Genomic DNA, 208,411 nt, shown 5'->3' with positions numbered 1-208,411 from the left:
GTCCGTCCTAATCTACGGAGCCAAACGGATTACAGGGGAGCAATGTCCCAGCATTTTTAACCTGACATATTCACTGACTGCTACACTCTGAGACAGTCTCTCTCACTCTCTGTCTGACTGTAGGCGAGGCCTCATTCAACAGTGTGCGGGGGGGTTGATGGACGGACAGACAGATGGACAGACAGACTAAGCCAGTAGCTACAGTTTGTCTGGGAACACTGAGTTCAGCGATGGCAACACATTCTTATCATAGCCACACAATGTTCTTCAAGTCGTACATCACATAGCGTCCCTGAAAGGGACCATGGACAAAAATATTGAAACTCTTGCCTTCTTCCTTCCAAAATATATTGTAGAGCTGCAGAGTCTTACTCTTCATAACTATAAATCCCCGCAGATGTACAAATATTGAAAAAGGAACTGCTCTGGGCATTTGGGTTCAAAACAGAAATGTCTGAGTGGCTGCTTGGTAGAAACACTAAAACACAGCTTTCGTCACAGTAACTCATGGCAGGTTCTTTTCCAATATCTGTAGCAGGGTGGTATAAGAGGAAGAGGACATGTGGATCTTATGTACAGTTGTGTAGTTGCTAAGCTTTATGTACTCAAAGTAATTCTGCATCTCATTCCAGGTCTTCATATCTAAATTCATGTTGATTATTCATCAGTAATGGACAACTGCTTAGAGGTTATTTGCATGTTTTGCATGCAATCATTGAAATTAGATGGTTTTCTTAAAAGGGAAATATAAATGTGGTTTATGGCAAATTTGGGTGGATTTATTAAGGTTCATGCAATTTGCGAGGGTCAGTGTTTGTCTGGGAAATGACCTGGCTAATGGAAGGTTGTGATGAGAAAATAAAAATAATTAATTTATCTTTGCTGCACTGAAATTTGAATGTGTCGAAAAGATGGCTTCATTGAATTCATTTAGAAAACAAATTATATAATTTTTTTTTAACGTACCGTAGGAGAGGGAGCAGGAATAATAAATGAAAACACTGTCTGAGTAGAGGTCGACTGAGAGCTGTGGCTCCATTAAACCCAAAAATGCCCCATGGTGATTTCATTCTGTTGATTAAACACTGAAGCATTGATGACTTGTCTTTTGTTTTGTCTGTTGGCTACAGCTACCAACCTGTCCAGAGCAGAACAAAACAACTTTAAAAAGCCCAATTTGACCTAGAAACCACAATCTCTGTGTTGTGAAAAGGCAGCATAAAACACAAACGGTTGTGTTAATAGGCGGGCAGGTTTTTTTTTTGTTCCCAATCTAATTGAAAGAATGCCGGTTTTGAACCCACTCAGGTCCCACTGGTGAGTGGAAACACATATCAACAGGGTAATACACAACACAACACAACACCAGCGCTCTCCCTCGAGTGAGCGCTCGTCCGTTCACTGTCGTTTTATCTGTTTCTATGACTCTCCTGCTGCCTCCTCCATCAGCGGGGTCCTTTTAATGTTATTCCAGTTGTTTAACTGTTACCTGCAGACAGTGTCCGGGGAAGACGATGCCTCTTCCTGTTTTCGGTTGCGAAAGAGCAGACACGATTTCCTTGGGGTCTTAATGTGACCTCCACTTTTGCAGGAACGTTTCAGCCTGGTAGCTGTTGTTTTAGTGAAGTGAGGTTTGGAGGGACCAGATCTCTTTGTGGATTGTGTCATTATTCATCAGACATTACACTGTACAAGTGGTAAATACTTCAGAATGATAAGTTGACGTTTGTTTTTTTTAGACTTACACTATTCTTAATTATTTCATTTTCGACTTTTTTTGTTTCAAATACGCCAATTTTAAAGGTAGCTTCTTTCCAATACACCTCACCAGCACTCAATATATCGACGCAGGAGAGATCGCTACCAGTTTGTCACGTGGCACACCTTGCAGCACTGCTGAGCAGCGCTCCAGAAAATGAGCATCGTCTTTGATTTAACATGGATTGTATTGACTCTAATCATCCCCTCACCATCTGCCCCAACAGTGATCATTTGCTCTTGACGTCACGAGCGAGCTTTGCTTTCCCCTCCAGTGATTCTTCTACTCTCAGCGTTGGCGAGTGAGTGAAATGTTAAGGTTCCCCTCTGATAGACCGCTGACAACTCTGACACGTAGCACAATGGCTCTGGATAATCACTAGGGTGCGGTGAGGGAACACTTTTTGATCGGCACATCGTCAGAGTCACTAAGCATTAGCCAGCCAGAGTGAGAGACAGGCTGAGCTGAACTCAAAGCAAGTCAATTAAAATTAATTTGCCGACTACCTCCACCTCATCAACACATCAAAAACAAAGCTGTGCCTGAAAACTGATATCAATCACTTCGGTAGCGTCTCAGAAGAAGCTAGCTAAAATGATCTGAACATAACGACAGAGATAGGCAGAAGGGACGGCCGGCAGCAGTCATCCATCCAAAATCACAAGGCAAAACAATGAGAGCGTGTTTATATTCAGAAACCTCCACAGGCCAGACACACACAAACACACACACACACACACACACACACACACACACACACACACACACACACACACTCAGAGAGCTTAATCAAGAGGCAGATTCTGATTGCAGGACGACTGGGAGACGGGCGTCTGCTGCGCGAAGGGTATCGGGCTCAGATCGACCGTGACGATGATTGTGTGTGATTGTGTCAGTGCGTTGAAGTGATGTGATGAGACTTTTGTTCTGTAGTTACACAAGTGGACACAAATGTTTGGAGAGACTGATGAGGCGTCAGTCGCTTTCTCTTCTGAGGTCAGTGCGATGCCTCCCAGTTAATCTGCCGTCACTGAGGTCGGAGGAAAAAAAAAAAACGCAAATAAATTAAACGCAGGCAAATACGAGTGTAATTAGCCACCTGATACGCAACACATTGATTAGATAGGAACAGATGTACAGATATATAGAAGCACGAGAAAACCATGTAGCTCATCCTAAACTCCGGATGCCGGGATTAAAGGCTATAAATGGCAGCCACTAATCAAGCGTGCTTTAACATCTCAAGGCGACCGGCCTGAACTCTGACCCCCGAGGAAATCGTTGGAGATTAGCGTCAGTCAGTGAGCGAGTCGAGTCCGTCTGCGCCGTGTGATCATATCTCCACGATAACCTCCGGTCGGGCATTTCTGTCGGTCTCTCCGTGACCTTGACAGAGGAGCAGGGGAATTGTGTTCCTCTTGTCGTCTTCTGTGACGGCGTGCAAGATTGTTGCCTTTCTGATTTACAGCAATCAACCGTGGCAGAGTTGACACAGCCAGCCGCCACAGTGGAAGAAACACACAGCGAGAAACTATGCAGGCATTTCAATTCAGTGGATTTTTTTAAGATGTACTCTGAATTACACAAAGTTTGCCTTCGCTTTGAGTCATTTTGGGCTGTTTTGAAGACACAAACGTTGTCAAAGTGACACGATTCTACGCTTGACAGTGTTTAATTGGCCCACTCAGTGTGTGAAGTCAGTTGTAACGCTAAGCTTAATTATGACTCCCTGCACATGTGGGCTCCCCTTGGCAATATCTGGGTCATTTTAGGAGACAAGAAACAGGCCTATTTGCCAGCAGTCAGGCCATTCACACATCACATTTTGCCCTCATTCAACTGTGTTGCCATCGCAGCCAGCCAAAGCCATCTGCCACCCTGCACCGAGCCTGCGCAGGTAGTGCAGAATCAGTGCAGGGCTTATCATTTATTCCCAGACCGCGAGGCGGCTTCTGTTTTAAAATGTTCATTTATTCAACCTGCTTTGCTGTAATGCGCCAAATATATTTTTCTTTTCCTTTATTTCAAATGGCAGTCTGGCAAAAAATCATATTCTTTTTCTATTCGTGAAGGAGCGTTTGTGACATTTTTATGCAAAACTGAACCTCAGGACATAATGAACAGGATGACTTCTGCATCCATGTGTGTTATCGGACCAGAGCTCCCATCTTGCATTTTAAAAACACTTTTAACACCACATTGGCCACCGTTTCTCTCCCTCCCCCTCACTATCCTCTTATTTCCACTTGAAAAAGCTCTGATGAACTCGGATTATCCAGGTTAAGAAATGTCCTACTATCAAACCTGATGGACTGAACCTTGATCCTCGGAGATCTGAATCACTTTGCCATATCTTTGATTGCTATCAATCAAAGAGGTTTTCTGTGTGAAAGGGGAGGATTTTCTGAAGCTTTGCTTTATTGGCCAGATCATCACTGTATGTGCAATGAGAATATGGTCCAGGAGGCAGGAAATTTGGGCTACAATTGGAGTTTCATGCTTTGATACCACGAGTGGCCTCCGGGCAAAATTGGAGGCATGACTGAGCGGCAACCTACTATCAATTAGGGAAGTCCTGATGGCTCAATTAAAGGCATTTTCTGAATACGGGCTGTGTGCACTGCTGTATTGATTGGATGTTTAGATACTTTCACAGTATTTATAAAGCCTATAATAACAAAAATACATTAAAAAAAATTGCCCTTTTTTACAATGTTGGCCCTTTAAAGGACAAACAATTTATCCTGTAATCTTGAAAATAATCAAGGCTGATTGAGAATGAAAAGGCATGGTTAGTTGCAGTATCTGTATCTGACCGCAGTGATGTTTACTGTTTCTAAAAATACACATATATATAAAAACATAACACTGCCCCACTTATTAGTTGAGACACTATATTTTCCACTAGAATCTCAGAATACTTGGTTTTGTTTTCAAAACAGTGTTGTGTTACCTTTGTAAAAAGCCAACGCCACAGTATGAGATGAGCTTTGGTAGGAAGTTGGGCCTGGGTGACTTTGTTCTCAAAAAGTAAATTAAAACCAGCAGAGAAGAACAAATGGATATACAGTAGAGACTGAACAAAAGATGATCAAAGAGGAAAACTGTGACACGCGCACACAGAGAGCGACTGTGCATGCTGCGAGACAAAAAGTGTGAATCTAATCTCATGCATTCCTTGGCAGATATTATATAAAAATCACTTAGATTTATTTTTCAGCCGCCCAATGTGTCTTCGTAATGAGTCTCGCATGCATCTTTAAACCTGAGGCACAGGGTATTCAGCATTTTATATATAGATTGGTGAACTGGAAGGGTGGAAAAGAAACTTTTTTTTTTACAGACTTCTGTTTTTCATACTTCTTGTGAAAAAAGTAGAGTGCATACCTCCACCAAGGCCCCACAGTATCCTTTTATCCAAACAGTTCCCTTCAATTGTGGGTTTATATTCGCTTCCGTTACGTATAACGGCAGGGGAAAAAAAAAGACTACCCTGTATGAAATCTTAACTTCAAATCCCAAATTCATGCAACAACACTGTCAGCTGTAATGTCATGTGGGCTTACTAGCTAACAGCAGCTACAGTAGCAGCCGTTAGCGGTTATTTTAGCAACACGTAAAGCTATCTGTCCGTCAGACTCTCCACAGAACGTTGAGGCAGAGCTGCCAGAGAATATCAGAGGGAAAACAGCAAATATCTTCTTATTCAAATATGATCCAGTTTCACGGAGATAGTTGCTATTGTGTGACATACTGCAGCTGAAGCTCCGTCCCTCTATCTGGATCCACACCAAAAGTTAATGGGGTTCATTCCGGGCAGAGACCCATCTTCCGTCCAAGTTCAGTGGAAATCTGTTCAGGGGCTCATTAGTTAACGGATACGAGTGAAAACAAACTCCTTGGCGGAGGTCATGACAGTTATTAATTGGTAATTGAGCAACTTATCTGAATCTGTTCAGTAGCATGCGTTTCTGCAGTAATAACATATTCCAAGATTTCCTGCACTTCATTTGAGCTGAAAGTCTAAAGTTTAAAATGAAGTAAAGTAAAATTTCACATTACTGATCTAGTAGATACCTTCATCAACACACACGTGCAAACACGCACACACACACACACAAGCTAAAGATAACAGCTGAGAAGGCAGATGTCCAGACAGCTGCTGATACAAAAACAGTTTTTTTGCGGCTCTGTCTTTCAAACCAAGCCAGGCGATTAGAGTCTTTAGAAGTTGAACACAATGATGATTAAGAATAATATCGATCTTCATCTCTCTTGGCTTCAGGTTAGTCTCCCGATTTCCGTGCGACGATAAAAAACAAATTGATGGATAACTCCTAATAATTCCTGCCAATAAACAAGTGCTCCTCCAACTGGATCCTTTGAAACTCAACTTAATTCCGCTTGGAGAAAAAAATGGGTCATTTCCCCCCCCAACTGCTGCAGCTTACCTTCGAGTGAGCCAATTTACCAGTTTGAATTATTAAAGCCGGCACCTGTCTCCTTTCAAATTTTAGTGGCTCAGATCGCTGTGCGAGCGGCGCCGGCAGAGACTGACATCCATGTCTGTAGATTTTTAAAGTAACAGCAATCGAAATGAGAAGGAGATGTTGGGTGTGATGACACGGGATTCAAAGCGGAGCGATGCAAACAAACCTCATCTGCTGGGATTTCTACTCACTCTCCAGCCTTTCCTCGATCCCTTTCTCCTCATTGAGTAATTGGCTTTCTCTTGGCATGGAGTTGTCCAATCTAAATGGTAATTTGGAAGGCCCCCCTCCTCCCCCCGTCACTGGTGGTAATGCTTGTTTACTGGAAGACAGTTACTCTATACGAAAATTAGAGTTGTAATGAGAAGGCAGGGGTCTGTCTGACCGTCAGCCGACAATACATGTCAAAACTGAGAATCTGCTCTACAGCACTTTGTGTGATGAACTACATATTACCTGATGCACGGCTGTTGTGAGCCTAGGAAAAGGAAAGAGAGCCCGAATTAAAATATCATCGTCTTGTATTCCTTCTTTAACACATGTATGGGCCTTTTCTAAGAGTTGGTGCTCGCTTCATGTTTATCTCTGTTTTCCCAAGATGCTGTGTTTTCATCCTAACTTCAAAAACACATGCGAGGCAGGTGTGTCGGAGTCTCTTAAGTGTCTCCGCAGCTATAAATTTCTATTTGCTGTATTAGCTCTGATGGATGTGACCTGTCCGAGATGCTTCCCTGCCTTCTCCCAAACAGACACTAGAATAAGAGCCAACCACTTTAAAATTAAACGGCGCTAATGGAGTGAAGAAAGACGATAAATCAATGTGTTGGGTGAACCCGAAACAGAGAACAAGACGATTTCTCTGCAGATTTTTGGGATTCAGTAATCAGTGCGAGCACCTGCCTTCCTCGCCGACGGATGTATGTCAGACGTCCTCTCTGGTGAGGAAATAAACAGGCGTGTCTACATTTCATTTGTCATGTTGATATTAAAGTACTGTTGTCAAAAGGCACAGGCACCTGGAAATGTAGTCTTTTGTCACGTCCTCTGCTTTATTATTTCTCGTTTTCTGACATTACGAGGTCCGAGCATTTCACACCATCTTTCAATCTTTACTTTGGGGTGGCATGACAGGATATGTGTTATTCTTTTCAACACCTCCTGGGCCTTTGGTTTGGTTCTCTGGTCAATTCAACAATCAGTAAATACCAGTTTAATGATTCCCCAAAGCCTGGAAAAGAATTAAGAGGGTTGCATTAGAGGAAATATATTTATCACATGCAAAATGGTTGTCGCAGGTACTTAATCTACTGGATTCACAACAGAATTTCATTACCGCCGTTCCTGTAAAAAGACTGCTAGCTTATTGCTTTAAGTTGCTCTTACTTAAAGGATTAATGAGGGTGCATTCAACTACAGTAAATTGGACAATAATGCCACTGGTGCCAAAACTGTGTGTGAATAAATAAAGATGCGAACCACGGTTGCTTAAACTGGCAAATCCCAGATAACTATCCAGATGGATAGATTCAATTTAAAGGAGACACATTGCACTTTCAAGGTTCAAAAGTTTGTTTTGGGTTAATACTTGAATAAGTTTACACGCTTTTGCGCACATCAGTATTCTCATACCGCTCTCTGCAGTAGCACTGTATTCCCCCTCTGTCTGAGACGCTCTCTTAGCCCCTGACTCTTTAAGCTCCCTCCTCCCGTCTGCTCTGATTGGTCAGCTCACAAACGCCTGAGCCAGCACCGCTCAACATAACTCCGATCACCTCTGACGTCTTTTGAAATCACAGTATGCAAATGTGTGACGGAGTGTGATGTCAAGAAGTCACGGAAGTAAAGGTGGGATTACTGACGAGGCGTTCAGGAGCAGTGTTTTCTTTGGGAGAGAGGAGCTTCTGTTGCTTTGGACTTTAGGCTTTTTAATTGTCAAGGCTGTTAAATGCACAAGAACCCATAGAACACACTGAAGAGAAAAAATAACAATTTAACTGAAACATCCAATGGGCTTGTTTTATGTGGTTAGCAGCTGGCTGTCGGTTGCCCATTATTTAATCAGTGCAACCATAGTGAATCAACATGCATCATGGCGTTTTAGTGCGGCACTTTTCAATTTTCGAGGCCGTCCTGATGACTTCAAATGGCTGCACGGATCTAATCAACTGAAGGGGAAGCTTTTCTAAGAGACTCAAGATGTTGTGAATGATAGATACTAGAAGCAATCGCACAGTGATGTCCGTGCAGGCTATTGTCTGGCATGAGGGGAAAAAATGTAAAGAGGAAAAGCTAAAACAAAAGTTATTTGCTTAGATTATTTTGCGATCCGTCTCCCTGAATTTAAATCTTACAACTTGCTTATTCTCGATTCTAGACCAAGACTCAGACTGTGTCTCCGCCTCATACCCTCATACGCTACACAGCAGCGGGCAGGCATCAAGTGAATCCCTGACAGGTCAGTGAAAACTGAGAAAGAAAGAGACTGAACAAAAGAAAATGACTTTGGAAAGACTGTCTGGCTATGACAGCATGGATGAAAAATAATAGAATACATTTCTGAAGTTCAATCTCAAACGGACGATTGCCCATGAGCACACACACACACAGGAGCGATAATTTGCTCAAATCACACAAATATGTCCCTTTTACTCTCAGTCACAAGTAGCACATTTGGTCCCGGCACCAAAACAAAATTAATACAATTTGTATGAGATTGCAAAAAAGCAAGCAAGCGAGAAAGTGCTGCCCGAACACAGCTCGGAGCTCCAGAACTGAACCAGTCACCGACAGTAAGAAGTCATGTTTAATTCAGGCCGTTTTGCCTCAGGTGTAAGTAAATTCACAACTCCACTCTCTCCCCACCCCCCAACTTTTCTTGCCTCCTGAGATATTTTATTGATTTACAGCTCAGATTACATTGCCAGGACGTGTTTGGGTGCAGAGGCATTAGCTCCCACACAACCGCAAGTGTCTGAGGCGATGTTCAGAATGATGTACCCATATGTCCCCCTTATTCATAATAACCGTGGCCTCTATGCAAACCCATGCAGCTGCTGTTTGCCAATCTAAACCCATCTGCCCATGCATAATTCTCAACTCCTTATTGTTGGTTACTAAAGCTGTACATTACCCGAATGCCTCTAAATAATGTAAAAACAGAAGGCAAAGCAAAACGGATCTATATCTCATTGATTTCCCATTGAGGGGTATGAGAAATACGGCCGTGTCCATTAGTCACGGCACACATTTTGCATATGTGTCACCAGGTCAAAGCAGACTATATTAGTTCTGTCACTGAAAGCCTTTTTGTAGTGGGTTGTATCACACCGGTGATCTTGGGGAATGAGACAAAAGAGCTTCAGTGATTGATATTCACACGTTTTGTACGGATAAAAGGCTAAAAGCTGCCGCAGAGATGGACACCAATGGTGACTAGAGTAGCAGCAGTGACCTTGGGAAGTAATGTTTTCAGATAAAGGTGGTGCACATTAAGCCCTGTGGCCAGTGCAAAATGTTGGCATTGTACGAATCAAGAGGCAGGGGGGTTGGCGGTGGAGTTACAGGCGAGAAGAATGCAAAGCCGGCGCCCGCAGTTTGTGACTGTGTTTCAAGATACATAAGTGTGAAACCAGTGGATATATATTTGGTGACGACAGCATTTTAACATTTGTGAGCTTGATGACAGCTGGTATTTGGGAGGAGACCTCGGGACAATTTCTAGCCGTGTGTTTTGCGGCAAAACTTGTTGACTGACTTGTTTTTGACAGTAAGTCAGGAGATCTCCGCCCATGTTTCTTGCAACAACACAGGGCTGTCACAATGTAAAAACATTGACGATAACCATGATATTTGAAATTAAATATAAACATATCAGAAGTTTCCAGAAATATACATTGCCACATTTATTCATGTGAATGGGTTCATACTTGTTCATATTCAGCTGAAAGCGTACAAAAGCTACAACTACTTGCTGAGGCTGGATATTCCTTTTTCTTGATTTGCACTTTCAGGTCAGCAACCACCGTTGTGGAAAGGAAATTAATTTCCCTTGCTCATTAAATAAATCTCAAGATCAATATTTTGCTTGAAGTTGGTGTCATAAGGTTGTGACTGAGGGGAAGCGACAGTGAATAGCCAGTGTGATGATGAGGTCGCTGCATTGTCCTGCTCACGCAGCGGACAGCGCTGCAGAACATGATTTTTCATGCCAGTTTCATTCAGCGCTTTACAAAGGAAAGCCAAAGCTCATGCGCAATATTTCCTTTTTCGACATCACGGATCTGATCTGTCACGTACTGCTACCCGGTCTGTATGGCTACTGATCATTCTTGGAGCAGTGTAAAAAACCTAAACTACATCCAGACCTTCTGGCCTCTGAATCGCTCAACCACAGGATGGAAAGATCACGAAGACTAGAGGGGGGAAGCCTGGCGGCTGCAGAAGAACATCCATCTTATCCACAATACCTTTTGATGGAGCGGTTGTGGGAATTATCCACAGAGTCAGTGTGTTTAATTTGGGTTGAATTAGGTGCCCTGCTTCAAATACACGGTGTTCTGGTTAATCTACCGGTGGAAGGTCATACTTCTGAAATCCTGCCCTGTTTCTCTTGCAGATCTGTGGTGTGAAAGACCTGCAGAGAGGGTTGGATGTCTGTGGGTTTGATGTTATTACGGTATGATTGATTTCGATACACACTGGAATGGGATAAAATTCCACATTAAATGGGCTTTTGATGAGAGGTTTTTACCCATTCCTTGACCATTGGACTGAGGTATTTATGGCAATTCATCAACTAGTTTTCAGTCTCTTGTAGCTCCGGAGTTGGCAGCTAAGATCCTGAATCTTCTGCAGGGACATGGTCTTCAAAACAACCATCTTTATTTGAATTTTGTATCATTGATACCTTGTTTCCCCTCCATTTAGCAGGCACAATAGTCAACCCATAAAGATTTGAGGATATGGTCAGAATAGAATCTTGAAAATGAAAGTTTACAGGGATGTAAACCTCAATCATGTGTAACTGATTTTGTTGATGTATACTTTATAGTTGTTCCATTCAAAGAACTTAACATCAATCTCTCTTTCCGTAAATCATGACATGGTTATTCAAGATAATCCACAGACCTCGTTGAGACTAATTTCATGCTGGAACTTTTGTCATTCTATCAAACTACACCGGCTAAACTACCTGCAACACCAGGAAATGTGCATATACTCACTTTGTCAGCTTAGTTAGCCACCCCATGTCCATGAGTATAGGCAAACTAGATTATGGATACTTGACCCAAACCATTCCACTACCCATGGGTTTTGAAATAATGTCTGGGTTCTGGTTGGGTCATGTGTTCTTTCAAGTTTTATACCCAAAAGTCATGCTGATCATAGATGTAGAATTTATGTTTATTTCTTTATTCAATATCTATGTGCGTAGAACATTCATTCATTAACATGTGTTCTGTACAAATCTCTAATCAGTGTAAACAGACAAACTGTAACCAGGGTCAGCGTACATTCACTGCATAGGACTCGAGTCAGGTTGGACTGTCGAGTTCCGGTCACTACTCTCTCTGTTTGAGCCGCAGTCTAATGAACACTTTCTTCTGCGTTGAGCTCTACAAACCATGTGCCATCTAGTTCCATTATACTGGAGAGAAGGCAGACGTGTACAGCTGATATCACAGAGGGCAAGAGGAAAAATGTATATTTCTGATTTTGCAGGAAACTGGCCATTTAAATTTCCAAAATACGCTGCATGTGCCAAAGGAATGTTATACCTGTTTCGATTTGCATCTTGAAAGGATGAAATATCTCAGAAAACGTGCCGAAAATATTTGGAGCAAACACGAACACAGTCCAGTCACACTCATCTCAGATTCCATTAGAGGACAGCGAAAACAGGCCTGTGACTGTGACAATAATCAAACGCCATGCTGAAATAGCCTAAACTGATGATTTTCTCTCCAAACCCGAGGATTGGTTTTGAAATTCAGTCCACAGCCTGATAAAATTTAGTTTATAAATCACCCAAAACCCCAAAACTCAACTGTGGCAGACAATTATGTATTCATACACAATCGCACTGGTCATAAAAAGAAGCTGATGAGTTTTCAGGCCCTTTAAATCATTTCTTACATCAGCCCATCAGTGACAGACGCAATCTGACACATCTATGAAGCTTGATTTTAACTGGCCAAATTTCTGACCAAGATTTCTGTTTATGCAAAGAACATAATCCAAAGCTTTCCCTTTCTCCTTTACTTGGACTTTTTCCCCTCTGCTCTTCAATGAGTTATCACCATATGCTTACAAGTCATAACTCAAAAGCAATATGAGTACATATCAGCAGCAGACTTGTATAAGCCCAATGTTTGACCTTTGCATAATGAGGACAATATCCGTAGGTGGCCCTCCCACGCCTGTCACCCCGCTGTTAAGCTCTGTGCACACATGCACACTCAGGCCCAGTTTAACAAAACTCGACACGCACGTTTAGTCGCAGAGTTACACCCGAGGATTCCCCAAACGGTTTCACGACCGTCGGTGACAGCGGTCAATCGCATCGTTAAGCTCACCAATCCACTTCCGCTGCAATATTTTTGACCTGAGCACTGAGTCACCTGCTGGCATATTGCCTAGAGGCTGGTAATGAGAAGTGAAAAAGAGCAGAAGATGAGGGACAAGACAGCCGAGGCAAGGGGGAAAAAAAGAGAACAAGAAGCAAGGGCAGGAGGAGGAGAAGGATCCTGAAGAGTTGAGCACAGCAGACAAGAAGTGAGAGCTGAAAGAAACAGGGAAGAGGAGGGTAAAAAGAACAAATGCCAGAGGGAGAGTGTTTATCTGAATGTCACACAGGGGGAAAGGGATGGGAGGCTGTGATTAGAAAGACAAATCACTTCATTCACAAAACATGAGCTCTGCAGAGACACATCCAGCTGAGGAACTGTATCTGTAATGCCAGCTTTGACTGCTTGAGATAATGATGTATAACAGTAAAGTGTCACAGTACTTTTGTTGAAGACTCAAGAAACCACTGAGACGAGCAACTTCCTGCCCACAGGACTCACAAAACAAACCGTTCATTAAATTTGGATCTGAACATAAACAAGTGGTGCTCAGTCTTTACTTTCCAAATAATTTAATTGTCACAATTTATAAATACTCATCAATATATGTGTATTCAGATGGAACATCACTCCAAAATCAACAATATCTATGTAATATATGTATGTATAGCAATATCTGTCCTCGTTAATCATATCATCTGATTTTATTTATTTCTATTTTGGCTTAAGAAGTATTACATTAAATCCCCTCAAAATTGTCTTGCAAATGGTACAAACAGCAGCCTGAAGGGACAAAAAAGGAGGTAACAACTTGATTGGCCAATGAGTATGAACACTACATAACAAAAATTGTCCTGGCATAATTTGCACACACTTAGCCCTCTTGGTTAGCAGAGAATAATATCAAAGCCCAAAGTTTCTTTTTCCATATGTGTCTGTTGATACTGCTGTGAACACGTAGGTACAGTGAACAACCACCAGTGCAGGGAATTGTTCTCAACAGACAAGCAAAGGTCAAATTAGAAAGTGACAATGAACTATGGCTTGAATAGCGTTGCATAATATCTAAATATCCAACATGCCGTCACATGGACAGATCAGATTTTTTGAGGACTTTTAAAGGGGAATCCTGGTATTCTAAAACCTGGACCCTACATGTATATGCTTCAGTGTGTAAATAATTCATATTTACCAAAGGTTTTGGAGGTATTTTTAAGTAGAGCGCCTCAAGTGGCCGCCATGACACACATGAAAAGGCCGCAATGTTATCCTTTGGGTCAACTCTGACCCTTAAACTTATGTCAACCAAAACTGCTTGCTTTTGTAATTTGTCATTCTGTGTCTGACAACATACCAGAAACAATTCCTTCCGGAGATGGACCTTTTTGTTAGTTGTTACCAAAAATGCAAGTCTCGTTCAAGGTGAAGTCCTGTTCGGAAAACTTGCGAGATATGAGTTGTCGCTTGAAAATGAAAGATGAACAAAAATCCAAAGTAATGAAGTGAGTCCAAGGGCATCAATCAAGATGGCTTTTGTGTGATGACATAATCTTGGGAGGCTTTAGATCTCTCAGATTTCCTTTTCAACCCAGTTGATCCTCATATTGCTTACGGAAACAGTCTCCGACAGGAAAGAATTCCCAGGAGCGCTCCTGGTACATTTTCCACACATAGGATTCCTGGCAAAGACAACAGAGTGGTAATATATCTTTAGCACGCATCGCTAAAACAACAATCTAAACAGTGTCCTCAGAAAGTACAATCTAAATCTGGAGCTCTTCCAATATTTGTTTGGCTTGATGGAGAAGACTTTTTGAAATAATATAAACAGTCCCAGGGCCCAGCTCATTTTGGAAAGAGCACCAAATTGTGCACAAATAATTCAGCCTTACAAGAAATTTAATATTTTCCTTTATCAATTCTGCAGCATCACATTTTAAAGTCCTTCTGGGCTACAATAATAGGAAATATATCCAAATCATACAAAATAAGATTTGGATTTGTTATTTACACTGTGCAGCTTTTACAGTTAAACATGTCGTCATCTATTAGGGACAGATCATAATTTTCGAATACAAGAAATCGAATTACTGCAGATATGCAACTGTCTTCTTGCCTTAAAATATGTATTTTCCCTTGTTTTAAAATTGTGTGAGTTATGACTACCTGCATGTTATGGTAGCCGTCTTTGAATCTGAACCAGCTATAAGGCAGGCTAGATTAGCCCTGAGCTGCTATTCTCTGACTGTGGGACTTGTATCACTAGTGGTACGCAAGCTGCCTTTAGCGGTTTAAGGGAAATCTGAACTGAATGCACTGAATGACCTAAATTAATTATTCTTTCTTGAATAAATACTAATGTCTGCTGATTAAATTAGTTTTCTGTCTAGGAGAGGAAGATGACCCCGTATAAACTGTCTTAACAAACATTAAAAACTTGTGCTATCAGACCAGGAGGTACAAGGTCCGACTCCGGGCAAACAAGAGACAAGGTAACTGCGCGGCCACTGATCATCAACTTATGTGAACTTGTCAGACTTCTCTAACCCACTCGGGGGAAAAAACTCTGTCCCTATTGAGCTGAATGTTTGATGTGACTTTAGTTTTGCTGTGTGACTTTGCTGATTTTGTTTACTGACCTTTGTCTATTGCTGTTTGTATAATTTGTAATGTCATTTATTATGATTTCCTTATATCAATTCAATATCAATTATATCAATATCAATTCAAAGCTTGGTCAAGTTGAGCACGTTTATTCTCTCACCAGGAAATTTTAAGAATTTCCACCACAAGCGGTGAGCGGAGGAATCTCAGAAGTATATTTTGAAAATGAAATAAGTTCATTTAAAAACTTGTGGGTGCTATCAAAATACTACAACACACTGAATAAAAATACTTAGTTACTTAAGTTTTGTCTTCCCGTTACATCTTTGTTTCAGCCTGTTAGCCTACGCAGTCACATTCATGCATGGTGCACTATCAGGAGGATAGAGGGAGGAGAATATTATTTAAAGTGAAGCTGAGGGCAGTGAACTTCGCACTCATGCCGGCGACTGAAGCATTCACACCTCCTGCTAACATTAGCAGCAAATGGTGTAAGACAGTGTGACTCGATGTTTGTCATAATGGTACTTGGAAATCCTAATATTTTTGGAAGGTGGTACATGGTGTGAAAAGAAAAAACAGTGCCAGCAGCCCAACCCACAGTAAGACAGGTAAAGCTAGCATATCACTCTCACTCTCTCCCCAAGTGGGAAGGGGTCGAAGAACATTTGAATAGTTCAAAGTAAACATCGCATAGTGCCACTCCCTATTATTTATCGAGATGTGTATACCAAGTGTGAGAGACAAGAGGGACAAAGAGAAAGAAAGACGCAGCTCTTTTGAAATTGACGATGTATCTGCTCATTACAAAGTTCTGCTCTACACGACGGATCATTTAAAATACGTTAAAGTGAAAAGACAAGAGGACAAGTGAATTAAAACACTTGCCAGCTTTAATTTTGAAACCTCCTACTTGCAATGGCTCATGAGTGAACAGAGAAACTGTAATCAAGGGGTATGTCTGGCATGTGTATTATCATAAACTGTGCGTGTTGGGACTGATAGAGCTTTTGAAAGACAGTGTGAATACAGAATCTGTCTTAGCTGAAAAGGTTATTCTACAGCTTGGAAATACTGGAATAAAAAGGTCACAGGGAAATAGAGGAACCATTGCAAAGGGATATATTACAGAAGTGTGAGTGTGAGATTCGGCAGTGACAGCTGAATTGTTCAGGGGAGCTTTAGAAGTGCACAACTTATTGTAACTTTGATTGGATCAGAAAAGATAATCGTTATACCTGCCCTGTGTGTTCTGTTTCATCCTTGTTAATCAGGTACATCAGAAAGAATCTGTAAGGACGGAGAAGAGGGATTCATGTCACAAACCTCCACACATATTTCGATTTGATACAGAGGGGTAAACAGTCAGGGAGAAAGTTGGATCATTAAATTCTGTGCACAAGTCCTAGGATTGTGGTGATTATGGAAACAGTTGTCAGGCGTTTCAAGTAGAAATACAGCTAAAAATAGCAGCTGTATTCTGACAATTAATGCTGGCTGATATATGATGATTGACAAGAAGCAAGGAATAATAAAAAGTAGTGATCCCTCACTTTATTAAATTATTAATTATGAGGTTCCGGTTTGAAGACCTTTACTAGGTAATCTTAAAATGCCAAATGAGTAACCACTGAGGACACGAGCAGGGAAGAGTCCATCAGTCAGAGGAAGCAAACACATCTCGCAGAATCCATTCTAATTAGGCTCAATAAGCTCTTGCCAATGGCAATTATTGATGTGGCAACGGTCCACAATGCATCAACACCTTCCAAATAGCCGGTTTTAACCATCCGCAGAGTGGAAAAGTTTTCATTAACTCAGTAATTAACTGTGCACCCACACAGGTGATGAACACTGTTCGTGTTATATGTGCACTACCATTGAAAAGTAAAAAAAAAAAAAAGTGCTTTAATCAATTTCAAGATGATTAATTTGGATAGTTATTTTATACCATGAATGCCTTAAACTCTTAAATTTAAACTAACAAGCTTTTCATCCTTATCTGATGATTTTATGCGTTGCAAGTATCTTGTGATTGGTAGATTGTTACTGGAGCTTGGATGATATATCAAGTGGCCGTTATTATAGCTAGGTATTTGCTAATCATCAATATGTAGGTATTGGTCTATATGTTTTCCAATATGTGCTCATTTTTTTGCTGAAACAGATGCTTGGCTTGATCTATAATTACTAAATTACATTTCCCGTTTCAGTCAAAGAACCTAAAAAAGAAGGAAGGGTCACTATGTCACAGAATCTTCCTTTGGTGCCAAACTGTGGTGACAGCTGAATTGAAGTCTATGGGAGATATTGCATGTAGAAACATACTAAAACCCAACATATAAATGTCTTTATGACTTCTAGAGAAGAAAATGCCTCCAGAAACACACTTCAGAGAGGAGGTTAACAACATATTTTTTTCTCTCCAAATGACTGAAAGGGCTGATAATATTGTGACAACACAGGACAGGTCTAACCAAATACAACTGATGAAACGGGATCTGGCGTGTTGCACCTTATTTTTACTCCCTAATATCAGCATTGGCCCCACAAATCCAGTATTGGCTTGGCTTTAACTCTCTCCTGCTCATGTCTTTATATCGATGTGGTGCAGGAGTTTCTTGACATTTTAAGCATGCTGTTCGTAAAATCTTGATAAATATGAAACAATACAAAGGTTTGAATATGAATTATAAATGCTGAGTTGGCTGTTGGGAAAATAAGTATAACACCTTTAATATTTCAAACCAAGAGCAGGCCTAAAGGAAAACAACAAAACACACACTATCGAAGTTTGTCAGGAACAGTTTTTATGGCTCTACTGATATAAGGATTAACCTGTAAGTTCACAACTGGAGATGTAATTGTGGTTTTTAATATGTTGTTCCCGATAAAGGTTTAGTAAAAGTGAAGCATGCCGAACATTCATGCTTAGCTACATCTGTTTAAGGTAACATGACAAGTTCTAAATTTTAGTATTGGGTTAGGACATGGGCAAGCCGAGGCACGAGTCCACTCACAGATAGTTGGCCAAGTTGTGCTCCTGCAGAGTGTGAGTCTCAAACCCATGAGCGACTTTATCGAAATACTCACTTCCTATTCCACATATGAAACATTTGGTCTGCAGAAGAAGAGATGTAAGACATTTAATGATTCATCAAACAGTCTTGACACATGATGATCTCTAGTGTATATTAGAAAAATAGTAAGATCTTCAGTTTTAGTTGTCTGTGACTCAAACTCAGTGTGCTACAACAACAATATGGCCTCTTTTAAGTTGTTTTTGCAAAGACACTCAAAGGAGGCCCGCGAAAGTGCGAAAGGCTGTAAATAACAGCAACTTAATACTTAAAGTATTACTTACTGCCAGGCTTTCATAAGACGCAGGGGGACATACTTGCTGAAGATCATTTATGTGGGCACTAGGCAGTCAAATTACCATATTTGTCCAGAAATACTGTAGCTGTACAAAGGTTTTGTCTTGGTAAAATGAACATTCAAATTTGTGCTTAAGGTTAATGCAATATGTATTTTAAGGCATTCCTATTTTGGGCTTCACGTTATGGGAGGATGGAAGTGGCAGCTGAGGCAGATTTATCACCGCTGACAGCAGCCCAGCAAATTGCATCTCAACTTCACTGTGTGGGAAAAAAATGGCTGTAAACTTCCTGGCACTCTTTTATTTGTTTGAGGCACACACACAGTGGGACAGATACCATATAAAGACTACGTGAAAGCACAAATGAAAAACTGACGTCAGAAAAAAATGACAATACTAAACTATATACCGGAGGTTATGTTTTGACAGACAAGGTGGTTAAAAATTCTGTCAAAATGGATTATTACCCATCATTTTTAACAAAGCAGATGGATGATTTTTTTGACAATCATTGACAGCGGAGGGCTCGAAAACGATGCGTCCAATGTGCCTTAGCATGTAAATGTGAATGATACAATTAACCAGAATGACTTACAATTAAAATATGAACACAAGAATTACAAGAAATTAAACTGAACCCAATTAATGGGCTGTCGCCAGAACTCAAACTTAAGGCCTTAAACTGTGAGCTTGCTTGATTGTAATCAAATACATCAAAGAAGGTTGCTGTAGAGGCCATTCTTTGCCCCAGACAGAAAACTTTTCATGGCTGTTTTAATTCAGTTATGAATCCCGGGCTCCGCAGCCATACAGCACCACTTCAGTAAAAGTTTGACAGAGCTCAAATACTGGTAGCAGCAGGTCAGTTGCTGCCACCATTTGAGTCTCCCCCTTGCTGCAGAGTTTTGAAGACGATCCTACAAGCACTTGCCTTAGTGGTAGAAAATCTTGCTGCATGCACTCCAGGCATCTTTCTGTGACCTACTGGGTTCATAGATCAGCACCCTGATAGCAGGGCAGGTTTACTCAATGTGGTCTTCATGTGGTGATTGAGAGTGTACTGTGTAAGCTACTAACGCTACACTAGATCGCCCTCAGTTTCCTAATCTGTTAAAATGACAGACAGCCTTCAGATTTTACATCATTGTTAAAAAATATAATAGAAAATATTCGGTAAACCACCATTTCTGCTATAAACTAATATAGAATACTTCTTATGATCATTTCAGTCTGCTTCTGTTCTCTTGAATCTTTGGTTATCAGTAAATAATTCATCTTGGATTCTGTTTTTTAGTCAACTGCAAAATCCTATTTTTAATGTGGTTTTTTCCACGTGAATTAGAGTGAGAGATGGTGACTGCTGAATATCGTATCCAGGGACACAGCATGTGCACCTTTTATATTTAGAAGGTAGCTCACTACTGTTTGTCAGATCCTGTGCTGTCTTGTTGCCTCAGCAGTCAAGCTTTTGATTACCTGCCTGCCTCTCCTGCACCTTTGGACTTGTTTGCCTGTTCTGATTAAATACTGTACCTGTTGCTCATTGACAGTCTGTGTGACCACATAATGTAGCCTTTTTCAACCCTTCTTGTTCTGCCTGCAGGCTCTGCTCTGGCAGGGTTCTGTTCACACCTGCTGCAAACTGAGGGGTGCGTTCACTGTTGCTACCTTTTAATTAAAGCAACTCCACAGGCCTCCAGCAAAACAAGTATCACACGTGGAATCATGATGAAGATATGCATGTTCATTTGTATTCTACTGCATCTAGCCCTCACTTATTACACTCTGAATACAGTTACATTCTCTGACAGTGTCAGTATGCAAACGCGAATCTGGGACATAAAAGTGAAATAATGATTGAAACATTTTACAGAAGAGACAAGAAGTGATATTTGTCTTATCCAAAATCTGTGTCAGGTACACTTTTGATTTCAATTTTAATTTGATGTAAAAATGTAATTCAACTTAATGTAATTCAATTTTAAATGACCAGATTGAATTACCTCAGATTGTTTTTTGTAATTATCAGCCACTGATTATTAATTAGAAGTGCTATTCCCCCTCATTAAGGCCAATGATAAGATTGTTACGGCTCCCACATCACTGAATCACAGTCATCGCTTCACACACATTTGAGTTACAAGTGACTCAAGTATTTATCTTTAATAGTCTTTGTCTAAATCTGACACAGCACTACAGACTGCACAATCTTAATACCACACAAAATGTATTCAAATTGTCTGAACAGTATTTTTTCAGGAGTGCAAGAAAGAGTTTGTGTGTGCGAGTGTCAAATCTCACCTCCATATCCTCTTTCACCTGCTCCTGCTGGTCACGCAGCTCCCCAAAGGCATCAATTATCAAGCCTGCAAAAAAAAAAGATCACTATTGTGTGCGTCTGTCTATCTGTTTGTTCACCTCATGTGATAGACAGATAACAGTGAAACTTGAGGATTCAGCAGAATAAACAGATACTTTGTTCTTCCTTCAATTCCACATGAAAAATTCATGAAATGTATTCTTGTCAAACAAGGTGAAAAAAATGTGTTTGAGTGTCTCTTGGTAAAACCATGTGGTATAGAACAGATTCAGCCTTTGAGACTCACCCTGGATGATGGCGAGGAGGATGACGATGACAAAGAAGAAAAACGTGATATCAAAGAAAATGCGTTCCACCTCGAACTCATCTCCAGCAGGGTCCTCAATCTCGTCACCGATACCCCCGCCTGCACGCACTCCTACATACATGTGGAACATGTAGCACTGAAAGAAGAGACATTTTCATTTATTGCATACAGTAAGGTGTATCTAAGAGAGACTAAAGTTTTGTTCCTTTAAAGATAACACAGTATGTTAAAAAATTTCAACAGTAAAACAACTTGAGAATATATTTACTGCACTTTCATGCCTGTCTCCACAGTTTCAAACAAGCAGCATTTTTTAACAATTTCACACAATAGTTGGATTTTTTAAATCAATATTCTTCAGACAGCATTTCCCCACAAGGACTTTCAGTATGAGGCAAGAAGAACACACATTTAAGTTACAGTACTGTGCTTCGATGATATTTTCCACAACACACAACATAGAAAATAGTTTGTGAAACTTTCAAGGAGCATTCAAAATTACAAACTGGTGCTTGTTTTCAGATAAATTAACGAGACCAAACAGTAAAGAGTGAGATGTCTGCTGCTAATCTTCAGATTTTTCCCATTTTGCATTCCATTTTTGCAAACCACTGTCAGTCCTTTACACAAGTGCTGCTGAAAGTCAACCATAAACAATTTCACAGCGAGTCTGACTGAGGAGTTAATGTAATATCCCCTGCCTGCTATAATATCAGGGTTTTATTCAAATGCTATCGCTGGCCATCCGCCTGCTTGTTTGACTGACAGTGGAATCCACATTACAATAAAGCAGGCAGTGGGGTGTTAATGTTGTGAATGGCAAAACAAAAAGCTGTGCTGAGGCTCGAGGAGTTGTTTTGAATCCGTGCGTCCTTCATTTTAATGAAAGGTAGTGCAGGAGCTAAGACGAGAGGTTGTTCTTATTCCAACAATGGGGATCAACGCCAGAATCCTCCTCTACCCCTCTCTATCTGAAGGGGGAGAAAATTAGTGTGTGGCTGTGTTTGTACTAGAAAGATCAACATCGACAGATAGAGAGGATAGAGGGAAATAGATAAACGTGGAGAGGCAGTGTGTCGGTATGCTAATTCAACTCACAGTAAGCATGTCATTGCACTTCATGTCTTGGGTGTCGTTGTCGTCACTCTTGTTGTAGAACTTCCTGAAGAAGTTGAAGGCCACGACAGTGTAGAGATACACGACAACCGCCAACAGGCCTACAGTCAGGGCCAACTGACAGACGCACACATAATTACAAAAGGACAGACAGAGGCAGATGGGCTTTGATACGCTTCTCCATCTTAGAAAAGCCCCAATATAACCCTACAGCATGAAAGCAAACATCACATGCATGCAAACTGTAGCTATGAATACACAGCAAGACAGACGGATGGAGAGGAATGACACACACATTCACACACCTGTTTCCCGTTGTGTGTGACAGAGGAAAGGATGGTGCGAAGTGTCTTAAAGCCCATGGCGATGTCCAAAAGGTGGGCAGCGAAGAAAAAGTTGTTATAATGACCCAGGACCGACATGGCCATGTACCACGCCAAGTACAAGAAGGACTGTGAGTGCACACAAACACATAAAACAGCCAATATAGATTACAAGGACAGATAGAGAGACAAATGTGTGTTTTAGATAAGGCAGAATCACAGGATATTACCACCGTCACTTCTGCAGCAATCGAATCAACCAAAATGGTAGCACAGTAGGACAAGATTACACAAATTAAGAGTAAGTCGTAAAAAATCTGATATGTTCGACACACACTGCTCGGTCACATTACGTTATCTGTTACCATAAATTGCAGGAAGTGACACCTTTATCTTTGCCTTTGTAGGAACAAGAGGGCACACACAAACAAATCAAGCAAAAGTCATTGAATATTAAACACAAGCCAACTTACATTATCAGTGAATACAACGCCTAGTTTCCAGACCTGGTACTTCATGTCAATGGAGTTGAATCTGAAATAAATATCATTATCACATTATATGTCCATGGCTAAAATCAGACCATTGTTGCTCCAGTGTCAGTTCTAAAGAGCCGGTCTGATAGCTGGCTCAGAATGTCCTGTTCTTCTTCAAGTACAGCATCATGTTCTAGGACCTTCTTTTGTCTGGCCAACCCCTAGTTAGGTAACCCACACAAACACACAACCTCCCAAACACATACACACAACGAAATGGCTATAAGTAGTAGCATTTTGGCTACTAACGATCAACCAAATGAATGCCAATCAAATGTTGGTATCAAGGAGATGGTTTCTGTACTTAAGTACATTCTTCAGGTATTACTCTCTGCATTTTAACTATGTTCCAGTTGCATTTTGGAACAGATTGGACAATTCCCACTGATTCTACCTTTAAGTCTGATAGTCTTTGAAGTATATCAATTATCTTCAGAGGGAAGCTTTTTACTTACTATACTCTGAGTACATTTCAGGGCCTGTACTTAGTTACTTTTACCAGAGTTATTATCTGTACTTCTACTTGAGTAAAAAATGTGTGTACTTTTTCCACCTCTGGCTCATACAAGAGCTGGACAGAACAGTAAATAAATTTTTGACATTAATGTTCATCAATAGGGCTCATTTAGGATTAATATTCACCTCTAAAATAGAAGTGCATTATACAAAGAGTTTAACTGATTTGATAGTGTTTCTGCTTGTGCGCAAACATACCATACATAAAGCTATCCTAGAGATGGCCACATTGCTATCATCAATGCAAACCTCTTTATGTACAGCCACCTGCTCAGCTGCACACTCTATTACCTATCAAAGGCCAGATTTATTTATCAATTAACTGATTGTTGGAAGCTATGTTTCTTTGATGCCTCACTGTATGACACACATAAACAAGAATAAAAATATATTTTAACTGCAATGCTTTTCAATAATCCACCATATTTTGGTCATAAAATGCATACAAGGCGAAATATATGACAGACTAGATAGATGCAGTTTCCCATTTAAGACTCACAAAGCACTCCAGGCAGCATCTCTCTTGAGCCTCTTCCTTTCTTTTCTCTCAGAGCTGAAGTCTAAAGCAGTTTGGTCCAGACCCAGGAGTTCACTGATCTTCTCACAGCCGTAAAAGTCACCGTACTTATCCATCACCTGACAGGGGAAGAAGACGGATTTACATAGTGATTTAAACAATAGTCTCTTCAGTGTCTTTTCACATGAATAAAGACTGACAAGAGATGGCAAGAGGTACCTGGCTGAATCCCTCTGCACAGTCTGTGCCTTAATGAGATGGCAGCTTAGTTTTGCTGACAACACGATGGGACTGCTTATGATAGCTACTGAACAAAACAAAAGGATTTTCTGATACCTGTGCTGACAATACAGTATTTTTTAGGAGGCACAGTGGTTGCACCTCCCAATAGTAGCATGGTGGTTGTATAAAGGACTGAAGTTTAACAGCACACAAATCATTTGTATCGATCTGGGTTTATATTCTGAATAAATTATGTATGTGCAGTGAACATTGGCTAGTAAATTCTAAATTCAATCACATGACAGATGCAGAGTTTCTGATTATTGTGCTCCCGTGGCTAAAAGTAACTTAAACCTACATGATTTATTAACTTGAAACAAGTGCCAACTAAAGTCCAGTTTTATTACAGAGCCATTTTGTTATTACAAACATAAGCTCCTCAACATTTGGTGAGCAATATCTGCAACCCTCCAAACTGGAGGAGTGGATTACCAGAAGCACTTGAAGGTATTATACCATCTATTTTTACTGATGCAATACAGACCATTAGATGCAATGTGGCAGTGCTTTATGTAATTCATAAAGAGCAAGTGGCCACCCGAGTGACAAAAAGCTGAGGCCCAAACTGAAGTGCTTTAAAAGTCAGAGTCACTAATGGAGGGTAGATGCTGGCTTCCAAAAAAACTATAGCTCTGTGGGGATCCTTTAAAAAAAAAGCCGCTTTTTCTCAATTTCAATGAAATTCAATATCACAAAGGGCTAAACAGCTAATTGTATTTCTTCTAATTCGAGGCACCATAAAACAATTTTAATTAAAATACTTTTTTTAGAGCGTGTTTGCTTGATTGAAAGGAGACAAATTAAATTCAGCTTTGCGTGGTCACTTCCTTGTTCCTCTCAAGGAACATTTAAAAGAAGGAAGGGTCAGGAAAGGATGATGATATTGGGTTTTATTGTTTTTCTCCATAAATATTAGATTCAACAAAGCCGCCACAACAGTCTGGCACCAAAGCAAGATTCAGTGACATAATGACCCATCCTTCGTTTTAGGGTCCATTGTCCTGCTTTAAAGCCCACTCAGGCCACTTTCCTGTTCTTATTGTGCTCTTTGTTTAAAGTTGTAATTTCAGGAAAATACTTCGACAATCCTAAAAGTAAAATCAACATGGCTAGTGTTCATTCCAGCCCTAGCACTCTAACGGGGGTATCACCGATATGAAGTGGCCCTGATGCCATTTTTGGATTCGACAAGGAATGTGCTTCTTTGAAGACCTTTGGGATTTTGATGACTGGTTCTCCTGAATCAAATAATCTGTGAATAAGTAAATGCAAGCAAAGGACTCTAGGGTTAGATTTTTCATTACTAACAGTGTAACGACTGACTAAAATGTTCAGAAAAACAGAAAAAAGGCGAAAAGACAAATCAGGATTGTCTTGAATCAAAGAATAATTTCATCTCCCTGCATAACATAAGAGGGAATCAGAATGAGGAGGCTAAACGTGTCACTTGGTCTCTGGAGACAATAAAATCCAGTGCGGAAACCTGACATTAAACGGCTCATTACATTTCATTTGGTTTCTTAATGCAATGTCACTGAGTGAAATATGCACACAATTGCATGCATGGATAGGCACATTTACTGTAGACTGAATGTATATTTGTTCTGTGCATAATAGTCAACGCCACAGTCCTCTGAAGATCTTACCTTCCTCTTCACAAATTTATCCCAGTAATTACTTGGAAAAGATCTGGAGAAATATAAAAAAATATATATATTTTTAGAAAGAAAATGTTGTTCAACTGTAAGTGAAATATTTGATCACGGTACAACCTGCACCATGACCATAAACAGGTGCAGACAGCGGGCTCCTCAAACTTAATGTGCAAAACATGTTTTTACTTGATGTTAATGTGACATCAGCCCAGCTGATTTTGTGGCTGTGAACATACGGTGTGTTAATGACCAGTCGGTCCCATTGCCCTTTGATGTCCTCCTCAGGGGGCTGCTCTGTCACATAAAGCCCATCAAACTCAAGCCGTCGTGCCACTTCCTTCTCACGTTTGAAGATCACCAGTGGTACCTGCCAGTCACATTCCTGCAGTGATCACTTGACTCGTTAAATAATACTTGTTAAGCACATCTTTGTTAGCAATGTGCCCAATTAATTAATAACTTTAATATACTCCAGATCTACATGATAATAAGAAACTGTAAAAGTAAAACGTGTTCATGATAAACCTGCAAAACCACGTGCCCAAGCCAGTTTACCTTGAGGCAGTAGTAACCAATAATACAACAGAAGGAGATGATTGTGTGAGCTACAGCCAGGAAACAAAGTGCAGGCTCCATGTATCCACTGCTCTCCTCCAGCACAAAATAAACTATGCCCTTGTCGTCATCCTCGGCAGCAGAGTCCAGTTCTTCCCTGTGAGCAGACGAGATCACTCCTTCCTCTGCTTGTGATCCGGGCGAAGAAGATACCTGTGAAGATAGGAAGAGACCAAATGAAAGACTGACCTTACCAAAGACAAAGTATACTTATTTAACTAAACATTACAATCAAACAGTGTCTTGCAACGTGATTGAACAGTAATAAATTACAGGAGTTCACTGACACAGTCTTTTGATGATATCTAGGAGTTCTCTTTAGTTAAATCATTACTTTTAATTATACAGGAGCTGGTGTATCTAAGCAGCATGTTTACAAGTCTGCAAATGAATTTATCAAGGCTTTTAAATAAAGAAGATTTCCCTTGGTCCTTTCATGTTTTTTTGATTGACATCAGCAGGTTATATTGATGGGCACAATGTAAATAATTGAAGTACGATCAATTTGCAGTCCTGTCATAATCCCATTTTTGTGAGTGAGTCAGAAGAATCATACAGATAACTACAGTATGAAGTATTTGAATAAGTAAACATTTCTCCCTCGAAGTGTAGTGTAGTAGAGAGTAACTGTACTTACAAATTAATTGCAAATTTGATGTAATCAACTTCTTCTCATGAGAACCCTCACCTTGTAGAAGAGCAGGATGAAATTGATTGCGAAGGCGACAAACAGAGCCAGCAAACGCATATTATAAAAATTCCTTGCAAAGAAATTCTGATGAAAAAAGGTAAAAAATGCCTCAGTATTCAAATAGAAGTGCCTGTAAGTGTGTATCTTTTGTACTTGTTTCCATAAGTGCACACGCATGTGTTGGTGTATTTGTTTATTACCAGGAGACTCTTGTTATAAGTGCTTATCATCTCCCAGAGGGCTGACTGTTGGCTCTCTTGTTCCTCTGACTTATTAGAGCGTCTCTTGGCTTTCCATTCTGGCTCTGAACGCTCTTTCTCAGTTTTCCACTCAGATTCCGTCCCTCTGTGAACGGTCCAAGCACAATCAGAGAGAAGGTCAAAGAGATTTATTTTGACATGGGAATAATATTGAAAATTATGAAAACAAACTTTTTACTTTTTTTCTTTGATGAAGTGTGACATCAGTGTGCTTAGACTTTTTTAGATGCACCATGACTATCATCACTACCATATCCACCATTGTCTTTATGTGTATCCATTACTTAGGATGTTATAATATGAGGAAGTTAAATCAACCTCTTCGCGGATTTAATGGGGTAACAAGATACTCACTTCACATCAGACGTTTTCTCTGTTTTTTCCTCTGTTGCTGTGTGGGCCTTAAGTTGCTGTCAGTAACATTCATGAGGAAATCAAAAATTAAAATGAATCATTACAGTATCAAAGCAGAACAAAATCAAGAAAATAATGCTTCACAAAACTTAAGAGAAATGAAATAAACTTCGGTAAAGATGAAAGAGTCTGTACAAAATTAATCTGTACCGTCTCAGAAAAACTAGCTGTAGAAATTCTTCTCGAGGTTGTGTGGAACAGGTCAGTCAGGCTGGCAGTGAGGTCCTGTGTCATAAGTCTGTAATGACTTCCATCCTTCCTCACTTTGAGGCCAAAGATGTCCGACAATACATCCACCTCCCTGGGGGAGGTCGCAGCTGCCACCTGCCCAATCTCCCTCAATTCTCTCTGAGAAGACAAACTGGCAGAGTACTTCCTCAGTCGGTCCACACCACTTGGCACCCCCATGACCTCATCAAGAGTTGGCTCGAGGATCCCACCCAGCAAGTCTGATATCCTCGTCCGCTTGGCTCCCTCGATAAGCCCACCGTTAACAAAGGCTATGTATAGAACATATAAGATGCTGCGAATTACAGCAGAAATACATTGGACCTGAGCCATAAAAATCAATCTGAGAAGGAAAACAGCTGACATGAGGATATCCTTCAGGGTCATCTTCATCAAAGTCTTCAAGTTTTTGAGAGAAAGTACAGATGTCAGCATTATCAGCCAATTATACATAAAAAACATCTCTTTTTTGTCCAGCTCCTCTTCACTCTTTTCCCCTTCTCCCTTTTCAGCATGCCTCTCTCCGGTGTCAGAGCCAGATATCTGGGCTGCAAGCTGCATCTCAAAGATGGTGTCCTCGCAGAAATTGACAAACATCTCCATTTTCTCTTTCTCTCCACCCTCGTTGACCACATCAAAAACAAACTGCCTCTTGGATTCTTTGACCTGAGGCTTTTCCCATTGTGTGCGGCTGGATTCACTGATCTCAAAGTAGACACGTTCAATGCGCTTCCCGCTGCCAAGGATCTCAATACGTCCTAAATGGGGCTTGAAGTAAGTCAAGACACACTCTGCCAGCTTCAAGAATGTCTTCAGTCTTGAATCGTTGGGCATGTGTTCTGACAAATTGGTCAGGAGAACAGCAATGCTGAAGCCGATATCTTTGGCTGGCTCATGGAAGCGATCCACAAATGCATCATAATCCACTATTTCACTATCGTCTGTCTCTGCACAGGAGAGGAGGAAGTGAGTCTCAGCTTGGGAGAAGCACTTGCAATTCTCCATAGCTTTTTGGAAGTCCTTCCTTGAGATGCAGCCCTTCTGATCAGGGTCGTACTCTCTAAAGGTATCCGAGGAGGTGAGGTCTTTGAGTTTGAGGAACATGTCAAAAAACTTGAGCATCATCTCCACATTGCCTGTTGATTCCACCAACATATCCACCATCTGCTTTCCAATTGTTCCATTAACAACATTACCTGCAGGGCAGAGAGATGAGCAGAAGGAATACAATTCTGGTTTAATGATAACTTGTTACCTATTTAAGATTATAAATTGTGAAAACCACAGAAGTGAAAATCTTGCCTTCTAACATGGAAAGCAAGAAAACAACCATGTCCTTTTGTAAGTCCATGAGCTCTTTCAGAAGCTCAATTTGCCTTGAATCCTGTACATAAGAAACATATTTGCAGTTATTTTTTGAAAATTCTACTTAATTTTTTATCTTTCATTTTACACATTTACAAGACACATTACCAGAAGCAGTAAGAGTGTTTGCAACAACAGATTCACAGTAAATGTTTTATTATAACATTGCCAGCAGACTAAAACAGGTCCTGATGGGGTAGAGACCCTAAGGTACACTGTCATTGCATGTTTTATGAGGGATATAAGCTCATTAAACATCAGTGGATCATTGTGCTATACCTGAGAGAGCTTCATCTGCATGTGGGCAAAGACATGGAGGAATCCCACAACCGCGTCCCACAGACGACTGTGAGCCAGACTCTGTTGGTTTCCAGTACACGGTCCCTGGATGATAACAGTGACAATGTGAGCTGCATCATTTTAAACATCTTAACTCCTACAAAGTCAAGTTTCAGGCAAATACGAGGGTAAAGAGACAGAAGGCTCATATCAGTATGCCTAGGAGCTCACGCACTATGACACTATGACATTTACTAGAAACCGACTGACCTGTATGTACTCAGTGAGTGTGTTGAAGACCTGTTTGGCCACTTCAATGGCCTTGGAGAAGTTTTGTTGGCCGTGTGCATCAATCACATTCTTCCCTGAGTAGTACCAGTAGAAGTCACTGATGGACTCCTACAGCATGGCACAGACAAATATTTGCGGTTCATGAGTAAGAATAAAGGATCTCAAGGAACCTGCATTCATACAGTAGCCGAATAAAAATTGTACATCCTCCAATCATTTCAGTTCTAAAATAAAAATGTATTCCAGAATCACAAAGATAAATCTGCTTACCTGTACTCTCAGTAAATAATCCACAGTGGATATTATGATGTTGACAGTGGTGTTGTTGCCTGTCTGTGTTCTCAAGTAATTCTGGAACTCTTAACACACAAAGAATGAACAGAATGTGAAAAGGTGAATCACAATGAATTACCTCATGTATAGATAATGTAATCGGACAATGGACCTCAACTCGAGCAGTGCCAATGTGTTTGCCGTATGTAAACTCAATTAAAAGTAACACTGAGGACAATGTTTCTTTTCTTTTCTTTTTTTCACTTAAGTGTGTATTATAATGGTGTAGAGCTCAACAATATAGTGCTAAAGCATCGTCCTCACACTTTGAAAATGCACAATAGTCACATTGAAGGACATTCAATGTCAAGTAAGGCAAATTAACTCAAGGTCTTTCACATTTTAGTTGTTTGTTTTTTGTGTTTTTGCATTCAAGTTGAACACTGAAATCGCAGCACTTGATGAAATTCAACAATGTTGCCACTCAAAAGCCTCTATTGTGTCAATATCTGTTGATAATGAATACATAGCAGAAGACCAAAATACCCCAATGTTAGTGTTTTTCCAATATTGTTCAGGCCTTATGTGGTCCTTTATTGTAATCAATATAATCTCTAGGAACTTTGTGACGGTGTGTAAGTGGTGAGGGCAAGCAACCTGAGTTGTGTCCTTCACAGAGCAGCTGTAGAAATCGGAACAGGTCACAGGTGATATCTTTGTCAGGCATCACTTTCTCTCCTGAGAGAAAGATAGGCAGGAAAGGGCAAGAAATAAAAGGATGAAGGGCAAAGAATAGAACATACTGGAGCAACGGTATGACAGAATGACTGAGAGAATGTATGAAGAATTTAGAGAAGTAAGACAACGGAAACATCAGGCCACAACGGAGTGACAGGAGACAGCTGTAGATACTATTCAAGACTGAGAAACGCAGAGGAAAAAAATGGGAATTTAGAGTGTGTTAAAGGCCAGGGATCTCACAGCTGGCTGCATGCTATGACATGGTTTCAGAGAAATTGATTTTTCTTCTATATTTCCATATGAATACAGTACCTGAGCTCTCATCCATGGCCATGCCTAATCCTTCTGCTTTGTTCTGCCTCTCAAATGCATTCAGATCTAGAACACTGGATAGCAGAAAGAAACACACACACGCACGCACACACACACACAAGCACACACACACACACACATACACAAACAGAAAGACAATAGGATAAAAGAAGATTTAGCATTCTAACCATTTTTGTCAATCTCTGCATGAAACCTTTGTGATATTTGACAGGTTCCGTCATACAATTTTCTCATCGTCACTCACCTACATGACAGCATGATTCCCGCCATGCTCTGGAAAAAGCCAACATCCCGCTTCTCTCTCAAATAATCCAGCATTTTCTATCAAACAAAAGCATCAAAGATGAGTCGGACAAATGCAGCAGGATCTCACCTGAAGCAGATATGATTACCTTGAAAACATTTTTTTTTACGGAAAGCTTGACTACAGTGTCCCTGGGTCAAAAGAAGAGAATTTCACAAAGGTAAAAACTCAACTTAATGAAGAAAGAGATTTCAATTTGAATCAAAATATGACTGGGTGAATAATGTACGGCTGTAAGTGTGGACAAGTATTTGTGCTCTATTTTATTTATTTATTATTTATTTATTTATTTATTCATTCATTCATTCATTCATTCATACATACATACATACATACATACATACATACATATACACACACACACACACAATTATGAATGCAATTAATATAGCAATCTTATCTAGCTGCTGCAATAACCTTATTTCTTAGTGTCACCTAATCTAATTTACCTCTTCTTTCTCTTATCTGTGTCAATCATAATAATCTTTGGTTTCATAATATTAAATATCTCTAGTCCCTGCCTTAAAGGGAGAAATGGCCAATGTACGAGACTTGTGAATTGCAAACCGCTTATTGGGATACCAAGAAAAACAAGTAATATAACTTGTATTTTATTATGCGCATTATATTGTAAGTATTGTACCTGTTGAACAGCTGCATTCCCTCCGCTGAGAACAGCAATACCCAGCTTCAATGTAGGAGCAATCATGGAGCCCATGGCCCCTGATGGGATGTGAATTTACCACAATCAGAATATACAGTGCTGACTAAAAAGAATAATACTGCATGACTGCCACAGATCATAATGCAAAGGGGCGAAACACAAAGACAAGCCTCAATTTATTCTCAGCTACAAATAATAGAGTAACCTTAATAAGCTTTTCCTACCTTTGCTGGCACTGATGGTTTGCAGCACCATCTCAGAAGCTCCGCGACAATGCAGCCTGGCCTGCTGATACAGCAGCTTCTGCTTCTCCATTTCCTTCTCCTGAGCCACAGCAGCAAAACAAAATCATTTTACAAAATGTTAAAATGATTTGTCAATACATTCTGCTTGATGAATGTAACTAAGGTCAAAATATCAATTCATTATCAATTATAATGTAATCTCATAACTATCTAACTATAACTATAATAATAATAATAATAATAACAACATTTTAAAACACTTCAAATGTATCTTAAAAGTAAAAGCACATTCACTCACTTCAAAACTTTCCACCTCCTGTTGTTTATCATCGTCATCCTCTCTGTGGCAGCTCTGAGAGAGCAAACATACAACACATTTTGGTAGCAAAACATTTGTGGAACATAATTCAACGTAGAAAAGATACAAAACTTACAACCTCCCATTATATCAGTGCTGTTTATGGTTTAATGTTTCCTGCTCCCAACCCAAATTAAAGTAACTTTGTAGCGTCTGCAAAATCTTTATACTACGGACAAATACTACGGCCTCCTAAACCAGGAATGATCAAATACAATATTGTTATTACCTTTTGCAATAATGCATGACATAGTATATTATCGTATCACATTAACAAACATTAGATATAACAAATCTGAATAATTCTTCATGTTCTTTACCTTGGCCATAATAGCAGCGTAGGACTGATAGAGACCGTCATTTACAAGCTTACTGTGAACAGAGAAGAGACAATATAGTTTCAGTAAAAGTCAGAGCATGAACAGGTATGGAGTTCTCAAAATGGCTGGTAAATGACAGAGTGCAGGTAAATATGTAACTTAACCTCACAGGATCCATTCACATAATTTAAATGTGATCCCCTTATTTATATAGTTGATGCAGCAGCACCTAAAGTGTGTGCCTGCCCAGTGGCACTTATCATTTTTATTGACAAACCCCCAGCAGTACAGAAATACACCTGGAATCTGGCTGACTGGATCACATCCCAGCAGTGGCTGCACAATTGAGAGTATTCTCCATCCTCTAATGTCTACACTGATGTGGAGACAAACAGCTTTTTAATGTGGTGCTCTCAGTCTCTGCAGGAATATTATAATACCTGAATGCGATCAATACCTCAATCATGCATGAATAAAAAGAGAACTACAGGAATTCTATAGGAACATATAGTTGTTCGACAAACAAGTTCAGCTTTAGAACAAATAAAGTGAAGACTAATCAGGGGTGTCCATGCATAACCTGGTAACAGTACTGGAACACGACACGACAGTCGTACTATCGACCAAAACTTCTATTTAAAAGGCATCTAAGAGAAAAACATTACATGTTACTTGTAAGAGTAAACGTTTCTGCCAGGTGAACCAACCAAGATTCAGAATATAAATCTAACTCTCAGATAACAGTGGCCACAGGTGTTAGAACCAAAAAATTACACTTCTGACCAATTAAATATTGACTTTCCCAGTGATGGGTTTGACCTGTAATAAAAGCAGACTGGGGCTTTAACTGTATGTGATCATTTAATGAACACATAGACACACACACACATACACACACACACACACACACACACACGCGCGCGCGCACACACACACACACACACACACACACACACACACACACACACACACCACCTTTCTGTCAGGGCGCTTCGACTGAAGAGTGTAATGAGTTGTAGGAGGGGATCGATTGGCTTGGCACTGTCTTCCACCTCCTTTTCTTCCTGTCTGTCGCCTTCACAAAGCTTCATCACTCCTCCCTTCTGCAGTCCAGACAGGGAGAGAATAAAAGACACTAATGTGTCCTCTTAAATAATGTCACATTCTGACCATTCACAGTCACTGGTGGGTGGCCAGGGTTTACACACTGCAGGTTTTCTCCCATGCAAACACTCATTATGCAGTATGCACAATGAAGACAAAACATTTTCTGCTACATTAACATGTACTCAAAAGACCATTTTAAATACATTTGAAATGATTTAACTGCTTATAAAATAATAAGGAAATAATGCAGGACATCATCACTCCTGTCTTGACCGGAGTTAAAGGTAGTCTAATGTCCAGTTATCTGAGTGTGGTACTATGTTACTAAGTACTAAGTTAAAGCTGTACCAGACAATTAATCATGAAAAATCAAAGGTTAATTTTTTTCTCACCTGATCATAATTCAATATATAGGCCTGTTTAACTCTCTTGTCACAGAATTCTTTTAAATTATTTAAGTCAATATGACTTGCTTTTCCACTCACAGCTAAATCCTCCACAAGCGTTTCCTCAAAGCTGTGGTCTTCAGCTGATATCCAGGATTTATTGTAGCCTTGGAGGAACAGGTTGACAGCCCTGTGTCTGGGGAGGAAGAGTAAAGGGTGAAGAGACAAGAAGAGATTTGGATGACTTATTTGCTATAGACAAATGCAAATAATGGACTGAATAAGGACAGCATGGAAGGAAACTATTAAAATCTAATAGGGCTCTGATTAGACCCATTATTACTCGTTAGTCAAGGCCTCTTCTACCAGTCAAAGGGAATCACTGTTATATCCACAAGCGAGTAAAGAATGCTGAAGCACAGCTACAGTATAATTCACAAGCCACAAACACAAAAATACAATTCCTACATCACCTACTGTTCTCAGCCACTTAGTTTTGTATTCTAGTCACAGCTGTGTAGTGGTCCTGTGCTACTATACAAGTTACTTTAGCATATTCACCTTTTCTCAGTGTGAACAAAAGTATTTTTCTGATGCAAAGAAAGAAATTCAACAAAATGTGATTTGTTTGTGAATTGTTGAATCACCTTCAATCATTTTGTGCCATCAGCTGATTATTTTGTGCCATAGTGTGTGATCAAAATAAAGCACTTAGCGTCTTTCATTTTATAACAGTGTCAATGTAAAAACTTTTTGGATTACCCATAATTATCATGAATTTTCATTACTTTTCTCTCTCTATTTTGAATCTTAAACATTTGACACGTATCTCAGAGGGTCCACAAAACAACATTAAATATACATGGCATACCATTACATGTCTATGTCCTTCTGATAAGACTCGTTCTGCATTTAATAAGAATTCACCAGAGCACCAACAGCACGTTTGTGGGTGCAAAGCGTCCATATAAACAGCATCGGTTACCTGGGTAAGTTGTAGAGGGGAGCCATCCTTAGGCAGGCAACCACCGCTCGTTTTCTCTGTTTGGATAAGACCTTGTGCCACGCAGGTTTTTTACTTCTCTGCGGGTGTTCCACCTAAATCAGATGCCAAACATTGATAATTTAACAAGGTAGAGCACATAATACCCCTAATGACCTGAGGGGTTCCAATGGTAGATGATGTAGAGGTTCACCTTCACGTATTGGCCTGCATTTATCATGTGTTAGTACTGCAGGCATTACTTTCTTTGAGGTAATGTATTCAAAATAAATTCATGTTTGGGATATGAACACACTGATTTTTCTAATCCCTGGCCTTTTGGATATCACACAGCAGAGAGGGAAGCAAATCCTAACTTGTGTGAACAGCAGCTCTTAGAAATTAATCAAAAGTGCAGCACTGTAGTTCAGCCAGCATGCAATGAACATGGGGCTTCAACGACTGTCTGTCAAAGATATGCAGGGGCCGACTAATGATGACTTTAAATCAGATGAAAAACGTAATTCAGCAGCTCTACAGTACAGTTACTGCTGCAATTCTCATATTCAGAGTCACTTGACTATATTGACAAACAAGAAGCACAGCCTATACAAACACCACAAACTGGGGGAAACTTACTTAATAGCCCAGTGAAGACAAGACATACAGATGGCTCTAAAATATTCTAAATATATTATATATAATATTCTGATCAAGACATTTCCAAATAAAACTCACATAAGTATGTCTAACAGTAAATGCAATCACATGATGACATAGTGATAAAAACAAATGTTCTTGACTGTTGAAGTAGCACCAGTACATTATGATAAAATTACTATTGAAATGTATTACTGATATTGTTTATATATTGTTTAAAAAGCTCACCTGGTCCAGGTAATACTGGACTCGCGCTATTTCCAAAATCCTGTCTACAGTCCTTTGGGCATCTGTGATGGCCCCTTGCTGGCTCAGATGTTCTGAATAAAAAGTCTCCTGCCTTGAGCAGTTTGACGCCTGGAAAGAGGAAAACAAATGGCACAGTTATTCCTTTTGTTTGGTATTTCCACCATTCAATTAAATATATTTTTAGAATGGTTGCTGGACAGATTGTGAATCTGAGGAATTAGCAGGTCAGAAAAAGCATCTTATATGAGGCAAAACTTGTCATGACTGTCATGAATCTTGCTTTCCCTATTCTCTATAACTTATTTGCTTGAATTAGCATATGATAAACAGATAAACTAGACTGACTGCTATTTCACTGCACACAATAACGATTTTTCATATAACCAACAAGGGATGGATCAGGAGCTGTGACAAATATGGTCATAGTTCTGTTTATAAGTTTGATATGCTAATGACAAGGCAGAATTTATGATTTTTTTCATCACTGACTTATGAATAAACATATTCATCCATGACTCATACACAAATATTGCATGCACACTCTGTGTCTCTGGTGAACAATGAGTCACTGACTTGAGGTTATTAAAAAAAACAGCTTTGTATTTTACAGGCTACAAGAGCTTCTTCCGTTTAATTTATCACACACTTCTTCAGCATGTCAACAAATATGCAAAATGTCTGCTGAATGTAGAAAAGATACAAGCTTTGTTTGCGCTCTGAGTAAGTGCAGACTGATATTTGAAGTCGATGTCAGTTGAACACTGTCTTTAATATGTTTCTTTAAATTTGGATTGTAGGAATCTTGTCTACATTTTAAAATGAAATGCCAAAAATTACAACTGATCCTCTCATTTAACTAAAAGTACAAGTAGAACACAAGAATGAAAATGCAGTGACGGCCTTTACCTGACTCTGAAGATGGAAAAGGCAATTGAAAACATGCTCTCGAATTTCATCTTCAGTTTTCTTCTGTGAAATGCAGACAATGCCCACCATCAATTATATATACGGTACACTACAGAGATATATTAACACCCACTTTCACTATTATCACACCACACTGCAGATTATCAAAGAATTATCCTCATTAAATTAAGATCAACACTGATGTTGTCCACATTTCCAACCAACCTGAGTGAAGCCGTTCTTTGCCATTGTGATAAGGCCCTGGTCACTTGGAAAACAAACCCCGAGTCCCACAGGGAGCAGTCTCTTCATGGAGGCCACAATGAGAGAGGTATGTGTGGAATAACGATCCCCCTTCCTCTTCATCCTCCTCTTCTCATGGTGGAACTGAGTATAGCACAGCCATGAACATAAAATAACTTCTCTGAGACTTAACCTGACAGTTGCTAACTTTTTTGTGATTACCATCTAACTTCTAATAGTTTTTGTGATGTAATGAGAGGCATTTCTCACACATCAGTGTGCATAGTATTAATAATATAGATATACAGCTGACCTTGGACATTTTGTCGTCATTGACCATGAATGCCAAGGTGTTGATTTCATTTTGGACGACGTAGTTCTGTTCCTCCCATTTGAAATTCTATTGTAGCAGGCACAGGTGAAGTGAAATGACAGGCATTATTGTGTACAATATTCACTTTGATAGCATTGACATGAGACAAAAGAAACAGTCATTCTCACATGAGATTTGGCCCAGAAAATAAAGACCTCTGCCACCATGCTGAACAGCTGCTCGGCATCATGGTTTGATTCTTTCAGCCAGCTGGCTCTGAGACGAAACACACCAAAACACATCACATTGTCAATTTAAAAATGTTCTTGTAAAACTAAAACTATGCCTGAATTAGTAAAATCACCACTCAATGTCATGCATCTTCCTCTTTGTGTATCTCCTGTTTTAAAATAACTAGTTACTAATCCCCAATACTTGTTTAACTCAATGATTTTAACCCAGTTTTTCTATTTCTGCCATGTCTCGTCCTGCTGCTTAAGTCAGGTTTTCTTGTTTTTTCATGTTTGCCTGCTCTGACTGATAGCTGTTTACCAAACCCTTCTGTGAATTAAAGGACATTCCGATTTTTACTGCGTAGTGTTGAGTGGTGCATTTGAATCCATAATGTTGTGAACGGTTCTTGTCAATTTGAACAAACAATCATGGTAAATTTGGTGTCCATAAGGTTTTTCAGAATAACTTTAGATGTCCAGATGATAATTATTGGGTGGGTAATGTCAATATGAAATACAGTAAAAATGAGTTTCACTTTCTATTGAGGCAATGAATACTTCAAATTGCTCCTAGATTTTGGCCTCTTAAAATAAGCTTGCTTTTCAACATTTAAGCTTGTAGGCTGCACAACCTACCGATTAGAATCCACAAATGGGATGAGGAGGGGATAGAAGGCGTAGAGGTCTCGCACAAGCACAGTGAACTTCTCCTGTATCTGCAACTCTGCTTCGGAGGTATCACATGCTTCTGCTTTCATCTGCTCCTCCTCAAGCAGCATACATTCCGCCCTCTTTCTCAACTTCTCCATCAGTGGCAGGTAGTGGCTATTTAACAGCTCAGAGCGAGCTTTGCATATGATTGGCTGAGAAAAAACTGACAGACATGGCAACTATTAATAATGTGAAAATGGGGGATGAAAGGCACACCTGGTGTGGAATAAAGAAATCCACACCTGTGCTTGACATGATCACAATACCTGCCATCTGTTTCATCCAGTCACCCTGGCTTGTGCCCACATGGTTGTGGATGATCCGGAGGATGTGGCCAAGTAGGTCACTTGCATGCTGAGGAATGACAGAAGTACAGATTGGGCTGTCTGGATGGCCCTCAGGGCCCCAGCACCACCAAAGGGACATGTAGCTGCACAGCATGGGCAAGGTGACCTCTGTCACATGGACGTAGTGGGTCTGGTGAGCTCCAGCACCAGCACCTGCCAACTCCTTCACTTCCCCTAGAGCCTGTTCCAGAGAAGGCAGGAGGGGACACATGTCCTCCACCTGGTCTGGCAGCCCCAGGTCTAAATGAAACAGATACAGAAAATGAGGCAGAGAAAACAGATGGTTCAAGATGTGGGTGGTAAGAGCTACTCCAGTGGCCCAAGATTAAATGGAAAAAACTGATAAATATCAGTGTGTTTGTTTATTACCTTCCCTCTCAGAGGCAGTCATTGTGTTGTAGATGGAGTATGGGTTGTTTTGGTTTAAGGCCGGCTCCAGGAAACACACAGGAAATGTCCCAGTCAAGGCTGCCAGACAAGCGCCTGCTGCTGGCCTCTGTCTGTATGAATATGCTATATTAGGACAAAAGTATGCAGCTGACTAATATCAAAATCTTATCTTTCGGTTAGGATTGCTGTCTTAAGTTAAGTTGCCAGCTGTTTTCGTTTGGCCTTCATACATATATTAATAGCTTTAATATGTACTCCGTAACCCAAATCCATGCTTATCTCCATGACCAAGTACCATACCGAACCAAACTTTGATGCAAAAAAATAATAATTCCAGACTGAAATGGTAAAGAGACATCATTACTGTCATTAGCACAAACAATGAAGTCAGTACCCATCCATGTAGATGCTGCTGCTGGTGCCAAGAGAGTAGAGGCTGTTGAGGATCCTGTAACAGGAGACCTGGATACTCCCCACTGGAAAAACAGGTTGATGGTTAAAGCTGAGATCCCTGTAGGGTTTCATTCAGAAACAGCCATGGACAATGAGTAGGAAAGCTGATAGCATACAATCACAGAGATAGACTAGCAGGAGGGCTGCTGATTCAGGTAATAAACGATTCCTGGAAGGTCAGGATATTAGTGAGGGAGACAATATGCTCCTGCTGCTCTGTGGTCATGACTGAGACACTTAATGAGAGCTGGCTTCAAAGATGAGGAAGGTGAAGTGGAGGGGAGGGTGTCCCTGAGTGATTTCACGGGTGTGGAAACCAGCTGTTCATCCAGCTCTACAGCATACGGAGGGAAATGAATGAGACTAATGATAACGTGGCGGTGGCAATTATTTTACTATAGTGACATGATATGTCGAACAGTTTATCAGTCTTTAATTGTATCTCTGTATTTTTGTTTAGGTAGCCCTTACCCAGGAGGTCCACTCCATAGTTTTGCATGCCAACATGCTGGAAGAGGAAAGTGAGAGTGGGAAGAAGGATGGAGGTTGTGTAGCTGAGAACTTTGGCCACTCCTCTGGCCTGTTGACTTCTACTCTGAGGTAGACAAACCAAGGTCACAGACAGGTTCTCCACAGTCATCTCCAGATCAGCTGCAGCTGCCTCAAAGAACGAATGCAGGGATGCTTGGATAGACTCTGGGGCTGACTTCATCAAGGTCCTAAGGCCAAGGGGTGAAAAAGCGGGTTGTGAAAAGCAAAGATTCCTGTATGTACAGTATGTTAGAGCTGAAAAGATTGCTGCTCGAACGTTTAAGTCATTTTCACGCAAAAACGTCAAACATTTGCTGGTTTCAGCTTCTTAAATGTGACTATTTGCTGCTCGTCTTTGTCATTTAGGATAGTAAATGGAGAATCTTTCGATATGGATTGTTGGTTGGACAAAAGAAGACATCACTCTGGGCTCTGAAAAATCGTAATGAGCATTTTTCACTTTATTTTTCAAAACTTTATAGACTCAATGTTTAAATGTGACAATATTTGTTGATGAAAATAATCATGAGTTGCGTGATTAAAGTTATAATCGATTTGATTTTTGCAAAACAACGTTATTTGAAAAGTTCCCAAAATCAATTTGTTGGTGCAGTACTCTTTTGGTTAGCTATAATAAAAGCAGTTAAGTTTTTGAAATCAGTTGCTAATCTATCCACCAGACAAGCCCAAATGACATCAATCACTGCAGAGCCAAGATTCTACTTCTAGCTTCATGCATCAGAGACATCGTCCTCTGGGAGTAAAAGTGATATCAACCACAATTAGATAGCATCAGTGTATCAGTGGCTCAATTACACCAATCATCTCATCCTCAGACATGGTGGAGTGACACCAATATGACCGCAGGCAGAGTGAGGAGATTGATTCAGGCAGAATGAAACAGTAGTGCCATCTAGCTACCTTGCATCCAGAGCCTGAGCCAAAACATGGAGGCAGCTCGCAACTAAGGAGGCTTCGTTTCCTTGGGAAAAAACACAAACCCACACATTAAATCCAAAATGTCCGCACATATGTACAATGACAAAACGATATGCAGCAACAAAACATGCAGAAACACACAAGGAAGAAGACACATTTTTGGCAATTACATCTTAGTGTTTGCAGATACAAAATAAACACTGGACTTTACATACACAATTGTGGCCAAGCAAAGAGCAAACCAAGGAAGTGACAAACAAGAGAACAAGTGGTGCAAATTAAAGTCTGAATAAGTTTTATTTTCTCCATCCTTACCGAAGAGTGAGGTCCTGTGTCTTACAAGAGCTGCAAGCTTACAAAAGAGGCTGGATGCGAGGAGAAAAGACAAGTGAAGTAATGAGAGGGGAGTGGAAAAAGTAATTATGGGACACGAAATCAGAAGAATGGCAGCAAAGAAGAATGAGGATATTTCTGTTAAAAAAAAAAAACTTAAAAGCAAGAAAACTGTTATTATGCAAAACATGTCTGAAGATATTGTCACATAACAATACAATGTGCAAGAGCAGAAGAACATTTAAAGTTTGGTTGGGGGTGGCACACACCTTGCAATCATCTCCTTTTCCTTTTTTGAGGCATGGCTTTTATTACCACCTGAGCTGAGTGAAGTGGACAGGAAATATAGCTGGTGGCTCTTCAGATATTGTTCCAAAAGAGGAAGGATAACCTGTTGAACAGAACAGAGGTTTTTCATGTGTTATTGTCAGTTTTCAGTTTTCTATTTATGAGTCTTGACTTGTAGAACTTGCTTTCATCTTTATATATATTTATATTTTTCACTATTTATTGTTCTGCACCAGTATACCAAGGTAATGAATACATTCCCTTTGAATTTCTTCTGACCAGCTTCAAAGTGTCAGACACTAAAAAAAAATATATATGTTTTTATCCTGTTTGATGTTGATGATGGTTCTCAGTCATCTTAGACTTAGAATTACCCTGTTTGACAACATCCAATAACTTCTGTGCTCGCTTCTCCCAAAGCTTCACTGAAGCGAGCCTCACTGAGAAAAATATTTAATTCAAAGACACATTTTGTTTGTCGCTGCATCATTACATCCAATAGCTAACTCTAGAAGTCTTGTTTATCACTTTTTAGTAAAACATATTTTCTCATAAATCAGCCGATTCAAATGTCGTGAGACCATGACCAGAACTTCTCGGGGTTCTCGGGGTCTGAGCAGTGCCTTCCTGTTTAATGTGAGTTTGTAATGATGGAGCCAGCAGTGACCCATGGGGGAAAGAGGTTAAACATTTTGCACTTGATTGGCTCTTCCTAAGAAGAACTGCAATTAACAAACAGACAAATGGACGGCCGCACAGAGACATGCATGGTTGTGTGAGTATGTGGTAGAGTGGGATGTGTGGGCTTCAGAGATCTGAGGCTGGACTGTTCATGGTCTTGGCTGACTGGTTCTGACTCAGGGCTTCCCATCAATGAAAAATAAACCCTTTTCATTCGCTGTCTCCTCAGAGGCAGAACTGTGTGGGAAGCTTTAATCAGTCCTGATGGCAATCGACACACCCACATGGATATTCAAAATGGTTAAATAAATTACAAAGCCACAAAGGGTTTTACTTAGAGGGGTTGCCCTTGGCAACCATCTAACAAAACTAATTAGATGACGTAAATGAAATAAGAAAAAAATAAAACAGAAGAGGAAGGAAAATGGCATCGGAAAAAATGTAATTGGAAGGAGGCGAAATCAATGATATGATCCATATCAGACAGTAGATTTCAACTGTAATTAGATTTTTGCATTGATCAGAGGCCAACCTTGGGGAAAAAATGTAACAGTTGCTGGTGCGGAGCTCTCTCTCCTTTAGACATCTGTCCTCTGGCTTGCATCACCTCTGGAAGGAAAACTGCAATGAAATACTGAATCCTTTGCAATCAAAGTCTAGATTACGGTGACACTTGAAACAGACAAAAACAATCAAATTATAAAGAATTAAACAGTTTCTTTTGTAACTTTCAAGGAAGAAAGACAGAAAGGTTTCTATCCCTCAGACCTTGTGTGAACTGTTTTGTGAGGATTCAAACTAACCTGACATAGCCTTGCTGGTAGAGTCAAAAGAGTGTCTACATTCATTTTATTAATGAGTTCATTTTATTAAAATGAACACTCAAGGCCCAGCGATGTTCAAAACCTTACAATATCAGTTACACAGTATACTCATATCTTTGAGACGTACAGAATAATGTCAAATTATTTTTTTTGTGTTTTATTTCGTCTCCAGAATGTATTCTTTGTCTTCACATTCTTGAACACTATAATGTTACCCAGCTCCAGCATGTGCTCTTGGGCATCCTCAGTGTGAGACAGCAGCCGCTGAAGCAAAGTGTATCCAAAGCAGTTTGCCACGGCTGGAAAGTCCATCTCAACTGTCTTCCGATCCCTGTGGAGGGAGTGAAATCAAACAGGGCAAATAAAACATTGCTGCTCGAAAAGACAGATTTCTGACCTTAAATACTATATAATCTAGACTACGTGTTTTTACTTTCATAATTTGACTGCAAGAATAAGTAGGAGGTGGGAAGATACAGAGGCGATGCAATTGTCTTATTCACCGGCTGTTCTGTAAAGGCAGGGGTCTGATTGCTGTCATGCCGACTAAACAGACTTAAGAGAGCAATACCGCTGTGACATGGAAATGGAACAGCTCATTTGGTTCCCACCTAGTACAAACTGTATTGCATTGGCCTTTTGCAATCACAAGCTCATTCTGCACTCACCTCCACACAGTGTATCCATTGAGCTGAAGAAACTTAAGTATATCTTGGGCCCTCTCTCTGAATTTGGTCTTCTCCTTAGCAGTCAGAGTATCATAGGGTACAAGAATTGAATGGCCACCCCCTCCTGTGAAGAGAAACAGGTTGGACACATTGCAATTTTGTTAGCTGTTCTGTGCTCCCTGAGGGGAGAGGAGAGGAGAGGAGAGGAGAGGAGAGGAGAGGAGAGGAGAGGAGAGGAGAGGAGAGGAGAGGAGAGGAGAGGAAAAATAACAGAAAAGTTGCTGACAACATGGTATGGTACCTTTACTTTGGAGTTCTAATTTCTTCCTCTTAGCCCAGGCGTTATGGTAGTTTTCAGCCAACTGTTCAGCCATGCCCTAAAAGAAATTTTAAAAGCCAGCTATAAGACTGAATAATCTGACAACACCTTAAATAATAATCCTGTTTACATGGCAGAAAATATCATTTGGACGATTAAGATGAACATAAAGTGAAAAACACTTTTTCTTATACACAAAATAATAGACAAGCGTTCCCACAACTGCAGATAGTGGGATAGTTCTAAAGTACTTTAACAGCATAAGAAGAAGAAAAAGGTATTTATCACTCACACATTGGTCCCACGATAAGGTGATGCTGCTCATATCCATAGGTTTGGGGCTGAACATTGATGCACCTTCAAAAGACAGCTAAAAGAGACAATAAACAGCAGATTACTAATCTTTTTTAAAATGTGGAAAATCGAGTAATGTGAATGAGATGACATTTGCAGTAAGAGACACATTCGGTGAACTGAATGTGCCCTATACATACCTGTCCAGACTGAGAGACTCTGCGTGTACAGGTATGTGTGCCAGATGCGTCTCCTTCTTTAGTCCTCTCTATGGTCCATCCAAAGGCCAGCATACTCTTAATTGTCTCTTTAATGGCCCAGCGGCATGCCTCCTTCTCCTATAAACTCGGATATAAAAGATTACCCCTCATGTAACATTCAAATTAGCAAGTCATCAGAGGACAGCAGAAGAGAAAAATACTCAAACTATTTCAAAAACTTCAAGAGAAGCGTATTGTCCACTCAATACACCAAAGACCATGAACTGAGGTATTTTAATCTTTAATATTACACACACCACATTTGGTATGCAAGTCACCCTGGGATTTATCAGTTCACTGCTTTCCTTACTGAAGTATACTCGCAGACACACGCCACAAAAAAGACTACTCAGTCTACCTTCTCAGCCAGGGCCCTGTAAGGCTTGAGGCGAGGGTGAACCTTGGTGTTCTCACAGAGTTGTTCCCCATGAACCCAGCCATTGGCAAACTATCAAAAAGAACACACAGATCCAGGAAAAATCATACTGAAGTAAAAATATGCAGAAAACATAGTAGCTAAACCACACAACTGAAGGATATTCTGACACTGTCAATCAGAGAAATTATGTTAGGAGTGTATTCTTAAGTGGTTCAGTCCTGACCAGGATATCATATATCAGCCTTACTTTGTCAGACTTAACATACCGATTCAGATTTGAGGAATAATTACAGTGAGATTACCTTATCCAGTGACCACTTCTCATGAGTATGCTCTGCATACTTGTTTACTACAAACTCCAGTCTCTCTGGCACTGACACACTAGTGCAGGGGAAGAAATAATACACAATTTAGCTCCAGTAAACAACAGCACATTTGTATTAATGGAAAGAGCACAAAAAGAAATGTTCATATCGACTGTTTGAATATAATTATTTGCCCCAAACTCAATTCTGCCAACCAAATTAAAGCTTACACCTCTCATGAGGAGAAAAGGTCATCTTATCCCTGCTCAGTATCTTACTTCAAGGTATCGACAGGCTGCGGGTCAAAGTGTCCTTCTGTGTCCATGGAGGCTTTTTTGTCCACATGTGACATGCAGCTTGAGTCTATGTGGTCAGGAGGTAGTGCCTTGGCCACTGCAGCCAGGCACTGGACTGGGAGCTTAAATAACTGAGGCTCATAAGACTGTAGAGTTTGAAACATAGTGTGGGAGGTAGAAAAGCATGGGAAATGATAAGACAGGGTCAGGGGAAGCTGGGCAATAAAACAAACAAATAATACCAGATTCAAGATTCAAGTCTTTACGGTCATTGCCCAAAACAACAAAACAGCATTTCCCTGAGCTGTGTAGTCAGAAAAAAGATACAAGTAATAATTATAAATTGGAATATAATAGATATCAAAGACAACCGTGTTACCACAACAAAAAAGTCATTCAAAGGATAGTCACCACAAAAATAAATAGCAATAAAAAGTAGTCATCACATATTTAGATGTACAGAAATTTCTTACAGATCTAGCATATTGTCCAGGTGCAAGGTACCAGTAATGCACTAGTCGATGTGATTTTAACAGTAGTAGCTCAGTGCGTAAGGACTCCCAGCTGGAGAGTTGTCAGTTCACATCCTCAGTACTGTCAAGGTGCCCTTGAGCAATGTTTGTACATGTTTGTGTATTATGGACCTGTGTGTATTATGGGCCAAACAAAAACAGGGGGATTTATAAAGTGCTTTTTCTCCTTACAAATATTATTATTACCATGTTTACAGTATGCATGTGTCTGAACTTTACAAACATAACACTACACAGGAGGAAACTATTCAAATTTTTTTTAGATACAAAGACATATCCCTGTTGTAGAAATATTTTCAATGAATAAATTCTCTCTCGTTTACACATGCGGCCATGTAAAAACCCTGTTATAAAACCTACTTAAGTAGTCAAGAAATCCAATTTCTCAAACTAAAAATCCAGCTGAGGATCCCTTCCCACAACAAAAGAGATTGTTTTTGTTTATGTAATGAATCTGGTTAGCCAACAAACACAGCCAACACAAACCCATGTACTCACTGGATACAGAGTATATAATTAAAATGGTAACAAAATGATGTACTGTACTGGGCCCTGCAATGCAAGAACTGGTGTAAAATAAAGTGTATATAACCAGTTTTCCTTACTATATAATTTTATTCTCCACCTTCAGTTATTTTTCAGTTGAAAACGATCTCAAATAAGCACAGCATAATAAATGTGACAACTGAAACACTGTGTGCCTAAACTACAGCACATTCATAGGGTGTTATTGTGCACTACATTTACACAATGTAAAATGTGCAATGACTTCAGCTCAGTTTTGAGGCTGTTTGGTGTGAGCCACAAGTGGGACTGGAAAAACCTCATGGACTTGGTTCTTTGATGATTTCATGTTCTGAATCAGTCAGGCAAGTGTCTGTTTGAAATATGCTGGTGACTACTTATGGTGCACTGAGAAAAGATTCACTTATTGCTTTATGTCCCACATTTCCAACAACTCTGTGAAGGAATGGGAGGTTTCATACTAGCATATGAAAAATGTAAGTCTTAATCTCAAGTGTGTTATACCTCCCTGCACTGTTATTTCTTTTTTTCTACAAGTTCACTAAAGGAGAAAATCAAGTAAGTGTTACTTATGAAAGACGATGGATAAAAAAGAGGCAATAAATACATAGAATTACACTACCAAAATATAAGCAACTTCTTTAGCTGTTCAAGGAAAATATCATTTTATTTCTACATAATTTCAATATGATTTTAAGATTGACACGGGTATTCAAAATGGTTTACCTTTGTTGCCAAGGCGTTAAACACACCCCAGAACAACTTTCTAGACAGGTGGAGCTCCTCTTCAGAGGCCAAACCCTGGTCACCCTGCCCTCCAGTTAATGAGTAGTACTTCCACCTCTCCTCATAGTGACTGGTCAAGAGCTGGTAGATGAAAAATTGACCAGAAGTCAATAATATTCATTTAATTTGGTGTATTAATATATTTTTCACATATACAGTAAACACTTCAAGTTGTTTTTCCACCTTTAGTGGCATCTTGCTGTTCTCTGTGAGATGGGGAACATCGAAGACAAGACGTCGAAGAAGAGGCTGCATCATAGACGGTTGGAGTTTACTGAGGACACCGATGAGTGCAGAATTAGTCACATTAGAAGACACACACCATAAACACACACTCACACAGTAAGTGATGCGCTAACTGATTATCATGTCTCCCTGAAGAATGACACATGAAATTGAGAAGATGCCAAGGGGAAGATGTTGATGAATTTAACATTTAATTGAATTTGGCAAATTATATCTCAATTGGGCAAAAACAGGCTTTAAAGTGAATCATCAAATATAATGAGTGGAATTAGGATTGTGCTGGTCTGTCTGCCTTTGTCAGCTATTGTTTCTCATTTCTCCTCTTTACATTTGATTTGGTCAAACAGCAAAGAGACAGTGAGGTTAGTGTATATTGACAGTAAATGGTGCAACAATTCATAAATTAAAAATAGAAAAGGTGAGAGGCAGGTACCAACATAACACTGAACGAAGACATTTATTATCCATCAGCAACTTCCTGAAAATCAATATCCTATCCACATAAGTCAGCAACAACTCTTGCCAATAACAACCGAGTGGAGACAGAACAATAACTCTGGTGGATGTTTCGTCATACCAGCCAAAACCGTACCTGCACACAGCCAACAAACAATCCTCAATAGTGTCTCTCTGAGCTTTTGTCAAGCTTAGAGCTCTGGAGAGGCTGTAGATTGCCTGGATGAGAGAATCCACCAGCGACGCATGATCCTCCAAAGCACAAAAGAGAGCTGAACATTTGGTGAGCAGGGGTAGCACAGTCGTACACAAGTATCTGTTGAGGGCCAGAGCCATATCAGTGGATCCTAAGTCGGCCTGTAATGAAAAAGAGAAGGGCAGTGCACTTACACTGAGTCCAAATAACTTAGTGGAACCAAACAGACAATAAGGGACCAGCAAGAAGAAATGTTTCCTCAGATAGAAGAGAGATCAAAACAAATGACAATTTAATACATTTTTACATTCAGCTGCAGATCACAGCAAGCCTATTACAAGTGAATACTAAAAACTGATAAATCTCTCTACAATAACGTCACAGTAATGTTAGGATATAGTACAGTCAATTCTAGAGTTGGGGGAGAAAAAGAGGGGTATTTTTCATTGGTGACAAGGTGCAGCTTGAACTAATACGAAGTCACAGGTCACTCCTACAGTGTTACACTGGATTTGTCAAGCAGGTTAACAGGGCAACTAAATTCAATTATCTCTGCTCACAGTGTCGAGAGAGACAGCTGCCTGAAGGTCAGGTAGAAAGCCCACTTCTAGCAGGTGGAGAAGAAAGCTCTGGCTCTCGATGCCATAAACCCTGTCCAAGAAAAGAACCATAGCTGCCTTGTGGTCAGGGCAGAACACTGTAGATAGGTCGGGTTCAACCAGCAGACCATCTGGACAAACAAATGAAAAATACATTTGGTAAAATGATCACCCCTCTGTGTCCATCCCTCTCATCAAACCAGTGTCACATAATCATTTTTCAATAGAAAAAAATGGCTTATTGTAACTTGGATTTATTGTAGTAGTGTAAGATCATTTTACCTTTAGACACTGAAGGGATTTGAAAAGAGATGCTGATGACTCCTTCAAGATCCTGAATGGGGATGAGTGACCTCAGAATGGCTCTAATGCGGATAGCTTCTCCTTTGCCTCCTAGAATCAACTGGATAAAAATTTAAACAAAACACTGTTACTGGTCAGTCATTTACAACTTAGACTGCTTATACAGTAACAAATACAGCTGACGAAGACATAAAGTTGAAAACATAATGTATTATATATTGTTTTTTACAAGTACACTGATTAAAATGATGATGATAAAATATCATATTGAGTCGCAGAAATTGAGCATTGACTGTTTTGATGATTTATTTTCTGTTTCTTTTTGTTCCCCGCAAATGTTGTGGTTCTGTTAACACTTTCTTTGAATTTAGCGTTCTTTTTAACATTTCATTTACTTTGTCATCATCTTTTAATGGTTTCAGTGCATTTTAAAGATTCCTGTCAACCAAATTTTAAATTATTTTTTGTTTGAAAGATGCAACACAAAACAATATCTTGCCTCGTTTGACTTTGCACTTCAAAGCCACTGTCAAAGGACAAGACATGGCATAATTTTAACAGCCAATTTTGATCAGGTGCTTATGCTGACAGTTGCTCAGCATAAGTACCTAATTCTAAGCATCTAATTCACCTCATTTGATGATAAAATATTGACAAAGGCATGAGAGTAAGGGCGAATGTTAGATGTTAAAATATTCTAGCTCTACACGCTATTTTCTCCCTTCTGCTTCTCCAACACAATCCAATCAGAGTTGGTGATTGTGCCAACAGTTGAGTGAGTTTTATTTAGTTTTCATCGAAATGGAAAAAAAATGTAAATGGAGTATGGTTGAATTGGCAAGAGCGACATAGCGGATGTTTTTGATTTAACAAAAAGGTCTATCTCAGTCGGAATTCTTTCCTTAATGTTGTCAGACACTTAGAACAACAATCTCAGCATGTCATGTGGCAAAAACAGGCACTTTTAGTCGACATGACATTCTGTCAGACATTGAGAGATGAAGTTGCCCACAAGGATTACATTGCAGCCATTGTAGCCTGTGTTGTGGGAGCCTGCTGGGGCAATGTACTGGGCCAGTCCCAAAATGTTTTTTGTAATTGTAATTTTTTGTAATTAGTCATTTGCAAACTAAACATAAAGACTTAGGCCCCATGTTTGAGACTACAGTGTTTTCCCTTTAATGAAAATGGTGTAGCCAATATTCAACAAATATGTGCTGTATATATAAATACAGCTCGGTGCAACCAGAAGTCATTTAATCTGATGAAGACTGTGATCACTGGTACTAAAACATTTCATGAACAAATGGTCACATTTAATGTTTCAGTTTTATGTTGAAACACACAGTATGTGGACAAGGACGTTCTTTGGAAAGCTAAAAGCAACAAACTGACTTCTTTACTTTAGTGTTTAATTCTTTAGAAAGCAGTTTGCAGACTTTCACCAATAGGCCATATTGTTTGAGGCATCAGTGGATATTGATGCAAAATGGTCGCTAAAGGTTGGGGAAACACTTACATGCATCTCTGGAGCACAGCGGCCCAGCAGGTCGATAAGGGCTGAGTAGAAGGTCATGATGGCGTGCCCCATGTGAATTAGGTCATCATCATTGTCCTGGACAACATCTCTGTTACGGGAAACAATCATAATAGTACAAACTTTGTCATGAGTTTAATTAATAACTAAGGACGCTGCTAAGAAATTATTTCTTAAAAAAGCCTGAGGGAAAATTACTTCATTTCATAAAGAGACAAAAATAAAACATCTAATACTGACAGTGTTCTGTTGGACTGGTACTTGATGCAAGGTCCATCCATTGAAGGGTCATCTGAAATCCTGATTGCTTCCTCCATTGCAGCGAGGAGGCCATTTCCTCCATCACCACGCAGGGCAGGGCCAAAGCACTCGGGCCGGCGAATCAGCAACCTCAACACCACATAAGCATTCTCCTCTACACTCTCACCTGCAGTCCAGGAATGTACAGAACATTAAGACTAACCACCAGTGGGCTGGATGAAATGATAGATTGTGTGCATGGGAGGGCATCCTCTTTGTTTCACTCAGAGACTTTCATTGAATTTACAGGACAGGAAATTGATAATCTGAATAACACACCAAGGTGATCAATAGTATTAATGATACCCAGGTTAATACAGCTCATGGACTGCATAGAAAACAGGGAACGTCATTTGTCTAAACTGTCAACACGCTCAAGGGCAATTTGATCTGATGCCTTCTGGGTACTGCTACAGAGTGAGAAAAAAATCAATAGTGGAAAAAACTGAGCCGTAATTACCTCTATTGCAAATAGCTTACTTAATTGGGAGAATAAAATAATGCAACCTCTTGTGTCTATTCAACTTTGTTTGCTTACTGTTCTAACACTGTCGCAAATATCTAGAGAAGTGATAAATGCCATAAATTGGTTTAAGTGTATAAAAAGAAATGCATGACGGGGTTGATCAAATAATTTCGATTTAAAAATTAAGGCCGCCAAAAAACAAAGACTTACTCTAAGACAAAAAATTGTCAGTTAATTAAATAAAATTTCTGTTTGAGGACAATGAAGCTTAAATTATATAAACTAACTGAGACATCAGAATAGCACATAGCACTTTGGCAGACTTGTGTTTTGATATTTTGCCATTTAAGCTACCACATGATTACCTCTGAGGGTGAATCCCTTTATTAATAGAACTAAAAGGTTACCATTACAGAAGACAGCAAAGCGTAGAAAATCCAGGTAACGCTCGCCCTCCACGGGGTTCCAACCAATGTCAGGGTATCCTTTAGCCACTAGCATTGCACAGCTCTGGAGACCACAGCCAGCAAGATACTGCACCACCTGAATTGTGAATATATTAGTTTTACACATATTGGACTACTGTAGCTACTGTACAGTAGCTACAGTAGTCGCTACTGTACAGTAGGTTGAATCCTAAACACAGTGTTCAATCTCTGCCACTAGGAGTACCTTGATCAAAACAATGAAAAAAGAAGATGTGTGGGATTTGTTGTCTTCTTTGTTAAACAATGAATCTGGCTGAAATTTTGGGTCGTGTGTTTTACTTCACTTATTTCCTGTTTTATTTTGTAGGTTTGTATGTTCTTGATGTGTCATGTTTTGCTTTACACTTTCTGTCTTCGTCTTTTTCACGTTTTCCTATTCACCTGTGATTCATTTATTAATTAACCCCTGTTATCTAAGCCTGTGTTTTTTGACACCCGTGTAAATTATTAAAGTGTGCTTTTTGCTTCCCCTGTCTGTCTTGGTGTTTTGCAGTTGCATCTTCTTTTGCAATACTGAACAACTCTTTTGATTCTAGGTAACAAGTTGTAGTCAGGAAAGCAGCTATACTAATTGTGTAGTGTGTTGCTCGCATAACTGTAAGCATCATGGACACTACAGCTGCTGCTGCATGTCATCTACATCCTGACTAATATTTGTCTAATATACAGCGTTACTGACACAAATAAAGCTATTCAAATGTGAACAGACTGCTTTCTCCAAGATGTATGGTCGATTACTTAAATGTATAGCATTAGTGCATTTGCACATTTCATGGGAGGAGGGTGGTGGAGAGTAAACAGAGAGAAAATTATACACATACAGAGAAAACTAAGTGCCACCAAACACCTGAGCACAAATAACAGAGGAGTGCCAATGCAAAATAATTAGTGATGGCAAAGTATGTTGATTACAGAGTAGAGCACGTATCTAAGTATACATGGCATAATGGATACTATTAACAGCAGGACTGCAGAGAAAAAAATGACCTCACCTTTTCTAGGTCAGGTTCCCTCAGCGCTAAGGCCAGCTCGTTATTATCCATAACTGAGGCTGCTGCCACATCCAGAGGAGTGGCCCCACGCATGGACGGTGAAGCTAAGGGACAAAGCCATAAAACAATTTGAACACATCTACGTTGATGCCGATAATAACAGGATATTTTTTTCTTATCATGGGGACAAGATTCTATCACCTTCACGGGTTTTGAATTCACACCAAGAGCAAGTCAAAAGAGAACTTTTTCCTCCATTTTCTTTGTGCAGTACAATAAAAGTAAACGGGTCAGACAAAGTGAACATATATCAGTGTCATTCAATAAAACAGCCCTGGAGTAGACTGTACTATACTTTGGAAACTAGTTTCAGTGTTAAATGTTTCAAATTGAATGCCATCCTTGAGACAGCGCTATAACCTATGGCCTCAAAAAGGCTTGACAAATCAGGTTTTGTAATGTGATGCATTATAGTGCATTCTACAGGAGTTTGTTACTTTGGACTACACTGCGTACACATAAAAGTGAGAGATTATGATTTACCCAGCCCAACACTGCTGTTTTCCAGCAGGTAGCTGAGGTGGTCAAACAGGGCTCCCTGATTGTGACGGCTGATGCGGCAAAAATAACACAGGAATCGACAGCAGCTGGCCACCATCTTGGGAAAGGAAATCTCCTAACAAAAGAAAATTAAATCATGGATACAAGAATATATGAGGAGGTATATAGTGCAAAATAAACTGACTGTGTATGGAGTATGGTCTTATTAATGATGCGCATCAGCTAGAACACATTATTTTACCATAGGCATTTCATAACCGTAGGGAATACCTCAGGTAACAAACTAATGAAAAGAACTGCATCATTGAGTACACACATTTTGTCCATATTATCACTTTGAATTTTTAAATGTATCCATCACCTTTGATTCCCCTTCTCCCAGAACATTGACCATCACCTCCATCACGGTCTCATGCATCCCCAATGCCCTCATTAGGTTGGGGTGTTGGTAGAAAACCTTGTTATTCATGATGTCTCTGTACATTAAACAGTGCAAAGTAGAAAAGTGTAACTTAGATGACTTGCCATACCACAGATGATATATTGATGCATATGTGTTAGAAATGAGCCAATACAAATAATTAAACAATAATCACAATAATTAGCTGTCAGAAGGAGCAAATCTCATCCTACCCTAGTTTTCTGATCATCAGCCTCTCCTCTTCTTTCCCCATGCGTACACTAAGGAGGGAGCGGATTTGGCTCAGGGAGGACAGGAGAGCCATGGTGTCCTCTACTGAAGCCTGGCTGATTGTATAGGCTCTGCAGAGGGCTCCAGCCATTTGGCCCCCAAGGCCCTGATACTGGCGGTGCAGCAATGAGAAGATGGCTCGGACCAGTTCAGGGTCCTTTATTTCAGCCTCTTGAGCCCAGTGTACCATCGTCTCAGAGATCAGCTGTTTGAGGGACTCTGGCGAAATATGAATTAGAAGTTACCTGCTGTTCTGATGTTGCTTCTTCTTCTAACTCCTCTCTTATCACAAGGTGATGTTTCATATGGTGTTAATCCTGAACCAAAAAATGATTCATGATACTATACACATGTTAGTTAATAGGGCATGAAAAAGTGATAAAAAGGCAATCGTTTTGGAGAGTATAGTATCATAAATGTTGAGAGAAGAGCTTTGACAGTAAAGATGCACTTACTGGCACTCTGAGGTCGGCCCTCATCCACTTCTGTTGGTTTCTTCTTCAGTCCGATGACTCTCACCACAAGACTGAGAAGTCGACCTTTTATAGACATCTCAGCATCCTCTTCATCCTCTGTGTCACTGTCCAGTTCAATTCCTGCACAACACCCAAAAAGTTTTTCCAAAGTGGCAATTATGGTTAGTGCCCTCTTAAAGCTTTTTTAAAGGTTTCCTGGCTCAGTGAAGATAAATTATCAATCATTCAAAGATAAACAAACCACCGACCACAGTGTTTGCTGATGAGATTATGGAAGTCTTGAAGAAGCTGTTGGATTTCTATTGGACATGGACAGTTCAGGTCATCCTCTTTGAAGTTCAGCAGCATGTTGATCTGCAGATAGGTCATAGCTCACATTACAGTACAGACACATTTCTAAAAAAAGCTGCAGTCATATTATGAACCACGATGACCCAGCATGTATTTATGTATTTTAAAGTGCACAACAAGAATATAGCAGAAAACAGCATCACTTAATCTTCCTAGCTTCCAGTGTTTCCCACAGAAAGGCTGTGTACCTTTGGCTGTGTGGGACAAAGCAACGGTATTTGGTGACCTGGGAATGATCCACAAAAATCGACAATCTTTTTTAGGACTGCTTTAAAAGTTTGCCCACAAAGTTTTGCTTTAATTGTCAACCTTACCACACACACAGTGGCTTGCTTCACCTTTCTGTTTCTCTCTCCCAATTTGTGTCTGCTCCACTGACTTTCTTTGTCAGCAGTATCTTTTATAAAGTCGCCCAAAAAACACAACTGACATTTGGGATACTTTTAACCCCTGATTTCCTTTTCACAACAGCAGCTGAGCCACATCGAAGCTCGTTGCTTATTATGTAGCATTATGTGACAGACGTAGATTGTCAACCAGTTACGAGATAGCAGATGGGGAAGGTCTTTCAGATGGATAAAAAAAAAAAGTAACGTAGAAAAATCTATAAAAATTCTGCAGTTCATGCACCTGGGCAGCCCACCCAAGTAAAGTTTATGTGTGGGAAACACTGTAATACTAGCAACTGCTTACAATAATATAACATTATAATTTAACCCCAGCCCATTCAACCTGCTCCTGTGGAGGTGAGCGGAACTCCTTCGTTTTGCGGGCAGTAAGAGCGGCTGACATGTTTAGTGCCTGCATGACTTGGTTGTAGCGAAAGCGTTGGTTCTCCTGCAGCTGATGCACAAAGCTGTCAGAGAAGGCTGCCACAGCTTCGACCCTGTGGCGCATCTGACAATCACACAGGTAGGACAGCAGATGGCAGAGCTGGAGAGAGAAATGTCTTAAAGTCTTATTTAATGATTCATTTTAAAGAATTGTACAAACATCAAAGAAATCTGATGGTTTGTTTACCTCAAGTTTGACTGCTTCTGGAAGCTTAAATTTAAGAAGTCCCTGTTTCGGGGTGTCATCTCCTTTTTTGTTGCCCCCTTTCCTGTCTTTTTCATCATCACTAGCTTCCTCTTCTGGGGTTTCGGGATCTGTAGAGAAGACTCCCGGCTCTATCAGGCTCAGAACTTTCCCGAGGTGTTCATCCCTAAATACCCCCATAACCAGCAGGGTGTAGAACAGCCTAATTAGGGGAACCAGCAGCAGCTCAATGCTGCCTCCTACAGGATCTCTCACACCCCGACTCACAGCCCATACTCCAGTTGTCAGCATCTCCACAGTCAGGTTCTTCAATATGTCCAGAGGGATTTCTGGGCTGTCAGTGCTGGCTGTTTCAACTGCACAGTCTCCTTCTATCCCATCACTCCTGACAAAACAAGGAGATGAGAAATGCATCCGTGGTTTAAGGGATGTGCTAAGACTAGTGCTGGGAATACCATTGCCCCCATTTACATCATTAGAAGGGCTGGGAAAAAGGGTGATTTCTCTGGTCTGATCAGTCATAGGCACGATATATTCATGGTTCATCATGAGAAATGCAGTGGCATGGCTGCTGAGGTGAACCTAAAAAAAAAAGAATTTAAATTTTCTTAGTCCTCAAAGACCAATGTTTCCACATCCTGGTGTTGATTAATGTAACCCAAAAAAAACATGAACTCAAACTGGCAATCACCTGAATAAGCAGCTGGTAAAATGCAGAGCGGAGTGGGCCAGGGAGGTGGGGATTCTGAATGGCATGAAGGAGCTGGGACTGGTCTACGTGACTGCAAAGGGCATGGCAAACTCTGGTGTTTCCAACGGCGCATAAAGAGCAGTAGAGGAGGAGAGTGCGGTGATGAAAAGTCAAGAGGTCATCAAGTTCCGACAGCTCCAGAATGTCAACACACCTAGTTGTGTGTAATCAAAAAGAAAAGGCAATCTCAGCGCTGTTTCTTGGTCAAGATCAAATTAAAGAAGGTCAGAATGCTGTTATACACAAAACAATGTGCAATGCCTTGTACTTGCAGATCACAGAGGAGCAAGAAAAATGTGATAGAAAGCAGCGTTATAAACAACCCATGCATCAATTCCTGTGCACTTAAATCTGCAAGCCCATGTTGAAAAACACATGTACATTCAAGCTCATTTACCTGTTTTCATCAGGGATCTGAAGGGTCATGACTAGCAAGGGCTCAGAGCACTGGACTCTCCATCCATGGCGCTCATCTGGCCGATCCGCTGTCACCTTTAATGCACAGTCTGGTACTCTAGTCCACGAAAACTCACTGAGATACTGGACTTGAAACCTTGGAGGACACTGAGGAGTGGCGTTCCTTCTTTGGCTGCGAAGCAAGCCTGCTGACAGTGGCATCACATTCTGGACGGAGAGGAAAACAAATTTAGCAAAAAACATTACAGATTTATAAAGACTAATATTTTCTCATCCAGCAGAAACTTCTCAACACTGAATGGTTCCTGAACTTTTCAAGCTGCAACCTAATTAATTACTGATCCTAAACATTTTTTCCAAACTTCTTAATTATATTATGCTGACAAGCAGACAAGTATGAAAAACCATAGTTTCTTTTAATGTCTTTGACAGGATTAATTATAAGTTACTCTACCTTAATGCTTCCCACTTCAAACTGAAACATGTTGCTGGTTGTAGGCTTCACAAAAACAGCAGGAAACAGCTTTGTACTGGCTTCCACCTGATAAGTGGAAAAAAAAAGTATTCCTCCAAAGCATAGAATATGCAACTCAATATGAGGCTTAATGTATACTATATTGACTTAAAATTCATATAAATGCATTACTTTGAACAAAAACAGATTAGCATGAACAAATCATCAATACATTCCTGTGTGACTTACTTGGTAGAAGTTGGCCATCTCCACTCCACTGGACGTGAAGGTAAGCAGCCCAGTGGCTATGTCGATTAAGCAGCCAATTTCCAGCCCTGAACTTCTTCGGCTCTGGGACAGACCTGTTGCCTCTCCAGCACACACCATGTAACAGTTGCACCGCTTCACGCTGTGAAAAAAGATAGGGATATATTTAATTGCTGCATAATTTGTACTGAGAACTGAAAGATGTGCGAGTAATTTTAAGAGACAATAGAATCATTTTCACAAGAGCTAATATAGTTTATGAGTGCAGTAAACAGAAAATATCAACAAAATATCAACAAAATATCTAACTGCATTTATTATTTAAATCCTTGAACTTTTTAAAGTCACGCATACAAACATTGCAACTGTCTTGGTGTATACTGACCTTTCCTGAACTTTGCCACTTTCATCTCCGAGGGTGACAGTCACAGTGTGAACACTCTCTGTGTCAAAAGTCATGTCATGTTGATGAAAGTCAGAGGTCACCCAGCCTACCCACACATTGAATGGCTCCTGGCCTGGAAGAACCCTCACTGAGTAATGATACTGAAACACAGAGGTCAGATGGTGTCACCGTCTGGTATTTGCATTTCCACATTTTTTTATTATGGCTGTTAATTGCATCTATCAGCAAAGAGCTGAGGCATTAGGCATGTGCACAACGCCCCTCAGTACAATTTGTTTTAATTTAGTTCACACTGAGTCAGCACAGTGTCCAAATACATTACCAGTATGTCTTTTCTGTTATTTAAAAAAAAAGTAGCCATAACAGTAAAAAATAATACTTTTTAGTGATGTTTTTTATGTTCTGTGGTTATCTCATAGTGAAATGATGAGAAAATGAGAGCCTTACCCTGGAGCCCTGGATAAGTTGGTTATCTTTGTCAACTACGACATCTTCTAGAAGTCTTGCAGATGAGTTGCTGCTAACAAGACCTGGTTTTGTCCGCTTCATCATGAACCTTTAAGAATAGAAATACAACTTATCAGATTGATTGTGACTGTAGTAAGACAGTCAGTCATGTCATTTTGAGTATCTTCATGCTTTATCTTGTCATTTTAGACCAATATTGGCAGACAAATATTGAAAAAGTACAGTTTCTAAATAACTGGTGCATTATCCCAACTTAAGTAGTCATTGATGTCCCAAACTTTCAGATTCCAAATGATATGCATTTCATGACGTTTATCCTTTTTTTTTTCTAATACCTACCGTTGTTTCAGTCTTGATGTTTTGTCTGAACTATGATCCTTATGGTTGAGCTCATCTCTTGAGCCAGCAAAGTTGTGGGCTGACTTCCTCAGCACTTCAAAGTCAGAGTCGATCTCCTCCTGCTCCTTCCTTCCTAAAAGGACGATGGGAATTAATTACAGTAGGGCCCTGGGGAGCTTAAGCAGAACAACTAAACAAGGTCGCAATGGTAGAATATAAGTAATCTGGATAGTGGGTAACTGCAAAGAACAGCTATCGAGAGCTCACATACTTTATTTCACTCAGTATTCTTGTAACAGCTCAGTCATTTTTCAGTCCTCGTGGTGGCACTTTATTTGTCATCTTGAGCTCTGTGTTGCCAACATACGTACTGTGTATGAAATGATATGATGTAGCATCATCCAAACCTGGAGAAAGAGAGTTGGAGGCCACGGGCAGCACACCCCCCACAGGGCTACTGAGGATGGCAGCACATTGTATGGACATGCTGAGCCGGAAAAAGCACATGTCGCTGCCTCCACCGTGGTGTGCAAACAACCGCTGAGATACCCTCAGGCTGGATATTGAATCCGTTGAGCCACAGACTCTCGTGACCTTGAATAAGGTTTGAACAAGGTTTTCGGGATTATTGTTGTCAATTAACCTACTGCTACAAGCAACCCTTGGTCCCCCAGAGGCCTGTAACGAAATCAGTACAAACTACTGCTCCATACTACATGCTTAAAAATACATATATCATGTCAAAGTTACCAGGTAAATTAAAACCTATAGATGGCTAAACTAACCTGTAAATTGTGATCATCTGGCATTATGGAGGTAAACTGAGGCTGTCTCCAACTCATCCACAGGGCTGGGTCTCTGGCCATATTTACAGCAAATGGTTGATATCCCTCCTGCAGGCCACAAACAGCGAAGTACTGAAGAGAGTCCACTTGGCAGCCCAAGTTTAGCCTCCCCACCTGGTTCATCCCAACACTGACCACAGGCAACAGGCCTGAGAAATATAGGGAAAAGTTGGATAGTATATAGGTTGGATTTCTTAAATTAAGGGATTGTTATGCCAAAATAAAATCCAATGTATTGATATATTATTCAGAGTAATGTTGTTCAGTTTAGTACTCAGTATCAATACTATGTATTTAAGTGCATTCAGACCGTCTTTGATATCAAAGTCCTTGGCAGCCAGCTCTGATCCTCTGTCATTAAACAGCACCTCTCCATTGAGCGTGACCATCATGGTGCGTTCAGCCATGTCCACCAAGCAACCCACCACATCGCCTCTCTGCCATGGACGTCCCAGGGGCTCGATGCCCTGATGGTACCACTGAGCCTGAACGCAACAGGAAGAAGAAGAGGAGTTAGACAGAAAAAGAAAAAGTGTGAAGCCTCACATAAGAACAGGGAATGAAGAAAGGAACCAACACAGCTAACACGATCATCAGACTCATTGCTCATTGTCTATGTTCTTTACTTAGTTGCAAGTATAACAATGCTTTTCTGTGTTTGATTGCACCCATTGTTTATCTGCGTGACACATCTTAATTACAGCTTTGCTATGATTGTGAACAGCTGTGTTGTTGGTTAAGCACCAAGTTGAATTCAGATGGTATTGCCTTGATACGTGACTTACATATTCTGTTGAGTTTTTAAATGCTTAAATTTGATTCCTCTCATAAGATTGATTATTTTACAGAGGTATAATTATTTATATATCTGTGTGATCTAAAAAACATCCTCCAGCATCAGTAATGAATGATGATTAACGCCTCATTAAGACTTCTCAAAGTTGTATATCTCACCTCAAATCCATCGAAGACATATGCCTGGTCATCTGAGCCAAGGTCTTTATCAGGGGTACAGCCTGGACGGGCCCAGCCCACTCTCATACTCCCTGCTGTTACTACTTCAAATTCAAAGTACCACTTCCCCCGGGTTACAGCATATGACCGATCTGGTCTGAACACTCTGCACTTCGCAGCAGAGAAGAGACATGGATTTGATAATGTGGCTGTAAACAGAGGAAACATGAAACATGTTTTAGTGTGCTAAAATATGATTTGCATTAAAATGTGTATGGGTGCATTTTTGCAATACAACACTGACAAATTTTGAAGTATTGTAAATATTCCGAAACATGATCCAACTAATATAGTTCAGAGCCATACTTTAATTGAATTTACATCAGGTGTAAATAAAAGTGTGAAAAAAAACTGAGCTATACGATTTGAGACATACTCCGATCCTGGCAGAGGGGCTCCAGGCTATAACCGTAAGCCAGCAGGGTGCAGACAGCCTCCCTGACACTTTCCCTGCCCACTCTCCTAGTCCTTTCATCAAGAAGGCCGTAGGGCACGAGATACGGGCTCCGCTTTGCTTTCACATCCTAAAAATACAGATGCAAAGAGCAAAAATGGAGAATTTTATTTGTAAGACAGCAATATCAATGCTAGTGGTGCCAGAGTATGTTGTTACAAAGTGCATTTCATGTTGTGACTGAAACACGATGTACAGAAAAAACCTTTTCATATACTCTATCAATATAGATTATTTGATTAAATAAGAGCTGCAATGAACAGTTGATTTATAGATTAGCTGGTAAATGAACACCCAACTATTTTGATAATTGATTAATTGTTTTCAGTCTATCCTTTTTATTGTTGTTGTCCAAATTCGGAAATGTGAATACTTTCTGTTCTTGTTCAGTCCTCTATAACAGTAAAGTGAATATCTTTGGGTTGTGGGCAAAACGAGACATTTCAGACTGTCATCTTGGCCTTTGGGAAACACTGATCAACAGTTTTCCCCAATTTCTGACATTTTATGCCAAACTTGCATCCCTAGCTCACTAGCACTTCCTCCTCAGTAATGCCTGATCAATGCACTTATCCAGAACAGAGCATAAACCTGTTGGCATCCATAGGTCCATCCCTGCTTGATCCGCTCTCTCGCCCAAACATTGTGATCACTTTCTGCCAGCAAGTTCACCACTTCCTGGTGAGCAGGGGTTAGAAAAACGTGGCTCAGGTCTACTGGGGCAGGTCTGTAACCACTGGGCTGCTCATACCTGAGAAAGAAAATATAAAGGGCATAAGGAATATCGAGTGCAGGGGCTCCAAACATGCAAATAAATGGATTAAACGTATTAATCAAAAAGTACATACTTAGTGGCAAGTCTCATGTATTTGACTCTCTCCTCAGCGTGGTCATCAGTCAAACCAATGTGGAAACCAAGGGCAAGGAGCATTCTCGAGTGGAAAAACATTTGCTAATATTAATAACATGATGACAGACACTAATTATTTGTCATTTATTTGTATCGTGTTCAACAAATTAATAACAAATAATCAAGTATATTATTCTGTCTGTCTACTGTACAACTGCTCACCGGAGGGTGTCTTGAGCCATCTGAAGGTTCTGGTTCCTCTCCTGCTCTGACAGCTTGGAGAACTCAACCAGACAGGGATCATGCTTCTTCACTTCATCTCTTGCCTGTTTGACATAAGCTGATATTTTTTATGCTGCAAGTAAAACTGAGGCAAGCTGGAACAAGTTTCAAGTCGAGCTTTGGATGATACTTTCCTCCTACATATTTTGTGACAAGGGGATATAACAACTATTATTTAATTTATTATATGCGATTAAATTATAAATGCCGTTTCTCTTTTTCTTACAGGTCCATACGTCCATCCAAGATCAATCCTGTCCATTGCCCAGACTTCATGGATATTCTCAGCCATTTTTTCTCGGATATCCTCAAGTTGTGGGGGCAATACTACCTATGATGGATATACAAGTAGGATAAACTTACTTTAACTACATTGGTATGATATATTTCAGGATAAAAGATCGATTTTTAAAAATGTATTCTATTGTATTCTATATATATATATATATACACACAATGTACACACACACACACACACACACACACACATACATACATAGGTATATATACATTCAATTGGCTACATCAAATTAAATATAATGCCTTTTCTAAATCCAAAAATAATCGCAAACTGTTTAATATCTTAGCAATTAAAACCATTTTAAAAAGAAAAAATTCTAAATAAAATCGGTTTGAAAATGTAGATTTTTACCTTGCTTATGTCCACTGGTGTGGGAGTAAAGGTCACTGGAGTGGTAGGTACTAAGGGACCAATGAGTGATTGCCTCCCTTCTCCATGATCCAAAATGTATTTCTGACATGGCTCTACCTTCAGCTTGACTCTTGGGAGCAGAGCGTCAGAGCATGGAGCAAAACCAGGAGGAGGCAAGAAGCGAAACTCTCCATGCCGTCCTCCAAACAGAAAACGAACCCTGATTTACAGAAATAGGAAAAGGAATGCTTTATTGGCATTTAAGCTTGAACTGAGACAAAAATACATATTACAAATACAATATGTTAATTAAAAATACAAATACACAAATTAAAAGTATTAGTAAGCACAGTATAGCCAGTTATAGAAAAAACACATCTTAACTACTGACTTGACTCCAGCAGAAAAGCTGACCACAGGATAAAGAAAGCCATCAGCTCTGAAGTTCTCCAACATGCCCTGCACAGGAAGACCATTGACCCTGAAGGAGATGCAGAGAGCACTGAGGTCGAGGCAGCAGCTGACCACATCATCATCTTTCAGCAGGTGAGGGAAGGGAGAGCTCACTCTACGGCCCACACCGCCTGAGATTCAGGAGAGACAGTCATCAGAGTCATGTACAGATTTATTTTATTTTGTTGTTTGTTAGTAGTTTCTCCTCAACTAGCGACATTTAGTTTTGTAACATGCTTCTGGGCCCACCACATGGCTATCATTTTTTATGATATAAAGCAATAGAAAATCATTATTTATTATCAGATCAATTCGTAATTCCTAGAAAGGAATTTTCGTTGCACTCCGTTGTTGTTGTTGCAATAGCTGAGACTGGACAGTTTCTGGATTTATCATGATGACAAACAAGCATCACTGTGGTTGCTGCTGGTTTAATAGCAATCTCTCCCCTTATCTCTCTTCGCAGGCTTTAAGTAACAAGCAGTAATAGATGACTGGCTGAACAGTGGCAGTTATTGCTTTTATTCCAGTAGCTGCTGAGATTTCAGGCTTTCCAAAAAGGCAAATGAAATCTAGTTAATTGAATTTCTTTATTGTTTCTTTTAATTAGACATGGTACATAAACCACACTCCTTTTATGGTACTAAATTAAATGCACTAAGATTGTTTAATCTAAATTTCTACGATCTCTCTGTGCCAATGTTTGTATGTGGTGCAATATACTCTATTGTGCAATGATCTTAAAACGTCCCTAAAGTCTACCATGCAGTCTCTTCGCCTGAGTTTGTGAAGGAATTCAAGATTACAGAGAACAAATAAACACAGTATGCCGGGTCATAAATCTTTCTTGTAGACGTGACATCACATCCTATATTCAATCCTGCAAAATACATGTATACTCTGTGTGCGTGCGTGCGTGTGTCCGTGCGTGTGTGTTAATGTACATTATGTTCAGATTGTTTTGATGATACTTTCTGCTGGTCTACTGTATATTTGTACCCTTAATAGATATCTTGAACTAATTTATCTAGAAAAATTAACCTCTCAGAGTCAATACAAAGTCTGAGAAAAATTAAACAAGAACCAAAAAGCTGTTATACATGCAAACATATGTCAGTGAGCTAACTCCCCCCCGTCAAACTTATACTGTAAACTCTGGTTTTGATCTCATCCTCACCTGACCAGAGGTGAAGCCCATCAAAGCTGTAGGAGCAGAGGTCGTCTCCCACTCCGTTGCCCCCCCAGCCTTCACCTCCTGTGGGCCTCGGCTGGTAGCCCTCAGTGGAAGCCCAGCCAACACGCAGGTGTGTGGGCTCAGATGTGAGGAAGGAGTCGATGTGATCCACAACCAGCTCGTAGTACCACCTGCGATGCTGGGCTGAGTCTTCCCCCATAGCCAAGAAGATGTTTGGCCTCATGCTGAGGTGGAAGAATGTGAAGAGCAAATAAAAATAGCAAATAAAAGACAGTGATGGATAGTGGTGCCTTTCTTTCATCTCATCTGTGAAAGATAGATTGTGGGTTATGTTATATTGGAGTGTGTAAATAACTGACTTTTTCTTGGATTACAGAGAATCACTGAATTGAATATCTAAGTAGACAGTCTTAGGTACGCTTCTTCGATTTTTACCATAACTACACCATGTAGGATCACACACTGCATTTCCCTTATTCAGGGCAATTGGTACTCTGTGCAGCCCACAAAGAACATAACTCTCATGGGATCAGAACATGCAGTGTTATAAATGTAAATATATACGAAAGAACAAATACAGACCCAGGCTCTTGTAGAGGCTTTCATTTTGACCTCCAAATATCAATGCTGACACTAAATTAGCAGAAATAATACCAGAAGTAGCGTACGAGAAACAATACGGTGGAGAGCTATGTGGCAGAGAGAATCACCAATATGTTGATGGAATTAAGTCTGGCCAACACAGTGTCTAGAGAATAAATGCTAGTTCATATAATGACACTAACCTTGCCCTAGACAGAGCTCTCATGACAGTGCACAAAAGGAAACAGAGAAAATATGATTTGGTTTAGATGATAGAAGAGATTGGATAAAAATGGGAAAGAAGAATGGATTAAGAAAAAAAGAATAGGAAAAGGAGCATCTGGAAGAACTGACAAAATGTGGCAGGCAAGAGAAGATGGAAAAGAGAAAAGGCAATTGATGAAATACAGGAAATGAAAATGAAGGCAGATGTACTAATAAAGCATTTAGTGGAACAAGAAGTAAAAGTGATAGAATGAGAAATGACTTGAGGAGAAAGAGAGGGCTGGGAAACGGACTGAGCAGGTGTGAAAAATATGAAACAAAATAAGCTGTAAGGCATGAGGAGCAAAATGGGCTGCTGATAGAGAAAAGCATGATAAAAGAAGGCAGCTGCTGAGCAGGTGAGGTAAAAAGAGAAAAAAACAAGCTCAAAGAAAAATGAAATGGAAACTGCCCACAAGATCAGACTGGCACAGTAGGCCAAAAGAACATGAAATATGATGAAACTTTCTACAAAGTGTCCAAACATGAAGTCCGTTGAGCTATACCATTTCAGACAGTGGGCAACTTTTCAGAGAAAAGAAATGCTAACTGCAAGGAAACAGAACAGATCCTGGTCTGATTATCAGAGAAAAAGAATTAGTGCAGCAAATGAAGAGGGGACACTGAAGGAGACAAGTAATTTTTTCTGTGAACTCAACTCTAAACCAGAAAAAATGAGTGCCGCACTGTGGAGAAACTGAAGTGTCTCTTGTACCAAGATGATAAACTAATAAAAGGATACTGCAGGCAGCAGCAGCATCATCTCTACAATTGACAAACAGCACTCAGCTTAACAAATGCACGAGCGAGCATGAGAAGAAGCCTTCATTCAGTGGTGGCCCCAAGAAAAAATTAATGGATACGATATGGTTAGATGCACTTCATGTAACACAGGCACAATTTAAATCTGCTTTTGCAAATCCCATCTATAATTTTGATATTCTTTTTGTAACTTGTTGAAATCTTATTTGTGTGTATAGTGAACAGACAAAATTTAAAGGACACAGATATGACAGAATGGAGGATAAAAGAATGACTGACAAAACCAAGTCATCCTATTTGGAGAAGACACTGGAAAATTGTACCTGGTGACCCGATTAGCCAGACGTGTTTGGAGCAGCAAGTCTCTGTCTGGCAGCAGGTTGTCACAGATGAGGTTCTGATTGGACCGCACCGCCACACCATGGCACACACACAGAGAGCACAGCACCTCCAGCACCTGGAACACAACCTGTCAGCACTTCATCCAACAACAGCTTCATTAAACACATGGAAATTATCCTACATTAGGGAACATATCAAAAACTGCTATTATTGACACCACACTTGTTTTTGCATGAGTGCAACACTGAAAGCTTATTTTCCGAACCATGCTGCAGGCATAACAGGCAGATTTTGAGATGACATTTACGAGATAATAATGGATGAGTTGTTCCCCCTAAAAATTTAAAATTTAGTTAAGCTCCTGCATTCCAGCCAGTAAACACAGACATAACATGACAGCATAGGCAACAAATGGTTATTTTGCATCCATTATTGACACAGAAAGCACATGAATTCTCATGCTCTTTATTTCAAACAAACAAATGCCTTGTAAACACTACCTTGTGGTTGCATCCATGCTTGTCAAGAAAAGAGAGGATTGAATGAATGTGTCCTTCTTTGATGGCATTCAATGCTTCAGGACTTTCCACAAGGACACACTGCAGAACCTCCAAGACTCCTGTTCATGACAATAGGAGATAGTTTATAGTTGATATTTTACAATGGGGTTGCAAAAAGAAATTTAATTTAGTCCATCTATGCTACATAACAGAAAAAAATAAATCAGTCAGGCTCTAAAAGATATAACTATTAATGAAGTGTGCAGAAGTCCAACTAACCAGATGAAGCCTCCAGCCGGTCTAGCCTGCTAATCAGCCAGTCTACAGAACCTGAGAAATGCGCACAGTTTACACGGTTTTCCCGGAGCAGAGCAGCTGAAAGGGTAAAAAGAAGGAAACATATGAGGAAGAAGTCTTCATGGATAATTTTTAGGATAGCTGCATTCAAATGGCTTATTAACAGCTTAGTAGATATCAAAGAAGGAAAATATGTATCTATTTGCTATCTGTGGCAGTGGATAATCAATGCTGTGATGTCATTATTGAAAACGAAAAAGTAGTATTGAACGATCCATATTGAAAATACATGTGTTAATTCTCACCTAGTAGCTTGTAGAAACGGTTAAGGATGGTCTCCCACTCTTCTCCTGTGTCACTTTGAACAGCCTCAGCAAAATGAGACGCACTACTAAATTGGTGCAGACGGTCGATACAATCTAAGACCAAATCTATCACACCCTGAAAAGAGATGGTGTAATTTATGGAAGAGTGATGAACACATCACATGTAAGACAGATTTATTCATTCACACATATAGATTTATCTACCTCTTCTTGAAACATGTGCTGCCGATTCTTTAGAGCTGTCTTGTTGTTCTGTTTTGCTTCATGGTCTAGCCCCTCTGGTGGAGGCTGGAAATAGTTTATTAGGTCCTGCAGACTACATGTTACCATCTCCATTGGCAGGCTGACAGACGTGAGGTTTCCTTGCTGACTAAAACCATCCAGTTTCCTAAAGAAAAGGCGGGTTAGGTATGATTAAAAAATATATATCACAGAGGTAGTCATTTATCACCCAGACTAAACTACAAGAGTGCCAAATCTTTTTGATTTGATTGGTTTGAAAGAGGCAGAGTTTTGAATGTGACTAATATGACTGGGTTTAGCAATTTTCTATAATACATATTCTATGTTATCCTTATCTGAATCAAGGGCCTAAGGATATTAATTATGATTGTATTGATTGATTAACTGTTAGAAAGCATGACACACTATGTGGGTATCTGGTTGAAATTAATCAATTAATTTATTTTTTCAATTAATTATCAACTATTTTTATAATCATTAAATCCATTTAAGTATTTTTTTGAAGAGAAAAAGTCATTCTTGTATGATTTCAGCTTCTTAAATGTGACTATTTGATGTGATTTCCTGTTTTTCTTTACTCCTTTTTGACAGTAAACTGTAAATCTTTGGGTTGTGGACAGAACAAGACATTTGTCATTACCTCACAGATTAATCATCAATGAAGATCATTTTTGTTGTAGCCCAAAGCTGAGCCCCCAAGTTATTCCATCGTTTAAATTTTTCTCTCAGTGCAGAAGAGACCTATTTTTGCATTTCTCAATTTTTTTTTAGATACATGGTAGAATTCCCATGGGATCTTGAAAATGTTCTGGCATTTTTAAAAAGTTTGTGGTGCTGTTTCTGGGTATTAAGTTTGTGAATCTTTCTGTACGTGTGCACGATACACAATAAAGTACAATACCATGGCACATCTCATTCAGGCCATAGGTACTACATGAAGTACGACTGGTATACAACAAGGACATAAACCTGACAGGTAACTGATTTTGAGGGGTTTAAAGCCTACTCAAGATTTGAAAGCTTAGCCTCACTCTCTACTGAGGTAGAGAACACTGCAGCTGGAAACAACCTTCTCTATATCAGTGTAGTCATGTCTGTATCACAATGAGAGTTATTATTAGCATCCAGTACCTGATAAAGCGAGTGAAGAGGAGTGTAGCACTCCGAATGAGTCTTGCAGTGTGAGATTCTTCTTTCTGACAGCGAGACAGCGTCAGCCCATCGTCCATGTGACCCTCTCTGTGCAAAATTGCCTGGAAACATTTAATTTGCAAATTGTTCCCTATTCATTCTTGGATTCAGTACATTTTCAAATTCAATTTTCTTTCAAGAAAGTTGACACATAAAATGAGTGTTTGGCTCATACGTTACGATTCTCTTCCAACAGTAATTTGAATGCAAGGCTTTACCTTTCGCTGGGCTACTCCCATGCGTGTAGATTTGGCATCAACAGTTTGATAGGTGAGCCAGAGACCAGAGTCTACATGCTGGACAAAACATATGGAGTCTCCATACTTGATCTCTGGAGTTCCCATGCCATCAAAATTAGTCTTTGTGCCAGTGTCGAGCTTTTCCTACAAACGAAAAGCTTTTGTTACATGTATCAGAAACTTTTGGTTTATGAACTGATGACAGCAGCCCTAGAAAAAAGTTAGGTGTATCTTGGATCAATCTCTTTTGGCTCCTGACCTTTGATGATCTAAAGCAGAAGGAAGTTGTGTTGATGTCAGCCTTGTCTCGATCAACCAGATGCAGGCCTTTCTCCTCTGTAAGACCCAGGTACCTCCCAGTGGTCATATGGCACATTCGGAAAGGCTGACCCCAACATGTATGCCTACCACTCCAACTAAGGAATATCAAGAGCATTGTGTTTTATTGCTTTTGCTTTCCTCTGAAGGAAATTTAACAGTTCACAAGATTCAGTTTTTCCACTTTATGGTTGAAACGGCAGGAGAGCAAACAGAGGACAAACAACCCTAATCCATTTCAGGTTAGTGATATTAAATGTGATCCAGCAACACTGTAGAGCCCTTGTGGGAGTAAAAAAAAACATCAGAAACAGAAATTGTGGGCCCTGCTCTGGCAGTGACCAGAGGCATTGTGTGTAAAATGATACTGACTCCCTGTATGGTCTGAACGACAACCAACTGCTATGTGTTTGTCTGCATCATTTTCTTTTTTTCTGCAAATGTTCTTGCAAATGAGACTATAACATTTTATGGACTTTTTCAATAATAGGTGTAATACTGTAGACCATCACATCACATGTATACTTACACAACACGCAGAATCTCGAGCCTCCACAGTGAGCGGGCATGGCTGGAGACGGATCCCATCTCATAATGCATTATCCTAGATTAATTTTAAAAAACAAAACACATTACCAAAGAAGTAAAGGAAGGTTTGTCTTGTTGGCATGACAGGAGACAGTTTTTGTTAACTGACCTTTGCAGCTCCTCTCCATGCTCTGTGGATGGAATAGTCAAACATGCGTCACTATGGCTGTGGAGTAGCCGCAATGTGTCGCCCCCCTTCAGGTATCCTAGAATTAGCACAACAGACACCAGACATAGTCTCTAGTGACATTTACTGCATCAGTGAAACAGGCCATTTGTTGGCTATAACTGGTGTCAGAACATGGGTAACCATAATAGCACAGATGATATGCTTCATAGTAATGATAGGCACAGCTCTTGAGACTTTTACACAGTGGATGGAAAAGCGCATTGTTCGGTTGCTACAAAAGATTGCTGTGTTGTACAAGGCAACAGTGGACCTGCTTCTTGTTTATGTTTGTCATCGATCTGAGAAAGGACACAAATTTATAAAAACAATGTGACAAATGTGACTTGAAATGAGTATCCTTGACTGCGCCCTACACAGACAGATATATAAATGTGATTTACCTACAAGGGACTGGGAAGGGAAGCTTCTATATCCATCTGTCCTCTCTACAAATCGACTACGTTGATTAAAAACAGTAAATTTACCTCGCAGAACATGTCAGTTGCTGGTCTGTGCTGCCTCGGTGGGTTAGTTTATTTGTAACTTTGGTGTTAACGCATTAATACATCTTGATAGACCAGACCGGACTAGAGCCCCTGGGCAGACAGTTGAGAAGAATCCGATATATTCAACCTATCTCTACCTGTCAGCAAGCCTGTCAGTGCTGCCCATAGGGCCCTCTCGGATCTTTGTTTTTCTGCCGGTGCTGCTTAGGCTGCTGTACATATCATTTTAATGTGATCATATACCCAGTGTGTAAATTCTGGGTAGAGGTGGGGGTACTCCATTCCCCTGTTTAGCAAAATGCTTCCCAGTTATTAACCTGTCATCTCTCCTCATCCCCCCTGAGATTTTTTTGTCAAAAAAATAGAAACTGAAAGAATGGACTAAATTCTTCCCACGTGCAATTCAAAATCTGTATGTCTCATATCTGAGACTGTAGCGATTATTCAAAGTGACAGTAGAGAGCATGTTTTGAGCACACATACTCAGACCAAACTTCAGTCACAGGAAATTAAATAGTACATGTTAAAAACGAACAAATCGCCTATTGAATACACTGCAAACATGCATATTGAAGCGTCACTGCAGTCAAGAACAGTTTCGATGCGACATTTTTGCAGGCGGGTAATTTTCATGTTCGTGCTGTTTATCCGCCAGGTCCCCAGTGTGTCAATGCCTTAACACAAGTGCTAATTAGCATAATCAAAGCCTGCATTTTAAGATTTGCAATCTGATTTTCTCTCTAACATCAGTAGCCAAAAAAGGGGCATCACATATTGCTGGAATACCTCTTTGACCATTCTCAGTTTTTTGACAGAACAATCAGTTGTCAAACTTGCCTTGAGCAACTCCACCTCCAGAGCAGATGGGAGCAACACTCCAGAGAGTCTGCTGGAAGGCTGCATTAACAATCAGGCTGTCACTCAAGCTTTTGTTGTCAAATACAGAGCCAAAGGACAGGTGCTGGGAAGAAACAAAATGGTGATAGCAAAAATGGGCTCATCAACAATGAATACAGCTTCTGATTTTACTTCTACAGGAGTTGTTATCCCAAACAATTATGCTAAACAACTCATCAGAGGCAAAGAGAATATAGATTGCAGACAACAGAAGAAAGTCAAAGGAAATTAAATCAATGACATAGAAAGGGTAGTTTCTCATTCAAAGCTCAGACGTAAGATGGAGGAGAAATGCAGTGGAAAAGAACACACATTCACTTCAGCAACTTCAGATGTTTAGTTATTAGTCTGTCGTCTGTTCTTCAAATGAATAACAGGGTGAGGGTGCCATTTAAAATAGTCTGAAAAACGTAAAGCAGATTCTTTGTCATCAAGGCACTAAAAAGTCTTTACTGACTTACCAGATATCTTTCTGAGGACACATTAACCAATATCAGGTCATCTCCAACACGCACTTTCTCACCCTCTGACCTCTGTCTGGATGCTGGGTGGACGGTCCACCAACATGCCTCACCTGAACCACAAAACAAACAGATGCATTTTCTCTTTCATAGATGAAATTAAAAATAAACCAAATTATATTACAGTTATAGAAAATCAATCAATCAGCTCAACAAAATCATTAACTGGAGGGTAATAGTAAAATACCAGCTTTATCCTCTTGCAGACCGACATCAAAAGCCAGTTTGTCAGTGGAAGACTGAGATGAAGACAAGCAGCTGAGATACTAGGAGTTAAATGAACAATGGAAATATGAGTTAACGGTTCCTTTTAAAGTTATATTTTCCATATGTTAGTGGAAAAAATAAGACTGCTACCATTGGATTTATCTCTGCATTATATCAAGATGACTCACCATGCCACTGTACGAGTGTAGAAACAACACTGCCTGGCCATAAAGAAGGGTGCGATGGCTTCCTCCACCTTCCACCTGTGAATCAGATTGTATTATAGAACTCGTAGTGTGAGGAATCCCAATAGCACTAGTGTGACAAGTAAATCAATTCAAAAAGAAATAAATTGGAACAACATCAGTTCAAACAATGGCAAAAATTAAGCAGAATATCAGAAACAAACAATCCTAAAACATTTGCTTAATTTTGTTTGCTTGAGACTTAATGTCAACACCAGCTGTTCCAATTTTATGATGACTGATTTGTCAGCGTTATAAGATAATGTTAACCTTGTTGCTCCAGATGAATCAATACAGTCCAAATCCCCCTCCAATACAGTGTCAGATTAAATCACTATCTTTAGTATAGTCAACGTATATTTGACTTTCTTGAAGTCTTGAAATTTTGATCAAATTTAAATTAAAATATGAATGTCACAATGACACTGATTTATAGCGAATAACATCTGTTCATAAAGTGTTGAGATGCACTGGGAAACAAAAAGAGAAGACTCGCACCTCTGCAGCCAGGTGCTTGCTGTGGGTCAGCATCTCCTGCAGGGCTCTAACAGAGAGGCACTGGGCCAAGACAAAGCCACATACAGACAGGTCTGGTGGAACATTCTGTCAGAAAATAAAGAGACAACAGAACAGGTGTCACTGAGGTAGCTGCATATCTGTCTACTGCCTCTATAAGGTAATGAAGCAACTAGCACAGACGAGGACCACAGCATTTTGGGGGAAAAAAGGGAAAATCTGCCATACAAAATAAGAAAACTAATTAACTATAACAGAAAAAGCTGCTGGGAAAAAAATAAATAAGACATAATTTAATCTTGATGTAAACATACGGAAGTCTTTCCTTACAGGTTAAACATTCACACACTTTCAGGAATTATTTGCTCATTTTACAGATCCATCTTCATTACTTTGTTTTTGACAAAGTGTGAGGATAACTGACAAATGGACTGCTCTGGCAGTGATAAAATACTGTGAAATCTTTAAAATGGAGCTCTTTACTTTGCAGTTCGAGGTGGACTCAAGCCTGCAGAGTCTGCTGCCAAATCCCTCAGCAGCAAGGCACAGCTTCACATGTTCATCCTGGGAGGTGAAGATACTCTGCAAAACCACGTCATCTCCCTGAAACAACAACACATTCATAGTCTGAGTGCAATATAGATTCAACTTATTTGTTTGTGAAGGACAAATCAATAATAAATCTTTATCATAGTGAAAAAGATCCAGCACTCTGTGCACCCTCTGAAATGTGTTTTGGCCGAGAGACAAAAAACCCTCTATTTAATATCCAATTAATAAAATCCTTTTAGGGAAGATAAATGGATGGGTCTTTGGGTTTTTGGTGACCCATTCATTGCTAGCATGAATTCGGCCTTCAGCAAATTATGAAAACAACAAAAATTTTACAAATAAGTGACAGAAACACTGCGCAAATTACATAAAAATATACAGAGTATATGGGAAGAAAATGTATAACTGAAGGTTTTACTGCACAGAGTTACATGCCCTCTCGTGTTAAACAGTCTGATACAGGCTGATAATGTGATGTTAATTTCAGGAGACACATTCGACCAAACATCCTTGACAGTTTCTTCAAAAGTTGAACGCCAATCCCAAATGGATTCACTCAGGTATTTGAATGGATACAGATTAAATAAACATAATTGCAATGCTCCATTAGAAATAGCACCCTCTGTACTAATGTCTCTCAAATAAATTTTTGCTCCCCTACATTATTTACTTCAGGGCACAATAAATGTAAGTATAAACCCCTGATTAAATATCAGCAAAACATGGTCTAGTCCTACTGTAGATGCATTTACAGTAGATCTGTGTCACCTAAAATGTATCTTATCTTAAGTCAAATGCCAAATGGACCACGTCAAAGGAATTAGGCTTTTCACATCTATTTAAGGAACTGCAGAGAAGGACAACAGACAACAGATCTCCAAAGTACAGCCAGGACTACCAACACCTCTTCGTACCCGGGCTGCATACCTCCATATTGGGAAGATACTGCACAGTGTGACCCCCGATTCACCCTGCTGTCCACTTCTCATATCAGCAGTACTCTGCAATCAGTCAAACACACTGTCCAAGTCTGAGGCACCATGTGGCATTCAGATGGCTAGAGGATTTGGCTCCTCTTTGGGGTAAATATGGCATGTGAATATGCAATAAGCCACAAAACGTCATCCAAATGTCCTAAAAGCCCTGACAATTGGAAATGCATGTTCATTCATTTGGATTTAATAGTTATGGTGATCTGTAGCCTATATTCTAATCTTTACACCTCAGGGTTTCCTACGGTGTTTTATTGTGCGGAGGTGGACCACCTCAAACAGTGACGGCCAAAGCTAACACTATGGCAAGTGAATACACTTTTATGACAAAAAGCAACGACCCGTTAAGTCATTTACTAACTAAACTGAGCATGAAACAAGATTCATTAGGATCTGGGTGGCTTCCAACCTCAGCTGAACAATTTCCTGGGGGAAACCCTGCATTTAACGTAATAATGTGTGACACAGATATCGACAGTGTACTTTCATACTGTGGATCAATTTACGAATCTGAGCACCGGGTTCAGTAACCTTCTCCATTACTGCCTGTGTGTGACCATGTGTATTGTCTCATATCCACACCAGACACTTTCGCTGTGACATGCCCTTATCAGGGGTCAAAGATAACAAGCTGTAAGATAACTTACAACCCGGGAGCAATGATAGCGTCTTGCAGTGAGGATGAAAAAATGCCATTTGTGGTCTTCCTTTACCATCAATGACTAAAACTAAACAAAGTGACCATGATAACAAGATTGCCTGGGAGCTGTGCAGTAAACAAGCACATTTAGTATTAATTAAATCAATTGTAAGTGTTATTATTTCGTGCATTTCATGTTAGTTATACTTATAATAAAGAATTTTTGGTTAAGAATCTGTTATCTTAATAAAAAGAAGAATAGCATAATAAAATTAGCTAATTTCAATTAACAACCTTGGGCGATGCATGGCCCTCACTTGATTTATGACAGATCAGCTTAATATTAAACTAGCTGTGTGAATGTTAATTTACTACAGTATGTCACTACAAAGTCGCCAATATTAAAACTGAGGTTACAGAATAATAAAGGAAGATAACCTAATGCTAACTTACACTTATGCAACACCTTTAACAAAGGAACTAACTGTTTATTCAGATTTAGTTAGACTACCAAACAGAATTGTTAGCTACAAGACAAAAGCTGAATAAAAACACATTTTAAACATGAGTTGATTAAGAAATATATGTTATGAGATGCTGACTGGCTGCCCTCAGAAGAGCAATGTTAGGTTTTAACTAAGCTAGGTAATTGTTAATGCCCCTGGAGCTCTACGTTAGCTTAGCACTGACCAAATATTGGGCATTAGTTTGGAAAGTTTATGACTCACCGTTCGTAGAAACTGAAATTCGTCATCGCTCTCTCCAGCATCAGTCATTATTTGAACCAAATAAGCTGCATTAGCACAGACATGGGCACTATTAGTGGCACAGAGGGAGACAGTGTTAGACTGCAGGAGCAGGAGAAGAAGGTGTACGCAAGTTAACGTGTGGGCGGAGTTAAGATAAGGGCGTCCATTTTATTTTTTTTAATCACAGCAGCTATTTTGGCGGGAGTGTTCTTGTAAAGTGCAGAAAGATTTTTGGTGCTAGCATCCATGGCAACTCACAGCTAGTCACTTATATATAGGCTACCACATAATGCTATAAGAGTACTTTCTCTTTATCTGAGATGGATAAAGTTCTGGGCCTGCACTCGAAGGTATTTTTACAATGTTGTCGCTGTGTATTAGCTAACATTAGCATCTGACCATGCAAGATGATAGGGATGCTAACTGACACCTTATTTCTTAATTGTATGGGTTTGTAATTTCCTCAGAATGTATTTGGAAGTTTCGTACAGAGCACTGCTTATAATTACAGGGGAAATATGAATGTAATTTAAAGAACTGCATCATTCAAGCCCACTTAAATAATCATAGACTACCTGAAACCTGATTCTTCCTATGTGTTGAGTACATTTCAGTAGACACCAGATAGAGCGCTCTCTAGCAGAAATACAAATGCAATAGTCCACAATTGAATTAACTGGAAGTTTACCAACTCAACACTATCTCAGTTTTCCCCATAATTTATATGAAATTAAACAATTTTTAGCAGGAAACATCTTGGTGTTAATGGTAAAATAATTATCAGTAAAATAAAAAGTAGTCCAAATTTGCTATGAAAAGTGGGGGTATTTCTGCTTGATTTTAATAACCCCTGCTAACCTTTTCATCAGTTTATCTTGTCAAAATGTATTACTTGTCCCTGGTGTATCTGGAAAACTAACAGATGGATTGTTTTGGATACTCCTGGCGCATGTGGATGGATGCCAACCTAATGCTTCTGGCGACCCTCTGACTTTTCTCTGACTTTTCTCAAGGCACACCACCACAACATACTGTAAGTTCCACTTGTACACAAGCATATAAAAAATCAAATGGACTACATACAATAACATACACTAAAGGCTTTGTTATCTCCACAGGATCCCTGTACATTTTTGTTATATGACCTTTACCACACATTTGCTGACCACATTCTCTACAGAGAGAGAAGTGGTTTGAATTTTGAGATTCACTGACCTGTTCTGTAATCCAATACAGTGGAGATTTCCTATATTTTTAGCCCTTAGTGGCAGTGCTCTATAAAAGCTAAATCATTAACACATTGTTCCTTCCACCCAGTTCCACAATTTAATTTAATATGGCGAAGGAATAATTGCAGCCCCTGAAGATGACACTGCAGACGTCACTTTTTTCTACAAAGTCTGAACTACTTTACCAAGTTATACATTTTTCATTAGGTTAACTTTTCTCTCTGGCCAAGCATATTGAAGTACTTCTTATCTTGTAAAACTAAAAGTGTAACTCTCCTTTTACTGCCAATAGAACCCACACAACCCATCTCATCAGTATCATGTTCCAGTCTGTACTGTATTATTGAATTGTTACCTGATCAACCCCTCAATAATTTTTTGAATTTTGCACATAGAAACCCGGTAAATGAAAATATAGGTTTGCTGTCCTGATATTTTTACAATGTGGATTAAGGCTTACAGTTGTTTTAAATGGACTGACAAACTGCAAAGACACACATAGTACAAGCAAGGATTTATCAGGTTGAAATACATGTTTGAATTTGTCACAAACAGTTTATTTAATTACTCCATATACCCTCAAGTACAAAGTTTAACTAATTGACTTGATTACTTAGCCAGCAAATTTCTTCAAGGTGTCAGTACTGCCTGAGTATCTTTATTTCCCTACCAAAATCAACAAATCCGAGCTTTCACCAAAAATGAGAACATCCCTGGCACCTATAGCGGCGATGTCTGAGGTGGATTGCTTGCATTTAAATAGAGTATTAAATTAATAGCACGCTCCAGTGCCTTGCCTTCAGTTTGTGTGAAGTGGCCGAAGATCTTCCAAACAGAAAATTCCATTACTTTTACAACTTCCACAGTATTTTCTGGCATGTTTCAAAAACTGCCAGTGGCTGCAAAATGTTTGATTTGAGTTTGGTTAAATCATTACCACTAATGTACATCTAAAATACTCAATTTGTGACAGTATGGAAATTATCTGTATCTGTTTTTCATTTTATGTTCCAATAGTATAGAAAAGAGCATATAAAAAGGCCAAAATAAACAGTACCAACAAAGGAGAACGGGGAAATAACTTGACTAATAAGTTAATATTTTGAGTCAGTCAAGACATTAAAGTGGTACAACAAATGCCTAAATATGGAGTTACATAAGTGATGTTCTTTGAGCTCGGCACAAACAAGCAAAATAATGATTACTCATCTCTAGAAACAGCTGGGAAAGGACAAATGGAGAAGACTGCCTGCAAAATGACTTTGGCAGCCAAAAGATTAAATCGAAAAATATCTATATAAAGATGCTAGCCATACATCAAATACATTTTGATTAATAAACATATTTTCATGTTTAATAAAGCAGTAATGCCAACATGCATCTCTTGCAGATTACCTCATAAGGCTTTAGATACTACCATCAGACAATTTTATTTTTAATCTAGTCCCGTTTTTACCAGGTCCTATCGATGAGGATTTAACCTTTTGTGCTTCCTTAGTTTCTTACAAGTGTATTTTAGGAGTTTATTGTACTGAACTGAGAAAATGTTTTTATTATTTCTCATGAATACTGCACACTCAGTCTTCCGTGTTCTCTGCCTTGAAACAACTACAATTGTAAACATTTACTTTTGCATTCATGTGGCTTCCCCACTTTCCCTCTGTTGGTACTGTATATTTTTGTCCATTTTGGAACCCATTTTCTACACTGTTTATTGTTGAATGGCAGTGAGTCTAAAATTGCTTTTGCAAACTGAAATTTACTTTAAAAATCTCAAAATGCCTTATCAGAAGACTATTCCCAATACAAAAGGCCCTATGGGGAAGTATGAAAACAATACATGGCATTGCAAGAAGAAAGACTTCTTTCATGTCTGATTTCTTCAATAGATAAGCACCAAAACAGAAAGATCCTATTATCTTGTTAGGTAATCTGTATTTTCAAAAGGTAGATTTTTCTTCTAGCTTTGCCTTCATCACAGAACCCTAACTTTGTGCACCAAAACCTTAACACATACGATGAAATGTACAATGCTTTGTTTCAATATAATCTGAACATGGTACTTTGTATTTGTTTAGGGGGCACCTTTAATCCAAGAGAACAAAGAAGTAGATACATGTGCAGCATGATTGTAGACAGTCTAATGCTTCAGAAAACTACTTAACAAAAAAACCTGGTATGGTCACAAACACATTTCATTCATCATATTTGATCCAACTTGCTTATAGATTCCATAAATTCATCAAAACATGTCAGGTTGGAGGTTGCGGGGAGTTAGGTAAACGGTCAGTAGATGAAAGGGTTTCTAGTGGGTTAAAGGTCGCTCTCTCCATAGAGGGCAGTGGAGAAGGCAGTGTAGTCCAGAGCCCCTGGTGGTGCTCCAGGACCGGCGTATGGCGGCATCCTCATGATGCAATACTCTGCTTGTTCAGGGGGGAGCTCTCTCCTCAGCTCATCCACAAGTATGTAGGGCTGCAGTGGTGGAAAGAAAATACAGTTCAGAGAGTAATTTTTTTTTTAAAGCTCATGAACAAATTGTAGATCATAAATCAAGATGTCATGGCAAATACTTGGAAATAATGACTGGAACACAGAAGATTAGTGCTGGCTAAGAATATCTGCCCATATGCCAGTAAGTCACACCAACCCACACAAATACCTTGTCAGTTGCCAGGATCCGGAAGGATGCCACAACTTGCTCGGCAGTGTCTGTGTCAGCGGTCTCTCTGGTCATGAAGTCAATGAAAGATTGGAAAGAGACGATTCCGGTCGCGTTGGGGTCTACCAGCATCATGATACGGGCAAACTCCACCTCTCCCTGAGAAGGGCACAGATGGAGAATGAGAGCTTCTACAGTGTGCTGCTCAGGCCACATTTTTCTCTCCCTACCTGATCAAGCATAAGAGAGTTGTTACTGAGCCCAACCTGAACTCGACAGGCATTCTGTTTTTTACATCCTAACCAAACTCCAGCCTGGCTTAGTTCGAGCCCAGTTCAGACCAAAGACTTTTGAAAACACGAGACGAATTGAAAACAAGCAACTACTTGCAATGTGCCGGTCTAAAAAACGGCCAGTTTACATCAGACAAGTTGAACAGAAGGTGTAACATCTCAATTCCAACTACTCTCTGTAGCTCTCTGCTGACTCATAGGGCTTTTTCATAGCTGAATATAATTCATATCTTTAAATTATGAATGAGCATATAAAAAAGTGAGTTACTTGCTACAGTTACATTTCCAGTAATGATTAAAAGGCGAAAATAAAAAGTGTGTGCCTAGCAAGTGTGTGGCTAAGTGTCAGTGAGAAAGAGCCACAGCAGCGAGTGGCTGTGAATGTGAGTAGAGCAGAGGAAAAGCAGTGAAGTTTTCAGGTAAGCACTATAGATATGTACAGTACACAGTAGATTACCGTGAACATGCATTGTTCTACATTAACATAAAAAATATTTAAATATATTTTATATCTCTAACGTGACTGGGTTCAGGTCGGATATGCATGCTGTAATTTGAATAACCATACCAAGTCATAACCCATAGAGATGAGACAGGCTCTGAAGTCATCTGTCTCCATTGCTCCATTCTTCTTCTACAGTAGGTATCCAAATTTCATGTTCACCATACAAGAAATAAGGAGAAAAGTAGAGAGAGAGATTACAGAAACTTAAGCATAACAGAGGCACATAAATGTGTCGTATAAATAACATGCTTGTCAACAGAGTTAAACATGGCATTAATACTATAAGACCTAATTCTGAAAAGACGCATGTGATGTACAGTTTTTTCAAACTTTCTTTATCTGAAACTGATAAATAGATTTTTTTCAAAATTATAAAATAAACGGAGTAGGAGTGCTTTCAACTTTAAGCACTGACTCTTTTGGCTTTTCCGATAAGACATTAAAGGTGCTGAAGATTTCATGATAAAAGAGGTATGAGAGTTTAAAAACTCAAGAAAAAAGCAATTATAATGCTGCAGATGTACTTGCATGCACAGACTGTGCACATGGAATTTTATACAAAAAACAGTCTTATCTGGTATTTAAGTACACAGCAGTATTTTGCCACTTTGAAGTCTGTATTTGACAGGTGTATTATCCATGCTGTTACTCAGCATTGTTAAGCACAGTCCGTCTGTGAAATTTCTACAGATATAAGTTGAATAAAATGAAACAGCATACTTGATCAAGTCATCCATTTTTGTACTTTCATTAAAGATTCTCATGAGTCATAAAATTAAGCTAAATACAGATTAAAATTCCCCAGTTCAATAATAGCTTCTGTTTAAATTGCATTATTTGTGGGAATCTGTGATAGCATGAGTAGAATTTTCATCCACCGTTGCCGCCAGGAATCGCTTTGGGTCAGATGTAGGGTCAGTGACTGAATGCTGCCCCTGGCTCTGGTAAGAATTCAGCATCTTCCACATTAGGAACTCTTTGTGCAGGACTTTTTGGTCAAAGTGCAATTCAGTTATAGAACTTTCTCTAAATGCAAGGCTACCTCCTCCACCCGCTCTGCTTTCGCTCAGACTGCTTTAGATCAGTCACTCAAATGGACAAAAGTAAAAAAAAGTAAAGTGAAATTGGTAGAGAGCTGTACCCTGTCAAAGTGGTTGAAAGAGGATCTGAACTCATTCATCTGCTGCTGGCTGATTCCTTTGGCATCTCGAGTCAAGATCTGGGTTTCAATCTCGTTGATGGTTCGAGCAATGGTTGTGAGGAGCAGCTCCCACCCCACACGGATATGCTGTCGATGTGGGGATAAAGCAGACGCATTGACACAGGGAAACTTGAAACTCAAGCAGTTTTGAATATTGAATGTTGTGTACATTAAAGTATGTTACTGTAATTTTGGCAACTATGGGACATGAATGTCCTTATATATCCTTCCTTTATGCGAATTTGAGTATCCACTCAGAATTCAATGAGTAGCTTATGTAAGAGTGTTTGCAAATAGTGTACATGCATGCACTGGGTATTCTGCATATTCTTATGACACTGTTTGCCATTGCTCTGTACCTCCATAGTGTAGTTGGTGTGTTTGTTATCGAACACCAGCGACTCTTGGATCAGCTGGTGGTCTCCCTCCAACTTGTCGATGTTTGGCTTGTATGCAACGATGACGTGCTCAAATTGCTTCAGCTGGGTCATCTGGTCCTCCAGGGTGCCTCCTATCTCCAGGGAGCAGCGCCCAATTTCCTGTAAGGATAGCACGTAAGGTCAACTTAATTCTGGAGTAATTTAGGTGATGCTGGTCTTAAGATAAGATGTTTTTCAGGGAGTCATTTACCTGTGGCTAAGAGTAAATTCTGTCTGGATGTATAGCATTAGATGATGTGCATGATAATAATAATGATGTGCATTATCCAATCATCATAATTATCAGGAAAGCCACAATCATTGCCCCCCCCCCCATATGTTTAATGCATTGGAATATTATCATCTTCCATTTTAGGTCATGATTTAATTAGATGGAGATAACTGTCGAATTGCTTATGAAGCCTGTATGTCTAACCTCCATCCTGGCCTGTATCCAGGGTCCAATGAGATTAGCCTGGGCAGCAAACTGTCGTCTCAGCCTTTCGTGGGCGTGCTGGCGTGCCATCTCCTCCTGGAGGGCACCGTCTCTCTGAGGAACCAGCTTCTTCACCTAGAAAACCCACACAGACACATGCACACACAAAAGGGCTTATTTGTAAGTGTGATAAGATGGCCGCTCATGAAAAGAGCCATTACATTAAACAGAATGATGCCACTATTATAAGCTTGTGATGCTAACTGGGTGCTTCAACTCAGTTATAAAACAATAGAGTAGCACTCCTTGTTCCCGTTTCATAATTAATGCTTTCCTATGGCAGCCATTGTCGGAATAATGATTTTAAACTGTAGTGTTTAAGCTGAAGCTACCTTATCCCACTTGTGGAGAAGCTCCTCGATTGTGATGATGCTGTAGGGATTGATGATGTTGGCCTTGATCCCATAGCTCTGGGAAATTTTCTGCACCTCATTGTGGATTCCCATGATGGCCTGTCTCTCTACATCTGCCTCAGGAAGGGTAGCTTTGAACTGCTCATGAGCTGAGATTAGACTCTGGAACAGGAAATGGGAAGTCCTTAAATTTTATTACACTTTCAGTTTTGCCAAGAGTGATAGCATTATGTGGTTTTCTTTATTGGTGGGACAGATCTACCAAAATTACTCCCCATGTAACATAAAATTTACAGACAGGATTCATAATCCTAGAAAATTATGTGCAGGTTAATCTGAAGGGGATGATTCAACAGCAGCAACACTGTGAAACAGTATTAGCAGTAATTGAGTGAGTCTGCAGTGCTGTTAGTAACTGACCTGGACCTCCTCAGTAGTATGCACTATGAACATGTCCTGCAGATCCTCCATGGCTCCTTCCATCCAGTTGTTGAAAGGAGCTGATCTTTTGGCAAACTCCAAGAACAGCTGATCAATAGTCTCCAGCAGTTTATCTGTCCGCTGAGAGGATTACAAGATATCACATATCTGTTGTATTAAAATCCTGAAAAAAAAAACATAGCATCCAACATGTAGCTCATGATTAGGCTCCATCCTGGGCTTAAGACTCATCATTTTCATATCTCACAAATAATCCCAAAACAAACATCCCCTCTCTCTTTTCATGACTAACATCAGGCATGGATGGATCACTCAAGAGGCCTAATAGGCACAGGTCATGGGACCCAAGGAGTCAGAGAGCTCCTTGGCCTAAGCTTTCTATTTTGGGAGTTTCTCTGCAAAAGTCAAATCATATGATAACAAAAGATACACAAAACGACCACAAAGACACACTTAAGTACAACCATGAGACACAGAAGGACCAAGTTGAGACGCAACAAGACTACAAAGATTCAAAGGCACCATGAAGAGACAATGACATACCACAAAGAGACACAAAGCTAACACAATGAGATACAAAGCCACAGAGACACAGGAATACCAGAGACAGAAAAGACTATAGAGACATAAAAGTAGCCCCAAAAGACACTGAAATACCACACAGAGACACAAAATGACAACAAAGAGACAGCAAAGAAACAAAGATACCACGATGAGACACAAAAATACCACAGACACACAGATACCACAAAGAGACATTAAACAACTACAAAAAGATAGAAACAACTACAAAGACACAAAAGAAGGGTAAAACAAAGAGACACAAAACAACCAAAAAGAGACGCTGCTTCCTTCAATTGGTGTGCTCCTATAAAAAGGAGGGGTGAGGGGCCATTTCCATGTCTGTGCCAAGGGGCCATTGTCTCATAATCTAGCTATGATCCCAGGGTGGGTGGTATGGCCTTATTAACCGCCAGCTCTGGCTCAGTTGTTCCTGATAGTGTCCCTCCTCGTAGCAAGGGATGGCAGCGAGTGGAAGATGGACAGAAAACAGACCCCTGTCACTGTCATTCAGACTTAATCCTTGGCCCTTTTCCCGGGCCCTCACACATTTGCTGGTCTGGAATGGTGAGCATGGATCAGAGGAAGTGGCTAGTGGGCTTTCAGCCAGTCCCTTCATGGGCGGGACTCTTACATCTATTTCTCCTTTATCCCCTCTACCCTTCCATTTAAATAATTCTATCTGGGTCAGGAATTTTAGAGGGGATCCAATTATCTCTCCTCGTCAATCAGTTTTGTCTTCACTGTTTCAAATGTCTTTGACAGGCAGCTAAATATGCTTACATTGACATTTTCATTCAAGTTGGTCTTGGATGCAACTTCATTCTATTGGAGCTCATGTGGAACATTAGCACACTCTTGTGGGGACTTACCACCACATCCTGTCATGTACAAACAAAAGTATCCCTCAAGTGTTAGCACACACTTACAACCCTTACCCTATGATGAAGAAACATTTAAAGCATGTGAGTAAAACCACAGATTTTAATTCTCTAATTCACATAGTCAATTTAATCTAGCTCTGAATGTTGCCCTCACCTCCAGTGACTCTCTTCTCTTCTGAGTCAGGGTTCCCAGCTTGTCCCACAGGTCACAGATGCTTTGGCAGCGCTGGTTCACAGCAGCTACGTCATGGTAATCCAGCTCACTGAAAACAAAAAAAAAAAGCATGTCCTGCAGTTTGTGTCAGTTGTGGAAAAGAGCTTTGAAGTGTTCCCCAAGCATCAAGATGTTATTAAAAAAAATATAAAGCTACTGATATCAATTGAGCAAGTCTGACACTGGCATAGCGATGAATGGTTTAACTACATAAAAAAGGTCCAAGACTAGAAAGAAATTGCTAAAATGTAAATTGTAAAATTAACTGCCACCCAAAACTTGACTAATGATTAATATGACTTGTCAAATTCCTCCATCCCCCCCCAAACTGGGTGTTTGTATTCCTTTAAACCAATCAAATGTCAAAGTTCAGCAACAGGGTGCCTGCATCCCCACCAGATTAGGGTAATTTGCCAACTTTTACAGAGCAATTAACTGGCTCAGAGGTCATTTGCCACAGCGATGGTGAAAACATTTACACACAGGAGGGACCGTGTTCATTTTATTAAAATTTCAGATCAAGCAACTTGAACACAGACATAAGTACATTTTAGTAAACTGCAGGGAGTAGAGCTGCCTTCATCATCTGCTTCAAGTTGAAGACTTAGTGTCCTGTTAAGCTTTGGTATAGTACTGAGGCGGTTGATAGACTTCATCACTGGGAAGCTCCTGGGTCTGAGTAGGGATGATCGACTGTTGAGCTACAGGATAGTAGTATCTCTCATATTGGACTTCACCATAGTCGTCTCTGCCTTTCTCGTAGTCTGACTGGAAGTGCGACAGTGTGCCAGTAGGAAGCTGACCAGTCAAGAAGAGATGGTAGAAGTAGTTTTGTCCCACTGGTTCCGGTTCCTGGGAAACTGGCTGCGCGGGGCCTTCAGATGTGGACAAAGCAGACAGCTCCTTAGTTCCCAGTGGAGAAGCGGCATAGGGAGGCAGGGGCAGAAAACCTTGTTCTTCCGTTTCCCTCTCTTCATTTCCATTCTCAGAGATGGATACATAGTTACGCAATTCACCAGCCTGGTAGGCAGGTCCTGGATATGGACCAGGTGGTGGCAGTGGGGGCACAAAATGTGGCTCTTCCGTTTCCATTTCTGAACTACCTTGCCCCAAGATGCTTGTATACTTTTCAAGCTCACCTGCCTGAAAACCCGGAGGGTGAGGAAGGCCAATGTCAGACATGGGTTGAGAAGTTTTGGACATGGCGTAGGCAGTCGTAGATGCTGCCACAGGAGAGTAAACAGGAGCAGTGTTCCATGAAGCCATGCTGGACACACCTGGAGTAGGGTTTGCTGGAGGGGATTCAGGTCTAGAATACACTTGTGCCTTCTCTGGCTCATACAGGAAGGAGACAGCAGGATCATTCATATCGGAAGGCTGAGCAGGAAAACTTTGGGATGAACCATAATCAAAGCCAGGAGACGTCTCCATGCTAGTGTAACTGCCTTCATTAGGATCACGCTGGCTCCAGCCTAGGAGAGACAACTTGTGGTGAGTCGAATAAGCTAAGAAAGCATGTGATAAAGTATATTTATAGTTGCAGTGAAGTGTTAGTTTTACCATTTTTAATAGGATAGCAATGGATATTCCAGCTTAACAGTGCAAAGAGGAGCAATTGACTGTAAGAGAAAACAGCATGGTCAAATACTTGGATAAAAATTAAACCAATAATGGAAAATGAACAAGCCAAAATAATAATTTAACAAGCACATACCTTGCAGGAAACCACATGGCCATTTTGCCTGTCAGTTGAAATGATATCTTCCTCACTCAGAGGACTAGTTAAATATGAAACAGGAAATACTTAATCTGTGGCCAATCCCAGAATGAGAAGATAACGACGGACAGGTGTTCCTCACTGATTCCTGATTGAAAATGTCAGCATGCCTGTAAGCCACACCCTCCATCCTGCTAATCTGTAACTGAGAAGAGGGTGGTTGTATCCAAATATCCAGGCTTCACCGGTCTTGTTGACTTGCAAACTTGCAGGGGCGTTTGCATGGAGTCTGCGAGTGCTGAAGGCTGTCCAAAACCCACTATTAATTCAGTCCACAAGGGCCCTCAGGAGGACTTTCTGCAGACATCGCTTGGAGTGCAGAGTTCAACAAACTGCACTGATGTAATTACCCCCAAGTCTAGAAATAATATTTAACCACATTATGATACAGAATTATTTAGAAGTTGATGGACTGTAGAGGTAAAAAATGACAATAAATGTATCTTGTAATTGACCTTATTTACCTTAAAACCATATGCAATTTATTAATGTAGGCCTGTCTATCAGTGGCAGATATCAGCCTTGCAGTCTCACGCCCTCGCAGACTTGAAGTGTTGGCGGTAAACAAGTCATAGTAAGTACAACTGGTGGAGATTTGGATGCAGACGGTTTCCTTTTTCTTCTTCCACATTTAAATTGTGAACTAAGATCAGAGGTTTTGAGACTATTAACTAATGCAGAATCTAGTTGTGTTGTGCAGATGTCGTTCTATAATTGCAGCTGCCACTTATACAGTGGGCAAAGCCAAAAAGCTATTAAAATAATACATAACAAAAACAGGAAACACGATTCAATCGGTTGCTTTTCCTATTAGTCCACCACCACCACCCCCTCGTGATGTTGTGTTTGGCAGGAGAAGACAAAATACTCCAGGGCCTCCATGACACATGACTGCAAACGTCTGCTAAAGGGAGTGCGTACTTAAGTTCCTGAGCAATGGCGGCAATCTGCTCCACTCTGTCCTGGTGAGCTGCCAAGTCGCTCTCGAAGGCCTCGTGTTTTCGGAGCAACGCTCGGATTTCTGTCAGGGTGGCTGTTTCATAGTCCTTCTGGGAGAGGATCAGTTCTTTACCTGAATAACACATACAAACCGAGAGAGAGGAATGAGGTACAAAAATATGATTAGCAGGTTGGATCGAAACACTGGCCTTATTTGGTCATTGCTGATGTAGAAAACAACCCCTTACAGTTCACTACAGGCTAATTGCATTGGACAGACTCTTAAACTTTCAATCAGATCCCTGTAGTTAAAGGAAACACTTGAATATTGAACAGCTGGCAGAGAAGTTGGAATACAGATGCCTATAGATAGGCTCACATGTCAAGACAGACAGATAAACATTTATATCAATGAACATATTGTAGCAGTGTTAGTTGCATGCAAACAACTAAAAAGCCAAACCAAAACTGACCGCTGGCCCAGCTCTCATGATTGGTTGCTTTCTGGCGAAACTTTTCAGCCAGGTGGTCCAGCCTCTCCAGCCTACGGATCTCTGTAAGGAGCCACTCCTCGTAGCCTTTCTCTGCCTGCTCCAGGCCCTGCCATGCACTTGCTATGTCCTGAATGAAAAATCACAGTTTAACTTTATTTACTGAAGGTGTTTTGTATTGATTCCCCCTGGGCAAATCTGCCCATTTTTTTTTATCAATACTTGTTATTTGAAGGTGCAAAAAAGTGTCAACAAATCACCCGTATTGGTAGAATCCTAACCTCTAAATCATATGCCATGAGAATTGATACAATTAGAGGTCACACAATCATGAACACTGACTTACAGACACCATCTTCCCCTCAGAGGGCATGAAGGCAGGGCGATTGCTGATGCGCAACTTGGTCTGCAGAGTGTTGAAGTTAATTTCCAGCTGGCACTTCTCCTGCACCTTCGGGGGCTTGTGCTGGCGTCTGTAGTCCCTGAAGTCCTCCAGTTTCCGCCGCATCTCCACCATGGTCTTCTCGGGGGTCCGGTTCTCAAGCCAGGGAGTGGTGCGTTGGATCCACTCCAGCAGCTGGGATTCAGAAAAGACAACATAGGAGGAAGAGGAAAGGTAGGAGAGCTCCTTGTGGAGACAGCAGTGGGCTGATGATTTTTCTTCATCAGATATTTTTTGTCTGTACTTTTACTTTGAACTTATTTCATGTAACAAGCAGAGGAAAAAGATTAATTTAATATGAACTATATATATATATCCATTATCCATTAATATTTTAAGGACATTTTGAAAAATGACTTTACCTCACTTGCCAGTCTCTCATACTCTTCCATCATTTTCTCATTCTCTTGGTTTACACCAAGCACCTTACAGATCCTGTTGGCAGCCGTCTCTGCCTGAGAGCACAGGGCACGAGAATATTGTAATTGCAAGAGCAAAGTAACACAGTGGGCCATGCTCCCATCGATCCTTCCAATAGCTCTGATAACGTCATCCTCATAATAGATTTGTTGCTCAGAAAATCAGACTTGTCTTTAAATGTTTAATTTGTAAGGGATGAAGTTCAACCAGTTTACCTGCTCGGCTCCAGCAAAAGCATGGTAAAAGCAGGAAACATAGGTCATGATAGCTCTTTCATCCGGCTTGGGGGTGTTGATGATATCTGTGGCGTCGAGATGGAGGAAAAGGCAAGGTGGCAAAAAGGAAGAAAAAAGTAGAAAATAACTTTGGAGAATGAAGGAAGCACAGTGAATGTCGTATCGCAAACATTTATTTCAAAGAACAGTTTCAATTAACTTAAATGGGGCACATCTACTTCATCAAACATTACCTTCTGCGTCCAGCATTTTGGGAATGTCCAGGTGTTTCTCTGCTATGTCAAACGCCAGGTTCAGGTTCCCCATTGGATCATCCTAAATAAAGAAATACAATTCTACATCACTGAACAGCAATGCTGGACTTAAAATGCCACTGTGCTGACCTCTCCGCTATGGTGTACACATCATACTCCCTGTTTGCCTACTCTACTGGCACTCCTTTTAAGTTTATATTCTTAATTATTATTAATTAGCAGCTTCCCATGTTGAGGATTGCAGATTGATCAGTCCCATGAAACTCTCAAATCCATTAACATTACTTACTTTCTGTACAGCTTTTAACTACAGATTACATTAAATGATTTTGCCTATTGATTTTTTTTTAATCAAGCAATTGATCTATTAGTCAAAAGTGATGTCTTTTAAAAGATAGCTGATGAGAAAGGGAAGCAATTCTTCACATTAATGAACCCACAAAAATAACTGACATGTACTATACTATTATGATAAACGATCATAAATTAATCAGATAGTAAATGAATCGACTAATTGATTACACAAGAAAAGCAATTTACCCCTACAATACACATCATGTATCTCTTGTAAATGACAGATATAATCAATGAAATTAGCTTTTATCACACATATGACTCTGAGGGGAGAAACCAAGTGTGGGAGTGGTGCATTAGGCTAACAGCTGACAGTGAACCCTTCCCTGCTAATGGGGCAGTCAGTGAGGTGAGTGAGTACAGTGGGGTAAATGGATCATGCTATCATGCTGCTGCTATTGTCCCTATCTCTGTACCACTGTTCTATAACGGTAGGGGGGCTGGGGGCCGCCACACTACATGACAGGGCCAGCTGCTCACAGATCCAGTGCAGGACAGACAGATGGATGGATAGGGTGGTAAATAGATGACGGGATGGAGCAATAGAGGGATGGATAGCAGGATACCCCCAAGGCCTCTGTGTGCACGCCCCTGACCAGAGCTGTCTCAGCCGGCTGTAAAACTGCAGGCTTAACCAACACGCTCACCTGGAGCCAGACTCAACAGCTGCCTGGCGTACGACGCAACTGTCTCCTGGCAGCATGAGCAGAACTGAAGAGTGGCTAAATGTGTCAACATCTATGACAAACAGACTGAGGAATAGATTTGGTAGCCTCCTAATTGTGAAAGACAACACCAGCCTTGCAATAATCTTGAAGTGTTGACAACTTAATATCGCAGTAATCAGTTCATCAGACATCTTCCCAGCTTTCATGATGACCAGCAGCCTCTAACTGAGGAACGCTACGTCACAGCATGGACAATAGCAGAGGTAAAGCTAAGCCTGAGCTCAGCAGGGCCTAGGCTCATGTTTCTCTGGCTATTCAGAGTCATCGCCAAGTCAGGCCACTGAGTTGTGTGCTGAGAAGTAAGCGCTTCTGTTTCCAAAACAAATGGAAATGTCACTCTTCGTAACCAGCCATGGTGTTCCCCTACTATACATGCCTAGTGTTAGGCCAAATGTGGCCTGAGTAGTGTTAAATTTTCTATTCGAGCTCTGCAATCTGGTGTCCTCTCGGATACAAGGGCTGAATTTTTTAGGAAATAGACCATTTATTTCCAATATTTGCTTCATGAATTCATTGGATGAATAACTGATAAATATGACTATAAAACCTTATGGATAAAATCTCTGTTGGTTTTCACTCAGAAACTCAGCAAAGCAGCCACAGCCTGCCCATTTGGATAAGAGAGCACCTTCTTTCAATAGAGAAAAAGGTGCCTTGCTTGTGCGTTATTGTCTTAATAGACACAGGAGGGCTGTCAGCTGTGCTCCTGAGCTCTCAAAATACACAGCGCAGCTCACTGAGGCCCTCACCTGGTTATACACTAACACTGACAGTCAATACCCAGTACAGTTAAATAAGCTTTGGGTCTGTTTGACCTGAAAAAACATCTAATCTTGAGAAGCATGAACACAAAGAAAAAGCTGGATGAGAATGTCAGTATTCATTTGTCATATTTATCACCTCAGGTTTGTGTCATACAAGAGAGGCCACATATCCCCATTATTAAATCCATTGTTGTAATGGGCACAGTGGGGGCGCACAAACAAACTTGATCACTGAAGCGACCCTCTCTTTTATGCTAATTATGCTGAAGTTGTGCACCAAGTAAGCTGCTTTTGTTAAGAATAATGAAGCATGAGGTGAAACTAATAACATGCACTTATAAGAAAAAAAAATTCAAGAAATGGAAAAGAAACACATCCACCGATTAAAGCAGCATTACATCCATTAGCCAATTAACACACTGTGTACCTTCAGCAAACATTCACCTTAATTCAACTCAAATCGTTAAGCTGTTATGGTCCTATGAAATGCCACATATTTCTGGTGTAGCCATACAAAGCACCAGCAGTCCCAACAAAAAAGACTTCTATCTCAAACTTCTATACATTTTGTAATCGTTTCGGGATCAAACTGCCCTGAAGGAAACCAGATGAGCTGTCAGTAACTCTTAAAACTCTCAAAAACACTAAAAGTGTTACTAAAAGTAGCTCAAAGTACCTTTATTCTATGCTAAACATGTATCTGTCTTAATCAGTCATGGCGTGACAGGAGTGTTAATTTGGTGGAATTCAGTCTGTTAGTGTTGGGGAGGGGCTGAAACACAGCATCCTGGTTACAGGTGAAACCACACGACACCTTGTTGAGCTTAGAGTAGTCGAGGAGGTCGGGTCTGTGTCTATGAATCAGGGCGCAGAAGGCCAGGCCATCCTTCCAGCTTCACCAGCCAATGAGCAGAGAGAACCAACATGTCAGTTCAAACATGCTAACCTGACTCAGAGATGACATTGTTGGAGACCAATGGAGGTTTTGTCTTGTTTAAACTGACATAATGCTATCAGATGAAGTAATTCACTATACATACCCTACATTACTGTGATATGTGTGTTATAATACATTGTCTTGTATGTCCAAATGCTAAACACTTGCCTGACATGGAAGTTTTGGACGTTGACATTCCTGTAGGGGGCAGTCTTTCTCTGACACCAGAGGAGGAGACCCTCCTTGGCAGACGTTTCTGAGGAAAAGTGAGATCAGACTGTAATCCTTTAATGCTGCACAAGTTACAGATTACTTTGCCTTCTAAAACCAAAATGACATTTTATGTCATTACATGTTGTCCTTCACCTGTAGTAGTTCTATGTCTACATTCAGTGGACACAAGGTCACAATATAAAATGAAATAGATTTGGTTTCTTTGGATTCTGCGATCTCACCTTCCACAGAAATGTCCTGAATGGCAAAGCGGAGGATAATAGTCCAGATCATTCCAAGAGTCATCTTTACATTTCCGTCCACGATCTCTGAAAGACAAATGAGGTGTTATAATCAGTTCGCCTAAGAGTGAATACTAAATTCACCCATGTATGTGAGTTCCAATTGGACTACTGACGGTTTTTAGTCTTATAAAATATGGAGGGAGGCTTCCTTACCTTCAGCTCCAATGGAAACCAATTTCACTCCTTTGCTCGTGATGAAGTCCAAAGCTTTGTTGACGTTGGCAATCTTGTGAAACCGCATCTTCCCTCTGTCTGGCTTGGGTAACCTCTCTCCTGGAAACATTATGTGACAAAGTATGTTCGTTTACGTGTGTACTATTAATGATACAACTACCTCACATGAAAAGCTAAATGAACCACAAAATGAATCCTACTATGATGAAAACGCTGCTTTCAGTGAATACAAAGTGAATTTCATTGATGAAAGGAACTAAGAAATCATGAGGCTGTAAAAGAGACGTCATCCTTTATTGATCTAACCTGAGATGACCTCCAGAAGCAGCATGAGTTTTAGTCCATTCCTGAAGTCCTCTTCAATATTTTCAATTTGAGTTCCGGCTTTCCTCAGGTGGGAGTTACACCAGGCTGTGAAGGTCTAACAGGAGAGGACATATGGCTCAATAAAAAAAAGGATTTGATATCACAGTAACAATAATACATTTCATTTATAAGGCCCTTTTCAAAACAAAGTTAGAGTGCTTTTGAAGGCAAAATGAAAATTGTTGACGGAGAATGATAAAAAAACATTATACAACATGAAGCAAAAGGTTTTAAGAGGTAAAAGTGAATTCAGACCATAAACCCTGTACAAGCACATGAACAAAAGATATATTTTAGGAAGGATTTAAAGTTATCAAAGAGCCTGGCAGTCTGATACCCTCACTGAAAGAAATGCCACTTTAAAAATATGTTTAAAAATTGAAAATAAGGTACTTTTTGTTTACAGTGAGTTAAAAATCTACCAATGAAACAAGTGACAATAAGATTAAGATTTCTTGAAATAAGGTTTAAATTTAGTATTGACTAAAAGTTTGTGTCTTGGCTAGAAATTAGACAGATAAACTTGTTAAGATGTTGAGTTCTTGCAGAGGCTGACCCTTGGCCTTCAGCTTAGATTGTGGAAGGGCTAGCGAAGCCTTGGCTTAGGACCTCGGGTTGTGACCGGCCACGTATGGTGTCAGAAGATCAGAGATGTCGTAGTACAAATAAATAGTGTTCGGTCCATGAATTTGTTATTTTTGCACTTCCTTGTGAAGCTCCGCTGATTCCCTGTGGATCATTGAAAACAGAAAGGCAAAAGAAAAGATTCTAATCTATACGAATGCTTATAGCACATTCACATTTCACAACGTGAAGTTGAAGCAAACTGGACTTTAACTTAACTTTAAATCTCCTTTACATTATATGCGTTACAGTCTGAATATGATATTCCCCTGCAGAGAAGAACTAAACAAACACAGGCATCTAACAGCTTAACAAGTTCAGACTATATAATCGATGTTAACCTCTTTGACCGCTGCTACATTTTCACATTAACCCTTCGTGGCCCATTAGTGTCCAATGTCTTCTCCTACAGCTCCACAGATAACTACCACCAGAACAAACAGTCTCCGTGTAGGGCACTGAAATACTGTAAATCAAGCTAAGATAGGATCATTGTCTTTCTCCTCCTATTTTTATAAAGTCTCTCAATAGCCAACAGCAGAGTTCACAGGGGCTCATCGCCGCTCAGATGAAAGCTGGGAGCCAACCACAGAGCACATTCCGACCGATATAAGGTGTTAAATTTAGACCGCCCTGCTGTGGCTCACGATAAGCGACCGGGAGGAAAAACCGTCGAAACGTCTCACCGTGTCAAACATGAGCGAAAATGTCACGTGGATACAGGGCAAGTTTTCCCCTCACGTCACTTTCTGTCACCATTTCGCCACTTATAATGTGGTTAGTTACAGCTGCGAGCTGATGGCTTTATCGCAGTGCATGTAAGCTGCTCCTCCAGGTTGAGCTCATTGCTATGTCAGACAGGCATGGATAAAGGATGGGAGCACAGTCACAAAATTATTGTTTAAAACATTTATAAGGATATGCCAAGAGGAAGATAAATGGATCCTTCAGAATTTAAAAGGAAAGAAAAAAAAAAACGTGCCAATAATGTTGTTTTTTTTTGGTCTTATGGACAGTGGTTAGATAACAGTGCTTATGGTGCATTTCAAAAACTTTATTACAGTCATTAGCAGTTCAAAGTAACCAGGAAACAGTGGAAGTAGAGCTGTCATGATTATCATGGCCAAGAAAAGTCACCTTAACGATATGGAATCCAAAAATATCCTGCACTGGCAAGCCAACTTTCTGCATATAGAGCTCCTCTCTTCCCTCATGGGTTACGTTTTATAATCCACAAAACATTTCTGGAGTTTCGTGCACCCTTAGGTCCCAAAGGGATTCGAAAAGATTACATTTACACCCAAGATGAAATCATCACTGTCACTGCTAAGCTAAAAGTGTTAGCGTGCTCCCCACCTGAAGTGGGTGATTGTGAATAACATATTTTCAAATGTTTTTGGGATCTCGTGGTTTCTGGAGATCTTTTTTTTGTCTGTTTACATTTTAAAACAAGTCCCCAAATACTTGTTTTTTTTAGGAGAGTGCTGCCATGTTGTTTTGCTGTGAAACTCCACAAATGTTTTGTTGACAACAAAATGTCATCTGTACGAGGATGAGTTTTCATTTTTGGGAAGCAAATGATGGTTTTACTTGTTCGCTTAACTTGATTTTGCTTTTTTTCACTTCTTCATTTGGAGTTTTTTTTTTTTTTTTTATATATATTGTAATGAATTTAAGTTCTTGTCCTCTTAGAATATAAGAGGAAATTTTTTTATTTTTCGAAAAGGCTCGGAGTTTTAATTTCTAAATAAGCTTGTGTAAGACATTTTAGCATGTTTCCCGGTGTTGATTCTTACACATCCTCGTACTCAGAGGGACTTTACATGGGTGCCAGTGTCAAAGCAGAATATTACAGGGTTTAGAACAAGGGCCATGACATTCCACGCTGAGTGACTCCTCAGGGTGTATGTGACATTGAACTGCTGCCCTCCTTGTTAAAAAACATGGCCCGCTGGTCCTCCAAATTTGAGCCAGCCACAGCCGAAGAACCCTGCTGCCCACTTTCCAAGCCCCCCCACACCCCACCCCGCCCGGCCCGGCCCACCTTCCTCTCCAGCACCGCTGACCAGTGACGACTGAAGCTAAAAATATTCCCTGAACTGAGTCATTGAGCTGGTCGATGCCTTTGGGGCCTCACTAGGTCAGAGACCGGCAGGCTGTGATGCAAAATAAATGAGAAACGAATATTTAAAGAGAGACTTTTGACATTCTGTCTCCTATTTAACTTACATCAACTCATATTCATTGCTCATCCGTAACACTTCTGCACAAGTAACAGACAGATTTGGCTCGAGTCTGTAACATGACTGGGCACCGAGGGCTTTTTTCAATCCCCTTGATAAACCTGTCTGAGTCAGGTAATAGATTCAAATAAGGCCAACATAAGTGCCATCCCGTTAACATTATCTGCTGAAGGAAGGCTACCACAGCTGCGGGTAGGATTTGAAATAAGCCCTCTGCACTGTGGCTCGAGCTGGATGAGAGGTTTAGAAAATAATTCGGAAAAAAACAAGGCCTAATGGAGCAAACAAAAGCTTTGTGGCAACACAAGTGTTCACTGTGAATGCAAACAGGGGTGGAAGGTATACAACAAGCTGGAGCAACGAAAGGAAACACTCTACATGTGTTAGTGCATTCAACCTTCATTTATCAATCCGGATCACTTTGAACAGCTGCTACCAGACCCAGACCACTCTCCAGTGAGCGCTTGTCAACTCCAAATTATAATAAGTGAAAAGATAAACACTGGAAACATAGGCGACTGTCTGTGTTGCTGCCTTGTGTTACCAAAAATACACAGTTTTGTCATCCCTGTGTGTGTGAGGTGGAAGAAGGGGGGTGTTAGACAATTGGGCCTGATGCACAGATCTGCAGTTTAAAGCCCTAAAACCAACTGACAGTGTGGGAGGCCGAGGCTATATAAAGTTGAGCTGTTTTGCCGGTACACTATTTCTGCATGGTTTCTATAAACAAAAGAATTCCGCACCAAGGACACTGGATTAACCCTACTATAATGCCTTTTGGTCCCGGGGTTAAAATTAGACGCAGCGTCCATTCTAATCCCAAGAGCGTCATCATGTGTTAGGAGCATCTGTTGACAGCTCGCATTCCGCGCGTATCAGTGAAGAGGCAGCAGTCTGGAGAGCCGCTGCCTGGCAGGCCGAGCTATTGTTAGCTGGTACCCACCGCATCCGTCCGTCAAGCCTCCCACACCCGGAGCCCGACTGCGTCAGAAGAGCGGCAGCGGAACCGAACCACGCCGGGGAAAGACGTATGCTGTCCTTCAAATTAAAACTACAGGCGAAACCACCAAATAGTCATAAAAAAATAAAGAAAGAATGATCATTAATTCATCCAGGTGTACGTTAAATCCTGATATCTCTGACTGTTGTGATTATAAATTCAATTTTAGAGAGCCATAAAGGTACATTTGCACTGCGCCTAGCTGCTAAAAGCTAACATTAGCTCGTTCACGTTGAATACTAGCTAATGTTATCGATAGCCAGCTAGTAATGTGAGAAAACATTTTTTTTTTACAATTACAATTCTTTTTATTTTGTGTTTTTGATTTTTAGTTAATAGAGAAAAGATTTAGGGGACCGCAATCAATCACAGAAGGTGCATAAGTATGACCCGCCCTACTCTGCCTCTGATTGGCTTACTTTAATATTTTTACTCTGACTCTAACCAATCCACTGTTTATACATAAACCCGACCAATCCCAGCCAATAAAGAACACGAGTACTAGCCAATCAAAAGGCAGTGTAGGGCCGGTCGTGACTTCCCGACTCCGAAAAAAAAATAATTCCTGGTTATTAAAGATGTGCCTGAATAGAGTTTGCGCTTCCCCTACGCATACACGCACCATTAAAATTATTAATAGCAAATGCTTAAAAGAAAGAAAGATTGTATTAGCCCTTGCCACGTTAAAGCACCTAACGTTCCTGAAAACAGACGTCATTGGTTTTATTGTGACACTCTTAACCGGATGTTCCGCTCTTTATCACAGTCAACTTCAAGTTGACAGAGTTGTCTTAAACCTGTCAATTCACTGAGAGTACAAAGGATTTTCAATTTCATTTAAATTTTTGCAACTTTTGATAAGACAAGTGTTTACACAGTTACGTCTAGGATTCCGTTATTTTGAAAGGTGTTATTTGGACTTACTTTCCTCTGCTGTTGTTCCCAGGCAGGGTCCAGCAGCATGTCCCTGTCCCACTCATCCTCCTGTAACATGTACTCTTCCTCATAGCCGTTATCATAGTGCACCGTGGTCTCCACCTGAGTCATCATCATTGTGTCGATAATTTACTCAACTGTGTGTTGACAGACAGCTGGATCGACTGTAAAGCTAAGGATAGTTCTATGACTTTCTCTTTTCCAAACTGCTGCTGCTGCTTCTCTCTCACGCTTGCCCTTGTCCTCCCGACCTGACAGACGTCTGGCCCCGGTTGCCACAGATGAACAAGCGACGGTATCATTAGTACTGGAGAGTCACGTGACGCCTTCATACCTTCCCCCAAATTCCCCATCTCACACACACACACACACACACACATACACCCGCCCACACAAACTGCAGCAGGACAGTTTATTAACTTGAGATCAAGAAAATAGTCTTTATTGTAGAAAAAAAAAAACAAGTTCAGACTTTCATTTGAGACAAAGTAAAACAACACAAAACTGGCTTGGGACATATAAATAAAATATTTCTTCCTTGGAAAACCTATTTATTCTTGCTCTGAAATGCACAGGTTACCACTGACAATGTTACAAACCCACCACATTCATTCACTCTAAAACAAAAACCAAAAACCAAAAAAAACAAAAAAAAAACACTGGGCATTTAAACCTGTCATGGCACAATGTAGTGTAATCACTCTTCCATTTCCCAGTGTTCATATTCTATTGCTCTTCTGTTGTTCTGACAGCTCGTGGTCATTTCAGTCCTTCACAACACTGTGATGAACGAGTTAAACGCGAGAAACAGTTAATTTTCTGTAGAGTCAGGTTGCATATAACTGTGTCCTGGACACACATCTAATGTATCAAGTACAACAAATAACATAGTGTGACCTTTCAAATCGGTTTTAAAAAATACACTTTGAGGCACTGTGATATGTGGAAAACGTGTAGCATCGATCTAGACCTTAGCCAAGCATCAGTTCTGGTGCGTTGCCCAACTTACAGGGAATAAAGTGTGTTATTTTTCACGCAAATCACTACCCTGGACTGTGGTCTGATTTTCCTTTTTTTGGGAGAAAGTTCTGGCAATTTTTATGTGCTGAGTCATTCTTACCATCTGTAAATTAAGCAAATAGAGAAATCTTATGTGCCTCATATGGAAAAGTCACAATGAATAATAAGCCATTTTGCAACCCTGTTGTTTAAAATGTTAGAAAGAAAAACATTTATTTTCTCAAAGACCACAGTCCGAAGTGCTCTGTCAAAGAAGTGAAAGGAATACGATGAATTAAAAAGGTGATCTGCGACTTGAAGGTCCAAAGGGACCGAGAGGAAGCTGGTTCCTCCTGAAAGATAACCTCACCACAGACAGAGTTCACACAGAGTTCAATGAAGGACACATGGGAGTGTTTCTCCAAACCATCCAACAACCTGAAGAACATGTTATCTGTCCCAGCGACACTAATACTGTCCAAAGGGGCTTGACATTAACCCAAACAATTTCTGTGCTCAGAGCAGAACAGCTGGGAGGGAAAAAAGGGGGTGTTTGTAGTGAGGGAGTGAGCTATCTGGACCCCATGTATCATCTGCAGCAGTGTTCTTTGGTCCTGGTGGTTCACAAGGAAGGAGGGGTGGGTGCAGAGAGATTTTCTTTTTCCATCATTCAGTTTCATTTAGGCCACATGGTCGCCGCCACTCCTGGCCTCGTTCATGGATCCATTTGTTTGATACTAAAGAGAAAGAAATAATAACCTTAAACTTATAAACTCAAAAAACAGGTCTCACTCTGACACTAGATGAAAATGCATTTAAATTGTCTCCAGCAGAAGATGTAGTTAAGGATGGTTTTACAGTGAACAAGACAAAGCTCACCCCACTTGTTGCCAACCAACACTGGACAAGCTGCGTGCCGGGTGCTGTAGTCTCCCTCCCCGCTGGCAAACAGATTGTACCAGAACACCGCAGAACCCTGGTATAAACACAAACAACAGGCAGCAGAGGTTAGCAGTGGTGCGAACCCTCCCGGAACAGCTGGTAAATGTCAGCGTTGGTCTTTTAAATGAATTCCAAAAAAAAGATTCAGAAAAGTGTACAAAAAAAAAAAAAGAGAAGAGAAAAGAAAAACATTCTTTCTATGACAGGAATAAACAAATGGGCAGTTACTTGCTACATATTGATTCACATGACATTCATTTGGCTATATAAGTGTTGGAACAAGAGGGTTTACCTTTTTGGGCCAAACTGCTGCACCAACATCTGGGAATACTGTGGCTCCACCAGCTGCGACATCACTCATCTGGAACATAGACAAAAAGGCAAAGAGAAGTCAGACTTTATCCATCATGTCAAATAATTCTGTCTTCCCCTTAACCTATTATGAAAGCTCGATGGCGATTCGACTGCAATAGTAGGTGTAAGACTGATTACAGGTTGTAAAACACACGTTGAATTCTCTTTGCAAAGTAATGAACCATTTAATAATTTGACTGTATTTTGTGGCACTATTTACAGAATGCATCGCTGGTTCTATTTTTGTCTCATCTTTCCTCAAACACGTAAATATAACATCCTCCTTATTGCATCAGCGTAGCAAAAATGACAGACAGTTCCTCTTGTAATACCAGGGTGTCTCCCTGACCAAAACCAAAGGTGAAAGTTTATAGTGAGCTTCATTCACCCATTGCATTGGCTCAGTTTATACACAGCTTTTTAAACCACAGGGACTACATTTTACTCTGCACCATGTGGTGTGAGGGAGTCCATTGCCTGGTTAACATCACATTTTTGAATAAACCCTCTTCAGGATCTTCAAATAGCTATCCGCTCTTTAGCTGTTACTGGTTGCTTTCAAAGTAATAATAGCAACATATTCTTTTAATATATGCTACAGTATATATGGCATACACTACTTCAAACTGTTTACAATGTACATTCATAATGTACATAATGACTTACTGACTGATAAGTGTTCAAAATGAAGACAGTACAAGGACAGGCTGTAGTAAAAGTCAAAAAAGCCTTTTCATTAATCAAAATAAGGACAAACAAGTTTGATTGAAATGATCCAGCTCTTCTGACCAATGGACCCCAACTTTTTAGGTAAAAATGTTTTTGAGTGAATTTTTAGTCGTTTACTCACATAGAAGAGCCATGTTGCTATGCGGTTTCCAGTTCCCAGCTCTTTAAAGGCATCTGGCTCATCTTTCTGTGGAGAGAGTCAACATCAGGTTGTTTTTGCCACTATTGACACTACTGTACATTTATATACATGTAAATTATCTTATGTTCTGTTAAGTCTTACCCTTCCAAAGTCAAAGTGAGGTTCGTATTGACCTCCAACGCCATAATTTGCAACCTACAGAAATCAATAGAATATGATTTAAGACTCACAGTTGTACCAATTAGGTATACAGCAGAATGTCACAGGGAAACAGGAATTGTAAGGATACATTTTTGCATTTATAAAAGAAATCTAGAATCAAAATCAAAAGAAAAAAAACTGTGTTGAACCCCACACCTTCTACTGATTAGTAACTCTTTACCTGCAGCTCTTCTGCAGTGTCCATTTCCAGCCCTGTGAGATCTTCAATTCTCTGGTTGATTGTGTCAATCATTGGATCTTCATAGCCAGTGAGCCAAGCGCTGTGACGCAGGAGGGAAAGCAAAACAATTGAGACAGAAGAGAAAAATCCTACAAAGTATATCAGTGAAGCACATATTTGTCCACTAGAGGGTAGCAGAGATTTCTTCTTAAACAGGCAAATGTCATGCTGAACACATGCTGAGAAAAGCTCTGGATGAAAGTGGAGCTGGCATTACAAGATGACAGAAAAAGAGGAAGTGGAGGTATGAAGAAAATGAAAAATAGGAAACCGGCCGAAGATTCAGAATCTCCAATCAGCTCAGGGTACAGGGTTGTACTGATTTCAAACTTTGCGTGCAGTTAAAAATGTGGACATTCCTAACAAGAGTCTGGTTGAGGGCTACGGCAAAATATTTTCATGGATTTAACTGCTGACACTACCCTCCTTTCATTCTCACTGTTACACCCCAGTCAGAAGGCTTCTGATGAAATGAGCTCTGGACTGAGCATGGCACTGAAGTCTTTCTCGTGAATTATTAAAGCATGACAAAACTTTAGTTCTGCAGACCGCATTGTAAAATTCAAATTGGCATTCCGTCTGGCTCACCCATTAAAAGGCCACAGTATGCACTATAAAATCGCGTATAATTTTAAAATAGAAGTGAAAATGCAATACCAACACAAGCAAAGACAGAATGGATTGCTCCCTTTTTTGAGCCCTCACAGAGCCTACAAGATGAATCCGACCCCCCAGTGTCTCATGGAACTCTTCCGGAGAATGTATGACGTGTGATGAGTCATTCCTTTTTCTGTTGATATAAGTAATAGTTTGAAGGAAAGCTGGACCAAATGTGAGCTGAGATTTATTAGCTTGTGTTCTCCTAATGTGTCTCGCAGCCAGTTCAGAAAGCGGTCAAACTCTTCTGAGTGCATGTGTCTGTCTGTCTCTGTCTGTTCTCTCTATCACTTGATGTTCGCTGAAATGGAAATACATGCTGGCTAACACGTACGCATACAAACACATCAAAGGGGCACCACACCCACACAGCCTAACATTAATTACCGAGAACAGTAAAACCAAAGAAACGTGGGGGTTTTGGTGGCTTGCTAAGCCTGATATTTTTAGGGTGGGATGTAAGTTTAACTTTTAACAATTTATCTGTCAAAGTGAAAACATTGTTTTAAGTACAAGGTAATGCCAGGAAAATAACTCTCACTCCACACACTTGCAGCATACATCTATCTGTGCATCCAGACTCTGTTACTTAATCTCTAAAGCTGATATGGAAGTTGAAGAGGAGAAAGTAGAACCGCAGCAGCTGTAATGAGCTCATACGAAAACGTGACACAGATTCATTCCTTGGAAAGCGCAATGGGGGAATTGAGATTCAGCTTTGGATCTCAAATAACCTGGGAGGGATGGCAGAGGGAAAGAAAACAGGTTGTTACTGTTACTGGGCATTTTCCATGAAAAATCCCTAAATCACTGGGTGAACTGCAGGAAGAAAGAATATTTTAGCTACACCAAAAAGCAACAACAGAGGAGAGTTTTGCTTGGTTTAAACTATATTTTAGCTCAGTTTGGTGTTGGAAATCATTGAAGTTTTCACTTAAACCAAATTAAAACCTCCTCTATTATTACTTTTCCAGGTGTTGCTCCTTCTTTTATTTTTTTCCATGGGGTTTGCTGGGAGCAGGGCTGATGGAGCGTTTCAACTAGCGCACAGAAATAAAGACGGAGAGGCGGATGGAGGGGGAGGGGAGCGCACTGTAGTAACCTGTGACCCCTTACCTCTTGGAGACTCTGTATTGGGCCGTGGTAAGTTTCCCAGTTTCAGGGTCATGCACCGTGGCTCGCCTTAACTATAGTAGATTCCCCAGCGGAAGGACACAGAGTTTGAGGAGGAGAGGATACAAAAAGGAAGGAAAAAAGACAATGGAATATGATACACACAAGAGGACGAGTGGAAAGTGAGAGGAGGAAAGAGGGAGAGAGAAGACAGGCAGAACCGGTCACTAGGTGTCAAAGTTTTTCTTAAGAAGGCCCAAGAGTGTGTTTCAAAAGGCAATGCTAAAAAAGCAAATTTCTGAAGAACTGTAATTGAATGCCTCTGATACACCTCTTGGCTCACAAAGGCAGCTATGTTAATAACACCTAGTAGAAAAAGTAACACATTTTCCCCGTCCCCTATCTTCTTGTGTTACCTTTCTGTAGCAGACTCCTGAGCAGAAACGTATCCACAACAGATCCAAAATGACAGCGGATTTCAAACTATTGTTGATCCATAAACCAGTAATAGCCTACAAAAGTGTAAAAGCTTTGAACTTTCTCAGCTGGATCCTGTGCTTCAGCTCAGGAGCCTTTATGCTTTGACAGGGTGGTGAAGCTGATTTATACAGACGAGCGGGAATACAGAGGAGAAATGGTATGAGCTACTGAGGGAAGAAGGAGGGGGAAAAATCCCACTATCTCCCTCTCAGATCTCTCATATATCTCATGTTCTTGGCGTCTCCTGGCTGTAACTTACCTTTTGCTGATCCGGTATGGAGCTGTCTCCAGCACTCCTGTGATGGGGTTGGAGATGGTGGCCCTGCGTAGCTGTGAAGCCAGGGACATGATTTACCCATACACAGACACACACACACACACATGCAAAGATGTGTGTGCATGTGTGCTTGCCTAACTAGCAGCATCACATCAACCAACCTCACAGCTTTGAGTTCCCACCCCTCAACAAACTTAAGTACACAACAGAAACTAAAAAGACGAAAGTATGTTCCTACTAAATCACAGTTAGTTATTACGGTAAGCGACCAATATAGTTTTATACATGCATCGTGTGAGCTATATGTGAAACTACTTAGGATCCCTTACCCTTGGCTTTGCCAGTTGCTTGACCCTCTCGATTTCACTGTCGGAGATGATGTCGATGTAGCGGACAATGTAAGGGCGGTCCCACTCATCCTGCTGTTTGACGGGTGACAGCACAAAATGTGGGTTGTGGTGGTTGTCATAGTAACGACAGAACAGCCGGCTCTCCCTGCGGGGGGTCTGAGTGAGAGAAAAGGAAAGTAGAAAACAAATGAGCTGAAACCAAGGTGTGTTTTTGTAAAATAGAAATTGCGTATTTGTGTATCTCTTCCTCTCTCTCTCACCATTCTGATGCCCTCCCCTCGGCAAAGCATCTCGTACTTCTTCCTCTCAGGGATCAGCTGAAAGGTGGGCTTCTTTTTGGGCTTTTTCTTCTTCTCAGTTACGTCTCTTTTCTCTCGTTCCTCCTTTTTTGGAGGTTCATCCGCTGCAGCCTTTTTCTGCTTCTCCAACTGGAACTCAAAGTACTTCAGGTTGCCCGTGGCGCGCTGGTGCTCTGGGTCTAGGAAAATGAGGGACCAGAAATACAACAGAAATAATAGTGCTGATTTCAAATAGTGACAACGACAGTAATAACACCTCGGAATATCAAACCCCCTGTAATCAGAATAACGGAGCTTCCAACCTGACATGATTATATGCTGTTTAGACTGTCCAACCTTATAACGTTCTCAGAAACAAGATGCATAAACAGGGCAGGTTAATTCAAGGGCTGATTTGGAGGAAAATGTGGTATAAGGTCACTGCTTCATCAGAACATTGTTTCCAATTCATCTATCAAGACATTCAGATGGAATGTATTGCAGCATCTATTATCAATTACAGCATTAATCAAGAGAATATGCAACCAACTAAAGTCTTGACAGCAAGTTCACACACGTACCCCTTTGGAGCCTACATAGCCTCACCTCATTCAAAAGTAAATTAACTTGCTATTGTGCTTCACACACAGTACAGAAGCCTTGTTATATTCATTTTATAATAAAATTATGAAATTCTTTGTCAGTTTTCCACATGGTACTGAATGTGGTATTAAATATTGATTTATTTCAAGGTATTGTATTAAAGTAAGAAATTCCAGTATCACAACAATACTACAGGTGAGAGAGCGCTAGAATTATTAATCTTTAGTCCTCACTAATTACCGTAAATTCTCTACAATCAGTTAATAAAAGGAGAAGAGATCTAAGAAGAAGTTCTTTCTGCATCTTTGAATGGCCCTTTGCTGTTTTTGTATAATGCCAAATACAGGAAACAAAACAACCAAGAAAGATTTTAGATCGGTATCTAACTGTGGTTGTTGAACAACACAATGTTTGTGGAGAACACAGACTTGTAATGGCTTGGATGTTTCTGCATTACAATGTTAATGGTCTAGAATGTTCTGGTCGGTCTGTGTGGCTTGGAAATGTTGGCCTCTGTTAAGCATATCATTCGGTTAAAACCAAACCAAATGTCTAATTTGCTGCCTGATTTATCCAACTTACTGACTGACTTAATTCCAACAATTTAGATAATCAATCTTGATGTGCTTTCCTTTCTTTAAAGGGTCTCTGTGTGTCTGGTAAAATTACGGCAGTTTCCGCATCATTAAAATCTTATCGAAGTAAACAGAAGGCGTGCAGGGACTCACCCAGTACAAGAAGGTCCTTGGTGTACTTCAGGGCTCGCTCTATATCTCCCTGTTGGTATATGGAGTAGCTGAGGTAGTCGAGCACTGTCACTTTATCTATAGTGGACTCCTCTCCCTCTTCAAGCTGTTTCAGGGCCTGGGCCATCCACAGCTCTGTGTGGTAGTAATCAACATCAGTGTAGGCGATTTTTGCCAGCTCGTAACAGTCCTCCACTGTCATAAGGCTCTTGTGTTTCACCCCTAGTGTGCAGAGGATACAGAAGGGGAACATAGGTATACAATAAAACTGAACCAACTCCTTTACAACACAGTAACCATGTACAATCCTGGCATTGTTTCATTGTTTTATTTTAAAAAGATTTTTAGCAAGAAATATGCAAAATAGCTTCTCAAAAGAGAGAATATGCTGCATTTTTTAGTCTTACGTCATACTGAAGTGAATATCTCTGCATAAAGGACTGCATGGTCTGCTATCTATTGTCCATGTCTGTTAATCTGAATGCTTCCTGGAAAACAACAGGTCTTTGGAGTTAAAACTTTGAGTCAAGTAGGCATTTACCTGGTAGGTCTCCTGTAGAGATGGTGTGGGCATCCAGTCTGTAAGTGTCTTGTAACCTGAGGAGAGCCTTAGCAGCCCCCGTCTGGTCCTCATCTGTGGGAAAGTGCTGCCTCTGGATGGTCAGGTTGGAAATAAATCCTGAAGGAGGCAGACAGGAAAGGACAGAGAATGACAGAGTCGGATGATTACGTATGACGGTCTTGATTTGCTACTAAAAGGTATCAAGTATGAATGAGCAGCACAGATTTTGTTTGGGTTAAACAACAATTAAAATAATCATTATTTGCAGCCCTGCAACATAGTATTTTAAAATGATTCTTTTTTCTTACCATCAGTGGTGTCACTGAGTACAAGGCTCTCCAGGTCCCCCCACTCTGTGTTCAGCCTCTTCATCAGTTTGAAGGCATTGACAGGGTGCCCCAGGAAGCCCTCGGGGTCCTGTGTGGCTGTAGCTGACAATGAATCCAACTTATCAGCCCACCTAACACAAAAATGGAAGTCCAGAGTGAGGTAAATTGCTTACACATGATTCACAAACAATATGAAATCATTTAACATAAATATTAAGAACTGTGCGCAGTACAGATACCTGTCTAAGTGTCTGTTTGAGGGCTCCTACAGTATGTGTGTGCTATTAATATCTTTTTGGGTCCACGGACTCACTGTTTGATGCGCTCAAGCTTGTTCTCCTCTGCTCTGATGTAGTCCTTTAGTGAGGTGACAAGGTCTTTTTCTGTGTATAACAGATCAGTCATCTGGCCTGAAGGACACAAATCAGACATGGTGAACTTTAATGCTGCAATGATAAATTGCACAGGGCTTCACTAATGTCATCCGATCATTAAAGGGTCCCACAATGTCGTGGCCTTTTTTTTGCTTCCATATAGTTAAACCTGAGCATTATTCAAAAAGAACCAGTAAAGTCAGCAGAGGGAGCAATTATTTACAATATGAGTGGTGAGTGTTGCCTGATAGTTTTACCTATAGATGTGTAGAAGTCATTGACGGCTGAGACAGATTTCAGGCAGCTCAGCAACAATAAGCAGCAACATGGCAGCTCCATCCTGAAGCAAGAGAGAGACATTTAGTCAGTTGTGTTAAAATAACTTGAACACTGAATCACGCATTTAAAAAAAACCTTAGTTCCGGCTGGATGTCATGTCTCCTGAATTTAGTGCTGCCAAAATTGCGCTGCCCTCGGTATAACCTCCCCTTCACTACTTGCAAACTATGGTGACTTCTGTCAAGGCTCTGTGTGTTGTTTGCGAGCTTACTGTCATGTCAGAACCATATAATAGCAAATTAATAGTGCAGGCTGTAGGAGCTCCTTTTTCCACTTTTAGTCATGTACCACCTGGGTTTCTTGAGCTCACTCCCAGTGAGCCACATCAAACATTCCAGACCTTACAACTCCTCCAGATTACTACTTCCCCTGCTGTACTTAACCTGCCCCTGATTTATAAAATTATTGCCCTCATTTACTCTCTCCAACTCTGCTCCTTCCAACTGAAATAAAAAACCTGGTTGTTTGCACCATTTATGACCAGATAATCCACAGACCCACTGTGCAAATTTTAGCTTTGTTTCTGAAGAGGCGTGTTGCTGTGGAGTGAGCAGTCTAAGCAGCAGTTATGTCAAAACTATCTCCATGAGAGTTTTTGAGTGTGATTAAGGTGAACTGACCATTTCGGAAATACAGACATGCAAATAAACATATATATTCAAATGCAACAAAAGGTCAAGCAAAAAGTCTTCAAGGGGTAGGTCTTGACCTAGAAAACAGCAGCAGCCTAACAACCACCACACTAAGCCAAATATAAAGCTGTGGTTGTTGCCACTGTGTCCGGTTTGGCTTTGAAGCTGGCACGGCCATAACTACTACTGGGCTTCTCGCCTGTGAGGAGCAGCACTGTGATCTCTTTACCTATACAGACAGAGAATGAGAAGAGAATGCAGGCGGACTCCCCAGAATAAATATGCAGGCATAGACTCAGGTGTATCTTAAGAGTATTCCCCCATTTTCATATACTTTGGATGAAATAATTGAATAGTGGCAGAGGAGTCCTCCGAGGACAACAACATCTTTGTTATTGTGGTAAAAGAAAATGTGCAATTACAGAAATCTGCAATTGGATTTGGATCTACATCAAAAACCACATAGTAGACATCATGCAATACTTGTCTGAGATTTTAACTTCTCTTTTTAATTTCCTCTATCCACGCACCTGCATCCTGATCTGCACCAAAAATTAATAATTTTCAACCGATGGCTTAACTTTCCTTAAGTGTTAAATGTTCAAGTCTGTTAGCACATTAGATCGACATGAGATATCTTGTTAACAAATAAACAAACTGGACTGAAAGTGTATCCAAAGTTGAACATTTCTGAACTTCTGGGCAGCACATTTGTCATAAAAAAATCTTCCAAGTCAACCAACAAAGGAAGGAGAGGTGGAAAAGTGTTTTTTATTATTCCAACACAAGTCTGAAGCTGCTGTGTATATGCACGTCAGTTTTTCTTCTGTCTTGGAGGGATCTTAACCACATGGGAATGCCTGTTTTGTTACCAAGACAGCAGAGATGAGGAGACTATGACCTTTGGGTGTCTTTAGTGGATTATGTAGTTTATATACAACACAAGTAAGATAACAAACTGAACAGCTAGGCTCTTCTCTTGCTACTTCAGAAAGCCTTGGTAGAGACGGTACTGTGTTGTTTGTGAACTGAGCCTCCTTAGGTCAGACATAACAAAGATAAAAGGTCCTCATTATAATGTTATTAAGAGGCAGATTCTCACGCTACTCTTATGTCTCTGACTTTGAGACTAAACTAAAAGTCGGAGCAAGTGTATAGAGAATAATAATGTATTAACTGGTTTGTAACTGTAAAGACCACAATGACCTAAAGCTAAATTTGCTGTGAACTATCAAACAAACATTCAGAGAATCCAGAAAAACGTTGGGCAGATTTATCGATAATAACAATATTTTTATTTGAGGCCTAACCAAAATACTTTCTCAAACAAAACCAAAAAAATGTTTGTTTTAAAGCTTATTTTGAATAATTTATAAACACAGTAAGTAAATTTATACCAACAGCACTGTAAATATCCATGACATACATACTGCACACACAGGAGCCCCTGCAAACGCTCACAAACACCTGGTAGCTAAGTAAAGGTCATGCATGAAACGTGCATCCATGCAGATTTGCAACGCCTTTTTACTGGAAGCAGACAACAGGCTCGGGCAGGTTCTGACTTTGCCAAAATTCTTCAGTGAAAATAAAAGAATTACTTCAGATGACATTTCAATTTAGGTCAAGCAGCAGGCAGCAGACACGAAGGAAAATTAATCTGCTCTGTGTCTTCAATCAAAAAGCTAAATACAATTATTTTAAATTCAAATCTATTTAGTATATTGAAGTAAGAATTGTGAGGCCAAACCATTATTCCGAACTGGTGCTACCATATTTCCAAAATCTGTGGTGCCACACAGTCCTAAACACTATAAATACGCCTGTGCCACTTGGCTTTCCAGGAAAAAGACTCAGTAGAGTATAATTACTGTAATGACAGACTGACAGCTTATGTGTATCTGTTGTTATAATGTTGTAGCAGTGTAATGTCGAGATTAAAGCTGAAAGTGTAACAGCTATCATCCAGCACTATGTGATACGCCACACGTGAGAGTGAGTGGTAGTGAGAGTGTTTGTGTGCACAGGACATTGCCTATGGCCCATGTAATGTTAAACCTGTCACAGACACTGTGTGGTGATTTGTGAAAAGGCTATTTTGCAAAACATTTGCCTGAAGTTTTTTCTCGTCCAGCCTCTCAAACTATGTGTAAATTGTGCTGTGTTCTGTTCAGACATGTTTATTAGGAGACCTTTTTTTTTTTTTTTTTTTACCTCACAGCCTCATGTTATAATTGTGGACAAAGAGGATCACAGTTGAGATTAGCAAGGACCGATTCACCCTTAGAACATCTCAAGATAATGAGCTGTGATGTTCGCTGCATCGCAGGACTTATTCATTTACTCACTGAATGTTTTCCTGTTGCTTCTCCAGTTTCCTACTTTGCCTAGATTGACTTTAAACAAAACCCTCAGACCAGAGATGAACCAGTTACTTGTGCAGTCTAAACGTGGGCGAGACAAATACCAAAAGCAGCAAGGAGAGGAGTGTTTTCCCCCTTTGAGGAAAATTATACGTATTCCTTAAAACGTTTCTGGAGCTTCACAGAAAAAAAATGTTGCAGTTTTATAAAGGAAAAAAAAAACAACTGGAAAAGAAATGCCTCCATACAGCTCACCCAGCACAATCCAAATCTCCAGAAGCCCTGGGATCCCAAATTGATTTGAAAAGACGTCATCTGCACCCTTTTTACAGCCGTAATCTTCACTAAAGCATTATTGCGCATCGAGTGCGTAAATAATCGTATTTTCAAATTCAATCGGGATCTTAGGTCATGTCGGATGAGTTGTATGGAGCCAGTTTATGTTGTGTTAGTTCCTGTTGTTGTCTACCCAACACTTATTGCTTATGCTTTAAAACTTGTGGGGAAAAAAGGTCTTCAACTACTACTATCCAGTCATTCAAGTCTTTCTTACAGTACAAAATCCACCAGTTTCCAGTGGCATGTAAGTGAATAGATAATGTCATTTAGCCAAAGAAGCTTAGAAAGACAACCCAGCTGTTATCATGTCATAAACATTTATCCACACTATCCACATGGGACATTTGGAAAGGCAAAGATTAATTAATAAAATAACCTGTATTATTTCCATTAAATTACAATAGTTTAAATCAGCACATCACAAGAATTATGTAAATCCATGAAAGGCTAACAAACTACCGTTCACAGAGTTAAAATCTCTAGAGTATCACTGTTAAATACTAATTATTGAGTTCATTTCCTCAGCCTCAATACTCACTACAGGTCCGACCAAATGCTAGACTACTCCTCGCTGAATGCATTTCATTCTAGTGGCTTCTTCAATGGCAAATCTGGCCTCCATCACAACTATCTCCTCCAAGTTTTTACTGGGGAGAGAGGCTGTGGAGTCAGATATCACAGGATGTGGATGGAAGAGGACTGCCACGTCTTCGCCCCTCCCCGCCGGGGAAACTCATGTGAAGACTGAACACTGCCCAATGGAGTCCGTCTCTACTTACCTGCGATAACCCGTCTGTAACCCCTGCAAGCTGACTGACAGCAGGGGGGAGCTTTTTAATGCTTTTATTTACTCCCAAAGGTCTTTAGATAATTAGCAAAGCAACAACTATATCTCGTTAAAAAAAAAAAAAAAGAAAAAGAAAACGAAACGTCACAAGTTTCAAGTTAATATATTAGCTTTTATTCCTACTGTGGTTCATTGCGGTGTATACTGTGGTAGATATTGTCAGTGTTAATGTACAAAATGTCTTGAATAACACATAGAACCCATGTGTTTTAAGCTGTTATTCAGGGTACTGTATGTGGGGCAGAGTGAAGGCAGCAGCAGACGCAGCAGCATCCCACGCTGCATTGCACAGGAATGCCATTGATGCTAATTTCACTGACGAAACTCAGGCTTGGTTTACTTTTCTCGCTATTTTCCGCTCTGGGTAAATGAGTTCATTTAAATCAGTTCAGCCTCGTCTTTTTTCTCCGCTAATCCAGAAAACCACTACATTTGTTAAAAAAAGTTCCTTCCAGGTTTAGCTAGTTTTCAGCTAGCTTTAGCCGGCTAACAACTTTAGTAGTGGAATAACGTAACTAAGCGACGGTCCGAGTGTTTAACGGTCGTCACGGGAGGGAAAAAAATAATAGAAAGACAAAGACGGCCATTAAATGCGAATTGACATGACAGCTGACATTAAAAAAGGGCTGCAAAGGTTTTATTTAGACGAGCTTTTGCCATCTTCTTTGATTTTTAAGAGTAGATATTTACCTTAGCGAGAGCATCCTGTTGGAGAGAACTGACCCCGGATCGGATCCCCTGGTCTCGGTGCAGTGAACGGTGATAAGATGAACAGCCCCGGTCGGTGGTGCCTCGTCCACTATCTGTGATGTTTCGGTGCACTTTTGGCCATCTGCTGGTCAGGGGCTGGCTTTTCTGAGAGCCCGAGTCTGAATGCTACGTGCAGATTCTCACATTCATACAGCCTCCTCTTTCTTGCTCGGGACTTTAGGGGTTGTCGTTTGTAAATTGCAATGGGGAGGTGTCTATCCCGGGTTTGACCCGCGCTGAGACAGACACAGATGATTATTTTTGGGGTTTAAAATTGCGTCTATAACGTCACCCTCGCGCTGCCACGTGTTGAATTGTGCTGCAAAAACTCATATTTGCTCTCTGGCTTTTCTCTGGCCAATGCTAGAATGTCTCCTTTCACTGTTTATATTCATTGGCATAAGGCTTTTGACAACAAGGCATGTGTGCCTTTAGGTTCATTATCTCCATGCAAAGTGATGTTTTATGCAGTTTTTGCAATGTTCACTTTGGCCGAAGACACACACAAAAAAACAAAATTTTAAAACAATTTTAACCTGCTGTCTCCTCCTCCGTTCATGCCACATTCCAGAAAATTCCTTCCTCCCAACCAAATGTGTGACTGGAGGGAGGGAATTCCTGCTGCCTGCTACTGAGTTCAACAGGGTGGAGCTAAGTGTGTGTGTGTGTGTGTTTGTGTGAGGAGTATACACTTCCCTGCAATATTTCTCCTACGCTAGATGTAACAAATCTAGCACTAGCAAATGCTCTACATAAACACTGCAGACTGTATGTATGTCTCTGTTATAAACACTGCCTATTTTCAAGACTCCGTCCAGTCAGCCTTTACATACTTTCCCACATGAACAGGCAGCATGACTCAGTATTAGAATATCATCACCTCGTGGAATAACGTTGAGTAAAAGCAATAGTTCTTGTGTGAAATGCTATAAATGCACTTTATTAATCTATATCTTCTATCAAATATCACCCGAGTATAAATGTCATGACAGGATTTATGTTGTACTGACTCACACAGAGGTCGCAAATGTAAATATCTTTATGATTACTGTTATCGAAGCATAGCACAGGTAGGATTAAAGGATAACTTCACCCCCAAAAAAATGAAAACTCAGTCATTATCTACTCACCCCAATGCCGATGTAAAGTTGGGCGGTGTTTTGTAGTCCTCGAAACATTTCTGGAGCTTCACAGCAAAGCAGCGTTGCAGCATTCTCCAAACAGATGGGGTTTTGAAATGTAAGTAAGACTGAAAATAAACATAAATTGGCTCCATACAGCTCGTCTGGCGTAATCCAAGTGTCCAGAATCCCAGAGAACCAAAATTGATTTGAAAAGAAGTTATTTGCACCCTTTTTTAAAGCCGAAATCTTCACTGTACTTTCTCAGCCAGAAGCGTTAGTGTGCTCCCCGTCTAAAGTTGGTGTGTCATGCTCGATGAGGTGCATGTTCATGTTTTTAAACCAATCACTTGGTGATTAGGAGAGTGCTGCATTGTGGCTTTGCCGTGAAGCTCCAGAAATGTTGACTTTCCATCAGCATGGTGGTGAGAATAGGACAGTTTTGGACAGTTTTGGACTTTGTAAGGGAAATAGGTCTACTCCTATCCAGTCACTGAAAGTCTTTCTTAGAGTACAAAATCCACCTCTGCTTGTACACTCTCAGTTTGACACTTGATAACTTGAGAAAACCAATATCATAAACTTTCTCTCAATTTCAACTGTATGAAAAAATATCCAGTGTATCCTCATCTTCCAGTCATCGGCGAATGTCATCCAGGGAGGTGAGTCTGCTCCCAAACAGCTGCTCCTCATAGGTCAGCAGCTGACGCAGGAAGTTCACATTGGGTGCCGTGCATGCCCTCCTCTCCTTCAACCAGCGCAGGGCATGAAGCAGCGACCAGCTCCGATGCTCCATGAGGAAGGCCAGCGTTAGTGCTGAGCTGCGACTTCTGCCCATACTACAGTGGACCAGGACCCGGCCGGCAGGCTCGGCCTTCAGCGCTGCATTGATGAACCTGGATGCCAGCGGCAGTGCCTCCACCAGGTTCTGCTCAGAGTCATCACTCAGATGCAGCCTCAGGTAGCAGAGCATGTTGGGGAAAGCATCAGGGCACTTGGCAGTGGCATTGACCACATGTGTGATGTGAAGATTCTTGATGATGCCATAGTCAGAGGCCTGGGAGACAGAGCCCTGGTAGAGAGCTCCTTCCAGGATCTCTGAGGGATAGATGGTGAGGGTGTGTCGCTCTGGTTCCAGCAGGACCATTCGTGATGAGCAGAGAAAAGGGTAGAGGGCATTGAAGGCTGAGAATCCCCCCAGCAGGATGACAGGGTCCATCCCCAAAGCATTGAGCTGGAAGAAACAGCGCTGGAGGTCTGGGGAGTCCGCCCTGGCTTTTACACTGCCCACTGAAATAAACACAGAGACAGATAGAAACAATCCCAGTGACAGAACAAAGACAGGAAGAAAAAGATCAGTACAATCACACAAGTAGATTTCAACAGGAGTCTACAGCCATCAGTCTGGACCAGTGGACAGACTGAGATTGCCATCCATAGAGCCTCGATGCGAGTCAAGCCAAGGCAAGTCCAGACATATTTATTTCTGCAGCACATCTAAAACATGAGCTGACTAAAATGCTTTACAAACAAAGGCAAAAGAAAATAAGGCGAAGATATCCAGAGTTAATTCCCTGAGCATTTTAAAAACTAGTGAAACAGCTAGTATGAGAGCCCATTAAGTAGTAACAATGCAAGCACAGCATCATGTCCATATATGTTCTGTGTTTACTTGTGATGGTACATGGTACATACCTGGGCTGCATCCCTCCTCTGCGTACAGCAGTATTATTGAATATTTCTGCAGCTCTATAGAGCTGATCAGACAGCCCAGCTGAGGGTGGATCACCGTCACAGCCGCGCGCGCTGTCACCACGTGGCTCTCCTTGTACCTAACACACACACACACAATCGTTCATAATATACACACACATAGATTATGGATCATAACTGCAACATCCACGTTACTCGTTCTTCTGTGGCAGATTTCTTAGAGGTGGAGGGAGGTGATATTCTATATGTTCTTTAACTGAAAAGACCAAAATCATCAATGTGTTAATCTCCCATTACTTTCTTACCTCCCAAGCCTGCTCCTAAAGATCTATATCGTATCATTAAACGCGTGTTTCATTTAGTTGTTTCATTTATTTGAAAAGGATGAAATCATTCCCTGAAATAGCTGGGGATTTTATATAAGCAAACTTTACTAAACAAGAAGGTAATAGTGAATTTATTTGGGATTTTTACACTATTTGTTTTACTTTTAGGTTGGATATGTTAATTGTTGGTGTTCATGTGGTTCTGCTCTGTTTTGGGTAACTAGAACCCTTATTACTTTTGAGGCCCCTTTATGGCTCAGTAGAAAAACTTCCCAGGTTCACCTAAACAACAAAAGGAACACTGACGCAAAGTGATGCAATGTACCGGTTAATATAAATACATGCTATATTTGTAAAGCAGCCAGTGATCAGTGCTTGGTGAGATAGATGTGTTTATTCAAAGCTGGCAACGATTGATTTCACTGTAGCTCAGTTTATATGACAGAGCCTCTGCATCTATAGCACTCACCTCTTTGCGCTGCGACAGTCCAGGATGAGAATATAATACGGATCATGCAAGGCCGGGTGGCCTTCCTCTGCATTCAGCAGGTTGTACGCTTGCTGCGGGGTGATGTAGCCTCGCTCGACACAAGCTGTTTCTGGAAGAGCAGGAACCAGCACCTCCTCTGGCTCGCACACTGTTTGCAGGCGGGAGAAGCACAGAGTGTTGCGGTGTGTCTGCTTGTGTGTAGTTATGTGTGCATGCATTTTTTTTGTGAGAGAGTTAAAGGTAAAAATACCCCCTTTACCTTTGCTCCCAATAGGTACGATGGAGGAATGGTCACTGCCTGTGCTATTGACGTCTCTGTCACAGATGCTGCCCGCTGTCTGGGATGTGTTGACAGGCTCTCTAGAGGCCGCTTTGCAACTGTTATTCACTCTGGCATGAACACGGAGACAAACATACAGAGACGTGCAAAATAAACACAGTGATACAGCAAAAACTAAACACAACACCAGTTTATGAAGGCCACTCCAATCGACTGATTTAGGTTTTTTAGAAAAAAAAACAACAGCAGAACTCTTTACCTGGACAGAACTACGCCCATCTCGTTTAAGTCATTTGACAGATGCATCAGTTGTCCCCACCAGCCCTTCATTAGAAGAACATGCTACACCAGGAAACCAAGAGATGATGTTGAAAAAGAAATTATCCCAAAAAAATTAAAAACACACACAATAAGAAGTATAAAGATTTGAAAAACCCACCATGCACTATATGTTGTAGCAGTGATTCTTTCTAAACACTGCCTCAGCCTTTCACCTAATTTAGCTGGTGGTCTTGGAAACAGGGCAACGGTCGAGTGCTCTAGAGGAGCACATGGTAGCTGACTGTGACAGGTGACGGAGGAGAGACCTGGGTAGGAGTCGTACTTCACCTAAAAATAACTCATAATAGTTGCAGCGTGCTTGGACATTTTCTCAGGTTCCAAACAATACAAAGATTAGAGCAGTCTTTAAAAGAAACAAGCGTGGTACTATTTACTGTAACAAAAAACCCGTCATCAATGTCTGTTTGATCAACAAAAAAAAAGTTTATCTTAGTAGGGAATATGCCCAAAGTGATATGATCATCCAATAAAATGTTGTCTACAAACTTGCGAGGGATACATTCATCCATGACATCAACAGAGATTTTTGATACTCTTATCAAATGCCGTCAGTGTTTGGTTTGGCGTCTTCCCCCACATTGCCTTTCCTCGCCATAGAGAGTATACAACCAAACAAGAGGTCTTAGCCTTGATCATCCTACTGGCTAGAAGATTGATATTTACAAACTGGAAATCAATTGTACTTCCCTCTCATACCTACTGGATAAGAGGCATTCTTTTCTTTCTTTGACTGGAAAGAAATCAGCCTTTTGTGATGTGTCTCCTTCCAGAGATTTGGGAAATATTCGGTCCATTCTTGAAGCAACTTTAGTGTCTATAACACACGTGGTGACTTACTGATATATGTCTTTCTTTGTTTTTTTGCGCTTATTGTTGTGTCTTATTTATCTCAGTCTCTCTCTGCTGTTTTGGTCTTTTATAATTTCTTTTCTACTTTTTTAGAAATGCAAACAGTATCACATAAATCATATAAATACAAGGTAGTGCAATAACAAGCTGGAAAAAAGGTTTGAATATAACTTTATATCTTGTAATACTCCTGTTGTCACACTCTGCCATGTCTCTCAGCCTTTAGTCACATCCTCTTCATCTCTTTCCCTCCATCCAATCCACCCCCACCCGTCTTGTGATGCTCTGTACCCTTCTTGCTCCCTATGATCATGACCCTCTATTAAACACCACTGAACCCGGTCACTGTCTGTTTATAGAACTGGTTTTACCTCTTTTGGGATATAGTATAGGTTCTTGACTCAAGCATTTGAGTAAACAGGTTGTATGTATGGTCACGGATCAACTAAACAAACTTAATTAAACTGCGACCCATCTGGTGTGTCATATAGCCTCTGCTGATGCCATCAGTATAAACAGACTATGACATGTACATTGTTGTCATCTTAAATATGTCCATTGTGTGGTGTTGTGTTTGGTTTATAGTTATCGCTCATTCAATTTTCCATAATATGATCTGTTGCGCCGCACTTAATCCGACCTGTGTCCCTCTGCCCCACGTCTTTCCCCCTCTCTCTCATCATGGTCACATGGCCATAAAAAGGGCCAACATTTTTAAAAATCCTGTATTATTTCCAAAATACCTGCTGTCTTTTTATTTTACAACGCCTCCAAATGTATGATAAGATTTGTGTCCAACATCAGAAACAGAGCATGACTGCCCCCTGGTGTCCTCCTGGGTGAGTTTAATACCAACAACCTGGTGAATGTCTGAGAATGGTCATTGAGGAACACACACATCACTCATATGAGTGTGCACACAAGTATGTACACATATTTATACTTATCACAGGACACACATCAGACATGACAGCGTGCTTTTGTCTGTACATATACGATCAGTCACCAACCTTTTTGCTCTGTTTGTTGGTGTTAAATGCTCAGGCAGCCTAAATGACACAACGAGTCGTAACAGAGAAGGCCTCTGCATCTCACCGGCTCGACACTAAAGTGCTCTGGATCATTCAAAGGCCACCTGTGTCATCATCATCATCATTACCTGTATTTATACAGGGACGGACATTGAGAGCAGGCTCACTTTTTCGATTGATGCCCTGAAAACATCACAAAAACACAATATATATAAATATTATTGTACATTTTAAGACAGTTGAATGAAATGACAATAGATATGAGGCAATAGAGCCAGGTGACATCGATTCTAATAAAACAGATTGATAACTGCATTAAAAGAGAGTAAACGTGATCAGCTTGTCTAGTTGTAATTGATTTCTGCCAGTTAAACAAAAGAAATACATAAAAATAAAATAAAAATCCCATGGTTAATCATGCTTATGAAAAACAAGCACAAATTATGACATAAATGTGTTATTTTTTCTAATAGCTTTTGTCTCTTAATTCTGACTTCAGTTTAATGATTATGACTTACTGTCTCATAATTATGGGAATATATTTAACTTGTGTTTTCGTGTGTTTTTTTCATCTTTGTATATTTATCTTTCTGATAGCATATTTTTTTATCTCATTAATATGACCCTTTATCCAATAATTATGACCTTTTATCTCTTAATTTCAACTTTTTTATCATTAAAATGTGAGTTTCAATCCCTGAATTTTGACTTTTTATCTCATTGTGACGTCTAACTCTCAGTCTTGACTTTTGGATGTCATACATGTAATTTTTCATGTCATAATCATACCTTTTTATCTCATAATTATAACTTTTTATCTCATAATTGTGACTGTGTATCACGCTATTGTGCTTTTTTCAATCCCGTGTCACTTTTTATCCAATACATTTGACTCTCATTTAATAATGATGACTTTTTTTCATAATGACACAAGAATGTTTTTTTTTCAACAAGCTTGGTTTTGTCTTGTTTGGCTTTGTCAGAGTGCACAGCCCACCTCCCTGTCAGTGTGATGGGTCTGGGTCCTCCAGCAGACCCTCCTCCATGCTGCCATGTGGCGCATGAGGACTCCAGCCACGGTGACCACACAGCAGCAGAGGGAGAAGTGTCAGGAATGTCACAAACAGGTGGCAGCTGGGGGGGAAAAAAAAAAGCAGGGTTTTTAACTCTCACTCACACCAGCAGAAGGCGTAGAGAAATAATGTTAGGAATCCAGAATCCTCATTTGAGTCCAGATAACACGGCGACACACAGCAGAAGGTCACATTCCTCTCACGGTGGCGCCTTGTTCTCACTTTTCCAGGTCACGTGTAACGTTCCTAAAATGCGTCAGGCATGTTAATGCTTTCACGGGTGGTGTGTGCTGTGTGTTTTGTGTGTTGTTCCTCTTTATCTTCGGAGATGCGGACCTTCAGTAACTGTCCGAACTAGATTGCCTCGTTAATTATAGGAAGACAAACAAGAGCATGGACCGAAGTCCACCTGGACGCGGGGAGGAAGCAGATGGGGTGAATGTCCGCGGCGGAGCGGAGCAGAGAGGCGCAGCGAGCCGCAGCAGCAGCAGTGTGGTGACAGAGACACATCTGCTCACATGAACACTCGCATTATAATAAACACACTGTCCATGGCATCACGGAGGGAATGATTGCTCTTAAGATCAAATATGATTTTATGAGGAATTCCAGATGGTAAGTCATTCCTGTCGCGCTGCTCCGATCCCAAAATGTTTGTCTTTGTGTTGTTTTGGTACTCAGTAGTGGTATTTCTTGGCTTTAGCAGGCTAAATGTAAAACATGCCTTTTAAATGAAATGAGTCTATCACCCTGTGTAACTTTTTAATATGTCTCGTCGTGCTTACGATTCTGGTCGAGGCTACTCTCTAGGAAGGTTTTCTCCTTAAATGTTGGTGTCAGTATCAATGAACCATCTGTGAAACCCACGTATGTAATGCATCATCATATATTATAAAAAATACTTGCCTAATTGTTATGTTGATAAAATCCGAGATTATGAAGGAAAAAGTCGTAATTGTGGGATAGAATTTCCGTTATCACTATCAATGAAATATCTATGAAACCCATGTATAAAATGCATCATAACAGTTCATGGACATACTTATAATGTGTTATTATGTGCCTGTAGAGCTGTATAATCATAGCTATAAGCACTCTTTGTATGCTTTATAGAAATAATTACTCAATGTGACATCTATAACAAATTATATTATAACATACTTATAATGTGTCGTAGTGTCCCTGTAGCTATAAGAAACCATGAATATACAAAATCATTTATAACAATGATCATTTCACATTATAAAGTATTTTAGTATGACTTAAAGGGAGAAGTATCAACACTTGAATAATTATTGATCACTCTTTATATCATAGTGTATTAAGATCTTATAGTTGTGCAACATGTTAATCACATTATAACACCTTATAAACACATTTACAATGCATGATAATGTGATTGCAAGAAGGGTGGCTGCTTACTGACTTGTGATTATTGTTATAATGTCCACCAGTGCTTATAACCATGATAATGTGTCACTATAGGTGCATTATAACGCATTATATTTACTTTTTAAAAATGTTTGAGCAATATAACAAAAATCTTAACCCTACATCTCTTTGAATTTAGTGAAATTCTATAGAAAATATTCACTGTTTTGTTATTTAAGCTACAAAAGATTATTTTCGAATATTAACATAGTATTATTCATCCATGATGCTTGAAATTACAGTCCTCGATATACAACTTACTTTATTTGGTGATCAATTTCTTTAGATTTATGTTCTAATCGTTTTTCAGGTATACATCAACAACTATCCTCTGTCAGTGCCAGAGTATACAGGCATGTCAGATTATTAATAGACAGTAATAGATAGTAAATAAACAACACAATGCAAAATAAACAACAATCAACCAAATTATACAAAAATAATAAACAAATAATTATCACATTCACTTGATAAGCTCATGACTTAACATGTTAATCATCAATCCAGTCATACATACAGCATAAATCTATTCAAATTCACAGTTTCTACTAAAGATGTACCACGACAGTGTGAACCAGTACATGGTATAGTCGTAAAGGCACGAGGGAACAAGATGTGAAGTTGAAAAGTTACTTGTTCTGTTATTACAAACCAACAGAGCAATAAAAGGGGAAGTTTAAGGGGTAATGAGTTTATGAATCTGCCATGTCAACTACTTCCCAAGAATGTAAGAGTAGATCTGCAGAGGATGGCAAAAGGAGAACGGGTTTACAGATGTACAGTGTAAACAGTGCTGACTGGAACATACCGGACGCATATGTATATGAAGTATGTTACTATATGTGTTGTAAAGTAGGCCGACTCACAGTGCAGGGTGTGACAGTGGACTTCAAGGGGACTTCAGCGGCCTGAGCTGGTTCAGGTTCATGTGGTTTATCTCTGTTATGAACGGCATGCTCATTGTTCTTAGACGTGGAGGACAGCAAGTGGAAAGTCTTGTTTTTATGATCAGGTGGCTGTAGATGATTAATTGCAGGTCCTGTCACAGGGTAACTGTCAGTTATTAACAGCAGTCATGGAAAATAGGTCACTGCACAATTTAAATGAGGAAATGATGAGCTGTGAGTCATTGACTTTCAAATTTACTAAGATTCTTCTACAGGGAAACTAACTCCAGACAAACATTGAGTTGGCCTAGTGCCAAACACATAAAGGCGATATCTAAACAGCGATATCTTTATAGTGTTGATTAAAAAAAAGCCCAAATGCCGCTCACTTTGCTCGATTGTGATTGTTTAAGGATGAGCATGCTCGTATTGGAATGAACACCATGAGCCCCATGAGCCCCAAGTACATAAGCTCTCATTAAATTCCTCCCAAGTGCCCGATTGTTGTTCATTAGGGTCGTAGGAAGGAGGTACTCAGCTTGTACAATATCATCTTTTTGGGAATACCACATTATTATCTGTTCTGAGATAAACTGCCTAAACCTGACCAAAAAAACTCAAAATAAGAAGTTTAGTTCCACACGGGACACAAACCCAGGTTCCGGGTTCAGGCTACTTTATGCAAATTAGTGGCCTTTCTAGAAAAATCCGGAAAAACTACAAAAACTAAATGGAATCAAGAACGTTTCCGCAACTGCAAGGCTTATTTCTCAACAGCGCCTCTATGGACACATACCAACAGAGAGCCCCTTTTATCGTGACATCATAGAGAAAATGCCGACATGTGCCGATATCAGATACACCACTGACCTCACATCTGGTTCCCTTGTGCTTGTACATATGTGCCCGTAAGAACAAATATTACACTGTTAATCGGGAAGAATTGTGCTGTACATTGTGGGTGGTAATCTGAAGCGTTAACAAAATAATAAACGACATTCAGCCGAATAAGAACAAGAAAGAAACTAATCATATAGCAAAGAGATAACAAGTGAGGACGTTTTGACGGTTGGTGCTTAAACTGGGTGTACCTGTCTGTTGTTCTTTGGATGCCATACGGATTTCAATACTGGTTTACAGTGTTGTACTCATCTTGAACTTCTCGTCTCCAGACATCAGATCCATGCTCCCAGCCACATCTGCCCAGAATGACACCATGTCTTTTGGGTAAAAGGTAATCCTTTAAAAAAAAATTCAAAATCGTTGGGAACCCGGGAATTATACTGAAGCAGCTGTATGTGGAGAGCGAATTTGCATGCAAAGACAGACTAGTGGTGTTAGTTTTTTTACAGCAGATATGCAAACCAAGTCATTCTTGAGTGAAAAGCCACTGTGTGCTGTTGGGGAGCATTATAAAACATTAAGCTCGGGGAAAAATGAGTCAAACATTAGCTGGGTTTGAATTTCACGTCTCAATTTGGTTTCCTGGCATTTTTTATTTTTTTATTTTTTTTCAGTTTAAACAAAAAAATGCATCACCGTATGTTCACAGCAGCACAGTTGGGAAAGCTGCACAAACATGCGGTAAATGTCATTGTTAATGTGTGATTCCCATCTGTTCCTGTGTACAGTTCAGGGAGGCGGTGGAGGGGATGGTGTGCCTCGGCGACAAAGACTCTTTCATCTAGTCATGTGCTGAAGCCGCTGGTTCCGGCCCTCTGCCTCTCGGTCGTGGTGATATATGGCCTGGCCGACAGACTCCGAAACTTTGTCTCCGGCATCTTCATCCCCCAGTACCACTATCCGTATGCGGTGGCTCTCTGCTTCGGCCAGGTTGGTGCCTGCTGCCCGGCTCGTTTCAATTCACGTTTAAATCTGAACAAATCAATCAAAAGCAGAGCAGTGTTTGCTTGCCAGCGGCACCTGTGCAGTCTACTAGTAGTGGAAAAACAACCCTGTCTAATATGACTGAGCTGCTGTTTACACAGAGCACTGCGTGTCTTGACAGCAGGGTATTTGCTTATGCCGCAATTAAATTTGCCTTCACAGTGTCTCTGCAACCACATGGGGAAAAGTCACACGACAACTAGTGTGCTCATGAAGACCCGTGTTTAAGTATCTTTTGTATATAACACTGTATATCATTGAACACACATTAACCATCAACAAGTTGCTTATTAGCATGCATATTAGTAACTCTTCATCAGTCATTATTAAGCACTTACTAATAACTTGTTCTGCGGGAGAGTATTCTCCAATTACTAGGACGTAAACTGAGAGAGTGAATGAGAAATCCTCGAATTGCAGAAAGTGATACAGGTCACAAATGTAATCCTCTATTGTTTAGGATCATAAGGTTAATGATTTGTCACTCAAAATAAACACGTACACGAAGGACAAACAGCTGGGATGTGAAGACTCAGGACTCTTGCGACACAAGCAAAGAGTATGTTGCTACTGAGTGTGTAGAAATGCAACTTTAACCCCTGCAATAAAGTCAGCTTTGCAGAATAAAGACATTCAGTCTTTAACACTCCTCCCACAGTGTCTACATGAGAAGTTGTAAATCTAAGGTGTGTGTCGCCGTGTTGAGTAAAACACCCGGACGAGTTTCTAACCGTAAAAACTATCATCACATTTTCACTGCGGTTTTGTTAGACCCGCAACAAACGCATGTTGGCAGTCAAGATCAATCAGTACACTGTGACTCTCATACACAAAGCTCAGCCGTTAGCTGGTTTTTAACCTTTGGACGGTGTCACAGTTATTAGTTAGTGGTTTGGTTAAAAATCCATCGTGCACTAGTCTTTATCAAACGCCGAGCCCTTCTGTGTCACTTCACTACCTCCTACGCCAAAACTACCTTAAGCCCTGCCCTTCAGACATGTACACACACGCACACACAGTTACAATAACCAGCAGCTGGCACTTTATTGTCCAGGTATGAAATTACCTGCACCAGTGTAATAACAACTACCCTGTAAAACCATCAAACATGTTTTTAATAACTGTCAAAGAAGGTAAACGTATTCACCATCGACCAGCTGCTCATTAGCATTCATATAGGCAGCATGTTGTTTCTTTAACAGTTAGCATGAAGCACTTATCATTGCCTTATTTTGCATGACTACATACGTCTACGACGTCTACATCTGATAGGCCATTAATCATCAAGGCCAGCTCAACCGGTACATGTACATGCCTCTCATTCACAAAGCTCAGCCAGCCTTAGCCAGTTTCGACCTTTGGACAGAGTTTGTTAGCTAGCGGTTTGGTGAGCCATTTGGTTAAACATCTTATCACGCTGGCGTTTATCAACACCGAGACTTTCCACACCACCTCCGACACCGAAACCACCACGAGCCCTGCCTTTCATAATGTTAGGAGTGGTGTGTCTGCTGTGAAGGAGTCAAGGAAAGAAGAAAAGAAGAAAGTCAAACTCAAAATTGTATCATTTACAGCATTAATGAGGTAGTTGTACCGACTCAAACATTTATTATTTCCATAAGTGAGTAAACAAGCTGTTCTCAGAGGAAAATAAGGTCTTGAGAACACTGTTTGAAGCCAGAAAGGTGGCAGGGTCCGCCAAATATAAACAAAGTAACAGTATGAAATCGTGTTGTACTTCAAGGTCAGTTTGTTTATTCAGTTAATACAGTCATAAAAACAGAGTTTATTTTTTTTGAAGATCTTTCTCTTCTGATTAAAATGTCTTCCACAAAACTACATAGTGCACCTTTAAATAACCTAAAGCCCGGACAGAATGATGAACATAATTGTTGACTACGTTCCGGATGTACTTTTTTATTATGATATTGTTTTTTCCAGGTTCTGGTCTCCCTCCTATTCATAAACCTCCTTCACCTCCTGGATCTGGCGCCTCTGAAGCCTTACTCCAGGCCCCTGGGTGAGAGGCTGCTGGTGCCCGCCGTCTGCAGCAGCATCCATGGCGTGCTGGCTATGTGGGCCAAGGCGAGCAGCTCCTCCGCCGGCCTCTACCCCCTCACCCTGCCTCTGCTGCCCCTAGTAACCGTGGGCTTCAGTTTGTGCCTGAAGCTGGCCTCCCCACCTTCTATCCACCTCTCTGTTGGGTTTTCCATCCTGAGTTTGACGTCGTTTGTCATCACAGGTAAAACCGCTTGAGGTTAAAAAAAATGATTGTTACAAATTCACCTCCAATCAACCTCTGTTCTCTGTTCTCTCTGCAGTCGCTCAGGGTCTGGCAGGCGTCGACACTCTGGAGTACATATATGCACCTCTGGCTCTACTCCTCCACAGTATTTCTATAACTTGGCTGGCTAAAGTGTCTGAGGCTGAGCGCCGCCAGCCCGCTGACGCCCAAGCCTCCATTTTTGACATCTACTACACCCAGCTGGTCAACCAGAGCTGGGTGCTGGGCCTCCTGTGGCTGCTGCACCCGGACAATCCCTGGCAGGTGTTGAGTCACAGCAGCTGGCGCACCCTGCTCTTCCACGGATACCTGCTCGCCATCCTCCTGCTGGGGATGGTATTGAACTTCCTGGTCGGCGTATCGGCCCTGTGTGCCTCGCCGCTGGCCGCTGCAGTGCTGCACTCGGCGAGGCAGGTGGTGCAGCCGTTCCTCCACCTTTTGTAGTTTCTTGAGGGAATGACTGACTGTTTTTGTACTGTATCAGCGCGATACTTTTATTACAAGTTGACCTTTATGCTTTCGATCACGGCAACATGAGCATCAGCTGGGATTAAATACAACGTATCAGCAGAAAAACAACATGCATCAAGCTATCCTAACCATGATAGCATGTCGCAAAGCCATAAAATGATTTACAGCTGGGTCCAAAAGTCTACATGTTGACCTGCTTTTATCTCCCTTTTATTAGCAAGTACTCCATTGACAGGTCCAACTTAAAAGGCACAAACTGTAAGAAAAGTTGATTTTTGAGTCTCTTCCAAAGTCGACAAAAACTGATGCTTTGGGATTGTAGGACGGGCCGGCTACCATCCTTTACTGATGACTGATAACATATTTATTTTCTGCACCTGTGTCACTTCTTCTGAACTTTGAGGACTTCAGGTGGAAATTAACCAGCAAAATATTTGAAGTTTCTGGAAAAGATCCCACAATAACCTCAATAATGACCCCAGCGTGATCTAATAGTAATAATATTGTGCTATTTTCCAACAAGCAGTTGATAAGTAGCTGGTAATAATATCCAATACATTTCCAGGAATCTTCCACATGGTTTCTGCCTAAAATCTGTTCTACATGCCATTTTTACTTACCAACCTGTTTCTGTCCAACTTTTGCAGATCAGTAGATATAAGGAAAATTTTATTTGTATTTTTTACAAGTGTATATAATTTAAGCAGATCGGTCAAACTTTGCAATTTTCCTATATTTTTTTGTTTTTTTTTAAGTTAGGCACCATAAATTGTTAATTATCAACAGACTACACTTCATAATAAAGAAAAAACAAGAAGTGCATATCTTCCCATTTAGTGACTAACTTTCCAAGTTCTTCAACAGAAGTTGGGCAAGAGTTGGAAACGAACCTGTAAAAACTCACTTCAGTGGCGTGCTGACAAGAAGTGGTTGTAAAGTAAAATGGTGTGATCAGCTAAAGTTAAGCAGGAAACTAGTTGGAAGTTTGCTGTTGGTGTATTAAAGCAACCACCATCTATTAACTCCTTGTCGGAAAAAAGCAGAACATTATCATGAAATAATACTGGGGTTACTTTCAACACATTTTGATGGAATCATTGTGGTAATTTAGAACTGATTTCAAGAAATGTCGTTTTTGTTGCTTGGTAATTACCACCTGCTAACCATGACATTTATGGACCTGTAAAACAAAGTGTTACCGATGGCTTTCTTGTACAGCATATGACAGGATGTAACAGTATCAGAGGAGTGAGGCACCTGAACATGCGATCTGTACAGGACAGGGCCAGAACCAAAACATCTGAAGGTCAAGCCATCTAAACAGAGATCGCCCTGTTCACATTGGGTAAAGAGCAGCAGGTACTTCTCTTTAACAACAATGACAGACAGACCGCGGCTTCGACGGGAGACAGAATGACACAAACACAAATCAGCAGCGCAGTTCAAAGTTGTCTTTCAGAGCTGAAGGTGAAACAGGAATAACAAGCAAATGTTAAACAAGCATTTTTCCCTTATGTATATTCATGAAAATGTGGATAATTCTTTGTAATTATTGTCTGGTAAACAGTGAAAGTTCCCGATAGTGGACACAGATGTTTTTTATATGCAACTTCATGTACTGAACAGTATTCCAGAGGTTTAAAATCTCACATTTCACTGGATGAGCGAAGTTTTGTGGAAGTTGTCCTCGAATGACTCTGACACATTTTTCAGATGAGAAGGATAACGATGAAGGTTGTTTCATACCTGACACAAGACTGTTGAACTGACTTCACCACGTTAACAGAGTTAAAAATATTTAAACTCAGGTCCTCAGCTGAATTAATTTTTAACCAGGGGTTGTGGGAGTTCCCCTTGAATGAGTCTGACTGCTGACATGTCAGATGAGAAGGGACTGCGATGAGAAGAGTTTAATGGTGCTGAAATCATTTTCTTCGAATCTATTTTTAAGTTATTCTAAGATGCTAAATTATGTCTGAATTTAATAATATGCTTTCATTATTTAAATGTTACATTAAAAGACAGAAAGTAAATGTTTTACTATTTTGTTGAAACAAATAATGTGAAAAGAATGTTGATCTACCTGATGACGATGGTGCACCATAGAGAAACATCAAGGCGTTCCTTCCAAAAATATTTATTCTGTTTTTTAACAATGAAATGCAAGTGCCGTCACGAACCACAAACATCACACAAAGCAGCATGTATTAAAAATCCTATAAATCTGATCACAATGGTACGTCTTGACTTGAGTTCAGTGAGTTCACTTTTTCTGTCTTGTATACATTGGTAGAGTCCTGCTTTCAAGCACCGTCTGCAGGATTTAGGAAGAAGGGAAAAACAAAGATTTATAAGAATACATCATAAAAATTGTTTTATTTTTCACTGCAACCAAAACAGTATTAAAAGTAATTTGGTGGCTTGATTATATTTTCATTAAAATGTACTTTGCAGTTTGGGGGAAGAAAGTTCAATTAGGAGAGAAAAATCTCCATTTATTGATTTTCTTGACTGAATAAATTGAACAAACTCGTCAAACAACAGCACGATGTGATGGATGTATTCCTGTGTGTATTTTACAAACAAGGCAGGTTTAAAAAAACATTCCAAAAGATACTTGCTAATGTTTTAGCACCCAGTGTGTTTACAGTGCACATAATACATTTGGGTGAGAATCACTGAATGTAAACACAACCTTGTTTGTTTACAATATGAGTGTCGTCAGTGCAATGCATCCTCAAGACAAGCTTTTCCGTGTTTGAGCTCGCCAAATACCGCCTCAGTCATTACCTAAGTCCATTCCTTGGCCTTTATGCGGGATCAGAGTTGGGTGGCAGGTGTATACCCAGACTCTGCAGCAGGTTAGATGCCGGTCCAGCCAGTCCGGCCTGAGAGCTGAGGGACTCCAGCAGGTTTGTGACCAGATTGAGGTCGATGTCAAGGGGCTGGATCTCCTCTGTCTCTTCCGCTGGGAGACCGTCGGTGGCGGAGGCTGGAGGGGAGCCATTGACCAGTCCGGCCTTGTTGTGATTCTGCAGAAAGGACAAATATAGTGAGATGTATTGTTCCCTGACGAGGTTCAGGATGATTCGTGTGTAAAAACGTAATTTACCGTCAGATTGAAGCTTTGTCCGATATTAGTGCTCATCAGCTCCTGATCCATTTGGTCCATGTATTTTCTGAGACCGTCCAAAGTTTCTGTCTCATTCATCTCTGCTTGACCAGACAACCCGTTCTCCTCTTCCTGCTCCTCCTCCTCTTCCTCATCATCATCATCATCATCATCATCTAAATCATCTGAATCTAGCTCTTCCTCTTTACTTCCTATAAAAATAAAGACAGAATCAGTGAAGAGAGGAAGATGTTGAAAGTTTCTATAAGTTCTTTTCTTCTTACTTCATAACTTCTACGTACCTAGAAGTCTGTCCAGTGCATTGGCCATGGAATCAGGGTCAAAACTAAAAGGCTGAGCTGAACTGCTCCTGGAATACAAAGAAACAGTATGTCGACCCAGAACTAAAACACTGTTCACGCATGTTGGACAATGCTTGAACTTTTTTGCAATCATGCGGAAAATAAAAACAAATGAAGCCAAATCATTTTACTGTCAGACCCAAATATGTCAGTCAGTCTGTCTCACCAGGGCAGTTCAGCACCCTCATGTGATGACATGGCACTGAGGAAGTCCTTCATCCCCCGACTGACCGCCACCAGGCTGTAACCGCCCTCCTCTTCCTCCTTGTCTCCCTGCGTCTCCTTTCCCCTCTCCTCTGCCCCCTTGACGTGCTGTGTCTGTTTGGTGGAACCGGACTTTTGGCTGCCAACACCGGCTCTCCCCCCGCTCCTCTCCTGCAACATGCGCTCCAAGTCCTGAGCTGTGATATCTAGCCAGCTGTCACCTGGAGATAGACACACAAAGACAAACTAATTATGGGGAATGGTTGAAAGAGCGACGGGGAGGAGAATGGAGGAGGCATACCAAAAGGACAGAAGCTGAAAGGAATTGGCAGGAAGCGGAAAAAATCCCAGGTGGCAGAGACAGACAAATGTTTACTTTCTAGCAAGGTCACAGCAGCCTAACTCTTTAGATAGTAATTGAAATACTAAAAAGTAACAAAGTTTAATGTCGAACTGAGTAAATAAGACTTGAGAGAGGGGTAATGTCTTTAATCTGAACCGCTTCTCTGCACAGGAAATACTAAACATTTACACACAAACCCATAAATTGTCCTGCGAGAATAGTTTGTACGCCACCATCTGAACCAATGATAGATTTTTCACTCACTGTCCTCTTGGGGGAGCTCTGCCTCTCGTTTCTTCAGCTCCTCCAACTTGAGCGGATTGCAGCTGTGCAGCAGCTGGAGAACCTCCTCACCCGGGGATGAAGAACTGAGACAAAACAGGCACATTGAGACAGATGCACACGCACAAAGATGTCACATGCAGGCGTACTCGCAGTAATAAGTCATGTCTGAGGCTGCACCTAACTGTTATTTTCAAGGTTGCTTGGTCTGTAAAATGTCAAACAATGATAACAAACTGCTGATCAGTGTATTCCAGAATCCCAAGATGGTGTCAAGTGTCTTGTTTTGCCAGAACCCAAAAACTCCAGAAATTATTCACGTTTAAGAAGCTAGACTCAGTGAACTTTGACGCTTGTTTTTCAATTTCCCTAAATGAATCTAATATCAAAATAGTTGTGGATTCATTCAATAGTGGACAGTTCATCAACTAATCGCTGCAGCTCTCGTCACGCACACATGCACACACGCACACATGCATGCACATTCACAGTTCTCACCTTGATTTTGAGGCGACCGACTGTTTAAAGAAGTTTTCTGCAGATCTTGCCAGTTCCTTGTAACCTGCTGAGCCTTCCAGTTCTCCCTGCGTTGTACAACAATAAAATCAAAAACTTAAAAAACACTCTGCTGTAGATACATGCTGTGTAAATTGAATTTTTTACAATGCGTGCTTTTACATCTAGCCTAACATTCCAAGTGTCGCTGCGAAGCTAAGAGCGTCGGCATTCAGAAATTGTGAGACTGACCCGGAAGTAGCCGTTCCTTTTCAGACTGTCCACGAAGTCTTTCCACTGAGGGTTACAACTGACAGGAGCATCAGGCTCTGACGATGGCAGCCTGCACTTAGAGCACAGGATCTCAAAGCCATGGGCCTGAGAACAGGACACACACACACACACACACACACACACACACACACACACACACACACACACACACACACAGACACACAGACACAAACACAGACAGACAAATAATCAGTTACAAACTAAACAATAGGATCAGAATGTAGAGGAAACACGGATGATGGCTCACCAGCTTCATGCCAAGCTCGTGGGCTTTGTACTGCGGATGAGAGCGAGGTGGCAGGGTGAAGCCGCTCCTCCTGTCTGAGATGAACTGTTGCTGCTGCAGCTGGGCGTACAGGCAACGCGTGAATGTCACCTAGAAATATAATTACGAGAACAAGGTTATGGTTTGTATAAAGGAGGTCAACCTCTTCTTTTTGCCAAGACCGCTACAATCATGAATCTTTAAGTGCGTTTACCGAGGCAAGGACGAGCGCATCAGGAGGAAAAGTGTTGAAGCTCCGACACGCCTGCAGATCTACTGGATCTCGCAGGTAGAACGCCGACACTGCAGGAGCGACAAGGTCTGGTCGTTGTGCCAACACTGTGGCAATACCAGCCGGTATGAAACAGTGGGCACGATGGAGGTTAGCTTTGATCTTCTCTGGGTACCTGTTGAAAGTACAGAATGATAAGCAATCAATTTCAAATGTTTTGTACATTTTCAGAATCTGCCAGATTCTTGTTTATAACAAAAAAATGTGCGTATCAAAAGTTGACTTATAACTATAACTAATAAGCGAGGGCATCCTCTCACCCCGCTAGTCGCTGCATCACGGCTGAAGAAATCTTTGGGCTTGCCCGACAGGCTACTGGGTGGGTGGAGAGCAGTGCCAGAGCTTGTGCCACACTCGGTACCACATCTTTAGAGATCCCCACTGGACTGGATTTAGAGGGACAGGGCAGAATGTGCAACTCTCCCTTATAGAAAAAGACCTGCAGAAGAGAGTGGGGGAATGACTGAAGGCTTATGGTAAATATAGATGACGACAAGAGAGCTATATTTAAGGGTGCATGTAATTACGGGGAAGAAAATCAAATTCAGAATTATTTTTATTTTTTTTCCATAACTGAGTAAACAAAGTTCTCAGAGGAAAATGAGATTCTTATTCTCACCCTGTTTTCACTGGTGTCTGGATTGAGCCATTTGGGTAGATAATCTGCTGCTTCAATGAGAAGAAACTCCCCATCGTTGTCCTCAACTCTTCACACACAAACATAATAGAGAAGTTGAAGGCAATTGAGAAAAACTGGTGAAACTGGTCCATGCTAGGCATAAACTCAAAACAAATTCTGTTTCACCTGGCAGCGAGTTCTGGGAATGCCTCTGTGATCTGCTGCAGGAGGTAAACAATAAACCACTCGTCCTCCACATTGTCCCCAAACTGAGTCTGACCTTCAATGTGAGCAGGGACATCTCCTGTCAATGAAAACAACAACATGAACAAGGAAAAAACAAAAAGTACCCATTTTTAAAATCAATTCATCTCTGAAGACTATACCTTTCTCAGGGTGATACTTGAGGTTAAATGGCTGATGCTGCCAGATGTATTGAATCAAGAAAGGCGCAACCTTTGCCAGAATCTCATCTACTAACTGTGGGAGATGTTCATCAGTCTGCTGTGAATTTGACTGGACCAAGAAGAGCTTGTACTGAACCATGTCCTCCAGAATCACTCTCCTTTGCAGGGCGTCCATTGTAGCAGTTGTAAATATATTACCTGATAAAAGGACAGCAGGTAAAAGTCTTAGCAATCGCGAAAGTGAGAGTGAAGTATTAACATTAGTGAGAGGCTCAGTCAACTGTTTTAACAGCTAACCGCAAATCATTTACTATCATTATTCTGTTGAGATCCAAGAGTATCTCTTGAGAGTGTCTGTCAAACCTACCTTTTCTTATTTAAACGTGAGACGTAATATCAATACAGTCCGGCGAGATTTACATGCGAGAAAAAAAATTCACTTTTCACATCGTACGTTTCTATCACGCCATCTCTCACTGTTTAGGTCCTACTGTGAATTAAACTCGACTACCCCTAAGCGTGTAACAAATAATAGTTCCTACGTTATTTATGAACTAAATTTCGCGACCCATATTCTACCAAATTTACATTTCAAATAAAACATATTTTTACCCAATTTAACGAAAATCTAATATTTAATATTTAACAGATAATGCGCATTTTTAACTTTTAGTACAAACTGCAATCCACCGTCGACAAGCGGATGCATTTCAGGAACGCATTCACGTGCTCGCATTGGATGCTGGGAGTTGTAGTGCATAAGCCGGTGACGGAACGGCTACTTTGGGGCAGTCCGAAATCAATTTCCCATGAGACAACGGGGATATGAAGCTGCGTATCCATGACAGCCGTGTTATTGTTGTTGGTGGTGCTAACGTTAGCAAAGTAAACCCTCCGAGGTAGCGACAGCTAGCTCCGCTAACGTTACACACTCATGTATTTTAAGATGTAGCTAGCTTTAACCTATTTCATGGGCTACTTATGGACCACACAAGAGGCTAATTTAATGTAGCAAGGCTAATTTAACAGAATGTGTCTTTTGGGGAATTATACAATGCCGTCCGTGCCTTTTCGATGTTATACCCGTCCGTCCATGTAACACTAGCTAGCATATTTTTTGGACGTAGCCTCCTCCTAACGTTAGCATCTGTAACCAAAGTCCTGTCCATCGTTTTGCACTAAAAGGTGTTCACCCGCGGACCAGAGGAAATGACAGTCTTTCTACTTCAGTGCTCCCAGCGAGGTGTGGAGGCTAGAATGACAGATGAGGGCTTGAGCCTCTAAAACGGAGAGGAAGAGAATGATTTCACGATACAACAGAAGACCTGTATCGCACAAACTTGAGATGTGAGTACCGAATATACAAGTGTCAGCTCTGCATAATGCTACTGTAGCATCTGGACTCTGTAAACAAGGTTTGTCTAGCTCTCGGAGACTGAATGACGTTATTCTACTCTGGGGGAAAGGTAGGTGATTGACTTCTCCACCATTATCAAATAACAGTGTAAAATAATATTTCTATTGATCCAGAGAGTCCATCTGTCGCATCTGCCGCCTGGTTTAGTCAGACATAATAACAGTCCATAATGATGTCCAGCATTTCAACTGAAAACCCCATTTCAGGCCATCCTACTATTTGGAGGAACAACTTGTCCTTGTTATCATGATGTCATGCTTCTGAAAATGGTCGACAGTTGAGTGAACTATATTTGTATTTAAAGGGCTAAGACATGCAAAACCACTAGAATCTTCCAGCAATCAGAAGCATCAGGCTATCCTCTTCAAAATGTAATCTTACAACAGGACTTGTGTTTTTAATCAGGGCTTTTAAATCAGTGTTCTCAATCTGTCTTTTATACAGTCGTGGGTTGTCCCGAAGCAGCCTTGACCACCACCCTCTCCCAGAGGAAGCAGACGACAACCACACCCCTCAGCGCTACCTCCATGACCTCCAGGAAGCTGTCTCTGCCCACAACAGGTAACCCAGTCCCAGTTGTTGTACAAAATGGGCAGCTCTGGCTTGTTCTGCAGTGAGGCAAAGATCAAACCTCTTCAAAGCAGTACACAAACACACTCTTGCCTGTTTGTTTGTAATGTAACACCCTGTTGAGTGGACAACTGAGTCTCAAGGCTCTCGCTATTTGAAACAGGACACCCAGAAGCAGTGGATTAATAAATATCACATTGCCTACTTCAGATGTGCAGTTAAAAGAATAAATAATGAGGCAGGCTGTTGGAATATTCAATGACTTTGACATTTGCCCTGTATTTTCCACTTTGAGACTTGGTTTATAGTCAAGATCTTTGAAAGCACTTGTTAAATTCACTGTCTATGTGTTACTGTGGGAAGACTGAGTGTTTGATGTCCCCTACAGGTACTTCTCAAGCCATACATAAACATAATAACTCCCTTGTCCTTTCCTTTCAGCTCAGAGACGTCTGCTGCCTCAGGACACTCTGACTGCCCCACCGTCATCTCTGTAGACTCCAACCAGTCCTGGTCAGGTATCCACAGTTCCACAGGCACCGGCATCTCTACAGAGAGAAGCTCTGTTTTCTCCTGGGGCTACGATGTAAGTCTTCTCCTGCAGAATAGGAAAAACAGTCTTTGTGTGAAGCGATGTTGCCAGCCCCGCTCTGTCTGTCATGCAGATGTTCTTCTTCTAACATTTTTCCATCCTCTCTGTTATTCTGTTGCATGGATTTAAACCAAAAAATAAAAACTCCACAAACATACTTTATGTGTGCCAGATGTCAGTTTACTTATTTAAATTTCCGCCCAGTCACCTTCATGCAAACCTGTGGAAAACCATAGAACAACATAAAACCAATCACTGCATCGTATGGTAGACACCCTCCTTGTTTGTCTGCTGCTTCTTTGTGTATGCGCGGCCTGATTCCACTGGGTATTGGTGTGCTTTCTTCTAGCCTCACTTGGTCCTACAAAACTTTTCCAGGACTGAATGATTTATTTAGTTTGTTATCCTCAAGATGCTTCTGAGAAGTAAAAAATTCACAGTAACGCAAAATAACTCTCCAAACTCACTTCTTCTTCTTCTTCGTCTCTCTCTTGTTTCTTCGTTGTAGCATGTGAACTAGCTTGACCACAAACACACACAGAGGCTGATTATAATCTATGTTGAAGCTCGCCGTGAGATTTGAATACATTTAAGTGTCAAAGTGTTTCCGGTATCTGGTGAACAGACACATCAGCAGCTTTCAGTCATAGAGCCGTAGTATCATAACAGAGGGATATGACTAACACGCCTTCCTGTGTTTCTGTCTCTTTCTGTTTTTCCGTCTCACAGGAGTTCGACAAGGCAGCGTCACGGCAGGTGCAGCGAATGTTTGAGGAGATCGACAAAGAGCTGTATGAGGGGAGAGGCAGCGGGGGAGGGATACTCCAGGGGCTGCAGGATGAATGTCAGCAGTGGGTCACACGATTCCCACATCTTCGGTATTATGTTTTTTTCTGCAGTTTGCTACCAACCTTCTGACATTATACTTCTGAGTTAAACAGGGCAGCGGTGGTATCAAAGACTGCTGCTGACTGTGGAGACAGACCTGAAAAAAACAAAACATTTGAATTCTTTCTTGAAAACATAATTATTTTCCTTTTTTTTTTGTCACTGTGTGTTTGTGTCCCTCAGGATCCAGGGGACTCAGGTAGTGTGTCCCAGTGATGAGGGATTCCAGTGGTATGCTACTTCTGGGAGAGGCAGCTCCGCCAGCAGCCCAACAGGAAGCAAAGAGAGCGGTGTGAAGTCACAGGAGAAAGATAAAGGTGGCACAGAGTGAGTCTTCACTGCAGTGCCTCGATAGTTGACTGTCTGACAAGACAAGGACACAGGGGGTCAAATTCACCTGTTGGATGCATTTTGCTGATATAAGGCACATTTTTATATTTTTTATATATAACACTACCTGATTAATTTACATTTTTTAACTGAATTTTAAACAAGTAAACAGAATCTGTATTTTGTAATTGTTCAATATACTGATTTGAACATATATTTATTAGTAATTGGTATTTGCATCACCCAGAAACAGTTTGGCACATGTTTATTTGGCTTTCAATTTTAGGAAACTCTTCCAAAAATGAGGAAAATTTACCTTATGATGGGGTTTATACCTAAAACTGTGAAATCCATGGTCTTTAAGAACTTCGGTATTTTTGCTGTAGCTGGCTGGCTGTCCACATGACTGGTGCATCAATTATAGACGAACGTTGCCTTATTCTGCAGTTCTGTGACCTAGATGCACCGGCCTGTCAGTCGGGTTTGTGGGTCAGAGTCAAACTAGTTGGCTGTGATTAATAGTTTCTAGGACCAACACTTTTAATGGTTGTACCAAGGAAATGCCAACACTGAGTTGACATAACGAGTAGTGTGAGATTGTTTATTCTTATATCAGGATTTTCCTTCTGATTGTCAGGCTTGAGTAGTCTGCTGAATTTGAGGTTTTTTGGGGTTTTTTTTATTATTCAAAGAGAGCATACAGCATGCATGTTCTTGTCTCTGTGAGTATACCATTTTACGTGTACGTTTTAAAGTGCTTAACTACGTGTGCCCTTGTGTTTCGGGAAGGTTGAATGTGCAGGGCAGGAGAGCAGCGCTGATTAAGTCCTCCTCAGCTGAGTTGGACGGGCTTCCTGGCACTTCCAGTGGCTCCAGCAGTCATGACAAGCCGAGAGTGATTGAAGTGGAGGGTCTGATGGAGGAATACTTGGCTTTTGATAGCAGGTACTTGTGAGTTAATCACTTTCCTCATGCTGCTTATCCCAGAGATTAATGGAAACCTCAGCTGCTGTTTTTATTTATTTATTTATTGATTGATTTACCATATCTGCTTTAAACAGGGAGGAGGTGTGGGAGCAGGACTGTTCAGAGACAGGTCGGAGGCATCACTGTCTGCCCCCTGTCTCGCCGTACCGGTGTCGCCGCCAAGCCGTTCTTGACCTGCTGTTTGATGACGTGTGGCGGCAGCTGGTTGGCTGGATGAAAGAGCTGGTTCAACGGCACTGGGAATGCTGCACCTCAAGTAGGGCTGAATTTAACTATTTAGCATGCATTTGACCTAATTTCTATTAAGAAATGCCCTTTCTTATACTCTGTATTTGGATTGTGTGATTGGCAGATGATGAAAAGATTTCTGGGAACTTGAGCCCTGTGCAGCAAGACTCCCAGAATCCCTTCATGCTGCTCTCCATGCTGCCCACCATGCTGCCCAAACTTGGCCAGAGCAGGGTGCCCCCGCTCACAGCTGGCCTGCAGTTTCAGGTCAGTGGTAGTCAGCGAGCCTCGTTGCACTTTCATCCCTGCAGCCGGTCAGGAGGTCCATTCAGAATCTGTTTGTTTTTTTGTTTTTTTTTTCGACATTGACAGCAGCCCAATACAAGAAACACTTATAATTCACTTTTAGTATTCTTTAAGTTGAGAATGAATGCAATATGTGACGTGAAAATAAAAGTTTTATGATGTCAAATGTTAATAAATACAGTACCAGTGTGGGGTGACCCTTAAACCTGTTTGGAACAGAATAGAAGTCATACTGAGAAGAGTAGATAACATTTGTTTAGCATTCATATCTGCAAGCTCTTTGCTGACTGTAGTCTCATGTCTCTGTTCCACAATCCACACTTGATCGTCACCTTTTTTCATACACTGTTGCTCTTTCAGCCTTTCAGTGCTTCCAGTTCATTAACTCGTGTCACTGTTTTCTTTCTTTCCCCCTTTTACTCTCTGCCCTTCACCTTGCAAATACTGTTTCTTTTGTCCATTTATTCCTCATCTCCCCTTTCCTGTCTTTTTTCATGTTATTATTTACCTCTATGTCCTTTACCTCCTAATCCTTCTTTTCTATATCCACCATTTCCACCCTTGGTCATGCCTATTTTCCCCTCAAAGAACACAAAGTCAAGGGGCTCAAAGCACAAATCCAGACGGAAACCCAAAAAGCAGAAAAGGCCTCCCAGTGTATGTAACTCCCTCACTTAGAGCCAAAGTGGTGGCGTGTTGTGCGCACGCCGTCCATGGCGGCTCATTGTCTTTTATCTCTAGACTAAATGTGCTTGTGCCTGTTGATTAACACGAATCTTCATCAGTCATCTTTTTAATTAACTGCAAGTTCAACATGCACTACTTTGATTTTTCTTTAGATGTTTCCTTTCTGTCACAACGAGAATGTTGGAATGCTTTCGTTTTGCTAGTTATTGCTTTTGTTGCGTTTTAAGTGTTGTGGATGTTACTGTTGGTCGGTGGCATAGCTGAAAATGGGTCCCCTGACATCAGTGCATGATGAATACATTTCTTTGATAATATTCTGTATTGTACATAAAGAATTAACTAACCATGTGGCTGTTAGCCTTCATAAAATGCATTATTTGTATCTAACCTGTCTTTCCTGTTGTATTATTTCTCTTATCTCTCTCTGTCCCTGCTCCCTTCACCACACACTGTTCCCCAGGCTGGAAGGGTCCCAGTAGGAGCAGCAGCAACACAGCACAACCTGAACGACCTCATCGTGATCCACAGCATCCCCCTTCAGCAGAGGAACCTGGGTGTGCTGGAAAGAAACCAGTAGGGACACATTTTACTCTTCCAACCAATGAGCTTTGGTGCCAAATTGATAAATAAAATGGAAATCAGTGACACATCACATACTTGTATATTCCAAACCTGATTTTACTCTTTGAATGGGAATGAATAGATGTCTTGTAGTTCTTGCTCACCATTTAGAGGTAAACACTTTCTGCCAAAACGAGGGACATCGCCTCGTGCCATGTTTCTGTTCCCGGTCTTTACACCTTGTTTGGCAGAGCGTCCAGCCAGCTGGCAGCAGGTGAAAATGCATCATTCATCGATTGTGTTCCTTCCCATACAGGGAGCCAGAGGAGCGGCCGTGTCACAGACCAGGCTCTAGCGTGGTCACCTCCAGCAAACCTCGGCCACGCCGAACCCTGGAGCAGAGCTCTTCTTCGCTGTCCCGCCCGGCACAGTCTGCCAGACGCAGGAACCCTCCTCCCCGAACTCTCCTGCCACTGGTTCCAAGCCTGAGTCAGTCCAGCGCGGCAGGATCCATGGATGAGGTCATCCGCGGGACGCGTCTGTGAGTTTTCGCTTCCTCGCCAACCTTACCCAAACTCATATCTAGCTTTTTGCTCTCTCATGATTCTCCGCTACGGTCTCTGAGGTTGTGCAGAGGCAGAGTGAGATTACTTTGAAAACAGTCTCCCTTTCAACTCATGCCTTATGGCTGTGAGCAGCAGAATAATTCATTTGAGGAACCAACTTCACAGATGAACTCGTCATGAACCGTAGGTGAAAGAGTAATACTGTCAAGTGAGCCACTTAGTTTTCTGTCAAGTGAAATGTCAGTCATTCAGCAACTTCTGTTTCCTATTAGGAATAAAGGAATAGTTCAATATTTTAGGAAATGTAAGTATTTGCGTTCTTGCCATGAGTTAGATGAGACGATTGAAAACTGAGGTGTAAAAACCTTTTTGGATTTCACTTTTACTTTACTGTCATTATTTTGAGACCCAACTTTAGGTCTAAGTCTGGCCAAGAAATAGAAACAGATTTGAGTGGAGTGCTATCGAACTTCTCGTCTTGCTTTCAGCAAAAGAAAATCGAATTATCACATTTCCCAAAATGTCAAACTATTCCTTTAATTCCTTTGATATTTTAGTCACTGTCACTGTCAAATTCTGTCCACGAAGAGATAACTTTGAACATCTTATTGCACGGTGGCGAGGAATTCATTCCAGCACTTTAAATCGAGATCGACTCTATGATGAGATGAATGTATGTGAGTGCCATAGATGCAGCATGGAGCAATCTATCTATTTATACTATATTTATTGTCTTTATTGAAGTGTGTGTGTCTTCATTCACAGACCAACAGCCAGCGATCGCCTGACGTCTCCGCTTTTGCCTCTGAGTAGGAACACACTCCTCCCCCCCATCGGCACTGGAGACCCAGAGTCATCTCACTCAGGGCAACAGTCCAAACCCACTCAGGTACACTTTAACGCCACTGAAACACACCTTGGCTGATAATGAAAAACTAGGAACAGCACCTCAACAGAAACACAGATTAAATGAAAGCTCTATAAAAAAAGATAATCGTCTTGAGAAATCTACCAGGCACATGAAAGTATACAGGACAGAAACAGTATTGCTGTTGCATTTATTCAGTTTTCAAATGCAGTAAACTAACCGCGTATGTGTGCATTTATTCCATGCGACCAGCGTCAGAAAGGCCTGTCCAGCCGCGCTCACAGTGCTATAAATGACGAGGCTGGCAGTTCAATACCAAGGGATCGCCACCACCTACTGGATGTGTTCTCTCGCCCAAACACCACTCACACATACAGGGTAAGATATGTTTAAGCATAAACATAAGCCACGTTATGTGGTTTGTCAGAGACAGTCTGTATGACCGTTTTTTGTTTTTTTCCCCCAGTCGGACACTCCATATCGTCGTTCCTTCACAGTATTGGACAACATCGGGCAGGGGCGGCCGGGCAGAGCCTCTGTTGGCACAGGTCAGAAATTCAACTTGAATGGTTCAATGAAAAACATACAAAAGGTTGCTGGAAAGGTCTGTGATACCCAACCCTAGAATTGGGTTTAATCGTGGCTGTAATATTTATTTTGTGTCTAATTATTTTTTTCAGTTAAACTGTCAATGTTTAGTATGTTAAATTAATCTGCGTTGAATACCAGGTTGTTCCATTTCTATGAACTGTTTCAGCCATTTATCATTAGTTTTCACCATTTCATCCATTCATCCAGTTATTTTAGCCATCCTTTTTAAACATTCATCCAATGTTACCGTACTATTTGCTAAATACTTAAGTATTTCCCTCTTACTTTACTTTCAGTTAATCACGTATGCATCAATTTATTCATTCATTCCAACAGACTCTCTTGGGATTGGTGTGACCGGCATTAGTCTTGGCATCAGCAGCTCATCCTTCTTGGACTCGTTTTCCCACCACCCCTTGGGGCACTCGCCCATCAAAGACGAAGAGGAGCCAGACCCACAAGCCCCTGTCCCAGGTCAGTAGATTAAAGCGGCTGATGAAACTCTTCCAGATTCGAAGATAAACCATGAATCCCCACCAACTAGTAGGGTGTTTTTAAGTTTATGATTCAGTGTGTTCATTAACTTGAGATTTTTTTTCCATCCTTCTTATCCCTCCTGTAGCTCCAGTGGTGCCTGTGTCAGTCCCATCTCGGTCTCACACCCGAGGCGGCATCTCATCCAGAGCCAGCAGACCTGGCTTGTAGACCCGTCTTCAGAAATTCAGCCATTCAACTTTATACAACACAGCAAAGTGCGCCGCTCTGCAGCATCTGTGCCCACTAAACTTTTTATTTTATTTTACAAAAGTAGCAGGATTTTTTTCATATAATGCTGCTTCAGTGAATTTTTTGTTTAGAAGCCTATTTTTGTATTACAAAAATCAGCTTATGTGGCTGCCAAACACAAATCAACAGTAACTCCATCTCCATGTACAGTATGAGCTGTATGTGTGGACATTTCTAACCATGTATGTATGACCTGAATGTGTAAATATATCTATTTATATGTGAATGTACTGTATATTATCCTCTGCGGTGTGTTGTTGTGCTGGTAAATGACTATGCAGGGAATAACACATCCATCCAGGACAGGGATAGAGAGGATAAAAAGCACTTTTCCCCTCTCTGATGCTACATCAGAGAGTTTGGTACTGTATCTTTTATAAAGGACACAAGTGTCAGCAGCCCTATGTATAAAAAAAGAAGTCGACCCGGAGCGTCTCATTGCACACTGGAACGAGACCAAGAGATGCCACCTTGCAAGTTTTTAAGTTGCCTTTCTCTCCGTTAACATCATAGACATCAGAAGAGAGGATGTGGTGGATGTATGACACTGATATAACATCTCTGCAGCTCACATGCTTTTACTACATCACCGGAATAATGTAGGAACACAGGAGGCACTTAGAAAAAAAAAAGATGTAAATAACTTTATAGGATTAATTCATCTGTACAAAATGCTGTATTTGTGGTCATTTCTTTTTCCTTATTATACGAGTAAAGCCATGTGGGGATGTTGTGACAGGTAACATCAGGGTTACTGCACACAGGGTAGTTTTCCTTTCAATAGTTATTAAAATAATATATCGGACAGCCATGCTACAAAAAGGTGACAAAGCTTGAAAATCAAAAGCTTTTCTTCAAAAGGCATTTTCTGTGATTGTATTTTATACAAAACAATAATAAAAAAAACTGTGTACAAACAATGTATATAAATATGAATTTATTTGTGTTTATGGACAAATAAAAAGGTGCATTTACATTTTGATGAAGTGTGACACGCAAAAGTTACTGAGGCCAGATGAAAGGGGAGGAACACAGAATGGAGGCAGCAACTTCAAAATGTACTTAAAGCCTCTTATATAATCTAAAACAGTGGGGGGATTTTTAACAAATGAGAACATCAGCTACGACATGTGCACATGTTTTTCTTCTTCAACCATATCCTGCATGCCGTCACTTCTTCCCTCTCTTGGATTTGCCACTTTTTTTGGAGTATTTGGCTTCCAGGTCAGACAGGAAACTGTTATAATTCTGCTCTCTGCTCTTCTGTCTTTGCTGGAAAACGATAAAAAAAAGGATGGTTAACGTAAGAAAAAAAAAAGACGACAAAAAAGCCACCGATTTCATACATGTGCGTACGCGTCTCTTACCTGAAGCATCATCACAAGACTGTCATCTTGATCACCAAGCCCCATCTCTTTCTGCATTTCTTCTGCTTCTTGTCGCTCTCTATCAGCCTAGACGGCCAAATGCAATAACAGTGTTGAGATTAGACAAAGTATGAGATACTCGAGACTAGTCCCGTGTAAGTGTAGATATACGGCTTTAACACGTTTCTCACCCTCTTCCTACGAGCCCTCTTCTTCTTTACACTCTCCTTAGTAAACGCTGGGAATGCTTCGACGTCTCCGCTGTCGATTGCCGCCTGGATGAGGCTGCAGAGCCTGGGCTCGTCTTCCTGGGAGCAGCACATGACTGACGCAACGATGGCATCCATGTTTCCCTCGTGCTGCACGTACAGATGGATCACGTCCTGCCGCTCTTCATCAGAGCCCTTGTATTTCTTCTCAAATTCAAGGATGTCCTGCACTGTAATCTAAAAGATGGACAGAGAGACAGGAGGCTGTCAAGACAACAAGCATAACAGATGCTGGTTGAGGCTAGTATGTTATCCTCGGTGTATTTATATTGTAGGCTTTAAGACACATTAAACATGCTCCCCATCACTGCATATGATCCACCATAAAGTTCCTGGAATACAAAGTGACTCATCCCAGAGCATCACATCATTGCATGTATAACAAAAGCAAAATGTGTGACCTCACTGTTGAGCCAGAAAACACCTGCTGTGCTCATATACCTTGGGGAAGAGCAGCCTCCAGTAGTCTTCCCAGCAGCGGTCTTGACTCAGGACGTCAGACTCTTCATCCACCACCCCCTGCTCGTCATAAACGGCTCTCTGGTCCTTATCGCTCAGCACCGCATACACCTTTCCCAACACCTGAAGAAGAACCAGAAAAATAAATAAATACATTCAATCAAAAAAAAAAAAAAAGTTCTATATTAGGTCCAGGCAATATGATGATGTTTGAGAATGATTTTTAAAAAATTGTAGGTACTTTTTAAACCATAGAAGCCATTTCCTTTGTTATCTCTGGTTGTATGAGCACACAATGTATGAGCATACTCTAGTCAGCGAGGTAGGGATGCCAGATAATATCGGACAGGGCTGGACCAATTATTGGGCCGATGTTTTTGCGATTATCAGTAGATGTGATTTTTCCATCAGATTGGCAATAAAATAAACTGATTTAAAATGTGCTGCTTTGGCTCTGATGCAGCATCCTCTCACACAAAACTATTTGACTGGTAACACACCACAATGAATAGCCTATAAACACTGAATAATCTGAATCTGCAAAGTAACCATCAAATAATGTAGTGGGGAGTGAGTATAACGTAGCGGAAAATGGAAAAACTTCAGGTAAAGTATCTGAAAATTATTATTAAGAACAGTACTTGATTAACTTGTACTTCAATCTCTGGCTGTTTGAGTTTTTTGGCACAAAGAGTTTCATTTAAAACTGCAAATAAATATCAGTCCCAGGTATATTTTTTCATTCTCCTTGATGTCTAGTAATGGATACTGGCCCTGAAAATGCCACATCGACCCCCAATTGTCAGCACATCATCAGTATCGGCCGATAATGGCTTTGAAATTAAATATCAGCAATCAGCCTTTAAAAATGTACCCAGAATGTGCACATTTAGAAATACACTGTGTGCCTACATCCATCCAAGTAGGTGTTATTAACAACAGGAGTTTTGCATTAGTGCAATTACATATTATAGTCTGTCAGGTATTTAATTATGGACACACACTACCATCTGGTTATTTGACCTATGCACAGTATTTAACTACAGAATACAATATAATGTAGCAAAATGTGGAGTACAATTAAATTAGCTCAAACATAAAGGATTGCATCCATACCACCCTCCTCTAATCCGTATTATTTCATTGCCAATATTTGCTTGATAACAGATTAAAAGGATTGTGTTTCTTGTGTGTACATGATACAAAGGGTAAAACAAGGCAACATTATGAGGAGCTACATCTTTCAAAACAAAGAAGATGGCCATAGCTAGCAGGGTTATTTTACACCCATGGTTAGCTACACTTGTATCAAGGCTTTCGTGGGCTTTGGCCAATGTGTCGCTAAAAAAGCAATGTCCAAAACAACTCTGCGTCCACTGCCAATTTCATGACAAGGTGACCAAACAGAGGTAAGTAGCAGCTTACTCGCTGCAGCTAGCTAGTCATGGAAGCTAGCAGTGTTAGCTAGCTGGTAACCTTAGCTTGTGTTTTTGTGCGCCGTCTGACAGTAAACACCGAGGAGCGGGTACCTGAAACTTCTCTGTGGCCTGCGGGTCTTCAGGAGCCCGGTCCGGGTGCACTTTGAGCGACACTTTGTAGTAGCTCCTCCGGATATCTGCCTCGGATGCCTCTTTGTTGATGCCCAGCAAATCGTACAGGTTTGAGGTCTTGAAGAGCTCCTCGCACCGCTCGAGCAAACCCATCCTGACAGAGTCCGTCAGTGCGAGTTTCAACCCGTCAAGAGTTTTCTCTCACGACTATTCAACGCTTCTCCGGCTACGCTTTGTTGTTAATCACGCAGGAGTCGATTAAGTCCCAGTTTTCCGCCTCTCCTTTTGTTGGCAACATCAATTTGGCGCGCTGGCCTGTCAGATACATCCGTACGTAGAGCGACGTGCTTACGTAACAAACAGAAACGCTCTCTGATTGGTTCTCACGATCCAGTTCGTCAGACTATGTATTGAGGATGTTATTCTGTCAGGTGTTATTTACAAAGTCTTTAAAACATGACTGTCAAACATGTAAACGTTTATTTTAATTTTTGTTTGTATTTATTGACCTACCTTCTTCAATAATATTTATGTGCATATAAATATATAGAACATAAATGTTTGTGCCTCCAGTTGCTGTGCTGTATATGGTATGATTTAAAGGAGCACTATGTAGTTTGGAAGAAGAAATTCACAATGCAAAATTCGAATATTTACAATAGTAATGAGGTAATAATACAAACTCAGGAGAAAAGAAGCTGTTTCTCAGAGGGAAATAAGGTCCCCAGGACACTGTTTGAAGCAAGAAAGAGGTGGTAGGGTCCGTCCACATATAAACAAAGAAAAACAGTATGAAATTGTCCTTTAAGGTCAGTAAGTTAAAAACAGTATTTAGTTAGGCATACACCTCAGTCAATGAAGATCTCTGTCTTCTGATTAAAATCTCTTCCCCAAAACTACAAAGTGCACTTTTAATGGCGTTATTGTGTGTTACACTAAATTTGAGTACCAAAGTCCATTGATACCTGTCAGGTGTCAAAAAGTTCAATGAAGCCTGCGAGCACAACTGTAACAATCTTGTGACCTCATTTCTGATTATTAGTTGACATTTTCTTTAACGTAATCCTGATTTTTAAACTTACATTAACAACCAAAACCTATGGCTTAACTGTATGTGTGTTAACAGTAAGTTATCAAATGATTTAGTCAAAAATGTCTGAATTAATATTTTAATATCTTTCAAGGCTACAATAATTAGTATTTGACTTTTAAATTAAACACCTACTTTTTTAAATAATCAATTAAAAAACTGATTATAAAGTTTTCCTAACTCCTAAATGTTAAGATTCTATGATTTCTTTATTCCTTTCTGACAGTAAATTGAATATATTCAGGTTGTGGCCATAAAAAAAACACCTCTGAGGTCGTTATCTTGGGCTTTGGGAGTCACTAATTGACTTTTTTTTTTTTTTTTACTTTTCTGACATTTTTAGACTGACAGCAGCTCTATCATATTTTCATTTTTTTTGGTAAATATTAAAAAAGTAATTAGTTGACAGCCAAAGAACAGAAATAACTCTTCAGGGCTACTTCAAACCACAGTCATTCTGAAACTATATTTAAGTTTCTCTGTAATATTTCATGTGCAGCCCCGTCTAGTCTCAAAAATAAACCCATTTAATCTTCCTGCAATTAAATGTCACAGATCTGGATGGCACTGAGCTGTGACAAGTAAAAATAGATGCTGAAAACAAGTTTAACAGTCCAGTTTCCACACATGCATCACTCAGTCAAGAACGTACAGATACCCTAGTATTTATTGGTGCGTTTGAAGCAGCACAAGAATACATCAAAGACAATGAGGCAAGTCACTAAGTATTTTTCACTGCTTCATGCGAAAGCAGAACACAAAGATACACACTGACTTTGAAGTAAGCATCTGTAGATTGCGCCCATCTGTGTTTATAAGCCTGTACAATATGCAGCACTGGGGATATACACTGCGAACCCCCCCGTCTCAGATGTTATCCAATTATTGCCCCATCTGTTTCTGTTGCATATTTGGCACAGTCTCTGTTGTTGTTTTTGTATCGACTTTCTGTCATCACAAACCTCATCTGTCCTGTCGCACCCGCAGACAAAATAAGCACTTGGACAACTGGCACGTCATTATCATGATCAACAATGAGAAACAAAATGATGAAAAGCACGAGAGTCGTTTTCTGTAAATGTTATGAACTTTTGCTGGTGTGCAGATCCTTCCCATTGGCTTTCCGTCCGCTTGCAGGGAGAGTGCAAGTGGCGTTTGAACAAAAACCATTGCTCCTTCAGAGGGAATATTCTCTCGTTGTGGTTAACAGTCCCTCCACAACAGTCAAATGGCTTCGTTCTCATGGTCAGTCTTTACAGCGTGTCCATGACCGTTGCATTTTCCCCTCACAGTCCTGAAACCTCCTGTAGGGGGCGGCAGCTCAGCAGTCCTTTCTGGTCTTCACCATCTTGCTGCCGTACTTGATAGGGATCCCCCAGCGTCTCATTAGATAGACATCAAACACATAGGCCATCCCTGGCTCCAGGCCCCCGATGACAGCTGTAGTGACGGCCCGCCGAGGATTCAGCTCCTGGAAATACTTGCAGAGAACCCTCTCGGTGTCAGAGCGGGACTCCGGCCCCAGACAGGGAGCAGTTGTAGCCTCTGTCTCACCGATCCCCAGCTTTCTGCGATACACGCAGTAGAGGCTTCTTTCCTCTGTGCCCATCCAGGCCAGGGTGACGCTGTTGCAGCCACGCAACCGGTTGAAAGATTTTATCTGCAAGGTGGAGGGCAGAGACGGGACCCCTCTGCGGTGGTAGGCCGAGGAGGTCTGCATTTTGACGGAAGCCGTCAGACCTCCAGGCAGAGCTGGGTCTGTCGCGGCCGACATGTGGCTACCTCCTTCCCTCTCCAAGTGGATGAGATAAGCAGGACTTCCCTGGAGCCAAATGTGTGCTAAGTCTCCCCCCACAGCCTGCGAGGTCAAAACCTGACCTTTGCTGGACACGGTGACCTTCACCTTCTCACCTGAGCCACAGCTCTGCAAGGTGAGGAGCCCGCTCTGCTGCAAGCCCCGAGGACGGAAGGTGAAGAACTGCTCTGAGTTGGAGCTTCTGTCGTTGAAGGTCACCCACCTCAGCTCCCCTTCTCTTAGCATGGTGATCGCTGCTCGAGCCTCCTCGTGCGTTCGAGCGAACGCCCCCTTGTACGCCGTGCTGGTCCCGTTCAGCCTGTCGATCAGGAAGACGTCAAAGTAATACTGAGTTTCGGGCAGAAGCTCGGAGACGGTGCACACGTTCTCCATCCCCTGACACGCACACTGGAGGTCAGCGTACTCGTCAGTGGCGGCTGATGGTGGAGTCCTGGGTTCGGGATAAGAGTCCCACTGCTGCCACCACCACTCCTTCAAAATGGGCCACGCCGTCACTCTCCTCCTCCTCTCCTTCTTCTCTTGTTTCTGGTCTTTGTCTTTGCTCATGCCCTGTTGCGCGGCGCAGAGGCTGGGGTAGTTTTGCTGAGCGTTGACGAGGACGCAGTATTCATAACCCTTCTGCGTGTGTGGGAGGCTGGTGATGGAGGCACTGGGAGCCCAGCTGAGGGTGACGCTGGTCATGCCGACACCTAACGTGTGAACTCGAGGGTCGGCTGGGAGCAGAGGGAAGGCGCCGGAGGGCCCCGGGCCTTCGTGGAGGTACACCGTGGCTCGAGTGTTCTGCTGTTTGGAGCGCAGCCTCACGATGTAGATGGAAGCGTGGGGGTACGGAGGACCCCTGTAGGTGTCCACTGAGTTGCCTGTGAAGCTGTGCATTTTCTCCTCAGTCCCAGGACCTCGCCACCAAACCTCCGGCATACTCTTTTTGGTGCTCCCTGTGAGACACACAAGGAAAAACAGTTACAAACTCTGAAATGTGTTTGCTTAATGTTACATCACTTGGATGTGAGAGCTTCGCTGTGCAGAAAAATGTGTAGAGTTTGACACTAGACGGGGAGTTTTCATATTCATGTAGTGGCGGGGAAAGTTTCTCCGCTCCATTATACGTTTTCATCATCACGGGGCTGCTGAGCAAACAGACTCCAGACAGCCAGCCTGTTACAGCGTTGAATCTCCCATTAAACCACAAGTTTTCACATGTCTGTTTGCAAAGAGAGTTTTGTAAAAAAAAAAAAAAAAAGGAAAAACCAAGAGAACAAGGGCTTTTTTATTCGAGCTATTTTTGAAGTTTGGATCAAGCCAGGCTAGCTGTGGTCCCCTGCTTCCAGGCTTCATGCTAAGGTAAGCTAATTGCCTCCTGGCTCCAGCTCCAGATTTAGCTCAAGGGAATCAAAGTGGAGTCCATCTCAAACAAATGTCAAAATATTCCCTTCAGATCCTTTGGACAGTCTTTCCTTCGAGTCCTGGGGAGCATGGGGAGCTATATTTATGTTTCTAGAAGAAGAACAAGATAACTAGCCTCTTGTTATGACAACAAAAGTGTATGTTCATATCATAATAACTTTGTATTTCATAATAACAAAAAAAAAAAGCTTGTTATTATGTGAAAACATCTGGTTATAACATAAACTTTTCACAATATCACACAATGCTGATTCTGCCTTTTTAGTTAGGCTGTCGCAATATCAGATTTTCACAACACGATTATTGTGGCCAAACAAATTCATGATCACGATATTATTGCGATATCTAATTTTTTTTGTATCACAATCATCGTGAATATTCCCACACGCCATTCTGTAGTTTAAAAGTAAGCATTGCAGTTTAGTGAGCATCTATGACAAGTGTAATCGAACGGACAAAGCAAAACCATAACTACAGAAATTAAAGCTAAGAGCATTTCAGGGCTTGCAGAACACATAAGCACTGCGAATTGCACATAACAATGAACAACAGAACCTTGCTGATGTAGATGCAAATCCTAACCACCTAATAAATGAACAAATAAATAAATAAAATGTCAATTGCCACTTCAAAACTTGGTTCCCAGTGTCTCCATTCATACCTAAAGTGTTGTCATTGTGAAGCGCACACACTCTCCACTTGAATGACGCAACTGGCAATTAAACGCCAAAAAAACCTCCGCCAACGCTCGTCTTCGCTGCTCAGCGCTCCCCGAGATGAGAAATCGCTCCTCAAACGAGACCAAATGTTTCAGAATCAAAGTGAATAATTCAGGCTGGCGATGGGGACCCACGAGCTCAGGGTCTGAAAGATTCATGTGTCATTTTATAACTTCATAATGTTGTTTTACCACGTAGAGGGGCTTGTTTAGTTAACCTGGAGAACTACTCATGGAGCACGCCAAGGCTTCTATTCTTTTCTGGAATTCTGCACCTTTTTTTTTTGGTCGGAGATTTGATTTGGTTCACGTTCAGCACTCGCTCTGACTTTTTAAAAATTTTGCTGCCTTGAAGTCTTTTTTGAACGCTTCAGTTTTTGAAGCACAAAATCTTGCAGACTGAAAGAGCAGAGTTTTATCTTACTTCAGTGTTTGAATCAAGAGTCGGCAGTGGTTGACTTGAGTGTGTCTTATAAGATTTAAAATCCAAATGTAAAGCTTTACAAGGAATGTGTGACAATGTGACAGCCAGATATGATCACGCTGACTGTCTCTGTCCTTGTCAGAGATAGTGGGTGGTATTTAAAAAGAAGAAAGGTTTTCCATGCTTTGCACAAAAAAAAAAAAAAAAATAGGTTCGATGTGCTGGAGAAAAACATAGCGGTGTTTGTGATCTAACAGCAGTGTTGAATTAAAACTATGACCTCCGGGCTGCAAACATTAATAACCTGTTCGTATTCCTGCAAATTTATGTAAAATTATCTTAAAACCCCCATCCCAGTCTAGCCCAAAGTTAATTCAAAGCTGTTGTTGAACCACTGAATGCAGGCATGGTTTTGGGCTTATAAGGTTATAAGCAGATTTTTTTTCCCAAGCTGTCAAAAGCTCTGTAGGTTAAAAACACACTGAATTATTAATTTATTTTTCTCGCCTGAGTTTTCTTTTTTATGAAAAATAAGCCTGCAGATGACCTATAACTGCCTCTATTAGCTGGAAAACACACTGAGTCCACATTGTACAGTCGTATATGGTCCAAGTTCAAATGAGATAACATCATGAACACTTAACGCATGTTTTTCTAAGGAAATAAGCAGGCGCCTGGCATTTTGTGACCTCAAATACCCCTGTGTGTGAGAAATGGGCCAAAACTCATTACAGTCCTTTGTATTTCCTTATTTACACCTGCTTTGTGCGTACAAAAGAGTCAAAAACAAGTGCTTAGGTGGAAAAAAGGCCTATGCAAAGAGCAGAATGTATTGAACTACATAAACTTGCATCATTTCCAAATTTAGGGATTTAAAATAAACTGTAATAAACTATATATAACTGGATTTCAGATCTCAAAGGCTACATGACGCATCAATCATCCAGAGGCTGGCTTGCTAGTGTCTCAGGAGAGAGGGGAAAGAAGAGAGAGTGGGTCACACATTGGCTGTTGTAGGCTCTAGGTTGGGCCTAGAAGCACAGCAGTGGTTTTGTTTGCTATTTTGTTACCATTATCTGTGGAATACTGTGTTTTGAACTAAATATGTTACTGAAATGCATTTTCTGAACATTTGGAAAAAGGAGAAGACCGTTTTTGTTGGAGCTGGCAAAACTGTATACATGCTAGTTTATTAGCTTGTTTGTTTGTTGATTGTCCCCTGCTGATGTGTTTTTTCTGCATGAATAGAATCGGGATAATCTTCTGTCTTCAAACTGCGGCCTATCTGCCGAACTGTCTTTGTAAAGTTTGGCGTCCTTTCTACAGATTCTGGATGTAACGCCGTACAAAGTTAAGTAAGATTAAAGTCTTTGCCCTCCACTAAATCCCTATTTGTTGTTCAGCGATGATAATATCTAATTGATCGTCTTTGGCTCAGCCAGATGTCGTGGTGATCTTCAGTCTTACTGTTCACTCACACTGCAGGCTCTTGAGGGGTTTGTCCTTCAGGGTGCGGGCAGCCAAGCTCCATTCGATCGGGAGGTCACAGGGGCTGACGGTCACCGACATCGCCGGCGCCTTCTTCTTCAGCGTGAAGTACAGCCTGTGGAGGAAAACACAGGAGATAAAACCCACGAGAAGTTGCCTGATTCATCACGGGGAATGTCAAAAAGATAACATCCTGTTTCAATTCAGCTGCGAGGTGATGGATGAGAAGACAAGATATCTTCCTGCGCACACTGCAGCGTTCTTTCATCGTGTTTGGACGATTTGCCGATACGGGGGGGGCGATTGTAATTTTCTCCGCTGAAGCTTGAGAAATTTCAACATTGCAGCTGTTTCAAACATCTGCCGATCTCTGTGTTTCCATTTGCCGACATGCTGATCAGACGTTCGATAGCACATCGGGAGAGGTGACCTGGGAATCGCATGATGAGGCGGCATTGACAGTTTTAGATGGATATCTGCCTGTTTGCTGGATCGTGCTTTGCATGGAAACATAGCGTGATGCGATGTTTTGCAGATTTGCATGTCAGATGGCAGTTCAGAGGCAGGTAAAGGACATTTAGCATTCACACTGTGGTGGTCTGGTCTAATTTTAACTTGAACGGGACCCAAACTGTCCTGTTACACGTCGTGTCCTCACAGCTAGTCGTGAAAATCAAGCAACGGCGTGCGCATTTGTTGATAAATATTTGCTCCCCTCCCTTACAAACATCATTATTCATGTTTCTGTGCAGATGGTGGTTGTTTCCGAGCAGATGTGCGACACTGTCATTCTCAAGGGCGCTTTGCGGCTTATTCAATAGAGTGATTAATTTCTGATTCTGTGTTTTTTCTCTCCATTATTTGCCGTGCGGTTCCGCGTGACTGCACCGGTGGACAGACTGCAGCACACAGGGAGATGCATTTCGCAATTTTCAGCTCCCAGTTTTAGAAAGCGAGCACTGGCACTGGTGTGTAAGGTTCAGGCCAAATGGGCTCCACTTCCTCTCGCTCGCTCTCCAGTGGTGCTGGAATCAGCCACTGTCTAGAAAGGTGGTGGTGGTGGCGGTGGTGGCGGTGGTGGGGGGTGATGGTTGGTGACTCGTTACTGAAGTGGAAACAAGGGTGAATCTGATGAGCAAGGCCTGAAGATTTATTCATGACTCTTCAATGACCTGCAGATGAGGAGAAATCTTCACTTTTTGTAACATGAAGGAAGTCAAATTAACTTTTACAAACTTGTTCCAAGACTGAGCATTTCAAGAAAAGATTTGCTGGGTTGACTCTGATGCTTCAACTTCATTTCAAGCATCTTTACAGGACAGAACTATTGTTCAGATGTGAATTTATCTTTAAAAGTTAACTTTTATTTGGAAACTGTTCTGTTTTTTCATTTGACAGTGATCACATTTGATTTTTAGTTTGGATTTGAACATTCATAAAACAAAAAAATCTTCTCTGATGTGCCATTTGCCATTTTACCCCCTCCCCGTTTTATAGATAGTCGGTGAGTGTTTGAGGCTGTTGGTTGAACTAAACAAGTCATTTGGAGACCAGCGGCTCGGGGAAATTGTCGTTGGCATTATTCATAATTCTATATACACTGGAGTGGTTCGCGGCCTATTTTGTTGTATTGTCGTTTACTCCCACGGGCCCAACAGAACACAATTACTCAAGGACGTCATGTTCCCGATGTGTTTGTTTGAGTGGATTCAATCTGGATGTTATTTAACAATGTTTATTATGTACGTAAGTTATTCATAATGTTACATTATAAAGTTTCCATACAGGATACAGTCACACTCCCCGTGTTCAGGTACTTTTCATACACTATCACAGCCAGTGGTGGAAAAGTATCTACATTTGTTTGATAACACTGGTAACTCAGATCAATAATACAAAATATAATCAACAAATACATTTTAATGTATTATTTAAGATTAAGATAAGATAGCTCACAAGCCAAGCAGATTAGACCCACCTTTAAGGTATGATCACTACTTTCACTTTTTTGTATTTTGTTGCTCATACTTTTGTACTTTTACCTCGTAAACAAAGTTACAGGCAACCAACGATGGAAGTAACTAAATACAACTACGACAACAGTACTGTGATTAAATCATCATTATCATCATTTCGGGTACTTGCACTTTTAGTTGTAGAGTATTTTTTCCAAGTCTGTGATTTTTACTTGTACTTACAGTGCATGTAAGAATGCATTGCATGTAATCTAGCCTACTTAGTTACTTTAAAATCCATAACTGATTACTGATTGAATTAATATCTAAGCCTTTCATCTGCATTTTTGCAGCCAACAAGGCTATCTGATCTCAGACAGGCCAATGAGAACGCTGACATACGGACAAAAAACTCCAAAACTCTGCAGTGGGTGCAGGTTTGGAGAGTTAACCGTGGTCGCTGAGCAGAACAGAGCAGGAGTCGTTTGGACTGAAGATTTGGATTTGGATGGAACGCCTGCTATTGATAATGCAATCAACTCATTGCATTTTTGAAAGGATGCTGGTCCACCTCCAGCCAGCTTTGTGGTGACCAACACAGGTATTTTAAGCCAAACCACGATTCATTTTCTAACCCTGACCAAGTGCTTTTTTGTGCCTTAACCTAGAAGCATAAGCACAGTGTCGTGACATGAGAACAATCTAAATTGAGCTTAAACAAACTTACAACTTATCTCTGGTTTTGCAGAAACTTATTTTGCCAACATTTATTTTGGCGGTTGCGTTGTCCTGAACACAAATATCTGAGGATATGCACTGCAAAAAACCCACTTATAGTAGCAGCATTTGTCAAATCCAGAATCATTTGTTGACAAACTTTCATGAGTTGCAGCAGGCATGGCAACCAGACCACGTGAGTGTGGATTGCTTCGTACCTTTCCCCCAACCCATCTGTCTCCCTACCTGCGAGTTCGTCCTTTGGGGAGAGTTACGGAGGTGATCTTTCCCTCCGGCAGCCATGTAGTCGGGCGAAGTGGCACCTCGTTCTCAGGCGCCGGGGCAGAGTGCGCCTGGGGCCACGAAGAGCCACAGAACAGCGCCAGAGCTGCGCCGATACACCAGGACAGGGACACGAGTGCCATCGCTGTCTCTTTCGCTCCTTCGCTTCCCTTCAGTCACCGCGACTTGGATATCACCCAAGATCTGGAAAACACACGGCGGAAAGGTCAAGACCATCAATCAGGGCCCGTCCACACACACACACACACACACACACACAGACACTCAGTTATATCTCTACTGTACCATTCACACAGACGGTAAAGAGCTGTAGCGGCTGATGATTCATTGATATGAAGAAACATCCCTATCCTATTCAGACAGAATTATTCATGCAGGGGGGAAAGAAATTGCCATGCTATATTACTCAGGGATGTGAGCGTGTGTGTGTAGCACAGCTTGACACTCACTGTAAAAAAAAAAAAGAAATCACCCATCGCACTACTTTTCAAAGTGTGAAGTGGGTTGTTATTATCACTCTGAAGTCTTTACATCTACATTTCTATTTTTAGTCGGGGGAGTTCAAATGGGTCTGTTCTCCAAATATCTTTCATCGTGGGTATTAGCGGCCATTTTATCGGGAGCGGGTGACGCCGCGGCGATGTGGGGAGAGGTACACAAACAACACCTGGAGGTGCCTCTGATGCAGTCAGATCCAATCAGCATACATAAATGCATCGCCTAACAAGAGGGACTTGTATCTCGCTTTCTTTCTGCCTTTTACTGCGTTTCTTTCACACTCTATTAGTGTTTCTCTGTTTCCATGTGTATATTTATACATATATTCGGGTTGTGCGAATGTGTGTGTGTGTGTGTGTGTGTGTGTGGTTGCGGTTTAGCGATGGCGGATGGGATGATTACAGGTCTCAGTGTTCCTCTTTCTCCCCAGAGAGAACACATTTGTTCAAAGTCACACAGTCTTCACAAACACACTCCCCGCCTCCCCTCTAACAAGGTGTATTATGTCAGTGCTGTGCCCTATAGATCAGATGACAATCACAGTGGAACCATGAAGGTGGCTACAGAAGGCACATCAGAGTGTTTTCGGGCCCCGGGACGCTCCGAGATCCAAACTCACAAACCGTTGCACAGCTACAAAGTCGCACAGAGGCGGCTGCTCATTATCCTTGCACAGAACGAGGGGAGTGAACGACCCATAAAGCTTTAACTGAGAGACATGCAGTGGGAGAGAAGCAGATTGAAATGGGAGGGAGGGAGGGAGGAAGGGAGAGGAAGGGGAGGCTGAGGAAATGGAGAGCAAGAAGAGGAGGATGTTGGATGCTCGAGTAATTAGAGGGAAAGGAGACGGGAGAGAGGAAAAAGAGGAGAAAGTGCAACTGGAGAAAAGAGAGAGAAGGCTGGGGGAGGAAAAACAACATTATTGCCACGCAACGAGGTTGCGATGAATTTGCCTCGGCGTTTTAGCCCGACACATGCAGCTGATTGGTGTTTACTTTAGCCCCCGTGTCGAATGGGTTCTGGTGTGTCACACATTAGCAGACGGCGGCACACAACCTCGCAGCCCCTTCTAGCACCCTCATTCAATCTTGATAGAGATGAAGACACACACACACACACACACACACACACACACAAAAAGCTTGGCGGGCTTGTTTCTTCAAAAACGCGGACCCGGCTGATAAAATATGCATACGGCTCCTCAGCAAATTATGGCCAATTGAATTTTCATAAGGGCGAAAAAAGGCTGGGTCTTAGAGAGAGAGAGAGAGAGAGAGAAAGAGAGAGAGAGAGGGAGCCCGGTGAACTTAACTACCGCCCTCTATAAATAAATACACACTCCCCCTCTAAACACAGGAGCTCAGGACTTTGATGGTCCCACTCACTCAGACGGGTTTCCTCTTTCCATTATGTTTATCCCAGACTGTCAACTGACTGCATTTATTCTGGATGCTGCTTGGGTTTTAATTAAAGATACTTCAACCCTGCTCTGTTCCCCCCCCTCTCTCTCTCTCGCTCTCTCTCGCTCTGTCTGCTTTTCATTCGTCCCCCCCCTTATTCAGAAGTTGATGCAGGCTCAGTTTCAGAGGGGGACAGGTTGAGTGCTGTGCGCTATCTGTTCCGCACATTGTATTAGCTATCTTCTATCTCCCTGCTCTCTGGCAGGACCATCTGCCTTCTGTTATCTGTGGGCAGGGACAGATTAAATGGCATGGGGTGGTCCCTGCAGGATCCGTTGTCCCCCCCACCCGCAAAAAAAACAAACTACTGTGGGCGAAGAAAACTGGCCTGTGGTTCTTGGTGGGGGTTGATGGGATGATGGCAAAGGGGTAACACGCGATGACCATGGAACTTGATAGGATTTTACGGTTGATCTTCTACCTCGCTGCGTGTACATTGGAATACATTAACCCCTCTCCTGTCCTCCTCACTCTCATTGTCCCTTTGTGCCTGTTTCACTCTCCCTTTTCTCGTGTGTATCTCCCTCTCACACACTTTCACACAGTACCGCACCTTCTTTCTTCTTCACGCCTGCTCCGTCGTACTTTTCTTTTCAAATAACAAGAGAATTAGTGGTGATCACAGAGAAAAGAGCGGTAAAATACGCAATGACTTGGCCTTCAAAACATGCAAAAGTGCGATGCTGTCGAGATGAAAACGACAGTGCAACAAATGACAAGTGCCCCTGCGTCTGTCTCAGCTTTTTGAAAAACCCTCTAGAGACCACACACACGCACACACACACGCACACACACACGCATACACACTCAAAGAACTGATCCAAAGAAACAAGTTGCTGACTTACATATCCAGTTGAAATATGAGATGCTGGCGCACTCACACACACACGCTCAGCAAGGACACCAACATGCATGCATGCATCCCCCCTTACCTTCTCTCAGTGCACGCTCTCCCTCTCCGAGTGAGGGATGGGATCAAATGAGAGAGGGAGCGAGGATGGAAGAGAAGAGGAGGAGGAGGAGGAGAAGGAGGAGGAGAAGGGGATGAGAGCCGGTCGCGAGGAGAGGAGGAGCGACAGCAGGTTGTTGTCGGGTGTTCCTCTGACTCCGTCTCCCACGGGGCGCTGCTCGCTCCCTACTTCGGGAGGTGTCTCTTCAGGGCTCAGGTGTCCCCCCAGGGCTGTCCCACCTCCTGCGCGCCCCTGTTGTGGTGCAGTGCTCCCCAGACGCTCTCCTCCTCACTCCTTCTCTCTGTCTCCCTCCCGGTCTTTTCACACGTGGAGTCTTGTCCCGCTAAACACTGTGTGAATGTCATCCGGTCAGTGGAGCCTGTTTGCTCTCTTCCCCTCTTGTTTTCCCTCCCTCTTGTTCTTTTCACTTGTTCTCCTCTGTTTACCTCCGCTGGTAGTGAACAGAGCTCACTTGCAATTCAAATTGGCTTGTGTGTGTGTGTGTGTGTGTGTGTGTGTGTGTGTGTTTGTGTATCTGTATGTGCAATCTGAGAGTGAGGGAGCGAGTGGGTGAGTGTGAGGGGGCTGGCGGTGAGGTCGCTGAATGGGGGTGGTGATGAAGAGCGAGAGTGTGTGTGTGTGTGTGTGTGTTGTCAAGAGCGGTGTTAGGGAGAGGGGAGGAGATGCAAAAGTTAAATACATTAACCATTCTGTGGCTGGTGTGATAACATCTGTAACGGGGCAGAGCTGCTGGCTGCATGTTAGAGGTTACACCGTCTTTGTGCCCTTATCGCTCGTTCCATCAGGTGCTTAGACTGCCTCCAAATGAACATGTTTAAAAGGAAGAGCGGCCTATCACATGCTTAATGGATTTATGCAAATGTCTGGCGAGCCTGCAGCCTTTAAAGCAAATTAAAAAAACCGTAGCATGTTAGATAAAAGACTTTTGACCTGTTTCAACGATGCTTAGGGAAACATTTGCACAATTTGTATAGTCAAATTTATGGAGTGATAATTTTTGAGGATAAATAGATACACAGAGGAAGCTCAGTATGCCCCTTGCATCATCCTTATTTAGTTGTCTCGTTGACTAATTTATATTTTCATATATAACACTTTTTACACTGTATCATGATACTCAGAGCTCACATAGAGGTTTAGCTACAGGTTTTTTGTTTAACAATGTAGTATTTCTGCTGTTTCTTCTGTCAAATGCGGATACAGATCAAGTTTCAATTCAAGAGAAAAATTTTAATACGTAATATATAGTAAATAAGTAAATAAAGGAATTTTTTCTGCAATATTTCTTGAGACTAGAACACAAATAGCTCATACATTTGTATGCTTATCCCCTTGCAGAACAGATTAATTACATTCTACTCAGCAATAAAAAAATTAAAAATGGGCTAAGACTGTCAAATGCTTGTGCAAAATTCAGAAACCGTTTTATTATGTAACGATGGAGTCATACTTGTTTATGTTCTCTAAAGGGTTAGTTTGAAGTTCAGAAAAATATGACATTTATCAAACAAGACCAGAAAACTCAGATACAGGTGTGTTGAAAAGTGTCCATTCAGCCTTGAGGAAAGAATATCCCACACACTGCTCTCACTCGGCATCACAGTGGATTCATGCTATTAAATTTAAAGCGCTCTACTTAGTAGTGTGAATAAATTGTGACGGCGAGCAGCAGAGAGTGCAGGATCTTCTTTTCTCAAGAAATATAATATTCACTTTCTTTCTTAAATTGAAGATCAATACAACGCTCACGGCCGTACTTTAAGTACAGTAGGGAAAAAAAACAAACTCTGGGCTGTTTCTATCACATTGGTCTTGAGCGGCGCCTAACACAGGAACAGCTGCAGGTAATTTTAGGTTTGTAGCATTAGCAACCAGGTCTGCTGGGGTAACTTGGAGCTAGTTGTTGTTGCTTCACGTAAGGATGGGGATTTTGAAATTGTTAACATGCAGCTAGCGGCAGAAAGAAAGGAAAAACTGCATGAATAAGGCGCCCAGTGACAGGCTTTATACCAGCTGTCTATCTGGTGAGTCAGAGTGCAGGAGATATGAAGCTACAGCCATGGCACCGTTAGCTTAGCTTAGCACAAAGTATGGAAACAGGTGCAAACAGCTAGCCTGGCTACATCTGAAGGTAACAAAACCCGCCTATAAGCACTTCTAGTGTTCACTAATTTACATTTTGTCTCTCTTTTGTTTAAACTGTACGGTGTGAAAATATCAACTTGTGGTTTTTTAAAATTTTTTGGCAGGAAGTGACAGAGCCAGGCTAGATGTCTGTTCCAGTCTGTGCTAGGCTAAGCTAACCTGCTGTAGCTTCACGTTTACTCACCTTACAGACTTCTTTTCCTTTTTTTCTTAGTGGTCTTTTACTCTCTGTGCATACTTTTCTCATGTTAATCTGGCTATGTACCTGCTTCAGTCTTGCAATTGGCTGCCTGGGGCTCGGCTTTGCGAGTGAATCCCCCTCTCCATGAGCTGAAATGAAAAACTTTTACCCCTGCATGTTATAGTGAGGACATAATGTAATGAACATAAGCAGCGACCGGACAGTGACCATATGTAGGTCTCTATACAGGACGGCCATATTGAGCGGCTTTATGTTCTCCACCTATAGGTCAAGTGTAGATCTCAGACGACCGGAGGAGGGTGGTGGTGGTGAGGAGGACATTCATATCAGTGGCTCTCCACCCCCCCCCAGCCCTCTCATCTCCACACAATGGCGGGCCTCATGTACCGTGCTCTCTCTCCTGAGCTCTTTAATCAATATCATCAGGAAAATAGAAAAAGAGGCCCGCCACATTGTGCACTAACTCCCCACACCCCCTCCCCGTCGGTTCCGTGATGGGGCCTTTTCTCACTCATTCACCAGGTACTCCAGTGTAGGGCTATTGAGGTCGCTGTGAATGGGACCCACTCCACCCAGAGGGAATATTGTCTGACCACAGGCTAAAATCTGAGAGACTTCCCCTCTCTCTCTCTCTGGCTGCAAAATCACTTCAAAGAAGAATGAAAAAAAAAAAAATGTGGCACATGAGCGCTATTAATAAATGTATCACTTCTGCGGCCACAACTGGTCTTTTTTGGGGGGGTGGGGGTGGGGGGCAGCGAGGACCCTTTACTGCGGCTGGACTCTCTTTCAAAGCCCGCAGCCTTCCTCTCTGTATCCCTCTCCATTGGCTGGCCCACTTTACAGTCCCTAAGAAGTTCTAAAAGTCGGCAATCTGGCAGAGAACGATACGCCGGCTGCTTTTGAAGATTGGATGGTGATTAACCTTAGAGGAGATTACTGCACACATGCAACTTTGTGTATGAGCTGCCGTTTTCACAACTTTGTTATGCCATGTTTTCCCTGTAAGGGGGAGAGTCTTGATCTGAGAATCACGTCGTAGTCTGTTTTCCCTAAGACTTTGGACATCTGTCGGACATCTGTCAGACGTGGAATTGATGCACGGGCTTGGGTGACACACACACACACACACACACACACATCCTCTCTCTCCGTTTCACTGCCATCGTGACTGGCCTGAATATTATCTTTTGATCCCACAGCTCCTCTCCTCTTGTGTTGCCGTTTAATAATTTATCAACATTCAGTCACCGGACAAACTCCCATCCGCACAGGAAAGCGACAGAAAAGTGCGGGTAAAAATTTCGTTTGGCATAATTGCATGAAAAGAAACTGCAAAACTGGCCTTTTCATCTATTATTGATGTCTGCTTACAAGCCATGCATTATGCAGGGGGCCGTCTTTATGACAACCATGTATTAAATATCATGTTCTGTTGGTTGGGGGGGGGGGGTCTGCATGCTTTCACTGCCACGGCGAGTTGGTAAAAGCCTGCATGGGCAGTGTTGTGTAAAGCAAAGAGAGAAGGAGGCATTGACAGGGAGGCAAAGCGATAGAGAGAGATTGACAGAGATGAGATGAAAGGTGGGGGGACGTGACGGAGGGAGGGCGCGCTACAGCTGACAACGGGTTAACAGGAATCTTTATTTTTAACAGCATGTCATCACCAGCCGCCCATCTGCTCCTGTGCTGAGTCCCATGGGAGTGTGTGTGTGTGTGTGTGTGTTAATGTGCGAGAGAGACAGAAAGAGAGATGCGAGCAAGCCATCACAGATCAGAGCACTGATCAGCACCCGGAGGAGGAGAATGAGGAGGGGAGAACAAGGTTAGAGAGGTGGGTGGCACGGTAATATCCAAATGGGGTGTGACAGGGGAGGACAGTGGGAGTGGAGGTGTGTGTGTGTGTGTGTGTGTGTGTGTGTGTGTGTGAAAGGGAAGTAGGATTAGGTGGATCAATCTACAACTCTGTGTTTGTATGGGGGGATGGAAGGAGGTGGAGGTCCAGAGGCAGTGAGAGGGAATCTATTAGCAAAGAGGAGGGGGGGGGGGGGGGGGGGGTGAAGACACAGAAAGAAAAGCAGCGGTGAGGAAGAGGAGAGGAGGAGGAGGAGGAGGAGGAGGAGGAGGAGGAGGAGGAGGAGGAGGAAGTGTGTAGGATGTGCTGGACCTCCAGGGGTGGCCCCAATAGCTCATTTTATTTATTTATTTTTTTTAGGATAAAGCGTCTCGTCCCAGGGGAAGAAAGGAGCGATTGAGGAGAGATGTTTGTCGGTGGAGGAGGAGGGACGGGACTGACAGCCGGCCGTTCTGCAGGTCACTCATCATTAGCAAATACAGTTCAGTACAGTTAATCTCCCCCTCCTCACACTCCCCCCTTTTTTTTCTCCTCACAGTTTAAACTTGTTTTTCACTCCGTAGACGAGCTGCAGCCCTCGAGTGGTCCACTTTATCAAAAGTTTTTCGGCGGAAATCTGATGGAATGAAAACATCGTTTTTGGTGATGCACAGCATGTGGAACAAGCAGTCCTCGGTCCTTGTTGTGCCTCGCGTCTGCACCGAATCTGCATCTCAACTGAAGTCTCTCCCCCCACTTTCTTCATCTTCTTCTTCTCCTTCTTCTTCTTCTTCTTCTTCTCCCACTGTCTTTATTTCTCTCTCTCCCCCCTCATCCTTCAGGCTTTAAATTTGAAGGCTAATTAGTCCAGAGAAACCAGTCATACCAAAGAACCCACCCCGGGCCACTCTCACATCCTCTTATTGATCTTGTAGCGCCAACACAGGCGATGCCACACTTGAAAAAAAAAATAAAAATCACACGCGAAACAGAAGCAACCAAACAAGACGCAACAAGAGTTTTTAGAGCGGCATGTATTATAGATGGTGCATACATACAAAAAGTCTGCAAGCTTGCATTATGCAAGTTTTCTGACCTTGACAGAGGTCAAGTGTTGCAGATGTCCTGCATCATGCTCGGAGATGCTATTTGCAGAGTCGAAAAATGTTTTTGCAGCATCGAAACCTTTTTTTTTTCTTGCGTTTTTTCCCTCTTCTCCTCAGTTCCTCCGGCTTTCTCAGCCATCCCCTCCCCCTCCTCGCTCTCCCTTCTCAGTCTATCCCTCATTTCTGATCCATTTTTTATGCATTACTCCATTACTCTCAACTCCCATTTACAGTGCATTACCTCCTCCCATCTTTCACAAACACACTTTATACTTCCCTCTCCTTCCTTCAGTCACTTTGCCTCCCTCCCTCCCTCCCTCCCTCGCTCTCCTCCAGTGCGTTATAACACTTTCCTCTACGTCTCTCCTTCGCCCCCTTTTTATTATCTCTTTGTCTTTTCTCCGGTCACGTCATCTCATGCTAATCTCACGCGTTTCTTTCCCCCCCTTATCTTTACTTCCCATCTAGTTTGTCATTCTGTATACATCCCTGCTGCCTGTTTGCGCTGATGTCATCCTTCCTTTCTAATTGATTATTCAAAGCATGTCATGTACTTTGGTACTTAACGCCGCCCCAGCTCTTTTACAACTCAAATTTACAAATGTCAGCTAATGTAATTAACAGTGCGGGCGGTCGGTCCGTCTAGACATCTGTCTCTTTCGGGGCACACACATGAATGCACCGACAGCCAGCAGACCCCTCACATTTGATGACGTGATAAATCACTAAATTACAAGCCGCGATACAAAGTCAAACAGATGAGTGAGCGGTGTGTGGTGACGCTGTCCTGTAGCTTTTAAAGTCCAGTCACCATGGCATATGTTGTCTTCAGGGAGTTCTCCACAGTACAGAGGACATGCAGGCATCATGGCTGTTCTCATGTCAAAGGTTGTCCTCTTTGATTGCACGACACAGCTTGCGGGAACCCATTCTCATTGCTGTGGATGAAACCAAAGAACAAATAGTTTTTGCTTGAAATGGCCTGCAGTATAAATGGAAAAACAAATGAATAATTGTACCGTAACTAACTGGCTTTACAGACTTGGAAAATGACAATAATAAGTTAAATATTTATTGATGTTACTGGTCTAACATATGGTTAATGTCTTAAAAGTGTCATAAATATTTAAGCGGAACTCAGTGGAAGCAAATAATAGCCATAAATATTTTAATCTCACATGAAACTGAACACCTGACTGTGAAATACAACAGAAATATTTGATACCTGGATTTATGCTGCCAACAAGTTGTGCAATTTAAAAAATAACTATTCTAAGGGTTCAAAATTCAAATTTAAAATTCAGTAAGCTCAGTTTGGATTTAAAATCTTGTCATTATCATGTCAAAAAATCGGTGAAAAAAATATTTTTTGTTGTTGTTTTTGAATGCTCCAGCGCTGTTTTCCTGTAAAGCTCCAGAAATGTCTTGTGGAATGTTAAACTTCACCTGACTTTCCGTCTGCATGGGAGTGAGTGGATAATCAGTTTTCCTTTTAGGGTGAACTAAACCTTGATGTTCACCAACACTGAGTACGTGCAATACTGAATTTCACATTCAATTAATTAGTTTAATCATCGTCCAGGAAATGATTTTCCCAGGGAGAAGAGTTATGTTTCAAACCTAATTCTGGAGTTAGCTTGAAGCAAAACGGATTGGAATGATTACGGAGGGACGGGGGTCATAAATTATCCTGTTCAGCTGGAAGAAGAAGAAGAGTCCTTTCTTGTGTTTCTTCAGTTGCATCAAATACATTAGACGCCTTTTAAACTCTGCTTCTGATTACAGTAAAATATAACCTGCCAGCAACATTTGGCAAAAGTTGTGACTAACACATGAACTGGTAGAACCAGGCCTCGGAGCGATCCACCAGGCAGGCTGTCCATTCTTGCAGGGTCACCTTCCTGTTCCTGTTACGGTCACATGACCTGCAAACACAGCACAGCGTAACACATGGTGACCTCATCACATGGCACTAGCAGGCAACACAGCAATTACAGAAACAGATGCATTCAGTCTTACTCTGAGGAGCCCATGCAGAAAATGACAGATTAGTCTAGATGCACACATATAAATGGTATAAAGACATATCTATAGGTATGGAACAACTGCACTGGGGGCTCTTCAACAGCCATTGTCTTTCAGTTCACCCTGGAGCGTTATCTCTGAAGGGTACTCCTTCAATTTGTGTTAATCCATGGGCAGCGGGAGACACAGCGGGTAATAAACATTATCATTGCTGGGAATGGCTTGACATTGACACAGCCAGCTCGACTCCCACAAAACCTGTCAGTGCAGACTGGCAGAGAAAAAGGGGGGTTGGGTGGGAGAATAGACGATATAGAAAAGGGGGGAAAAGATGGACGGATGAACCGATGAGACGAGGGTGGAGAAACGAAGAAGAGGGGGGCTGAGGATGAGTCTATTCGTGGGAGAGATGAAAGGAAAGTAGGGGGCACAGAAGGCGAGAAGGAAGTGCTTCAACATGAAGGAGGAGGCAGATGATGGAGAGCTGTGGTGGTGTGGTCATGAGATCGAAGGGGAGGAGAACACAGGAAGAGGGTCCTGGCATGGAGGATGAATGGATGGATGGCGTGCAGAGAGAACAGCATGGTGGGAGGTGCAACTTGGTCACAGAGCGGGGGCGAAACGCATCGCGGTGTGACATTTTTAACCCTTGGTGTTTCAGTAATAAGCTGAAAAAATGACACATTGCAAGAGACAGAAGGTTCACATTATGACGCTTTGAATGACATAAGGTACTGGTGATATGAACTTAGTGGGCGACACTGTCCTTATCTTATTGACCACCAAGTCACCGTATGGTCAGTAGATTTTTCCTGCTTATCAAATAGGCCATTTAATCATATTTTTTCCTCCCATGCCACTGGCTAAACACTCAAAATGAATCAGGGGTCATTAGTTAATAACATGCTTTTATGGTAAGTGCTTAATGAGTCTTTCGGAAGTTTAAGATGCCAATAATGCATTTATCAAACTGAGTCAACATATGAATCATCCTGTCTGTATATTTTTACTACATACGTATTTGCTCCTGTTATCTAATTGATAAACTCTTGGGAGCAGCCTTGCAGTGTGAACTGCTGTAGGTGGGACTGACTGAAGGAAAGCTGTAGCACAGTGCTCCAGTGGCATCCTCTTGTAGCGCAGCTTCCTCAGGTCCCTGCGGCTCAACTTGCCATCTTTGTTCTTATCAAGGACGGCAAATCTTTGCTAAAGAGAGAGAGAGAGAGGGAGAGAGGTGAGAGCGATGGTGGAAAAGGAAGCAGATTGTTCAACTTATCATTGTTTGCGCTGTGGAACAAACATGCGTTGTTCGCTGTGCTCGGGACACGGGTCCGTCAGTTGTTCCGCCTCTTCGGTCCAGAATGACTCCATGATCTGCCAGGAAAACTGATACACACATTCAAGGTCTTCAGAGGATGAATCCTAATGAATTTGATGATCCTCTGAATTTTCATTCAGCACCGCCATTAGGTCGAAATTTTGATTTGTTTATGTCCAAATACCTGCTGTAGTACAGCCTCACACTGTGTGTTTACGTGAATATTTTTTCATGTGAAAAATAAAGCATTAGTCTCTTTTTAATTCATCTGAGGCCAGGAGGTCAAGGTTAAGTTATTCCCCCCATTCACCATCTTATTGAATAATTTAGTGATTATTGACCAAATCCTATTTATACATAGTGTTCTTGAGAGCCCCGGTTTCATTCTGTGGGTGACCACACCGCAAGCAACACAGCCTACTTTCCCCTTAAAGTATGTTGTTAACATTGATTTCTCGCCAGACTATCCACGAGGCAGAGTTCGTCTACTTGCTCAACGGTGGTGTCTGGTGTCTGAAACAACTTTCTGTAGAGTGTTAGGTTACAGTGGGAGTGAAAATGAAAGTCCCTTGGTAAATCTTTCTTCCGGCTACGGTTTCTTTAGAGTTGCATCTTGTTGTGGGTATTGATTTTTATTTGCATCATTAGCTGAGGTCATGGTAGACCATAAATCATGTTTACATCCTCCCCACTTGGACGCAGACTGCTGGTGTCTGCTGCTTTTAGGCTCACCTCAAGCGTGAAGTTTCAGCTACCTGAGCAAGTTGCGTCCTCCGGGCATGGCTGAGGCAGCTCTGGGGCGGGGCGGCAGGTGAGTAGGACTTTCCCATACGACTCAGGAGCAGAAACCAGTCCAGGAGACGATATGGAAACTGGCTCAACTCCTCCTCGGTGCATTTAGCCTTGGGGACTGATCAAGAGGGATAACAGAGCTCATTTGGCAGGCGGCGGTGCACAGTGGAAATTGTGTGTAGTATCTAATGCTCGGTGTGTTTACCCAGACAGGGTCCTGTGTGAGCCAGTCCGGTGCGGCGTCTCTTTCTGCAGGCTTCTTTATGCAGCAAACACTCATTCCTATAGGTCCGCCCCAGAACACTGCACACTGGTGCCCTCTGCCTGATTGCATGAGCCAGTGCCCATTTCCAAAACTATACATGTGAATTGATCATTCAGCGTGCACAGCTAAATAAATGGCTGCTCTCCACGACTTCATCCCAAAACCTTATCTTGTTTTAGTTTTATGTGGGTATTTTTAACACATCCAGAGACAGTGATAATCAACTTACATGAAGATAAATACATTTGCTGATCAAAAAAATAGATATTTATCAAAATCCCAAATAGACTTGGTTTGAATGCCATGGAGTGTTTACCGTGGACAGGCCTGAGGACAGACACACTTGGGGACGAGGACCTCATTTTCCCGAACTACCTGGCACCAAGATCCCACCGGACTGTGACATTTTAGCAGCTCACAAAGCTTTTCTGAAACATGGAGAAAAACACCCCTGTGTTTAATTTAGTTTCCTAGTTTGACATGTGTGTGTTTTCTTTGCCTGATTAGAGGCCAGTTCAGACGATCTGTATTTCAGCTCAACACTGATTAAAGTTACTTTGGATGACAGCACGTTATGAAATGTCTCATAAGGGTCTGCTTAAGATAATGAAATGTCACAGAGATTTCGATGACAATAAAGCAGGAAAAAGTAAAGCAAATGAAGGATGTGACAGCCACCTTTTAATCACTGCTTTAATCATCGGTCCAGATGCTCTGGTGTTCGTATATGTGACCCAAAATGGAGATACATGTACGTGCCTGGGACTGCTTTACATTAAGGTTCTCATGGTAAGCATTAGTCTCCAGGTAATAAGGCCCTATACGATGCTTGTTAACATTAATACAACTACTAGTGATATGGTTAGAATAATGAACATTTATGGTTTGATTCCAGCCGCGAGCCATTGCTGCATATTTTGTAATCTTAAAAAACAAATGCTGAGAAGCACATAATAAAGGATTTATTCACTTTAAAAAGGCATTTTTCTCACTTTAGATCCAATGATTGCAAAAAGCATAGTTAACTGCTAATAAATGCAATCGGAAATATGTAGCAATTTTAAAAAGGCAACAAAAAAAACAATCTTAAATGTTTATTTGTCAAGTTCGTTAAATTATATGAGACTCACAATTCTTTTATTACTTTTATCAAGGTTCTAAAACTGTTATCAACTTGCTTGTATGAGTTTTAAGAAATTAAAGTGTAACAATAAATGTTTTTATGATGCTATTATAGATTATTTTATCAAGTCTTATCATGATGTATGTGTTGTTGTTGTAAATGTTCAATTCAAAAGGCAATAAAAAGTGAATTGCAAAGGAAAGTCTTATCATATGTTAAGAAGCATCTTAACAGGACCTTATTAACTATTAACTCAAATTTATTACAAGGCCTTTTTTTATATCAGTAAAAATGGAACCATGTATTTGCTGCATCCCATAATGCTTTTTTTTTGCACTTTGCACTCTGGAAATGGATCAAATCTTCTTTTGAACAGAACGTACTCTGTCTCTAAAAGATATAATGTGTAACAGACACGCAGTCAGATCTTACCTGGCTCGACTCTGCCAATATACGGTCTCAGGCTCTCCTCAGCTTGTCTCTGTTTGCGCTGGGCTCTGCCTCCCTGACACACACACACACACACACACACAGACACAGTTTTCTATTATATTGGAGGCAGATCTGAAAGGATACAAGGATCATGTGTTTCCTTCTTGTCATTCTGGAAAGAATGCACTCAAGTATAAACTTGTCTGTCATTGTAAACATATAGTTATAACTTTGGATGATGATGGGTCCCCACATGATAGAAATGTTTGCTCTAATCAGTGTGATGCATTACAGTTGAAAGGCTTATTATGAACCTTTGATATAAGTAATAATACATGCCGACTTATTAAAATCAGTCACTATAAATTCTTTTTTAAAAATGCACGAAACCACATTAAAATTGTAAGCATTCTACATCTCATCCATCTTCTGTCATATGCTTCGATTCTAAACTTTTATTTCAAAAACTTTGTAGTTGACGCCAAGTCCACATCTGCAACCAGAAGCCTCCAAGATCAAATGGGAAACAGGTGCAATGCTGACCCAAAAATACTGGAGCCGCACCTCCATAACTCTGGAATCACCGTTTTAACACTTCTGGAAAACAATCATGATGACTGGCCTAACAAACAGGCACGGAAATGCGATATGATAATTAAACTGATAATATATGCACTAAGCATCTTCTCACATCCAGAGATTGGAATGTAACTAAGCAGATTTACTCAACCAGTGTTTTGTGGTACTTTATACTCCTACTCCACTGCATTTTGGAGGCCAATGTTGTGCTCCACCACATGTAGCTGATAACTTAAGTCACTGGTTACTTTACTCACCATGGCTGTAAAAGTGTGAAGACTCAGCAGCAGCAGAAACAGGGCAAAGGTCACGCTCGGGTTCATGGTTGAAACAGCAAGTGGCCTGTAAGAGGTGATTTTCACAAAATATGGGACTAATTCTCTCGGATCTAGCAAACATTGCTGTTGTTGCTCTCTCGGTGGAAACAAGAAATAATAAATTTTTGGGTCTGCTTCTGGAACCATCATCCCTCCTCATTTAGATTCCATGATATCAACAACATTTTAGCTGGAATCTATCACCGAAGGACTCTCAGATTACCCACATCATGCCTCGTTTATAGATGCATTTTTCCTTCTTTCTCCTGTGGTGTCACTTACCGACAATTACTCTATTCCCAGCCATTCCGGTAATGTAGCGGGAAACAATGCAGCTCATTGAGTCTCGAGAAAACAATCATTTTCCATCATGGAGGAAACAGAGGGTTGGATTACACAGAGAGGACATCCAGCTTTAAGCTGAGGAAGTTATTACAGTCTAACAAGTCATTTTCTATCCCCCCTGGCTGCTTGAACACAAAAACACCACCTTACCTCTGTCACTCCTTTCTTCTGCTGTTATTCCCTTGTTAGTGTTCTCCTGCTTCTCCTTGTTGCCAGATAGCTTTTCTCTCCGTCTCACCGACTCCTCTGAGGCTGTATTCTTTTTACACCCCTCCTCAGCAGTCTTTACTTTTCTCTTTTCATTTGATACATCCTTTTTTTTTTACATTCTTGCCTTATCTAACCCCTCCTCTCTGCTCTACCCCTGTCTGCCTGACATAAGCTCCTTGTTGATTGCAGCTGAGTGCACAGGTATCTGAACTCAGTGCTGCTTTAAGACACTGTGCTGTTAAAGGTTTGCTGGGATGGAATATGGGGAAGCGCAGGAGAGCGAGAGTAAAAGATAGAAAGAAGATGAGTGGTTTTAATTCAGGCTGGCTCTGGTCCACAGGAAGACTTACAAGCCAGGGAGAACATATGGTCACACTTCTTCTCGCTTTGACACCCACATCTCTCCCTCTCTCTGGCTTTCTCACATTCAAACTCACTTTGTTTATCAGACACACATAAACAGTCTAACACACACCCAAAGGTAAACTACAGTGTGTAGAGGAACAAGACCTCTGAAAATATGAACCGTCAGAGGCAATAACAGGGATAAGGCTGCCCTCTAGTGGTTATCTTTGCAAATAACAATTTTGCTGAGCCGAAATGTAAAATTACACAATGTGGTTTAAATCAAATACGTTTTCTGTTAGTCTTTCTTTCTCCTTGAAGGCAGGCCATGCTATTGAGAATACTTTTGGTTTTAAAGTTGGCTCTTTGACTCAGTTTCCTCTTAAAATATTTATTCGGAACACGCTTTATACATTTTCCCTGACTAAGCTCCTCTTGTTGTGTGGAAGGAACACTGAATAACTGAATATTAAATTGAGGAGACAACACAATGAAAAAAACATGAACTTGTAAAATAAAACAAAACAAAATATCATTGAAAAAAAATTGGGTTTATCCTGTCAGTTATGTAGCATGTTAGTGTTCTCTTTGTTGTGATTCAGGGTAACTTGTGCAAAGCGAGCAGTTTCCCAAGAGGCCTAGTTTCACAAGGGCCCTGGAGGCCTTAAAGTCAGTGTATATCAGATGCAGTGATTTAAGTAAATATACTTTCCTTTTCCATTTTCTGTTCTATTTGCACTCAAATAATAAAAACCCCACTAATTCAGATAATTTAATAAATATAAACAAAATACAAATATTTTCACGCAGCATTTTTACTTTTACACAAGAATGACTCTTGGCTATTTATTTTTTTCACAAAACTTATCATATTTGTTGCACTAATTTTGTTGAATTGAAATTCAATTAAATTCAAATTTGAGGCTTTGGGAATACACCAAATCAAAATACAAGAAGTCCTGGGATGATTCATCCTTTATTTTAGGGATATTTCATACAGGTTTCATTTTTAATTAATGAAGTGTAGAGTTACAGTGAAATTGCACATTGATAACATATGTGTAAATGTGCCAGTTAACCCACCCTGGATAATTTTCAACTGCAGTCCCTGGGCAGGTGTAATTACAATAGACACACAAGGTAGGCTACTTTTAAACAGAAAAGCAATACTATACAAACACACATAAAAACACTTAAAAGCAAGGATAATAATATATAAAAGATAAAATAAAGCATGCTTCAGGACAATTGAATGAGTTAGAAAGTACGGTCACATAAGCGAACTAAGCGGTTGCTTAGCATTGCTGTGTTTACGAACTCATGCCAGCAGGGGGGCCCCAAGAGCTCTTGAAATGTCACACATGACAGGTTGATAAATATATATATTGTGTGTGTTATATTATTACATTTATATTTAATTATTACATTTGCATCATACATTATTTTACACACTTAACATTTATTATTTTTAAGTTAGAACCTATATATTTATAGCTGACTGTTCTGCAACTTTGCACATTTCATGTTAAACTAGTTAATTTGCTGGCCTCTATTTTGGATCTCAAAAAATAACATGCCCGTAATTAACAGAGTGTATCTCGTCAACTGCAAGGTCTATTCGAATAACTACGGTATCATTATAAAGGGAACACTTCATTTATTAATTCAGATGTTTAGGTATAAGTGTCACAGGGTTTGAGTACATATCTGCTTAGACATGCTAACTTGTTTACAGTAAATTGTAGCATTGCTGCTGGTTTATTTTGTTACTGTCCAGCTCACCAGTAAGCCATGATAATGGGTGTGTTAGATGTACAATGGACAAATGACAGAACATGGATGTTGTAGTTGATATTGGTGGTGCTGCGGTGGGTGGTGTTAAGTTGAGGGTGGGGATCCTGGATCAAATTCTCCCCAGGGAGGGCCCCTTAAAGCCTTGGGCCGGCTCTGGTAGTCCCTGTGCCTGTCAGTGTGCTGTCCCACAAGTCGCGTGCACAGAGCCACACGCCACAACTCATTACGTTCTGACGTCACGACAACGGCGAGCGGGAAGGCAGTAGTTTCCAAGCTATTTTTGTTTTCTGTGAACGGAGCTGTGATTTGAATTAAAGAAGCTGAAAAACCAAACAACCAAACCAACAAACGGGGTGAACGATAAGATAACGGGCCGCGTCTAGAAACGGAGCACAGATGTAGGCGAACGGGCACCCGGAGGTTAGCGGCTCGGTGTCACCCTTTGAGACCCAGGTGACATGTCGACGCTCCGCCCCGCTGGAAGCCGGAGGACGGTGTCGGAATGATAACTGCTCTTGGGAAGTCAGGCTGAACCGTTACCGTGTAGTAGGTCGCATGCTCCGGTTAGTTTATTCGGTTTATTTGCTGTGTGAGGATTTCGTCTTTTATTTAGGCTCATTTGCTGCCTTTTCCAGTCGGCTGTGCTCGGTATCATCAGTTGGTCGGGTGACACTTCAACTAACGGCTCAGTGTCAACAGTAGCTCCGGGCTGTTTTTAACGGCAAAGTGGAGGTACTTCATGGAATTGCGAGGAAATTCCCAACAATTCCTGTGTTTATTTCCCGGTCTGCTCGTCTTAACTGTCCAGGACTCGACATAACGTTAGCTGACTCGTTTGGTGCGGAACAGACTTTTGTATCGCGGTTAATCAAGCGCAGTGCTCTTCATTGAACTCGTGTAACAGAATGACTCTTGGCTATGGGCTAGCTTTCACTTCATGAATGACTCTTAACGTGAAAAGTCTGTTTTAACCGGAAAGTGAAAGACTGCCTGTACTTTACAACATGTACGAACAAGTGGACTGTTTGCTGACCCATCGTTGATGCTGCAGATATGATTAAAACGTTGTAATTCAGGTAAGTGCAATCTCATTATGCATGTATTGGGTTACATAAGCTCTGTTATGATTGGGAAATGATGAGAAAACAATGAAAGTTACTCTTGTATTTGGTACCCTTTTTATATAGCAATACATCTAGTTAAATATCTAGTCTGTACGTAAACATGGTAGCAACATACGTGATGTTGTATCCAAACTCATGAGGATGGTGGTGTTTCTGCCCAGTGAAGCAGAACAGGCCATGTTTTCTAACGTCACAGCATCATCCCCCACAGTCATAACATGCCCTGGAAATGGTAACTGTACCATGAATGAGGATGACCGGGCCTTTATGTAATATGCATATAAAAAGTAACTTATTATGTAACGGATTAATGTGAGAAAATGTGCACACACAATGTAAACTAATTGGAAGAAGTCTTGCTGCTTGACATATGTCTCACCATGCCACACAGTCTCGCTTGCGATTCACCACTCGTGTGTCTTCCTCATGCACATGTCAGGATTAAAGGGTAACTAAAGATGACTCACGTGCCTTCATGCTCTCACTCAGGCAGGAGCTCAAATTTAACCCGGGTTTTTATACCATGCAGTGCAGACTCGCATATTCATATTTTTAATACCAAACTGAAGTTGCTGTCAGTCAGGTCTCATAACTGTGTGTCTGTGTGTACCATTTCTGGCTGTGATCTATTACAGCCCAGACAGTGCAAAGCTCCCTGGCATCTACGTGCTAGTACACGTTAGGATAAGGCGTGACTGATTGCCCTTAGTGTAAGTGAGATGGACACACTCTGGTGTTCGAGTATTTGGGTGGGGTTGCTTTTACACACACACACACACACACACATTCAAATCCATGTGTGTGTTCCTCAGGCACCTGTTGGCATAGGTCCTCGAGTGCCACCTTGGCTGAGGGTGTGTTTACAATCTGATTCCCCCCAACAACAGCTGAAAGTCTCCACTGTGTGGCTGAAGACCCCCCAAATTGCAGTTCAATTTGGAGGGGTTTTTCCAGACTGTCTCATGTGTGCTCCAACCATCAGTGTCATTGGTGTTCCTGTATACACATTATACACATTACTGTGCATATAGTAGTCATTCCAAGACATTGTCATGCCTCCTCCAGCAACCTGGAGGCCATCAGGTAACAACCTAGTGTGCTTGCTTGTATGTTGCTAAAACAGCACAGACCAGCATGAGTGATTTGTATGACAAAGCCAGAAAACACAGACTGAAGGAGCAAGGTTATTATTAAACAGCTCCTCAGACTGACAGGCACAAGTTGTCTCTAGTCATCTTTTCCAGTGTATGTGTTATTTAATCATTTCTCTCCGATCATGGCATTTCTCTTTCCCGTTCTAGTGCTCTCCCCTAAGTCTTTTGTTTGCACACCCTCCATCCTACTAACTACAGTTCAAAATCAATAAGGGATCTATTTGCTGAGTGACCAGAGATGAGGTCATTCAGGATAGTTCATTGTGCTTGTTTACATGTGTGTGGTGGTGTTGCGTTCAGAGCCAACACGACTTGATTTGACATTGACTTTTCTCTGATCCTCCTTGCCCTCTTCTCTCTCTGTTTGTGGCCTATCATTAGAGCTATACTTAGCCATGCTTATCAGTTCTGCCATTGCCTTGGTAAGACCACAGATGTTTCAGGGCTTGGAATAGCTAGGCGTATAGCAGAATATAGACACAGGATATCAGATGCTCTGACACGGGGTCAGATATTGACAGCAACTTTGGGCAAAATATCCCTTTAATGATCAGGAAATGCACTTGGAATAAACAAAATGGCAGGCAAGAGTGCTCTTTACGACTGATTTTCATGTGCCTGTGGGATGATTGTCTGAAAACAACTGAAGATGTAACCTGAGGTAGTATTCATTTCAAATGCAGCTAATATTTTCTATGTTGAATAAAGAAAAATGAAAGATGGCACAGTTGAGGACAGATAAGGCCCCATTTGTGTTGTGATATATGTCATGATTTGTTAACTTCCTTATTATATCACTTTATAGATTGTATAAAACTCTATTGCTTTTTTTCTGTTTAAAAAGAAAACATGGATTGGGCTGTGAGTGCTGAGGAGTGTTTTTGTCTGCGAGTCCCTCTGTTTTTTTTGTTTGAACAGGTGTCATTATGAACACAATGCAGGGTGGTAGAAGCAGGTGCGTGTATTGGCTTGATGATCGCAGTTACTGTCAAATACAATCAGCAGTTGTTGAAATACAAGAAATCTTTTTCTCACATTTTATCTCAGTTCACAGTTATAATCTTCTCACCCCAATGCCACTCGAAAGGTATGTTAGTAGTCCACAAAACATTTCTGAAGCTTCACAGCGAAACAGCAAAGTAGAAGGACACTTGGAAAATAAGAAACATCCAGAAAAAACATTAAATGGCTCCTAACAGCTCATCTTGTGTAATCTGAGTCTCCGGAAACCCAAGATCGCAAATTCATTTATAAGGACATTATTTATACCCTTGATGCAAAGTCCAGCTCAGCAACTGATCCAGACAGAGTGTGCACTAACACTATTAGCTTAGCAGCTAGAGTCAAGATTTGTGCTTAAAAATGTGTTTTCAAATCAGTTTGTGATATCGGGCCTTCCCGAGACTTGTGGATACAATTGGAATACAAAAGTCTTCATCTGCTTAATATGTTGGAAGAATTCTGCAACATTGTTTTGCAGCTCGACAAATGACACTTCACCCGACTTTCCCTCCACACGGAAATGAATCGATGATCGATTTATTTGAATTCTGGGGGGATTTTGAATAGCTTTGAATAGACTGGAAGTATGTCTTATGTATTTTACATCCCACCAAATATAGATTAATGCTGGCAGTCATCACCTGTGTTGAAGAATAATGATGTGCATAATGTAAAGCCTCACAGGTGTTCTCACCATGCCTAATTAGACTTATTTTCGTGGCTGTGTGGGTGTGTACAAAGGATGCGCTTGATTGACATCTTCCAACTTCCAGCTTCACCCAATATGTACCTGAGTTGAGGCCTGATTATCTGTGAAAGCACTTGAAGTCATTATATTTCTATTGGCAGCACTGTATGTGTTATTTGAACTGCATGCTATTCCTGTATTGAGAGCAGAAGCATGTAATATTACAGTATATGCCTCATCAGGTGTTGGCACTTGCCATCATGTCAGCTGTCATTGTGGCTCATATCAGTTTCTGTATATAGTATGTACTCCTGCCTCATCTAGGTCCTCTGCTTCTCATTAACTGCATTGAGCTTGCACCATACCACGTGGCAGGGTCACTCTCCTTAAAACCTCTACATCTCATGCACTAATCCATTTAGTAAAGCTCTGAGTCATGTGATATTATAGAGTCTTTTTGTCCTTAGGATCAGCCATAAAGGACACGGAACGAGCTGTAGACTGAGTTGTGCTGGAGGGTGAAAGTTTGCTCTGAACAAACACTTCTGAGTCACTCTTAATCACCATATGAATCTGTTCTAAATGGTGTTTTTCTCAGACATAATGGCTCGTTTCCACTGCACTGCCCACTTAATAAAACGTCTGAGTGTCTCTGTTCTCTTCTTACTGTACCAGTTTCATTTGGCACGTTGCCTCTTTTTGGTCACTCAGCACTGCCATGTCTTTGCCACTAGTAAACTTCCATTTCACCCTGGATAACATGTGAAATTTCCTGTGACACACTTTAGCCAGCACACTACATGCTGGCTAAGGTGTTGACTGTAATGATATTTGACTCAATTTTCACATCCTGTTCAAAAGCAGAGACAAATGTCAGCCTATGCATTCACCGGCACAGACAAGGAGTTGATAGTCAAATGCTGATTTTGCATGGCAGGCTCTGCTAAAGTATGTGTGAGTCAAAGAAAACACACACCACTCGCTTTATGTCTTTTGTGCTGCAGGGTATCAAATCCTCCCCAAAGATGTAATTCCAGAGAAAAAGTATACATTCTCCCACACATTTCACCCCTTTATTGTTAGATTTATTAAACAAAGATTAAGGTCTCAAAAGGCCAAAGCCTGATTTTTCTATCCATGCAGGGTGAGCATGTACAGGGATTTACTCTTCTTAACTGGAATTCAACTGCAGTATCTTAAAACACTGTAACACTTGTTGTTGGTGTGTTAAGTGTTAGGGTCTCTTTCTGTGTTCTAAGCAATTTAATGGCAGAATCAATCAGTTTATCCCAGAAGGCTCCTGAGGTGAATATAAAGGTTACTCGATTGTATCAGACAGCTCTCTGGATAGGTTCCCATCTAGTTGTGTCAGTTGACCTAATAGCGCTCAACCCTGTGAAAAATCAGACACAAAGCCATGGCACTTGATGGATGTTAACCACCAACTGTGGCCTTATTTGATGTTAGGGGGCCTTGTTCTCTCTGGCTTCATACAGTATGAGACTGTTCGCTGGTTACTGTACAAAAATGTGCTCCCTTAGTTAGTAGTAGAGATTGGGGTAAGCATTTGTTAAGAGAGACAGCTTGATGTGATGAATCGAAAGGAAGGAGGCACAGGAAAAGATGGAAGTTGAACATAGAGGAAGTTGACCTAATAGCAGTGTATTGTCCATTCACAGAGGATAATCCACAAGAGACATGATCTATTAAAAGCTTAGACTGTGGTTCATATTTTGGGCTTTAACTCAGACTCCTTGTCATGGAATAATTTATGTTCATTCTCTTAAAGCCACATCGCTCTCCTCTCAGGACAGGCCTGTGTTGGCACTGCAACCCGTGGCGATAAAGAATTCGCTTAGCAGCATAGCTTCCATCAAAACAAATACCCGTTCAACAGCACACTGGGTAGATAAGATGGAGATGTATTAATCGAACTTGCATGTCAGTCTGATAGCTGTCGATATAGGAGAGAGAGAAAAGTCATTATTTGGTTAAAAGAAAAGAGAAGGAAAACTTGAGTAAAGGTACGCAGTCAACCAGGAAGTCTGCATGTGACTCTAGTGCAGTGTGAAGGTAGTCATGAGTCATCATAACATGCTCATAAACGATTTATCTCTCTCTTAAGGGGCTTTAGTAGCATTGCTTAATCCTACACATGTGCCTCTACTTCTACATGATTGAAAACATGACACTTGTGAAAATGCTGTTGAGCTGTCAGTGCTCAGTTAGAGTTCATGCTCTCATCATTTCATACAAATTATTTTCATGTCATTCAGAGAAGGTAACTGTGCAGTCTTAATCACAAATCATGAAATATGCTCTCAGTATACCTCACTTCCTGTGTGCCGCTGATATACGTTACATGACACTGTCTTTTATGTCCTTTGTTGTAATGGCTTTACAAGTGAAGCTGGAGTCGGTAATTTTTTATTTATGTTTTTATATTGTACAATTTTTATATTTTATGTACATCGAATCGAATGATTACCAATAATTCTTACACTGTTTATCCCACTGAGAACCAACACTTTAAGACTAAAGACTTACTTTCATAGTTTGCTGAGACATTAAACATAGCTAACTCATAAGCTGAGCTTGTAAAAACCCTTCTTTTCTATCCTGTCCTGCATGAAATAGCTGAAAGCTGAAGGAAGGAATGAAGGCAGAACATGTAAAATGACAAAAAGACTCATAGGAAAGTTGTCTAAGAAGTTTGCAGGTAGGGCTAAAGGAAATCAGATAAAGGACTTAAACGGGAAGTCGATGGTGTCTCTTTTCTGCTGGATGCTTTTGCTGTTTGTTAAAATGACAGTTATAAGCTAAAGGCTTGTTAGGCTCAACTTTCTGCTCTCTAACAGAGGAGACAACACTCAAAGCATTTTGATTTGAAAGGTCTGTAATGTCAGAGATTGCAGTTGTATTACACATTTCCCTCATCCAAAGCAAATTCTTTATCACAGTCAAACCAGGAAACATATCAGCCAGTCATGTTGTTACACTGACATGAGCGCACGGTTCAGGTTCGAGACAGTTTCAACCTGTATACAGACTTTGAATAAGCATCGAAGAGAAGGATATCACACTAATGAACAGGGTTACCAACAAAGGCGGCGTTATTCAAATATTAGACATAAACCTCACGTGTTCAAGTTCTCTGATGGGATGAGCTGACTGAGCCAAAAAATAAGTTGGTGTTGTGAAACCAAGCACGTGCGTGGTAGATATTTAAACTTAATCTCACCAAACCTTTCAAGGTTTTTTTTTATGAACAGTGATTCTTTACATGTAGTTTTTTTATGTCCATGCGCACATTGAAAGTGAAGTTATGGCTCTCTCCCTATTCATTTAAATAGGGGCCAGGCTTGTTTGCCCGAAATTAGTGCCCATGGTGTTGCCAAGATGGCTGCCGAGTGGCAAGACATGCCTAATAGGACTTTGCCCCTACTTACAAAGTGAAAATTAACTCAGTAGCATATCAAAACCTCTCTGCTCATGGAGCAGGGATTTGGATTTACCTCCAAATTAAATGCTTGGCCGTTGCTTCACAGACTGATTAAAACCCAGTAGTACATTACTTACCTCATTATATGATTTAACTACTGAACCAACATATTTATATTCACATCGCTTACCCTTAAGAATCTGTTTTAAATGCTATCTTAGTAATTCTCAGCCATTCCAGCATGGAGTCAGTTTAGCTGAGCTGCATTTTTGCTCAAACTCGAGTTTTATCTTCCAACTAAGTGAATACAGTGTTGGCAGCAGTTGTGTGATATCCCACCTGTGTGATCAGTCAATTATATGATGTTCTGTGGTGTCAGTGGAGTTTGATTAGACTTCAAAAAGAAAAGCAAGCCTCGGGCTGCTGTCCTCCATGCCTTCTGCTTCCATCTACATAAACGGCTCTAATGACCTTGCTGACAGTGATTGACACCTGCGCTGTTGCCTGGTGACGCTTCATCAGCTTTTCTCAGCACTTGTGGCCAATCAGAAGGTGAGAATCAAATTGTGCTGCCAAAATTCACTGCAGTCTTCTCAGAGTGTGGTTCAAGTAAAGGTCACATACATGAGAGGGAGCAGATTCTCGTGTGTCCGTGCGTGCCATACACATACACTTAAAACCGTAAATGGTAACACTGTGAGAGGAGTGGTGTTAGGAGGAATGTGATTATGTTGTGAGAGTGTGAGCATCTGGGCGGCTGTGACTGTGACGATAATTAGATTTATATAAGTCCCACCAAGACTTCTACTGCTCAGCATCAGGCCTCAGAAAGAGCACAGCAGAATCATTCTGAGGGATGAGTCAGGATGGATGATGAGGACTTTTTGAGGGTGTTTTTTTGTCGTGACTAGTCATTAGGGTGACTCATTTTGGTTCAGACTTTATTTGTCCCTATCTTGTTTGTGTTTAAATATCTTAGATCAACGTAGAACCACAACATTTTTTTTTTGAAGAACATCATTATAACCATGTATGTCTAGAACAGCTGATTTGGTTGAGGTTCGATATAAAAGCTTAAGTTACCTATAGAAACCCTTTTTGGTAGCTGGTGTGGGTTGGATCAGACTCCATGCTGTGATTTATCTCAGCATTTGACACTTACAAACAGGAGATATTGAGGAAATGGCAATGCTTGTATGGCTTTACTGCCGGCACTTAACAGAAAACGGTTGACTGAGTGGAACCAGTGTGCTGTCAGCCATGAAATGAGTGTGGGAAATTGAATTCACACTGACTCTTTAAGAGAACAGCAACAAATTCCTCTTTACTGGAGTCACCTTTCATGTGCAGCTGAGTGCTCGGTAGGATCTGCTTTCTTTTATTATCCCCTCTGGTGATCTCATGACATTATAGGGCTGCAGTGTGCACACTGTAAATTGCCACTTTAGCTTGTAGATACATTTTCTCATGTCAGGAGCATTACTTGGCTTTAGTCTTTAGCTTTTGTACCATATTGTGGTAATGCCACAAGTAATTTATTTTGTACTAGAAATTAGCCTTTGTAATGTTTTTCTTTTCTTCTCTTGGTGTATTCTCCCAAAAGCTCTCCTCTCCTCTTGAAGCACATTGAGTGGGGCTGCTAAAAGATGCCCCATCAAATATTAAACGCACCCATGAAGGCTCGGTCTCCACCCACACAGACATCCACACAAACACACACACGCACATACACACGCACACACACACACACACACACACACACACACACACACACACACACACACACACACATCACATGACACACAGGCACACATGCAAGGAGAGGCAGCAGGCAGATCAACCTCTGATGAGTGTCTTCCTGTTCCTGTGCTCTATCTCTTCTGGGCGCTGCCTTACTTTCAGTTCAGATGATGGAGGAAACAAAGTGCAGAGTCACTTGGCAGGGTGTAGCTCCTATTTTAATGGGATGGAAATGATTGGACTTGTCAACATAGGTTCACTGAATTAAGGTAATATTTTCAAACTTTTCCGTACTACATTATGGGAGAATAAATGCAAGATGTGTTTATGTGATGTGATGTGTCTGAATGTATCTGTGGTGGTCCGGTGGATGTTGTCACACCCTAACTTTGTCCACCTCTCTCCATTTTGTCTGTTGACCTCTGTCATTTGATCTACCAGAGTTAGTATACAGCATTACCAAATCCTCTATGCTGTCTTATTGGATTAGCATCTCTAAGCATCACTGCAACTCAGGCCAGTATTGCTTTCACTCAATACACATTAGCCTAGCGTCAGTGTTGCTTTCATCCCTGTCTCATTCTATTAGCCGGCCTTAATGGCACTCTGTTAATCTCTTCAGGGAGAGAGCAGTGGCCCACTATTGCCCCTGCCCAGATGCCTGGCCCATTTATTAGTCTGCTGAGACACTGGACTCTGCCAGTGTACAAATGAAGCTGCACTTTGGTTCAGATGCAGTAGCAGAGGAGGTTAACACGAGCCCTCTGACTGAGACAAGAGGTTAGCTAGTCTAAGATTGTGGTTATGTATGTGTGTGCCTAGGGGAGGTCCATTTCCTTGAAAACAAATATCTTGTCTCAGAGTAGAGGCAGCTGGATGATAGGTGTTGCGTAACCACTGATCCATTTAATTGATTGGTTTCAGCACTTACCAAGCTGGACATAGGGCAAGTTGCAGCTGCCTTCCACATCTTCTTTTTCTAGCTCACTCTATCCAATTCTTCCTGTCCTGCCCTTCGTGATTTCCCCCACTGTACCTTCTTTCGTGAGTTCTTTTCATTTTTTTTAGCTTGACCACAGTCCATGTGGACCTGAATTGCTGAGATATCCCAATCTCGCAGAAGCTACTTTCTGTTTTGCATTTTTAATCTCTGCAGTTCCAAACACTGCTTTTGTGTTCAGGAATAATAAACTACGCAGGAAATAGTTAACTAAATAAAGTGACCTCAGCAAGTACCAAACAAAACTGACAATGTCTCTGAAAAAAAGTGGTCCTTTTGTTGGCAAAGAAACGTTCAGTTATGTTTATTGCACAACAGTGATATCCTTCTCAAATAAGTGTAAAAAAAAATCAATGCCAGGAAATTGTCTGTAGATGACATCATAAAAATACAGCCACTGCCACATCTCCATTTTCGCAAATGCTGTGCGAAATAGAGCTTTTCTGTTTTTACTACATTATCAATACAAAGATGGCTAGCACAAAGTAACTAAGGGATAATTTCTCCCAAAATTGATTTTTATACTACAGACATAATTAATTTCGATAAACGACTTACAGGAAAGAGGAAATATTCATAAGGCTATTGTGCTTTGGCAGTAATGTTGTGGCAGCAAGGTACTCAAGTTAAAAAAATAAATAATATTGTATACTTTTTTTATACTGTTACTATAGAAAAGGAGATTTTTTTTGCTCAGGCATTCCTTACTCTGCATCTTTCTCAGGGGATCCCACAGTATGAATAAAGTCAAATAAAATTCTCCCGATTATAGCCCTTTTAAAATCGAATGAAGGAAAGCTGAGAGAGCAGGGATGGATGTACCCTGACTTGCTGCTGCATTGAGAGATGGTGCTGAGGCTTTGTACTGATGGGGAGCTATGAGAGTTTGGAGATGGGGACAGACCGGCTGTGGGGATAAACAGCAGGATAGGGGATTTACTGTGTGTAGTAGAGCACCTCCATTCATGCGTAGCCCCAATGACCCAGTAGATCATAGCCCTGGGGCTGTCGCATCCTATCTGCATCCATCCTGTTACTCCTGAAGAATGCATCTCTGCAGTGCGTGTGCAGTTCAAAAGTGAAAGCTTTGCCAGAAGAGCAACGAACGACTGCACTCTCGCAGATCCAATTTTTCAGCCTTCCTGTATCTCTGCCCGGTGCTTTCTGTCTGGCTGTCCTCTGAATCGGAAATAAAGTAAGGCCAAACAGACTCACTGGCAGACAGACAGAAACTCCCTGTCCCCTGTATGACAGAGAGTAAGAAAAGATCATCTCACTTTCCTGCTCATTTCACACACAGGGGTCACTGCTGAGATGCCAAGTTGTAGGTCTAGCTGAAGGTCTCTCTGTGCCAGAAGTCTTGACCGTCCTATTCAAACTCTATAACAGTATGTCCCTCTCTTTCTCTTGTGCTTTTCAGCTCCGCTCTTCCACTTGCTGTCCTTTCATTCATTGTGTTTTTCCATTGTCTTTGTTGAAACCAATGAGAAACCACATATGATATTTGATTGTAATCTTGGCTTCTGACCTTTCCATAACACTGACAAAATGTATAAAACGGTAAGGTTTTCTGACGTCAAGATAAAACATATTTTTGCTCTTGATCCGCAATGTTGAGCCGGATTAAAATGAATGAGTGCAGTATGCATAATATGCTTTATATTTTCTTTGTACGGCAGTATGATTATATCCCTGGATTAATTTGGAATGTTTTCCTTACATTATTCATCCCATCATACTATCAAGTTTTCTTGTATTATTCCCTATGCATTGCAGAGCCACAGAAGGTACATTGCCATGGTTTATGTGGGGTTTAGTGAAGGCCTTGTACTTTATGTAGGTGAAGTGCTGGGATATTTATTTACAGAGTTATACTCTGGGGGGAAGGGCATGCTCTCAGATCTGAGCGTTTGACAGATGGCTAACATGGTTTACTGCCCTACCTCTAAATGTGTGTCAGTCAGTTAGGCTCTTGTTGTTTATTTGTGGTCCTCTTGAGCTGACCTGTGCGTTTTTCTTTTTTTTCTTTTTTTTTTTTTTACGAGTGTTGGCCTGGGTATCAACCATGTTGTGTCCGCAACACTGAGTAATGGAACCATTTAATTCAAAGGAATTTAGCATGGAATATTAGGTCAGATTGTTTGTGTTATTTTCTGATTCTTTGACAAGCTTCAAGTAATCATTTTGTGAAAATATGTTTGTTTGGGCAAATTGCATGTGTGATTGTGTCTGAACAAGAACTAATGCATTAGGAACAATTATCCTGATGCACACGGCAAGTTTCTAATTTTAAAAACCCATTTTTGTAGAGATGTTTGTTAAAACTGTGCAGTGTAATTATCAGGGGTAATTTGAGCAGCATTTGGTTTGGCATTGCCACCAAAACTTGTGTATTGATTTGACACCAGTGTTGAAACGTCGATATGGGCATTACCCAGCTTTAGACCGGGGCTGTGGTGATGTGACATTAATGATCTACTACTGTAACAGGAAATATTAGAGGTGAATACAGTAGCTCGCAACCAGTTAACCAAGTCACCATGATTTGCTGTAGAACTCTCTTAGGTGCATTTATATATGTTGCTTAAATGGATAGAAAGTAATTGTCATATGGAAATGTTGATTGAATATTTTGAGATCCAATGACATCATTCTTGGCTACCAAGCTGGTAACTTAAGTAAAAAACAACAGAATAAAACAAAAACATCAGCACTACAGACACACATCTTCCAGTGACTGTGATGAGTGAGATGACCCAGATGATGAACAATTTAAACGGCAGTGTGTGTGTATTCACTGCATTAAAACAGCGATCTGACACTTCATATGAATGAAACTTGAGAGGATCTGAAGCCATTGACAGTGGCGAAAACCCCCCACATCTAATTGCTCCCCATTAAACACACATAGACACACATGCAGTCACCACCCGCTCCCTGGGGCAAAGAGGCTTTGGTGCCCTGCTTGCACATGCTGACCTGATTTTGTGTGTGTGTAACTGTTTTTGTGTTTGTGCTTATGTGTGTTTATGGAGCAGATTAGAATGATGGCATGGCCATAGCCAGACACTACTGTGGCAGTAGTGAGTGTGTCTCTTTGATTGTAGACACGTGTGTCTGTGCATGGGAATGTGGGGCAGCGTGGTTGGAGTTTTTTTTATTCTAGAATAAGAGACCGAAATTGTAGCACAACACCCCTCCCCCACCACTTACAAAAGTTGAGTGGATGATTACTCCAGTATCTGCCTTTATGTCTCTGTACCAGTTTGTCAAGGGATCCACCCACATGGGAATAGCTGCTTGATCTGGGAGCAACAATACAGCAAGCATTTCTTAAAAGTTAATTATTCAGGCAACAATAGGTTAAAATCCATCGGGATCAAGTCTTTAGACTTCTCGTGCAGATGGGTCACGTTCTGCCAACCGCACCCGCCATCTGGATCTCACTAACTTTTCTATTCATAATCTTCCTGCACTAGCCAGATGGATGTAACACGCAGGTGCACCACCAACACATGTACACTTGTCACATGGCTGATTTGGAATTGAATTAATCTAACAATGAGTAAAAGTAAACGGTTCTCCCTCCATTGGTTTTTACGCGCTGTATATCCTCCATTCACTATTCATAGTATGCTGGCCACTTGCCCAGCACTGGTCTCCCCTTGTCCCCCAGGCGTTGTCTATCCATTTGCCCATCTTTTTGTTGGCAAGGCATTCTGGTGCCAAATCCTCCAAAACCAGTGCCAGTTACAGGTTATGTCATGTGTGAAACTCTTTGAAAACTATCTTTTTTTCTGTTAACTTCTGATTAAGAATGAGCATTTTTTTGCATATATTTCCTCTTTAATTTTGGGAGATTGAATGTAACAATTAGCTTGTTCCAACCGGATCATCACAAGCACATCATTGATCATTAATGCACCAAATTCAGTTTCACAGGTTCACCATGTGTGATTGAAATTTGTGGATATTAATTATTATTATTACCAGCATAAAGACAGAGAATCATTTAGTCTTTATGTCTCTGATGACCTTCTGAAAGCATCATGGCAACCTTGCCGTGACAAAATCTTAACTCAGCCTGTAATCTTGCCAGATTAATCCCTAATGCTCCTCACAGTCAGTGGTCTTTGAAAAGGAGTCAGACATACAACCACTGCAGCAGGTGGACAGGACTACCCTTTGTGTCATTACATTTTATCATTGCAGATTGCAGAATGCCAATACAGATAAGGGTGTTTATTCACAAGTGTGTGTGACTGCATTTGCTGATGTGTGTTTCTTAACTACATTTGACTTTATTCTTTCAAGCAACATGTAATGGAACTTGTAAAGAAAAATGTAAAGAGCCAAATAGTGTTCAATCAAAAACAAGATGAAGAACCCAAGATGAAAAGTATACACATATAATGTGTGTAAAGGTGTAATATAGTGTAGTCATTCAGAAATCTTACCGTGCATTACTTTGTATTTAACCCAAACTAAAGGCTAAGATCACTGTTCTACACCAAGTATGACAATAGTAAGGCAAAGTTTTGGTTTGATTATTTTATATTTTATAGCGCCATCTTAATGTAGTATTAGAAAAGCAACACAATGTGGCAGCTGTTGGCATTAACAAAGAGTTTTAAGGACTGAATTGGCCTATAAAGCTGCTTGTCAGTGTCCCATGTCAAGTCATGAACACTTAAATCTAATCCTCTTGTATTCTGTTTTTCTGTCTATTTTTTCCCCAGTTGTGTGTGTTTCAGTGTTCCTCCATGCCTTTGTTGGCATCTAATGGAAGAAAAAGCACCCATCAAGTCTGCCATGGTATCCAGACTGCCTAAGTTCGGTGGACGCTCCTCGACTGGCTGCGCTAGCCCCTTGTCCAATGGTTCCACACAGCCAACCACGCATTCCCAGGATGGTAAGACTGCTCCCCCAGGAACACGCCCAAATGGTATGATCCGTGCCTCTCCTTTTTCCCTGAAATGGAAGAGAGATGAGGGGACAACCCTCTCTAGCCCCACCACTCCCACAAGCCCTGGAGATGGAGTTGAAGACAAGGCTCCGCTGCAGCTTCCCTCGTTGGCAAAGGAGGTAAAGAATGGTTCTCCAGGGACACCCAAGATGAGAAGGTCAGGTTCTTTGATGGTGGCTGTGTCCAGTCCCAAGGCAATCCCCAAGCAATCCTTGAAGATGAGTCCCAAAGTAGGGATCAAGCTTGGACAGAGTCCACTGAATGGAGGTCCAAAAATGGGCCATAATGGTTGCAGCATTCCCAGTCGAACAGGGTCAGAGTCTCGCCTTGTGAGACCAAGACTGGGCTCCAGCTCTCCCAGAAGCAGCTCTCAAGACAGCCTCTCCCAGTCCAGTGACAGCCTGAAGACCATGGCACTGGACAACATGGTGCGTTCTAATAGCTTCACTCACTTCAAGCAGATTCCTTCACCCACCAGCCAGCCTATGACACGCTCCTTCTCCTTTAACCGGGCTGTGGAGCTAGCTAAGCCACTGGCAAACACTCAGCTCCGGCCTCCTCGGAGCAGTTTCCTCAAACCCCCTCAACTGAGCAATGGAAGAGTGGGTTTAGGACTCGGAGGCCTGAATGGTAGCCTTGGAGGACTTGGAGGACTTCAATACAATAAGACACCTGCTGTTACCTCCTCTCTGCCCACCCTCTCGATCCCGCCAGGACCTAGTACCCCCAGTGCTCTGAGGAAGCCTCTGTTACCCAGTTGTGTGCTTACCAAATCATTGGGCAGCTCTGGGAGTCCTTTGGGCTACAGGCTGGCTCGATCTGGGCAAGCCAAGCAGCAGAAGCCACTATTTCCAGGTAGGGTCAGGGGGGATATCAGACCATCAACTGCCCCTGAATGCAGGGGGCTGTTAGGGATTGGAGTAGACATTGAAAGGACTGGTGAGGCTGACAAAGCAGATTTACACAGTGACAGTGATGGGAGCTCTGGAGATGGAGGAGGAGAAGGAGGAAGTGGTGTACTTAGACAGAGTTCTTGCCAGACAGCAGGCGAGCCTCTGGAGGACATGTCCTTATCTTCTGCCTCGTCTATAGACAGAGGCGATACCAGTGAGGAGTTTTTAGATGACTTTTACAGTGTGGGAGATGTGCTCAGCGATGGGGACCTGCCTGACAACAGGAAAACTGGCAATGATACTCGAACCCGCCTACACAGCTTTCTAAATGAGACGCTTGACTGGGACAATATGGATCTTGAAGGTAAAAAAAAATGAAACGAAAGGAGATTCAACTACATTTTTTGTGTTACATTTGTGCCATTAGTTCAGCACATGTTTATATTTCTGCTGCAGGACCTAAAGACGAAAGCCCTATGCAGGACTCCCAGGGGCCACTGGTGTTGTCTTCAGAGCGGAGTGATATCCTTCAGGCCTCATCGGTGGAGCTGTCGCCCTCCAACAGCTCAGGCGGAACCTACATGTGGGATGAGGATGGTCTTGAGCCCCTCGGGGGGCCTGGGGCACATCCATGTGACAGCTATGATGACTCAGAGCTCAACAGCATGGTGAGTCCCAGTTGACCGCTTTGGTGAATTTTGACCAAAACCCATTCATTTGTCAGTCCTAAAATCTGTTTTTTCTTAAAATTATTTTGCCGGTGGTTCCACATCTTACCACTGCTTTTTGGGTTCACCAACACAAACAACAAGTGACAAGTGGGTCACTTGTATCAACAAAATGGCAGTTTATATGTGATAAATTGATACACTGAACATAATATGAATGTAATATGAGATGCTAACTTATTCAATTTGGAGTGCATGGTAATGTCCCCTCCAAAAGATGTACACTGATAATAATGACGATGTTTCTGTTGATTGTTTTGAAGTATAATTTCCCAGTTGTTTGTATTAAATAGATAAGGAAGTAAGCAAGTTTGTTGTATTGTCTGCCAACAAGCACTCATCCTCTCCACTCCTCGCTTCATGCCAACTGGCAGACTGCTCTGTAACGTATTACAGAAAGGGAAAGGGGTAAAGAGCAGCCAGAATATTTTAGCAACGATACGGTTACTAACGATAAAAACTCTGGAGAGCAGTTAGAGCTGTTTCAGCTTTAACTGGTTGATAGTTTGCAAAGAATAAGCTTGAGTGACTGAAAATGTTTGTTTTTTCTTCAATTGAAGTTGTTTTGTAAGAGAAAGGGCGTTAAGGTTATGGCACCTTGAGATTGGTGTGATAAACATTACACAGATTGACCTCTTCTAACATTTCCATGAGCACTACAGAGAAGAGTTTGAGCTTCAAACAACCAGCTAAAAAGTCTTTTGAATTTCTCTACCACTGACTGTACGCTTACAAAATATATTTTTGTCATAATGTATAAATATAAATTCAATAGATCTAAAAATGTTCTTGCCATTATTAAATGCCATAGCTCAGGAATAGCAGCTTGACTGGTGCGCAAATGCAGAGAAAAGCGAGGCAGTAGTTATAGTCAGAGCTGTTCCATCAGAGCGTATGATGTGACTGCGTGTGTAAATGAAATTATCACCGTTAATGGCAGCATACTACATTTCCACATAAAATAGATAAGACTTGATAACATTAATGCAGGTAATATTTGTTTTGTCATTAAGTTAATTTTCCCTTTGGGGTTGACATTATTCAGCTAATATACTTTGAGTCTTTTGCCAAGTACACTACTGTACATGTAACATTTAGGCTAGACTCCTGGTTACAACTGAAGGGCTTTTTATCACGACAAAGTGTACTTGCCTAAGTCCATTAAATAATACCTCCTTCCTTACATAATTAGCTCTTAAACAAGCAGAACAAAGGCAGAAAAAAAGGAGAACAAAACTGTCTGGAGAAAACTAGAGTTTTCTGCCAGCTCTCACCACCATTTTCATGCCAAGGCTTCTCTCTCCCTGAGAGGAATGCTGACCTGGCCACCAACTGTGAGTTAATTGCTCGCTGGCCTTGCGTTGGTTCTCCTGCACCAAGGCACCTGATCTCAAGAATGCGTAACAAGCTTAAAATTAGCTGGATTAGAAATTATATAATAAGATTTATGTGTTCACTGCTTTTACCATGTGATGTTGACACAAGCATCAAACATGTCCACTGCTCCTGTCAGCGCAAGCGCACGTGCTTTAGCCATGTGTATCTGATTAAGAGTTATTCAGCATATCTTAAGTGGTATGTGTGTGTATGTGTGTGTTTTCCATGTTTGTTTACTAGATTAGTTGAAATTTCATCATGTAGGAGACCTTTTTGATGCTTTGAAAAGGTAACGTTTTGATGGCCTTGTGCAATAGCTGTTGTTGTCTAACAATTCATATGACAATCATGCCAAGCTTTTACACAAATGTCTAAAAGGCTAACATTATAAAGAAATAACAGTTTATGTCCAAAGAGTCAAAGGTCAGCTTTACTGTGACAGCATAATATTCTGCAAAAAATGTTCTTCCCTTTATTCAGTGGTGTACAGATTGAGAAGTACAAGATGCATTTCACATTAACTGACTGCAGTTATACAGTAAGATAAGGCTTTTATTATTGTACATGATAACATCTTGTTATTTTGCAATTGAAATAGTACTGGCAAAGGAGATATGCAAAGCCAAACTCCAGTGTTCTTTTATTTTACCAGAATGAAATAGCCACAGGGTCATGAGTAAGTGTGTAAGGAGAGGATGTGTGTCCCTTGTGAGTGTAACTGGAGGCTGCTGTTGCGTCAGTGGCAGCCATCATTCCTGCCCTCAGCCAATCCATTAGAGCTACCAGCACCACTAGAAATCAGTGGAAAAATGAATGAATGCATGTGTGCAGCTATTGTGCAACCTTCTCATGCAACATTTGAATTATCTTATGATAGATAAGTTGGTACAGTCTCATCATGGCTCACAGTTATAGCTCTACTCTTTCTGCAGTGTGGGCAGTAGTATATCTTAGTGAGGCACAAATCTGCCGTCAGAGAAGATGGGAATTACGGTAGTCCCCTGCTATCAGAGAGAGAAGGTCCGTTGATGGCTGTCGAGCGACCGGGAGCTAGATAGGGAAAAAAGGAGTAAAGAGTAAATGGGTAGAACCAGAAAGAGAGAGACTGATTGCTCATGTGTGAAGATCAGCTCTATGGGGAATCTGCCTTTGAGATATTTAACTGAGCTATTTGATTAGAGGAAATGAGCCCACTTACTGTAATTGGATGCACCGATCTCTCTGTATTCCACCCCTTTCTCTGCTTTTTCCTCGCCATCTGTTTGCGTCCTTCTCATACTCACTCTTTCCTTGTTCACTGAGTAAATCTTTTCTCATAATGAGCAGAAGAAAACCACTAATATAATCCTGTCACAAAGCAGTGTCTGTGTCCAAAATAATTAGTAATTCTTATTTGGATTTATTCTGCATAATCTTATGTGTTCTGCTGTGACAAAGTTGAGGCATCAAACAATGTGTATCACAGTGTGCTAGTTAAAGCTCCTTTCTTGGTCTTGTCTTAGAAAGTAAAGCATGTGAAAAGCCTCTTTCTCTGAATTAGATGATGCAGAAAAATTATAGCAGGCTAATTACACTCAGTATTAATGACATTAATAAAATGCCAAAGCGTGAAACATTGGCTCTAAGCAAAAAAAATAAATAAAAAAAGAATGCAACTGATGCTTGTCGCGTATATGTTATCAAAATCACTCCCTGTTTCTTATTTGTATGAGAGAATGGGAGAGATATTCTGCTCCCGACGGGCTTTAATTTGCCTCACTGTAGTGCCATGCTCAGTCCACATGGAGGCACTGTGCATCCTTAAGAAAACACAATGTGCATGCACCTTCTAGTGTTCCTGGTTTTGTGTGTCCCAGTATTTTTCTGGCTATATATGGCTCTATCTGCATTCTTCTGCCTCTGTGCAAAATCAAGGAGTGGGCTACCTGAGCTGATAATAACATTCCCATGATGCACCATGCAGCCCAGTACAGTGCCAGCTTTACAAAATAGGCATCGTGAAATGGAGGGCCACCTCTCGAAGTGACTGCTAATTTTTTCTGGCCTCAGCGTAATTTATCATGCAATGCAACAGGGCATAATTTGTATTAAAATGGTTTCTGAGTATGTTACCTCTTTTATTTTGTGAATGCTTAGAATAAAGGGAAGAAGTTGAAACACTAGGAATTTGCATGCTGATAGATGCTTCCTGCGAGTGACCATTATGTCCATTTTTTTGTCCATCCCAATGATCGACACAGTTATAGCAACCCCAGTGCAGTGTAACAACATATCTGCAATATGAATAACCTTTGTAAAGCTTAAAATTGTGTGTTTTGTTGAAACTGTCAGACAGAATATGGTGGAGTAGTTTGGTTTTTCCTATGTTTTTCAGCCTCATGTATTGCATTATATTCTTAAGTATAGCTAATATTTTGCTGCATGTCGGAGTGTCCTTGAGCAAGATACTGAACCCCAAAGTGCTCCTGAGGGCCTTGCGATGAGCTGGCGAATTGTCCAGGGTGTACCCTGCCTTCGCCCGGAGACAGCTGGGACTGGCTTCAGCAACAAACCCCCAAGACCCCTTGAAAAAGGGATAAAGCGGTTACAGACGATGACATGACTTTAATCGTCATGTGCCACATTTCTTCTTAACATGAACTTAAAGTTGATGATTAGTAGAGATTGGCAGTGTTTTTTTCAGGGCTTATACATATAACTGATCTTAAAAAATGCAGCTAACAATCCAGGCCGATAATTGGTCTAATCTGTAATGGTCAAACATTAATGAATAAGTACCTAAGTAAGTTCAAAATCAAGTTGTATGGCAAGTTATGCATTGGACTGGTTTCCTTAAGAACACTTCTGTTGATTTCATTATTCACGTGTCTGAATTTTCTCTCATTACAGGAGATATATTTCTCTTGAAATTAAATGAAAAATGCCTGAATGAAAAGAATATCCCTTCTTTTCTTGGATTGCAGGCTGTCTTTGGTTCATTTTGAAATCAGTTTTTTTTTGTTCTTTCTGTTGATGGTTCATCCATTTTGCCTTCTTTCACCCCGCTCCTCTTTTCTCTCTCTGTTTTTCTGCCAAACTCCTGGGGGTTCTATAATCCTTTGGTTTTTCTCTTTGCCTACTCGAAACTGCAGAGGTACCACTGCCTCTTATCCTTGATTTATTTATTTTGCCTCTAATTTTAGGCTTTTGTGGAGCCAGGTTGAGACAGGTCAATTCATTAGTGTTTAAATGAGTGAGGTGCTTAAGCCTTTTGTCTGCAGAGTGCTCAGCCATTTATGGAACATGCTGCCATTGAACTGACTGTGCTGTTGCATTAATGAGGCTTATAGCTCAACTGCTTTTGTTTGTTTACATTTGACAGCAGCAGCCCTTTAAAGTAAACAATGTTTTATATGCACCTCATTTTAAGCATTCTGTTCTTTCTATTTGAGACCATCACACAAATAAAAGATACACGTTTTAGCCTGTGACAAATGCAGTGTGAGTCATTCCCAGAATTACAGCCTATATTTCCATCAGCATCAATCATGACTCCCTTTAGTTTCCAACCACAGTCCTGTCCTGTTATTTTTCTGAAGATTATTACCATACTGCCTTCAACCACTGTGTCTCTCAGCTGACCCTCAATTATTGTTTTCTTTCAAAAGAGGCTGTTTAGGCCTCTTCTGTGAAAGATAAAGGCAATAACATTAGCTGACTGGCAAGATAAAAGCAAAACACCTTTCACTGATGAGATTTATTTGATTAAGTTGAATCAGTTTATTGCTTATATTTCACTTGGTTTCACTAGTCTTATGGTTGGCCATGTTTATTGTTGATTTAATGTTTTAGAGAAAAAAGCAACAATGTAGCTTGATTTGAAAAATAACATTGCACCAGGCGGTATTCTCAAAAACTGGACCATAATTGATATGTCAGTGTCTTATTATTTATGGAGTGCACTGTATATTGCATTTCCAAGCAAACATTATTTCATTACATTACATTTCATTAGTAGCCTTTTGACATTAAACTGAGCTTTCAGGAGACTCTATTTTATTTAGTAGATTGATCTATTGCTTGCTGTAGTCAGCACTAACATGTGAAGCACTTTTAGATTCAGTCAGCTAAATCGTCATCTTCTTGACATGTTCAATTCCACTTTTATAGTACTCATTTACATTTCATGCTCTATATGATATTTTAACGTATGCTGATGTTATTCAGCACCAGATTTTTCATCTGTCTTTCGTTGGTCTTTTCTCCCTCATTATGGCACCAGCTCTACCCATGTTTTTTTAAGGCTTGTGTGAAAGGAAAGCCAGCTCGAGTTTCTGAAATGGGTGTTTCATTTGGTAAACAACCAAATACACACAGATGGAATGAAAACATTTGGCCGGAGAGAGGTAGAGCAATTGTTTTGTGTAATTATTATTTTTTTTAAATCAGATTTTAACAAATTATAATATTTTTTTATTTTTGCACAAAAAACAGTGATTTGGTTTTTTATTGGCTTAATTTGGCTTTTTTGTGTTTTTTTGTGTGTTACGGTTTTGTATCTTCAGATGAGAAAAAGATGAAGAAAAATGTTTTAACATAAAGATCCCAATATCTCACTACCTCAAAAGACAGTCATTGTTGCTTTTAATTTGAGCAGATTGCTAATTGTATGCAACAGTATAGAACAACAAGCTACTAGAAACCTGGGTTGTCTGCTTGTTTGGTATTGAGTGCTATGGGACTCCTGTGTTGACACAGTCTGTTTATATCTCTTAAGGTCAGTTTGTTAGTTTTGCCAGTTCACACTCAGCTGTATATACAGATGGGGTAAAGACAACATGGTAGAGACAGTGCATTGATAGCTTTTTAGTCTCCTTTAGCATCAATTGAGATGGAAAAAAGATGAATCTGGTAAAACCTTGCTGCTGCTTTGAGGGTTCTCTAACTCTATTTTGCTTTGCTCTGCGGCTGCCATCACTCTTTAAACAATTTCACTTACATTGCCTACTCTGCACGCACTGCCTCTGTTTCTTTCTCTGAATGTAAGCACAACTCAACTGACAAAAAAAACAACTGAAAAGGATGTTGCCATTTGTTGAGTTATCCTATCCAAATGTGGAGGAGGAATTAATCAGACATTAATTATTGCATTAATAAAATCTAAAATATTGGCAGCAACAAGTGTCATTGCAGTCACTGAGAGAACAAATGCAGAAGTAGTGAAATTAAGACCCCTTACCTTATTATTACCATAAATTATACGTCCTGGATTTTTCAAGAGACGGGTTATTATAAGCCGAGGGTTATGATCTATTTTTTTAATTTATATTAACTCTTATTCCTAATTTCCGCCGCTGGAAGAACACTAGTTTAGTAACTCAACTAAACTTAACCATTTTGCCATGTGTTTCACAATAAAATCTGCCTGACAGTTCAGAATGGCATACATTTTCCTGGTAGGCTTGTGGATGTGCTGAGCTTCACTATCAGCAACTGACCTTGACACTGAAAAAAATAAAGTATAATCAACCAGTGATTCACAGAAGCTTTTGTGTTGTTAAGAGAAACTCAGAGCAACAGAATGATGAATGAAGAACAGCACTGTTGTTGTAGTGAAGGAGTTAATGCTGTTGAAGTACACAAGTTGATGAATTTACTGTGTATGCCATTATCCTCTGCTTTTCTGGTATTTTTGTTATGAAGCCATAATTTGGTGTCCTTTTTTAGATGTTTGGACTCCCACAACTAAAGCATTTCTTAAACACTCAGAGCTCACAGCGGACACCTAATTATCCCTGTAAAAGCTACTAAGACAGTTAGGCTTTTGTAGTGGGTGTACTAGATTATGATCATCCTACACTTCACACTGCGTACAATGGTTATATTCAGTAAGACAGAGACTGAAAATTGACTTTTTGTTGAAAAATGGTCCTAGTTCAAGAGTTGAAAATGAGTCGGGTGAGTGGATTACAATGATGTCAGTAAATGATTAGGTTAGAGGACGTATCCTCCATCAAAACCACCAGCGAGTCCCAAGATATAGAATATAAAGGATTATACTGTTAAGTAGGGGTGCTAATGTTACACAAGAGATGCGTCCTCTGTACACTGACATACACACTGCAGCAGTAACTGAGCGCCTCATCCCCAAACTCAGTTCATTTTAATGTACAGGAACTGCATTAGCTATTTCATATTTTTCAGTTTTTCTGGGATGTTATTTTGCAAAGATTTGACCTTCAGAAAACGAATGATCCTGCGAAAAGATATGATTTATGTTCATTTTTAGCCGTCCTCTCTGATAGAGTAACTCGACTGTGTTTCATTAGAAACTAATAGGAAGGTCCTCAGTTGAAAAGAGTGGCTTACATCATGTGAGACAAAAGAGAAGAGAAAGACAGAAATGTCTGAGGAGAGTAAGTACACTCGATATTAAAATTTCTCCCTGGCACTCTGCAGTCTTACTTTATGCTAAGTTTGTGTGGTGGAGGAGCGGTTAAGTTGTAAAATTGAACCGAAAATGAGCTGCCGTATTTTGCCTTTTTGGCTGATCGTGTGTCATGCTGATTTAGATTCAACCCTTGAAACCCCAGTTTCTAGCAGAGATTTAAAAAAGATTTTCTCTAAGAGGGGTTTCCGTAATGAGTTTTTATTTTGGTTTGCTAGTTGATTGCATGTGCAGCCACCCCAGCCATTTCGGGGTCAACCTGTCAAAGTGTGAAAAGTTCAGCCTCCAGACTTTCCCAGTGATTTCGAAGGTTTTAATCAATGTTTGATCCAGCTGTGTTTGCTGGAAAAATCAACTGATGTTTTTGTGAGAGCAGAGAGTACATTGGATGACCTCTGTTGGCTGTTATGAATCTGAATGCTGCTCATGTTCAGGATTGATGTGGTACCTATGCATGTCTAAGATACAAAATAAATGTACATGTCATGGGTCACATTCATATACCGCTAAAAGTTAAATAATTGTTCCAATAGTGAGAAATGTACAACAGCTACAGTTTAATTGGCAAATTTGATTGACAAAAGTCAACAGTTCATAACACCTATTGACTTCACAGTGGAAATGGAAGGTCCAGAACTCATGCAATCTATAGGAGTCATTATTAAACAAAATAGTTTTGAAACTATTCATGCTAAAATTCCAATATCTCTAATACTCGACTAAATAGCAATATTTTTATACAATAGTTGTATAGTAGAATATTTTTTCCCTCACCCTATATGAACGTTGTCGGAGTGTAGGGTAATTTGACGCTATGTAACATCAGTAATGAACCTAAACCCAGGGCATTTCCAGTGTGTGGCACTCGCTGAAAAATGACTCGGACTGTGTGAAGACTTGTTACCCTAGTAGACATGCACATACCTGTCTGGCTTTGCTTCTTAGGACATTGCATTGACATTCTTTGTGGACAGCCCAACCCTAACCTCAACAAAACCACAATTCATACCTCATCCCTAACCATAACAAGCACCTCAGAAATTCCATTTTGCCTCATTAGGACCGGTCTTTGGTTCCCATGAGCACCGGTCCAAGGTTGATGTTTATACCTGAAAAGGGCCTAAATTAGGTAGCAGAAATGTGGGCGCACACAAACACCCACCCACGCACGCACGCACGCACGCACGCACGCACGCACGCACGCACGCACGCACGCATAAAATCGCTCACTCTCACTCCGCTTCTGAGAGATTATCCTGATTTTCAGTACTCTAAGCTGTTGTGTGCTGCCAGTGTGAAATGTTATTTCCTCTGGAGCGACACACTGTAACAGAGACAGTAAATGACGGGCAGATTGAGTCAGAGTTATGAATGTTGCTGGAATTAAAAAAATGTACCAAAAAACGATGAGCGTTGTGATGCTAATTGTACAGAATTGAAACACAACAGGGTACAGTACGGTACTGCAAGGGAGGATGTAGTGTGGCTGCGGTGTTTGTTGTACCATCATTTGCTCCTCTCCACATACTGAAGCGTCCTTGAGCAAGACAGCCCCAATTTACTCCTGATGTGTGTACTGTATCCTAGGAAAAAAATCTAAGTTGCTTTGGACATGTGTGAGAAGAATTTAACATAAAAAATTAGGGGTAAATCTTACATGCAACAATAGACAGTCCAAAGCCAAGAAGACAGATGGTTTGAAGGAGGAGTAAAATAATCCATCTATTACCCTTTTCACTGGTCAAAAATGCCACTTAGAACTGCTCAGTTCGGGCTTTTGTGTTCAGTGAGAATGTGTAAACTCAACATTTACACCCAGGTTAGGTCACCCCGACTCTGCAGTAGACACAGTTTTTTATTTACTCGGCTTGGCTTTGGTCAAAACGTAAGACCCGGGTGAACAAGCTAATTCTGCCATGCAAAGTGATGACACATTGTCAACATCTGGTGGTAGCACGTAAATAAGGAAGGAATTTAGGATGCGCCCTATTGAGGACGTTAAAGTAGTGGACAGTGTTTAAGGCAGAGCCCCTTTCATTCGCTTCCCGCTCACATTTAACATGCAGGAGTTTGACCTATAGAGAGCATCAGAATTTTTTTTTTTCACATGGACACCTAAGTGTGTGATTTGATACTTAGCTGTGAGATTTGTCAAACTCTGGCTGAATGAATACAGTGCAGACACTGATGGAGGACTTGCAGCTGCTGCTGTCGTGATACTTTTGTTGTGTGTCTGGTGTACCGTATACTGTCCGACAGCTGAAAAGTTCTAGGCTGTCTGGAGCCAAGGAGAAATGTATTATATCTCAGTACTGTATGATAGTATTGCAGTTTTGATGCCAGTATATGGCTGATTTCACTGTTTGAGTGTAGAGCAAGGCGCTAATGAAAAAGAGAACATCCGTCTCAGTGAAACTTGTTATATTATTTATTAAATATTTGTCTGTCTCCTATTAAAATCAAAAGGTGGAGGTTATAACATCAGAGAAAAGAACGCAAAAGGGAGCAGGGGGAAAGAGAGACAGAAACTTGAAGACAGACGAATCAAGAGGAAATACAACAGATGAGACAGGTTGATTGTTACATGGACTATTCGAGCATCAAAGATTCCACCCACAACTTGGTCGATAGTAAGTGGAGGAGTGCAGGAGTATGCTATGTTTATTCTATTTCCTCCATTATTCGTTCTTCATTAAACCTGAAACACTGAGCACCAGTCAGTTATCGAGAAACACATGAGATATCCTATAATGAGTAATTTTATGCTTGTGTCTTCTAGTCAAAGCCCTGTCAATTTAGTTTTGTGAAGCACAAAATTGCCTTGAAAAATAAAGCTTTGAACTATTGATTCATGCCTTTGCTTTTGGGTATGCTTTGAATTATTCGGTAGACAGCAGCACAGCAGAATAACTGCATATTCGGAGGCTGTTATGAAGAGTGTTTTTGTTGGCTTTTCAAACTGTTCTGTATCATCATTCATAATTGAGAGATAATTTTCCATAAGCCTGCTCTGTTATCTGTGTGTTGATATATGGATTTAGCTACTGTTGGAATGAGACAGTCATGAAACATATAGAAACATTATAGAAAAAAGTCATTATTGGTGTTTCATAAATTGTCATTGTTAATTAAAACATTTATCAGTGACATGGAATCAATGATGAAAAAGTACAACATAAAAAATTAAAGAACACATGCCATAATGCAAATTGAAAACATCATCCATTTAAATTGCAATTATAGCAGCATTTTTATTCTCTGTAATTTCTCAGAAGAAAATGAAATAAAGTTTCACAAGGGCAGTATTTATAGCTTGATTACATTATGTTACATTGTAGTGGTGTCGAGGTTCAGTGTTTCTTTGAAATCTTTATGCCCTGTCATTTTTTACTTGCTTTCATACAAAGTAACTGTTGTATCATGGACTACTTAAGTTAATTTTCATGTTTAATCTTTTTGTAAATTAATCAGAATGATTCAAAGACTGACTGACGTGCATTCTTATTTACTCATATACTTACTTATGTAGTACATACTAAACATATGTACTTACTTATTCGCATACATACTTACTCACTTACTTACTTACTATACCTGATATGCTCTCTGTCATGCTGACAGCCATATGTATAACCGGCTCAACATCAAAATGGCAGCTGTGGGAAAAAAAAAGACTTTACTCTCCCTGGGCAGTGGGCCAGTCCTTATTGTTGAGGCCTGGGTGTTTCTACACTTGTGTCCAGTTCCTGTACATTTACGTAGCCCTTTGAATGCACAGTAAAGAATGAAAAAGCTAAATATTACAGCCTAAATTTAAGCTTTATGTGCTTAAATACGAAGGGTTTTATATCTCAAAATGTATGCTGGTGGGTTGCAACAAAAAGCTGATTTGGCCCTGTTGAGGACATTGCCAATGCTGAGCAAAGACAGAGGGATCCTGATATATGTCAAAACAAGAGTTAACAGGGCTATGTGAACATCCATATCTGGCTAATTGGAGGAGTGGGATTGGGGCTTGTAGAGATGCGCACAATTTCCAAATTATGTGTCACACAAAAATATGCTTTGGCAGGCAACAACTGCAGCTGTGTTTGTGCCTTTGTGTGTTTTTTGTTTTGTTCCTGTGTCCATCTCTAGCAGAGTAACATGTATCTGTCCCCTGATGTCTGGAGATTTCTCTCCCAGCAGTGGGTCCTACAGAGCAGAAAACTGATTTGTCCGGAGGCAAAATGATATAATGACTCTAATGCACTCCTAATGTGCCTGTAATGTTACCTAATGCCTTAAAATGAATCGAGAGTTACCTGTGATTTTCATATGGTTCTCAGGATATCCTGAACAACCTGGACCCTCCGGGAACTGGAGAACTGGACGATGATGACCTCATGCTGGATGTGGACCTCCCAGAGGATGGCTTGCACGGTCAGCACACAAAAACACACACAAAGACACACAACACTGTAATGTAATGGCTGTTATCCTACACAGAATTGTAATTTGTCAGGTTATTCTATGGCCATGACAAATTCTTCAGTTTCATTGACTAGAGGTTGCCCATTATTTTTGTATAAGCAAACACCTCCAGCAAAACTATTCTGATCATAATTGTAAATTAATGCATTACCAAGGTCTGAGTATTCTATTTTCGGCTATATCCTTTTATGGCATATAATGGCTTGAATAAATTTAATCCTTCCTTGCCTTGGGTGAAGATTTGCCTCTGCAACATCCATTAAAATCTTTTAATGGACACCTTGTTGTCTGTAATGTGTTGTTACCCTTTTAATATTTAGTTGCTGAAGAGTTATTACATTACAACTTCACCACTGCCTCACAACTGGCCTTGAATGACAGCTAGGCAGCTGTCAAATATTCAGCCAGCTGTCTGTTTCTGTTTATAAGAACAGATGCACATACACATATGGTACCAGCACAACTGCAGTGCATATTCGGGATTAGTGGGACCCGAGTTAACAGTTCGACAGCAACAATATGTTGTTAGCATGATTAGTTTAATAGCTTACTATTCAAAAACAAACCAACCATACTCACCTTGATATCCTATCTGTTGTGGTTTCTCAGTAACCCGTTTTCACTTGTAAATCAATTACCAATCAGTGAAATGGCTTCTTTGCAGGTGTTAAAGGTAATCAGGTCACATTATTAGCACATAATAGCAGTGGTGACAATGGTATTAAAGATCAGACAGTTTGTGTTGCAGATAGGAGGAAGGGTGAGGGAAAGAAGGGTTGAGAACTCTTGACCTCATCTGTCATGAAATGTAACGGTTTCTAGGAAGTGAATTTACCTCATCCGTCATGAAAGGCATTCCTATCAAAGTGCCGTTCTTGGATAATGTGTTTGACGCACTAATGAGACTGACTAGCTTGGTATGTTAAAACAAGTGCCATGAAATGCAACAAACAGAGGGCACAACTGTTTAATCGCCTATACACTTTCTAGTGCAGCAGCCCTGCAGAAAATCACGCCTGTAGACACACCTCTCTACAACTGCTCCAACAGAAGGGACATTTTATTTCAGGTGTGTTGTATTAGACTTCTTTTGTTTTAGCTAGGTATACCTAACTTTCAACTGGATTTACATTACTGAGGCACCCTGAAATCATTCTTTAGTCTGTAAACAATGATCTCCTTGTTATTATGAGACAGAAGACAGACAGAGAGAGAGGGAGAGGAATGTTAACTCTTTAGGAATGTGAATGTGAGTGTCGTCCCTTCCTACTCCTTTTCAGGAAGCAGCCATATTTATAGTGCTCTATGTCATGGCTCTAGCTAGTGTCACATAGGCAGAGTGAAAGCAAGACAGGCTGAAGTGTCCAGTTAGACCCAGCCCACAAGGCAGGCCCTAAGACGTGGGATAGGGAAGGGTGTTTCCTTTCTCCCAAAGACACCCTGACTCTGCCACAGATCAGGAAGAGGGGAACGGTAGAAAGGGCCTGTAATTTCATCCAGTTGTCGGGTCTCGTGACAGGAGAGAGGCCCCAGCTTTTTTCCCTCGCCTGCCTCAGCTGGTGACTTCCTGGCTTGGACCCAGACCAGCCTCCTCAGCTGCTCCCTCACCAACACCACAGTCATCTCTTCCCAGATCCAGTTCCTAGGGAGTTCCCAGAAAAACAAGGCTGTCAACAAAGACAGAACCCGGTAGGGTGGGAGCTAGGTTCTCTCTCTGGCCCTTTAACTGCTCACCAGCTGACAGGACAAGGAGTCACTTCTCTCCACTCTCCGTCTGAGTTTCTCTGCCTTTCCCAAGTTGGAATATATGCCGGTTGTATTACTTTTAGAGGACTTTTTCTGAGCTGAAAAGAAAAGGTTATTGGGAGCGCTCAAGTTTCTAGTTCAGAATGAATCAGGCTGGCTGCTCCTGTGCTTTGTGGTGACACTCAGGGTAAGGTTTTTTAACCACCACTGCGGCATTCCTTGGATTGGGTCTTTCAATCTGCCAATATTTATTTATCTCTCTTTTTCTTTCTCTCATTCTCTCTTTGCTCCCTTTCTTATCTGGCATATAAAAAGTCAAGGGTCCTTTTGATTTCCTGGGGGTTGCGCTCTGTTAGTTGTCAATTTTGTTGCAGTCATGGTTCATTTCACAGCTATATGCTATTGAGTGTTGCCAAATACTGTGTCCTTTTACCTCGTTGAAAATGAAATGGCCTGTCGCCGTGTGTGTGAGCGTGTGTTTGCATTTGATGGGTTGAGAGAAATAGAGAATGAGATGGTTCAAATCATGATTTATATGCAGATATTCTAGAATAGAGTATTTGAAATATACACAGGAGTATTCATGACCACAAGCTATGAAAGATTGACTGCATTTTGCATGCCTGTGTACCTTAGTGGGGTAGCAGAAGACATAAACAGACAGAAAAAGAGAAAACAAATTCTAACCTTTGCAAATATAAAGCCATCTTCGACCACAAGCAAGTTTTGCTCAACAAATAACAGCAGAAACAGCAATGAGTTTCTTGGTCTTTCATTCTTTGCAACAACAGTATATCACAAGCACTGGCTTTATACATTTCAGCTTAAATAGCACTGTGTATGTTTTCTTTTATCCTCTCTGTTTCAGAAGTGCACTTACGTTCCTTTTCCCACTGTGCTCTAAATTCTGCCTGCGTAGACCCTGACAGGATGTCCCACTTTGAGCGCTCTGAGAGAGCTGGTCGGCAGGGTCAGCGGCGGAAACACCACCGCTGGAGTGGTCCAGATAACTTTCACAATGATAACAGGTTAGTTAGTCTTGAAAGATTTAAAAACATGTTGCCAGAAAAGAAATGAAAATACAGTAAAGTCAACATCACTGT

At 41.0% G+C, this 208,411-nt stretch overlaps 12 protein-coding genes and 1 long non-coding RNA gene across 26 annotated transcripts in view; 4 read left to right on the top strand and 9 right to left on the bottom strand.

Moving 5' to 3' along the window:
- Positions 1-13,370: 13,370 nt before the first annotated feature.
- On the bottom strand, positions 13,371-78,072 carry ryr2b (ryanodine receptor 2b (cardiac)). Of its 4 annotated transcripts, none has more exons than XM_030441990.1 (104): positions 77,865-78,070; positions 75,436-75,555; positions 74,935-75,039; positions 74,380-74,454; positions 74,172-74,250; positions 73,925-74,037; positions 73,404-73,527; positions 72,001-72,097; positions 71,833-71,907; positions 71,245-71,401; positions 70,965-71,129; positions 70,687-70,808; positions 69,517-69,700; positions 69,292-69,427; positions 68,969-69,064; positions 68,690-68,808; positions 68,171-68,304; positions 66,222-66,463; positions 64,983-65,175; positions 64,592-64,811; positions 64,166-64,270; positions 63,880-63,983; positions 63,656-63,739; positions 63,399-63,558; positions 62,730-62,877; positions 62,294-62,502; positions 61,650-61,824; positions 61,280-61,488; positions 60,902-61,172; positions 60,495-60,627; positions 60,135-60,243; positions 59,667-59,827; positions 59,264-59,423; positions 59,015-59,101; positions 58,541-58,767; positions 58,084-58,297; positions 57,375-57,974; positions 57,087-57,287; positions 56,252-56,357; positions 55,983-56,123; positions 55,470-55,746; positions 55,198-55,312; positions 54,819-54,951; positions 54,276-54,379; positions 53,203-53,338; positions 52,270-52,456; positions 52,012-52,120; positions 50,472-50,592; positions 50,151-50,320; positions 49,531-49,751; positions 48,876-48,966; positions 48,633-48,773; positions 46,831-46,994; positions 46,550-46,628; positions 46,227-46,316; positions 45,809-45,946; positions 45,607-45,684; positions 45,297-45,372; positions 44,996-45,119; positions 44,543-44,658; positions 44,036-44,112; positions 42,804-42,925; positions 42,517-42,566; positions 42,184-42,244; positions 41,203-41,450; positions 40,673-40,754; positions 40,258-40,388; positions 39,808-40,128; positions 39,467-39,704; positions 38,786-38,873; positions 38,598-38,684; positions 38,267-38,428; positions 38,042-38,104; positions 37,115-37,243; positions 36,230-36,342; positions 35,344-35,440; positions 34,727-34,854; positions 33,752-33,803; positions 33,372-33,425; positions 33,053-33,152; positions 32,808-32,887; positions 32,105-32,181; positions 31,840-31,913; positions 31,444-31,524; positions 30,784-30,872; positions 30,493-30,621; positions 30,223-30,327; positions 29,881-29,962; positions 28,501-29,774; positions 28,291-28,346; positions 27,877-28,021; positions 27,674-27,760; positions 26,926-27,138; positions 26,607-26,737; positions 26,362-26,404; positions 24,416-24,552; positions 23,338-23,398; positions 22,847-22,993; positions 22,524-22,658; positions 21,405-21,561; positions 21,100-21,164; positions 18,440-18,540; positions 16,658-16,709; positions 13,371-14,494 (listed from the first exon to the last, which is right to left on the bottom strand). In XM_030441990.1, exons 1-104 carry the CDS (start codon positions 77,910-77,912, stop codon positions 14,399-14,401), a joined length of 14,898 nt encoding a protein of 4,965 aa, XP_030297850.1. In that variant the 5' UTR covers positions 77,913-78,070; the 3' UTR covers positions 13,371-14,398. The 4 variants fall into 4 exon arrangements, with proteins under 4 accessions (XP_030297850.1, XP_030297852.1, XP_030297851.1 ...); XM_030441992.1 differs by having other exon boundaries at positions 60,902-61,088; positions 77,865-78,069; XM_030441991.1 differs by lacking the exon at positions 77,865-78,070 and adding an exon at positions 76,432-76,481.
- Positions 77,935-79,556, top strand: LOC115596685 (uncharacterized). The gene is made up of 3 exons (XR_003986942.1): positions 77,935-78,235; positions 78,808-78,918; positions 79,004-79,556. It is a non-coding gene; the product is annotated as an uncharacterized LOC115596685 (long non-coding RNA).
- A 60-nt stretch (positions 79,557-79,616) lies between these two features.
- On the bottom strand, positions 79,617-100,621 carry actn2b (actinin, alpha 2b). Its single transcript, XM_030441994.1, has 21 exons — positions 100,332-100,621; positions 95,481-95,595; positions 95,154-95,273; positions 94,938-95,024; positions 94,651-94,738; positions 94,360-94,438; positions 91,679-91,760; positions 91,425-91,510; positions 91,152-91,244; positions 90,694-90,924; positions 90,330-90,477; positions 89,839-89,989; positions 87,081-87,189; positions 85,461-85,601; positions 85,020-85,202; positions 84,628-84,762; positions 84,132-84,311; positions 83,713-83,859; positions 82,635-82,700; positions 81,774-81,932; positions 79,617-81,586 (listed from the first exon to the last, which is right to left on the bottom strand). Exons 1-21 carry the CDS (start codon positions 100,458-100,460, stop codon positions 81,428-81,430), a joined length of 2,688 nt encoding a protein of 895 aa, XP_030297854.1. The 5' UTR covers positions 100,461-100,621; the 3' UTR covers positions 79,617-81,427.
- On the bottom strand, positions 87,615-88,947 carry LOC115596684 (uncharacterized). The gene is made up of 3 exons (XM_030441995.1): positions 88,855-88,947; positions 88,701-88,759; positions 87,615-88,612 (listed from the first exon to the last, which is right to left on the bottom strand). The coding sequence occupies exons 1-3, from the start codon at positions 88,875-88,877 to the stop codon at positions 87,756-87,758; spliced, it is 939 nt and encodes a 312-aa protein (XP_030297855.1). The 5' UTR covers positions 88,878-88,947; the 3' UTR covers positions 87,615-87,755.
- A 137-nt stretch (positions 100,622-100,758) lies between the features above and the next one.
- Positions 100,759-115,171, bottom strand: p4ha1b (prolyl 4-hydroxylase, alpha polypeptide I b). Of its 2 annotated transcripts, none has more exons than XM_030441063.1 (15): positions 114,931-115,171; positions 109,978-110,060; positions 109,660-109,756; positions 109,326-109,477; positions 108,997-109,134; positions 108,438-108,677; positions 107,089-107,306; positions 106,808-106,984; positions 106,461-106,531; positions 103,892-103,991; positions 103,651-103,704; positions 103,489-103,554; positions 102,577-102,645; positions 102,222-102,318; positions 100,759-102,079 (listed from the first exon to the last, which is right to left on the bottom strand). In XM_030441063.1, the coding sequence occupies exons 1-15, from the start codon at positions 114,942-114,944 to the stop codon at positions 102,009-102,011; spliced, it is 1,647 nt and encodes a 548-aa protein (XP_030296923.1). In that variant the 5' UTR covers positions 114,945-115,171; the 3' UTR covers positions 100,759-102,008. The 2 variants fall into 2 exon arrangements, with proteins under 2 accessions (XP_030296923.1, XP_030296924.1); XM_030441064.1 differs by lacking the exon at positions 106,461-106,531 and adding an exon at positions 105,725-105,795.
- A 163-nt stretch (positions 115,172-115,334) lies between these two features.
- Positions 115,335-119,623, bottom strand: LOC115596214 (serine/threonine/tyrosine-interacting-like protein 1). 2 transcript variants are annotated; one of them, XM_030441065.1, is made up of 6 exons: positions 119,360-119,623; positions 119,180-119,262; positions 118,900-119,030; positions 118,620-118,788; positions 117,807-117,943; positions 115,335-117,401 (listed from the first exon to the last, which is right to left on the bottom strand). In XM_030441065.1, exons 1-6 carry the CDS (start codon positions 119,360-119,362, stop codon positions 116,749-116,751), a joined length of 1,176 nt encoding a protein of 391 aa, XP_030296925.1. In that variant the 5' UTR covers positions 119,363-119,623; the 3' UTR covers positions 115,335-116,748. The 2 variants fall into 2 exon arrangements, with proteins under 2 accessions (XP_030296925.1, XP_030296927.1); XM_030441067.1 differs by having other exon boundaries at positions 119,180-119,623.
- A 2,673-nt stretch (positions 119,624-122,296) lies between these two features.
- On the top strand, positions 122,297-131,403 carry LOC115596215 (uncharacterized). 3 transcript variants are annotated; one of them, XM_030441068.1, is made up of 5 exons: positions 122,297-122,830; positions 125,706-125,767; positions 126,165-126,366; positions 128,362-128,662; positions 128,742-131,403. In XM_030441068.1, exons 1-5 carry the CDS (start codon positions 122,828-122,830, stop codon positions 129,146-129,148), a joined length of 975 nt encoding a protein of 324 aa, XP_030296928.1. In that variant the 5' UTR covers positions 122,297-122,827; the 3' UTR covers positions 129,149-131,403. The 3 variants fall into 3 exon arrangements, with proteins under 3 accessions (XP_030296928.1, XP_030296929.1, XP_030296930.1); XM_030441069.1 differs by lacking the exon at positions 125,706-125,767 and having other exon boundaries at positions 122,298-122,830; XM_030441070.1 differs by lacking the exon at positions 122,297-122,830 and having other exon boundaries at positions 122,848-125,767.
- On the bottom strand, positions 131,297-136,372 carry ecd (ecdysoneless homolog (Drosophila)). The gene is made up of 15 exons (XM_030441062.1): positions 136,218-136,372; positions 135,830-136,048; positions 135,630-135,747; positions 135,444-135,531; positions 135,085-135,263; positions 134,747-134,939; positions 134,515-134,643; positions 134,226-134,351; positions 133,977-134,062; positions 133,461-133,564; positions 132,816-133,074; positions 132,590-132,657; positions 132,288-132,499; positions 131,966-132,207; positions 131,297-131,489 (listed from the first exon to the last, which is right to left on the bottom strand). The coding sequence occupies exons 2-14, from the start codon at positions 136,023-136,025 to the stop codon at positions 131,986-131,988; spliced, it is 1,980 nt and encodes a 659-aa protein (XP_030296922.1). The 5' UTR covers positions 136,026-136,048; positions 136,218-136,372; the 3' UTR covers positions 131,297-131,489; positions 131,966-131,985.
- A 250-nt stretch (positions 136,373-136,622) lies between these two features.
- Positions 136,623-145,453, top strand: fam149b1 (family with sequence similarity 149 member B1). 2 transcript variants are annotated; one of them, XM_030441060.1, is made up of 16 exons: positions 136,623-137,197; positions 137,712-137,828; positions 138,279-138,423; positions 139,159-139,307; positions 139,501-139,644; positions 140,437-140,592; positions 140,709-140,890; positions 140,987-141,129; positions 141,757-141,825; positions 142,316-142,428; positions 142,733-142,957; positions 143,748-143,871; positions 144,103-144,228; positions 144,317-144,398; positions 144,778-144,915; positions 145,064-145,453. In XM_030441060.1, exons 1-16 carry the CDS (start codon positions 137,151-137,153, stop codon positions 145,144-145,146), a joined length of 2,043 nt encoding a protein of 680 aa, XP_030296920.1. In that variant the 5' UTR covers positions 136,623-137,150; the 3' UTR covers positions 145,147-145,453. The 2 variants fall into 2 exon arrangements, with proteins under 2 accessions (XP_030296920.1, XP_030296921.1); XM_030441061.1 differs by lacking the exon at positions 141,757-141,825 and having other exon boundaries at positions 136,625-137,197.
- A 694-nt stretch (positions 145,454-146,147) lies between these two features.
- dnajc9 (DnaJ (Hsp40) homolog, subfamily C, member 9) lies at positions 146,148-149,229 on the bottom strand. The gene is made up of 5 exons (XM_030441071.1): positions 148,852-149,229; positions 147,305-147,445; positions 146,786-147,040; positions 146,595-146,681; positions 146,148-146,499 (listed from the first exon to the last, which is right to left on the bottom strand). The coding sequence occupies exons 1-5, from the start codon at positions 149,023-149,025 to the stop codon at positions 146,398-146,400; spliced, it is 759 nt and encodes a 252-aa protein (XP_030296931.1). The 5' UTR covers positions 149,026-149,229; the 3' UTR covers positions 146,148-146,397.
- A 1,378-nt stretch (positions 149,230-150,607) lies between these two features.
- ndnfl (neuron-derived neurotrophic factor, like) lies at positions 150,608-162,287 on the bottom strand. Of its 2 annotated transcripts, none has more exons than XM_030442968.1 (4): positions 161,678-162,287; positions 158,731-158,970; positions 155,803-155,927; positions 150,608-152,713 (listed from the first exon to the last, which is right to left on the bottom strand). In XM_030442968.1, exons 2-4 carry the CDS (start codon positions 158,907-158,909, stop codon positions 151,284-151,286), a joined length of 1,734 nt encoding a protein of 577 aa, XP_030298828.1. In that variant the 5' UTR covers positions 158,910-158,970; positions 161,678-162,287; the 3' UTR covers positions 150,608-151,283. The 2 variants fall into 2 exon arrangements, with proteins under 2 accessions (XP_030298828.1, XP_030298829.1); XM_030442969.1 differs by lacking the exon at positions 161,678-162,287 and adding an exon at positions 161,591-161,677.
- A 5,031-nt stretch (positions 162,288-167,318) lies between these two features.
- On the bottom strand, positions 167,319-174,652 carry sparcl2 (SPARC-like 2). The gene is made up of 9 exons (XM_030441135.1): positions 174,350-174,652; positions 173,795-173,879; positions 172,959-173,031; positions 171,720-171,831; positions 171,344-171,462; positions 171,102-171,256; positions 170,122-170,234; positions 168,834-168,928; positions 167,319-167,941 (listed from the first exon to the last, which is right to left on the bottom strand). Exons 2-9 carry the CDS (start codon positions 173,858-173,860, stop codon positions 167,886-167,888), a joined length of 789 nt encoding a protein of 262 aa, XP_030296995.1. The 5' UTR covers positions 173,861-173,879; positions 174,350-174,652; the 3' UTR covers positions 167,319-167,885.
- Positions 174,653-176,789: 2,137 nt separating this feature from the next.
- ccser2a (coiled-coil serine-rich protein 2a) overlaps positions 176,790-208,411 on the top strand; it is a 60,544-nt gene continuing 28,922 nt past the window's right edge. For 3 of the 5 annotated variants that reach the window (XM_030441860.1, XM_030441864.1, XM_030441863.1), the window contains exons 1-5: positions 176,790-177,624; positions 191,438-192,921; positions 193,014-193,225; positions 205,418-205,511; positions 208,177-208,336. In XM_030441860.1, coding sequence (XP_030297720.1) covers positions 191,481-192,921; positions 193,014-193,225; positions 205,418-205,511; positions 208,177-208,336 — 1,907 coding nt within the window. In that variant the 5' untranslated portion in view covers positions 176,790-177,624; positions 191,438-191,480. Of the gene's footprint in view, positions 177,625-185,818; positions 185,968-191,437; positions 192,922-193,013; positions 193,226-205,417; positions 205,512-208,176; positions 208,337-208,411 lie in introns of those variants that run through there. The other 2 variants (XM_030441862.1, XM_030441861.1) reach the window with 2 other exon arrangements.

The sequence above is a fragment of the Sparus aurata genome, chromosome 15 (assembly GCF_900880675.1).
Source record: "Sparus aurata chromosome 15, fSpaAur1.1, whole genome shotgun sequence".
Taxonomy (NCBI): Eukaryota; Metazoa; Chordata; class Actinopteri; order Spariformes; family Sparidae; genus Sparus; species Sparus aurata.
Note: the sequence above shows the minus strand (reverse complement) of the source record. Positions and strands in the feature narration are given on the sequence as shown.

What these genes read in the sequence shown, in the direction of transcription:
- ryr2b (XM_030441990.1), bottom strand. Translation starts at nt 77,912, where the DNA reads ATGACTGATGCTGGAGAGAGCGATGACGAATTTCAGTTTCTACGAACG. An exon ending in TGGAGGTGGAGTTGCTCAAG is followed by an intron (nt 72,098 to 73,403) that starts GCAAGTTTGACA and finishes TGCTAATTCTAG; the next exon opens with GATACCTGAAGGGGGGCGAC. An exon ending in AATCCCTTCAGTGTCTAAAG is followed by an intron (nt 50,321 to 50,471) that starts GTAAAATGATCT and finishes TTGTTTGTCCAG; the next exon opens with ATGGTCTGCTGGTTGAACCC.
- LOC115596684 (XM_030441995.1), bottom strand. Translation starts at nt 88,877, where the DNA reads ATGGCCATGTGGTTTCCTGCAAG. An exon ending in GCCATGTGGTTTCCTGCAAG is followed by an intron (nt 88,760 to 88,854) that starts GTATGTGCTTGT and finishes TTTCTCTTACAG; the next exon opens with TCAATTGCTCCTCTTTGCAC. An exon ending in TTGCTATCCTATTAAAAATG is followed by an intron (nt 88,613 to 88,700) that starts GTAAAACTAACA and finishes TGTCTCTCCTAG; the next exon opens with GCTGGAGCCAGCGTGATCCT.
- actn2b (XM_030441994.1), bottom strand. Translation starts at nt 100,460, where the DNA reads ATGATGATGACTCAGGTGGAGACCACGGTGCACTATGATAACGGCTAT. An exon ending in GTCCAAAACTTCCATGTCAG is followed by an intron (nt 94,439 to 94,650) that starts GCAAGTGTTTAG and finishes TGGCTGGTGAAG; the next exon opens with CTGGAAGGATGGCCTGGCCT. An exon ending in TTCTCCACAAGTGGGATAAG is followed by an intron (nt 84,763 to 85,019) that starts GTAGCTTCAGCT and finishes TGGGTTTTCTAG; the next exon opens with GTGAAGAAGCTGGTTCCTCA.
- p4ha1b (XM_030441063.1), bottom strand. An exon ending in AGCAACTGGCAAAGCCAAGG is followed by an intron (nt 106,532 to 106,807) that starts GTAAGGGATCCT and finishes CTGGCTTCACAG; the next exon opens with CTACGCAGGGCCACCATCTC. An exon ending in GTTGGTTGGCAACAAGTGGG is followed by an intron (nt 102,080 to 102,221) that starts GTGAGCTTTGTC and finishes CTTTCTCTTTAG; the next exon opens with TATCAAACAAATGGATCCAT.
- LOC115596214 (XM_030441065.1), bottom strand. An exon ending in CGTACCTATTGGGAGCAAAG is followed by an intron (nt 118,789 to 118,899) that starts GTAAAGGGGGTA and finishes GCCTGCAAACAG; the next exon opens with TGTGCGAGCCAGAGGAGGTG. An exon ending in GACTGTCGCAGCGCAAAGAG is followed by an intron (nt 117,944 to 118,619) that starts GTGAGTGCTATA and finishes TGTGTGTGTTAG; the next exon opens with GTACAAGGAGAGCCACGTGG.
- LOC115596215 (XM_030441068.1), top strand. An exon ending in CCATGTCTTTTGGGTAAAAG is followed by an intron (nt 125,768 to 126,164) that starts GTAATCCTTTAA and finishes TCCTGTGTACAG; the next exon opens with TTCAGGGAGGCGGTGGAGGG. An exon ending in GACGTCGTTTGTCATCACAG is followed by an intron (nt 128,663 to 128,741) that starts GTAAAACCGCTT and finishes TTCTCTCTGCAG; the next exon opens with TCGCTCAGGGTCTGGCAGGC.
- ecd (XM_030441062.1), bottom strand. Translation starts at nt 136,025, where the DNA reads ATGGACGCCCTGCAAAGGAGAGTGATTCTGGAGGACATGGTTCAGTAC. An exon ending in TCGGTCGCCTCAAAATCAAG is followed by an intron (nt 133,565 to 133,976) that starts GTGAGAACTGTG and finishes GTTTTGTCTCAG; the next exon opens with TTCTTCATCCCCGGGTGAGG. An exon ending in GAGGGTGCTGAACTGCCCTG is followed by an intron (nt 132,658 to 132,815) that starts GTGAGACAGACT and finishes TTTGTATTCCAG; the next exon opens with GAGCAGTTCAGCTCAGCCTT.
- fam149b1 (XM_030441060.1), top strand. Translation starts at nt 137,151, where the DNA reads ATGATTTCACGATACAACAGAAGACCTGTATCGCACAAACTTGAGAT. An exon ending in AAAGATAAAGGTGGCACAGA is followed by an intron (nt 139,645 to 140,436) that starts GTGAGTCTTCAC and finishes TGTTTCGGGAAG; the next exon opens with GTTGAATGTGCAGGGCAGGA. An exon ending in CAGCTGGCCTGCAGTTTCAG is followed by an intron (nt 141,130 to 141,756) that starts GTCAGTGGTAGT and finishes TTCCCCTCAAAG; the next exon opens with AACACAAAGTCAAGGGGCTC.
- dnajc9 (XM_030441071.1), bottom strand. Translation starts at nt 149,025, where the DNA reads ATGGGTTTGCTCGAGCGGTGCGAGGAGCTCTTCAAGACCTCAAACCTG. An exon ending in AGAGGGCTCGTAGGAAGAGG is followed by an intron (nt 146,682 to 146,785) that starts GTGAGAAACGTG and finishes TTGGCCGTCTAG; the next exon opens with GCTGATAGAGAGCGACAAGA. An exon ending in GTCTTGTGATGATGCTTCAG is followed by an intron (nt 146,500 to 146,594) that starts GTAAGAGACGCG and finishes ATCGTTTTCCAG; the next exon opens with CAAAGACAGAAGAGCAGAGA.
- ndnfl (XM_030442968.1), bottom strand. Translation starts at nt 158,909, where the DNA reads ATGGCACTCGTGTCCCTGTCCTGGTGTATCGGCGCAGCTCTGGCGCTG. An exon ending in CCCAAAGGACGAACTCGCAG is followed by an intron (nt 155,928 to 158,730) that starts GTAGGGAGACAG and finishes TTTCCTCCACAG; the next exon opens with GCTGTACTTCACGCTGAAGA. An exon ending in ACCCCTCAAGAGCCTGCAGT is followed by an intron (nt 152,714 to 155,802) that starts GTGAGTGAACAG and finishes TGTGTCTCACAG; the next exon opens with GGAGCACCAAAAAGAGTATG.
- sparcl2 (XM_030441135.1), bottom strand. Translation starts at nt 173,860, where the DNA reads ATGAACCCGAGCGTGACCTTTGCCCTGTTTCTGCTGCTGCTGAGTCTT. An exon ending in TGTCCTCAGGCCTGTCCACG is followed by an intron (nt 171,463 to 171,719) that starts GTAAACACTCCA and finishes TCATGCAATCAG; the next exon opens with GCAGAGGGCACCAGTGTGCA. An exon ending in GGAGGACGCAACTTGCTCAG is followed by an intron (nt 170,235 to 171,101) that starts GTAGCTGAAACT and finishes CTCTCTCTTTAG; the next exon opens with CAAAGATTTGCCGTCCTTGA.